Source organism: Molothrus ater, chromosome 19, assembly GCF_012460135.2.
Source record: "Molothrus ater isolate BHLD 08-10-18 breed brown headed cowbird chromosome 19, BPBGC_Mater_1.1, whole genome shotgun sequence".
NCBI classification, from domain to species: Eukaryota; Metazoa; Chordata; class Aves; order Passeriformes; family Icteridae; genus Molothrus; species Molothrus ater.
This window is the reverse complement of record NC_050496.2, coordinates 10,106,807-10,388,384: the sequence shown is the minus strand read 5'-3', so window position 1 is coordinate 10,388,384 and position 281,578 is coordinate 10,106,807. Positions and strand designations below refer to the sequence as shown.

The window sequence follows — 281,578 nt, the reverse complement described above, 5'->3', positions numbered from 1 at the left end:
CATGGCACTGTCCCTCTGCAGGGCTGAATCCCCTCCAGCCCCTGGGAAACGAGCCCCAGATAAAATGAAACAATTCCTTTTTGTGCTTGGAGCTGTGCCCCAGGTGAGTTCAGTGGGTGGCGCTGGCCCTGGGGCGAGGGGCAGTGGAATGGGGAGCTTTGGCTGGGGTGGGACGTGGCAGGGATGGAGGGCACTGTCTGCTCCTGCCAGCTCCTGCACAGACCCTGCTGAGGCAGGGGGCAGCTGGGCACCTCCAGCCTCATGGCCCAGTGAAGGGTGCTGCAAAATAAAAGGAGTTTGTGCTCCCTGAGCTCCTCAGTGGAGAGGAAATAACCCCAAAGAAGTTTAATCTGAGCTTGGGGACAGTTCCCAGCACTTCATACTCCTTTGTTTCTGATGGTGTGGAAAGGCAGTGTGCCATGCATTTATTTTTTTTTTTAAGCTGTAAAATTAATTAGTTCCCTGATAATGCTTCTTTTAAGAGATGTCCAGAAAGTCCCTGATTTAACATGCTGAATTTCCCTTTGATAAGGGCTTCCCAGAGCTCTTGCTGTTCCTTTTTCCTTTGCCTGGCATGTCCCCCTGGAAGGGTCTGGGTCCCTTCCCAGCCCCTCTCCTCCTCCTGGCAGATTCAAGGGCTGGTCCTGAGGCTCCTTCTCAGAAATCCTCTGGAACATCTGCTTGGGGGATTTAACTGATCAGAAAAAATATCAGCAGATATTAAAATACCATTTTATTTGTTTAATTTTAATATGTTTTTATTATTTATTATTTTATTATTATTTTTATATAAATTATATATTAAAATTATATAAAAGTATATATATAAAAATTATATATATAAATATTTTATATATAAAGAAATGTGAGATGCACCATGGATTTCTCCCTTTGAACTCAAAATATAAAGTTTTATTAAAGTCTATAACGTTTTATTTGAAATTATTATTAATTTTTATTAATTTTACTAATAATAATTATTAATATTAATATCAGCAGATATTTTAATATCTGAAGCCTGGAGGGGTTGGAGTCCCACTCCAGCAGCCGGGCCAGGAGCAGGATGGGAAGTGCTTGGAGCAGGTGCCATTTTTCTGTGAAAATCCTTTTCTGCAGCTCATGTGCAGGCAGGACAGGGCTGGGTCCCACCCTGAGGCACAGTTTTGGTCAGAAAAGTGCTGGTTTTTGGTCAGGTGTTTCTGCAGTCTCGAGGAGCTTCGCCTGTTGCTCCCCTGTTGCCCAACACGAGGGGATGCTGGAAAACGCTTCTGCTCCTCTCCTAAATGAGCTCATGCCTTGAAAATGAGAAGATCAGCAGCTGCAGCAGAGCCCCAGCCTTTTGTTAAGCAACAAGGCTGTGGTTTGAGGCAGCTCTGCAAATCACAGGCGCAGTCCTGGAGCTGTGGAAGTTCCGGGCCAGTCCAATTCATTTAACTCGTTGAGTTATGCCATGGCCACGCACCCTCCCAGCTCCTTTGGATTCCTTGGCTGCTCTGATTTCCTCACCTCCCTGCTCTGAATGCAGACCCACTGGAAAGATGGTTTGTTTTTAAACTCTTTAAACTCCCAACACGTTCCATCCTGCTTCCAGCTGTGCGGCAGCTGCTGGAAAAGCAATTAAAAGGAGTGGAAATTGGGAAAAAAAACCGCTCAAAACAACAGAGAAAGGAGAAGGAAGAACTAAAAACCCCGTTGGTGCTGGGGAGCAGAGGAAGGAGCATTTGCTGAGCCAGGCTCTGGGCACAATGAGGACAAGGCTGCAGAGTTTTTCCTCTGGAGAAGCTGGGCTGGAGACCCCCTGAGTCACCTTCTCGGAAATCCTCTGGAGCATCTGCTTGGGGGATTTAACTGATCAGAAAAAATACCAGCAGATATTAAAATATAATTTTAATTTTTAATTTTAAATCTATTTTTATTTTTATTATTTTTGTTATTATTTATTATTATTAATTTCTCTAAATTTTTACATATAAATCATATACATTTTTGCCAAGTATTTTATATATGAATTATGTACATTTTGCCACCTCTCAGGAGTGAAGGCTCACCCCATCCAAGGCCACCCCAGCTCTGCTGCCCGCTGGGAACATCTGCAAGGGTTGAGTGCAATCCTCCAAAGCGTGCTGTAAACACGCCCAGGCTCGGGGCCAGCTGGTTGTAGGTGCTGTTCCAAGGCTGGGTCATCCCTGCAGAAGTTTTGGGAGGGTTTGGATCATCCCTGCAGAAGCTTTGGGAGGGTTTGCCCGGGTGACGTCAGCCTGGAGAGGGGCAAGGCCACCGGGCTGAGCCTCCCTGGGGCTGAAAAGGGACCAGCAGCCCCGACACCCCAGAGCTGCAGGAGAGACCTGGGCCCCATGGAAAACACACCAGCAGGTAAGCAGCCACAGACCTCTGCTTTCTTCAAGGGGAAAATTAATTAAGAAAGTAGGGATGGGAAAATTCTCCGTGCAGGGTTTGAGTTTTCGAGAGGGGATGATGAGGTTTTCCTAATTAGTGCTTTATGATGCTTCCCTCCAGCTCTGTTTTCTGGTGGACTACAAGTTCACAACAAAATATTTTACAGGAAGAGGAGTAAAAATATTCAGCTTTTCTGGGGGTGTGTGGGTTTTGGTTCTCCCTGTGGCTGCAGGTTGAGCACTGGGTGATGATCCCTCCCTTTGCTCTCCTCCTCCTCCTGCCCTGCTGTCACTAAAGGCATCTAAAAATACAAAACCCCCAAATTTCACTTCTCTGTATGAGCTGAAGCTTTGGGCTTTGATTAGGGACAGGCTTAGAGTTGTTATTTTCAAGTTGAGGGTAGGAAAAAAACAACCTGTTCCAGTCTGAGTTGGAGGGGAGTCAGTGCAAATCTGTCTCGGGTTTATCAGATGCAAACACAAAAAACTGCAAGAACTGGCAAAGAGGAGGGGATGGGAAGAGCTCTGCACTCTCCACGTGCAGGGATTCATCCTTGACTCTGGGAAAGCCACTGGATCCTCTGGAAGTGTGAGATGCACCATGGATTTGTCCCTTTGAACTCAAAATTGAGAGGCCCCTGCCAGAGCTCCTGAGGAGCAGCTTGATTTTAGGAACTAAAATGATAAACTCCAGGAATGCTTTGGGTTGGAAGGGACCTCTAAAACTCACCCAGTCCAACCCCTTTACAATGAGCAGGACACCTTCAAACAGACCTCAAAAAGTTAAATTTATAGAGGAAAACAGTGTGAAGAGGTGCCAAAGAGGAATTCCCTGGGATAGTAAATAAAGGGATTATATGGGATGTGCCTTCCTGGGACAGCTTCTGGTAGAGCAGAGCTGCACACAGGGGCCAGGAAAAGTTATTGCAACACCTTGGCAGGGAGTTCCTGGAGAGCAGGAAGTTTGGATGCACTTAATGAGCCCCTGGAGACATCCAGCTTTACAAGTGATGCTCTTGAATGGATTAAATTTCCCAAACATCACTGCCTCCAGTTTCTGATGTGTTTATTTTGCCTTCTGCATCTGAAGTTTTGAGCCTCAGACCACACAGAGGATTCTCTCTTGGCTGTATTTTTTACCTTTTTGGTGATTATCTAATAGATTAATTAGATACCTAATTTAAAGTTAATAATAGCTAATATTTATTAGATATCTGACCGAAAGTTAAATTCCACAGCCTTTGTAGGCAGCATCACTTGTTTGAATTCCTGGCTTCATATTTGGCTCCCAGTGGTATTTGCTCCTTGCTCCACGGGCAAAAAGCAAATTAAAACTGGTAGAAACTTGGTTAAAATGTTTTAAAAAGCTTTAGATTTGCTCCATCATTTAAAAATTGTTTGTTGTGACTGCAGAGATTCCGTGCATCCTTTAAAGACCATCATGTTTTCATGTTTTCCTTGTTATCCAAACACCACCACACTTTGTTTACTACCCAAACATCCTGGGCTGAGCTGCTGCTTTCAGTTCATGACTGAAATCCAGACCTGAGCAAAAAAAGAAAAAGAAAAAAGTGACACTTCCTAGAAATCTCTTCCTATTTACCTTTAACTTTTAGTGCAGGCAGCAGGGAGGAATCGTGGGAGGAAGTTTGGGCAGGGAAAGAGAGATAAAGTAAGATAAGGTAAGCCCTGTGATAACTGGGATCTTGGATCTCTTACCCCCAGAGTACACAAATATTTAATTATTCCAAAAAACAAGCAGTGAAGGGAACAGAGCAGTGGAACCATTTATTAACTCCAGCTGCCCAATGCATGAAATCAGGAATGCTGTCCAAGGGGAATGGAGACTCTGCCTTTGAGGTTGCTTTGATTTGGGGTTTTTATGATTTTGGGTTTCAGCCATTTGAAAGGATTAAACCACAAAAACATGTTGGGAGGTTCCCTGCCCTGTTCCCATCACTGTGAACCTGCTCCTGTTCTTGCTGCTTGGCCACAGGATTCAATCTGGAGCTGAAATAAATATCCCAAAGAAGTACTCCCTGCTCAGCATTCAGGAGGGTATGAAGGAGCACATGGGTGTTCTAATCCTGCCCTGCTCTAACTGCATTAAAGTTCCTTAATATCTGGGTGAAAACAGAACAAACTGGTCTCTTACCAGCCTGGTGAAGGCAGGCAGTGGCAGCCTCTGTTTTGGGTTATTTTTAGCATCTGCCCAGTGTTTGTAACGTGATTCAGGGCCTGGTTCAGAGCCCAGGGCACGTGAGCAGTGCTCTGCCAGCAAACCACATCTCTGAGGCCAGACACAAATTCACTTCCTGCAGTGAAACGTGGAAAGTGAGCGGTTGTCTGTTCCACAAAGCCTCTTTGGGATGAGGAAGGATGAGTTTGGGTGAGGAAGGATGAGTTTGGGTGAGGAAGGATGAATCTGGATGAGGAAGGATGAATTTGGATGGGAAGGATGAGTCTGGGTGAGGAAGGATGAATTTGGGTGAAGAAGGAAGAATTTGGGTGAAGAAGGAAGAATTTGGGTGAGGAAGGATGAATTTGGGATGAGGAAGGATGAGTTTGGGTGATGAAGGATGAGTTTAGGTGAGGAAGGATGAATGTGGATGAGGAAGGATGAATCTGGATGAGGAAGGATGAATTTAGGATGAAGAAGGATGAGTCTGGGAGAGGAAGGATGAGTCTGGATGAGGAAGAATGAATTTGGGTGAGGAAGGATGAATTTGGGATGAGGAAGGATGAACCTGGATGATGAAGGATGAACCTGGATGATGAAGGATGAACCTGGATAAGGAAGGATGAACCTGGATGATGAAGGATGAACCTGGATGAGGAAGGATGAATTTGGGATGAGAAGGATGAATTTGGGTGAGGAAGGATGAATTTGGATGATGAAGGATGAATCTGGCTGAGGAAGGATGAACCTGTGCATGTGGAAGAGGCAGCTCAGAGTCCAGCCCAGCTCTCTGTTCCCTTGCATGATCTTGGCATATTTCCTTTCAATTTTAGTTGTCCAAAGTTAAGGAGACAACTTTTCCCCCCTTGGCATGTTGCTGGCTTCCTCTGAAGTGCTATTTAACTCCCAGTGACCTGTTTTGTTCTAAATTACATAATTTTCTTTCCCATCTTAGCTGGAAAAATGCAGGGGGCATCCAAGAAAGCCTCACAAATATTTCAGCAAACCTGTGCTCTCCTGTGGAAAAATATCCTTCTGGTGTGGAGGATGAAGACAAAAAGTTTCCAGGCAAGTGTCAGTTCCTCCAAAGGGAAATCAGGATTTCTACTACCGAGTATTTTCACGTTGCATTGTTTTTGTGTGAGGGGATGTGAGAAGGCTCAGCTGTGGTTCCCTGGGAAATGTCAGCAGTTCCTTCTTCCTGTGACACTGCAGATCTGCCTCGTGACAGAGCTGGCTGCTGCCTTTTGCTTGTTGATCCTGCCCTGTGCAGAGGAACACAATGTCCAATTCATGGCTCCAGTGTCAAATTATCCACAGACCTCGCTGGCTCTGGGACTAACAAAACATGTTTTCCATCTGAGACCTTGCTGGGATTTAAACCCAGCACACCTGTGGAACAGCTCTCCCTTCTGCACAGGGGAAAGGCCTGAGCTGGGCTGGGCAGGGGGGGCAGAGCTGGGTTAGAAGGGTCCTGGGGGAGCCTCCCCAATGCCTTGCAGTGGCTCCCTAAAACAGAGGCAAGATTAAGGGAATAAAGTGGGTATTTATTGCAGGCCTTCAATAAATACACCTTGGGCAGCCAGAAGCCTCTGAGGGGTACACCCCAGGTGGACAATGGCACATTTGGTCCATTTACATATCAGGGGTTAATCCTCCAATTACAGCTTCAGATAATGAAGTAATTTACTCCCAATTTCCAGCCCCAGTTCACTGTTGTTTCCATCTCCCCAGGCCTGAGGCAGTGAGGTATCCTTAATTCCCAGGCCTGGAGAGGAATTTTTTGTCTGGGTAAAACGGGAGAACAGCAGCTGTGGAGTTTTAGAGTGACACCCTAAAGGAGTGGACCTGAAAAACAGAAAAGCTAAATCCTGAGGCCCCAGCACTTCCCTGGGCTGCCCCTCACCTCTGCATTCCCCCCCTTCCTTCCCTCCTTTCCTCCCTCCCTCCCCTGCAGGAATGGGGGCCTCTCTGGTTTTCCTCTACGTCCTTTGTGACTCTGCAGGGCTGACCATGGACTGCCCCTCACCTCTGCATTTCCCTCCTTCCACTAGGAAAATTATTCCACAAACAGCAGAGGTTTATATTCAAAAAGGAGATAGAGGAGTCCTTTTTACTTTATTCTAATAACGGCCATGGGCCATTCCCCTGGGGTCTCTCCAGGTTTTGGAGGACACAGCCTCCCTTTTTATCCCAATTTCCAGCCACATTTCCCTTCTCTCTTTCCCCATTTCTGAGGTGCTTGAGAGGTTCAGACTTCCCAGAACACCTGATACCAGAGATTCCCCTCTAATGTACAACCCTCCCTTTTCATTTTTAATTCTTATGGAATTTAGGGGTTTTTCTTCCTCATTGTTTCTTTCATCTTTCAATACCTAATTTCATTTATCAGCAAACCTGAAGTTTATTTGTAAAAGCAAATACCTTTTTCCATTCACCAATCAGTGGAATCCTTCCCATTGTTTCTTTTATCTCTCAGTGCTGGTGTTATCCTCCAGCAAACCCACAGCTGGTTTGGAAAGACAAATCTGCCATTCCTCTCACTTCCTCCCCTGCAGGAGTGGGTGGCCTCTCTGGTTTTCCTGTACACCCTGAGGGACTCTGCAGGGCTCATCATGGACTGCCCCTCACTGTCACCCTGATTTTTTAAGTTTTTCTAAGCCTTTGGATGTTTATATTCTTGTAACAAACCTTCTCACACACTTTATGGAAATAACTTGTTGTTTTGCATTCTTTTAGAGAGAAGGAGAAATTTGATGGACTGTTGGTTTGTCCAGCGTCATTGCAGAGGTGTCACCCCCCAATCCACTGTCACTTTCGGAAATCTTTAAATGTTGGAGTCAGAAATTTAAAACCTCTCTTTTATCTTGAAAAGAGCAGCACATCCACATCATGTTGTGTCCTATATTCAATACCTAATTTCATTTATCAGCAAACCTAAAGTTTATTTGTAAAATCAAATACCTTTTTTCCATTCATCAATCAGTGGAACCCTCACCAATGTTTCTTTTATCTCCCGGTGCTGGTTTGGAAAGACAAATCTGCCATTCCTCTCACTTCCTCCCCTGCAGGAGTGGGTGGCCTCTCTGGTTTTCCTGTACATCCTGAGGGACTCTGCAGGGCTCATCATGTACTACCCCACCCAGGAGTTCCCCTACAAGGCCCTGGGGCGCCTGGACGAGCCGGCCTTCAACGCCTCGGGGGTCACCCTCATGTTCACCCCTGCAACCAGCAGCACCCGCAGGATCATGGCCAAAGCGGCTTCCAGCTCATCACTGAGGGGTAAAAGCTCTTAAATCCACGTTCCTGCAGTGGCTTGAGTGGTCCTGACCCACCCTCGTGGCAGGGAGGGACGAGAGCATTTGTCCCATGTGATTTTTGAGGGGGGAAATGGTGGTGATGCCCAATTTCATTGTTGTTGTCTGAATATTCAGATAAGAGCTGTGTGACCGTGTTCACAGGGCTCTGAGGATGAGGGAAGAGACGAGGATCTGACTCCATGTTTCAGAAGGCTTGATTTATTATTTTATGATATATATTATATTAAAACTATACTAAAAGAATAGAAGAGAGGATTTCAGCAGAAGGCTGGCTAAGAATAGAAAAAGAAAGAATGATAACAAAGGCTTGTGGCTCAGCTCTGTGTCCGAGCCAGCTGGGCTGTGATTGGCCATTAATTAGAAACAACCACATGAGACCAATCCCAGATGCACCTGTTGCATTCCACAGCAGCAGATAATCAATGTTCACATTTTGTTCCTGAGGTCTCTCAGCTTCTCAGGAGGGAAAAATCCTAAGGAAAGGATTTTTCATAAAATGTGTCTGTGACAAGCTGTGCTGGTTTTATTTATTTTTTTATTTTTTTTCAATATTAATTATTTATTCTAATGGCAGGTATAATCATAGAAGAAGTGGAAAATGAGGCAAAAATGGAAGAAAAAGGACTTTTGGAGGAGGAAACCATTGGTGTTGTTTTTAAGGATGATTTCTCCTACACACTCAGATTTCAAATGGGCAAAGCAATGTTTCCAAATGAAGGCTTTGAGCACATAGGTAACAAAATAAATGAAACTCCAGGCTCTGATTTTGCATTAAAAACTGTTTAGCTGCATTTCTGTGCTGCTGTGCTACCCCAGAGGGATGGAGGCTGCATGTGCCAAATGGCTCGAGGAAAACATGAGTTAAAATTTGAGGTTTTATGTCTGTAAAAGGAAAAAAAAAATCAGAGAAAAAAAAGCTGTAAGAACATAAATGTCATCCACAGTTAGAGAATCAGAGAATCCCAGAATGGTTTGGGGTAGAAGGGAGCTCAGAGATCACCCAGTGCCTTTTTGCCCGTCTCCCCTTTGTACCTTAACACATCAAATCATGCCTGGAAAATGAGAATTGTGTGTGCATTAATGTCCCTGGCCAGAGATTTAACACATTAAAAGACAAGAGGCTGAGTAAACCCCAAGTCTTGATTTCCTCACACTTAGATAAAACTCATTTTCAACCCCACATGTCACGCACAAGTATTTATATGCACATGTGCATGGAAATGTATTGATTAATATTGCTTAATTCTTTTTTAAAAATTTCTTTCCCCAACAGAATCCTGCTGGGATTTTTCAGCAAGGCACTGCAAAGTCCCTCTGTACTGGTATGGGGGGTTCCTCTCAGTGCAGTCCAGCATTGATGCAGCAGTCATAGAAGTAAGTGTGCTCGGGGTGGAATTTGCTGTTCTTCCCACAGTTCTGTGTAAACTTAAAACCCAAACTGATTAAACCAAAAATAGAGGGGAATAAAACCCCAAGCATCACAAAAACCACCAAGCCAGTTCATTTTTCCAGCCCTAAAATTGTCCAAGGCCAAGTTGGACAGGGCTTGGAGCACCCTGGGATAGTGGGAGGGGTCCCTGCCCATGGAGGGGGTGGAAAAAGGGGATCTTTGGGGTCCCTTCCAACCCAAACCATTCTGGGATCCTGTGATGCTCTGATTTTCTGTGGTCATCAACTTCTTAAATAATTAGTGTAATTCAAAATTTAAAAGAATGACAGATCATTCTCATGGCTCAAGGCAGCGAATGGAACAAGGATTTAATAGTGTTTATTGCAAATCAGCACAAAAAGATGCTAAATACTGGTAACTTGCTTAAAAACATAACCCTATTATTGACAAACTAATAATTCTGATGCTTGTAACCCCCTGCTTGTTCTGATGTTGGCTATTGCATTGCAAAAATGAAATTAATTTAATTTCCGATTTCCTTTAGATGAAAACCAACCACTCTGTGTGGAAGGAAATGAAGTCAATTACTGGAGTTCACCTGCAAACTGTGATGAAACCTCTGTTCAAACTGGATTACCTTTGGTTCATCATCTGTGCCATACTGAGCTACTGCCCATACATGCACTTTTTATCAGTGAAAGTTCTCAAGGAGAAGAAGAGGCTGAAGGTATTGATGAGAGCAATGGGTCTGCAGGATATTTCCTTCTGGTAAGCCTCAGAAATTAATCAGTGCGTAATTACTGGAATTATTTTATCAATGTGTAATTACAGGGATTATTTTATCCAGTGTATGGAGCAGCCTGGTCTGGTGGGAGGTGGCCCTGCCCATGGCAGGGGTGGAATTCGGGGATTTTTTGAGGTGTCTAAACCATTCTGGGGTTCTTTTTGTCGGGGGACCTCTGTTTCCAAGCCTGTGGCTCTGAGGCAGATTATTTTTGTAGTTGTTTTGTTGTTTTTCTCCTCCCCAAAAAAGAGGAGGAGCCCTCCTGGTGCAGCAGGGTTCTGGGTGGGGAGGGGGTTTTGTGGAACACGCAGAAACAGCAAAGAAACAACAAATTCTGGAGAAAGCCCTAAATGCTGAAGCAGAGGAGGGATGCTGGGTCTATCCAAACAGGTTTCCTCACCCATCTGGGCATGAGTATTTCCCATCATTGGAAAAGCACACGGATAAAAGGTCCTGGCTGCAGATTCTCTGTGTCCCCTTGCTGCCATCACTGAGCTGCAGAGATCTGGGCACGTGCCAGGCCTGGATTTGTGGAAGAACTTTTTTCCTGAGCAGTAACCAAGCACTGACGAGGCTGCTCAGAGAGGAATGTCCCTCACTGGAGATACTCCAGACCCACCTGGACACATTCCTGTGCCTTGTTGAGCTCTGGGATGTCCCTTTTTGGTCAGAGACATTGACCCTCCCTGTCCCTCCCACCCTGACCCTTCCTATGCCTCTCTGATATTTGCACCTGCCCACTCTGGAAACTGGAAATGGTTGAAAATGCAGAATATTTGAATTCCAACCACTTTGGCTATGTCATGGCAGTGTTATTATGCTCAGGGGCAGAAATAATTGTGCCTTGCCTTGTAGGTTATCCTGGAGTTTGCTGTACACTGTGTATGTCTCCATCACAGCCAGCCTGCTGACCTGGGTCACCCTGAGTGAAGTTTTTAATCACAACAGCTTCTTGGAACTGTATTTTTTTTATTTCTTTTATGGCATGGCATGTGTAAGTTCGCTTTTGTATTCTTATATGATGCTCCTTTTTTTTTAATCCCCTAATTAAAATATCTGCAGAGTTTTTAGGGCTGGTATTATATTAGAAAGTAACAAAAATACTCTGCTGTGATTTATTGTTATTTTTTATAGGCTAGGTTTTAGGTTATTTTTTTGTATATTTTTTACCGTTATATTTTGGGAGATTCTGACTCAAAATCAGAGTGAAGAGAGGTGCTAAAATGAGAAATGAGGCTGGGAGTGATTTGTCTTATAAACCTCATAAACTTTACAAACCTGCCCTAAATCTCAGAGCTGCTAGACAAAGCCTTGTGCATCTGGAGGGAACAACTGAAACCCAACAGGGTCTCTAATTTTGCTCCTATTTTCATGTTGTTTTATTTTTAATTGCAGCAGAAATGCATCCTGCTAACTGCTGGTTTTCTCTGCTGCAGATTCACTTCACTTTCCTGCTCAGCTCGTTGCTAAAGCAGCCAAACATTTCCAGTTTTGTGGGATTTCTCCTTCACATCCTCTTTGGGGCCCTGGGCTTTTTGACACTGTTTGAGAAACTGCCACGGGCTTTGGAATGGATTTTAAACCTCTTCAGTCCTTTTGCCTTCACAGCTGGCCTTGCAACGGTATGTCCATAATAAAACCAGTGCATCCCCAGAGCTCAGCCCCCAAAATTCTGCCAGAGAGCAGCAAAATCCACAATTTGCATCACCAGAACAACCCAGTCACACCCCTCTGCTTTTAAAAAAGAAAACTTGGCTCCAAAAAATCTTTAAAAAAAAATCTAAAAAATCTGTGCTAAATCGTGGCAGAGATGGTTGGACACTCAAGTGCATCATGAATTTTACTGCAACAGATTTAAATTTATAAAATGAGCAGTGGGATGTGGCTGGTGGGTACCAAGGGCTGCAGGAACTGAGGGCTGGAAGTGCTGCCTTTGCAAACAGCACTCTGTAACTTCTGCATGGTTTGAAATTCAGCTTACTGAGGCATTTCTGCTGCCTGTGGTCAGAATAAACCCTTTCCCTCCTTAGAAACAGCGTCGTGGTCACGAGTGAATTGGCTTTGAGTGAAAATGGCTGTGATGACACAGCAGTAGCTCACACAAAGTATTTCTGTCTGAAGGAAATGTTGCGTCTGAATTTTTCTTTTTTTTTTTTTGCTTTTTTTCCTCCCCTAGATGGTAAAACTAGAAAAATATGGACGAGCATTTAGCCCAGAGTTGTACCCTTTTTATAACCTGTACCTCATCCTGAGCCTTGACAGTGTCTTGTATTTCCTGCTGGCCATCTACTTCGATAAGGTTTTGCCTGGTGAGTGAAAGTGTGAGGGGAAAAATGCAAACTTCATTGCTTTTTCTTCTATAATTCCCTGATTTATAGAGGGAAAGTCACCGAAGGGGTGGTGGGAGGAGAGAAAACAGCAACCCTGCAGTGAGATCCTGCTCCAACAGCCCTGACCACTGGGGTTGGAAGGGTGTTGCAGGACTTGTTCTGATTTTTTGGGACCAAAGAGGTTGTAAATGGGTGTGATTATTCCCCACCTGCATTTACAGATATGGACAATTTAAATTGCAGAGTTTATAAATTCTTTCACTCTGCTGGAAGTTCACGTCCTGCACTGCCGGGGGAGCGGTGGCTGGGTTGGGCCTTTATCGGAGCTGACAGATGGAGGTTTTGGGAGCTTTGGGGGTTGATATTTCACCTTCTCTGCCTCTGATTCAGGCAAGTATGGGGTCCCACATCCTCCTGCCTTCTTCCTGAGACCCTCCTACTGGCTCAGGGGCAGCAGAGGGTCCGTGGGGGTGAGAGCTGGCAGCAGCCACGACCCCGTTCTGGGCGGTGACACCGAGCCGATGCCGCCGGGCTTCGATGGCAAGGAGGCCATCAGGTAAGGGGCAAGAGAAATACAGCTCTGAGTGGATTGTTTGGCTCCAGAGAGCACAGCCACGCTGCACTGGTGGGTGTGAGGCTGGCAGCTGGCATTGTGAGTGAGATTAATGCAGATGTGTGAAGGGCAGCGGTTGCTCGGTGTTTTGTCCCTCTCCGGAGCTGGATTTGAACATTTATTGGATGTGGGGCATCCTCCAACTCCCTGCCCTGTACTTCCCTCTCAGCAGTGAGTCTGTTCCCCTTCCCCAGCATCTTCACAAGAGTGTGCTGCAGAAAATGCTGCCCTGTCCATCCTTGCAGGGCTGGGTGGGCTCGTGGCTGGTGCTGCCACCACGAAATGTGCCAAAATAACAGCCAGGTCATCACTCCTAATTAAATATCCACGTTTATATCCTCCTCCTTCACTCACTAAATGTTCCTCGAGTTTGGCTTTGAAACCTTTCAAACAGCTTTTAGAAAAGCACAGCTAATCCTGCTTTAAAGGTACCAGAAATGAATTGCATCAATCAAGGGATTCCTTCTGCAGGACCAGTTGGAGGAGGAGGTTGGGAAATATTCCCCCAAAAGTTTTCAAAGTTTAATTTGAGGCAGAGGAAACAGCCCCCAAATTGTGATTCAATAATTAATGGCTTGCTTACTTTTCTTTAGGCTAAACAATATTAAAAAAATATACAAGAAGAACAACAAGAGCATCGAAGCTTTAAAGGGTAAGGAGAGGCTTTGTAATTATTTTATTCATTTTTCACTAGATAAGAACCCAAAGTGTTTGCAAATGTACTGGCTGTACTGAATTCTGCCTCTGGGCCTGTTAAATTATATTGTGCAATGGTTATTTCTGCTGGGGTAAATTACTGGCAAATTTCTACCAGGTCGTTATCTCCCTGTTCCCTCCAGGAAAAAATCACTGTTTATTATTTTTTGCAACAGCAGAAATCTCCTTAAAAGCTGTGTTTTTGCAGTGATGAACCACTCTAGAAATCCCCTCTCAAACCTCCCTTTCAAAATGTAAACTATTTTGGGCAAACTGGGGATTTTATGGCCAAATCTGCTGCCCCTGCCTGAGCTGTGTTCTCCAAGATCTTGCCAATGCAAATATTTGACACAGCCATAGTAAAGTCATGGGGTATTTGTTAAATGCCTTTGTTTAACAAGAACTCCAAGTGAAAATATCAAAAATGAAAACTACAAAAATACTAAACATATCAATATGGCCTCAAAGGTATATATTGAGTGGAAAAACCAAGCAAACACAACCTGAACAACCCAGAGAAAGACAAAGTATTTTTTAAAAAAGAAAATGAGGGGACAAAGTCTGGCTGCTTTGAAATATGTCGTGAAATCTCACATCTTGGAAAAGCTCTGCGCTCTTCTCTTCCTGAGGACTCTTTTTGAGCCACACTAAAATAAAATGTGAACCTTGTATAAAACTGAAGTCAAAATTCATTAAATATTGAAGATAATACATTTATTCCCTCAGTTCAATCAAGACATAATTCCTTACTAAGCTTAGGCCTAACTCCTGAAGAACCAACCTGTGCTTTTGGATCTGGTTTTGTCTCTCAGTTTCTAAAAAATGTCACTTCTGTCCCCCGTGGCAAAAGCTACAGGTCCAAGTCCACTTCTCACACACTTCCATCTACTGTTGTCCTTCTTTTCTTCTAGGTTTGTCCTTAAATGTGTATGAAGGGCAGATCACTGCCCTGCTGGGTCACAGTGGATCTGGGAAAACTGCTCTGTTAAATGTGCTCAGTGGATTTTCCAAGCCTACAGCAGGTGAGATGGATGGGCCTGGATGCTGAGCTGTTTTGTTCAAGTGTAAGGGGAAAATAAGCAAAAAACCTCAAAGTTTTCCCTCAGTCATTCATGCTAGGTTGTTTGCAGTGCAGATTTCTCCTTCAGCACGAGCTCCAGGGATAATGGATCCTTCATGTGTGCACCATCTGGATGACCTGGTGCTTTCCATCAGCTGCACACCTACAGGAAATATGGTTTTATTTGTAAGGCAGGGTTTTGGTGCTCTGAAATATTTTTTAAAGGTATTAAATCTTTGAGCTATCTGGTTATTTTGCTTTTTTGTTTCTTGCATTTTTAATTTAACACTTGGGAAGCATCTGTGGTGCTGGAATTATTGTCAAATATTTCATTCACCCCCCTGTGCAGGTTCTGCAATGATCTACAACTACAATGCTTCTGAAATATGGAATATGGAAGGAATGCAGGAAAAGGTTGGGATTTGCCCCCAAATTAATTTGCATTTTGAAGCCTTAACAGTGAAGGAAAACCTGAGAATTTTTGCTCACATCAAGGGGATTCAGTGGAAGGAAGTAGATGAAGAGGTTGGTATGTGCTTCTCAGCCATTGACTTCTCTTTTATGGCATCTTGGGCACTTTTTGCTTTATTTATAAAATCTGATCACCTGCATCTTGTTCTGTGGAAATGAGAACAAACCTGATTTAGTGCCAAAGTGGTTTTCCAGTGCTCTCTTATCCTCATGCCATGAGTTAAAACTCAGACTTGTCTTATTTATCTCCAAGCAAAGCCATTATGGGTAGGTAAGTTTGAAATCTTGAAGTTGTAATGTTTGCAGCCATTTAGGATTCAAACCAGTGCTCTGCAAATGTGACTCTTGTCTTTGTGTGTTCCCAAGGTGCAGAGAGTTCTCATCATGTTGGACCTCACCGATGTTCAGGATGTTTGTGCTGAAGCCCTGAGTGGGGGACAAAAACGAAAATTGTCTCTTGGAATTGCAATTTTAGGAAATCCCCAGGTAGGGAATGGCTGTGGTTATGCACACACAACATGTGTTGTTTTGGGACATAGCGTTGCATTTTGACTTGGCACAGAGACTGTTGTGGTTTTCCCCTGCCACTCCAGGCTGCTATTCCCTTACTGGAAGGATTGGGGAATCTGGTTCAATCAGAGCCATATTTTTAATTAGAAGGGTGGTAATACTGCAACAGAAGAAGGAGCAATAAAAACGAGCCATCCTTGAGGGTACATTCTCTTCTCTGTACGGGACCATCAAAAGCATGAAACCAAGTGATGCAAGTGTGGAACTGAGCCACGTGGGCTGGTGTTGTAGTTGAGATGGACACAATATAAAACAACAGACTCCATTTTCAGAAGGCTTCAAACTGTTTTTATTCTAGCATGCATGCTTTTTATACATTCTTACCAAACTCATAAGTTTACACTTTACTCATTGGTCAGGAAAGACAAAGTGCTCATTGGAACAGGCAGCTGCAGGTTTCTCTTATTTATCCTTCTTTCTTTCTTGGTTTCTGTGTCAAGGAGCTTGGTAGAAAATTCTTCCAGGGGCGAACATGGATCCTGTTATCAAACTCCTCTCTGGCTCACAGAAGTCCCTGTAAAACTCGTAGTGTGGCATCCCCAAAGGGGTAATAATTAGCATTGACTCCATGATTCTCAGAAGGCTGATCAATCACTTTATTATACTATATATATAGTATAGTATATATACTATATAGTATATAATATATATACGATATAGTATATATATATATATAGTATATATATATACTATATATAGTATAGTATATATATATATATACACTATACTATATATATAGTATAGTATATATATATAGTGTATATATATAATATATATACTATATATATACTATATAATATATATAGTATATATATTATACTATATATATACTATATAGAATATATATTATATACTATATAGAATTATTATTCTATAGTATAGAATAGTGATACATATATCACTTTATTATACAATTCTATCACTTTATTATACTATTCTATTCTTCTCTTCTTATTAAGAAACCCATTGCCTTTACAGACAGTCACAATACAGGTTGACCTAATTGGTCCTTTACTAAAAACACCACCACCATTGGCCAATTAGGAAACCACCCTTTGGTGAACAAAGCTCCCAAACACATTCCACGTGTTCACAACAACAGGTGCAGCAAGTGAAGATAAGAATTGTTCATCATTCTTTCCTCTGATCTTCTCACAGCCTTCCCCAGGACGGTGCCTGGGAAGGTTCTGTTTCTCTCTGTGGCCAGAGAGCTGCTGCCACACCAAACCTCTTGCCTGGGCTGGGGTGTGGGGAGTTCTGACCTGGTTGTGCTTTGCAGGTGCTGCTCCTGGACGAGCCCACGGCGGGGCTGGATCCCTGCTCCAGGCACCACATCTGGAGCCTGCTGCGGGAGCGCCGCGCCGGGCGCGCCACGCTCGTGGCCACCCAGTCCATGGAGGAGGCGGACACTCAGGCTGGTGAGCCCCGGCTGGCACCTTGGGGTGCACACCAAGGGTTTCCAGGGCACAGCCCACCTGTGGCACTGCTGGGTGTGTTTTTTCTGACAGTGACCACCCAAGCCGAGCTTGGCGAGGGTTAAAACTGGGCTGATGCGTCCCTCCAAGGCTTTGCTCATGCTCCTCTCTAGGATAAAGCAGTCTTCTTTGCTCATGCTCCTTTCTAGGAGAAAGTATTTCCACATTATCTGGCTTTGTCTCTATGTCAGCAAAACTTGGTTTATTTTCCATAATTTTCCTTTGTTTTTATTTTACTTGCCGCTATTCCCATTTCCGTATCATTCCTGTGCTGCGTGGGAAATACTCCAAAAACCCACAAGAATGAAGAACTAAAATAATTAACCATGATGCTGAGAAGAAAGGCATTGGTTTAAAAATATTAAAAAAAAAAAAAAAAGACCTTCAGGGCTGGCCTGGCTTTACTCCTCTCAATTTATTATTAAAATGTCTGTTGAGTTCAGAAGGAGCAGAGTGAGGTCAGTCTGCTGCACTCTTGTAAATCCCCCTAAATCCTTTGCATTCCCTCCTCCTTAGATCGAAAAGCTTTCCTCTCCTGTGGGAGATTACAGAGTGTTGGCTCATCTCTCTACTTGAAGAGAAAGTGGGGAATTGGCTATCACTTAAGGTAAAACCTTTTGTTTTGGTCATCATTCTTTTTGTGAAAAGCTTCTCATTCTCATATTTTCTTGTAGAGTCTGTGTTTTTGTAGAGTTTATCTGGACAGTAGTAGAAATCCTGACAATTCATTTTAGAAGACCTTTAAGGCTGCCAAAATGTTCCTGCTTTGGACAAGAAGCTGCCTTTCTTGGGAACCCAACCCTGAAAGCTCTGAGCACGCAGCTAAAATGACTCTGCAGTGAAAGGGGACCAGAGTGAGGTGATCTGTGGTGCCAGAGTGATGTTCAATGGCTTTGATGCAAAGCTGTTTTTCTTCTTAGGAGTTTGATTCCTGAGTTCTTGGTTTAGCAGCATTGTCCAGGATCATAATTCTTACCCTCAACCATTTTGTGCACGCATGGCAAAACCAGGGGCACTGCAGATGGCTGTAAAAATTCCCACTGAAGTTCTGCCCAGTTTTGGAGATTTCCCTATGGGAGGATCGCCGCTGCCTCTGTACTCCAACCAGATGAGGCACAGATTTTTTATTTCTTATTTAACTTTATAACAAATGGGTTTTTTTTCAACAGGATGCACATAAATGACCTGTGTGACCCCGAGCTTGTGTCGTCCACGGTCAGACAGTACATCCCTGATGCTGTGCTCAAGCGACAGAAGAGGGATGAGCTGTGTTTTAGGCTGCCTCTGGAAAACACTGACAGCTTCCCAGGTGAGAAACCTGCCCCTGTGCCGGGTTTTAAAGGGAAGCCCACTGGTGGGAAAAGCAGAAATCAAAGGTACTGTGAAGGGAATAATTATATTCCTTGGTCCATAAAGTGTGGAATTAGGAAGCTGCATAAATACCAGTTTTATAGAAAGCCTTCAGTGCACATGCTAATATTAATGAGGAAGATGAAAAAAAAGAAAATCCACCAACTAATCTACAAACTAAAATCCACTGACCCTCTTCTGTTTTCAGGATGGTCAATGAAAACCAAAACCACTGAATTTTCCACTAGTTACCTCTAAAACACAATAAATTAGTGATGACTTTTACGTCATGGGGGCTAATGACGTGAATGCTGGAACATCCAGCGTTAATTGGCTGAGTTTTTTAATTAAGACTTGCTGAGCCTGTGCTCAGCACGAGCTGTGGTACCTGGGCTGAGCCTGGTTGTTTCTCCTGTCCAGATCTGTTCAGCCACCTGGAGAGCAGCCTCTTGCAGGGGGTGGTGAATTATGAGGTGACCAGGACAACCCTGGAAGATGTTTTCCTGAAGCTGCAGGGTGAGGAAGCCATCGATCCTGAAGGTAAAGCCTTCACTCCCTTCTGCAAGCATGCCATCCCTAAAGTTCCATCTAAATGCGTGTTTTAATTGAATATCTAATCCATTTCTGCTAAATGTCAATATTGATAGGCCTAGAGTGGCTTAGTTGTGTCCCACTTGCCTTCAGTGAGGAACATCATCTTGGAGAAGCCCAAATGATTCTGTCTTGGTTTCCCAAAGGGTTTCAAGTATGAGAATTAAAGCTCATGTTGGAAGGGTATTTATTTACCTTTGAAGGGTTGTACAGCCCAGACCAGGAGGTGGGAAGGGATAAAGTTTGCAGAAGGCACTTCCTAAGGTCAGTGAAGATCTTGGATGTGTTGCCACACCAGCCAGTCTGCATTCACCAGTATAAATTCTGTTCTGGATTAATTATGGCCCCTTTTCTCTGCACTTCTAACTCTTGTCTCTCTAAAAAAAAAAAAAAAAAAAAAAGGCAAAAAAAAAATTTAAACAATTCAAAGCGTCCCTCTGTTCAGAGCAGAAGATCCCTGATGATTGCTGGGGATTAAAAGGTGTCCTTGGAAGGCTCTTTGTGGATAATGGCATTTCATGGTGAACACACAGGAGAGGGAGACCTCGAGGAGAGGGACCAGAACCTCCCGTGGCTCTCCAAGCAGGGCATCCTGGCCATGAGTGGGATGATGCTCTGGAGGCAGCAGGTGTGTGCTGTGCTGAGAATTCACCTGCTCAGACTGAAGCACGATGGAAAGTTCCTCAAGGGCATGTAAGTACAGAAGCTCCCACCTGCCCTGCAGACCTGGAGCAGCTCAGGAGGGGTTTAAATACTGCTGGGACGTTTGGAAGCAGAGAATTAGGTGGGAAATGTTTCAAAGGTGCAAAAACAAGGGCAGTCTGGACTTAGCAGGAGAACTCTGGCTTGCTTAAGTTTTAAATTTCCCCATAAATAACACAATTACTTATTGGTGGATTTCCCCTGGCCTCACTTATGGTCTGTTTTTCCATCTAGATTGCTGTTGTTTGGAATATTTATCCTTCCACCACTGATGGTTTTAATGCTGTTTCATCTGTGGCACACCGCCAGCAGCTGGGAAATCACATCTAGCCAGTATTTTCTTCCCACAAAAGAGAAAATTCAAAATAGGTCTACAAACCTCCTCATCTTCAATGACACAGGTGAGGAACAACATGTGAGGCTGACTCACTTTCTGCATCAATGTGAATTTTATTATGATTGACAGAGCAACCTTGCAAATGCCACAGATATACAAAGGAATGTGCATTGAGAGATGTTTTATTTTGAGCAAAAGGAAATGCAGTCCTAGTGATGATTTAGATGATATGTAAAAGAGTAATGAACCAGGAAATCTTAAAAAAAGGCAATAAATAAACTAAGTTTGAAACACATATATTTTGTTTGACCAGTTTAAATAAATAGAAAAGATATACAAAATATGTGTTTGCTTAGAATCTCAATATTTGGGGTTTTTAACATAACTCTGCTTTGCAAGTAGGAACTTGTTTACATCAAACCCTTTTTATTTAAAGAAAAAAAATTCCTCTAATGACTCTAATTTCTGTCCTTGACTTGATTTCAGGATCAGAAATCGAGGATTTCATTGCTGCTTTGAAGATTCAAAACATAACCCCAGAAATAACCTCGGAGAAAAACATCACAAGCCTTCCAAATTATAATGGAGCTATAAAAATATCCCTGGAAGGCAAGGTGAGGGATATTTTTTTTTTCCTTCTTTCATCCTGCACATCAAGAGGATTTCCTGAGAAGTATTTAAATGAGAGAAATAAACACACCTGTGGCCATCATGTTTTCTGGAAAAATCCCCTTGCCCGGGATTTTTCTCCTGGGGAGCTGAGAAGCCTCAGAGAAAAAGGAAAACAATAATTATCTGATTTGCTTCCCCTGTGTTTTGCTGCTTTGGAATGTGTTTGGAGATTGTTTATCCAACAGGTGATTGTTCATTGGTTTCTGCTGTGGGTTGTTTTCACTCCTTGGCCAATCAGGGCCAAGCTGTGTCGGGACTCCGGAAAGAGTCACGAGTTTTCATTATTATCTTTTTAGCCTTCTGTAAGTATCCTTCTGTATTCTTTAGTATCGTTTAGTTTAGTATTCTTTAATATAATATAGCATCATAAAATAATAAATTAACCTTCTGAGAACCTGGAGCCAGATTCATCATTCCTGCCTTTGTCTGGGAGCCCTGGAAATACAAGACACACCAGAAAAAGGAGAATATTTTTTTGGTACAATAAGGAGTTTCAGTAGTGCTGCTCCCACCTCTCAGGGACATGAAGGCCTTTTTTTATTTTGACACCTTCAGAGCCGCCAGTTCACGGTGATGTGCAGCCCAGAGCCCATCAACTGCTTCCCTGTGCTGGTGAACATCCTCAGCAACACCTTCCTGCGGCTCTTCAACTCCACCTCGCGCTTCCGCGTCTGGAGCCAGCTCTTCTACACGGTCAGGGTCCCTCCCTGCCATCACCTGGGGCAGCTGGAGGGATGGAGACTGCGCAGCCTGGGGGCTGGGGGAGCAGCTCCCAAGGGCTGAGGGCAGTGGTCCCACTGCTGCTGGTTCCTGGGGGTGTTTAATGGGGATTTTTCCAAGGGTTCTGTGGGGTTTCGGTACCGTGAGGAATTGGTGCTGTTTGGAGAGGATTGGGATTGTTCTTGGAGAAGTTTCAGGGTGATCTACTTGTGGCCTTCCAGTCCCTGATGGAAAGATGGAGAGAGGCTGTTTACGAGGGCAGTGACAGGCCAAAGGGGAATGGCTTCCCACTGAGCCAGATTGGTTCAGATTGGATTTAGGAGGAAAATGTTCCCTGGGAGGCTGGGAGGGTGGGGAAGCCCTGGCACAGGTGCCCAGAGAAGCTGTGGCTGCCCCTGGACCCCTGGAGGTGTCCAAGGACAGTTTGGACTGGGCTTGGAGCCACCTGGAATAGTGGAAGGTGTCCCTGCCCACAGCAGGGGTGGAATGAGATGGGCTTTAAGGTCCTTTCCAGCCAGCCCATGCTGATGAGCGTGGTGGGAATACAACAGTGATCTTTGCAAACCCCACCTTTCCTCAGCAACAAAAAGCTGGTCTCCATCCTCAACAATTTACAGTAACCCAAATTCTTTCTGCAAATTCTAGGATGCTAAATGTCATTATTTTGTTCTTTTTACCTTGTTTTCTGTTCTTATACACCACTGATTTAGCATTAGTGCTCTTGCTCACTGCTGTGTTCAACCATCCCATGAGCGTTGAGCCAGGCAGATTTTCCCTGGGCAGCATCAGCCGTGGATGACTGAATTTCCCCCCACAGGGAGAAAACCCAGAGCTGAAGCACTACATTTTTTTTGGCTTATTCACCTACCTGCTGGTTTTGGCTGCTGGTTTGCCTCCTCTCTTTGCGATGAGCAGCGTGGAGGATTACAAGGTAAAGAGCACAAGGAGTGAATGCAATGCAAAATATCCGGAGAGCACCAGTGGGGAGGCCCTGGCACAGGTGCCCAGAGCAGCTGTGGCTGCCCCTGGATCCCTGGAAGTGTCCAAAGCCAGGCTGGACAGGCTGGGAGCAGCCTGGAACAGTGGAAGGTGTTCCTGCCATGGCAGGGATGATCTTTAAGGTCCCTTCCAACCCAAACCATTCCGTGATTCTGTGGTTTCTAGGCAGGATGATAGAAGAAAATCAGTCAGATCAGTACCAAAGTGCACTTCTCTGCATCCCAGGGAGCCAGCTGGGGCTCACAATAATGTGGATGTTAATAAAGCTTTTGAGATCTGAATGATTTAATTTTCTTTTCATTTTAGGAATGACGTGGTTTTAAACAAATGGTTGAACTGAGAATTGGAAGTGCTCAGAAAGGAGAGGAAGGGAGGAGCAAGGGAATAGAGAAGGAGCAGGGCTGATGTTTTAGACTCTCCCTTTTCTCACTTTTGTCATTTTTGCAGCTCCAGGCTCGCTCCCAGCTGCGGCTCGCGGGGCTCTTCCCCTCAGCCTACTGGTGTGGGCAGGCTCTGGTGGACATCCCCTTCTTCTGGAGCCTGATGTGCCTCATGTTCGGGCTCCTGGTGCTCTTCACCCGCATCTGCCCCTTGGAGACCCGTGCTGTGCTGACCCTGGTGAGCTCTGGGCAAAATGGGTGAATGGGAACAGCTCCCTGCCTTCATTTCACTGCAGGATTTGGCTTTAGAGAGTTTATCTGCAATGGGCTTCTCTGGGCAGGTTGTCATGTGTCCAGAGGCACCTCCTGGTCACTGATGTCTCTCTCTCTCCAGCTCGTTTGCATCTTTGGTTATGGAATATCTCTTGTCCTCTTCGTTTATTTAATGGCCTTCAAATTTCACGTGGGGCGAAGCAATCGTTACATTTGGTCCTTAACCTTCATTTTGGTAAGTGAGGAGCAGCTTCACTCTGAAATGTTTGATTTACACACCTTGCCACTTGGAGCTTTGTTTCAAATTTGCATCAGTAAATTTCAGTTTATATCAATATTCAGCAGAATAACCTGAATCACTGACAAATATCCTGGTTTTTTAGCATTAATACATTAGTGTTGTAAATCGTTTTTCTGCTTTATTCCAGGTGAGTTATGTTGCTTTTATGCACAGTGATCATCATGAAGTGCTGTACTACATCTGTATGCTGATCCCTATGTTTCCCCCTGTGGGCTGGATCATGTTCTCTGGACTAGTAAGCAAAACACATCCTACTAAATTCAATAATTATCCTAATGGTGCAAAAACTGGCAAAGCAAGAGGCACTTCCCAAATTCCCAGTCATAAAGAGAGAGTGGGAAAAGAAAAAGGAGTTCCAGGCTGTTGAGTTAGAGAAGAGGCTGAGATTTGACCTGTTAATCCTCTGTTTGATTGGGATGTTTTTGGTTTGTTTAGTCACTAAGAGCTGTTACAGTGGCTGTATGTTGGCAGCAGGGGTGGGATAGGAAGGGAAAGTGTTGGAATGGGAAAACCAGGAGGGAAGAAGTGAGATGGGAGAAGGCCAAAGACCTGGGAAGAGAGAAGCAGTGATGGAAAAGGTCAACTTAACCTGGCTGATTTGAGGCCTCTGAATTTCTGTAGCCAAGGAAGCCACAACCCCTTGAGGCAGTAAGAACCAAAGGAAAAAAATGCAGATCAAAGCTCCTTTATCCTGTCCTGAAGAAAAGCTAAACATCCCTACCTGCCCCACTTGCTCTGACCCTGCCCTGAGACACACCGTGCTGAGGAGTTTTCTAATTGACTCATCTCCTTTTCTTCCAGAACTTCCTCATGTACCACGATTTCACCATTTTTGAGACATGGAATTACATCTACATGCCTGTCTTTGCAGTAAGGAGGGACTTGGAGATGGTTGCTTGGGCAGGGGCGACTGTCACTGATGCAGTGGGCTTGCACTGGGCTTGTAAACTGTCCCCATAAAGAAAGGATGGGGTTTGAAATCAAAATTTCCCATTAAGTGTTGGCAGGGGAGGCAAATTCCAATAAATCCTGAGCTTGTGCCTGATGTGGCCCTTGGATGCTGCAGAAATGGGACAGGGGCTTAAGTGGAGCTCATGTAGAAGGCAGAGATATCATTAATAAAGTGATCATGCCAATGCTGCTGCCACAAAAGGATGAGAGGATCTCCCATCCCATGGGGTGTCTGCTGGGGTGCAGGTGGATTATCTGGGCTAGAGCTGCTGTAAGAAATCAAGGCTTTTGCAAATGATCTGCCTATCAGAGAGCAATGTCTGCAAAGCATCAATTTGGCTCCTTGCCCCTGCAGACCTTTTCAACAGCTGCAATTAATGGGATGGGTTACTGCATCCCTTTATAATTAAACTTAACAGGGTGTGTTGTTACCTTGTCTGCACCCAAACCTAATGAGTGTCTGCTTTTCAGCCATACGTCCACGCTGTGATTTTTGCTTTCCTCCTGCGCTGTTTGGAGATGAGATATGGAGAAGCAGTCCCAGGGCTTGATCCCATTTTCAGGTGGGTCCCAGGGAATCCTTGTGAGCCACAGCTGTCCCAGTCTGCAGGGTGGGCTTGGAGCTGCACAGCCTCCTGACAGCAGGGGGGAAAACGTGTTATGAGAAAAATGTTTGTTAGCATGTGGATAAAGTTCGTATTTTTAATTGTTTCTGTGTCCTTGAGAGGATAAAAATTGTGATTTCAGCCTTTTTTTAAGGCTCATAGCTGTGATTTCAGGGCGTTTCCCTACAGGGGGGTAAATTTTAGTTCCAATTTGAAAAAGAAAAGTTTTAACTCCTTTTCAAAGGTGCCAGTGTTGCTCCAAATAGGAATGAGAATTTCCCTAATCTTGATCAGCGTGTCCAAGTGCTCCCTGCTTAAGTGTCACCAACAACAAGTGACCTGAGTGACATGAGAGAAGATTTATAAAAAGTATTTAATTACCAAACACTATGTGGTTTTGGTTAATTGGTTAATTTGGTAATTTGGTAAAATGCCCCAAAAAAGGTAAAACTTGGTAACATTTGTAATTGGGTTAAATGCCCAAATTGCTTTGCAAACCTGCCACATGTATTTTAATTCTCCTTGACCAGATGATTGGAATGTCTGGAGCAGGGAACCAGTCAATAATTAAAGATGAAGGAGAAGCTGAAGCTGGCCTTTATTTTCTCAGCCATGCCAGTGAGGTTTTGCTTTTCCTCCCCAGGAATAAATTCTTGAGCAAACCCCATCAGGGGAACAGCTCAGTGATCCTTGTGTGTCCCTTCCAACTCTGAGCCTGTGAGCTCCCCAAGGGCAAATAAATTTTGGGTTTCATTGATGCTGCTAACTAAATAAATTTAAGGGACCACACTTTAGGTGGGAACCCTGCAATAAATTTAAAACGTGGCAGCACTAAAAGTGTGATCCTTTAAACACATTTTACTGCCCCAGAGGTTTGGGGCTTATCAAAAACACTTATCTGGCAAAATCTGGGCCTGGAAGGTGCCATTTCGCAGGTTCTTATCTAATGTTTGTGTCACCAGCTTCAACCTCAGCTGGCAGAAAAGTATTAAATTAAAAAAAAAAAAAGGGAATTTGAGGCTTCGAGGCAATTTTATTTATTTCCTTCCTGCCACTGTGGTGGGTAGTTCAGGCCCCAGTCTGTGCACTGGGAGATAAATTTGAAAACTATTATACTTATTTCTAGATATAAGTATGCATTTATGTCCTCTCTATACTGGGAAAAAACTTATAAATGCAAACCTTTTTGGAAGTGATTCCCAGTGAAAGCATCTCTCCTCCTCTGTGGGAAAAGGATTTGTAGAAACGGTTTAAGATTTGGCAGAAGGCTCACATAGTGTGTATCTGTGTGTAAACTTTGATATAAGAAATACTGACTTAGAAATGTTATAGAATAGATATTGTTGAGAGAGAAATTGAACTAGAAATAAGTTTTAGAAGATGGTTTTGCAAATAAGACTAGATACTTTAGGGAAATAGAACTATGAAAGATGTATTGTAGTAGGATTCAGAAGGGGTAATTTGTCACAGACATCTTGTATGAAAAATCCTTTCCTTAGGATTTTTTCCTCCTGAGAAGCTGAGAGGCCTCAGGAACCAAATGTAAACATTGATTATCTGCTGCTATGGAATGCAACAGGTGCATCTGGGATTGGTCTCGTGGGGTTGTTTCTAATTAATGGCCAACCACAGTCAGCTGGCTCAGACTCTCTGTCCAAGCCACAAACCTTTGCTATCATTCTTTCTTTTGCTATTCTTAGGATTTCCTCAGAAGGCTAGCTTTCTTCTATTCTTTTAGTATAGTTTTAATAAAATATATATCATGAATAATAAATCAAGCCTTCTGAAACATGGAGTCAGATCCTCCTCTCTTCCCTCATCCTCAGACCCCTGTGAACACGGTCACAGTAATTTTAGATGATTAGACATTGAGATGATTAGACATGATGTTAAGACATTTATAATACAGTGTGGTCAAAGTTGATAGGTTAAGAAATGCTTATAGTGTTTTGTAATTAGGAAATAGTTGGCTTCTGACTGTGATGTTGTGAATTAGAACATCTGTATTGTCTCAGCCTTCACGAGACTGAAAATGGAATAAAGTTTTTAAAACGCCCCTCAGTTGCCCCATCTGTGGGTCAGAAAAGGGCTTAGTCTGACCCTGCTGCACTCTAGGATCCAGCAGAGAAGGGAGGAGCCCCAGCAGAACAAGGAGCCCCCCGGAGAGGAGCCCCCCGAGGTGCAGGCGGAGCGGGACCGCGTGCGCGCCGCGCTGGCCTCGCTGCAGCACGAGCAGGTGAGCCCACACCCAGCCCTCTGCATGCTCTGCTCCATCCTCCATCATCTTCATTCTCACATCTGCCTCTGCTTTCTTAGCTCATGCACTCGGATGTTGTCAGAGCCCAGGAAATCCCTCTGGCTGCCCCGGAGGACTCAAAACCCTGACGGGGGCTCAGAGACCTTGGCACAGAGGCCAAGACCCCTGCGCCTTTGATTTTGACCCATGGAAAAAATTACCAACCTTATATGAAGATCTGCAAGCCACAAAAGTTTAAGTAGAATGATAGTGAATTTATCACAAGGTGAAAAGTAGAATTTTGAGGTTTTTAGAATGGTGGCTCGAAGTCCCAAGACAGAAGAATTTGAGCGTGCCCTTATCCTTCTTCTTTCTTCTTCCCAGCCTCCGTGCTCTAAGTGATGTTGGCACTTTTAGATTAGTTTAAGGTAGAAACTCACTGTCCAACATAAGTGATAAGTGTTAAAAAGTTATTGTAATTAATTACATGTAGTTTTTAGTATAAAAGACAGCACTGCCTCTGGGGGTGGCCAGTGTGCCTCAACCTGACCTGACCTCAGCGAGTCAGAAAAAGAATGTTAAAAATAAGAAATAATAAACAACTTTGAGAATGAGAACAGATAGAAAAGAGACTTGTACATATCTCAGAGTCACTCTGACCAGCAGAAATCCCAAGAAGATGTGATCTCACCGTCCAGCCCACGGTCACCCTGGCACCACAAGGACTTTAGTTGGCCCTGTTATTTTTATTCCCATCCTGCATATTTTCCTGTTTTGGTTTTTTATTTTTTAACCTCTGTTTCATGGCTTTTTAATTTAGAAATTTTCTCTTTTTCAAAGTCCTGCTTAATGGTAAGAACAGATCAGCTGTCTCGTGGGGTAGGAGGAGAATTTTTATTTCCCTCTCTGTCTCTTCACAGGACTTGGTTGTTGTCAACAGTTTGCGCAAGGAATACGAAGTCAAGACAGCCACTTCCATCTTCAAGAAAAAGAAGAAACTTGCTGTCAAAAACCTCTCTTTTGGTGTTAAAAGAGGTTCAAGTACTTTTCTGCACTCCCTGTAATATAAATGACTAAAATCTAAAGGGAAGGCCTCGTTTGGAGGCAATGTTTTTGTTAGAATTTTCTTGTAGGCATTGAGACCTGACACTCTGGGCTCCTGCATTCAAAGTTTTAATTTATGGGCATAAAACAACCCTTTCTCCTACTGTACTTTTAAATGTTACATAGAATGCAGGGGAGCAGTCATATGACCAGTAAATATTATTAACAGTTGTTGCATTTTTGTTCCAGGAGAAGTCTTAGGTCTGTTAGGACCCAACGGAGCAGGGAAAAGCACAACTCTGAACATGATTTCTGGAGGTGTAGCAGTGACTGCTGGGGAGGTAGGTGGCTCCTTGGAGCAGCTGCAGAAATAACCTTGATGCATTTATAAATTAAAACTGTGATAAGGCAAGCCAGCAAAATCTTCCTACAACCAGGGGATGTTTGGATGTTTATGTACAATTTATGTGTCCTGGATATTTACAGAGCTGAGAAAAAGTGTTGATTTATGCCAAGCATAAATTCTAGTGTTCATCAAAGTCAGTGTTATAGATTTAAGAGTTTGAGCAACAGGAAATCTTCAGCTGGCATTGGAAACCCATTGTGAAATGTCTCGAGCCCTGTAAGAATTGTTGACATCTAAAATACCCCAAAAATAACACTCTCCATAAACAGCCTTGCAAAACCAGGAAATTGAAAACGAATGTGAGCAGTGTTGGGCCAGTGACAATCCATCATTAATTGCGTGCAGAATGATTAATGGCATGTGCTGGGGGAGGGGAAATGCCATTGCTCTTACAGATTTGGGACTGAAGGTTGGAAATAGAAAAGTATTACTAGGAAAAGACAGGCTGGTGTTGGTAATATCACCCAAAGTGAAAAAGCAGATGGAGCAGCATCCCCCTGCTCATGGAGGGTGACCACTCCCAAGTGGCTGCTGACCACTCAGCTGCTTGCCTTGGCTAGTTGGATGGGTCTTGGAGCAACCTGGGCTGGTGGGAAGTGTCCCTGCCCATTGTAGGGGTGGGATGGGCTCTGAGATACCTCCCACCAAAGCCCCCTGTGATTGTGTGACACAATTGCAGAGCTGTGTCTGTGCAGGTGCTGCCTGGGGCTCTGGGCTGGTGGGAGGTGTCCCTTCCCATTTTAGGGGTGGGGTGGGATGAGCTCTGAGGTATCTCCCACCCAAGGGATTGTGTGACCCCACAACCGGAGCTGTGTCTGTGCAGGTGCTGCTCAGGGGCCAGGATGAAGCCCTCCCGTGCCCAGGGTCCCTGGGCTGGTGCCCACAGCAGGACCCACTCTGGCCACACCTGACAGTGCTGCAGCACCTGGAGGCCTTCACTGCCATCAGGGGAATGAGGGAGGAAGATGCTGCTCTTGCCATCAGCTGGTAGGAAGCCAAATGATCTCATCTGTTGGTTCTCCCTCCCTCCTGAGGTGGGGAGCCTTCCAGCCTTTCTGTCGCTGCTGGAAAGGAAGGGTTGGGACTGTTTTCAAGCTTTGAATGATTTATTGCTCAGATAAAAATCATTCTCAGGGGCCATGAGATGTTAGAGGAGCAAGCATTTGGCCATAGCTCAAGAGTAGTCACCAGTTTCTTCATTACAAGGCAATATAGAACTTTCTAAACCAATGGACAGTTGCCACTGTCCATTAATTTATTATATTATAGAATTTTATTTTGCTTTTATAATCTATCACCTTACTCCTGCTGCAGTGCAGATACTTTTGTCTTATGGCTTCTGTCTCACTTGCACACAAATGCTTCTGTTATAACTTCTAAACTCTCAGCTTATTCCATACAACCCCACCCTTATTATAAATCCTTCACCATCTTATCAATACAGTTTCTTACTTACTTAAGGCATATTCTCACCTACAGCTATAGAAATATAAATTTATATTTATGGTTTTTCTGCTTAATATCTGTGCGTTGTATTTTTGCATCAATCTAAGCTTCTTCCAAGGCTGTAGATTAAATCCTTCGGTGTCTGTGGAAGCTTCTGTGTTTCTGATTCCCACACCACCCCAATCACTCTGTGATTTTATAGGGTGGGGTTTCTCTGTTAACAAAGCTGGCTCGTGTGGTTAAGAGACAACATCTTCAATGCCTCTCCCCTTAGAGAGGGGCTTCTCCTGATGAGGTCTGCTATTTTATACTGCTCTCAGTCCCTTGTCTATGAAGATTGTAGCCCAAGTTTACCTGGGAAAATTCAGAAAAAAAAAAAAATCAAACTTGTCTCAGTTCATGGCTAGTTGCATGAGTAACACTTCTCTCATTAGCTGCACTTCCTGCCTTGAATTTCTGCAAAAATTCCTCCATTTAACATCCAAGTTAAGGAACAGAATCCCCAAGTAACCCAAGGTGATGGATATCAACCCAAACATGTCAGTGTTCCTCAGCACCCCTGACCACCAAGGTTGCACGCCAAGATGGTCATTTGAGGCTTTTCCCTTTCCATTCCCCACAGCATAGGAAGGACCTTGGATCTCCTGAAGCATTTCAGGACCCCAGCAAGGAGTTTATCTGCTGGAGAAGCCAGAAAGGTACGTGTTGGATTTGCTACTTCCCCAAACCCTGCTCGCTCTTTCTTGGACGTGGTGCAGAGGAAAACTTCAGCTGAGTGGGTTCCTGGCATTATTAATTTTCATCAATACCTTTTGAATCCATCCTGGCAGGATTCCCTGCCTCCTCCTCACCCCCTTTTCCCATTCTTCTGCACTGTGTGCTTAATAAGTGCTGACCACAAATTGGATTTACAATCACCTCTTCACGCCCCACCACCTTCATCTTCCAGTAAATGGGATGGAAAACCACTTTGACATCTTTGGCAGGCTCAGGGGTTCTGGGGAAATCTGATTTTGAGAGATTAAAACATTAACTGAGAACACCTGAAGTGGGATTTTTTTTAAATCCCTCTTCCTTTTGTACTTTGGAATCAAGAGCTTCAGCTTTGAAAAAATTCACAGGGATTAAGGTTCACCAGTTTTGCAGGTAAACAAAAGAGCCCTGACCTGATGTTGTTCCCATTCCAGCTGTCGTTTGCTCTGAGCATCCTGGGAGGCCCAGCAGTGATGCTTTGGGATGAGCCCTCCGTGAGCGTGGACCCCAAAGGGCAGCGCCGCATGTGGTGAGCAGCCCTGGCCTGGCAGGAAGGGGAATCTGGGACAGGTTTAACAGGATGAGCTCACCCATCATTGCAGGAACTCTTGGGCAGGCAGAGGTGACAGTGGAGGTCTGACATTTCCCTTTTTCCCAATGCCCAGGGCATGGGGAGATCTTGCTGAGCTCCTCACTCAGCTGGCAGCAAGCCCTGTAACATAATGGTCATTAATACACCCCAAAAAATGACCCCATCATGGTCATTAATACACCCCAAAAAATGACCCCATCATGGTCATTAATACATCCCAAAAAATTACCCCATCATGGTCATTAATACATCCCAAAAGGTGATCCCATCATGGTCATTAATACACCTCAAAAGATGACCCCATCATAGTCATTAATACACCTCAAAAGATGACCCCGTCATAGTCATTAATACACCTCAAAAATGACCCCATCATAGTCATTAATACACCTCAAAAGATGACCCCATCATAGTCATTAATACACCTCAAAAATGACCCCATCATGGTCATTAATACATCCAAAAAAATGACCCCATCATGGTCATTAATACATCCCAAAAAATGACCCCATCATGGTTATTAATACACCTCAAAAATGACCCCATCATAGTCATTAATACACCTCAAAAATGACCCCATCATGGTCATTAATACACCCCAAAAAATTACCCCATCATGGTTATTAATACAGCCAAAAAAATGACCCCATCATGGTCATTAATACACCCCAAAAAATGACCCCAGCATGGTCATTAATACACCCCAAAAGATGACCCCATATTGGTCATTAATACACCCCAAAAAATGAACCCATAATGGTCATTAATACACCCCAAAAAAATCTCATTAGGCACCAGCTGAACCCATGCATTTGGTACAAAAGCCCAAATTTCTGTTTTCATCAGAGCAAGGGAAGAATTTGTAGGAAGTCCTCCCTTGAGTCATTCAGGGCTGGTGTTTGCTTTTGCTTTTCATCAGTGCAAAATTTGGAGGGATGCTGACATGACAAATCACAACATAGCAGTGGCATCCAGGTCATCTTTAAACGAGAAAACTGATGTCTTTTAAATAGTTCTCTGCTTTTTAATAACTTTAAAAAGTTGTTTCTAGGGAGGGAGACAGACCAGTGTTGGAGGCTTGGATGCTGAGAATTTTAAACTTTCTGTGCTGAAGGGCACAGACCCACAAGAAAATACTGTAATTGACCTGAGGCTGTGGAGAAGGCTTCCAAAATTGATTGATAGTCCTGGGATTACGGGTGTGGAGTTTGATTAGAAGTTTGTAATATCACAGGGTGGAAAACTCAGAGTTTGGGGTTTTAGAATATAGTAATATATAGAGAGCAAGATGGAGGTTTTAGGGTGGAGGCTGCTCCTTCACCTTCTTCTCCATGGGTTTGGGTGGTTTTGTGTACTTGGACAGAAAAGTCTGTGGACTTCGAGTGACCAGCTATTGAGTTAAAAGTGAAAATAATTTAGGTGTCATTCCTTAATCGGATAGTTTGGCCTCAAAAGACCTTGTGTAGAAAGATAGTTAGCCATTGTGTAGCTTGTTAGTAGAATGCTGTAGAACTGATGACTTTTAATATCGATAAGAAATAACAAACATCTAAACCTGAACACGAAGTACCACCTGTAGCGCTTCAATCCCCGCCTTGGCAGGGGCAGAAAAAGGAGCCGGGAGATTCTCTGTGGCTGTTCCCGGGAAGTGACTGCGGTCCCTCTGTTGGCAGGAGGATGCTGGAGGCCTCCGTGAGGAGCAGGGAGAGGGCAGCCATCCTGTGCACGCAGTCCCTGCCGGAGGCGGCGGCGATCTGCGACCGCGTGGCCGTCCTGGCGTGCGGCCGGCTCCGGTGGGCACGGCAGCTGGGGCTGGGCTGGGCCTGGGGCTAGCTTGGGGTTAACCTGGGGTTGGGGTTAGTTTGGGTTCATTTGGGTTATTTTGGGGTTAATCAGGGGGGTTGGGGTTTGTTTGGGGTTAGTTTGGGTTCATTTGGGTTATTTTGCGGTTAATCAGGGGGTTGGGGTTTGTTTGGGGTTAGTTGGGCTTATTTTGGTGTTAGTTTGGAGGTTGGGGTTCATTTGGGTTATTTTGCGGTTAATCAGGGGGTTGGGGTTTGTTTGGGGTTAGTTGGGCTTATTTTGGTGTTAGTTTGGAGGTTGGGGTTCATTTGGGGTTAGTTTGGGTTCGTTTTGGGCTTAGTCTGGGTCATTGTGGGGTTAATCTGGGGGTTGGGGTTAGTTTGGAGTTAGCTGGGGTTAGTTGGGAGTTGTAGTTAGGTTTGGGTAGGTTGAGGTTAATTTGGGGTTAGTTGGGGTTAGTCTGGGTTAGTTTGGGGGTAATTTGGGGTTAGTTTGGGTTTGGGGTTAGTTTGGGTTTGGGGTTAGTTTGGGTTCATTTGGGTTATTTTGGGGTTATTCGGGGGGTTGGGGTTTGTTTGGGGTTGGGGTTATTTTGGAGTTAGTTTGGAGGTTGGGGTTCATTTGGAGTTCATTTGGGTTCGTGGTTAGTCTGGGTAATTGTGGGGTTAATCTGGGGGTTGGGGTTAGTTTGGAGTTAGCTTGGGTTAGTTGGGGGTTGTGGTTATGTTTGGGTAGGTTGAGGTTAGTTGGGGTTAGTTGGGGTTAGTTTGGGGGATAGTTTGCAGGTTGAGGTTATTTTGGGATTAGTTTGGGTTAGTTGGGGGTTAGTCAGGGTTAGTTTGGGGGTCGTTTGCAGGCTGGGGTTGGTTCGGGGTTAGTTTGGGGTTGGTTTGGGGTTAGTTTGGAGTTAGTTTGGGTTAATCTGAGGGTTGGGGTTAGATTGGGGTTATTTTGGGGTTAGATTGGGGTTATTTTGGAGTTAGATTTGGGTTATTTTGGGGTTAGATTTGGGTTATTTTGGGGTTAGTATGGGGTTATTTTGGGGTTAGTTGGGGTTAGTTTGGTTTTTTCACTTCCTAATCTAATGGCAAATACTGGTTTGGGTGCTCCCACGTGTGTATCAATCAGTTTTGTGGGAGGTAGCATGGCATGAAGAGCTGATGAAGAAGAGGATGTACAGCCACTCCTCAGCTCCCTCAAGCCATGGATTTCTTTTCTGGCTGTGGTGGTTTGAGCAATGTTTTCCCCCCTCTGCAGGTACATCGGTTCCCTTGAGGATCTCAAAAGGAAGTTTGGCACAAGTTACCGCCTAGAACTCAAAATGACAGAGGCGGGGCAGAGCGATGCTCTGCACACCGAAATCCTGAACCTCTTCCCCCAGGCAGCTCGGCAGGAAAGGTCAGTGCCCACGGGCTGCCCATGGCAGCCTGGATTTGGGTTGGGACTCTCTCTTCCTCCTGCTGGCCTTGCTCAGTGATTTACCTGGAGCACAGTTATCCTACAAACCTGTCGGGTCCGGCTGTCTGTCTCTGCCCCGACACGGGTAGGGTGGTTCTTGGGTGGCACGCGTTTTAAAGGATGAGTCTGGACTCTTCAGCTTTTCGGTCTTCAGATTGTTTATTGTTTCTTATCTACAAAATTTTCTGTCTGCCCAACAGAGGTCTGATCTGCAAGGCAGCCACAGGCACTCTGACCACCCACGGGGCGGTCATGTCTTTTTATACTAAAATCTACGTACATGATATTTACCTTTATTTTCCAATACTTTTCACCCATGTTAGCAAGTGCACCTTCACCATAAACCAATCCCCAAGTGCCAACATCACCACAGGAGATGGAGGACAAGAAGAAGAAAGAAGGACGAGACACGCCCTGATCCCTCCATCTTGTCTCCATAACCCCCCTGTACCAAAAACCTTAAAGTTTATATTTCACCCTCTAAATGTGTCCCTTTTACACCCTTCACTCTAAAGTGATTCTCAAGTCCTCAAATTGCTGTCACTTCTGTGGATGGATCAAAATCAAGCCACCAAACACTCTTGGCAACATTCCAGGATTTCCAAGACCCCCAAGGGTTCTCCTGGCATCTCTGGACATCGGGAACGATGTGCTGAGATCCCACACAAACCCCCCCCCTAAACTGCAAAGCTGAGTCACAAGATGAATAATTCCTTTATTTTTATTAATTTTTCAGGACTTCTTCCATGCTCACCTACAAGATTCCAATGGCAGATGCACTACCTCTGTCCAGGTCTTTCTCCCAGCTAGAAGCAGGTAAAAGGAAACCACCAGTTAAATAAGGAAATCACTTTCAAATGGTTTCTGTGGATTTGCTTTTTAAGGATGCTTTCTCCATCCCTCCACAGCCAAACGGAATTTCAAGCTCGAGGAGTACAGCTTGTCACTGAACACTTTGCACCAGGTAGGTTTGTGCAGGAGCTCCAGGTTGGGAATTGCCTGTGGAAGAGAAGGAGAATAACCTGTGAGCAGCACAAATACAGCCAGTCCCTGGCAATGATGGGGTGCTTCCCACTGTGTCCCCTTGCAGGTGTTTGTAGACCTCACCAGGGATGCAGAGGAGCACGACCTGGAGGTGGCATCCAACGGGGCTGTGGAGCAGAGACCCCTTCAGCCCTGACTCCTGGAGCCACAGTGGGAAATATTCCATGCATTTCTTCAGTGTTACTGAATTTCATCAGTGAAATCACTGGTAGCTGTGGTCAGCTGCAGCCCCAGCACTCGGTGACCCACGTCACAGCACACACAGCCCTGCAGGTGTTCTGCCTCACAGAGAAAAAAAAAAGAGTTATTATTTTAATAAATAAAGCCTTTATCCTTTGACAAATTGATGGCTGACTCTCATCTGTGCCCCTGCTCAGGGTGGCTCATGTTGGAATTCCTGACCCCAAGGCTGTGAGGGACACTGGGCTGGGAAAGGAGCTCAGTCCCTGGGGAGAACCAGGAGCAAACCCTGGGGAGGCTCTGACCCCTCTCTTATCCTTGGCAGGAGGACACCAGCTCTCTGCCTTGTCAGCCCCTGAGAATAATCACCCTCTGCCTGGTGGGATGTGGCCAGCACAGCTGCTGATTCCTGGGAGAGAGGGGGACAAAATTTTGACCCAAAAAGCTGCTCTTGCTGTGAGTTCCAGCTCAGGCCAACTTGGCCCATCCCATCCTCTCCACTGGGGCCAGGGACAGAGGAAAGGCGTCAGCAGTGGCTGGATAAATGTAATGAAAACTGGCAGCTCTAATATCATCATCATCAAAAGCCAGTTATTAATTAGAGTCAAAATAAGGTGTGCTTTGACCCAAAATAGAGCTGAAGAAGGACAGCAGACCTTGCTTTGGTCACTGGGAAGAGAGGGGGGCTCCTCACCAGCACCCCTGTGGGTGCTTGGGAGGGATGGGGCAACTGATGGGGAGCTGGGTGCAAGCTCCATCAGCCTGACCCTGTCTGAGCAGGTCAGCTTCTCCTCTTGGATTATCTGCCTGCCTAGGGCTAGAGTTAAAAAGTAAATTTAAAAAAACCACCAAAAACCCAAAAACAAACAAAAAACCCCACCAAACCAAACAAAAACCCAAAACCAACCAACTAACCAAAAAAAAAAAAAAAAAAAAAACAAACAAACAAAAAAAAACCCCAAAAACAAATAAACTAATGAAAACAGGAGCTCCCAGCATCCAGGTTTCCCCTTGTGCCCCGTTGCCCTCTCCCCCAGCACCCTCTGGCAAAGGCTGGGGACCCACTGGAGGCCAGGGGCAGTGCCATGCCATGGGATGGACACAGCAGCACGACCCTCAGCATGCCCTGAGCTGCCCTGGTTGGTGTGGGTGATGCTGGGCTGGGACACAGCAGGGAGGATCCTGCAGGTGCCTCGGGCAGGCAGGGATGGTGTCTGGGCAAGCAGGTACCAGCAGGTGGCTGCCGTGGCTCACGGATGGGCTGCTCCTGCCAGGAGCAGTGCCCAGAGCAGCCACCCACACCCCAGGGTTCTGTTTTCCCCCTGGATCTCCCAACATCAGGGCTCTGCCAAGGAGGTGGGCAGGGAAGAGACTGAGATTCACTGCCTGGCACCTGGAATCTCCCCCCCTCTTCACGTTAGGGTTGTTGTTTTTCCTTTTGGAAGGAGAGGAGGAGAAGGTTTGGACCACCAGGAGATGTTCTGGGGACAGGTTTAACTCCATCCTGTGCTCTGACTTACTGCACCTCTGCTGTCTGCCTCGCTCTGGCACATCTGAATGGGATTCAAACCTTAGCGGTGGTTTTATCCTGCTAGACAGAGCAGAAGGAAGCAGATCCAGCTGCTCCACTTTTCCTGTCCCAGCTGCTCGGGCTCCCTCCCACCCCTGGTCCCTCAGCCCTGATGAGCCCAGGGATGCTGCTTTGGGCTCAAACCAAACCCATCCCCTTTAGAAGCGCAGAGTTAGTCAGGAGATGTTTATTTCAGCATTTCCAAGATGGTTTTTTAGCTGGGAGAGCTGTTGCTGTCCAGGAGGCAGCACTTCCCTGCTGTTCCTGCTCTGTGACTGATGCCACGGGAAGAGTTTGCCACCTTTTGTCCTCCCCTGCCTGTGCTGTGACATCACTGTTGTCTTCAGCCCCTCTTGCTGCACTGAGAAACACAGCAGAGTTTGCCAGAGAAAGGATTTTTGTGTGGTTTGTTGTGGGGCTGGGTTTTCTTCTCTTGGCCACCACTCAAGAATGTCCCGAGTTAACCTTTCGGACAAGGCTCCAGCGCCTCAACAGCGATGGGCTCTGTTTGCTTCTTCTGACACAAATAAAGCTGGAGCCCTGCCAGGGAGGAAGAAGAAGAAAGCCAGGGGAACAAAAGAAGCCATGGTGTGAGGAATGCCCTTTGCAGAAGTGCCTGAGGAGGGAGAAAAACGACAGAGGAGAGCTGGGAGTCTCGGGGAGAGTCTCGGGCCAGCCCAGCCCAGGGAGGCTCAGCACCCCTGCTCCTCCAGGACAAGCTCTGGATCCCTCTCAAACCTTCCTGTTGAGGTAAGGCTGAAGCATTCTTCCTAAACCTAAATAACAAATGTTATTTTGAAGGTATGGAACCCCCAGTAAAGGATAGTGCTGTTAATAACACTGGGTGAGGGTTCAATGTGTGGGTGGGGCACAGGGCATCTTTCTAATAGGTTGGGTCAAGCTTAGGGGGGTGTAAAGGCAACAGAGTCTTTTTAACCTTGCTTTGAGATAAAATAACATACAAATGGAGCTCAGCTTATGGCAGAGGTTTACTTCCAATGTTTCTCAGCACTACAAGGAGGCAGCAGCTTCAGCTCAGTATTTTAAATGATCCAGGACATACGAGGAGCAGATTTCTTTCCCTACCTGCAGTGTAAGCTAAAGTTTGGATTTAAAAGTTCTGTCCATCTAATGCTCTAAAAAAATTCTCCTGAGCAAAGAAATCAGTTGTGCCCATTTTCCCCAGCTGCCCAAACCCTGCAGCAGCACGGGGTCAGTGGGCACTGAGGGGTGACCACACAAGGGACATGTGGGATGTCCAGGATGAGCTCCTGGTGCGCCCCTCTCCACCCCAGGATGCTGAGGTTACTCCATGGGACTCCTAAAACCACCTGGCAAGGGGCTTTAGCTGTGACACCAACCCCGTGGCAGTGGTGGAGATGTGCAGGTGACACACAACCTCCTAATCTTCACTTCTATGAGGTGAAAAAGCAACCAAGTAATAGCAAGTTTAAACCCACAGTTTGTTCAAGGAAGTCTAGAGGTAATTACACAGGCTAAATTCAAATTTTTATACACCTGGATTTAGTGAGACCATCAGTGAGGAAAAACTTTGTTAAGAGATGATGGCAAAAGCCAGGGCAAGTGTTTGCAGCCCATTTGTTGCAGCTGCTTTTCCAGCATTTCAGTGCCTGCTGTCTCATCACACCAAGATTCAACCCCTGAGGGCTGAACAGAAATATCTGGAGGAAGATAAAGTCTGTTTTGCCTGTCAGCACCTGTCAGGAGGCATTGTGCCCCCGGGAACAGGACAACGTAAATCTTCCTTCCTTCCCTATGACAGGAAGGCTTGAAGGGATTAGATCTGTAACAGCTCCGATTTTTCTACCTGAGAATCACTTGAATCACTTAGAGAAGATCAGGATTTTGTTGAAAAGCAGATTTTATCTCCAGATGTGACAGCCGAGCAGTTTGGCTGTGTGAGCAGAGCTCTTTTACATGGAGCTACTGAATCCTTTTGCTCATTAAAGGTCCTCATGGATATTTTATGGATGGTTAAAAGCACACTTCTCATCTGCAAAAATCTGACAGGTGCTTTGTGCTTTACTTCTTTCAGTTCCCACCACCAGCATTAACCAGGCAAAACAATCCTTGTTTTGCTTGGATCGTGTCATTTTGAGGATTCTGCCCTGTCTGTTGGAGTAACACCTCAGTGCATGCTCGTGGCCACTCAGTTTTATCTCATTTCTCATTAACAACCTGCCAGTGACATCTCTCCCACGCGCTTCCAAGAATTTGCTCTCTCATGGCTCTGAGTTCCCTTCAGCAGATGCTGTTTTCCACAAGAGCTCAGCTCACACCTCAGCCAGGAGTTGCTCAACGCTTCTTGGTGTTGAGCCTAAAGCACATTAAAATTGCAAGCAAAAGGATTTTAGGGATTTTAATTGACTATATGGTTGTTGTTTCTTGGATATGGAGCCCACCCAAGATGATTAGGTCATGTAATGTGATAGTCCCTTTTTATTTCATCAATAAATGATGAACTCCTCCCAAACTCCCCATGCTGAAGCATGGAAGCCTGAAATTCTGATTTCTATCAGCGTTTGCTGCTGAGCTGTGAGGGTTGGAGTGTGTTGAGGGTGATGAGGTCTCTTGGACCCTGTGCTGCGGGGGTGGTTTTACTCAGCACACAACATCTGAGTTTCTCCAGTTCATTCTTGCTGTAAAAAGGGAGAAAAAGCTTCACTGCACATCTGCAAGGACTGTGCAAATAAAACCAGTTGCTGCTGGTTTGGCTTTTGTTGTATTTGAAAGCAATTTTCAAAAAGAAATTGTCTCTAGGTTCAAAGATGAAGACAGTGCAGAGGAATATAAGTGTATTCCAGCAAACTAAAATTCTCTTGTGGAAAAATGTGCTGATCAAGTGGAGGATGAAGATGCAGAGCTTTCAGGTAAGAAAAAAATTTAAAATAAAACAAAAATAGCAGCTAACTACTGAGAGTGGCCAATCCCTGCATGCCCCTAGACACCAACTTCTTTGGGTAAAATTAGAACTTAAAGTACTTTTGAGAAGCCTGCCTGGTAAAGAACACTTGGAGACTTGATTTTTTTTTTTTAATGGTGATATTTATGTCTGATTTGTGACAAATCAGGGCACAGATGGGCTCTTGGAGCAGGTGATGGGCACCATGCAGAGAATCTCTCCATGCCCACCTAAGAAACGGGTGTGAGCAAATCCCTCTTAATTACATTTGAATCCCACAACGACTGAATTCCTCTTGCTCCCACTTTAATCTCACAAAGAACCTGCTTCTATACTGCCATGGCATTCTCCTCCCCGCTCTCCCTGGTGCAGGAGTGGATTCTGTCCCTGCTCTTCCTGCCCCTGCTGTTCATCGTGTCCGGGTTTGTGTTCATGACGCAAACCCGCTACCCCGAGGCGCCCGCCGAGCACCTGGGCTACCTGGACGACCCTGCCTTCAATGCCACCGGGGTCACCGTCACCTTCACCCCCGCCACTGCCACCACCAGGCACATCATGAGCAAAGTGGCCTCCAGCTCCATCATGACAGGGTGGGTTTTGCTTTTTGAATATTGGATTTTGTCATTGTTGAACCTGTTGCGCATGCCCTGTGTCGTAGCGGTTCTCCAACATCTTTGATCATCCTCCATTTTCACAAATATTTCTTCTTTAGGATTTAAACTACCTGTGAGGCCAGTGTGCCCTTCTGAACTGGAAAGCTCTGCCTTACCTAATATCCCCTAATACTTCTAAAACACATTAAAAAACATTCTTTTGAGGTGCATTTCTTCTCCACTGGTAAAGTCTCAGGAGATGGTTTTAAATTCATCCTAAATCCTCAGTTTTCACAAATATTTCCTCTCTAGGATTTAAACTACCTTTGAGGCCAGTGTGCCCTTCTGAACTGGAAAGCTCTGCCTTCCCTAATATTCCCTAATACTTCCAAAACACATTAAAAAACATTCTTTTGAGGTGCATTTCTTCTCAACTGGTAAAGTCTGAAGTATTTAGAGCTGCCTCCATGGCCAGTGAGTGTGGATGACATGGGACAGAGAGAGAGAAACGGCAAATATTTCTCACAGCAGCTTGTGAGAAGTTTTAGGGAGCTGGAAAGATGTGATAACTTGTTGACTATAAACAATTTGCAGGTGGTGTTTTTCTACTTTATTTTTCTGTTCCTCTCAAGGACAGTGCATGAGAAAGATGTTTCTGTTAGTTAGCCAATAGAATAGAATCTATCGTACCACTCTATAAAAACCACACGGTTCTTTTGGATAAAGCCTTCTTCGCCTTTTCTACAATCCTGCCTCTCTGTTCCTGTCCCGACCCTGGCACAAGAGTGACAAGTGAGAACTGGAAAAGGAGGAGTTGCAGTGCTGAGAAAGAAGAACATTCCCTCAGTGCCTCTGGACACAATTCCAGACTCACAAAATCTCACGGCAATATTTTTCTGGCACTCCACAGGTATAAAACTAGTGGAAGTGGATGATGAGATAGCCATGGAGAAAGCCTGGATTTCAAACAGGGAAACTATAGGAGTTGTGTTTAAGGACAACTTCTCCTACCACCTCAGGTTTCCAATCAAACATGTGATTATTCCCAATGAAGTCATTGGATACATAGGTAATACAAAATGAGAATTTCAGGGTGGTTGCCTGGTGTGGACAGGGTGGGAATAATCCACATTTGTTAAGCGATGGAATGAATTGTGGTTTGGGTTTTTTTTGTTTGAATTTGGGTGGTTTGGGGTTTTTTTCTTGTCACTGTCCATTTGAAGAGTTTCCCACAGTGCCAGTATGTTCTTGTCATTACATTTAAAAATGAAAATTAATCACTTTTCATTAGTGTGATGCCCTTTGCCTTGCAGACACCTGCTATAACTTCTCCTTGAAGAGCTGCGAGAGCCCAAGGTACTGGTACAGAGGTTTCCTGTCCCTGCAGTCCAGCATTGATGCTGCCATTATAGAGGTAAATCCAATTTAGGAACTGATGGAGACATCCTTTCATTTTAAATATTACATAGGAAAGGCAAACTCTGCTGTGAGAATATCAAGGGATGGCTTTGTCAGAAAATAAAGCTGCTTTTAAAAGTTACTCCAGGGAGGATGAAGCAGAATATTCCTTGTATAAATGCATCTCACTGCAGGAAATAAGCAAAACACTGATCTGTTGACCTTGCATTCCTTTAGATGGAGACAAATCATTCTGTTTGGGAAGAAATGGAATCCATTGCTGGTGCCAGAATGAAGTCCCAGAGCATCATCTTCTCCGTCAGCCTGGAGTACGGCTACTTCATGGTCGTTATCGTGATGTGCTTCTTGCCCTTCATGTATTTCTTATCAAGGAATGTCACACGAGAAAAGAAGCAGCTCAAAGAATTGATGAAGACCATGGGGCTGCAGGACATTGCATTTTGGTGAGCTCTTTTTTAACTGGAACACATTTGCCAAAAATCAGGCTGTTCCTGGGCACTTGTGGTATATTCTGAGTCCCCAGGATGAAGGAGGAATTGAGAATCTGTCTCCATGTTCTTAGAAGGCTGATTTATTATTTTATGTCCTTATATTATATTAAAGAAAGATATCCTGAAACTATACTAAAGAATAGAGAAAGGATACAGACAGAAGGTTACAAAGAATGATAATGAAAACTCGTGACTGCTTCCAGAGTCCCAACACAGGTGGACCATGACTGGTCATTAAGTCAAAACAATTCACATGAAACCAATGAAACAACCACCTGTTGGATAAACAATCTCCAAACACATTCCAAAGCAGCAAAATACAGGAGAAGCAATGAGATAATATTATTTTCCTTTTTCTCTGAGTCTTCTCAGCTTCCCAGGAGAAGAAATCCTGGCAAAGGGATTTTTCAGAGAATGTGACAGTGACAGGCACTTGAGAAGCCAATTAATGAGTTAAAGGGGTTTATAACTTTTCTCCAGCACCCTGTGAGATTTATTCCTGGTAGAGACAAGGAAACACCGTTGTGCAAATATTTCAGTCAGTCAATGAAAACACATATTTGCATTGCTTGAAAATTATTGTCAAATATTAATTGATGCAACTGATCAGTGCTTTTGTTCAGTTTCTCATGCAGAGGGTTGAGCATGGCAGTGGTGTCCTCTGCTCCCTGGGGCATTTCCTCCTAAGCTGGATCACCCGAGGATGTGAAAAAGAAATTATTGCCGTGGGAAATAATTAATATTTCAATTTAAACACTTCTGACGTGCTGATAAGCTGTAAGCAGAGGTGTTAATGACCCCCAGGGCTGATGGCACCTCTCCCTCCCCAGGCTGTCCTGGAGTTTGCTGTACTCCCTTTATGTGCTGATCTTCTCCTGCCTGCTGACGGCCCTGGTGCTGCGCGAGCGCTTCTACACCAGCAGCTTCCCTGCAGTCTTACTCCTCTTCTTCCTCTATGGCCTGGCCTGTGTAAGTCAGGCTTTAAAGCCAGATTTCCTCCCCACATGATTTATTGCCCTGTTGGTGAGCCTGAGCACTGCTCCAGAGCCTTTTGCACGGTGCTCGGGAGCTTTGTGGGCCGCGCTGGCTGAAACATCTGAGTGGCTTTCTAGGCCAGCAGCAGAGATTTGATTTGCAGCCTGAAGGGCTGACAGGCTCTTGTTTGGCTACAAAACACCCAGCTGGAAAACTCAGATCAACCCACTAAGAAGGGCTTTAGTGGATTTTATTACACAGACTCAGCTCAGCAGAGATCTGGTGCCTGGCAGATGGAAGTGCTGCTGTTAAGAATATTTAATTCTTTCAATGGTTGAAGGAAAGTCCTGTCCTTACAGATCCACCTGGTTTTCATGCTCTGCTCCCTCTTAAGGACCTCCAAGCTTGCCAGCTCCATAGGCTTCCTCATCATCTTCATCTTTGGGTCCCTGAGCCTGGCAGTGCTGATAGAAGAAGTCCCCAAGCCCCTGAAGTGGTTCCTTGGCCTGATGTGTCCTTTTGCTTTCAACACTGGCATTGTCAAGGTATGGGGGCACCAGCCCCGCAGCTGAACCTTCCTTCCTTCCCCTGCTGGTGGAGAAAGGTGCAGGAATTCCTGCCCTTAGCTCAAAAATCCAGCTGGAAACCACCCGGGCACTTTCCCTTCCTGTGCACAACCCCCAGGTGAGCTGAGCTGTGCTGGGGCAGCACAGAGGGGCTCCAACACCCCCATCCCATTCCCCTGCTTCAAAAGCAGCTGAATGCAGAGACAGGCAGGGCCCTTGGCACAAAAAATCTGCTGTTGTGCACGTCTGCAGCTTCTACATGGCCCCATCCTGCACACAGCAGCCCCATTATGCTCAGGGACACCAGGGACAGCATCCTTGGCTGCCCAGTCACTCCCCTGCCCCTTCCTGGCAGCAGGGACTGTGCAAATGCAGCTCTGGATTGATTCCTGCTGCTGCTGCTGCCCTTCCTCCATCCCCACCCTGCAGAAATCCATTTCCCACTTTTCCATTAGTCATAGCTGCACAGCTCTTGCTAGCTCTGGTAATCTAATATTTGATTTCTTGATATGTATTTTAAAAAAATCTGCCTGGGAGAGGAGATTTCTGCAGCAGCAGAAAACAGGACTGACTTTGTTAATTTGCCATATGGTTAAATCAATCATTATGTAAATTATAACATTTTTGTCGTGACTCTGTCACATTAAGAGTGCCCATATCAGTTTTTTTTTTTAATTAGTCTCCTCTAAAACTGTGATATTTTCTTCTATTTCTGGATTGTTCTGGAAAATTCTGGATTAAAGCATGAAGATCTCTGCATGGATTAAATTCATTCCCCTTCTCCTTTGGAGAGAAAATAAGAACAGTTGGTCAGTACTGCAGATGATTTCTGGGTTAAGAAACAGAGTTGCATCCATGGTTTGGTGGCATTTGCATATTTTTCCAGCCTGAAATTTGTTTTTCTTTCTCTTTTATTTCAGATTTTCGATTTAGAGAAATATGGAATAGGTTTCTCCTTTTCCAACCTTATGGAGGAAGCATACTTTTTATTTTCAACCTACATACTGCTGGTGTTTGACTCAGTCTTGTATATGCTGCTGGCTCTGTATTTTGACAAAATTCTGCCAGGTAGGAATGGTTTATTTTTATTTACATGGATTGCATGGGCTATATCAAGGAAATGATGGGCTTCTCTTTTCCTGGACTCAAACAAAATAAGGTTTGGACTAAAAGAAATTTATGATGCCATGGAGTGACTTTTCTGTTTCTGGCACACGCCAGATTCAGAGTATCAGTGACAACAAAGTATTGAACATTTTTTATTTAATATTTTTTCTTTCTAATGATGAGATTATAGTGTAATAACACGTAGGACAATACTTTAATTCATTACAAAAACCACTGAATTCATGACATAATTCCCTGGAGCCACGCTTCTTGTCTCCTCTAGTTCTGCTCCAAACCTGGCCAGGGGTTGACTGGAAAAAGCAGCAATTTTGTGCTATTTGAAACTCCTAAACTCTAAAGTAAAAGTTTAGTCTAGGATGGTGTCTTGGCTGTGCCTGTGGTTGATGTCAGGCCATCTTTCTGCTTTCCTGGCAGGCAAATACGGGATCCCAGCCCCTCCTTTGTTCTTCCTGAAGGCCTCGTACTGGATGAGGAGCAGGAGAGGCTCCAGCAGGGACGTGCCCAGAGCCACAGCAAACCCTGAGGAACTCCTGGGGGATGATGTGGAGCCTGTGCCCCCCCAGTTCCTGGGGAAAGAGGCCATCAGGTTCAGGGAGAAGGGACTGCTTGTGTCTGATTCAGGGCTCCCTGCTCCTTCCATCAGCTTGGGTTGGACTTTTCTAGGCTGCTTTCATCTTCGTGAGGCTCTTGCAAAAGGGCTGGGCTTTGAATTTTGTTTCACAGAGAAAAATTAGAGATAAAAAGATAATTCAGACTGGTCACTAAAGGTGAAATTTAGGTAAATTTAGATTTAAAAATAACTGTTTTGTTGTTTTTTTTTTCTTATGGACTTTCAGTGTCCTTTAGGGACAAAAGGGAGAATGAAGACGGTCACCCATTGTGAAAGTGTTGCAATGGGCTTGGCCCTGTCTTTGCCAGTCTTGGTGCTCCGTTTTTGGTGCCAGATTGTGATGTTCACAGCTGGGCATAGAGCCTGTCAAACCTCTGAATCTCAGCTTTATTCCCCAGCACCTCTTATTTTCTTCATGCCATTTCTGTCATGGGACTATGACTTAAGGTCCATAAAAATGCAAAAGGGCAGCACGGAAAAGCATTTACAGCAATCCCCAAATGATAACCTCCTTACCTTCCTTTCAGGCTCCACAATATTAAAAAAGTCTATAAGAAGAAGGACAAGAAGACAGAAGCTTTAAGAGGTATGAAAGCTGTGAGATTGATTCCTGCTAAAGACAAGGAAACGCCATTGTGCAAACAGTCAATGAAAAAATCCATTTGCGATGCTTGAAAATTAATGTCAAATATTAATTGATGTGACTGATCACTATTTTGTTCAGGTTTTACTAATTTGCTGGTTTTAATAAGACTAAAGAGTAGAAATATTTTAATTTTTTAAAATTGTTTTATTTCTGTCTTTTCTGGTAAATACAGACCAACTCCTTATGCCTTTAAATGTTTGCAGAGCTTTGCCCCACTCAGTGCTCTTTTGGCTAATTATTATCACTTAATTCTTGTACTTGTTGACTTCTCCTGCTTTGACAGTGAGGGAGGGCAATTCAAACCTCATTTCTCCCCAGACTTGATTGTTATTTTTGTTCTAGGTCTGTCTTTAAACATTTATGAGGGTCAGATCACCGCCTTGCTGGGCCACAGTGGGGCTGGAAAGACAACACTGCTGAATGTGCTCAGTGGGCTCAGCTTCCCTTCGGAAGGTAGGACAAGGCTGGGATGGGATGGCCTTGATCCAAAAGCTCTAAAGATCAATTCATTCCCCCTCATTCCATTGTCTTGGTTTGGAAAGGCAGGTGTCTGCTAAGGAAGGCAGGAGCCTCCGTTGAAATGGAAAATGTAAACCCCCTAACTCTGAATTATTATAAATTTGAAATTAAGGGGCTCTCAGGCAAAGATATGGGAGTAAGAATAACAGTTCTTTATTAGGAAAAAAATTTAAAATAAAAAGGAAATGTAAAAATACAAATGCAGTAATACAAAACAACCCTGCCAGAGTGAGAGCAGGCCCTGCCCCCTGTGTGTCAGGGGGTGGCACAGCCCCATCCCACGGGGGCTCAGCCCTCCTGCAGTGCCAGCTGTGGCTCTGCTGGAGCAGGGATCCTGCACAAGGGGGGAGTTTTCCTCTGCAGCTCCAGGGCTGCTGGAGATGGGCCTGGGCTCCCTCTGGCCATGCAGGGCAGCAGAAGCTGCTCCTCTGGCAATGCAGGGGGCAAAGGCTGCTGGGCTGTCCCAAACCTCAGATTGGATCCAGGTAGGAATGCTTGGCTCCTCCCCTGGGCGCAGCATCTCCCCATGGGATGATGGATTGGATCAGCCCTGCAGGGACACTCACTGGCCATGGACAGCAGAGAATTAATAATTAATGGCCCATGAACAGCAGAGATCTCCTGGAGGGAGGATTGGTTGTGGAAGAGATAAAGAAAACTGCCCAATGAACAGCAGAGAACTGCCCCAGCTCTAACAGATGGCAATAGAATATTGCCAGAATATTGCTACCCCCAGCCACATTTTGCATTTCCAACCCAGGACACCATTTATCCCCATGAACAGGCTCTGCCACCATATACAACTACAAACTCTCTGAAATGGGAGACAGGGAGGAGATCAAGGGGATGATTGGGATTTGCCCGCAGTTCAACACGCAGTTTGAGGTCTTGACAGGTGAAAGAAAACCTGAAAACCTTTGCAGAAATCAAGGGCATCAAGTCCAAAGAGGTGGAGGAAGAGGTGAGTGTGTGTTCCCCACCATTCCACAGAGACTCCTTTTGCACTGGAAAGGTCAAAGAATCCACCTGGGTTTTCTGAAAATTGAAGCTCCAAGCCCCATCCAACCTGGCCTTGGGCACTTCTAGGGATCCAGGGGCAGCCACAGCTTCTAGGGATCCCAGCTTCTAGGGATCTCTGGCAGCCTGTGCCAGAGCCTCCCCACCCTCACAAGGAATAATTTCCTTCTGATGGCTAATTTAAATCTAAATCTCCCCTAATAAAGGATAGAAGGACAATGGCTGCTGAGAGTGGACATCCTTCTGCTGTTCTAGGTGCAAAAGATTCTGGAACTGCTGGATATCAGCAACATTCAAGATACTCAAGCTGAAAAACTGAGTGGTGGGCAGAAAAGGAAGTTATCCATTGGAATAGCCATGCTTGGAAACCCCCAGGTAAAGCAGCAGGCATAGCTCTGTGATGTGGGAAATACTCAGGTCCACCACAATTAAAACCTTGGGCATGTATTTGGCTCCAGGATTTCAGACTTCTTTAAAGTGCTTATAATAAGAATTAATACATTTCATCATTTTTTTGTTTTTTAAATTCATAACCCACCTTGCCAGCCAAGTTTTGGAGCAGGTAGAGTTCCCTGAGCTCTCACAGCCCCCAGAACAGCTGCCCTTGTCTGAAAGATGCCCAGGATCTCTTGTCTTTAGAACCCCGAAACCCTGTTGGGTTACCTGTGGCCGATTCCCTGACTTCTGGGACTCTGGCTTGGCCCTCCCTGGGGCTCCTCTGTCGGGGGAGACCCTCCTGGAGTGGTTTTGTGTCAGGAAAGAGAGACCCACTGGATCTTTTTTTTGGTCTTCAGGTTCTTGTTTATTGTTATCTTATCTAGAGTTTTGCACGCTGTCCACGCCAGGCTCAGCGCGCTGGAAAAGCACCACAAAAATGGCCAACAACATCTTCTTGCAAGGTCTTTTAAGGCTAAACTATCCAATTAAGAACTGACACCTGGATTATTTTCCCTTTTAACCCAATAACTGATTCCCAAAAACCTGCAATGCGGACTTTTCCACCCAATTACAAAATGTCACCCAAACCCATGAAGAAGGAGGAAGAAGAAGCATGAAGAAGAAGCTCAGGACAACACCCTGTGCCCTCCATCTTGCTCCCATCCACAACATACTAAAAATCCTAAAATCTAAATTTCCCACCTCTACACTACTCTACACTACTCTCTACAATCTACTTCACACTCTAATGGATTCTGGAGTTTAGGAAACTTTCTCCATGAGTGAGGGTCAAAGTCAGTGCTCCCCTGGGGGTCAGGGCACCCCAGAGCAGGCACAGAAATATTCCTGGTGCCCTGGTGTAGGAGTGCCGGGGGTAGAACAGTCGGGATGGACGGAGACCAGAGATCTCTGCAGCCAGGTTGTGGAACTTGGGGTTTTCTGCAAAGGGCCTGGGTGCAGGGCCCTGCTGGGAGCTGCCAGCACAGCTCAGAGCAGGCCAGAGAGAAGTAAAGAGAGTGGTACAGAAGATGAGAGAGAGAGAGAGAGAGGATGAGAGGGTGAGAGGGCGAGAGGGTAAGAGGGTAAGAGAGCGAGGTTCCTGTTCCAATACCATAAATCTTCTTCTGTGTTGAATATTCCAATTCTCACTAACCAATCTAGTCCAAGATACAAATCCTACAGCATTTACATACAGCCTATAAGAATCACTACATTACCATACTGTGTTACATTTTAAACCCTAAAAACTCCTCTTTGGGCCCCTTCTGCCAAGCTGTAGGGTCTGCTCTGAGCCTTGGGCCTGTCTGCAAGCAGAGGGTGTTGTTCCATCAAAAGGGGATCACCTTCAGCTGGCCACACCATTGTTTTCCCATTGTTCAGTAACTGAGGGATCTCAAATATTGCTCATTTCAATCTCACTTATAGTTTCCGTATTCTCAAAATCTTTTTCCAGGCCATCATATTCATAAGGCTTTCTTGTTTCATCTTCCCCAACACCCTGGGTTTCCACAAAACCCTAAAGCCACGCCACCACTCCGGCAATGGGGAATGTCTGATCCCATCCTCCCTGCAGGTTTTGCTCCTGGATGAGCCCACGGCGGGGCTGGATCCTCTCTCCAGGCACCGGGTGTGGAGCCTCCTGCAGGAGCAGCGGGCGGGGCGGGTGACCCTGTTCAGCACCCAGTTCATGGACGAGGCTGACATCCTGGCAGGTGAGCTGCGCTCAGGCATCCCTGGGGGATAACTGAGCGAACCCCAGCAGCCCCAAGACAGTGGACAGCAGGGAGGGGTCACCCTCCCGTGCCCTGGAGGTACAGAAGGCAGCCAGGCTGATCTCCTGCAGCAGAGGAGATGCTGGAACAACGGCGGAAGATGAAGGGGCCAACTCTCAGCAGGGGTTAATCCAAGGTTTATTTCAGGAGCTCCTGGGAGCCTTTACAAACCTCAAGGGGCCTTCTGGTGAGAGCCCTGGGAGAGGTGCCAAGGTTACATTTAAAGTGAGGTAGAAACTGAAAGTAGATGACATTTTACTGACCAATAAGTGAATTCAAGGTACGGACACTGGGGAATGAGCATTTAGGACAGTGTATGGGGTAACACTTGTGGGGCTGACCCCTAGCCTCTGGCTAATCACTCCACGTCCTGGACTGAAAGTTCTAGATGGAGGGGATGGGATGCTGAGTGACTGACAGAGAGACAGGGTGGGGATTTGGGGATGATCTCAGCAAAGGAGAGGGATTACACAGGTAAAGGGAGGGGACACAACCCGGGGCAAACCATTTGGGGAAAATAAGGGGATTCAAAGACAAAACCATTAAATAGCATAAAAACACACTACAACAGATAACCCAGCAGCACAAAGCCCCAAAAGATGGACACAGCTGCTCTGCACTAGAAATTCCTTTGGCTTTTCCTTTCTCCAGACCGCAAGGCTTTTATCTCGCACGGGAGGCTGAAGTGTGTTGGCTCTTCTCTGTTCCTGAAGAAAAAATGGGGGATTTGCTATCATTTAAGGTATCTCCTGAAGCCCCAACAATACCCAGCAACATGCAAGTACAAGGGGACACCAGAATTCATGAAACCCTAGAGCAGATGTCATCAAAACAAACAAATTGCCTGCATTAAAGTCCAGGTCCATTAACTGAAACACTAAAATTTAGGGTTAGGGTTAATTAATCCAGAGCAGGGAATGAATGAAGAATACTGGAGTTTTCTTTTAATGCATCCATGAAATAGTGGATGTTGTTTGTCTGGGTGGGTTTGGCTTGTTTTTATTCCAAACCTAAGTGTCTGTGTTTTTTTCCACACAACAGGATCCATGTCAGTGAGTCTTGTGACCTGGAGAATCTGACATCCCTGGTGAAAGGGTACATCCCCAATGCCACGTTCTCAGGACACACCCAGTATGAACTGAGATATAAACTGCCTTTAGAAAACATTAATGAATTCCCAGGTAATGTATATGAAATAATTGAGGATTATTCATAGAGAGGAAAAAAAAAGACAAATGTGTGGAAGGAGAAATGCAAAGGGAGATTTTTTTACAGGAGTCACATCAGGACTTCCAAACCAATGCAGCTTGGGTTTTCCCACTATTTTATCATATATTTAAGATCAAATTGTGCAAAAAATGCTTTTCTACTGTTTGCAGTGACAAATCCTGCAGGCTAAACAGGGCCACGTGTGTTACTGAGAGTTCAGTTCTCTTTCTGTTAAATGAAAAGGCAGAGATAAGAGAAAACACCACACAACCTCTGCTGTTCCATGCCCATTTCTCACCCACTGTGCCAATCACTTCACTCTGACCATCCCACAGAGGATGAAAACAGTCTGAAATGTTGGTGCTAAGCAGAAGAACACCTTCCATGAGGATGGCTTTGGCAGATTTGTGTTCCTCCACACCTTTGTGTCCTGGCAGTTCTCTGTCACTGGAGATGCTCCAGTCAGGTTGGCTCAGCTGAGCCAGAGTGGTCTGGATATCTGTGCTTATGCCTTTATTTTATCCCTGTCCTCCAGATCTGTTCAGAGGCCTTGACAGCTGCTCTGAGCAGGGAATTATCAACTATGGAGTCAGCATGACAACCCTGGAGGACGTGTTCCTGAGGCTGGAGGGAGAAGCCATGGACAATCAAAAAGGTACAATTTACATCCCACAGCCAAAGAGATCAGCTCCTCTGCAGTAACCTCCAAAGGTGCCTCTTAAACTTCCATGAATCCCAACGTAGAAGCTGGTCTTATGTAGCTGCAGCTCTCTTCACAGAGAGCAGGCAGGCACAACTTCCCAAGGATATTTCTGGGAATGGCAGCAAGTAACCTCAGAGACAGAGAAAACAATTCTTATCTCTATTCTCTGCTCCTGTTGTTTTTGCACCTGTGGAATGTGTTAGGAAGACTGTTTACCTGAAGGGATTTGTCAGTTGGATTCTGCTGAGGATTGCTTTGTTTCCTTGGCCAATCACTCAAAGCTGTGTCCTGGCTGTCTTGGACAGTCACAGGTTTTTCGTTAATGTTCTTTGTAGAATAGTATCTCTTTAATACAGTATAGGATTGTCTTGGTTTCAAAAGGCAAGTGTCTGCTAAGGAAGGCAGGAGCCTCCCCTGAAATGGAAAATGCAAAACCCCTCCCTCCAAATTGCTATAAATTTTAAATTAAGGGGCTCTCAGGCAAAAAAATATGGGAGAAGGAAATTACAGTTCTTTACTAGGGAAGAAAATAAAATGATAAAATGAACAATGCAGTAAACCAAAACAGCACTGACAGAGTCAGAACACAACCTGACATCCTGTTGGTAGCAGTCCCATTGGAATTGTGGCTCAGCCCTCCTGCAGTGCCAGGGGTGGCTCTGCTGGAGCAGGGATCCTGGAGAAAGGTGCAGTCTCTTCCTCTGAAGATCCAGTGGAAGGGGCAGGTGCTGTTCCTCTGGGAAATCCAGTGCAGAAGCTGTGCTGGTGTTCCAGAATCTCCAGATTATATCCAGGCAGGAATGCTTGGCTGGTGTTCCAGAATCTCCAGATTCTATCCAGGCAGGAATGCTTGGCTGGTGTTCCAGAATCCCCAGATTCTATCCAGGCAGGAATGCCTGTCTCATGTTCCAGAATCTCCAGATTATATCCAGGTAGGAATGCTTGGCTGGTGTCCCAGAATCTCCAGATTATATCCAGGTAGGAATGCTTGGCTCCTCCCTCTGGGCTCACATCTCCCAGTGGGATGCTGTAGTTCTTATCAGCCATGCAGGGACATTCAACAGCCTCTTATCAGCATATGTCTCCCCGGAGGAAGGAGTGGGTGTGGAAGAGATAAGGAAAACTGCCCAATTAACAGAAAACATCTGCCATACAGATGGCAAATAGAATACAAATTGCTTGACAATCCAGGACAATAGTTTAATAAAGCAATTGTTCAGCATTCTGAATCAATGGAGTCAGGTGCCAGTCATTCCCCATGTCAGGGACACCTGCACTCTATAATCTTGGACATAAATGTGCACGTGGAAACTCTCTGCAGATGAGCACGTCCCTGGGGAGGAGTGGGGAGAAGCAGCCCCAGGATGCCCTGAGGAGGCCAGGCCAGGCTCCCTGCTGCTCTCGGACACCGGGATGGCATCAGTGCAGGGCCTGCCCCTCTGGAGGCAGCAGGTCTCTGCCATGGCACGGGTGCGCTTCTTGAAGCTCAAGAGCTCGGTGAAGAACCTGCGGTCCATGTAAGTGCCAAGGGGGTTCTGCAGGAGGGCAGGACTCCTGCACAGCTAACCAGTATGATTGAGCAGAAGCCACTTTATTGTTTACATTGTGCTCTATTTATACATTCTAACACTACTGCACACTAATCACACATTTCTTGATTGGTGCCTCTACCTTGTCCACATGCTCTGCACTTTTCAGGATATGTGGCTGGTTACAATCCAGTGCTTCACTGACTTTCCCTTTTTTCACAGCCTTTATCTAATTCTTGTGGTCTTGGCATTTTGTTTCTCTGCCTCTTCTTTCTTAATTTAGCACAATTTATGTCCCAGTAACTTTGATGAATTCCAGAGGGCTCTGACAAGAACAACCAAAAGTGGTTTGGCTGGAGCACACTGCAGCCCGAGCTGTTCAAATCCACTGCTACAGGGTTAGCTCCTGGAGGTCTGGAACTGGACAAGGTCACACCAGGGGGGACAACTTCCACACCCCTGTTTCCATGAGTTTGGATTGATTTATATGAGGTCTTAGCTAGGAATGATCTCAGTCATCTGCACTCAGAGGAAGGGAAAGTTTTTTGCTTTCCAGTGCCAGTAACACAATCTCTCCTTTTTGTGCATTTTCATTTCTATGCTGAATAATTTATGCAAGAGAAACCCATTTTCTCTCCAAATAAAAGAATCATTTAGAAATACTTTTATGTAAAATGGAGGAAGTTTTAAAATAAGTCAGTGGGTACAGAGAGTGTTTTCAGGCTCTTCCTTCTTTTTTTTTTTTTTTTTTTTAATTCTCTCATGTTGCCAGTGTTTGAACTCATTTGGCCCGGCTGGTGTTCAAGCTGGAGTTCCTGGTGGGGCACAAGGAACTAAAGGAAGATGCTTATTTATGAGAAACTTGTATCTAAAGGAAGTCTGAAAGGCATTTCACGGCCCTAAAATGTTTAGAAGGTTCTTATTTATGAAAACCTTGTACCTAATGGAAGTCTGAAAGGCATTTCATGGCCCTAAAAAGTTGAGCAGTCTGGATCTGAGGTTCTCTCCCTGCTACATTTTGAATCATTTGGTGAATGATCAAGATTTGAGACTTCTGGAAATAAAATTCTCCCTGGTCATTGGTGACAAAGCCTGAGGGAATGGCTGGAGATGTGTCAGGGGAGGGTTAGGTTGGATTTTGGGAAAGGTTCTTCTCCTAGAGGGTGCTGGGCACTGCCCAGGCTCCCCAGGGAATGGGCACAGCCCCGAGGCTGCCAGAGCTCCAGGAGTGTTTGGACACCACTCCCAGGGATGCCCAGGGTGGGATTTTTGGGATGTCAGGGCCATGAGCTCAATCATTGTGGGTCCCTTCTAAGTCAGGATATTCCATGATTCTATGAAAATTGCCAAAGTTTTTAACAGAGCTTTGGGTAATCTGAATACCATCCACCATTTCCTGCACACAAATGCATTCTGAACACACTTCTGCTGAATATCTCTTTTCAGACTGTTTATTCATCTCTTTCTTAACGCAGTTTGCTGCTCTATGTGGTTTTTCTGCTTCCTCTGGTGCTGCAACTGTGCTTGTTGTCAGGCTGGCAGAGCCTGGGTGCCTGGCAGCTCTCCCCTGCACGGTACTTCCTGCCCCTGGGGAAGAAATCCCACCTGGAGACCACCACCCTCCTGCTCTACAACCACACAGGTGAGGGGGAGAGGCTTCTCCTCACCCTCCCCAGCTCTGGGTTCTTGCTGCTCCAAAGGAAAACGCAGGACAGAGCAGAAGGGTGTAGATGAGGAGGGTGCAAGGGGGGATGAAGGCTTTAACGAGGGAGGAGGGATTGTCTCTAGAGGGCTGTGGGGGAAACCTATCGTGGCTTCAGCAGCTGGTGAGACCGTGATGAGAGATGTGCAACAGGGAGATAAGGTGGGGACAGGGTTTTCTCCCTGCCGCAAATCCAGGTCTCTATCCAAGCAATTTCAGAGTGTGGGGTCTTTAAAGCAGGGACCACACTCCAGGCTCACTCATGCTGGGTCAAATTAATGGGCTGCTTCCAGAGTTTCATCTTCAACATTCCCATGAGTGAATGATATTTCCTGTTATTTAGCCAGAGAATGACACTGGTATCTTCATCAGATGGGCCCAAAGGAAAATTCATTTTGTAGCACTCAGGAGAGGCTAGGGGGAAAAAGGACAAGGCAAAAATTCAGTCTGAAATCCATCAACTTCCCAAAAACTAACGTGCAATGATCCAGCACACATGTGCTGGCTGATCCCCACAGTTATTAGATTTCTTCTGGTTTTGTTTGGTGGTAATGGATTTTAAAATAAAAATAAAAATAACAAATAAAAATAAAAATTAAATTGCCAAAGACTCTTTTGTTTTCCAGTGTTATAATTCCTCTGTTTTTGGTCCTCACACCAGGCACAGACATTGATGACTTAATCCATCTGCTCCAGAGCCAGGATATTACAGTGGAAATAGCAAAGGAGGAAAACATCACAGAGGAGCTCGAACACAACGGCGCTCTACGATTGTTCCGCGAAGATCAGGTGAGGATTTTTCTCCTCTCTCTCCGGTCTCCTCACAACAATTGAATAATTAAGCAAAGTTCCTCCATCAGCTCTCCCTGTGGGATGGCCCTGTCGACTTTTTGTAAGGTACAAAAATTAGGAAGTGTTTTGAGCAGTAAAGTCCTTGCTAGAGGAGACCGTATGTCCCTGACCCTCCACCTCAAAATGTGTATTTTTAGCACAGCAATACAGAATTCCAATACCTCATAATTTGTTTTTTTTAGCAAACAAGGCATAAGTAAAGCTGTTTCAGGGCTGGATTTTCCTGGTGTGCTCTTTTTCTACTGCTTCCCTGCAGATGAGAAAAGCCAGGAGTTCTCACCTTGTTTTCCTGCTCTTTGAAGAGCTACAGGTTCACTGTGCTGTGCCACTTGGAGGCTGTCAACTGCTTCCCAGTGCTGGTGAACGTCATCAGCAATGCCCTGCTGAGATCCCTCAACTCCACCAGGCACATCCAGGTCTGGAGCCACCCCTTCTTATCTGTAAGTGAAGCCAGAAGCTGTCAGAAAACTGTTTAAAGTCTCACTAATTCATCAGATTTTATCACATGTTAATCCACCTTCCTTCACCGTGCCGCTGGAACCACCACATTTGACTTCAGGAAAATCAGGTTTTTCCCGTGTGGGTCTCAAGGGCTGCTGGGTGGAGAGGGTGGCTGGGAGGGTTTCTCCAGGTGGTTCTTTATTCTCTCCAGCACATTATTCAAGCTTTGGCTCGGCTCATCAGTTGGTGGAAGAGAGAGCTCCCCACAATTCTGGGATGGAGAAGTGGGACCTGCACCACCCATCTGTCCTCATCAGCAAGCACTTTGCATGGCTCTGCTTTGGGAAAACCTTCCCAAATTTGGTTTCAAATCCCTCTTTTTGTTCATACTGCCCTGTAATCCATAAGAAACGCAGTAAAATGAATGGTAAAATGAATTGTAGGCATTTTCCACGGATGCTTTGTTCTTCTGTTTTCAGCTGCGCAATCCAAAATACTGGGATTATGTTATGTCCGTGTACCTCGTTTATATGCTGCTGTTATTCCCTGGTTTTCCTCCTCACTTTGCCATGGGCTACACGCAGGATTGCAAGGTAAATTCCTTGGGATGGAGCAGGTTTGGGGTGGGCAGAAGGGATCACAACTGCGCTGCCAGAAGGATGTTTGAGTACAGAACCATGGAATCATTTAGGTTGGAAAACACCTCTGAGGTAACTGAGCCCAGCCCTGTGATTGGCACCTTGGGGTGTTTTGACCCATGAGAAGTTTTGCAGCCAGCACCAAATATTGAAAGACAAAAGGGGGTCGAATTTTACCCCAGAATCACAACAGTGACAGATTTTATTCCCTTTTCATTTCCTGGGGCCATTCCCATGGGTGCAGGTGGCCAACCATGCACGGGCAATAAACTACCCTTTATAATTGTTCCTTCCCAGATGGGAGCTCGTGCCCAGCTGAGGATCTCGGGGCTCTTTCCCTCGGCCTACTGGTGTGGCCAGGCACTGGTGGACATCCCACTCTGCTGCATCCTGCTCTTCTCCATGTTTGGGATCCAGTTTGCCATGAACAGCAAGATTTCTGGCAGCGCCAGCATCACCTTCATGCTGGTACATCCCATTCTGGTCCTTGGTGCTTTGCTTGGAAGGGATTGAGGGAAAATATTTTGTGTGGGGGCAGCTGAGACACTGTGGGTGCAGATGGTGCTGGAACACTCTTGGTCCTCTTAGTGACCTTCTTGTTTCACCTCCTATCCTTCGGGTTTCTCCAGCTGGAAATAAAAGGCAATAAATCTTGCCTTAATGCATTCTTTACACCCCAGAGTAAAATTGTGGTAATTTCTAAATGCCCTGCTCTTACTCTGTGATCATTTCCACTGCTCCCTGTTGCTTTAGATGGGTTTCTGGTGGTTTACCTCACTCAATTTTCTCCACCAAAAGCCTTTATTTCCCTGTAGGTCACGGGGATGTTTGGTTATGGAATTTCCCTCATTTTCTTAATCTACCTGATCTCCTTCAACTCTCGCAAGGGATGGAACTCTGATCTTTGGTCTTTCATCCTGATAATGGTGAGCACATGGTTGGATAATGCACTGCAGGGATTGCAGACATGCTGAGATCTTGAGGATGAGCTAGATGTGAAAACACCAAGCAGAGATGTGGAGCAAAAATCTGGGCATGATTCATAGCAGCCAATTCTGTATTAAATTTGTGTCACCGTGTTCTGTTGCCACAGTCCTGCTGTGACAGGTGGGAATACCTGGATCCAACCTGAACTGGTGCAGGAATGGAGACAAAAAATGAATTTATCACTCTGCTTGACACCCCACATCCAAGAGATGTAAAGTGTTGGGACAGGACCCATCAGGCTAGCCTGACCTGCAAGGAGGGGGATTATTGCCATGGATTGGGATGGGAATGAACAGGATGGGATCCCATGTTTGACTTTTGTGCCTGGAGCAGCCCTGTCCCTGGGAAGAGGTCTCCCCAGCAGCCCAAAGCAGCAGCCAACCCTCAGACAGAGACAGCTGAGAATCTCCTGAGCCCTCTCTGTGTCTCATCTTCCTCAATTTTTTGTCCATTTTTATAAATTCAACACGGAGTTGCAGAGCTAGACCCACACAGTTTTAAGGAGCAGTTTAACCCTTCCCATCAGCTGAGTCACCCTCTTGTTTTATTTTCAGGTGTGCTTGATTTGTGTTATCATCAGCAGTGTCATCGACAACCTGGGCCGCCCCATCTCCCTCTATATTCTGTCCTTCTTGTTTCCTGTGTACTCCCTGATGTGTTTTGCCATCGATTTTGGGACTGACTCCCATGTGAGTGATGCTTCTGGGCAAGGAGAGGCCTGAAACACAGCCCTGGGTCCTCATCCCCCACTAAAGTCTGGGGGTAACTGCCCCAAAGTCTGGCAGTAACTGCACCAAAATCTTGGGGTAACAGCACCAAAGTTTGGGGGTAACTGCACCCAAATCTGGGGGTAACTGCAGTAAAATCTTGGTAAATGCCCCAAAGTCTGGTGGTAACTGCCCCAAACTCTGACACTAGTTGCACCAAAATCTGGTGGTAGCTGCACCAAAATCTTGGGGTAACTGCAGCAAGATCTGATGGTACCTGCCCCAAAGTCTGGGAGTAACTGCCCCTAAAGTCTGTTGGTAACTGCACCAAAATCTGAGGATAACTGCCCCAAAATCTGGGGATAACTGCCCCAAACTCTGGGAGTAACTGCACCAAAATCTGGGAGTAACCGCCCCAAAATCTGGGAGTAACCACACACTGCAGTCTGGGAAGGCTGATCCTGAGTGGGATTTTCCAGAGCGCGTCGTTAAACGACTCTTTCAGCTCAGATCTCATTTCCCAGCTGCTCATCAGGGCTGGGGGTGACTTCTTGTGCAGCTGTGACTGCAGGTTAGGTAAAAACTCTTAATTCCTTCCATAAAGAGTCATAGAATGGAATCATGGAATGGTTTGGTTTGGAAGGGACCTTAAAGCTCATTTCCTTCCACTCCCTGCCATGTCAGAGGACACCTTCCATTAGACCACGTTGCTCCAAGCCATATCTAAGCTGGCCTTGGACAATGCCAAGGATGGAGCAAGCACAAAGTCAATCAACTTGGCTTGACCAATCCTAAGAGAAAATCTGAAGCCACGGATCTGTCTTTGCATGGAAAAAAAAAAAAACCTGAGTTAAAATTTAGAATACTCACAAGGGGCTTTACTCCATGTCAGCTGACAGGGGTGGTGGAAAGTCAGCTGAGAATTTGACAAAACCCCCATCTATGTGCAACACTGCTGATAAATGATAAATTACTGAGGGGTGAAGTCTCCTCTGTCCTGTCCCACTCACCTCCTCTCCACTGGGACCCAAAGCAGAGATGTTTGCCTGGGACAGAACATCTGGAACAAGAATCTGCTCTGTGTACTGAGAGCTGTGACATGTTCTGGTGTAGGACCAGGGTTCCCAAAGCCAAACATCTGTATCTGTTCATCTGGGGAAAATCAGAAGTTTTGCAGCTTTTCAAAGCATTTCTGAATGTTACTGCATTAAACAAAATGATACTAAAGAATTACACTTCTTCACTGAGTATTTTTTTTATTCTTACAGATCCTGTGGGACACGGAGCCATTCAGTTCGGCTTCAGGCAGTCATGTACTGATTGCTGTCTTTGCAGTAAGAAAACATTTAACATTGCTTTTATTTAGGAATGTGGGTCTCCTAATGTCACATTCTCTGGAAAAATCCCTTCACCCAGGATTTTTCTCCTGGGAAGCTGAGAAGCCACAGAGAAAAGGAAAACAATTCTTATTTCATTTGCTTCTCCTGTGTTTTGCTGCTTTGGAATGTGTTTGGAGATTGTTTACCCACAGGTGATTGTTTCATTGCATTCTGCTGGGAGTTGTTTTCACTCTCTGGCCAATCAGGACCCAGCTGTGTCAGGGCTCTGGAGAGAGTCACGAGTTTTCATTATTATCTTTTTTAACCTTCTGTAAATACCCTTTCTGTATTCTTTAGTATAGTATAGTTTAATATTCTTTAATATAATATAGTATCATAAAATAATAAATCAGCCTTCTGAGCACATGGAGTCAGATTCATCATTCCTTCCTGCCATGAGGAAATACCACATCCTAAAGCCCCTCCTCAGTTATGAGGAAGCAGGAGGAGGAATTGGGTGGGTCTGGATGACATTTTACCCACTGTGCTAGAATAATTTCACACCTTTGAACTGGGGAAAGCAAAATGAAATAAGCCCAGCTCACCTCATGCTGTTCTGTTATTTTATGGATTGGGTTTTTTCTGCCCTTAGTGCTTTCTGCAGTGTTGATTACCCAGCGTTTCAGTGTTAATGGGCCATTTTCATGTATTCTGTTTCCCCCACATATTTTATAGCACTGCCACCACCTCAGTGCCAGCTGTGGTGGGAGGAAAGGCAAGGCTGTTAATGTGGCAACCTCTGTTTTTCAGCCTTACATCCATTCTGCGCTGTTCGTTCTTCTTCTTCGCTTTTTGGAGTTAAAATATGGAAAAGCAGTGCTGAGACGGGACCCCATATTTAGGTTTGTATTAACACACATGCACAAATGAGATCTAAACTCCCACCCCACTGCTTCTCCTTGAAAACATTGCATTTGTATCCCTATTTTAAAATATATTCTTTTAATACTGGTGATCTTTTGATGACTTCAATAGCCCCTTATATACTGCAGTGGTGTGATAATATAAAACAGCTTTTAAGTTATGTCCATAGGATGTTGCCTGTGCTGTGGGATGTACCAGCTTCTTTTTTTGGTAAAACCAAAGATTATAAACCTCCTCATGATCATCATCATCCCCGACAATAATAATAATGATGATGATTTTAATTGTAATCATTATAATATTGCATAAATTCAATCCCAGGGAAATTCCCTCTTTGGTTTATCCAAAATGCACTGGTGGAGAACAGAGGTAAAGAACAAAATCCTAAGCTAAACCTGGTGGGTTTTCAGGATTTCCCCAAGAAAAGAAAGCAGCCAGCAGCACCCCAAGGAGCTCGAGGAGGAAGATGAAGATGTCAGAGCTGAAAGGGAAGCAGTGAGAAATGCTCTGGTGGCTCCCAGTCAGGACGAGGTACCCCTGAGTGTTGTCCTTGTTGTTTTGTTTGATTTTCTATTTGGTAAAACACAAACCTGTGCAGGGCAGGGCTCTGGCTGTGTTGTTCTCACTGGGAAAATCAAAATTCCAAAAGTGTGGGTTCCCTGAGGAGAAGAAAGCTCTTAAGAGGAACCTTGCCAATAAAGTGTCCTTTTGCACCTCATATTTGTGGTGAACTATAAAACAAAGATCTTCAGAAGGTTTTCTGCCTTTTTTAATGAAAAAAAATCACTGAAGGATTGATGCTAGCCAAGATAATAAATTAATCTTGCTCTTTCCTCCTCACTTTCAGGAATCAGTCATTATAGTCAGCAATCTGTGCAAGGAATATGAAATAAAGCAAGCTGGCTCACTTTTTAAGAAGGAGAAGAAAACAGCCACCAAAAACCTTTCCTTCTGTGTTAAAAAAGGTGAGAACTGGGACTGTCCTGCCAGACCTGTGTTGGACCCAGAGTTAATTCTCAGTTACCTGAGCAAGGACAGAAAGGTCAAATCTATTTTTTCTGTCGTTAAAGCACCTTCAGTCTGGGCTTGATGTGTTAATGGTGCATCCTATTGATGGCCTGTGACTGTCCATTATCTAAAATAAAGATCCTGGGGAGAGGGGACCACTTTAGCAGTGGCTCCTGGGAGCAATTCACAGCATCAGTTTTAAGTTGAAATCTTATGGGCTGAGTGTGTATTTTATACAACAAAACCATTTATTTTATATGATCTTTGATATTAGCATGCTTCCTTTTCTATTTTTTCTTCTGTGGGACTGTATACATTGATCTATTTCTTGTATATTTATTATATATTTATGATTATTCTTATATATTTATGATATATTTCTTGAATGGGGAATAGCCCTAAGAAATTCTGTGTATTGATTGCAGGAGAAGTGTTAGGACTTCTGGGGCCCAACGGAGCTGGGAAAAGCACAACTATCAAAATGATCACTGGAGAGACAGCCCTGACTGCTGGGAAGGTAGGATTCACCTGGGGACAAGGGATGGGCCCATGACAAAAATCCAAACCTTGCACCTCGGCTTTTTTATCAAGGCTGCAGCTTTTGTCAGAGCATTATTGGTGATCAGGGTTTTAATCGAGTGCCATCGTGCTATTAAATTAAATCATGTCTTAATAAGGTGATGGCGAGCTACTTCTAATTTTGATAAGCTGCTGCATCTGCCCTAATTGCCATATTTATATTTATAATTCTAGTTATAGTTATAGTTAGTTATAGTTATAGTTATGAACAGTATGAAATCACTCCCTCCCCATGGGTTTCCTCACTTAAACCCCATAATCTCCCCTGAACCACCCCTTGGGTGGGAAAAATTGTAAAGGTAAGAAGACTTTCAGAAAGCTGTGACAGCAGAGAGCAGAGAGATCAGAGCTAGCTGCAACTGCAGAGTCTGAAAGTAGAAAAATGACAACAGTACAGCAGGCAAGGATATGAAACAATGGTTTGAGTTTTAGGCTTGGCTAAGATAGACCTTAAGACTGCAGAAAAATATGCCTAGCATATGAATTGGGGGTTTTAGGGTATAAAGGTAGAATGTTTAAGGTTTGTGGTAGAAGGTTTTAAGATTAATACTGGAGTATTGTGTATTGTTAGTAGAGAGCAGACAAGCCAACATCGTGTGAAGCAGGTGTACTTTAATGTACTTTTTGTGTACTTTAATGTGCTTTTTTTCCTAGAACAACTGTCTGTAAGCTTTAGCAATGTGCTGTTGGCTAGAAAGTTTTTAAATGCTCTGCAACAAAGAAATCTCTGGCTGCTGCTGGCTGTACATGAGCTGTTGCCATCTTCCAGTTGTCAGTGACTGCCTAAACAACTGTCTGTAAGATTTAGCAATGAGCTGTTGGCCAGAAAGTTTTGTAAATGCTCTGTAACAAAGAAATCTTTGGCTGCTGCTGGCTGTACGTGAGCTGCTGCCATCTTCCCATTGTCTCAGCCATGTACTGAGGCTGATAAAAGCTCAAGGAACAGATCCCAGCAGTCCCACCCTGCTCCTGAAAAACCCCAACACGGCCTCGTGCTGGGCAAGGCTGTGTGAGAGGACAATGCCCAGCCTGGTTGTGCAGGTGCTGCTGAAGAGGGGAGATGGAGGAGGCTCCCTGGAGCAGGCTCCTGCGTTCCTGGGGTGCTGCCCCCAGGAGAACCCCCTCTGGCTGGAGCTGACCCCACTGCAGCACCTGAGGATCTACGCCGCCGTCAAGGGGCTGCACCAGGAGGACGCGGCTGCTGCTGTGCACAGGTACATGTGTGTGAAAAACAACCATCACTTGCTTTCAAAATTGTAAAAGTTCGATAGTAATAAAAGGGCTATAATAAAGTAGTAATATAATTAGAGTAATAGCAATTTGGACTATTTGGATTAGGACAATATGAGACAATAGAGCAAAGAGTTGCGGACGGTCCGGGTACCTTTTCTGGGCAGTATAAGCCTGAAAAAGGACCCACGTTAACAGAGGATTAACCCTTAAAAACAACAGCCTGTTGCATATTCCTACACCTCATACATGATGCATAAATTCCATTCAAACACAGGATTCTGTCTGGGCAGTGTCAGCTTCTTCCTCTGAATCCTGACCTGTGTCTTCAGGGCTGAGCAAGGCAGGAAGAAGTTGGTTTCTCCTGATAAGGGAGCAATAAATTCTTTTTTCTCTGAAAGATTTAGGTGTCCTGTAGCTGCTATCTGCTGCAAGTACCTCATTCATTTCTTAAAAAAATATCTCACATACATAGTTTTTATTTTAACATTATGTTATAACCTAAACTATATTTAACACACTACTTAAAAAAATTAATACAGCATAACCTTCTAACATAACACATATAATATTCATTTTAATATTTGCAAAAAGCCAATCATGAAATACACATTTTTCACACATGGAGGGTTGGGATGGTCCAAGTTCCACCCCTCAGTCATGGGGAGGGGACCAGAGAGTCAAAATTCACAGAGGAAACTTGGAAAGAAATCAGGAAACTCAGCTGCAAAAGTGCTTTTGTGCTGTGATTTAGTGAGTGGGTTTAGAAAACCTCCAATTTTCCTGAGTGTGTTTGGTGGGGATAAATTTATCACTAATGCCCTCTTAAGAACGTTATCTTTAGGCAGCTTTTCTGAAATCTCTGAGGTTAGAGTCTGGCACCACAGGAAAGGGTGCTGAGCTGACACTGGCAAGGGGAATGGGTTTGTAATGCTGTTGACACTGGTGATGGGTTTAGAAAAGAGCTTGTGGCTTTTTCAGTGCATTCTGCTTCAAATGCCCACTGCATTTTAGTAACACAATAAATGTTTAATGAAAACAAGCAGGAGCCGAGAGCAAGGGGAGAAAAGTTCCTTTTTCTTGTCATTTTGGGGACACTTGATGAGAGTATTGATTTGGAGTTATAAAAATGTTCTTTTTTTCATTTTCCCCGCAGAATTGTGAACGCTCTGGAGCTTCGAGACTACTTAAACAAAAAAGTCAGAAAATTACCTCCGGGGATAACCAGAAAGGTGTGTTTTGGGTCACCTATAATGAGCACAGCAATGCTCAAACCCTAATTAAAACTCCCCTTTCTGAGTGGAGGGACCAAGCTGTGCCCTGAGCTACCCGGGAGCGCCTCGTGCTGGGTAGGGGCGATGGAACTGAGCCTTTCCCAAACCCACATTTCATAAAGCACAATTCCCATAAATGAGGAGGTGCTGTCCACAGCTGAGTGTGGGCACAGTGCCAGGAGGTTTGGCTGAGTCCTTTCTCTGTGTCACAGCTGTGTGTGGCACTGTCCTTGCTGGGCAACCCCTCTGTGCTGCTCCTGGACGAGCCCTCCACCAGCATGGATCCCAACGGGCAGCGCTGTGTCTGGTGAGCAGGAAAAATTATGAAGAGAAGTGTTCTGAAAGCTTTATTCTGATTCTTCTTACTCTTTCTTTTAGTTGCTGTCAATACATTTTTCTTTGTACCCTTTTAAAGTTTTGAGGCTCCTTTGCCTTTCTCCTAATCCCACCTCACAGCAGGACGTGAGCGCAGTAGTAATTAATTACACCACACTCATTAGTACATTAGCCAGAAAAATCTCAAAATTGGAGAAATCTCCAATTAGCAAACCAAAACCACTACATTAAATTAGTGTTCCCACCATGGGAAAGGGATGGGAAGCCAAAAGGAGAAGCTTGAAGTTACAGGAAAAGTAAAAAATTACCCCATCCACAGATGGTGCTGTCCCTCACATTGCAATGGTTCTGTTGGAAAATACATTTCTTGTCTCTCTCTAACTCCGGGATGAAAAACTATTTAACCTTCATCCTTTTTGCAAAATTTAGGGCAGGCCTAAGTGGGATTTGGGAGAATTCATGAAGAAACTCGAGTCAAAAGTATTTTTGTCATTATTTCAAAGCATTACCATGCGCTCATTAATCTAAAGTTGCTGCACTTGAAAATTTTATTCTTATTTTAGTGGAAAGGCATTTGGATGGACAAAGAACAATGAATGTCACTGACAGAATTTATGAAAAATACCTTTGCTAGGATTTTTCTCCTGAGGAGCTGAGAAGCCTCAGAAAAAAATCTGATGGCTGTGGAATGTGGTCTGGGGATGGTTTACCAACAGGCGCATCTTTGATTGGTCTCATGTGGTTGTTTTTAATTAATGACCAATCACAGGTCCAGCTGTGTCGAGGCTGTGAGCAGTCACGGGATTTTATTATCATTCCCTTCTTTTTCCTTGCTAGCCTTCTGATGAAATCCTTTCTTCTATTCTTTTAGTATAGTTTTAATATATCATTATAATATAATATAATATAATATAATATAATATAATATAATATAATATAATATAATATAATATAATATAATATAATATAATAGATATAATATTATATTATATATTATAAGATATAATTATATTATAATTATAATATAATATAATATAATATATATAGTATAATATAATATAACATATTATAATAATATTATTATATACATTATATATATTATTATATATATAATATATATAATATTATATCAGTATGTATTATATTATATATTATAATATATAATAATATTATTATAATATTTAATAATATATAATATATATAATATATATATAATATATATAATAATATATAATATATAATGTATTATAATAATAATATAATAATATATTATTATATATTATTATATATAATATTTATATTATATTATATTATATTATATTATATTATATTATATTATATTATATTATATTATATTATATTATATTATATTATATTATATTATATTATCAGCCTTCTGAAACATGGAGTCAAAATTCTCATCTCTTCCCTCATCCTGGGAACCCACAAACACCACCCCAACTGATATTTCTAAGGAGTGTTGGATTTTGTTGGGTTTTTTTTTTTTTTTTTCATTCTGATCCTCAGGAAAACCATCCGGGATGCCCTGAAAAGCAAGGAGTCAGGAGCCATCCTGACCACACACTACATGGAGGAGGCAGAGGCCATGTGTGACCGTGTGGCCATCCTGGTGTCCGGGCAGCTCCGGTGGGTGGCAGCGCCTGGCTGAGCTGGAGCTCACCCAGGCTGCTCCTCCAGCCTCTCCTGCGAGGGGTTTTATTGGGATAATACCAATATTGCCAGACTGGACATGCCTGAGCTTGTCTGGCCCTTGGTGCTGAACCAAACAGTGGCACTGTGGTGTTTCACCCCACAGACACTTTTGGCCAGCTGGGTGTGTGGTGTTTCACCCCACGGACACTTTTGGCTGCTGGGTGTGTGGTGTTTCACCCTTAGAGACACTTTTGGATGCCTGGGTGTGTGGTGTTTCACCCCACAGACACTTTTGCCTGGCTGGGTGTGTGGTGTTTCACCCCACAGACACTTTTGGCTGCCTGGGTGTGTGGTGTTTCACCCCACAGACACTTTTGCCTGCCTGGGTGTGTGGTGTTTCACCCCACAGACACCTTTGGCTGGCTGGGTGTGTGGTGTTTCACCCCACAGACACTTTTGCCTGGCTGGGTGTGTGGTGTTTCACCCCACAGACACTTTTGCCTGGCTGGGTGTGTGGTGTTTCACCCCACAGACACTTTTGCCTGGCTGGGTGTGTGGTGTTTCACCCACAGACACCTTTAGGCGGCTGGGTGTGTGGTGTTTCACCCCACAGACACTTTTGCCTGGCTGGGTGTGTGGTGTTTCACCCCACAGACACTTTTGCCTGGCTGGGTGTGTGGTGTTTCACCCCACAGACACTTTGGCCTGGCTGGGTGTGTGGTGTTTCACCCCACAGACACTTTTGCCTGGCTGGGTGTGTGGTGTTTCACCCCACAGACACTTTGGCCTGGCTGGGTGTGTGGTGTTTCACCCACAGACACTTTTGGCTGCCTGGGTGTGTGGTGTTTCACCCACAGACACTTTTGCCTGCCTGGGTGTGTGGTGTTTCACCCACAGACACTTTTGGCTGCTGGGTGTGTGGTGTTTCACCCCACAGACACTTTTGCCTGCCTGGGTGCTGCAGCTGGGCACGTGGGGACAAGTCCAGGCCTGCAGGAGCTCTGGTGGTGCTGGGATGGAGCTTCCCCCCATAACAGGGGCTGCTCCTCAGGTTTCCCCCTGTGGAGAAGCTTTGAGGTGATGGTGAAGGAAAGGAGTCGGTTCTGATGGAGGGTTTGGATCCAGAGCTTTATCTGGCCCTCAGGCCTCTGAATGCAGCACCAGCTCCAACAGAACTCCCTGAGCCCGTGGTTGCTGCTCCTTTAACCCCAGGGGAGAGGGGCAGGGAAGGGGCAGGGAGCCACCAAGCAGGTACAGGAGGGGAGGGACAAAGGGACAAAGGACACCTGGATGGCCCAATGCCCCCCAGGGGTAGAGGGCATCCTTTGGATCTGCCAATCACTCGAGGCCCTTCAGGAATTCCAGGATTGACAGACAGTGCTGGGAGGGGAAGGAGAGGTGACTGACACACCTGGGAGGGAATTATCAGGGAGGGATCCGAGGTTCTGAGGTAAACCCTGAAATCACAAAGCAATATATTTCATGAAGTGTGCCATGGTTTCCTTCTCAGGAAGAAGCAGGTGCTGAGGTGACAATGATTTCACTGTCACCTCCGTGCCTCCCTGCCCTGCAGGTGCATTGGCTCCATCCAGTACCTGAAGAGCAAGTTTGGCAGAGGATATCTCCTGGAAATCAAGGCCAAGGATGCAGAGAGCTCTGATGCTCTGCACGCTGAGGTTCTGAAGATTTTCCCTGGTGCAGCCCGTCAGGAGAGGTAACTGCAAAATGTGGGATGAGGAGGGGATTCAACCCTGCCTCATCCCTGAGAACAGCCCTGGTGGGATGGCCAGACACAGTTGGAGAGGGATGAACAGCTCCCTGATTTACAATGTCACCACATCCAGCCCTCCTGTGATCCCAGCAGCAGGACACCCATACAGGTTTGACCCCAGAACCTCAATACAGAGCAAGAATCACCTTTTCTTCTGTTTCCTCAAGGTTCCCCTCTTTGCTTGTCTACAAGGTCCCAATGAGAGATGCCCTGCCCTTGTCCCAGTCCTTCTCCAAGCTGGAGGAAGGTAAGAGCAAAACCAGGTGACTTTTTCAAAAGGCAGAACAGCAACTGCTCATTTTCAACCTTTTCCCCATTTCTCCACAGCCAAGCGAAGCTGCAGCCTCGAGGAGTACAGCTTCTCCTTGAATACTCTGTCTCAGGCAGGTGAATTTTATTTGTGCTGTAAAGGCAGGAGCAGGGACAAAAGCTGCAGCCAAACCCAGGCTGGTGCAGTGGCCCAAAGGCAGCTCCACCAAAAAACTGTCCAAGGCTGGTGGGTGAGGGGTTCTCTACTGGCAAAGTGGTGGGAAATGGTTTGGTTTTTTTACTGCCAGGATTTTTCATGGTGGGGACAAGTGTGGATGAAATCTCAACCCCCACTTGGTCGAGGAAGGCACACAGCACACCCAAGGAGGGAGCTGCCCATGCCCAGCCCCTCAGGGTGCCCTGGAAACAGCAGATTATTGAGTGGTGCTGGTACAAGGCTGGTGGCAAAGATGAGGAATGTCTAAGTCAATCCATCTGTGGGGAAAACCTGTATGGAAATAGCTACAGGCAGGGGATGCCTGCCTGGTTAATCCAGAGAGCACAGGAGGCTCAGCTTCTCTACATCCTTACATCCATAAAAGCATCAACGTATGGGGAAAAACCTGTGTGATACAATGGTCTCCCCAAGCCAGGTCTCACAAGCTCTTGGAGATCTATCTCACACCCAAGAGAGCTCAGCTGCCTTAGAAGGCATAAAATCAGCAGGATGGCCTCTGTGGTAGTGTTGGAAACGAAAAAGTTTTATTGAAAGGCAAAATAACAGAACTCTTTACAGAGAAAAGCCAAGCCAGGTGCAAGAGGTTCTTGCTCCTGGTAAAACACCTCATAAAAGCAATTAGTTTATTTGTTCTCTTCTTTTTCTAGTAAATTGCTTAGGTGGGACTTTTTGGCTCCTGTTCAATTGACTGTCCTTAAATTTGAAGTGAAGCCCCCAGGTCCTATGAGGTGTCTTTTTTTTTGCTGATTGAGGAAAGAAACTTCTGGGATTTTCTTTAAGGAGACACATTTCTTTAAGGGGGCACATTCCTACATCTTATTGGAATTTGCATTATTTTATAATGCAATTATACCATCTATGGGGAAAAACCTGTATGGAAATACCTACAGGCAGGGGATGCCTGCCTGGTTAATCCAGAGAGCACAGGAGGCTCAGCTTCTCTACATCCTTCCATCCATAAAAGAATCAATGTATGGGGAAAAACCTGTATGGGAATACCTACAGGCAGGGGATCCTGTCTGGTTACTCCAGGCTCAGTCCTGCTCCCAAAAAGCCTCCCCAGACCCCTCCCAGGGCTGCAGAGCTGTGCCTCCTGCAAAGGAGCATCACAGATAAATAACCCAAGCATTACCTTGCTCATTTCAGGTGTTTCTGGAGCTCTCCCGAGAGCAGGAAAAGGAAAATTTTGATCTGACTTTGGATGGGACTTTTGACTGGAAGCAGCTGCAGCAGGAGGACTGTTGAATGCTCATTTATGCCTTGCTCAGTATTAACCAAAGTGCACACATTTACTGCTACTCTCAGTGTACCATGGGGAGGGGAAGAGCTCCTCTGTGCTGCAGAAGGTGTTTCACCTGCAGGGCTCTGCTCCAAGCTGCACTTCCAAAGCTGCCTGATCCAATAGGGCCTGTTTTGGGGAAAGCCCTTGGCAAGCCAGGCAGGGTGAAGCAGGAGGACTGAAAGCTTTGCAGAGAAAAGGGTCCCAATCCATCCCTATGGATGAAAAATCTCTCTGGACCTGGGTGCACCACGGTATCTGGACACGCTCTGCCCTCCTGGGTTCCTGTCCCACCCATGTCTGGGACTCTGCCTGTGATGTGTTCTTACTGGAATTTGCATTCTTTTATAATGCAATTATACCGTTTTTATACCCTTCCAATAAATGTCTCTATAGAACAAGCTGCAGTTCCATCCTCATCTGTCATCATTGCTGGGGACCCTGAGGAACAGCTCCAGCTGCCTCCCCTGGGCATGGGGGTGATGCAGAGGGCAGGGAGATGTTACCTGGCCCAGCAGATGCTCAGCCCTGCCCTCCCTCCACTCTGGGGCAGTGGTTGTCTGTCCTTCTCCTGAAACCACACAGGTGGAGCAGAGAAGGTTCCAGGGATTCCTTAGAACCCCTTCCAGTTGCTAAAGAGAGCTGGAGAGGGACTTTTTACAAGGGCAGGGGGTGATGGGACAAGGGGGAATGGTTTCAAGCAAGCAGAGAGGAGGTTTAGATTGAATATTGGGAAAAAATCTTCCCTGAGAGGGAGGTGAGACCCTGCACAGGGTGCCCAGAGGAGCTGTGGCTGCCCCTGGATCCCTGGAAACATTCAAAGCCAGGTTGGATTTGGTTTGGAATAACCTGGTCTAGTTAAAAGTGACCCTGCTCACTGCAGAGGGGTTGGATGGCGTGACCTTTAATGGTCCCTCCCAACCCAAATTATTCAATGACTTCCCTCCTTTTATCCCTGTGCCCAGCTCGTTTGCAAAGGTTAAAACTCTCCCAGAAAATTCTCCAGTTCTCTCCAGGCAGTCCCAGTGGTGGCTGTGTTGCAATCACTGCTTGTGCACATCCCACACTCAGCTCCAAAACACATTTTGGCAGTTGGAGGACACATCTTCAGGGACACCCTGGTTGTTTCCTTTTTTTTTTTTTTTTTGGTATAATGAAAAAGAAACTTTTATAACTGTGTTGTTTATTAACTACTTTGTGGTTTATAGTTATTATTATATAGTTATTATAGTTATTTTTAGTTGTTATTATTATATAGTTATTATAATATATTTGTTTATTACTTGTTTAAATTTGTTGCTGCACAACAGCTCCCTTCCTACCCTGTACCCCTGAGAAATGGGTAAATGAAGTCATCAAACGTTTGTGTCCCCTGTTCACACACTCAGCCCCAGGAAATGGGGATTCTCTGAAAGGGAAGAGTTTTATTTGCTGCTCTGGGGTATCAGTAGCAGTGGAGAACTCAAGCCACGAGCCTCCAGAGATAAATACCATTTATATGATCTGTTGCTGTTGGAGTTTTTATTTCCCTCAGCATTTTGTGGTTTGTGCCTCTGCAGATGCTGCTTTGAGTGGGTTTGTGAAATCCACTCTGCTCTGCCCTCTGGGTCCTGCTGTGACACAGAAATCTGGGAAACCTTCCCTTGACCACCCAGCATGATGGGCCTGCTCCCTTTGCAGACCTTTGCATGATGTAAAGACTCAAACAGCACCAAAATCCCCAGCAAACAAGTCCTGTCACAGAGAGAGCATCTCTGGAGCTGGAGAGGGAAAGAGGAATTCCTTCCACTGCTGCTGTTCCTTCCAAGGAGCCACCACCCCTCCCTCCCTCAGCTGTGAGGGACTATTCCCCCTGATCTTGGACATTTTCCATTGCAGAGGAAGGTGAAACAAGCAGAGCTCACTCCATCACCTCGTGCACAAGGAGGAGAAGGAAAAGACCCCAAAGAGTCCCCAAAAGGAGCTGTTGGAGCTGGGGCTCTGCCTCAGGCTGGAGGGAAGGGGGACAGGGCTGGTGGCACTTCCAGCACACAGGGGACAGCTCCAGGCCCAAGGCCAGCACTGGGAGAAAGGGGCTCTGTCACCAGCACAAAGCAGAGTTTAGCCAGCAAGAGGGAACAAACAAAAGTTCTCAAAAAGTTCACGAGGACTTAACTTTTCCATTGGGGGAGAGAAAAAAAAAAAAGAAAGAACAAGAGAAGGGTTTCCTGGAAATGAACTGACTCCTTAAATATTCCCCTTGGAGTCTGCTCCCCCCTTGAGCTGAAGGCTGAGGGAGGAGAAGCATCCCCAGGAGCTCTGCCTGTGAGAGGAGGCACTGGCAGATCCTGCTGTGGTGTGGATTCCTGCTCCAGCACAAAACCAGCCCAGAAGGGCCCTAACTCTGATTATTCTCCCTATTTCCCAGCCCAGCACGAGGCTCCTTTGCTGTTAAAGCTGGAGCAGAGCCTGCTGGCCATGCCTGGGGGTGAATCCATCCTCCCTATTGTATTTGCAGGGTACCCTGTGGCAGGGAGGAATGATGAATCTGACTCCATGTGCTCAGAGGGCTCATTTATTATTTTGTGATACTATATGATATTAAAGAATGCTGTACTAAACTATACTAAAGAATACAGAAAGGATATTTACAGAAGGTTAAAAAAGATAATAATGAAAACTCCTGACTCTCTCCAGAGTCCTGACACAGCTTGGCCCTGATTGGCCAAAGAGTGAAAACAACTCCCAGCAGAATGCAATGGAACAATCACCTGTGGGTAAACAATCTCCAAACACATTCCACATGAGCAAAACACAGGAGAAGCAAATGAGATCAGAATTGTTTTCCTTTTTTCTCTGAGGCTTCCCAGGAGAGGAAATCCTGGGCATAGGGGATTTTCTAGAAAATTTGAATCCATCTTCCCAGCTCCCACTGCTCCTTGCAGGAACCCAGCAAGAACTCGGCCTGACCGACAGAGAGATTCTCATTTCTTACATTTAATAATGCCCCCTTTATCCAGCAAAAGGACAAAGCACACAAAGGGCCATTCAGCAGCTGCCTCCAGTGCTGATCCCCAGGCACCACATCCCAAATTGTCCCCCTGCAGTGACAGCCAGGAGCAGCCCAAGCCTTCCAGGCCAGGTGAGAAAAACTCACCCTGTTGGGGTTTTTTTTTTTGGGGGTTGAGGACCAAGAGAGACAGGCTCAAGGTTTGGGAGCTTGGGGACAGTGTTTGACCCTGTGGGATTTGGGGAGCAAAGGGGTGTTTGGTGTCTGGACAGGAATATTGGGGTTCTCCAGCTCTCCCCAAAACTGTGAATGAAATCAGCATTAAATGCTAATTAAGCAACACCCCTGAAGTGCAAGGAAGCAAACCCAACAAAAGTGGTATTTCTGAGAAGTCCAAGGAGCTTCCCAAAAATCAGTGATGCAAGATCCAAAGCAGCTGAGGCCGAATCCTGAGGCATGGGAGGAGGGGGAGGTTTGGGATGCCAAGCCCAGGGCTGGTGTCCTGCAGAGGAATCCCGAGGTGGGGCTGTGCCTCTGTGTCCTGTGCAGGTGCCTGGCACATCCCCCAGCCCTGTGCAGCCCCTCACAGTCCCCCTGGATCCCCCTGCAGGCGCCTCCAGAGCCTGGAGCTCAGCTGGACCAAAAACACCCTTGTTCCAAACAACCCAGGGGGAAAAAACCCCAGAATGACAGGAGAGAGGAGTGACACCAAGGAGAAAGCTCTTTGTGTGTGTCCTGGAAGGAAAAGCACTGTGAACAGGGGGTGTCACCTGCTCTGGGCACCTCCAGCCCCTTCAGCACAGCTCCTGTCCCTGTAGCACCTCTGCTCCATCCCAGAACAGAGCCAGATGTTCCCCTGATGCCTTGAGAAGGCTGAGCTGGAGCAGAGGCTGGGCAGAGTTCCAGAATAAAGCAGGGATTTATTCAAAGCATCTCCTCCATGGATCCACCTTGGGCAGCACAAGAGCCCAGCCAGGGCTGCACCCAAGGTGAACCCAAAATAAATGGTCACAAAAGGAACCCAAGATGAATCCAGGATGGTCACAAGATGAACCCAAGATGAACCAAAATGACCCCAAAATGCACGGCTGGGCACGGGGTCTCTCCCTGGGATCAGTTCTGCTCCATTTGCATCTTGCAGTTCATTGTCCCATTCCAGCTTCAGCCCCTGCAGTCCCACCCTGCTTGTTTTTCTCTCTCCAGCCCACGGGGTTTGTGCTCCTGGGCTGAGATTTGGATCATTTGTCCTTGGTGCCCAGCTGGAGCAGGAATTGTTTTGTGTCCCTGCTCTGTGCACAGAGCTCAGCATCCCCTGATGTGAGCCCAGAGCCACACACTAAAGCAGCACAGAACCTGAAATATAGAAAAGCTCAAACCTGAGGCCATCACTCCAAGCAGCAGAATTAAGGCAAGGCAGATGCTGGCAACCTCCACAGCTCAGAGGCCAATTCTCTTTTTCCATTCACTTGAGACAAAAGAGGAAATGGGGGTTGATTCTGTGTCCACGTGTGGAGGGGAGCAGGGTGGATCAGCTCCTCAGCCTGGGAGTACCAGGCTGTTGGAAAAGCATCTCTCAGCTTTTAATTTGTAAAGCATTTCAGCCTGAATTACTCTGCAGGTGAAGCTGAGATGCATTTTCCTCCTGCTCTGCTGCTTCCTGATTCATCTCAGCACCCCAAAGCCCTTTGGAGACTTCCAGCCCCAAATATTCCCTTTAACAGCAGATGGCTCAGATATCAGGCAGAAGAGGACGTGTGGCTGTGGCAGCAGCCAAACCCAACAAAATATTTGCTTCAAAGCAGGAGGAAGGACAGCGTGTCCAGCTGGGAAAAGCAGGAAATGGTTTCTGAAAGCATGAAAGAAGGGATGGAGAAGGGGATGATTGTGTAAGACATGATGTTTCAATTAGAACAGGCCTGAATGATAGCAGCAGTTCATGAACTCGTGTTCTAGGCAGAGTGGAGATGTTGGGTTTGTTCCTGTGCAGCTCCATCCTGGCACAGACACAGATGGTTCCATGGGCAGGTGAGGGAGGACGTGGGCTGTGCACCAGCTGAGCAGGAACACCCCTGGGTGTGTGTGACCCCAGTGGACAGCACTGGCAGGAGGACGGAATCCACCCCTCGTGCTGGGATTTGTGTTTTCAGGATGAGGTTTGGTCATTTGGAATGATCAGAAGCCATCTGGGCCAGTGTGGCAGCAGCTCTGTGGGCACAGAGAGAAACACAGCTCTGCCAGGCATCGTCCTGGGGGAGGCTGTGAGAGGATCAGAGAAAAGAATGAGAAACAATTCTTACCTTCACCTGCTGCACCTGGCATTGTGAACAGGTAGAACGTGTCACAGAGATTTGTTCACCAAAGGATGGCTTCTTAATTGGCCAGTGGTGATGGTGTTTGGGTTGGAGGACCAATTAGGTCCAGCTGTATCATAACTGTCTATAAAAGCAATGGGGTTCTGTCTTGGTTTGGCAAGACAGGAGTCTGCTAAGGAAGGCAGGAGCCTCCCCTGAAATGGAGACTATAAACCCTCCTCACCCCTCCAAATTGCTATAAATTTTAAATTAAGGGGCTCTCAGGCAAAAAATCTGGGAACAGGAAATAACAGTTCTTTAATAGGGAATTAAAAATAAAAGGATAAAATAAACTTAATAAGGGTTATTATTGATCAGCCTTCTGTAATACATGGAATCAATGCTAATTATTACCTGGCTGTGGGGGCACCAGTTGTGGGTTTCTCTGGGTCTGGATTGAAGGCACCTGAGACAGTATTCATGTTCACACTCAGGTGTTTATTATTTCTTATCAGTAAAACCTGTGAGTTCTGCAGCTTTTCATTAGAAGGCACAAAATGGCCACAATCTCTTGTTCCAAGGTCTTTTAAAGCTAAACTATCCAATTAAGAGCTGACACCTGGATTATTTTCCCTTTTAACCCAATAACTGATCCCACAGAGCCAGCAATGGGGACTTTTCTGCCCAATTACAAAATGCCACCCAAACCCATGGAGAAGGAGGAGGAAGAAGCATGAAGAAGAAGCCCAGGACGACACCCTGTGCCCTCCATCTTGCTGCCATCCACAGCACACTAAAAATCCCAAAACCTCAATTTCTCACCAAGTGACACCCCTACACTGCTCTCTATAATCTATTGCACATTTTTGTGGGTTCCCAGTCTATCTTGAAGTCTTGGAAGCTTTCTCCATGAGTGAGGGTCAGAGTCAGAGCTGCCCTGGGGGTCAGGGCACCCCAGAGCAGACACAGAAACATTCCCAGAGCCCTGGGTTTGCACACCTGGCTGGGGATGCCTTACCATGACAGGCCAGCAATTTCCCTGCAGTGGGGCTGGCTTGGCCCAGAGGTGGGGCTGGATGTCAGCAGGACTCTGGGTGCCAAGGGAAACCATTCCTGTGGGTTTGGGGCTTGCTGGTTCCCCTGGGTGGCTGTGCCTGTGAAATATCACAGGTTTGCTGCAAGAGTTGGCACTGCTGTCACATCCCTGCCAGGGAAATGGATGCAGCTTTAGGAAATTAAAATGCCTGTAAATAATCTGCTCTTGCAGGTGGCTACAGCAGCTTGGCCCTTGCTTTGAAACTAATTTTCCTTTTCCCTTTCCTATTTCCTTTTCTTTTTCCTTTCCTTTTTCCTTTCCCCTTTCCTTTCCTTTCCTTTCCTTTCCCCTCCCCTTTTCTTTCTCCTCTCCTCTCCTTTCCCTCTTTTTCCTTTCCTTCACACAGACCTTGCTTTTCTTTGGCCTCATTGTGAGAAATTCATTTCACGTTCCAAATGCAAATCCTCTCAAGGATTCTCAGGATGCTAAGGAGGAATTCAGAAAAAAAAATAGCAAAAAGTAATCAAATGAGGTGGGTTTTGTTTAATTATTTTTTGTTTTAATTTAAAAAATAACATGGCTTTGAACCTGCCATGTGTTTCCTTCTCAGGAGAGGACGGAAGCCTCCTGCCAACATGGTGTCAAGGGCTGCACCACATTTCACACAAGGATTTGTGGTTGCCTCTCACAAAGGACTGAGGAGCGAGAAATGAGCTCTGGTGAGGAAATGATTGCACAACACCTCCTGCATCTGATTCCTTGTGTTTGCAGAACATCCCTCCCCTGTCCTGGGGCTTTCCTGGAAGCTGAGGGAGAGCAGTTGCAGGGCAAACAGATGGGAATGAGCAGATCTTGGTTAACGTTGGATGTGGAAACCCAAGAAGGGAAAACCCAAGAAGGGAGTGAAGGAACTCCTTTTTTGGGGAAGAAATCACCTTTATTTTATTAAAAACTGGGCATGGGCACAAAGTAGCACAGTGTGTGAGGGCCAAGTGACCAAGGCCAGGCTGGATGTGGCTCTGAGCACCCTGGGATAATGGGAGGTGTCCCTGCCCATGGCAGGGGGTGGAATTAAATGAATTTAAAGGTCCTTTCCAACCCAAACCATTCTGGGATTCTGTGTTTTACCAGCAACAGCAATGCACTTCAAAATCATCCCCTCAAGTGAAACACAGACATTCATTTTCTTGAGCTGCAGCTTTTCCAGCAGCAGGGCTGCAAGTCAGTGCTGCCTCCCAAGCAAACATTTTCCTCTGTCATCATAAGGTTGGGAAAAGCCTCTAAGATCAAGCCCAGCCATTACTGGCTGATCTCTTCCTTTTGCAGCCTCTCTGCTTTGTTAGAAAGGGAAAATTGCCATTTTGGAGGCCAAAAAAGCGCCTTGATTTGCCATCTGCCACTGTCTCACCTCAGCCACAGCTGCCTGTGGAGCGCTCCCACAAGGGCTGAACGTGTCCTGGGGAGAAAATGCACAAAAAAAAAAGAAAATCCACCAAAAAAAATGAAAATCCACAAAAAAAATGAAAATCACCTGATCCCACCTGGGAAGGAAGAGAGGGACACTGCAGGTGGGATGCCCAGGGCCACCTTGTCCTTGCTCTGCCAGGCTCCCTCCTGCTTTTTGCACGGCTGCTGGATCTGCTCCTGCAGGGAAATGTCACAGACATCTTTTATGGAAAATCCTTTCTTTAGGGTTTTTTCCTCCTGAGAAGCTGAGAGGCCTCAGGAACCAAATGTAACCAATGGTTATCTGCTGCTGTGGAATGCAACAGGTGCATCTGGGATTGGGCTCATGTGGTTGTTTCTAATTAATGGCCAATCACAGCCCAGCTGGCTCAGACTCTCTGTCCGAGCCACAAGCCTTTGTTATCATTCTTTGCTATTCTATTCTTAGCCAGCCTTCTGATGAAATCCTTTCTTCTATTCTTTTAGTACAGTTTTAATGTAATATATATCATAAAATAATAAATAATAATTTATAATAATAGTAATTTAAAATAATAAAATAAATTATTATCATAAAATCATAAAAATTAATAAAATAATAAATAAAATATAAGCCTTTTGAAACATGGAGTCAGATCCTCTTCTCTTCCCCAATCTGAAAACCCCTGTGAACGCAGTCACAGGGAAACCTCTGCGAGCTGCTGCTGCTGGCACAAGCCATGGATGCAGCTTCCATAGGGAAAATCCCGACAGCCGGGATGTGGGAGCAGGGAATGGGGGCCAGCAAAGCCTCTGGCTCTGGGGGAACACGGCCAGAGGGTGTCCCGACAGCTGCGGGCTCCTTTTCCCCTTCTCTCCAAGCCAAACAGAGTTTGTGCCCTTTTTTTGTTCCTTTGTTTTGCACGCGGGAGCAATTCCGCACAAAGGCTTTCCCAGAAAAACGATGCGGGGCTTTTCCTTGGCTTTCCTGGAAGGATGAATCACCCCGCGCTCCTTTTTTGGGGTGCCCCGGCGGCCGGGGGGGCGCGACCCGGTGTGACATCCGCGCTCGGGCTGGGCCACCTCCTGGTGGCAGCGGGCGGTGCATCCCTGGATCCCTGCGTTCCTAAATCCCCGCATCCCTGCATCCCGGACTCCTGGCGTCCCCGAATCCCTACACCACTGAATCCCTGAATCCCTGTATCCCCACATCCCTGCAACCCTGCATCTCTGTGCCCCTGAGTCCCCACATCCCTGCAACCCTGAATCCCTGCATCCCTGTGTCCCTTAATCCCCGCGTCCCCACATCCCCGAATCCCCACATCCCTAAATCCCTGAATCCCCACGTCCCCACATCCCTGAATCCCTGCATCCCCACATCCCTGAATCCCTGCATCTCTGAATCCCCACATCCCCATGTCCCTGCATGCCTCCATTCCTTCATCCCTGCATTCCTTCATCCCTGCATCCCCTCATCCCTGAATCCTTGCAACCCTGAATCCCTGCAGCCTCACATCCCTGTGTCCCTGCATCCCCTCATCCCTCCATCCCTGCCTCCCCACATCCCTCCATCCCTGCCCAAACCCCAGCCCCCCACAGCTCTGCATCACCAGGATTTTCTGGTTTTGTTGCCCAGCTGAGCCAGCCCAACTTTTCTTCCCAAACCCAATTTTTATTCCCAGGCCTTTCCCGCAGCTCGGCGCCGCCGCTGGGGGGCTTTGGGAAGGAGGAGGTGGAGAAGCCGCCCCACAGGTGCTGGGATGTGGCTGGTGGCCACGGGGGTGCAGCAGCCACCAGCAGCAGCAGCAGCAGGGATGTTCCCTTCTCAGCCTGGCCGTGGTGGAGCTCTGACCTCACCAGTGGCATCAGAGGTTCTGGGGGCAGACGGGTTCTGGAATTCCCTTTGCCCAAAGGGAAATTAATATCAAATATATCCACTTGATACTGAAGGGAAAGAGTGGAAAATTAATGGATGTTATTCCAATATATCCCTGTCTCTCCTCCAGTGCCAGCTCCCCTGAAATTCTGCTATGCCCATGGCCGGGGGGGGTGGAATTAGGTGATTTTTATCCAAACCAAACCATTCTTTGATTCTGTATCATGGGGGGGTGGAATTAGGTGATTTTTATCCAAACCCAAACCATTCTTTGATTCTGTATCATGGGAAGATATCCCAGCCCTTCCTGCTGCAGTTTGGGATTCTGGCTATCTGCAGCCTTTAATCCCTGCTCAGCTGAGGAGAGAGGTTCTGGTCAGTCCTGCCTCAGTGCTGCCAGATCAGACTCTGATTTTTGCAGCCATAACTCTCCTGCCAGTCCCACACCAAGCTCCATGAATGTGGGTCTCCTTTCCCCCTGGAGGATGCTCCAGTTCAGGGCAAGAAGGAGCAGTTAATTGGTAAGGAAAGAGTAACAAAGTGTGGGCACAGATCCGAAACCAGGATGTATTTAGGAAGATTTTCTGGTTATTATGGACTTAGGAACGGAGGATTTGTCAGAACAGATCAGAGCATTTTCATGGAATCTGGCATCCTGCATGGAGTGGTGATAGTGAGAGGATGTTCCTGGGGAAAGCTCTCTGCATTCTCTCAGAAGTGCAGGTGCTTGATGCTGTTGGAAAGGGGGGCAGAGGCAATGCTGAGGTAAAACCAGAACCAGCAGCAAAGTGCAGTTCCTGTCACACTGGAACCAGCTCCAGCCTGAGAAATGGAGGGGAAGCTCCCCTGCTGCAGGATGGTGAGAGCTGCCCTTGGGTTACTGTGTTACTGTGTTAAAATAAACCCAAATCCTTCCCCAGCTCAGCCCCAGGTCCAGCCACGTCCCCCTGGCTCAGCCACAAGGACCCACCACTCCTCTGGGTCACAGCTGGGGACACAGAGCACAAAACCCCCCAGGCTCCACCAAGAAACACATTTTGGATATTCAGCACTGGCATTCCAGCAACAACAACGTCATCCTGAGCCACGGAGCGCTTGGGCAATGTTTGGTTTGTGAGGCGGGGCTGGAGCTGCTGCAAAAACAATCCCTGTTCTTAAAAAGAAAACATTCTCTTGTAAACAAGTGGAAAAAAACACCCCACGTGTGTGTATGCAAAGGAAAGAGGACTGGGAAATACCTTTTCTAACACAGGATGAGGCTCTGGAAGGGCAGTGGAGATGAAGAATTTTGTGGCAGAGGGGGAGAGTGTGGGCTGGGCACACCAGGGCTGAGGTGGCTTGCTGCTCTGGCCAAATATAAATATAAATATATAAATATAAATATAAATATAAATATTAGTTATAATTCGAGTTCATCAAGTGGGGCTGGAGGAACAGCAGGGAACCTCTCCAGAAGAGCTGTCTCCAGTTCAAGCACAGCTCCTGGGCTGGTGTGTGGAGGAGAACATCCTGAGAAGCCCCTTATTGTATTTGCAGGGTGTCCTGATGAAGGAAAGAATTATGAACTTGACTCCATGTACTCAGAAGGCTAATATATTATTTTATGATACTATATTATATTAAAGAATATTAAACTATACTATACTAAAGAATACAGAAAGGGTATTTACAGAAGGTTAAAAAAGATAATAATGAAAACTCCTGACTCTCTCCAGAGTCCTGACACAGCTGGGCCCTGATTGGCCAAAGAGTGAAAACAACTCCCAGCAGAATGCAATGGAACAATCACCTGTGGGTAAACAATCTCCAAACACATTCCAAAGGAGCAAAACACAGGAGAAGCAAATGAGATCAGAATTGTTTCCCTTTTCTCTGAGGCTTCTCAGCTTCCCAGGAGAGGAATCCTGGGCAAAGGGATTTTGTTCAGAGAATTTGAATGCCACATCAGCTCATGGAGACAGCTCTGGGGATGGGGGGTTCAGCCCTGCACCAGCTCCATGGCTGGGGCACCCCAGGATGCTCTGTTCTCCCGCCTCTGTGCTCCCTGAGCAGCTGCCTCGGGGGTTTCATCCCCAGGACTCAGAGGACACAGCCAGCTCCTGTCACTGTCACACAAGGGAGCTGCTTCCCACACCAGGTGCAGGGAGATTTTCCATCACCAATTCACGCTGCCCTGAGGCCTCTGAGAGAGGAGGATGCTCTGGAACCCTCCCTGGCCTGAACCCCACCCTGGAAAGCCCCGAAGGTGGGCCAGGTTTCCTGGCTGCAGCAGAAGGAGCACACCAGGTGGGTTTTGTCTTTCTGTGTGTCCTGTGTTGTCCCCACGTCCTTGCCACCCTCCAAGGCTCTCCCAGAGAGCAGCACTCAGGCTGTGCCATTTCTCCTAAAGCCACGGATTTGGGGCTGTTTCTCCTGAAATCGTGGAGGACAAGCCCTTCCATTGGCATTAACTCCTGCAAGGTGCACCTGAGCCCTTCAAGGGTTACCTTACCCTCCCTAAGCTCCTCTGTACTCCCTGATTTTACAGCTCATTCTTTTACATCTTACTTTTCTATTGGAAAGCACTTTTTTTTTTAACCATCTATACATTACACCTTCTAAAATGCATCCCTTAATCCCCAAAACTGCACCCAGCAATGCCCAGAGATCCACAACTGGAAGCATTTCCCTGGGAAATGTCCTTTACAGAGCCAGCAGGGTCAGGGGGAAAGGAAGAACAACACACACACACATGATCAATATTTTTTAAAATAGGATTTGAAAGCAAAGCATGAGAAGCCTCTGTCTGGTTTTCATTTAAAATGGAAAAAAAATATGGCTATTAATACATGGTAATGTTACTCCACTGGAAGAACAAAGTGTAGATAAAACCTGCAAGCTTAATAAGGCTCAGGAAAAATCAAATTGAAAGCAAATCTTTGAAAATCTCTAGGTAATCTGTGTTCCATTTATCATGCTTTGGCAATCAGAAAGTAAAACCAGGCTTAACATAATGAGGAAAATCAAACAGGCTTTTTTCCCCCCCCTGCTGCTCTAAAATCCCAGAATATCATCATCACAGAAAAGGGGGAAAAAAAGGAGGAACCTCTGCCCTCCTGCTGGAGCAGAGGGAATTTAATTGCAAAGGTTTCTTCCTCTGTGCCTGAGAAGATGATGCAAGGCTGGCATTTTTTAATGACAATATTTAATTTCTCCTTGGTGACACGGAGCTAAAGCAGCACTCCTGTTCTGAGCTGGCAGATGGGAAGGCAACAATGGTTTGTAACGAGCTGGAAATGGGAAAAAGCCAAAAAAACCAACCTGACTTCTCTTGACATCACCTGGCCAAGTCAGCAGCACAGAGCTGAGCCCAGCCAGGCTGGGGAGATGCTGAGGGCACTGGTGGGAAGGACAGAGCTGAGGAAAAAGCTCTCTGATCTCTGCAAGCACCACCTGATTGAAAACCATAAAAAAATAAAACAGGGATATAAAGCTGCCAGTTGCCCACAGAATCAAATGGAATTAGTTCAGCTCAGCCTCCCCCATTTTTCCTTGGTAATAAAAGCACTCACTGTGCAAATATGGGGTTTTATGTAGGAAAGCAAGTGCTGGAGCTCACGTGGGGCAGTGGGAGAGCTCAGCCCAGTGAGGGATGTCCTGGGCTCTCTCTTATCACCACCTGCTCCTTGTATTACCCAAAAATAAAACAGCATTTTTCCACAGAGGGACAGGCAACAGGTGTGGATCACAACCACTCCTGGAGCTGTGGTGGCCTCACCCAACAGCCAAAATCTCCTCCTCCCCATCCAGAGGGAGCTTCCTGCACATCATCCTCACCTTCCTCCTCCCCTTGCACCTTGCAGGGCTGGGGAAGGCCCAGAGCAGCTGCCAGGGGTTAATGAGCAAAATCTCATTTTATGAGATTTTGGTTAATGAGCATCTCTCCTGCAGGGGAGGAGCTGAGATGGGAATATTCCCTGCTCCAGTGGTGCTGGGATGTGACAGCCCACCAAAGAGGCAGCTGGGGGAGACAATCACCTCTCCTCAGCTGGATCACAGCCCCAGCCAAGCTCATCTGCATTAATCTTGCACTCATTAAAATCAGTTGTTCTGTTTCTAATTCAACCAGCGCTGCCAAGATCAAGAATTAAAAATGGATGAGCCAGTGTCCCTGGGAAAAAAAAAAATAGAAATAAAAAAAAGTTCATCATCCAGAGCAGCAAGGATTTTAAAATAATAATGAAAAATGTCTGGCTGCTCCTTTGGGCTTGACTTTTCTATAAGGGGTGGCAAAATGTACACAAAATGAGAATGCTACACAATCATGGCAGTCCAGAGGCTGGAGCTTCCTCAGGGCAGCCCAAAAATGGCCTCATGGGGAAAACCCAAATTCTGAACCCCAGAAATGGCCTCACTTGTGGGGAAAACCAGATTCTGACCCAGAAATGGCCTCACTTGTGGGGAAAACCCAAATTCTGAGCCCCAAAATTTGCCTCATTTATGGGGAAAAGCCAAATTCTGAGCCCCAAAAATGGGCTCACTGATGGGGAAACCCCAAATTCTGAACCTTAAAATTGGCCTCACTGATGGGGAAAACCCAAATTCTGAACCTTAAAATTGGCCTCACTTATGGGGAAAAACCCCAAATTTTGAACCCCAGAAATGGCCTCACTTGTGGGGAAAACCCAAATTCTGAGCCCCAAAATTGGCCTCACTGATGGGGAAAACCCAAATTCTGAACCTTAAAATTGGCCTCACTGATGGGGAAACTCCAAATTCTGAACCCTAAAATTTGCCTCACAGGGAAACCCCAAATTCTGAGCCCCGAAATTGGCCTCACTGATGGGGAAACCCCAAATTCTGAACCTTAAAATTGGCCTCACTTGTGGGGAAACCCCAACTTCTGAGGCACAAGGATGGGCTGAGCTCGTTGGGCTCCTCTAATGCTGCCTCAGGCCAAGGGTCACTGCTGAGGTGACAGCAGCCAGGAGCTCTCGTGGGGACACAGCAGCACCCAGGATGAAGGTGGGAGTTAACAGCAGAAGTAAATAATGATTTTTTAAATTCTGCATGAGTGACAAACTCAACATTCTTTTCAACATGACCTAATTAAGGTCACCGATGACAATGGCTGGAGACAAAGATAAACACCATTTATTTGAAGCAGATGAGAACTTGGAAAAGGCTCTCCAAGAGCCAAAACTCAATAATATTTCAGAGAGAGCCAGAGCCCTCCCAGCCCACAAAAGCACTCACAAACTGCAGTGGCTTTTGCTGACCCGGGCTGGAGAGATCCTGCTGAGCTGTCTGGGTCTCTCTCCACAAATCTGCTTTTTTTTCCCTCATTAAAAGGCACCATGTTTGCACAGAAAAGCTCAAGCAGGAGAACGTGGAGCCAGGCCAATCCCAAACTAAGCCTGGGAGAAGTTTGGGATTAACTCCTTTAGAGCCAAGCAGAGGTGGCTTCCTGAAGGAGAATCAATAAAAATGGGCTGTCAGTGATGGGGGATTTATTTATAGCAGGCATTCATTGCCTTCAGGATCTGGATAAACACCCATCAGCTTTCAAGGTGATGAATCAAGTATTAATTAACCCTGCTGGGAGGGAAAAAAAAAATAATAGGGATATTAATGTTTTAAAGGGAAGCTTCCAGCTGAGGGAAACAAAGGGAGAGAGAGCAAAGCTGAAGTTTCCAAATAAAATAATAAATAAATCAAATAAAACCTTTTAGTGCTGTAAAGGAGCAATGGGCACAGAAGAAACCAGGTGGATACTCTGGCTGGTAACTGGGAAAATATAAACCAACAACAACAAAAAAATAAAACAAAACCAAAACAAAACAAAAAACCAAACCCAAACACTCCAAACCAAAAAGAAAAAGCTTTCTTGGCATGTCTCCAGAGCTTCAGGGTGGAGAAGGAGTGAAAATTTAATGGGCATTGGTGCCCAAGCCAAGCCCTGCCAGCACAGAGCCACTCACACCCTGCAGAGTGGGAAGGGGCATTTGTCACCTCCAGACAAGGATGCCACAAGTGGGTTTTTGATTTAATTTCCCTCCACGGGTCCCTTCTAGACCCTCCTGCAGTGCAAGCAATGAAAATCCAGAGCAGGAGAGCAGCAGAGAGGGCAGGATGTGCTCTGGGGCTGCACACAGAGATGGGAGCAGCCCTTGGCACTCAGGTCCCACTTTGTCCCACTCAGGGACAGAATTTCCCTTTTTTTTGGAGCTCCTGCAATGCAGCCACGTCCGAAGGAGACCAGCAGGGCTCAGCTCAGCACATGCACGAGAAAATAGAAATATTTCTGGAGGGCCAGACTGTTTTCGGAGCAAAACCGCCCAAAAATGAGATGTGACACCAAAAACTGGGCAGCACAAAGGAACCAATTTCCTGCAGGTCCACCACAGCATCCAGCTCCCTGGGATGGCTTGGCTGCATCCCCTCTCCTCTCTGCAGCTTCCAAGGGACGTAAATCAGAAGTTTGGAGAGGTTGTTCTGCAAAGATCTGAGACACAGATCTCCTGCAGTCGAGCAGGGAGGCAAAAAAAATCCTGTATTATTCATGGTCTTCAGGATCAGCTTCATCTGCCTGTGCTCCACCCCTACAAACCCAAATCTTTAGCAGCTTCAGGCTCTTTTTAAATTTTTTTTATATATATAAGGAGAAGAAAGCATATGCAGCCTTCTTTTTCCTGCCCATTTTTAGCTCTTTTTTTTCCCTCTGCATATTTCCAGTTCTCTACCCACACACAGCCACGCTGCAGACAAACCATCCTAAAAAAAAAAAAAAAAAAATTGAAAGAGATCTAAAAAAAAACAACAGTAATCCAGGGGGTCATCAACTTCCAGAAATACAAACTGTCTTAGGAAACCACAAGCTCTTTCTGTTGTTGTTATTTTTTCTATGGGATTTTTTACAATCTTGTTTTAAGGACTGGCAAGGGAGGAATTCTCTCTTTCCTCGCCCTCCTCTGCTCCCCTGCTGCATGCAGACATTTCTCACCAGCCTTGCTCATCTCACATTTCAGGGCAGAGCAAATGTTTGTGCATGGAAGGGGGGCAGGGATGATGACTCAATTAGACACCTCATAAAAATCTGATTTAGAAAATTCCCTCCCACCACAAACCAGCTCAGCCCACTGCCCCCCTGGCAGACAGAGGCTGCTCCCTGCACTGAAACCTCTCTCACCCTGCTCAAATGTCACAAACCACGAGGCATCTGCCACTGGAAGTGAGAGACACCCTCCCAGCCCCATAAATCACATTGCCAGCATGTCACCATGGTATTTTCTGAAAAATCCCTTCACCAGGATTTTTCTCCTGAGAAGCTGAAAAGCCTCAGAAAAGAAATGTAAACAAGAATTATCTGATGGCTTGGAATGTGGTCTGGAGGTTGCTCACCAACAGGTGCATCTTTGATTGGTTCTATGTGAATTATTTTTAATTAATGACCAATCCCAGTCCAGCTGTGTCAGACTCTCTGGTCAGTCACAGGTTTTTATTATTCATTCTTTTCTAACCTTCTGATGTCTCCTTTCTCATTCTTTAGTATAGTTTTAGTATATCATTTTCATATAATACAATATATTATATGATTGATCTGATAGGATATGCTATAATAAATATAATAAAATATAATATAATGTAATATAATATAATGTGATATAATGTAATATAATATAATATAATATAATATAATATAATATAATATAATATAATATAATATAATATAATATAATATAATATAATATAATATAATATAATGTGATATAATATAATATAATATAATATAATATAATATAATATAATATATAATATAATATAATATAATATATCAGCCTTCTGAGAACTTGGAGTCAATTCTCATCTCTCACCTCGTCCTGGGGACCCTCACAACACCAGGAGGATTTCTGTGCCATCCCTGCTGCTCCTTTAGCTCCATGGCCTCCCTGTTCTGCTGCTCATCCCCGAGCCCTGTGCTCCAGCTGCTTCACCCAGCCCTGGAGCCAGCTCGGCCCTCTGAACCCTCTGCTCCTGCTGCTGTTCCCATCACTCCAGCCATAAGGAAATCCCAAGGGATGAGCCATTTGTCGCTCTGATCCTGTTTAATACCCATGGCACCTTCCAGTTCCAGTTGCAGAAGCTGGAGGGTGGACTGAGGGCTGGCACCTCCTCCCCCTGCAGATGGCCAGAGCCACCTGCTTCCTTCACACTGCTCTCTGGGGCCTGGCCCAAGCCACCCACCTGTGGGGCTGGGCTGCACAGCCTCCCACAGTGCCAGACTTCCTTGTGTAGAACCTTCTCCATGGAGCAAAACCTTCTCCATGGAGCAAAACCTCCTCCACACACAGATCAAACCCTTCTCCATGGAGCAAAACCTTCTCCACACACAGATCAAACCCTTCTCCATGGAGCAAAACCTTCTCCACACAGATCAAACCCTTCTCCCATGGAGCAAAACCTTCCCCACGGAACAAAACCTTCTCCATACACAGATCAAACCCTTTTCCATGGAGCAAAACCTTCTCCATGCTGAGCAAACCCTTCTCCATGGAGCAAAACCTTCTCCACACACAGATCAAACCCTTCTCCATGGAGCAAAACCTTCTCCACACACAGATCAAAACCTTCTCCATGGAGCAAAACCTTCTCCACACACAGATCAAACCCTTCTCCATGGAGCAAAACCTTCTCATGCTGAGCAAAGCCTTCTCCACACCGAGCAAAACCTTCTCCATGGAGCAAAACCTTCTCTGCACAGAGCAAAACCTTCTTCACACTGAGCAAAACCTTCTCTCCTCATGCAGAACCTTCTTCCACAGTGCAAAACCTTCTCCACACTGAGAAAAACCTTCTCCACGGAGCAAAACCTCCTTCATGGAGCAAAACCTTCTCCATGGAGCAAAACCTTCTCTGCACAGAGCAAAATCTTCTCCACACTAAGCAAAACCTTCTTCACACTGAGCAAAACCTGCTCTCCTCATGCAAAACCTTCTACACAGAGCAAAACTTTCTCTACTCATGGAAAACCTTTTCCCATAGTGCAAAACTTCTTTCCCAGGCAAAACCTTCAGAACCTTCTCCACACAGTGCAGAACCTTCTCTCCCCGAGTGCAAAACCTTCTCCACAAAGAATGAAACCTTCTTGCCAGAGTGCAGAACCTTCTCCCACAGAGCAAAACCTTCTCTACACTGAGCAAAACCTTCTCCCACAGTGCAAAACCTTCTTTCTCAGGAAAAACCTTCTTCTACAGTGCAATACCCTTTTTATTCATGCAAAACCTTCTCCACACTGAGCAAAACCTTCTCCACACTGAACAAAACCTTCTCCACAGAGCAAACCCTTCTCCACACACAGCAAAACATGCTCTCCTCATGCAGAACCTTCTCCCACAGAGCAAAACCTTCTTTCCTCATGCAAAACCTTCTCTCCCCAAGTGCAAAAACCTTCTCCACAAAGAGTAAAACCTTCTCTCCTCATGCAGAAGCCTCTCTCCTCATGCAAAACCTTCTCTCCCCGTGCAGCCATCCTGGCAGCATCATCTAAATGTGTCCATTCCCCATGCATGAAGTGTAATCTGAGAAACTGCAGCATTTTAGGGCAGGTTTTGATTTGATGGGCCTGGCCAGGTTCAGACAGGAAAATGAACAAGCAGTGCTGAGTGCTGGAGCAGCATCATTCCAAGCAGAACACAGCACTGCAATATTCATACCAGGAGACAGCAGTTCTGTATTAAAAAGAGCTGAATTTTTAAGCTGCCCTGTAGTTTCATAACCAAGAACCCTGCAGGGTGCAGCCAAGCTGCAGAAAGCAGCACAAAGACATTCCTGGGACTGCATAAACTGAAGCCACGAGGCACAGCAGCCACAGCCACTGGGGCCAGTGGCCAGCTGGACTGGGATGAGGATGGTCTGATCACAGCCTGGAGTAACCAAAATCACAGAGGCCACAGGACCATGGCATGATCATTCCCATCAACAGCTTTGCACCCCTCCCACAAGGAGCTGGTGGTTTCCTTTGTAGGACAGATGAGTCTGTTGCACCTCTGTTTCATTTCCTTCTGGGTGAATATGCCTTGTTTTGTGGCTGGGCAAAGTAAATCAATTCATTATTCAATCAAACTCGCCTGGATTTTTATTTTCCCTTTCTCCAGTGAGGCCTGGGGGCACTGGGAGGAGTCCAGGCAGTGGGCTCAGACCCCAGGCATGACGATGTCCATGGGGTCAGTGCCAAACCCACGAAACAGAACAGGGAGAGCATCAGCCAGGTGAGGATTTATCAGCCATCCAAGGCTAATGCAGTATTTTCCACTGGACAAGTCCCTCCATCTGTCCCCAAACATTCCAGCCCATGAGTCCTGGTCCTGATTTAACCCTGAATTTCTGGCTGCTTGCTGGAGATGGCACATCCCAGAGTGACCAAATGCAGGGCAAGCGAGGATATTGCCCTTGGATCTCTCCTTTTCAGACAAAATAAAACAAAGTTCATGGTGATGTAACAAGAGAGTGGCCTTTATTTGCCATTGAGCTTCATAAAAATGTGAGGAAAGATGCCTGCATTTCAATTAAGTCCTGGGAGCAGAAAGAAGTGTACCTGGCTAGACTGCAGAGAGATGAACTCATTACTTCATCCACGTCCTGCCTGTTTTCCTGTGCAACAGAACCATCAGACAAGGGCTTGAAAAAGCAAATAATCCTTCCAAAAGAGCCAGGCCAGCACAATTCCCACGTGGCTGGACTGGGAGCCTCAAGCAGCCACGTTTCTAGGGAGACTGATGGGCAAACACTCCCAAACCCAAACGGGCAGAGCTCCCCAAACAGGGCTGTGAGGGGGGAGCTCACCCCAGGCTTTTCCAGACTTTTCCATGGATTGCCCAGGTCAGATTTTCTGCTGAGAGACATCCCCAGCCTGAGCTGCCCTGTTCATCTCAGGAATGCACAGCTGGGAAAGTGAGGGGAGATTCCTCTGGCAGGACCTGGCTCCAGAACTGGAGATTTGTGCCCAAGCCATGGAGGCCAGGCTGGCATCACACTTTGGGGTCACATTTTGGGATCACACTTTGGGGTCACATTTTGGGGTCATATTTTGGAGTCACACTTTGGGGTCACACTTTGGGGTCACATTTTGGATTCACACTTTGGAATCACATTGGGGTCATATTTTGGAGTCATACTTTGGGGTCACATTTCAGGGTCACATTTTGGGTTCACACTTTGGAATCACATCGGGGTCATATTTTGGAGTCACATTTTGGGATCACATTTTGGGGTCATATTTTGGAGTCACATTTCGGGGTCACATTTTAGGATCATTTCTTGGGATCACGTTTTGGGGTCACATTTCAGGGTCACATTTTGGGTTCACACTTTGGGATCAAGACCTCCAAGGCCATCGAGTCCAGCCCAGCCCCAGCCCCTCACCCAAACCCTGGCCCCCAGTGCCACATCCAGGCTTTGTTAAACACACCCAGGCATGGGGACTCCCCCACCTCCCCGGGCAGAACATTCCAGAACTTTATCCCCCTTTGTGTCAAACACTTTTCCCTGCTCTCCAAGCTGTATTTCCCTTGGTGCAGCTCGGGGCTGTGTGCTCTGGTTGTGTCAGAGCCCAGCCCCAGCTGAGCACAGGCACCTTTCAGGAGCTGTGAGGGTGATGGGGGCACCCCTGAGTCTCCTTTGCTCCAGGCTGAGCACCCCCAGCTCCCTCAGGGCTTCCTCTCAGGGTTTTTGTGTTCCCAGCCCCTCTCCAGCCTCGCTGCCTCCTCTGTTCAAACCCTCATTTTCACACTGCAGCCACAGCACACTGATCAGCTTTTTGTGCTTTTTGTCAAACAAATCCCATTCCAAGTGGCTGGCAGCACGGGGAAATGTGCCATGGTGCTGCTTTGAAGGGTTTACAGCTCACTGCAGCACTTTGGAGCTGCTGTTGTTTCCATGGCTGAGGCCAAGAGAGGCTGTGAACAGGAAGGAATTAGGCACTCATGCAAAGACCATTAAAGTCAAGGGGAATCTTTCCATTGACTCGAGAGGGTTTGGCTGCCAGCCCTGGATATCAGGGTCTGTTGTGGGGGATTTGCAGCAGGAAATGGGAGCAGGGCTTTCCAGGTTTTCTCAGCATTTCTTATGGAGTTTAGCACAGAAGGTCTCTGTGCCCATTTTCCTGTATGTAAATTAAGAAGTGAGTGCTCCTCTCAAGTGCAAGGCCCTCACTGACCATCCTGGGCACCTCCTCTGCCATTCCTGGATGGCACACCTAATACCAGATGGATGGGAGGAGCACATTCCTATGGGAATTAAGATTTCTTTATAGGTCCTGACACCTCAGCCTCTGATGCACAACCCACATATGGTGTGTCAGTCCAAGAGGCAAAAATACCACGGCCCAAAGCTTCAGCAGATCTGAAAATCTTGTTAATCCCAAGCTCAGATTCCCACTGGGGGTGAAGCCCCAGCTGGCATCCAGATTCACTGATTGCAGATTCCCTGCCTGCTCACTTACAGCCAAAGCTCTGCACAGGGGGGTTCTGTCTTTGGATGGAGGCCAGGAACCTGCACCAAACGGACAGAAGGTCTGAGCTGCCTCCACTGCTGTGGGTACGATGCCTCAGGCTTGAGATTTTCTATTTTTCAGGTTCTGTGCTGCTTTAGTGTGTGGCTCTGGGCTCACATCAGGGGATGCTGAGCTCTGTGCACAGAGCAGGGACACAAAACAATTCCTGCTCCAGCTGGGCACCAAGGACAAATGATCCAAATCTCAGCCCAGGAGCACAAACCCCGTGGGCTGCAGAGAGAAAAACAAGCAGGGTGGAACTGCAGGGGCTAAAGCTGGAATGGGACAATGAACTGCAAGATGCAAATGGAGCAGAACTGATCCCAGGGAGAGACCCCGTGGGATCAAAAACCAGATTTTCTCCTGTTTCCCACCTTACGGAACAAACCTGAGACAAACATCTCCAACTTGTTCCTTTTTTTACATAAATTAATCTTACTTTAAAAGGCAATTCTCCTTTTTCTGCTTCCAGCCTTAGAACAAACCTGAAACAAACATCTCCAGGGGCTGAATTGTTCCTTTTTTGACTCACTTTAATTAAAATTAAACTTTAAATTAATCTTACTTTAAAAGTCGTGCACTTTGGGACCATTTTGGTCCCTCTTGGGTTCCTTTTGTGACCATTTTGGGTTCAATTTGGGACCATTTTGGTTCATCTTGGGTGCAGCCCTGGCTGGGCTCTGGTGCTGCCCAAGGTGGATCCATGGAGGAGATGCTTTGAATAAATCCCTGCTTTATTCTGTAACTCTGCCCAGCCTCTGCTCCAGCTCAGCCTCCTCAAGGCTGAGAGGCAGAGAAACAGAGAGCTGACCTGCCCCTCTGGAAAAGGATGCCTTCCACCCAAAACTGCCAGCACAGGAACCACAGCACACTCCAGGAAACTTCAAACTCTCTCAAAATACACGTGAGAGCCTCATTTCCTGCTCAGAGGAGCAGCGGTGCCTCTGTGGGCTGGCAGCAGAACTGGTCAGGTGAGCTCAGTGCTGTGCCAGCTGCAGGTGTCTGCAAGCCAGGGGAGGGGGGAATTGGCACTTGGGAGGAGCTGGGTCATTTTCTGCCTCAGCCACTCCCTCATTCCAGCGCTGGTGAAAGCAGGGAGGACATTTCTCCGCCCCTCGTGCCATGGGAAAGGTCAGAGCACAGCTCCAGGAAGAGTGAAACGAGGAGGGTTTGGAGCTGGCCAGCTCTGCTTTCCCATGGGCTGTGGGTGCACAGGAGAAAACATCCAGGGCTGGAATTGTGCTTCCCACTCCTCCTCCCTGGGAGAGTGCCTGGAGCAGAGCAAGGCTGCAGGAGGAGCAATTCCAGCCACAGGCTTAGGAAAACCTCTGCTCCTGGCAGCTGATCCTTACCTGGTGGGGGTTTAGGGAAACAGGGGTGAGCAAACCCTGCTGCAGCCTTCAGAGGGAAATGGAGGGACAAGGGGGTGCTTGGCTGCAAGAAACTCCACCCCAGAAAGGGGAGAAGGGAGGCTGGAGGAGGAAATTCATCCTGAACCCAAACCAAGTTGGTGACCCAAGCCAGCTCTGCAGAGCCGAGCTCTGCCAGCAGACTCCTGGAGCCAGAGAGGACAGGAGCATCCCAAAAACTGATTTTGGTGGCTGAAAACTGATTTTGGTGGCTAAAACTGATTTTGGTGGATAAAAACTGATTTTGGTGCTGTCAGTGCCACATCCAGAGGGATGTGGGTTTGGGAAATGAGCTTTTCTCCCACCTGCTGCAAGTTCTCCAGTTCAGAGGGCTGAGCTGCCAAATCTGGCAGGAGCTGGGGGCTCATTACAGCACTGAGGCTTTGGCACTGGGAGGTTTCTCCAATTCCGTTTCCAGGACACTGAGAGGCCGTGGCAGCAGCTCAAGGAGGGAGGCTTTGCAGCACTGCATTACCAAGTCTAGACAGTGCTGGAGCCCTGCAGGCCTGGAGAATCCCTTTTCCTGCTCTTCAGCTGCCAGCAGCATTCCTGAAGCTGGGAATGTTTCATTCCCTCACTCAGACAGACCCTTTTGCACCATTGTGTCCCTCCAAAAGCTCCAAAGCTGTGCCTGGGAAGCAGAAGGTGCCAGCCCTGCTGAGCACGTGCCAGCATCAGCTCCTGTTGGACCAAACTGCCACCATCACATTTTCTGGAAAAATCCCCTTGCCCAGGATTCTTCTCCTGGGAAGCTGAGAAGCCTCAGAGAAAAAGGAAAACAATAATTATCTGATTTGCTTCTCCTGTGTTTTGCTCCTTTGGAATGTGTTTGGAGATTGTTTACCCACAGGTGATTGTTCCATTGGTTTCATGTGAATTTTTTTGACTTTATGACCAATGAGGGCCAAGCTGTGTGGAGACTCTGGAGAGAGTCCCAAGTTTTCATTATTATCTTTTTAGCATTCTGTCTGTATCCTTGCTGTATTCTTTAGTACAGTTTAGGATAATATAGTATATTATATATATACTAATATATACTAATATAATAATATAATGTAATGTAATATAATGTAATGTAATATAATGTAATGTAATATAATGTAATGTATCATAAAATAAGAAATTAGCCTTCTGAGAATATGGAGTCAGAGTCATCATTCCTTCCTTGTCTGGGGAACCCCACAAATACCAAACCCTGCCAGGCTGCTTACAGAAAAGAAGTAAGGAAGAAAATTTTTTTAAACTGCCTAAATCCTGTGTTTTCATTCCTACCTGGAATGAAAGCAACAGCTTTGGAGGAATTCTTGGAAGATTTGTTTTTAGCTGGTTTTATTCCTCTTTTCCTCACTGGAAACCCAGCAGGCAGGACTCCCTTCTCCACCAAATGATGCCCAAGAGCTGCTCATCAATATCTACCACCAGCCCCAAGGGGAGCAGGAGACCTTCTGAACCTAAACCAAAAATTAGAAGTGATTTTAATCTATTCAAAGATTTCTTTGGAATAGAAAGAAATAGAAATTCAGGGCTGTGAATTCAATTTGCAGAGGGCACCTGTGAGAGAGGGGGATGGGGTTTTTTTCCCCAGGAATTAATATTGCTTGTGTGGAACATCATTAACTGTGAAATGCACTTCCTTGAGTTGAGGCACAATTTGTGCTGGGATAACATTCCAGCAACTCCCAAAATACAGCCTGGGGCAAGGCTGGGGGAACTGGAACAGTGTTTTTTTGGAAATGGGGGTGAAATCTGGGCAATGATTCAACTGGGCAGCCTGCAGGAGGTGCAGTGGTGAGGCCTCAGCCATTCAGCAGCAACTCAGAGGAAGAAAAATAGGAATATAGGAATTATAATTATATCATAGAAAAATTATGAGCATTATTAAAATTAGAATGATAAGAAATATAAGAAAATATAAGAATTATAATGATATAATAGGAAAATTACAATAATTATAAGAATTTAAAATATAAGAAAATATAAGACTTGTAATGACATAATAGGAAAATTACAAGAATTATAAGAATTTAAAATATAAGAAAATATAAGACTTGTAATGACATGATAGGAAAATTACAAGGATTATAAGAATTTAAAATAAAAGAAAATATAAGACTTGTAATGATATGATAGGAAAATTACAAGAATTATAAGAATTAAAAATATAAGAAAATATAAGACTTGTAATGATATGATAGGAAAATTACAAGAATTATAAGAAATTATAAGAATTATTAGAAATTATAAGAATTATAATGATATAATAGGAAAATTACAAGAATTATAAGAATTTATAAGAATTATAATGTTATAATAGGATAATTATAAGAATTATAAGAAAGTATAAGAATTATAAGAAATTATAAGAATAATAATGATATAATAGGAAGATTATAAGAATTATAATGATATAATAGAAAAATTATAAGAATTAGAATTATAAGAATTATCAGAGTTATAAGAAATTATAATGACATAATAGGAAAACAGGAATTCCCAGGCTGCCTGTGGCAGCACAGGGAGCAGGCTGTGCTGTCCCTACGTGGATTGACAAGTGCCCAGGATCAGTGTGAGCACATGCCAGCTGCTGGGGAATCATCTCCCACTCACAGCAATTACCAGGGTGTCCCAGAATCCCATAAAGCAGCTGAGAAGAGAGCATCTGGTGCTGCTTGTCAGGAACAGGGAGATGAATCTGGGCAATAAAGAAGTGTGATTTTTATCCCTCGAGTCATCGTACACCGTTTGGCACTGGATGTGTGGGATTCCTCCTCCCTTGGTGGGTTTGCCTGGGAGGAGATGAGCTGAGCATCCTTCCCCCAGCAGGGAGGAGGAGCTGCTCCCTTCCATGAGCTGAGCATCTGTTGCTGGCTGGGGTCTCTGTACAAATCACAAACAGGATGGGATTGCTGTGGAACGTGCCCTGAGCTGTTTGATTTTCCAGCTCAGTCTCATTCCATGGTTATGACAATGGGAAGGTGCCACCAGCTCACGTCTCAGGCAGCAGAGCAAGAACTTAATGTCACAACTCACTTTAAAAGTGTTTTGACCAATCACAAAAGCAGAAGCACATTGACAGTAGTTCTATCCAACCACTATAAGCACACATACCTTCAGTTAAAACAATGCTGGCTTATTTCAAATACAATACCTGCTTGTGAGCCTTCAAACACAATGCACACAGCTCCATTATTAACCTTCAAACTCCCTAATATCTTCCTAATATCTCACTAGATAAACTTTTCTGCAGCTTAGGGAGTTATTCTAGACAAGCATTAATGCACAGACCATTGTTCTATTTGTCCTTACTTTTCTACTTCTTACATAATTTTTCTGCTGACCAATCTCTGGCTCCTGCTTAGCTCCAATCCCAGTTCTGCTGTCTCTGAGGCTGCCTTTTGCAGCTTTCCCAAACCTTCTGATTTATGGATTCCCACAATTCCCCCTCTCAGTTCACCTTAAAAGAAACTTTCCTAACTGTGTCCTTTATTAACTACTTTGCATTTCATAGCTTTACTGTAATATTTCTGCTTATTACTTACTTAAAGCATCTTTTTGAGTGCACTAAGCATTGCTATATTACAACACAGCAATTTTAATGCTGTGAAAGTCCAGTCAGTTCAAAGGGCATAAGTCATGCCTGATAATAATTACAAGTCATTGTTCAAAAGAGTCTCATGGGTTCCAAGGTCTTAATTCAAAACCTTCCTCCCTGTCTATACCTTCATCCACCATCTCTGTGAGATTTCAAGAACTCTCTGTGAATCTATTTCCTACCTCTCTCTCTTGTATGATAAAAATTTTTTGATAGTTTTGCCCATCAGTTGTCACACACACAGCAGGGATCAGGAGCTGCTCCCTTCCATGAGCTGAGATTCCTTCCCCAGCAGGGATCAGGAGCTGCTCCCTTCCATGAGCTGAAATTCCTTCCCCAGCAGAGATCAGGAGCTGCTCCCTTCCATGAGCTGAAATTCCTTCCCCAGCAGGGATCAGGAGCTGCTCCCTTCCATGAGCTGAAATTCCTTCCCCAGCAGGGATCAGGAGCTGCTCCCTTCTCCTGCCCTTTCTCTGCTGATCCAGGTCCCAGCAGTGCTAATCCCCCAAAGCCATCAGCACCCCCAGACACAAATCAACACTTCACAGCCCCAGCAGCAGCTCCAGCCTGAGAAATCCCCAGGTGAGCCCTTCCCCAGCTCTGAGCTCACCCCTCCGTGCTCCCAGCCCTGGGAAAAGCTCCACAGCTCCAGGTAAGAGAATCAAAGAGTCATGGAAGGGTTTGGGTTGGAAGAGACCTCAAAGATCACCTCAAGGATCACCCCTGCCATGGCAGGGACACAGTGTCCCAGGCTGCTCCAAGCCCTTCCTTCCAGCCTGGCCTTGGACATTCCAGGGATCCAGGGGCAGCCACAGCTGCTCTGGGAATTCAATCCCAGCCCCTCACCACCCTCACAGGGAGAATTTATTCTTAATATCCCGTCTAAACCTGATCTCTTTCAATTTGAGCCCATTCCCCCTTGTCCTGTCCCTACAATTCCTGAAGAAGAGTCCCTGCAGTCTCCACACTCCTCTCCAAAAAATCCACCCCAATTTCAGATTTAAAAGACAGGCAAAGTGCTGAAGCAGAGAAGGTTCCTTCCCACATAAAGCAGCCAAAAAATAATCCCAGAGCAGAGGGAACACTGTGGATTACACAGCACTGATCCCATCTAGCACAAACACACAGCTGAACAGCTCCTTAAAAACACTCCTTGAAAACAGCTCCTTAAAAACTCTCCATGGATGATTTCTAGAAGTAATCACCAGCAAATTTTATTCGTGGGAAAGCACAGCAGAGCTGAGCTATATTTAATAGTGGAAAGAAGATAAAAGTAATCTCCAAAGGTCTGCAAATGCAGACTCTGCTTGGATAAACTTCAGTGCATCCTCTTGCAGTAAATTCCAGCACAGCTCAGGGATGTTTTCCTTGTGTGGGCAGCAATTCAGGGAATATTTGGTTTTCAGATCAGAGGCAGCCATTAAAGCATCTTTCCTGAGCTTCTTTTCACCACAAGCTGAAATATTTCATCCCATAGCTGGAGAGGACTGGAGGTTTGATAATTCAGAGCCCTCAAATCCCCCTGCCAGGAAGATTTCAAGAACTCTCCTTGGAGAATCTGCTCCTTCTTTCCATTCCATTTCCCTTTGGGGTTTTTCCTGAAGCAGAGCTTTTTTTTCTCCTCAGGTAATTTTTCCTCCAAACCCCTGAAAAGAACCACAGCCAGCATCTCAGCAGCATCCACCCAGAAAGCCCTGAGTGGCCCCAAAGTCACCCCAAGCACTCAGAGTGTCACAGTGTTAGCACTGGAATCATTTCACACATCGATTTTTATGTAAATTGGGGCTCTCTGTTTACTTCTGGTAAGATTAAAATGCTTGGCATCAGCTCTGGGTTTTCAGGGCTGTGAATTCAATTTGCAGAGGGCACCTGTGAGAGAGGAGGATGGTTTGGTTTTTTTCCCCAGGAATTAATATTGTTTGTTTGGAACATCTTAGAGGCTGAGAAGGCATCATTCTGGATCACAGCTTATTGAAAGACAAAGTTGTTGGTTTGTTTGTTTTTTTTTTTAATTATATTTGGAGTCAAACACACCTTATTCCTTTCAAGAAGCTGCTGCTTTTCTTTTAAACCTTTAACTTTGACCCTTTCTGGGTTTAAAATCCTCCTGTTTGTGTCCCCAGATCCTGAGTCCTCCTTCCAGTGCTTGTAGCACAGAGCTACAATTCTATAACTCCACAAAATGTTCTTTTAATGTTCCCACAGGGACACATTAAAAACGGGCTTTAAAGTATGAATTTAATGACTTGGGAGAAAATTGAGTTTGTGTGCAATATCTGACTCTAAAAGTGTGTAAATATTTAATTAATTCATGAAAGGGAAGGGAAGGGGAGGGGAGGGGAGGGGAGGGGAGGGGAGGGGAGGGGAGGGGAGGGGAGGGGAGGGGAGGGGAGGGAAGGGAAGGGAAGGGAAGGGAAGGGAAGGGAAGGGAAGGGAAGGGAAGGGAAGGGAAGGGAAGGGAAGGGAAGGGAAGGGAAGGGAAGGGAAGGGAAGGGAAGGGAAGGGAAGGGAAGGGAAGGGAAGGGAAGGGAAGGGAAGGGAAGGGAAGGGAAGGGAAGGGAAGGGAGGGAAGGGAAGGGAAGGGAAGGGAAGGGAAGGGAAGGGAAGGGAAGGGAAGGGAAGGAAGGAAGGAAAGGAAAGGAAAGGAAAGGAAAGGAAAGGAAAGGAAAGGAAAGGAAAGGAAAGGAAAGGAAGGAAGGAAAGGAAAAGGAAAGGAAAGGAAAGGAAGGAAAGGAAAGGAAAGGAAAGGAAGGAAAGGAAAGGAAAGGAAAGGAAAGGAAAGGAAAGGAAAGGAAAGGGAAAGGAAGGAAAGGAAAGGAAAGGAAAGGAAAGGAAAGGAAAGGAAAGGAAAGGAAAGGAAAGGAAAGGAAAGGAAAGGAAAGGAAAGGAAAGGAAAGGAAAGGAAAGGAAAGGAAAGGAAAGGAAAGGAAAGGAAAGGAAAGGAAAGGAAAGGAAAGGAAAGGAAGCACTGAGTGCCACATCCAGGCCTTCCTTGGGCACCTCCAGAGACTGGACTCCACCTCCTCCCTGGGCAGCCCCTCCCAATTCCTGACCACCCATTCCATGGAGAAATTCCTCCTGCTGTCCAACCTGAGCCTCCCCTGGTGCAACTTGAGGCCATTCCCTCTTGTCCTGTCCCTCTGGTGTCCCTTTCTGTCATGTCATTGTTAAAACAAGAATTAGAATTATAAAAAAAACTTAAGAATTATAATGATATAATAGGAAGATTATAAGAATTATAAGAAAATATAAGAATATAGGATATCATAGGAAAATTACAAGAATTATAAGAATTATAAGAAGTTATAAGAATTATAATGATATCATAGGAAAATTAAAAGAATGATTAAATTAAAAGAATGATTAAATTAAAAGAACGTATGCTGGTGTGAGATGCCACCATGAGCAGAAAGGAAGGAATTCCCAGCCTGCCACTCGGGCCATGCCCAGCCCTTCCTCCCCAGCACCACCACATCCCAGCAGGCTCCTGAGCACCAACAGGGCTGTGGCCAAGCCCAGAGCTATTTTTGCACTGCTGAGGCCCCTTGGGGCCTGTGCCAGCTCCCACAGGAACATCCAGAATATCACGGGACAAGCTCAGGCCAGGCAAGGAAAGAGCTCAGCTGTCACCTTGTTCTCAAGGGCATTTTGCAGCTTTCCCCTACTTAACTGTGTCTCCAGAGCAAACAATGCCAGCCCTCAGGAGATGTGGATCCTCAGGGATCCAGCAGAGTGACAGCAACCTCAGCTGTAATTATGGCCCTGCAATCTGCATGTCATGAATAAATTGGGAGTTCAGCAATAGCTGCAATCACCACCCACACTTTGATGGGGAAGATGGGCAGCAATTGGGTAAATATTCATTTTTGATCTTTCCCATTTGTCCTGTGGAGGCCCCACACAACAAAAAGAGGGATGGAGTGCAGGGCCAGTCCTGTCCCCCAAATCTTCTGCACACATTAGCTGGGCTGGGAAGAAAGGTGGGTAATTTAGAAAATGAGAAAAAACTTCAACCACAGCCAAAATCGAGGCTTTTGTCCTCCTGTTCTTTGAGCCATTTGGTTCACAGATGTTTTTAGGAGCTCTCAGAGTGTGGCAGAGCCAACAGGGCACCCACACCATGGCCAAGGGGAAAACTTGCTGGTCTGAGCTCATTTTGGGTGCATGGACTGAATTTTGTGCAGTGAAAACCACCAAAAATGGTGATTTGGAAACTGCGAGGGGCCCCATGCAACCCACACAGTGCAGTGCCAGGCTGGAGGAGGAGAATGAACACCCCTGGCATCCCCAGATCTGATGGAGAAGGCGATCACTTCCAGCTATCCCACAGATTCCTGCTCATCAGCTCCTTCCCTCTGTAATTCATTTTTGATTCTGGAAGTGCTGGAGCCAGCTGGTGCCTCCCCTGAGCTTGGTGCCTTGAGGAGGCTGAGCTGGAGCAGAGGCTGGGCAGAGTCACAGAATAAAGCAGGGATTTATTCAAAGCATCTCCTCCATGGATCCACCTTGGGCAGCACCAGAGCCCAGCCAGGGCTGCACCCAAGATGAACCAAAATGGTCACAAAAGGAACACAAAATGAACCAAAATGGTCACAAAATGAAACCAAAATGGTCCCAAAATGAACCCAAGATGAACCAAAATGGCCCCAAAATGAGCCCAAGATGAACCAAAATGGCCCCAAAATGAGCCCAAGATGAACCAAAATGTCCCAAAATGAGCCCAAGATGAACCAAAATGGCCCCAAAATGCACGGCCGGGCACGGGGTCTCTCCCTTGGATCAGTTCTGCTCCATTTGCATCTTGCAGTTCATTGTCCCATCCAGCTTTAGCCCCTGCAGTCCCACCCTGCTTGTTTTTCTCTCTCCAGCCCACGGGGTTTGTGCTCCTGGGCTGAGATTTGGATCATTTGTCCTTGGTGCCCAGCTGGAGCAGGAATTGTTTTGTGTCCCTGCTCTGTGCACAGAGCTCAGCATCCCCTGATGTGAGCCCAGAGCCCACACACTAAAGCAGCACAGAACCTGAAAAATAGAAAAGCTCAAGCCTGAGCCATCAAGCTGAGGCAGCTGCAAACCCACGAGGGAGGTGCAGACCAACCCCAGAACCCCCCAAAGGTCCCCTTCCCATGCCAGAGACAGGATCCCATTCTCTTGAGCAGATTTGGAGCACAGGAGAGAGCAGGGGAGGTGAGCCCAGCACCCTGACAGGGGCAGCTCCCTCACCCCTGTGAGCCCAACCTGAACCTCTCCCATCCCTCTGTGACCTTCAGGGATGGCCCAGGCTGAGCCAGGGGAGCACCTGGAGCAGCAGAGAGCCAAGAGACCATTCCAGCAGTGTGCAGGAGCAGCTGGGCCTTCTCTCACTGCCAATTAAAGAGTTTTCCTGACAGTTTCTCATATAAATATTATATCTAATAGTCAATATTAAATAAGCATTAATAATATTAAATATTATCATATCATATACATATAATATAATGTAATATAATGTAATGTAATGTAATATAATATAATATAAAGCATGATATGATATAATATAATATAATATAATATAATATAATATAATATAATATAATATAATATAATATAATATAAATGATATCATATTAACATAAATATTAAATTTTAAATAAACATCCCCACACAGCAGCAGCTCCACCAGGCAGGACACAAATGACTCCAAGGGCTCCTCAGCTTTGCTTCCCACCACCACAGAAGCCAAGGGCAGCAGGAACAAATCCTCCTCTGTGGTTATTGCGCCCAGCAAATGAACAAAGGCACCTCCCTGGCGTTGCCTCTGGATGAGCAGCAAGGGCAGGGGGATGAAAAACCCAAGGAGAAGCACAGAACCCCCCCAAGAGCCCTTGGAGCTCGCTGCAGAAATGGGATCCTCTGGAATGGCTCGAGCTGCAGCTGAATCCATGTGTGAACAGGAATCGAGTGGAATAATTCACTGTGCACTGACTTTCACCACAGGGCCTGGGACTCAAATCCATGTTCTTTCCAAATGACTGTAATTTCCAGCCCATCTCCTGTGATGAGGAACACAGCCAGCCTGAAATGCCCCCACGGCGCTTGAAGAAATACTTTAACCTGAGATATAATTTACTAAGATTTAAATGTGAGCTCGGCAAAATCTATTTCTGCTGCAGGAACTTGTGCTAAAATTGGCACCAGCTCTCTCCAAGGCTTTCTCCATCCAGCACACTGGGCCTGGGGGGAGAAATCCACCTGTGTCCTTCTCCATGGACTGCAGAGGCTTGAAAATGTGGAGAGAAACAAGGTCAGAGGCGTTTCCAACTCCTGGAGGTGTCAGGAGAGGAGAACAGGGATGAAACACCCCCTGGTCTCTCTTGTTGGTGGCAAAGGGTCAATAAGGAAGGACAGAGCTGAAAAACAGCTGAATTTTCTGCTGGTAAGAGACCCCTCCTTCTGAGCCCCATTAAAACTATCCTATTTTATTGCTTCAAAAGCAGTTTCCTGGTGTGAAATGAGAGGAACCAAGCAGAACTGACCCCTCCAGGAGGGGCAGCTTCAGCCCAAGATCTTTGCTCTGGCACAGGAATTCGTGTTTAAAATGCTGGGGGGTGGATTTTACACAGAGATATTTGAACCTCCATGGGGTCCCAGTGCCATAATTCCATTTAAACTTGATCTGGACATAAGCCTGTGCTGAAAACAGATAGAGAACAGCCCCAGGCTCGGCAGGAATTCTGTTACTGCAAGGGATTCATGCATTCTCCTTGGTTTATGTCCTACTGGAGATAAAAACCTCAACATTGGTGCTGCTTCCCAATGAAGTGAGAAAATAGGAAGCAAAGTTGCTGAGCAGTTAAAATCTAAACAGTTTGGTGGTCAGAAAGCCACAGGAGGTGGCAGGTGACCAGGCTGGTGTGAGCAGCCCCATCTTGCACCACATCCAGCCCAGCACCCTCAGGAATGGAGCTGTGGCTCTCTCAAGGCCCTTCCCAGCTCCTCCTTTTATTTTTATTGTTTTTTTTTAATTGTTCTCTTTCTTAGTTAATGCCACATTTATTGCAGAATAAGCTGCTGGACAAACCCGTGCATGAGCACTGTGTTCCAAAATCGTTGCTTTTATTACCCAATCCTGTGTGCACAGAGACACCCCCCCAGAAGAGTCATTGCCACCCCTTCTGTGGCCAGCACTGAGCCAAGGCCAAGGTGACCCTGGTGGCAGCAGAGATTGATAGGGGCAGGAAAGGGAAAAACAAACACACACATTATATAAAAAAACCTCTGGAAAAACTGAGCAGGGCAGTGGCATCCCAAAATCCCAAAAGTTGCCTGGGAAGTGGAAGGATCTTCCCCCCTGGCTGAGATTGTGCTCACACACACCTGCAGCTTGCTTTTGACCACCCCAATGTACGTGTTAATTAACAATTTCCACTCTGGATTGAGGATGAAAGGGCTTTCCCCCCTCCCCTGAGTGCAACAAACATTTAAAAACAATTTGGGATTGACACATTCACTCCCTTTCCTTTTCTTCCCCTGGGAGTTCTGATGCAGGAGGGCCTTTCCCAAAAATCAAGGTGCAGAGAGGTGCTGGAATAAAACAGCAAAGGAGGAGGAGGAGGAGGAGGAAGGAAAAAAGGGAAAGGGAAAGGGAAAGGGAAAGGGAAAGGGAAAGGGAAAGGGAAAGGGGAGAGGAGGAAGAGGAAGGTGCTTCCTCCTTCATCCCTATCCAGCCCCTTGGCACTTCCAGTGCCATCCAAGGTCCTTCCCAAACCCTGATCTCACCCACAACATCCATCCCCACCTCCTTGAGCATTTCCACTTTATCCTCCCGCCAAAACCCTCATTTCCCAGCCTGGGTGTGCCTGTGCTTTCCCCTGGGATGAGATGGGGCATTGTAGGAGCAAACAGCACCCAGGATTGTACAATTTCCCCCTCTAAACAGTTGAAATCAGTGTTCCTGCAGACACAGAGGGGTCAGGCAGCCTCCTCCATGGAGGGACACAATGTTCAATTAACTCCTGAGGCAACTCATTAGCTACTGGAAATTAATGCTGCTCTTCTCTCTAGAGGATCTGCTTTTGAGGACAAAGGTGTCCTAAGGTCCATCACAGCCTGCCCTGCCCCAGAACTGGAGCTTGGCTGTTTTCTTTTGTGGTCTGGGTGAACTGGGGCTGGGCTGAGAGCTGGAAGTTTGGGATCCATCTGTGATTTCCCCATCACTGGAAGGAAGCACAAAGCCCTTCATTTTGGTTTGTACACAATCCTTGTCTCTTCCACTGTCCAGATTTTAAATTATTATACAGGGAGTCCCACCCCAGCCCTCAGTGGTTTTACTGAGAAAGTGCTGGGCCGAGGAGCCCAAGATTTGGAAAATGTTACAGCAGCTTCAGAGAGAGGTTCAAACCCTCTGCCCTGGGTTTGGGGACTGGCCCAGCCAACAGCAAAGGAACATCTGTGCCTCTTCCCAGCCCTTCTGCCTGCTAACAATAGACAAATAAAACAATAAAAGCTCCTCTCTTCAAAAGCCATTAAAATAAAATAAAAACCCTCTGCAAACAATCTGCGTTTTATCTTCTTAATGGCCCCAAAGCCTCCACTTGTCTACAAAAACAATTTCACTCAGCAAGGGTTGAGGAATATTCCTTTCAAATGGTGCACCAGCTGTCCCACAGAGACCACTATGCAGTTAACTACCAATAAAAGCAATTCCACAAAGTAAATACTCATTAAATAACGCGTGCGCAGAGCCCAGCAGATGAGGGATGGGATTTGCTGTGATTTAACCTTTAATGGCACCAGCAGGCTGTTCCCATCTCCATGGCAGGAGTCCATTGGAGAGGGACTGTTTTGTTTGTGCTATCTTGGAAATCAGATCCCATAAGCTGAGCACAGGCTGAGCCCCTGCCCGGCCGGCCAAACCCCCGGCATTGCTCAAGAGGTCGGCGCCGCTTTCCAGCCAATCCCAGCGTGTCCAAGACAAACAGCCCTGTGTCATCTGGGCTCCACGTCACCCCAGCCCTTCAGGGACGTGCAGGTCACCCTTCTCCACCAGCTCTGCCTGCACAGAGCTTCTCCAGGCTCCCAGGCTCGGTGTCCACCCGTTGGATTTCGGAGAGGAGCACTGAGAGCCTTCCCAGCCCCACACACCACACAAGGGCTCATGGCTCACCCCACGCTCCTGGAAAAGGGTGGTTTGGTGTTGGGATTGACCATGGAAAGCTGCCACAGCTCCCCAGGATTTTGCTCTAAGCCAGCTGCAGGGATGCTCAGAGGGAAGGAGGGAGGGTGGAAGAAAGCTGGGCTGGAGGCCCCGGCACACAAGAGCAGCTTGCTCGGACCACGGAGGTGCTTTCCTCTTGTTTGTGCTTAGCTGTGCAAGTTCACTGCCAAGAGGGAGAGGATCCACCCAGATTCCCCAGCCCTGAGCAGCTGGGAGCTCGCTGAGGCCAAGGGATGAGCGTGGAGCAGCAGCCAGGAGAGGTGGATGGGAGGAGGGAAGTGAAACCACTGATGGGAGCTGCTGCCAGGGATGGGGAAGTGTTAGAGAAGTGTTAGAGGTGTCATGTCTGGGGCACCTCTTCCCTTCTGCCTTCCCTGTCCTGTGGTGAAGGATGCTCCTGACTCATTCCTTCTTTGTGTGTTTCTAAACATTTCCTTTTATACCCTATAATTGCATTTTTGTACCAAAAACCCTCTGGAGGGAACACGCTTCTTCTCTCCAGACTCCTCTCCAATGAGAGCAGAGAGGCACTAATTGCCCTGTCAGGGTCTCCAGGGCTCTCCTCAGTGTTGTTAGCTATCAAAAATGTGTTCTTAATTTGAGCACTTGGCCCAAATATTTCATTTTTAATTACAAGCTGAGACAGAGCGTGAGACAGCCCAGAGCAAAGCGAGGGCTCCTCCCAGCAAACCAGCAGAGGCTGGAAGGGCTCCCACCCCATCCTGGGGGGAAACCCCAGCCCGGGGGGCTCAGGCAGAGGGGAGCCCCCTGTGAGAGGCACCACCCTCCTGGGAAACAAAAACCCAGCCCTGGTGTGAGGCTGTGCCAGGGTGGGAGGTGCTCTTTGGGGACCATGAGGACAACCAAAGCAAACACCACCATCACCACTTCCATCACCAACATCATCATCATCATCATCACCACCACCAGCAGCAGCAGCAGCAACAACACCACCATCATCACCACCACCATCATCATCATCATCACCACCATCACCACCATCACCAACATCATCATCATCACCACCACCACCACCAGCAGCAGCAACAGCACCACCATCATCACCACCACCACCATCATCATCATCATCATCACCACCATCACCACTTCCATCACCAACATCATCATCATCACCACCATCACCACCACCACCAGCAACAGCACCACCATCATCACCACCACCATCATCATCATCATCACCACCATCACCATCATCACCACCATCACCAACATCATCATCATCACCACCACCACCACCAGCAGTAGCAACAGCACCACCATCATCACCACCACCATCATCATCATCACCACCATCACCATCATCACCACCATCACCATTACCACCATCATCATCATCACCACCACCACCAGCAGCAGCACCACCACCATCATCACCACCATCATCATCATCACCATCATCACCACCACCACCACCATCATCATCACCACCATCATCATCATCACCACCACCAGCAGCAGCAGCACCACCACCATCATCATCACCATCATCATCACCATCATCATCATCATCACCATCATCACTATCACCTATCATAAAAGCAGGGCAATGCTGACAAAGGCAGGAAATGTCAAGGAGGACTTTATTTTATTAAAAGGGTAATTAGTTACTTTATTATACTATATTATTTTATATTGCATTTAAACTGAATCTGTACAAATATTTAATTTAACTCAACTGCTCAGAATTTTGTGACTCTCTGCTGACCCACAGTCTGCACACACACCTGGCCCTGACAGGCCAAGGAAATTAAACACCATCACTTTGGGTAAGCAATCTCCATTTGCATTTTAATTGGCACAACACAGGAGCAGAGAATGAGATAAGAATTGCTTTGACCATTCTTTTCTCTGCTTCTCTCATGTTCAGAAATGTGAATCCCACAATCAACACCACCACCACCATCATCACCGTCATCATCGCCATCACCATCACTGTCATCACCATAATCACCATCACCACCACGACCACCACCACCATCACCACCACCACCACACCCATAACCACCTCCACTATCACCACCATCACCACCACCATTGCCACCACCACCAGCAGCACCATTGCCATCACCAACATCACCATCACCATTACCACCATCATCACAATCACATCACCACCATCACCACCATCACCACCATCACCATCACATCACCACCATCACTACCATCACCATCATCACAATCACATCACCACCATCACCACCATCACCACCATCACCATCACATCACCACCATCACTACCATCACCATCATCACAATCACATCACCACCATCACCACCATCACCACCATCACCATCACATCACCACCATCACTACCATCACCATCATCACAATCACATCACCACCATCACCATCACATCACCATCACCACCATCACAACATCACTACCATCACCACCACCATCATCACAATCACATCACCACCATCACCACCACCACCACCATCACCATCACCACCATCACCACCATCGCAACATCACTACCACCACCACCATCACATCACCACCATCACCACCATCACCATCACATCACCATCACATCACCACCACCACCATCACCACCACCATCACCACCATCACAACATCACCACCACCACCATCACCATCACATCATCACCACCACCACCACCAGCAGCAGCAGCACCACCACCATCATCACCACCATCATCATCATCATCACCACCATCATCATCACCATCATCATCATCATCACCATCATCACCACCACCACCAGCAGCAGCACCATCACCATCACCATCATCACCATTACCTCCATCACCACCACCACCATCATCACCATCACCACTATTCCCACCACCACCACGCCGGGAGAAGATGGCCCTGCTGCTCTGAGTCCCAGCTGGAGCAGGAGCAGGAGCAGAGCTGCAGGATTGCTCCTGGCACGTCTGTGCTCTTGGCAGTGAAGCAGCAAATTCAGAACTTGGCTGCCCCAGCTGATCTTTTCCTCTCCTTTGTGATACTGTGTAGCTGCCTTGGTGCTTAATCCTCCCAATTAAGGGCAGTGAGAAGGATAATTCTCATCTCCTCCCTTTTGCAAACATGACAATCTGCAGGGTGGGACCAGGCAGCTCTGCAGCGTTTCAAGTTAAAAAGACAAAAAGCAGCAGACAGAGGCATTTACTTTTGGCAAGCCAAAGGCATCTCTAAGGAAGATGGGTTTGAAATCCATACTGTGTGAAAGAATTTAAATTACATACTTAAAACTCCAAATATTGTAAGCTGTTTGTCTGGAAAAACAAGAGGAATATCCTTTGTTTATTAAAAAATGACTTTGAAAAGGACCTGGCTGGCTCCTATCGGAAATACAAAGGAAGTATTTCTTACTCTGAGATGTCATCATACATTTATTTAAAGCTTTAATTATATGTTTTGGGACATCATCTACGCCTGAACATTTATCCACTGCAGTTGTCTGGAAGAAGGAGCTTTTTTTCCCTCCCATCTTTAAATAGTAAATGAGGCAAATTATCTCATGGTAATTCCAAATGGTAATTTGGTTCCTCTGGAGCTGTCAGTGGCCTATCAAAATAGTATTTCCAGGTTAATTTTAGGAACACATCCACCCTTTCCAGAGGGCTGGGATGAGTTCTGCTGAGCCCTGGGGTGGGAAGTGATGCTCACCTTCAGCCCAGGGACCCTGGCTGGGCAGGAAGAGCCACGAGCCAAGAAAGCAGAACATGAGGAGATGAGTGTGGGACAAGCTCCAGCAGGATCCCCCTGCTCCAAGGGACCCCAAGCCATGGATGAGCAGGGAAGCACCACTGTGGCATTATGGAAGCACCACTGTGGCATTATGGAGCACCACCGAGTTGTTCTAAAGAACACCAACAGTGATTTTGCATTGCAGCCAGCTGGGAGCTGGCAGTCCCAACCGCTTTGGGAAGAATTGTAGCACTTCAGTTTATTACACATTAATGGGATTGATTTATTATTTTTTTGTTTCTTTTTAATTAGCCTCATTAAAAGCCAAACAATCTTCCTGCAGAGCATGCAAACAACAGGGGCACGGGCCCAGGCACTGCTGGTTCCTGGTGCCTTTGTCCAGAATTAGCGTTGCAAACCAGGAAAGATTTATTAATGGCTCCTGGGAGAGATTAGCAGTGGGGAAACAGCTCAGGGAGGATTAGGAGCCAAACAGGTATCAGCCAGTTTTTGGTGGAGTGTTTGTCACAAGTTGTTCTTGGAGTTTGAAGTGGGTGTCCTTCAACAGGCTGGTAGCCACGGAGCAGGGCTGGGGATTCATCTGGGTTTGCTGAATCCTGGGGCAATATTTTTAAAAATAAGTTTAAAAAATAGAAGAAGAAGAATCCTATTGTCAGTCCCAGGCTGTTGCTTCATCTGGGGTTTATGATGTCACTGTCTGGGGGAGCTGCCAGGTCACCTGGCCCTGGAGGGGCTGAGGAGCAGGGTGTCCCCAGGCAGAGCGTGCAGCTGCACACACCCTTTGCTCTCCCCTGAGCCACCTGGCAGTGAGCTGGCACTCATTTCCCCCTGTTTACATCCAGCTTCATGTCCTGGAAGCTCCTTCTCTCCTCCTGAGAAGGATCAGCTCTGTGGCTTCCCATCCTGCAGACCCCAACCCAGCACCTCTGAGCAGAGCCCCTGCCTGCCCCACACCTTCCCAGTACAACACCCTAAAATTTCCCCTCTCAACATCTCATGTCTGGTCTGGAGCCTGAAGGGATCCAAGTGCAATCATTTTACCAATTTTGTCCCCAAAGGGCACGGAAGGGGGGCACAGCTGCTGTCCCCAAAAGCCAAGCAGTGTGGGGAGCACATCCTCTCCTCCCACTGGTCCTTGCTGGCCACAGCAGCACCAGCTGCACTTTGTGCTTACAAATCTTCTGTGGAAAACACATAAAATTTGGTATTATGAAAAATAATAAAAAGAAAAAGAAGTTCAGAGCAAAAACCCTCAAACCTGAAACCCAAACTCTTCAAATATCAAAAGACTGAGCAATTTTGAAACTGTGTTTCTAAAGGAGAGTAAGAACTGTCTGCCAAACACCAGAAGACCGAGAGGACAGGTCTGTTTGAGGTCCCTGCAGCCACCACGCAGCCCAGGGGATTGATTTATCCCTCCTTCTTGATCAAAGGAGCATCTCAGACACCAGGACAAGCTCTGCTAGCAGCCCCTGCCATGTTTTGCTCAGTCCAACCCCGGCACTTCCCAGAGCCTCCCCTCGCCGTGCTGCTCCGGCCGGCTGAAAACGAAACCTTCTCCCTCTTTGTGCAGTTTATTTTCTGTTCTCCCTTCAGCACAGAGCCGGAGCCAGCCCAGTCTGGTCACGCTCCTCCAGTTTCTCCGGCTCTCCCCTCCTTGGCCGCTCCCTCAGCCTGTCCCTGGCCGGGCTGCACGCCCCGCTCTCCATCCCGCAGGATGCTCCCATCCCAAGCTTGTCCCCACGGCCCAGCCGCTCCCAGCAAACTGCAGGGAGGAGTTCCCTCAACTATAGGGTTTTTTTTAAAGAAATTAAAAATATTTTTTATAATTTAAATAATTATATATTTTATATAACTATTATTATATATAAATATCTAATAATATAATATATCATTAATATATTATATTATTATATAAATAGTAATTTATAGTTATTTTTAAATAAATTATATATAGTATATAATATATGTAATATATATAATATATTTATATATATATATTATGTATATAATATATATATTAGATAGATAGATAGATAGATAGATAGATAGATAGATAGATAGATAGATAGATAATGCCCGGGCACCCCGCACAGCGCATAATAATAGATATAATTAATATATTATAGTATTATATAAATAGTAATTTATAGTTATTTTTAATTAATATTATTTATATTTATTTTTCAATAAAAGCGGCCTCTGAACCATCTGCCAGCCCCAGTACGGGGAGGTCAGAGCCCACCCGAGCCCTGCCCGCAGACACCAGAGGGGTTCCAGCACCCCCTCTATCCTCCCCGTTCCCACAGAGCCCCCGGCACCCCAGCAGCGCCCAGCACCCTCCAGCTGCTGCCAAAGCTCTCCGGGGCCGATTTTCCGCCTTCGGGAGAGGGGACGAGATCCCCGAAGGAGCTGGCGGGGGACGCGCCACCTGCGCGGGGGCTGCGCTGGGCGGGCGGGCGGCAGAGCCCGGGGCCGTTCGGCTCGGTCCCCTCCGGCACCGGCACCGGCACCGGCACCGGGCCCGTGTCCGGGGGAGGCTCCCCGGCCGCCGTGCCCCCACCCCCGCTCCCCCTTGCCGGGCCCCGAGCGCCCTGCCCGGTCCCCGCCCCGAGGTGCCCGCACCCCCCGGCTCCGCCGCTCGAGCTCCCCCGTGCGCTCTGCCCCGGGAGCCGCCGCCGCTGTCCCCATCCCCGTCCCCGTCCCCGTGCCCGTGCCCGTGCCCGTCCCCAGCCCGCACCGGCCATGCCGGGCCCGCGGCGGGACCGCCCGGCCGTGCTGCTGCTGCTCGGGGCTCTGCTGGCCGCCGATCTTTACTTCCACCTCTGGCCGCGGGCGCGCCGGGAGCTGGGCAGGGTCTCCCCGGGCTGCCCGTGCCCCGCGGCCCCCGCCGCGCCGCGCCCGCCGCTCTCCCGCGCCGCCCCCGCGCTGCGCCGCCTCTTCGCCCACCCGCTGTACCGCGCCGCCCCGCCGGGCCCCGCCGAGCCGCTGCTGGGCGCCCGCGAAGCTCTGCGCTACTACCGGCGGAAGGCGGCCCGATGGAACAGGTGCGTCCCGCAGCCGCGGATCCCCCGCGCCCGGCACCGCGCAGCGCCCGCGCGGCCGGTTCCAGGGCACCCCGCACCGCCAGCGCCTCGATACCCCCTTCCCGGGCATCTCCTGGGCACCCCCTTGCTGGGCATCTCCTCCGTGCCCGGCACCCCCTTCCCGGGCATCTCCTGGGAACCTCCTTCCCCGGCACCCCTTTCCTGGCTGTTTCCTGGGCACCTTCTTGCCCGACACCCCTTTCCCGGGCATCTCCTGGGAACCTCCTTGCTCGGCACCCCCTTCCCGGGCATCTCCTGGGAACCTCCTTCCCCGGCACCCCTTTCCTGGCTGTTTCCTGGGCACCTTCTTGCCCGGCACCCCCTTCCCGGGTATCTCCTGGGCACCTCCTTCCCCGGCACCCCCTTCCCGGGTATCTCCTGGGCACCTCCTTGCCCGACACCCCTTTCCTGGCTATTTTCTGGGCATCCCTTTCTTGAGCACTCCATGCACCAGCGGCTGCTGGCACTGCCTTCCCTTCCCGGACATCTCCTGGGCACTCTTTTTCTGGTCATCTCTTGGGCACCCTCTTCCCGGGTATCTCCTGGGCACCTCCTTCTCCAGCACCCCCTTCCCAAATATCTCTTGGGCACCTCCTCCTTCCCCAGCACCCTCTTCCCAAATATCCCCTGGCCACTCTTTTCCTGGGCACTCCCTTCCTGGACAATCCCTGTGCTCACAGCTTCTGGGCACCCCTTGCATGATCCCTCGCTCCCTGGGCACCTCCTGGGCACCCCATTCTTGAGCACCCATTGCAGGGGAATCTCCTGGCCACCCCCTTGGGTGGGGTTCTCCTGGCACCATCTCCGTGCACCCCAGGGGTGTCTTCTGAGCACCCCTGCATGGGCACCCATGTCCTGGATTCTCCTGAATACCCCTTTCTTTCCTGGGTGCCCCTTGCATGGGCACCTCATTCTCTGGCATCTCCTGGGCACCCCCTGCATGGGCACCCCCTACATGGGCACCCCCTTCCCTGGCATCTCCTGGGCACCCCCTGCATGGGCACCCCCCCTTCCCTGGCATCTCCTGGGCACCTCTTTTTTGGACTCCCCCATGCATTGGGATCTCTTGAGCACCCCCTTCCCAGGCATCCTCTGTGAGTGCACCTCCTGCATGGGCACCCCCTTTCTGGGCACCCCCTTTCTGGGTACCCCTGCCCTGGCATCCCCTGGGCACCCCCTTTCTGGGCACCCCCTTTCTGGGTACCCCTGCCCTGGCATCCCCTGGGCACCCCCTTTCTGGGCACCCCCTTTCTGGGTACCCCTGCCCTGGCATCCCATGGGCACCCCCTTTCTGGGCACCCCCTTTCTGGGCACCTCCTGCCCTGGCATGCCCTGGGCACACTCTGGCCAGGCACTCCCTGTATGGGCACCCCCAGGCACCCCCTCTCTGGACACCCCCTCTCAGGTACCCCTCCCTTTCTGGGCAGCTCTCCTGGGCACCTCTGTCCCTTGGATGTCCCGTGGGTGTCTCGTGGCATCCCCAGTCCAGCTTGGCCCCCCCAGTCTGGCTCTGTGCCCTCACCCCTCCAGCCCCCCAAGATCTGGGTGAGAGGCTCTGCTGGGATGCTCCTTCCTGGGGCGTCTCCCAGAGCCCCAGAAAAGGGGACCCCCAGCTCAGAGCCCTCTCCTGCTGCCTCTCCCAGCCCAGCAAGGAGGAAACTCCCTCATCCCCTGCTCCTGGGGTGGCACTGTCCCTGCCCTGTGGTCACTGCCTGGTGGGGGACAGTGACCCTCAGTGCCAGCTCCAAGCATTGGTTTTCTGTACCTGGAATCCCTGATCTCACCCCCCTCCCACGAGCACAGAGCACCCCACAGCTGCTCCCTGCATGCCCAGAACTCCTCCACAAACCTGGATACAGCAGAGCACAGAGCTCCTCATGGCATCACCTCACCCACTGGCCCCTCTGTGGGACAGGACACCTGCAAGGGGGCGACAACCTGTCCTGGGGACCCCAGGGCCCCCTGTCCTGGCACCTCCCCACTGCCCAGGTTTGGTTTCCCCCACTCCTCCCATCCCCTGTGGCTGCCCAGGCAGGATTCCCAAGTGCTCTCTCCACCCCCATGCCTGTTCCTCCTGCTCCTCTGGGACTCTCCCAGCGCTGGTTCCACGTGAGATTTGCTGCAGGAGATGGGAAGCAATAATGGAAGGAACAGGGAATGACCTTCATGGCCTGAGCAGCACCAGGGTCTGGAGCCCCCTCAGTGCTCAGCCAGGGCCACCCCTGCCAGGCTCTTCCCTGTGTCCAGTCTGGATCCTGTTGAATCCTTTGTCACAGCCCTTGAAATCCATGGCTGGTGGGTTTGAGTGGCCCTGGCTGTGCCACAGACCCACCCTGGGTGCATCTCAGAGCTGAGCACTGCCTGCTGAAGCCACCAGCATTTGGGTACCAAGGTGGATATTTCCCCAGCAAAACCCTGGTGAGAATTGGGGCTTTCAACCAAAGCAGCTCACAGCTTGATGGCACCATCAGAAACCCTGGGCACTTGCTGCAGCCTCCCTCGCAGGAGAGTGAGAAGTCTGCACTCTCCAGTTTTAAAAGATGTTAAAAGATGGAATTTGTGCCGCAGCCACAGCTGCACTTTGCCTCCTGCCCCAAGGTTTGGCTGTGCTGTGACTGTGAGGAGCACTGTGATGCCTTTTGTCCTTGATTGGCTTCACTCTGCACCTCCAGGAAGGAAAGAAGGCAGAGAATTGATTATTCCTCACTCTGAAATAAAATATTTGATGCTCATAAGTGCGTGAAACCTCCAGAGAGCGCAGGCTGAGGTGACACAACTGCTCCTGCAAAAACCTGCCAAGAACCACCAGTGCTGCAAATTGAACATGTAATCAGGGGGCACTCACCAGAGCTGCTGGAGTTTATAAGATTGTTCATTTGCTGTGGGCACAGAGGAATTCCTGCCTCACTGCAGAGCCCGGGTCCTCTCTGATGTGGGCAGGGTCCTGGTGGGACTCAGGAATCACCCATGGCTTTCTCTCCCACTGCATGGGTTCCACCAAGCGGCTGCTGAGGACTGAAGAGAAAAAACTCCACAGCAGCTCCTCGTGCAGAGCCAGGCAGCAGAGACTCAGGGCTGGGTGTGCATGGGGTCCTCTCCTCACCATGACAGGATGGCAGCACATTTCTCCATCAGCCCTGGATGTGGGTGTTGGCAGAGCAGCGCTGGGAGCAGCAGGACTCTCCCCTGAGCGCAACAAGCTGCAGTTTCACCCTGTTCCTCCAGCACAGCCTGTCTGCCTTCATTTCTGCAGGCAGATGGACATCAGCTGGAGCTCTGTCCATCTGCTCTGTCCAGGGGCTCTGCCAGCTGGAGCAGCCCCAGCACATCCTGTTGGGACACCCATGGCCAGAGCGTGTCCTCCTCCAAACCAGCCCTGTCTGCTCCCAGCACCTCAGGGTGCAGAACCAGCTGGGGATGCAGGAAGGAAACAGAAAAAACAAGAAAACATCCACACTTCTTCAAACCCCCCCCCCAAAAAAAAATCCCTCAAAACTCCAGAGCTTATTTTTATCCTTGAAGGAGCAGCTTCAAAACCCCAGACTCAGGATGCTGGTGGCCTGAGCAGCGTCACCCCACGCTGTGCCTCCCTCCCAGCCCAGCAGAGAGCTGAAAGCCAGGGCAACCCCAGAGCTATTTATAGCAGGGTGGAAATGAACCCTGCTTTTGTATCATTATGCCTTTTGCAGAGATCTGGCTTTTTCCAGGGAAATATTTCAGGAATCCTGAAGGAAGCAGAGAGAGCTGTATTTTGGGTTGAAAGGCTGGGAAAGGACTGGCTCAGCCTGGGCAGGGACCATGTGGATGCAGGGCTGGGATCTGCCTCCCCTTGCATAACCACTGCATTTTTTTCCCCCTCAGTAATGCCTTGCTCACCCTGGGGGAGCAGCCAGTGTGTGTGGCAGGCAGGAGAGCAAATATGGTAAAATATTTGGGCAGCTTCCCTAGGGAAAAATCCTGAGTCACTCCTGTCCATGGCACTGGGTTTGTCATCCCTGGCTGTGCCCGGGTTAACACCTCATTTATTAATTCAGGCTTTATTAATGCCTCACCATTCATTAAGGTTGTGCCTCACTTAGCCATGGGAAGGGCAGCAGGCTGGGGGTCAAGGCATTTCTGCTGGAGCTGGTGGCACTGCAGGGCACTTCCATGGGCACAGGGAATGTTCTGCCTCCTCTGCAGGCTGGAGCTGATGGCACTCCAGGGCTACTTCCATGGGCACAGGGAATGTTCTGCCTCCTGTGCATGGTAGTGCTGATGGCACTCCAGGGCCATTTCCTTGTGCACAGGGAATGTTCTGCCTCCTGTGCAAGCTGGAGCTGATGGCATTCCAGGGCCATTTCCTTGTGCACAGGGAATGTTCTGCCTCCTGTGCAGGCTGGAGCTGATGGCACTCCAGGGCCCTTTCCAGATGCACAGGGAATGTTCTGCCTCCTGTGCAGGCTGGAGCTGATGGCACTCCAGGGCTACTTCCATGGGCACAGGGAATGTTCTGCCTCCTGTGCATGGTAGTGCTGATGGCATTCCAGGGCACTTCCATGTGCACAAGGAATGTTCTGCCTCCTGTACATGGTGGTGCTGATGGCACTCCAGGGCCATTTCCATGGGCACAGGGAATGTTCTGCCTCCTGAGTAGGAGAAGGAGCTGATGGCACTCCAGGGCCCTTTCCAGATGCACAGGGAATGTTCTGCCTCCTGTGCATGGTAGTGCTGATGGCACTCCAGGGCCATTTCCTTGTGCACAGGGAATGTTCTGCCTCCTGTGCATGGTAGTGCTGATGGCACTCCAGGGCCATTTCCTTGTGCACAGGGAATGTTCTGCCTCCTGAGCAGGAGAAGGAGCTGATGGCACTCCAGGGCCATTTCCAGGTGCACAGGGAATGTTCTGCCTCCTGAGCAAAGAGCTGGTCAGGGAGGGCAGTGCTCCAGCTCCCTCTGACCATGCACACGTGGCTTTTTCATGCTGGGGCTGGCCCAGTCCGATGGAAAGACAAACAGACTGGGAGAGGGAACAGGCACATCCAGCCTGTCTCTCCAGCTCTGAGAGGTCTCCCAGGATACCACTGTGTAGGAAATGAATTTGTGGAAAACCCTCAAAGCCTGACAGAAGGCTCACATAGTGTGTATGTGTATGTAAGCCTTGAGATAAGAAATGCTGACTTAGAAATTCTGTGGAATAAGACATAATCGAGAGAAAAATACAACTAAAAACAAGTTTCAAAGGATAGGATCGATACATTGTGTTATAAATGTTTTAAAGCTAATCATCTAAAATTACTCTTCACAAGTCTTTCTACAATGTACCTTTCATATTCCTATTTTTCTAAACCATCTACTTTCACTTGCAAGGCTGTCCTTTAAAACTTCTTTTGAGTTCAATTTTTCTCTCAATCATGTCTGTCTTATTCCACAATATTTCTAACATTTCTTATCTCAAGCTTTACATACACACACATACACTACGTAAACCTTCTATCAAACTTTAAGAATTTTCTACAAATTCATTTCCTACACCACTGGAACATTTCTGGGAGGGTTCAAGCCTTGCTCACAGCCAGATTAACCCCCCTGCTCAGCCTGCTTGGATGGAGAAGGGTGATGGAAAATTGATGGAAAAATCCCAACCAAGCCCCAGCTGCTGGGCTGAGCAGGGACATAAAGAAACCCCCAGGAGCCCTTTGCAGCCCCAGTGCCATTCCTTGGCTGGTAAATGTCCTGGGCCATGGCCAGACCTCACTGCTCAGGCTCTGGATGGGGTCTGGCCGGGCATGTGGCACTTCCCCCTGTCCATCCAGCCTTGGTTAATGTCCTGCTCCTTATCAGCCCCCAGCTCCTGTTTGCTTTCCTGCATGGATCCTGGCACTTTCAGTGCAAACTGAGCTTCATTTTCCCTTTATCAGGACTGGCTGCTCCACACACATGGGCTGGACACTGTTAATGAGAAACCAAAGCTCTGTCCTCTGCTGGCTGCAATCAGGGACCTTTCAGTTGCACAGCCCCAGCCTTGGAGTCGCTGTCACTGCTGAGCAAGAAATGACACAGATTCACTCCAAGGCTGGTTAGCAGGAGAAGAGCATTTCACACAAAAAATCCTCTCTTTTACAGAGAGATTCAACACATTCTACTTGACTGGCTAACTAATAAAACCATCTTTCTCACAAGCAGCCCTTTAGAAGAACAGAAAAGCAGAGGAGGAAGACACCACCTGCAGGTCGTTTATGCTAACAAGTTACCATCGTTTTTCTACAACTCCCTCAAAAGTCTCACAAGCCCACTGTGAGAAAACAAAGCCCATTCTCTCCCTTTCTGGCCAGGCTGTGGCATCCACAGGTCTCCAGGTTGAGGGAAATGCTGATCCAGTGGGGAGATGGTTTGGGCTTATTCCTGAACTTGAGAGGCCCCTTCAGCTCCACCTGCCAAAAAAGGGTGGGGTTGAACCTTGGTTTTTAGAGATCATGGGCAGGATGCTGCCACATGAGCTCATAGCATCCCTGCTCACTGGGAATTTGGTCACAGAGGCAATTTGCAGCTTTTAGTGATTTTCCCCCCCCCCAAATTCTGGAAAAAACTCTCCCAGAGATGGTCAGAGACTCAGACCATCTCAGCCATTTTTAAGCCCTGCTCACAACCAGATTAACTCCACTTCTCAGCCTGCTTGGGTGGAGAAGGGGGATGGAAAAATCCCAACCAAGCCCCAGCTGCTGGGCTGAGCAGGGAAATAAAGAAACCCCCAGGAGCCCTTTGCAGCCTTCAGTGCCATTCCTTGGCTGATAAAGTTTGATAGAAAGTTTCCAATATATGTGTGTGTATGTAAAGCTTGAGATAAGAAATGTTGACTTCGAAATATTATGGAATAAGACAGACATGATTGAGAGAAAAATTGAACTAAGAAGTTTTAAAGGATAGCCTTGCAAATAAAAGTAGATAGTTATGAAAAATAGAAGTATGAAAGATACATTGTAGTAAGACTTGTGAAGAGTAATTTTAGATGATTAGCTTTAAATACTATCTTTTGAAACTTGTTTTTAGTGATTTTTTCCCCCAGCTTCAGGGAAAAATCTCTCTCAGAGATGGTCAGAGATTCAGTTTCCCCTTCCCCATCCTGTGCTCTGCTCCTGGTATCCCCCAGGCTCAGAGAAGGAGCTTTTCCACACCCCATCCCAGCACGCCTCTCTTGCAGGAGTAGGACTTCTGAAGAGTAATGTTAGATGATTAGCTTTAAAACATTTATAACATGTCAACACTATCCTTTGAAACTTGTTTTTAGTGACTTCTTCCCTCATCTTCAGGGAAAAAACTCTACCAGAGATGGTCAGAGACTCAGTTCCCCCTTACCCACCCCAAGCTCTGTTCCTGGCAACCTCCAGGGAGCTTTTCCATCCCCAACCCCATCCCCATCCCTCCTCTCTGCAGGAAACACAAGCTGTACAAGGAGGAACTGAACCTCTCCCATTTCCACATCCTCATCCTCAGAATGCCTCTCTTGCAGAAGGCACAAGCTGTACTGAAAAGAGCTGAACCTCTCCTTTTCCACATCCCCATCCCTCCTCTCTTGCAGGAGCCACAAGCTCTACTGGGAGAAGCTGAACCTCTCCCTTTTCCACATCCTCATCCCCATCCCTGCTCTCTTGGAGGCGGCAGAGCTGTACCAGGAGGAGCTGAAACTCTCCCATTTCCCCATCCCCATATCCAGAATTCCTCTCTTGCAGGAGGCACAAGCTGTACCAGGAGGAGCTGAAACTCTCCCATTTCCCCATCCCCATATCCAGAATTCCTCTCTTGCAAGAGGCACAAGCTGTACTGAGAGGAGCTGAACCTCTCCCTTTTCCATATCCCCATCCCCATCCCTTCTCTCTCTCTTGCAGGAGACACAAGCTACACCAGGAGGAGCTGAACCTCTCCCTTTTCCCCATCCCATCCCCATCCCTCCTCTCTTGCAGGAGGCACAAGCTGTACTGAGAGAAGCTGAACCTCTCCTTATCCTCATCCCCATCCCTCCTCTCTTGTAGGAGGCACAAGCTGCTCCCATTTCCACATCCCCATCCCTTCTCTCTCTTGCAGGACACCCAAGCTGTACCAGGAAGAACTGAGCCTCTCCCATTTTCACGTGCCCATCGCTCCTCTCTTGCAGGAGACACAAGCTGTACCAGGAAGAACTGAGCCTCTCCCATTTTCACGTGCCCATCCCTCCTCTCTTGCAGGAGACACAAGCTGTACCGGGAGGAGCTGAACCTGACGCTGCCAGCCCCTCTCCCTCTGCGTCCCGAGGCCGCCTGGCTGCAGTTCCAGCTGGGAATCAGCCGGGATGGGCTCTACCCCCGCTCCAGCGCTGCCGTCAGCCGGCTGCTGCGGGACCTGCGGGACCTGCCCACCATCAGCGCCGGTGAGAACACAGGGCTGGGACCGGGCATGGGGATTGGCTCCTTGGAGCCTGCCAGGGTGGCAGCAAAAGATTTTAAAGTCATAGAAAATTTTGGGGAGTTAGAAAGAAAGTTAATCCCAGGATTGGTAGGACCTGGGGTGTGACCGTGTTCACAGGGGTCTGAGGATGAGGGAAGAGAGGAGGATCTGACTCCATGTTGCAGAAGGCTTGATTTATTATTTTATCATATATATTATATTAAAACTATACTAAAAGAATAGAAGAAAGGATTTCATCAGAAGGCTGGCTAAGAATAGAAAAAGGAATGATAACAAAGGTTTGTGTCTCAGACTCTCTGTCCAAGCCAGCTGGGCTGTGATTGGCCATTAATTAGAAACAACCAACATGGGCCAATCCCAGATGCACCTGTTGCATCCACAGCAGCAGATAACCATTGGTTACATTTTGTTCCTGAGGCCTCTCAGCTTCTCAGGAGGGAAAATCCTAAGGAAAGGATTTTTCATTAAAGATGCCTGTGACACTGGGGAAATGTTAAAAGTAGGCTCTGGGAAGTGTTAGGTCTTGTGTTTGCCAGATCATGTGAAATTGCACCTGTGTGGTCAGTATATGATAAATGATATAATTGTTAGATGTGATGATTGTTTAGTAATTAGATACAATTATTGTTTAATCGTAAGAAGAATCATGAGAAACCACGTTCAAGGGTTTGAGGGGGGATCACAATAAACCCATGCTTGAATGAAATCAATGTGTAAAATAGAACAATGTAAGCTTAATAATTAATATGTAAGTTATATAATGATAGAATATAAAACATGTTCATCCCAAGCCCATGGCAGAGTCAGATTTGGGTCTGTACCCCTGACACCCAGAGCTCTTCAATAAAAGCACCTGCATACCATAACACATAATCATAATCATTCTGTGAACACATAATCATCTGTGAACACATAATCATCCTGTGAACATGTAATCATTCTGTGATTGTGTGTTCCTGAACACCAACAAGGGAGTCAGCAACAAGAGATGGAGCCTGGTGTGTAGCCCCACATTTCTCTTCACAGAGAAAAGCAAGGCACAATTCTTCCCAAGAATATTTCTGAGAGTCACATTCTCTGAACCTCAGAGAAAAGGAAAAACAATTCCCATCATTTGCTGTGCCTGTGTTTGTGCAAAAGTAGAATGCAATGTGGAGATTGTTTACCCAGAGTGATGGTGTTTGTGTGTCGGTGTGGGAATCCATAAATCAGAGGGTTTGGGAAAGCTGCAAAAGGCAGCCTCAGAGATAGCAGAACTGGGATTGGAGCTAAGCAGCAGCCAGAGATTGGTCAGCAGAAAAATTATGTAAGAAGTAGAAAAGTAAGGACAAATAGAACAATGGTCTGTGTATTAATGCTTGTCTAGAATAACTCCCTAAGCTGCAGAAAAGTTTATCTAGTGAGATATTAGGAAGTTTGAAGGTTAATAATGGAGCTGTGTGCATTGTGTTTGAAGGCTCACAAGCAGGTATTGTATTTGAAATAAGCAAGCATTGTTTAACCAAAGGTACCTGTGCGTATAGTGGTTAGATAGAACTACTGTCAATGTGCTTCTGCTTTGTGGGATTGGTCAAAACACTCATAAAGTGAGTTGTGACATTAAGTTCTTGCTCTGCTGCCTGGGATGTGAGCTGATGGCATCTTCCCATTGCCATAACCATGGAATGAGACTGATGCTGGAAAATCAAAGAGCTCAAGGCTGTTGCCAGCAGTCCCATCCCAGCTGTGATTTGTACAGAGCCTCCAGCCAGGGATGTGCTGGGACTGTGGGCTGACAGTCATGAGATCCTGTGCAGTTGTGTGCAGAGCTGAGTGCCTGGCAGATTCAGTTTAGATGGAATGTACAGAGTGTAATAGAATATAGAATAATATAGTATCATAAAGTAATTAATTAGCCTTCTGATGAGAGGCACTCAGGTGCATCATTCTCTCCCCTCCCTGGGGATGCCTGTGGATGCTCGTGGGGTCTCACTGCTCCTCCTGCCTTGCAGACTACAGCCAGGATGAGAAGGCCCTGCTGGGAGCCTGTGACTGCAGCCAGGGTGAGTGTGGCACCTGAGGTCCCCACCTGCCATCCCCAATGCTCCATCCTCAGCGCCAGGGAAACGCCAAGCCAGGCTCTGCTCCCTCCCATTAACCCAGCAGAGGCTGGGATCACAGAGCATGGAATTATTCCAGCTGGAAAAGCCCTCTGAAACGATGGAGTCCAACCCCAGGGCCACGTCCAGGCTTTTTTTAACACCCAGGGGTGATAATTCCACCACCTCCATGAGCAGCCTGTTCAATGTGGGTGTCAGGACACCAGGACAGCACTGGTTTCTGCTGGGGAGGGAGGGCAAAGTCCCCAAGGGGATGTGACAGAGGGGCTGAAGGGAAATCTGCTCTGTGGCACAAGGGGGAGAGGAAAATAAATGGGAGAAGAGAGAGGAATAGCTGGAAGGAGTGAGGGGATGCACTCATGGGGTTGGAAAGATGGGTTGTGCTGGGGGTGTGACTGGGGTGTCACCAGGAGTTAACACCCCATTTCCCAGGAGTTAACACCCCATTTCCCAGGAGTTAACACCCCATTTCCCAGGAATTAACAGCTCAATTCCCAGGAGTTAACATCCCCTTTCCCAAAAGTTAACACCCCCTTTCCAGGATTTAACATCCCATTTCCAGGAGTTAACACCTTATTTCCCAGGAGTTAACAACCCATTTTTCCAGGAGGTAACACCTTATTTCCCAGGCAGTTATTATCCCATTTCCCAGAAGTTAACACCCCTTTTCCCAGGAATTAACACCCCTTTTCCCAGGAGTTAACAGCTCAATTCCCAGGAATTAACAGCTCAATTCCCAGGAATTAACATCCCCTTTCCCAAAAGTTAACACCCCCTTTCCAGGATTTAACATCCCATTTCCAGGAGTTAACACCTTATTTCCCAGGCAGTTATCATCCCATTTCCCAGGAATTAACATCCCATTTCCAGGAGTTAATACCCCCTTTCCAAGAGTTAATACCCCCTTTCCAAGCAGTTATCATCCCCTTTCCTAAGTCTTAACATCCCATTTCCCAGGAGTTAACACCCCCTTTTCCCAAAAGTTAACACCCCATTTTCCTGGAGCTAACACCCCATTTCCAGGATTTAACCCCCATTTCCAGCAACTGACACCCCATTTCCAGGAGCTAACACCCCATTTCCAGGATTTAACCCCCATTTTCCAGCAGCTAACACCCCATTTCCAGGATTTAACCCCCATTTCCAGGAGCTAACAGCCCTTTTCCTCCCCAAGTGGTCAAGCCCAGCGGTGTGCACCTGAAGCTGGTCCTCAGGTTCCAGGATTTTGGGAAAGCCATGTTCAAGCCCATGAGGTAAGGCCAGCAGAGCCCCCCTGAGCCCCTGCAGGGTGGGCTGGGACCCTCCTTGGCAGGGGAAGGTCCCAGCCACACCTTCCCTCTCCTGCTCTCCCTACCTGGGGAGTGAAAAGGTTCCATTATTTTTCATTTTTCTTGGCTGCTCACACCACCCCAGGAGCACACATGGGTAAACACCAACATTCCCACACTGCTGTTGGTGTTGGAAATGTCTCAGTTCATGGGTGCCAGGTGGAGAAGGACCTTGGCACCCTTGTTCTCCTGAGATCTTTGCCGTGAGGGACTGCTCCTCCTCAGCAGACTTTGGCGCTTGCCTTGTTTTTCCTTGGATTCCCCAGAGTGTTTCTAAGAAGCAGCCACCAAACAGGGGATTTAAATGGCTTCTGCTTTGGGACTCTTGATACCAATTCCCTCTCGCTTTACTGTCCACGTGTGACAGAGCAGCTGGCAGCACGTGGGCTGGGATAACAAATCCTCACCCAGGAGGAGCCAGCTCCTCTCCCCTGGGCTTCCACCCACCTCTGCCCAGGGTCCACCAGGTCCTGGAGGGGAAGGAGAGCACCCATGGGCTGCTGAGCCAGGAGGGATTTCCTGTGTCCTGACCCATTTCCCAGAGTTAACACCCCATTTCCAGGAGTTAACACCCCCATTTCCAGCAGTTATCATCCCATTTCCCAGGAGTTAACATCCCCATTTCCAGGAATTAACATCCCCATTTCCAGGAATTAACACCCCCATTTCCCAGGAATTAACACCCCCATTTCCCAGGAATTAACACCCCCATTTCCCAGGAGTTAACACCCCCATTTCCCAGGAGTTAACACCCCCATTTCCAGGAATTAACATCCCCATTTCCAGGAATTAACACCCCCATTTCCCAGGAGTTAACACCCCCATTTCCCAGGAGTTAACATCCCATTTCCAGCAGTTAACACCCCCTATTTCCCAGGAGTTAACACCCCCATTTCCAGCAGTTAACACCCCCATTTCCAGCAGTTAACACCCCCTATTCCCAAGAATTAACACCCCCATTTCCCAGGAATTAACACCCCCATTTCCCAGGAATTAACACCCCCATTTCCCAGGAATTAACACCCCCATTCCCAGGAGTTAGCACCCCCATTCCCAGGAGTTAACACCCAATTTTCCAAGGAGTTAAGGCTGAGCATCAAATCCCCATGCTGCACCTACTGGAGCACTGTGTGCCAGCCAGAAAATGGAATTAAATGGAGTTCCCACCTCAGGGACAGGAGAGCATCAGACCTGAGCCCTCGTCTGCCTGCAGGGGAAGTGACAAACACCACCTGAAACTTCATCCTAGGAGGGTCTAAGCCCGTGTCCTGTCCCATTTCCCAGGAATTAACCCCCCTCTTTCCCAGGAGTTAGCACCCATTTCCCTGGAATTAACACCTCCTATTCCCAGGAGTTAATATTCCATTTCTCAAGAGTTAACACCCCATTTCCAGGAGTTAACCCCCACTTTCCCAGGAGTTAACACCCCCTTTCCACTGTGTGCCAGCCAGAAAATGGAATTAAATGGAGCTCCCACCTCAGGGATAGGAGAGCATCAGACCTGAGCCTTCCTCTGCCTCCAGGGGGAAGTGACAAACACCACCTGAAACTTTGTCCTAAGGGGGTCTAAGCTCTTGCTGAAGCAGATTTAAAGCCCCAGTCAGCTCTTCTGCCTCCCCCAGGGTGCAAGTGCTGCCTCCTGGCTCCAGCTGGGCACTGAGCCCTTGGGCTCTGACCCTGTCCCCATTGCGGCCACACAGGGGCTGTCCCCAGCCCCACCAGCTGTCCCTGTGCCACCCCTCAGTGTCCAGGCTGCCCAGGGCTCACCCCCTGCTTTCTCCCAGGCAGAAACGTGAGGAGGAGACTCCTGAGGATTTCTTCTACTTTGTGGATTTCCAGCGGCACAACGCGGAGATCGCTGCCTTCCACCTGGACAGGTAGGGCTGGCACTGCCCTGGCACTGCCCTGGCACTGCCCTGGCACTCCTGCTGCTCCTTTGGCCACCAGGGCTCTGGGGAAAGCCCTGCAGGGCTCAGGGAAAGGAAATTTCCAGGAAAAGAAAGGAAAGGACATTTCAAGGAAAGGAAATTTCCAGGAAATTTCAAGGAAAGGAAAGGCAAGGGAAGGTGGGGGAAAGGAAAAGGGGGAAAGGAAAGGAAAAGGAAAAAGGAAGAAGAAAAGGAAAATGGAAAATGGGAAAAGGAAAATGAAAAAGGAAAAAGAAAAAGAAAAAAGAAAAGGAAAAAGAAAAAGGAAAAGGGAAAAGGAAAAAGGAAGAAGAAAATGGAAAAAGAAAATGAAAAAGGAAAAGGAAAAAGAAAAAAGGAAAAAAGGAAAAAGAAAAAAAGGAAAAAGAAAGGGAAAAAGGGAAAAGGAAAAGGGAAAAGAAAAAAGGAAAAAGAAAAAAGGAAAAAGAAAGGGAAAAAGGGAAAAGGAAAAGGGAAAAGCAAAAAAGGAAAAGGAAAAAAGGAAAAAGGAATCCTCTGGGAGATCCACCTGGCTCTCATCTGACACTCCAGAGTCTGCTTTGCCTTGACCACTGCAAGAGCAGGTGCAGTCCAGGTTGGAACAGGTCAGATTCTCACCTGGCTGTCACACATTGTCCCCTCCCTGCATCCAGGTGCCAGTGTGAGCCTGGGCACAGCCTGGGTGCCCTGCTGGTGGGGAGGCACACACTCCATCAATCAAGGTGTGCTTTGGGTTGATAAACTGCAGCAATGCGGTTTTAAGCCCTCAGATAATGAGCAATTAACCTGGCACCTCTTCCCAGCAGGGTGTGTGTTTAATAAAATAAAAAATTCCCTTCTGAAAAGATGAGGGCAGCAGCCTTTCTCTCCTCTGAGCACCAGACCTCTGATGGTCAGGGTGGGTGGAGATCTCCAGTTTCCATAGGATAAGCAGGACTAAATTAAGTCCTGTAGCTCAGACTCTGAGAAAGGGAACAAAGGGAGCTGAATTCCCTTCCCAGTTCTGCCCCAACATCCTCACAGTGACTCTGCTTGACTCAGCCACCACCACCTCGCCCCTGCAGCTCCACTGCCACAAAAATGAGGCCAGACTGCTTTTGTGAAGTGCTTTGTGGTTTTTAGAGCTGAAAGATGCTGGATAAAAGCAAATATTTTCTTCTCTCTGAACATTGCTCAATAAGTAGCAGGCTAAATCCTGTTCTGTGCCCAATTCCCAGGGCAGGGGGCATTACCCAAGGAGCCAAGCAGAGCATTAGCCAGCTCTCCCCATTTACTGACTCAGCAATCAGCAGCAGCTTCCCATTGACTGCCAGGAATGCTTTCCTGCCCCAGGCCCTGAGGTTTTCAAGAGTATTTTTGAGGAATTAGCTGGGCGTGAGTGCCTCTGGAGGAGGGGGTGCCTCCTCAGCCACATTGTACCAGGATCAACATCTTTGCTCTGTGTCAAACCAACATTGTAGAGGGGCCTGAAGGGCTGCTTTGGCCCTTGGAGCCAAAGTTTGTGTGCAAGGGGTGGGAGAAACCAAGGCAATGTTAGGGAAAGAGACAGGAATGCTGGAGAACATCCAGACTGTTCCAGACAGCAGCTATTAAAATACCAAAATCCAAACAGAGCCACATTACATTTTGGCCCAGGGGGGTTTTTGCTGGAAAGAGTCTGGGTGCAGCAATCCAAAGGCTCCTGGGTCACTGGTGGAAGGGGCAGGGGCAGCACCTGCCACCCCACAGTGCAGCAGCAGCATCCCTGTCCCCTCTGTGCAGGATCCTGGACTTCAGGAGGGTGCCACCCACAGTGGGGAGGCTGATCAACGTCACCAAGGAGATCCTGGAGGTCACCAAGAACGAGGTCCTGCAGAGCGTCTTCTTCGTGTCACCAGGTGGGCAAAGGCTGGCTCAGGATGGGGAAAATTATGGCCCCAGTTGGCTTCAAGGTCCCTTCACAGCTGACCCAAAGCTGTGGTGTTCTACTGTGGGAGGAAGGGCAGGGCTGCAGGAAAAGGGGCTGCAGGACTTGCGCTGTGGTGCAGAAATTTCTTGGGTTAATTTCTTGGTGAATTTCTTGGGTTAAACGTGCACAAAGACTTGGTTGAAGCCGAGGTTCCCTCCATCTGAAATAACCTACCAGATCTACTCATTTGGCCTTTTTTTCTTAACCCTTCCCTACATTTGGCCTTTTTGTCTTAACCTTTCCCTTAGCACAGGACCCAGATTTGTGATTTGGCAGCTTGACATCCACACCATGGATGCTTTGGGGCTTACCTTCTTTTTCCTTGGATTCCTCAGAGTGTTTCCATGAAACAGCCATCAAACAGGGGTTCTAAATTGCTCTGCCCTCATTTGCAGCCCCTTGGGACTCTTCCCATCTGCTCCCCCTCACTCCATCCCTGCCACAAGAAACAATCACTGTCCCCATGGTGGGGAAATGGGGCAGCAGCTCTGTGGGCACAGAGAGAAACACAACTTGCCCAAGCATTGTCCTGGGAGAGGCTGTGAGAAGATCAGAGAAAAGAATGGGAAACAATTCTCATCTTAACCTGCTGCACCTGGTATTGTGATCATGTAGGATGTGTTACAGAGATTTGTTTACCAAAGGGTGGTTTCTTAATTAGCCAATGGTGATGGTGTTTTTAGTAAAGGACCAATCAAATACATCTGTAGTGAACTAGTCTATAAAATCAATGGGTTTCTTAACAAAGATCATCAACCTTCTGTGATACACAGAGTCTATACAACTTCTTACCCAACTAGAGACCTGCTACAAGAGAGGGAAAGGCTCAGCCCTGGCCAGCTTGCACCCTGTGGTATTCTCTGAACAGAGAGAGACACACAGACTTTCCCAGGATTTTCCTGAGGAAGGCTGTGAGAATGCTCAGAGAAAGAATTAAAGAAGAATTAAATTAAAGAATTAAAACAACTCTTCATTTGCTGCACCTGTTGTTGTGCACGCACAGAATGTGTTATGGAGATTGTTTACCAAAGAGAGGTTTCTTAATTGGACTCTGATGATGGTGTTTTGATTGACAATTAGATTGACAATTAGGTCAAAGCTGTACTGAGCTCTCTGGCAAGGGCAGTGGGTTTTTCTTAGGGGTCAAGTGTAGTATAAAATAATAAAGCAATCAATTGCAATAAAGCAATTTATCAGCCTTCTGCAATCATGGAGTCAATGCAGGTTATTCCCTTTTAGGGGTTTGCTGCCACAATAGCACCTTCCTGAAGACTACAGCCCCTTTTCCCTGTGTCTTGGTTTGGAAAGACAGGTCCTTGCTAAGGAAGGCAGGAGCCTCTCCTGAAATGGAGAATGTGGAAACCTCCTCTCCAAATTGCTATAAATTTTAAATTAAGGGATTCTCAGGTAAAAAATATGGGAGCAGGAATAACAGTTCTTTAATAGGGAAGAAAATAAAAGGATAAAATAAACAATGCAGTGAACTAAACCAACGCTGACAGAGTCAGAACCCAACCTGACACCCTGTGGGTCAGGGTGCTGGCAGCAGAACCATTGGAATTGTGGCTGCAGCCCTCCTGGAGCAGGGATCCTGTAGAAAAAGGTGCAGTCTCTTCCTCTGATGATCCAGTGGAAGAAGAGGCAGCTGCTGTTCCTCTGGGGAATCCAGTGGAGAAGCTGTACTGGTGTTCCAGAATCTCCAGATTATATCCAGGCAGGAATGCTTGCTGGTGTTCCAGAATCTCCAGATTATATCCAGGCAGGAATGCTTGGCTGGTGTTCCAAAATCTCCAGATTCTATCCAGACAGGAATGCTTGGCTGGTGTTCCAGAATCTCCAGATCATATCCAGGTAGGAATGCTTGGCTGGTGTTCCAGAATCTCCAGATTATATCCAGGCAGGAATGCTTGGCTGGTGTTCCAAAATCTCCAGATTATATCCAGGTAGGAATGCTTGGCTCCTCCCTCTGGGCTCACATCTCCCAGTGGGATGCTGTAGTTCTTATCAGCCATGCAGGGACATTCAATGGCCTCTTATCAGCAGATGTTCCACCCCAGAGGGAGGAGTGGGTGTGGAAGAGATAAGGAAACTGCCCAATGAACAGAAGACAACTGCCATACAGAATAGAATAGAATAGAATAGAACACATCTTGCCTTGCAATCTGGTTCACCCTGTTTTCTGCTCTCCTCCCAGCCAGCAACGTCTGCTTCTTCGCCAAGTGCCCGTACATGTGCAAGACAGAGTACGCCGTGTGTGGGAGCCCCCACCTCCTGGAGGGCTCCCTCTCTGCCTTCCTGCCCTCCCTCAACCTGGCCCCACGCCTCTCCATCCCCAACCCCTGGATCCGTTCCTACTCCTTCGAGGGAAAAGAGGAGTAAGTGGGTAAATGAGGCTGCTCCCCACGTCTGCGCTGCAGGGCACGGACATACGGACAGAGCTGCAGAAATAACCCAGGCCAGGGTTCAGGGAGCCCACAATTAGTGTAATAATTAGTGTAATAACCCTTAAAGCCGTTTGCTGTGAGAAGATCAGAGAAAAGAATGAGAAACAATTCTTATCTTCACTTGCTGTGCCTGGTATTGTGAGCATGTAGAATGTGTTATGGAGATTTGTTTACCAAAGGGTGGTTTCTTAATTAGCCAGTGGTGATGGTGTTTTAAGTAAAGGACCCATCAAATACAGCCATGAAAAACATCCACTGTCATACCAGGAGGCACTATGCAATGGCTCAAACCCCTCTAGAAAGTTCTAACAGCTTTTCCCACATTTGCTGCTCCATTGGCTGTGTTTCAAATCCAGTCTCCTGCATGCACAAGGCGAGATTTATTTCCTCCTCCTGTACATCTTCACATGGAAGATGGGGTTTGGGGTATTTTTGGGACGTGGCAGAAGCAGCTGAGGGTGTCTCCTTTTCTCCATCTCCTGCAGGTGGGAAGTGAATCCACTCTACTGCAACACAGTGAGGGAGATCTACCCCTACAGCAACAGCAACCGGCTGCTCAACATCGTGGACATGGCCATATTTGACTTCCTGATAGGTAATGATGGAGGGAAAGTCCTTTCCTTTCCTTTCCTTTCCTTTCCTTTCCTTTCCTTTCCTTTCCTTTCCTTTCCTTTCCTTTCCTTTCCTTTCCTTTCCTTTCCTTTCCTTTCCTTTCCTTTCCTTTCCTTTCCTTTCCCCTTTCCCCTTTCCCCTTTCCCCTTTCCCCTTTCCCCTTTCCCCTTTCCCCTTTCCCCTTTCCCCTTTCCCCTTTCCCCTTTCCCCTTTCCCCTTTCCCCTTTCCCCTTTCCCCTTTCCCTTCTCCCCTTTCCTTTCCCCTTTCCTTTCTCCCCTTTCCTTTCTCCCTTTTCCTTTTCTTTCCTCCACTGTGGGGACACAGGGGAGCCCCCAGACCCACCCCAAAGGGAAAGCAGCACCTTGGGCACCTCCAGCATGGCAACAAATACTCCGTGCAGAACTGAAAGAAATCTTGGGATAATTCAGCCAATTCCCTGCAAGGAAGGCAAGCTGTGTCCCTCTGTGTGGCCTTTGCAGGGAACATGGACAGGCACCACTACGAGATGTTCACCAAGTTTGGGGACGATGGCTTCCTCCTGCACCTGGACAACGCCAGAGGGTGAGGCAGGGGGAGGTGGGGAGGAGGAGGAGGAGGAGGAGGAGGAGGAGGGCAGGCTCTGAACTCTGCTTCACCCCCCAGGTTTGGGCGGCATTCCCACGATGAAATCTCAATCCTGGCCCCGCTCTCCCAGTGCTGTGTGTAAGTTCCAGCTGCAGATTCCATCCCAGGAATGTCCGGGCTCCTGCTGTCACTGGGGAGGTCACCCTGGCCTGGCTCCCCCCAGCAGCTCAAGAAGGACCCTGCCAGTCCCAGCCAAGGGGGGGCTGGATGCTGGAGCAGGGGAATCACGAGTGGAAAAACATCCACTGGCACACCAGGAGATGCTGTCCAATGGACCAAACCCTTCCAGAAAGTTCTAACAGCCTTCCCCAGCCCATCAGCATGAGGGGCTCTCAGGAAGCACAGAAATCTCCATCCAGAATCCTGGTGGAACTTTGATGCACTTCATCAAGCTTCCTCTTCTCATGGCATGAAGGAGAAGCTCATAATTTTAACCCCATGTTCTCCTTTCATTAGTTCACATAAATCAGCAGCTGCAAGTTAAATTTAAGAGGCAGAAGCAGCTGCTCTTTCCTAGAGTTTGTCTTCAGGAGATGTGGAGCCTTTTTCCTTGCTCTACCTGCTCCTTCTCCCCCTCAGGGTGGTAACTGCACTCTCCCCACACACCTTTAATTTCAAGAACTGTTATTTGCACTCAGCAAGTATTTTCATTTCTAATTGCAGGCTTGCAGGGAATCCTTCTCTTGAAATTTTGTGCAGTTTGAAATTAACTCTGCCTCTTAATTTGACCTTCATACCATAGTATCCACAGGTCACAGCATTCCTATTCTTCCAGATCCACCTCCCAGAAGCTCCTCTTAATTTAATAATTGTAAAAGGCAGGACTTGAACACCTTGTCATAAGCAAATAAGGGCCAGGAACAGCATAAAAACAACTTGTGCTGCCTGAGGGAGACACACAAACCCTCATTTCCCACAAGAGCTGATCCATTGGAGAGGGAGAGCATCTAAAACCACTTGGGAAGGAAGGGAAGAGGTTTTGCTTGAGTAAGCACACAGAGGCCACAAATTTCAGCCTGCCCTGACTACCAACCTGGACTCAGCCCACCGAGTTTCCTCCTTGCTCTGACACCAAGCTGAGCCATGAGAGCAGGAAAGCTCCTCCAGCAGGAGCACTGGGAGCACAGGGGTGCTGAGAGCAGGCTGTTAAACCCATCCACCTCATTCCCAGCTGAGTTCTGCTCCCAGCCTGGCTTCCAGCAGATTTGGGTCTGTTTTATCTGCCTCTCCCAGCTCCCAGCCTGTCCCACACGTTGAAGCCTGCACGTCTCCTCTCCCAGACCGCGAGTGGCACAAATACAGCAATGCCATGAGGTGACCCTTTCCCTGAAAGCATCCAAATCCTGCTGCAGGCACAGCCAGGCCTGCAAGCAGCCCCAGGCAGGCTGCTGGAGTCCCTGGAAGGCTCGGGGTGAAAGGTTCAGCAGTCCAGCCCAGCCGCAGGGTCACAGCCCCCGTGGGAGCGCAGCGGGGCTGGCGGCAGCGTTTCCATCTCAGCCCTGTCTGTGCTCTGTTTGTTTGTTGTGTAACTGTTCCAGCACTCCATCAGCTGCTCCTCACGGGTCACAGCAGCCCTCTCTCCACCTCCAAGCACTGCTGGGACCAGAGCAAACACAGCTGGTGTTTACCCACAGCAGCTCCCGGGCCGAAGGACAGCGCACAGATCCTCGTTCGCATCTGCTCTGGGCACAGCTTCCCCTGGCAGCAGCAGCAGCAGCACCTCACAGCTGGGGTTTAAAGCTTCCTTGTCAGCCCTCACACTTGATCAATTGATTCTTTTAGGTTTTTCAGGGATGTTAATGCAGGAAGGTGATGTCTGGCCCTGTGGCAGCAGCATCCTCCTTCCCTTGTGCCGCTGCCCACACACACCTTGCTCCACACACACTCCTGATTTAGATTGGATATTAGGAAAAAAATTTCCTGGAAAGGGTAGTAAAACATTGGCACAGGCTGCCCAGGGAAATCATGGAGTCACCATCCCTGGAATTCTTCAGGTGATGTGTGGATGTGGCACTTGGGGATGTGGTCTGATGGTGCTGGGACAGCAACTGGACTTGATGATCCTAAAGGTCCTTTCCAACCTTAGTGATTGTCCCCAGCACCTGGAACAGCCACAACCCTTTCCCAAACAGCACATATGGCCTGTTGGAGCTGCAGAGATCCAGATCAACGTTCCCAATGGGTGCCCTGGATAAACAACAGCCTAAAAATAGAAATTCTTGGGCTGCCTAAAACGGATCTGACTTCACCTTTTTCCACCTGAAAATTCTGATTGGGCTGAATCCAAATGGTTCCATAAACACGGACCACTTTGTTTCCAAGATTCAAAGGGCAATAACTACAGTCACTGATTTATTTCAGTATTATACATGCTGAAGTCAACACATTTCTGCTGAGGATTAAACAAATGATTTCAGAACACTTCATTTCATGCCCAGAAGCATTCCAAGATTGCAGCTTTTCATCCCATTTTCTGTCAAAGCAAATCACATTTGAACCTCAGTACCCCCTAAGGTGAAAAGTCACAGTTACATCAGCTCAGGGAAATATTCCCTCTTTTTGCTCAGAGTTTTGACAGAAGATATTTTCTCATTCATGTCTTTTCATTTACCTCCTCCTCTGCTCCCATCTCATCAATGTCATCCTTGGGGAGATGGTACCACCCTGCAGAACCTGGGGAACTGGGTCATCTCTGACTCACTCACTACTGAGAACTTCAATCATGTTTTTCCTCTCTGCTGACAGAGATTTGCAGAACAAATACTCTGGGAAAACAAAGGGAGAAGTAGAGGTTGCTGTAAAAAAAAAAAAAAAGAATCATTACCTTCCAAAATTAAAACTACAGAACTTCTGTTCCAAAATTCTTTAAATTCCTTCACCCATCCCTGCCCTGCTGCTGTCAAGGAGCTCAGCTGCTCTTGCTGGGAGGCATTAAATTGTTGATTTGTTGTTGTTTTTTTTTCCAGAATAAAGAGAACGACGTGGCTGCGCCTGCAGCTCTTGGCGGAGCCCGAGTACCGGCTCAGCGAGGTGATGAGGGAATCCCTCCTGCAGGACCCCCTGGCCCCTGTGCTCACCGAGCCCCACCTGCTGGCCCTGGACAGGCGCCTCCAGCTCATCCTGGAGGCCGTGGGGAAGTGCATCGACACCTTTGGAGAGGCCACGGTGGTGGCCAACGACACCACGCAGCCCCAGAGCCCTGCAGTGCACAGAGCCAAGCTGGACACTTAGAGCCAGGAGAGCCCTGCCAGGCCAGTGGCAGCTCCAGCACTGCTCATTTCCACCCACAAACACTCCCAGAGACTCAGAGGGGAGATGGCAGAAGATCAAGAGTCACACGGGCTCCTCTGCTGGTGTTTAAGCAGAGCTCCGGTGCTCGGGCAGTGCCTGTGGCTTCGGCTGATCTCTACACCCCAAACACAGCTCTGGGGTGGAAAAGCTGTGATCTCCAGGTCTGGAGTTGGCCATGCCCTTGGAGGCTGAAGGAACACCTGACCTTGGTTTGCTCAACCTCCACAGGGGTCTGAGGAGGACATGAACTTGACCTGAGGGTGAGGGTTGAATAAAGAGATGCCAAGAGCATTTTCCTCTTAGTCAGTCTTTGTTCTGTGGTCAGGAGTGTATATTTGAGAAATACCTGCCCCTGGCACAAGACAGGGCATTGGTCCATTCTGACTCTGTCAGTGTTGTTTTGGTTTACTGCATTGTTTATTTTATCCTGCTCAGACCAGGGGGCTTTGTGAGAAGCACAGTAAAGGTCAGAAGACTTTCAGAAAGATGTGACAGCAGGCTCAGAAACACAAAGAGCAGAGAACTCAGAGCTGGCTGCAGCTGCAGAGTCTGAAAGCAGAAAAGTTACAACAGTACAGCAAGCAAGGACATGAAACAATAGTTTGAATTTTAGGCTTGTCCAGGATGGATCTTAAGGCACTGCACGTGCTCACTGTCAGGAGCAGTGACACCCCAGCCCACACCGACCTGTGCATGTCTCACAAAGCCTCACTGGCACTGAAACCACTTCTCTGCCCTGCCTGAAGGGCCAGTTTGGATATAGAACACAGGCAGGTGCTGCCTTGGATCCCAAGGGAGAAAACCTAAACTAAAAAAATCCATGCTGAAAATCAAACCATTCTGAGACACAGGACTGTATTTACAATTCAGGAACCCATTTCTGGGGAAAACATTTTGTCAGAGTAATCTATCTCTATTTTGTCACAGGAATCTATTCAGGTCATCTCCTCATATCTTTTAAAATACATTTCTCCTCATATCTTTTAAAATCATTCAGGTTGTCATAATTAGCTGAAAATAGAAATGGTATCCCCATCTCTGCCCCTCTCCAGGTCTGTGCATTTTGAGGAGATGCAACAGAAACTGGGGACCAAAACAAAGCATGAGGAGGGAATTTTCATGGGTGTTTCAGTTCCCAGCTGACCCTTCACCTCCCAACAAGAAGGTTGAAGAATAACTGGATTAGTGAAGCTCTCTTTAATAGCTTTTTCCTTTAACTATTAGGAATTACTACACTGAGCCTTTTGGCAGCCTGGGGGAAGTAGTTGAGGAGCTTGTTGATAATTTATCATCCTTAAGGGGGAAAAGGAAGCCAACAAAAAACCCCACACCATAACCAACCTACCAGAAACTCGTTCTGAAGTAACCTTTAAGTTAAACAAAAGTCAACCTACAGCACTGCAAACCTTCCAGAGGATCCCAAATCCCTGCACAAAAGCTGCCAGGCAGGATTTGGACAGGATCCAGCACCACCAGCTCATTGTCCCATGGGCTGGAGCTTTGCCTGACCTGAAGGGAGCTCGGTCAGTGACACCAACAAGTGCCTGGATGATGCAAGGAAGGGACAAAGCTCATTTGGCCGCAGCTGTTTGGCCAGGGGATTATGCTGGTGGCTTCATTTAACTCCAAAATATTCTGATAATGCACCTGGCTCCAAACTGCAAAGCCACAGGAGAGGTGCAGCTCTGCTCTGAGTGTGTCCTACAGGTGCCCATTTGTGTGTTTGAGGAAGGTTGGAGTGTTTCATAGTGAAGAAATTCCTCCAGTATTCTGAGGCCACAAAGGTGAGCAAAAACCCCACAGAAACCCACCAAAAACCCCATATAAACCCTACCGAAAAACCCCATACAAACCCACCAAAATCCCACATAAACCCTCCAAAAATCCCACATAAACCCCACCAAAAAACCCCATACAAACCCACCAAAATCCCCATATAAACCCCACCAAAAAACCCCACATAAACCCCACCAAAAAACCCCATATAAACCCACCAAAATCCCATATAAACCCACCAAAACCCCCCAGAAACCCACCAAAATCCCATATAAACCCACCAAAACCCCACATAAACCCCACCAAAATCCCACATAAACCCCACCAAAAACCCCATATAAACCCAACAAAACCCCACACAAACCCTCCAAAAACCCCACATAAACCCTACCAAAAAACCCATATAAACCCACCAAAATCCCACAGAAACCCACCAAAACCCCACATAAACCCCACCAAAACCCCACATAAACCCCACCAAAAACCCCATATAAACCCCACCAAAATCCCACATAAACCCCACCAAAACCCCATATAAACCCCAACAAAACCTCACATAAACCCCACCAAAAACCCCATATAAACCCCACCAAAACCCCACAGAAACCCACCAAAAACCCCATATAAACCCTACCAAAAAACCCCACATAAACCCACCAAAACCTCACGTAAACCCCACCAAAAACCCGCATAAACCCCACCAAAAACCCCACTCCAGGCTCCTTTAGTCTCTCCCAACTTGTGGTTCAGACAAATCCTTGTATTTCCAACTTTTCAACAGTCTCAAGCAGATTCTTGACCTTTTTACTCTTGGGACTTACAGACGTTTTTACTCTCGTGGACAGAGAATTATGAAAATAAGAGGATTTGTCTCCTTCTCAGCACGTTTGCTCTGTTGGTTATTTCTGTCCAGAACAGTGAATTCCCAAAGTTTTATCTCCCTCTACCGGTGGCTTTTTGTGCTCTCCCCACACAGGACAAACCCAGAATTAATTCCATCTTCTGCCATGGAATGGTGACTGTTTGCTGCTTCAACAGGAAGCACATGGCAAACAGAAGATAAGCTTAAATTTAAAGTTGTAATTATAAAGTGTGTATTTATAGTTATAAGGCTGGAAGTGGAGGGTTTAAAGTTTCGTTTTAGGTAATAAAAGTTCTGTTTTCAGCCTGGTTTTTTTCAGTGGAGGGGATTGGGAAAGGGAGGGCAGGTGAGGGAAATACCCATGGATATTTAAATGGCTGGTACAGGGTCATTCTTACTTTTATTCTCCTTTACATGACAAATACATTTTTACTGGACCTTCAAAGCTGGGTGACTCAGCTTTCTTGGAGCTGGCTGGAAAACACATCCAAGTCTGAGCTGCTTCAGGTCACTCTTCAAATTGTTTTCCTGCTTCATCACAGCTGGAAACCCCCCCTTTTTCCATTTCCCACCACAACTTATTCATGATTATCCATCACATGCTCGTGAAGGGGTTGCACAGATGGCAGCAGCCAACTTAGAAACCCAAAAATCATGGCTGGGCTGGGAATGAACACCTTGGGAGAGATCAAACAGGACACAGGTCCAAGTGCAGAGGAATTCCCAGGCTGGCACGTGGAGGCTGAGCTCTCCCCAGGCTCCAGGGGGAAGCCAGGACCTGAACTCACCCCCTCTGGAGTTTACACCAAGCTTAATCCATTAAGCTGCTTATTTTCTGCTGCCTCATTCATAACACGTCCTCTAAAGCCAAAGGAAAACACCACGTAGGGGCAGGGAATAAAATAAAAGAGGCTGATTGCATTTAAGAATTTAAATCATTTTATTGCTTTACCTGCCATTAGGACAATCTATAACAAAAGGAATATAATATAATATATTAGCACATACAGTAAATCAGACTTATAGAGTCAGGTAACAATACAAAAATGGTCCTCTGGTTGACTATAGCTTCCTAGGGCAATAGACTTCATCAGTTTGCTGAAGATAGACTAGCAAAAAATTACTTCTAAAGCCCTGAATGTTAGCTAAGGCAAAACTATGCCAATTGTGGTTTCAAACATATTGAAATTGCACACAAAGGTAAAGCTATAACTGTGTTTAATATTTAACTCAGACTTAGCTGATTTATCTTAAAATCTTGTAGGTAAAACTACAAAAGGGAGTAAACAGCAAGCTAAAAAGATGCAGTAGTGAAACTTGATTAGAAAGCCTTATATAAAAAAAATGTGCATTTTTTTTGTGGAGCTCTAACTGGTTTACACAGTTTTTGGTGCTTTAATGTAACACAAAACACATATGAAGAAAAAAACCTGCAGAGTCAAAACTTAAGAAAAAAGTTTTACCAAAAAAAAAAAAGGAGGAAAAAAGAAGAACCAAAAAAAGGTAGCATTTACTTATTCCTTAAGGACTCTGGCAGAAATCCTCTATTCAACATCTCTTGAATAGAGAACTCAAACCACAAGCATTTCAATCCCCTTCCTGGGATTTTAGTTTCAGAAATACCCTGAAACCTTTTGTAAAGGCTTGATACCTTCAGTATTATTCTGCATGAATTAGCAGACTCTTCCTGATTCTGTCCATGCCTGGAAAAATGCTGGATTTGCATCCACTCCACCTCAGAAAGGAAATAAAACAAGGGCTCCATCGTTAAAGTAGTTGCACAACAAATGCCAAACTGCTTGCTGTCACTCCCAAATACAAACCTATGCTACTTGATATAAATTACAGTTTAAAGGAAACCTTAAAAATTGCCTACAATTATTGAACCGTGGAATTCAGTAAAAACTTTTGGGAAGTCTTGGTGAGCACAGAGTAATGGAACACAAAGCTGGGAAATACTGAAATACATTTAAGACTCCGCAACAGATTGAACTTGGGGGGGAAAAAAAAAAAGGGATTAAATAAGTGTGGTGGAAATTCCATAAGCAAGAAAAGAGAATGCACCTTTTGGCTTTGAACTAGATTTATAGTGAACCATTTTTAAAATGATGAATTGACAGCTCTAAAAACTTAAAACAACTGAGTGTTGCAGGAAAGTTCAAACATTCAGGTTTTTTGCCTCACATTCTCTACTAATAATGGAGCTCTACAGACCAGCAATCTTGTCACCTGCAACTGATACTGGCCAAAACACTCAGCTTTTATTTTCCCTGGTAACAAAGGGTCACTTGAACTGATGGTGATTTTTTAAAAGTCAACTGAGGATTAACAAAACAATCCACAGGGAAAATCAAATGTTTGCTTTCGACTTCTACGCCAATCTAAGCACTCAAACAGTACTAACAGCTGGACAGCTGCACCATTCTTACACCAATCTATGTACTACAGACCACAGGCATTTCATGGAGCATTTGGTTCTTGCCACTTGGAACAGGAAGAGTTTTAAATGGCAAATCTATGGCTGGAGAAAGAACAAGTGGAAAAGATCAGTTGCGGCAAGTCAGCAAATGGATCACCAGCTGAAGTAGTTCACCAGAACTATTAACCTGGAAAGCTTTTGATTTACACTTGACAAGAACAGAACTAAGCAATCTTAAACCAGCAGACACAGGAACAATTATACTGGTAAATTCCAGCTGTGGCTTTCTTAGCAGCTGATGCCTCACGATTGAACCTAGGATTACAGTACCCAGAAAATGAAAACGAAACCCAGGAAACCCCAAGCCCCAAGAAGCTCAATTACAAGTGTAGCTCTCATGTGAAAAGAAATACAGCAGGTGATGACCACAGCCTAAAAATCTGTCCAATAATTTGAGAAACACCCTTAAAAGAACTTTTCCCCCCCCTTTACTGTCACCTCCTCACTCTATGGCAATGGCGTGGTGCCAGGAGGTCTCTGAGCACTGGCCTGAGTTGGACACTGGTGCACAGAGAGAAGCAAACGTCTCCACTGAACTTTTTCTATTAATTTAATGGGACAGAGAGCACAGAAATAATATGCTCTAAATTAATGACAGTGCCATGATAAGCAGTTTATTTTTTTCCTTTTTTTCTTTTTTCTTTTTTTTTTCTTTTTTTTTGTTTTTTTTTTGTTTTTAACCGGACAGGAAGCTGCAAATGCCAGTGGCGATGTGGCTGTGCACAAGGGGAAGGAAGCAGTCTGCATTCGTGAAGCATGGCTTGGACAGGGAGGAAGGTTTCAGACAGACAGTGATACAAAACTGTTGTACTGCTGGATGTTCCTCTTGAGGATATCCGAGCAGGGGCCCAGCACGCGCTCGAACCGGGGCCGGTCCAGCTTCACACATTTCAAGGGGCCACGAGCCACGACGGTGGCAGCACGAGGACGGTTCATCAGCAGAGCAATCTCACCTGGGACAGCAGAAACAGCAGAGTTACCAATCAGTGGGAAAAAGAGGCAGAGAAATGACCCTTCTCTGTGCTATTCACATTTTTTGAAAAATTCCTTCGCCTGGGATTTTTCTCCTGGGAAGCTGAGAAGACTCAGAGAAAAATGAAAACAATTCTGATCTCATTTGCTTCTCCTGTGTTGTGCTCATGTGGAATGTGTTTGGAGATTGTTTCATTGGTTTTTGTTTTCACTCTTTGGCCAATCAGTGCCAAGCTGTGTCAGGACTCTGCAGAGAGTCACAAGTTTTTATTATTATCTTTTTAGCCTTCTGTAAGTATCCTTTCTGTATTCTTTAGTATAGTTTAGTTCATTTCACACAGAATCAGCTGCTTTGCTGAAATAACTGTTAGGATGCCTCAATTCAAAAGCCACTTCACAGTCCTTGCAAAGTTCACCCAACTGTAAGAACAACTGCTCCTCTCCTCTCTAAGCATTAAACATCTTGAACATTTACATAACTACAGCATTCTTTAATTATTATAGCATCATAAAATAATAAATAACCTTCTGAGAACATGGAGTCAGATTCATCATTCCTCCCTGCCATGGGAGGACCTGCAAATATATGTATTTATATGTATATACTTGTGTATATATATATATATATGTGTGTGTAATATGTATATACCCTGCAAATAACAACACTTGAAATTGCAGAGAAGGTAATTCAGGCTTTAGCACTGCTCAGAACAAGTACCTAAGTAATTACAATAAAAGCAACTGTGAAGGTAGTTTAAAAAAACCTACTTATGGATTGTTATTAAAAAGCCTGTTCACATTCAAGTCTCTCTGAAAAAAGCCTAAAAAATTTTCAATATCTGTCTCTTTGAGGACAGTTCATATTTCAATTCACAGTGTAATTTTCCTAGCCAACAAATAGTTATTTTTCTAATAGTACTGCTCAATTCTGGTGTTTCTAGGAAACTCAGGACAACAAGAGCATGGTTTTGAAGTAAACAAACAAATAAAACATTCATGCACCAGACAGAAGCCTTTGACCCATTGCTGGCCAGAATCAAAACTCTGACTTTGTCATGGGGCTGTGGAAAAGGAGCATTTTGAAGTCCCACTGGATCCCATTTCTTAAGTTTTGCCCAAACATGCCAAAAGCTTTGTTTCAACTGCTGAACAACATGTTTGGAAATGAAGTTTTCAACAAGCCTCTGTTATCAGAAACAGAAACAACCCCTAACATTCCTACAACAAGCACGGAAGAAACCAGAGCAGCAGCTCTGGGGTTTTGTTTGCTTGGTTTTGGACTCGAGTTCTTTCCACGCTCAGGACTGAGAAACGAACTCGGTGTTCCTTGGAGAACACTTGCCTGCATTATCAGAAGGGATGTTCCAAAGAAATGAGGAAAACTTTTCCTCTGTGCCCAATTAAAACTCCTGAACTCAGCAGCCTCCAAAAGAGAGGCTTGCTAAAGAATAAGGAGGGTCTAAGGGAGAGTTAAACCCCTGAAGGAAAGGTCTGCAGCACCTCACACAATGACTGTGATAATATTTAGTTTCAGAGTGGGAAACTCAAGAGAACACAGAGGGAATTATTAGAAAATATTAAATGAGACAGAATGAAGTCTAGTCCTGGATCCTGAGCCAAGCAGGCCTTTGGGCAGAACCCATGCACTCAAGCCCATCCCAATTCAGGCCTTGCAACAGAGGATTTGCTGCTTACATCATCTACAGAGCTGAAAACCTGGACAACCAAAAGGTTTGAGCAAGAGGAAAGAGAGGAACTACCCAAAACATGAGAAAACTGTTAGGAGTTTTGAGAGGGAGAGGGCTGTGTTTAACCATTGAAGAGCAGGTTCTGACCAGGTTCCTGTCTGACCTGGAGAACAGAAGACCAAGGAAGGAATTTTCTTATTTTACTGCTGTCTTCAGCTGTGTAATGAGTGACTACAAAGACAAACCCAGGCTGCACAGGGAAAGACAGAGAGAAAGCAACAGGCTGCAGAACAGGAAATTCTTGTCAGGCACGAAGGAAAGAACCTCTGCACAACAAGGCTGGTTAGACAGAGAATGAAACTGCCCAGAGAGGCTGTGGGATCTCCATCCCTGGAGACACAGGAAACTCAACTGGACACAGCCCTGAGGAATACAATGTCATTTAAAAATTTAGCTCTGCTCAGGGCAGGGAGGTCAGGCCAAATATTCTTTTGCAGTAAAGCAGTGTGGAACAATCACATCCTGTGTGCACACCTGAGTGCCAAGTGACTGATACTCACCCGACACTGAGAGCAACCACAGGAGCCCAAAACAGTAATTAAGCAAATCCATCTCATCTCCACATTGACACAGCACAGACAAAATGGTGACAGTGGTGTCTGCAGCCACAGTTGTCACAACATAACTCACCAAAGTAATCAGAAGGTCCCAGTCTGCCCACTTCAACAAATTCCTCATTTTCTGACCGGCGCTGTAACACTGCAGCTGTGCCCTTCAATAAATGACAGCAGTCAAACAACTGCAATTTCCAGCATCACTCCAAACATGAATTTCACACAGAATCAGCTGCTTTGCACAAATAACTGTTAGGATGCCTCAGTTCAAAAGCCACTTCACAGTCCACCTAATTGCAATTCAAGAACAACTGCTCCTCTCCTCTCTAAGCATTAAACATCTTGAACATTTACATATCTACAGCAGTGACTTCTTCCTGGTTTTCCTCAGAACAGTACATATATTATAGTATGACTAGCAAAAAGCCAGAAAAAACACCAACCACCAGACAGAACACTAGTAAGGCATTACCAGCTATCTAGAACAGGTCTCTACTCTCAAAAAGATAAACTGCTTTCAGTCAGAAACTTGTTACTTTTTTCCTGGAAGTACCATTTGTGAAAACAGCAAAACTAAATCCAAGTTACTGCATGTTCAGCAAGATGATGTTTCTTTAGTGACTCTCTGGAAGTACATTGTTATGTTTTGTTCTTCTCCAAGTGCCTGCTTAGGGACACAACCAAAAAACAGTCAAGTTCTGAGCTCATAATTTTGAGCTTGCTTACCTCCAAGATAATGAAGAACTCATCTCCTGGCTCTCCCTGGACCACAATCTTCTGCCCATCCTCAAACTGTACCGGTTCCAAGGCATCAGCCACAGTGAGACGCTCCCACTTGTCCAGAGATTCTGCAGAGTTAAGAGTTCATTACTGGAGTGTCTTCCCAAGGCACAATTACACCTTTTGCTCTGTATTTATACAGATGTCAGTGTATTTCTGCCTGCATTTGTGCAGCAGTGATCAAGACCTGAATTAGAGCTGTTTTGGACTGATGCAGAGAAGCAGTTGTGATGAGTTACCACAACAGCCTGTAATCATCATAATGCTGGGTTAACAGCTTCATTACAATGTGCCAACTGATTCCACTCCAGAACAAAAATCTGCTCACTTACCCAATATAGATACTTTACTAAGGAATTTCTCATACATATTTCTCTTTCTCAAAGTATTTCCCTATTAAAAAAAAAGGAAAGGACACAAAGTAAGTTTTCTGTCTACTCTAAAACTCCAGACACAAACAAATTTAACCAGACACACAGTGTTCTGTCTCACAGACCCCAAACCCACAAGATGAAATGTTTTGAAATTGAGTTCTCTCAGTAATATTCCAGTTGAGCAACATTCCTAAAGTACTCAGCAGTTACTGCAGCCTTATTTCACCCTCAGCTCAGTTTAATACTGGCATTGTTTTGCTCACTAATGCAAGATTCCCCCCTTGCCCTGTGCCTGAGAGATGCACGTTGAGTAATCAGCTTTCTGATTACTGAAGAGACAGCAGGATTTGAAATAAATAACTCCAGCAAAGGACAGGCAGAAGGACAGACACCCAGGATACACAACCCCCAAAGCATAAATCCAGGTTTTGAGGGCTACTTGCCATCAGGATCCTTCTGTAGCTGTCCCTGTCAATGCCCCACAACTTGACGTTGGTCTTGGCTTTGACGGTGGCAGCTCGGGGGGTGCCGTAGATGAGGGCGAGCTCTCCAAAGCTGCCACCCTCACCCACACTGGTGGCCCACTCACTGTTCACGTAAACCTGCAAGGCAGAGCATGGTCAGACACCTCTCAGCTTCCTGCTGCCCTCTACTCCCTTGGGAGTACAAGGGAATTCTCACATCTCTACTAAGGTTGATCATTTCAGGCTTTTATCAATGTTCCCAACCCCAGCACAATTTGAATTTTTGTTGACAAAGGGATTCTCTTCTACATCTCATGCACAGACTCTACACACAGACTCCTGAGAAACAACACCTCAACAAGGTCTGTCAGCTATGAATGAGCTGGGCTAGAAAATAAAAGTCTGGTTGTTCTTAAAGCCTGCCCCACACTTCAACTCCACCCTGCATGCTTAACACATCTGTATTGTGTCCAAATAATTCGTTTTTAAACTCAGTCTGTGCAGCCAGACTGAGCTCTTAAGGGGCAAAACAAACTTCTGTAAGTAAGAACTTAAAATGAGCAAAGCTGCTAAAGGCAGGGTCTGTAGAAGAGGCCTATAAATATCAGAGTATTCTTCTTCTAGGAATGAACAGATCATTAATAAACTACCAGGAATGCTTACATCCATTTCTCCTTGATCAACAACATAGAAGTTATCACCTTCATCACCTAAAGAAGAGGAAAAAAAATTGAATATACACTAAACTGAATATACAAAGGAAGTTGGCATCTCTGCCAAATTTGATGTTTAGACTCCAACACGGTTGGCAAATTTTTGCACAGTTTGCAGGGTGAAACATCACATTTTGCTGATTTCACACTCCTCTCAGCCCCATGAAAGGGGACATCTACTGGTGCCCAGGAGATCAGCAGCAATGCCAGGATTACTGGAAAGGCCAACCAGATCCATAAATTGACACATCTACAGAGTCACCAAGGGACAATATTCCCAACAGATAATCTCTGCAAGGAAGCCTCATCCCCTCCAGTGGCTCTGACTCCTCACTTCAGTATGAAGTGCTTCAGGGAACACAAGAAATTGTGTGGCTGCAGTGAGCCTGCTTTAATATTAAAAACTAAACAAACTAAGAGCACTAGGCCAGCTGCCCACCCCCAAATGCCTGCCCAGAGCACACAGTGTCACTTGCCTTGCTGGATGACAGTCTCTCCTGCGATGTAAGTGACGGGGAACATCGCATCGAAGATGTCACTGAAGGAGAGGACACCAAAATCAGCCAGAAACCTGCACAACTCCACACATCTGTACCCCCAAGCCATCCCCACTGCTCCTGGAGCTCTGTGTGTCCCACTGACCACTGCAGATTTGTGACACATTTAGCTCTTCTGAATTCTGCCCTTCCACAAAGCTTAACCCCACCAAGACTTCCTCCTACCTCCTCTCATTATCATCAAGATGGGTAAACAGCACATTCTTCTCAATTGCTTTTGCCAAAGCAGCCATGGTTTTATAATCTTTTGGAATAACCTAGGAGAGATCAGAGAAAGCAAATGGTTAATTTTTCTCATGAAAAATTTCTGCATTTCCCATGGTAAATAAACAACTTAAATTGCTACAAAACACTGGCTGAGTTTTTCCATTTTCTTTCAAGCACTATAAATACAACCCCAAATATAGTAAATGTTTACAGACAGTTTGAAAACAAGGAAAATATAATCTTGTATTATTTTATGCAACTGAAAAGCATAATTCCATGCTCAGTTTGTAAGTCTTTTTGCAGGAGGACAAATATCTGTTCAACCTGTGTTTTCCTGGGAACAGCAGCAAGCCTGCTCTGCCATTAGGCCAAATGTTGTTGCAGCTGCCAAATAACTGGAAGCACATTCTATATATCTAAATATATGCACATCTAAATATACATGACTTCAAAGGGAACAGGTCTAAGTAATGCATGAATGGTTTAATTGCATGATGGGTTATTTTGTCCTCCAGTTAAACAGCCACACACGCAGGTCTGCTTTTTACAGCAATTAGGAATTAACAGGCTCCAGGAGCTTGGTGTTATTTAATGCCCTGGACAGAAGGTGGGTTCAGATAAACTCTTGGATTGTGGGTGTAATTTTGAGCAAGGTTGAAGAGTCAGAGCACCTTTCTAACATAAGAGGCAGCATCCTCTTCTGTGTAGACTTCTGCACTGATGGCCCCACGTCGTGATCGGTATTTAACCACAGGGTTCAGGGGGGGAGGAGGGGAGATCTCGTCCTCCCGGGAGTCGGAGCGAGAACCAGACTTCAGCTGATTCAACAACTGCTTTGTTTCCTCCTAAACAGGAAGGAAGACATGTTTGTGTCACATAATCCAAAGGGGGGAAAGAAAAAAAAAGCAGTGATGTATCATGTTCCAGCCCAGCCTGCCAACACCAGGGAGCTTCCTGTGTACCATTATTCCCACATTAAGGCAAACAGGAGACTGCAGCATCTGAGATCAAAGCCCTTTCACAAACACGTGGTACATGTGCCTTTCACTCCCTACCACTCACATCACAATGGTGTTTATTTTATTGAGTTATTCTTCATTTATTAAACTACTGGTGTGAACAAGTTGATTCTGGTTTCTGCCAGTGTATTCAACAGGTGATGAGGAGATTCCTCAAATGCTGAAGGCACTTCCCCAGCTGCAAACCCCCAATTCCTCCCCTCAGCTGCGAGGTGTTAAAGCCTTTTTGGAGTTGAAAGACAGAGAGGCAATTCCTCAGAAATCCATGCTACATGAGAAGCTTTTGAAAGAGGTTGAGTCACGGACCAACTTGATACTCATTAACCAGCATTTATTTTGGGAGAAAGAAACATGAACACTGCTTTCAAAAGAGCTGGAGGAAGGATGCTGGAGGCCAAAGTGGGATTTTTTTATGCAAACCACATGCAAACCTTGCATAAGGTTACTTGTTTTCCTTATTTCCTTCAGTTACTTATTGTGTTGGAGTGATACTGTAGAAGAGCAGGGTACTTACAATAACACAAATTATAATTACCTTGCCACACAGAAATTTGATTCTTCAGAAGATTCACCTCAATCAACTAAAATCAGATTAAAAACAAACCAGCCAACCCTGGAGTCAGAGCACTGACATCACTACAGCTCAAATTACTTTCCCAGCGTTAGGAAACAGGGGTTTGGGACATTCTGGAAAAGAACAAGGACTCATCTGTTCTCCCAGAGCTCCAGCCCTTGTGAAAGCTGGGTTTGTCCCAGTGTCCTTGATCCCAGCTGGGCAGAGGCTCTGGATAACAGCACCAGCCTGAGGGAAGGGCCATGGGATCCCCATTCCTGGGAGTTTCCACTGCCCCTCTCCCAGAGCCAAGGAGCTCCACAGCCTCACATTTCACTTCCTGCTCTTTGCCCATTGATCAAATGGTGCCACATTTCCCAACCATGGGAGCAAAATGTATTTAAAACTCATTTCTGTCCTCTGATTTTAGAGGAAGGAGTCTCAACAGAGATGAAATTAAAAATAGCCTGAGCAGTAATAAGTGTTTGGTGCAAACTGCCTCACCATCAACCACAGAACATGTTTGTTCACATACAAAATACTTAAACCATTAAAAAACTTAATAAGTGAACACCAGCTGCTGGGTTTTTTCCAGTATCACATAAAATATTCAATATCGTGATCAGAGATTGAAGCACTCAGCAGCATTCAGTGAGGGAGTTGTTATCAAAACACTCTTCAAGAGACTCCTCAGGGCAATGCCCCACTCAGGGAGAAGGAAACTGCATTAACACAAAAAATATAAATGGTAACTTCTGTCTGACCCAAAATTTAATATTAACATTTTTTTTAGAATAGTAAGTAGGGGATGGACACAGAAACAAGTTACATATGGGTAAAATAATGTATTAAATTAAAATAGACCAGTTACTCTAAACAGTCCATACACACACTCATCAATAAGATTCTCCCTGAGATAAATCATAGAATAGAACCATAGAATGAGGTTAAAAAAGACGTCCAAGATCAGCCCCAAACATCACTGTATCAACTAAACTATAAATCTCCAGATATTCATATTGCACTGACAGACAACCCTGTGCCACAACATCCTATAATCTCAGTTTCATCTTCAATACACACCTTTTACAATTTCTGACACCGACCCCCATTTATTACACCAACAGATCAGAGAACAATTACAGCAACAGGACCTAAAGAAAGGGTAGCAGTTGTTATTCCCAGATACCTTTGGATTTAGCCAGTGTTTGTGAGGAAAACTTGTGTGTTCAAGTCTAGAAGTTCCTCACATTAAACAAATCATGGATAAGGACACTCAGTTTGCTCTGTACTCATCACTGTAAACATTCCCAGGACCTGAGAAAGATTTAGGGATAATTTATTTATTATCCAAGTGTTGACCTGGTCTTTCAGCTGATGAGGCAGTTCACAATTTTCAGTGTCAGTCATGAACTGCAAGCCTTATTTTTCCTGACAAATAACCAATGTTTTTTAATTCCATTTCAATTATTCCAAGTAATACTGAAGTGATGACACTTCACATACTCAGATTTAGGTCTATCAGCTACTGAAGACCTTCACAATTTCAGAATTATGCACACTGTAAAACCTGCTAATTGTCATTGCACCAGATACAGCCTCAACTCCTTCTGATAATGAGTATTTCATTTATATCATATTTAAAAAAACCCAAACATTCAGAAGCTATAAAAGCATTTTTAAAAAAGCTCTGCCAGAAATTCACAACTGCACAGGATATCCTCCTAAACTAGCTTGTTTTGCAAAAGAAACACTGAGGAAAATGGGAAAATATTCAGATATCTGAGCAGGGCAGGTGGTGGGGAACGGGGCAGTGACTACATGTCCATCAGACTTCCTAATTCCAGCTCTCTGTAAAGCCTGATGTGCACATAACTGCATCACACAGAGTATTTCAATGCACTTATTCCAGAGGACAGGCCTGTCCACGAGCCAGGATTCACCTGGCAGGCTGCAATAATCACCTCTACATTCAATTTCCAGAGCTCAAGCTGCACTACACAGCCCAGCCCAGCACTGAAGAGCTATTGCAGCTTTTAGCAGGTATTGCTATTACCACACATGTTTGCACAGCAAAGAGAACAGAGGCCTTAGCACACCACAAACAGATCAAATAAACCATTTATACAATCAATGAGTAGTAATTAGATTCATCTAACAGCTTTCATAACCCAGAGGAGGACATTTGAATTCCTACAGTAGCTGTAACCATCTTGGAGGCAGCAATTTTAATGTTTCTGAACAGAAATTCTAAAGCATGTTTAAATTTCTTCAACATATTTTAATAACATGACAGTGAATCAGCTCTGTTTGTGTGCAGTGCAAGAGATGACTTGTCAAGAGAATGAGAGAGAAAATAGCAAGCTCACTTCAGTCTTCAATGGTGCTCCTTCAAAAATCAATCTTATTAAAAAAACCTCGGTTGAGGTTCAGTCAGAGAGAGGAAAATTCAGCAAGCACATTGAAAAGTTGCTCTGCTTTATCACAGGTGTAACAGACATGATTTGAGAGGTGCAGCAGAGTGAGCTTCAGGCACTTTTGCCGTAGCAGAGCTGAGGGCTGGGGTGGAGCTGGTGAATAACATGACTGAGCATTGGTGCTCTCCAGCCAGGGATGTCAGGAGTTGCCTGCCCAGCACAGGATGCTCACTGCTCTGTTCCCTGAGAGCTGGGCAGGTACCCCAGCCCCTGGGGACCCTGAGAGGTGAGCACCCCAGCCCCTGGGGACCCTGAGAGCTGGGCAGGTACCCCAGCCCCTGGGGACCCTGAGAGGTGAGCACCCCAGCCCCTGGGGACCCTGAGAGCTGGGCAGGTACCACAGGACCTGGGGACCCTGAGAGCTGGGCAGGTACCACAGGACCTGGGGACCCTGAGAGCTGGGCAGGTACCCCAGCACCTGGGGACTCTGAGAGCTGGGCAGGTACCACAGCACCTGGGGATCCTGAGAGCTGGGCAGGTACCCCAGCCCCTGGGGACCCTGAGAGCTGGGCAGGTACCCCAGCACCTGGGGACCCTGAGAGCTGGGCAGGTACCACAGGACCTGGGGACCCTGAGAGCTGGGCAGGCACCCCAGCCCCTGGGGACCCTGAGAGCTGGGCAGGTACCACAGCCCCTGGGGACCCTGAGAGCTGGGCAGGTACCCCAGCCCCTGGGGAAACTCAGCCCAGCCCAGCAACTTTTAAACCAAAGGAGGCAACAAAAAAATGCTCCACTTTCACTTGTAGCTACAGCTGCACTAGAGGGCACTTGGAAACCATGAGAAAAGACCCTGACCAAAATTGTGAGAGCAATTTGAGGGGAAAAAACATTACCTAAGCAGTTTTGTTTTCAGCTTCAGTGTAGGCTGACCAAGTACACAAAGAGCCAATGTGCACCAGGATAAAATCATCAACTTATTCAATTCCAACATTCATGTCATTAAATTCAGAGCTGGACTTGTTATCTTGCTAAAAAATAAATTAAGTTCCCAAATACTGCATGTTGATCATAAATCCACTGCACAAAAGCACCCAAATAATCCCATTTTATATCCCCACATATGGATTGGTTTAGGATTTATGCTAAGCACAGTAATGTGGTTTACTTGGTAAAATTTTGTCTATAGATACCTGTGGTGATGCTTTAAAATTCCCAGCCTAGCAGTACCTCAAAACTCAAGAATCCAAGGAGGGGAAGGAGTCATTGTAACAAGCAGGGACAACGGATTTTTAAGAACCTCATTATTCACTGGTTTGTTGCTGATACACACAACCAAAAAAAGTCAGAGCTCTTAATTTCATAAGCAAAATGTTCCCCAAATAAATTAAGAGTTATAGCAGGTAGCCTGCAGCCCTTGGTCATTTTCTAATATTTATCCTGAAAACTTCCATTAAAATATAATTTCCATCAGACATATTTACGATTTCCAGTGTTAATTTCCTTCTTCTTTATAGCAGCAATTAGTAACTCACTAGGAAAAAAAAAGATAAATATTTAAGTGCCCTATGTAAGTACTGAGAGCAGCACCTGCAAACAAGTGCTGCACAAGGTCACAGCTGCATTATTTACTAATTCCATGTCCTGAGTACAGTTGCATCCAACCTTTCCTCTGCACAAGCCTTTAATCTTCCCATTTCCACTGCAACTCCTTTTCCTACCTGCTTAGTGATCAATAGACACAATTAACAGGTCAGAAGAGTGTGAAATCACTGTTTCAACTCTGAATGCTTTCCATTCCCAAGATCCCAGAATGCTTCCAGCAACAACAAAAGCACCAAAGGGACCTCAGGGCAAACACAAGAGGGACAGCAATACTGAACTCCCAAGAGAAGGCACAAACAGGCTTGCTCTTCCAGAGATCTGCAATGCAAATACTTCATTTATCTTCACTAGGCCTGGATAATACCACTGGCACCACTTCTGTGCTCTGCCCACATTACTGGAAATCAATATAAGAATCCAAATGCCCTCAGCAGCATCCAGCAAGGTCAGTCTCCAGAGTTCTCCAGCTCCAGACACACCCATGCATGCTGTGGATCCTCCATGAGGAAGCACTGGGCTGGGATCACACCTGGGTAAGTCTCCTTGTCACCTTATGGTCAGCCCTATAGGCTTTGGTATGACAGAGGTGCACAAACTACTGGAAAACAGGATCTGTTTTCCAAAAGCACCACTTCCAATTTCACACAGTCAGCACAACTGGTGAAATCTGCAGCTCAGCCCCTAAATGACAAAGATACATTTCAATCTAATTTGTTCCAGCCTGTGTGTTTTTACCTTCTCCAGTCTCTCAAAGTACTCTCTGATGAATCCCATGGGTCGTTCAGGTCTCACTGTGCACAACTGCACAATGCAATCCTTCAGCAGCTGCTGGATGTTGTGTTTCTGGATGTAAAGCTCACACTCCCGAAGGCTCCGCTCCTCCTCGCTGCTGCTGCTGCTGGAAGCTGCCATGGCTGAAGGGAACAAAAAGAGAAGGTTAAATAATACATAACTACTGGAAACTACTTTGGAAACAAAGATGGTGCAGCCTAAAACAAAGTTATGCTGCATTATCTTACTGACACCACAGCAGAAAAACACCTTTACCTACCAGAGCAGTAACTAAGCTAAAGAAAATGCTGAAACTTATTTAGCACCTGGAAAGAAATCAGAAATCAAAACTCTGGGGGCTCTACTGCCACAGGCAGAAAAGGAAAAGCTGAGAAAGCTTCAACAACTCAAGCCCTGTGAGAGCTCCAAGCAGGGAAGATTCCACCTGAATTTCCTGCTGCTTGAACTGAGGGTTTTGTAGGACTGGAGGCTCCTGTCAGGAGCTGTGTGGGGTCATGGGGATGGACGAGGGCCAGGAGAGAGGTGGGTGGGAGCTGGAAATGTGAGAGGCCAGGCACGAGCAGCATTCGGAAGTGAAACATGCTCAGGTTGAAGGCAAAGCCAAAATGTCAGGGCAGGGTTTGCTATCGGAAGTTATGGATTACAGACATGGCTCCTAAAAAGCTCCTGTGTAATTGAAACCTGCTCATAGCTCATCACTTCTTTCATGGATACACTGCAATCCCAAAATACCTCTGCAACTGTAAATAATGAAGAGTACAGCTTTAAACTTCTGTTATGAGGCCAGGTTTTCTAAAGACTTCAGCTATGACACTTTCAAAAATGTTCTAAGGCAGATTTTTTCTCCCCTTTCAAGTTTGTACTGGGTTTCCACTCCAGATTTTGGGGCACAGGGGGGTTCTGTGAGAAGCTGCTGGCTGCTTCCTCCATGCCCAACAGAGCCAATGCCAGTCAGCTCCAACATGAAACTGCCACTGGCTGAGGCTGAGCCATCAGTGACAGTGACACAGCCTTTGGGACAATGGATCTAAGGAGGAGGAGAAATGGCTACTTCAGCCAGATGGAGGAGTGGGAGTAAATGGGAACAACAGGGCAGGAGGTGCTCCAGGCCCTGGAGAAAGGATCCCCTGGCAGCCTGTGATACAGCCCATGGTGAGGCAGCTGTGCCCTGCAGCCCAGGGAGCAGAGCAGAGATCCACCAGCAGCCCATGGAGATCCACAGGGGAGCAGAGATCCACCCACAGCCCCTGGAGATCCACAGGGGAGCAGAGATCCACCCACAGCCCCTGGAGATCCATGGGGGAGCAGAGATCCACCCACAGCCCCTGGAGATCCACAGGGGATCAGAGATCCACCCACAGCCCCTGGAGATCCACAGGGGAGCAGAGATCCACCCACAGCCCCTGGAGATCCATGGGGAGCACAGATCCACCCAGAACAGCTGGAGATCCACAGGGGAGCAGAGATCCACCCAGAACCCCTGGAGATCCATGGGGGAGCAGAGATCCACCCACAGCCCCTGGAGATCCATGGGGAGCAGAGATCCACCCAGAACCCCTGGAGATCCACAGGGGATCAGAGATCCACCCAGAACCCCTGGAGATCCATGGGGGAGCAGAGATCCACCCAGAACCCCTGGAGATCCATGGGGGAGCAGAGATCCACCCAGAACCCCTGGAGATCCACAGGGGATCAGAGATCCACCCAGAACCCCTGGAGATCCATGGGGAGCAGAGATCCACCCACAGCCCCTGGAGATCCATGGGGAGCAGAGATCCACCCACAGCCCTGTGGAGGACCCCACACTGGAGCAGGGGAATGCACAGAGTGTGAGCCCCAGGAATCCTGTGCTGGGGTGGTTTTTTGGCAGGAGCATGGACCATGGAGAGCAGCCTGCAGGAAGGACTCACGTTGGAGAAGTCCATGGAGGACTGTCTGCCACGGGGAAGGTGTGAGGACCTTCCCTGAGCAGGATGGAGCAGCAGAGACAGCGTGCAAGGAACTGACTGCAATCCCCATCCTCTGAGGGGAGGCAGAGAACATCAGGAGTAAAGTTAAGGCTGGAAAGAAGGGAGAGGGCCAGGAAGATGTTTGTAAGATTTGGCTTTATTTCTCATTATCCTACTCAAATTTAATTAGTTTAATTTATTACCAATTTCCTCCAGTGGAGTCTGTTTTGCCCATGATGGCAAGGGCTGAGTGATCTCTCCCTTATCTCAGTCCAGGAACCTTTCCTTATATTTTCCTTCTGTTGTTGAGTTAAAGAGGGCAGTGATGGAGCAGTTTTGGTGGGTGCTTAACATCTAGCCTGGCTCAGCCCACCACAAGGTTTTAAAACCATTTTAAAATACATTTTTTACATATACATGGAAATAGACACACATTTCATGTCATTTTTTTCATAAGAAAATTAACACTGTGAGAGTTAAAGAAACAGGAAAGAATTTCTCAGGGCATTTTTGGATGAAATATAAAGAAAAGTTACCTGGTACAGGGAGTGTGGCAACAGCTTATTTATATGCAGTAAGATATGTTGATCCCGGGATCAGCTTTTGAAAGGGAAAAAACGGATTCAGTCAAAATAATTTTGAGAAATGACAAGTCACTGAAGTCACATCATGGGGTTTATCCTGCTGATGCAGCAGCAGGAAAACCGAGGGCACAGAGGCAACACAACAACGTGCCCCTATGAATTCTGCCGCTGGAGATTACAGAAGGCTTCGAGTTAATACGGAATTACCAACACTTCACCCAGGTGTCGTGACTGTCACACTTAATCCCTGCTCAAGGACACACACACACACACGTGTATTGTGCGTTGCATAAACACAAAGCGTGGCCTTCCCACGGGCTGACAAAGCGCCCAGAAGTTCTCCAGTCCCTCCTTTTGTTCTGCCAGCCCGCACGGTGAAGGTCAGCGCTAACGGAGCAGCCCCGGCGGCTCCGTGAGGGGACACGGGCCACGCGAGAAGGGCAAGAGCGGGGCAGGAAATGCGGTATCACGGGCAAAATGAAAACTCCGCTATTTACTTCTACAAGCCATTTTTTCTGCACAATCCCAAAGCTTCCCCGAGCTGCCCAAGGCGTGGCTGCCCCGCCCAGCTCAGCCCCTCACGCAGAGCGGAGCTGCGGCCGCTTCAGACCCGGAGCCACCGGGGCGGCACCGAGCCGGTACCCCCGGGGCGGGGGACTCGGAGCCGCGGGGGCAAACCGGCCCAAAGCGCGGAAGCGCCGCCGGGCCCGGCCCCACAGCCCGCGGGGCCCCCTCGGACACCGGCCCGAGAAGGTGCCGCTGCCCCCGCAGCAGCCCCGGAGCCGCGGCCCCGGCCCCGCTCCCTCAGCCGGGCCGGGCCGGCCCCGCCCCAAGGCCGCAGCCTCCCGCTCCGCGCGGTTCTCGCCGCCCCCAGCCCCGCCGCCGCCCCGGGGCCGCCCGGCCGCTACCCCCGCCCCGCTCACCTGCGGCGGCTCCGCCGGGACCCCCCGCCCGTCCCGGCCCGGCCGCGGCCTCGCTGCAGCGGCGGCACCGGAAACCGACCGGCCGGACGGGCCCCGCCCGCCCTGACGTCAATGCGCCTCGCTCTCGCCCGGGCCCGTCGCCGCGGTAACCTTAAAGGGGCAACGGTGGGCGCGGTGCGGGCACAGGCCGGGGAGCGGCGCGGGAGGAGCCTGCGGCTTTAAGGCGCGCAGGGCTGGCGGGAACGGGATGGGGGGTGGGGTCCGCTGAGGGGTGCGGGATCCCCTGAGGGGAGCGGGAATGGCGAGAGGAGTGGGGAACCCTGAGGGGAGCGGGAACGGCGAGAGGAATGGGGAACCCTGAGGGGAGCGGGAATGGCGAGAGGAGTGGGGAACCCTGAGGGGAGCGGGAACGGCGAGAGGAATGGGGAACCCTGAGGGGAGCGGGAAGGGCGAGAGGAATGGGGAACACTGAGGGGAACCCTGAGGGGAACGGGAAGGGCGGGAGGAGTGGGCAAAGCTGAGGGGCACGGGAATGGCGGGAGGAGCAGGATGCCCTGAGAGGAGAGGGAATAGCGAGATGGGAATGGGAAACCCTGAGGGGAGCGGGAATGGCGAGAGAAGCGGGTTCCCCTGAGGAGAGTGGGATCCGCCGGGGCATCAACTCCACACCGACACGGCCGCAGCAGTCCCCGGTCTGGAAAGGCTTGGTTAAAAGATCAGAGATTGTTATAGGTGGAGGAAAATAAATGATATTCAAGTTTGGCAAAGATTTCACTATAATCGATGTAAATCCACGTGGGAATTATTTCATGTGTCTTTATAGCTGAGATGAGCCCTTTGTCTCCATTCACTTTGTCTCCAAGCCATAAGAAATTATTTACATTATTTTTATATCCAGGCTGTGCTGGCATGGGCAGAGCTTGGGGAGGAGAAATGAGCCCTAAAAATGAACCCTGAACTGTGCATCTGCTGATCTTGCAACACAAAACATAACTCAGCTTTTACCTCTAATGTTATGTCATTTCAGCCAGCACTCACTTGTGCTTAACCCATATGGGAAAATCACACAATGTACAATGAAAATTACTCTCAACAGCAACAGTTTAATGTATATTTTGATATAAGAAGATAGTGGTGTTTGTGCAGTGACACACAAGCCATCAGGAACTACCTGCTGAGGGGTTTCTTGTTTATTAGCTCTTCTATTAAAGAAATAAAGGGTAATAACTTGGGTGTAGATCTTGGACCTGCAATTCTTACAGACCCAGTCCAGCTGGGTCAAAGATTTGAGCTGGACTCAAATCTTTGATAATTTCTATCTGATCTGGGTTAATTAGAACCCAGGGTCCAGGATTTTCCGACATTTTGCTCAAAGCTGCTACTTTTATGAAAAATATAAATAAGATGTAATTAATATTTGTGAAACAGTGTCAGAGTACAGCATCGAAATACCAAATTACTTGCTCACCTGGTTATAGAACAGTTCCTTCTGTAACTCAAAACTGCTGGAAGTTTCTGAACACCACAAAAAGTCATCTGCATTCCCACCTACACATTTCTTTCTCAGCTTTTTACCTCCCCTTTTTTCTTTACGAGCTGCCTGCTAGTGTCACATCTCAATCCTTGTTTGGACAAGTCCCGGTGCTGTTTTGGGATAGATCCCATCTGGAACAAAGCTCTGCCCCTGTGTAAAACCCGTTCTGCAACGTCCTCTTTCTTAGGGAAACAAATATTCCCTTGTGCTTGATGCAATCCCTGCTGGAGTCCTGGAGCCAGGAGAAGGGGAACAGAACCAGCTTCCAGGAGGAGTTTTGTGAAGCCACTGGACACAGTGAGTGAGTCAGCACTGGTTATCTCTCAAAGTTAAATCTCACTTCTCCAAGTTAAATCTCCTACGTCCCCACGTGTTAATTCTCACACTGCTAAAGACGTAAGGGAAATTAAAAACAAACAAAGCCCTCTTCCATTTGGTCTGGTCTGAATTAAAGTCAGATCCTGGTCTTAACCATCTAATTAAACATTCCTGAGTAAATAACTGGCATTACCGTCAGCGCTATTCCCACAACTTTGATTTCAAACTTCTTCATGCATCAGTTTCTCATGGAGCAATCTGCTGCCCAGGGCTGTGGCTGCTGGAGAGCAGAGGAGAGCTCAGGGGGAGGGAAGGAGTGTGTGAGCCAAGGTGGGAAATAAGAGCACAGACGTCACCCAGCCCTGGTGTGTGCGTGGAACAGAAAGAGCTGCTGGAAAGGTCAGTGACAGCCCAATTAACAGTGACAGCCCAATTAACAGTGACAGCCAAATCAGCAGTGGGGAGCTGGGGTGCTGCACAGGAGCTGCAGTGCCAGGGGCTTCTACTGGAGGTACCACCCAACTCAGGACCATGTTCTGTGAGCAGAGTCCTGGAGCAGCCTCTGGGGTTGAAACCAAATGAATCAAACGAGTGGCAGATTGAAGCAGCCAGTGGGTTTGTCACTCACACGCAGATTTAGGTGTTAAATCAGGCACACCCATCACCCATGAGGTACAAATGGGGTTTCAAAGGGGCAGAGCACAACCTGGAACACTCCTGGTCAGGGACTGCAGCATGTGTGCTGTCTTGAGGTGGAGTGAATGGGGAAAGAAGAAGTTTTAGTGGTACAAAAAGGTTTCATCCACAAACAGAAGCTGCCATTATCCCAAACAGCCCTGAAATCTACATCAGAAAATCAGGAATTAAAACCTGGGAGCTCTCTGTGGACCATGAGGTGCCAGAGGTAGAGTTCACACTGTATCCTTTGGCCATGGCTCCTTGTATTTTGTTTAAGCTTTAACTAGCACTGAAAACAACCCTCTCTTACTGCTGCACACCTTGGCTCACAGCACCACACAGTGATTCATAGGAAGATCCATAGATTAGAAACCCAAACACACAAAAATATATTCTCTTCTAACAATAATGAGGATGTCTGGGTTCCAGGTCAAACTCTGCATGTTGACAGCTTTCGGTGTGACACTTCAGTGTCCCTGCATGCAGGGACAGAAGGACACTTGTCCCTCAGCAATGCAGTGTTTGCCAGGGAGTCTGGGCCTCTGGATGAGTTTTATAGTGTAAAATCTGTGATTTTGCCACATGAAAGTGATAAAGAAACAGAGCAAGGAATTGGTATGATCCAAAAAGAGTCCGAAAGACAGTGCTTGAACTTCCTGCTGTGAGCCCAGCATGAGTCATGGGCTCAGAACCCCCGTGGACCCTGAGAGGTGCTGTGTGCTTCACTCTGCCTGACGTCAGCTCTGTGGAACAGTCCCCAGTGCAGAACCAGTTTGCTATGGGCAGATCCCAAACCATTTCCATATGTTACTTTGAAGAAGAAAATGACTGCTAAGACTCAAAACAGAGGAAGCAAGTGCTAAGAAAAAAATGCCCTGAAGTGGCCAGATCTAACAGAGAGACCAGTGGGGGAGTCCATCTCCATCTGCCAGACGTGCCTGCTGCAGCACAGCCCTTCAGACTCCCAGCTGGAAGGCTCCCAACACCCACGGGGCAACACAGGGAACATTTCACCTCCTGAGTCAGTGCTGACGAGCTCAGCATGAGGGAGGCTGTGATTAGCAGAGCTCTGTCCCACAGCTCTCCTGTGTTGGCTGAACCACAGGCTCCACATTTTGAAAAAGCCAGGATACCCTGGTTAAATTCTGACATTGATAGTGGTGCTCTTCCTGCCACCCAGCCAGGCTGAACTTGAACTCAGCGTTCTCCTTGCTAGTCTAGGGAGTTCTGTCCTAGATCAGTGATTAACCTCCACCTCAACAGCAGGCCAAGAAGTCTTTAGGCACCCTCCTGACAATATTTATTGGGAACTCCTTGCTCAGGTGTCTCTGCACTTCAAGGGCTCTCCCTCTCCTCAGCTCCAATGAGGACAGGCATTAATGCAGTGGAAAACAGTTCTAGGTCTGCCCCACAGGACCTGGGAGATAGAAAACAGCACCTGAAGTGGGGCAAAAAAAGGCTCATGCCTCCAGAGAGCAGGAAGGAGATGGGAGAGCAGCAGGTCTGTGCCTCCTGCAGTTTGGATGTCAGCAGGCTTTGTTCTGCATCATTAACTTCATACAACCTCTGGGCAGCCTCAGCAGTTCATGAACTGCCCAAGCATCTGCAAATGTGATTCTTGACTTTGAGATCTCCCTGACACAAACCAAATTAAAGAGCACTGAGATATTGTGCAGCGACTGCCCACTTCTTTCCGGGAATGCCTGTGAAATACTCCCAGTGTTTCTTTTGTAACAGAATGTAAATACCCCCATTGAAAAGAATGCTCAGTTCTTGTGCTTTTAACACAGTCTGGGAGAGCTCCCTCTCTGAGTATCATCTGGGACACAGTTCTCCTGCAAGATAAATGCACACATAAAAGCATTCAAAACATTTGAATTTGCTTACGTGCTTTTCTCTGAAAGCAGGTGGCAAAGTAAACACACTGGTCAGCTCCACTCTCCTTGGTCTGGACTGACATCCAAACAATGTCTGGCCTGACATCTAACAAACTGGCTACAGAATCGAGCCATTTCTGCAAGTTGCTGCCTCCCTCCCCCCAAGATAATAGAGCATTTTCCCAGATGGAAGGAACCCACTTGAAAAACAAAAGGTCTTTGAAATGTCAGCTCAGGCTTGCTTGGCCCGCGCTGTGTGCCCACAGGAGAACGATAGAGCCTTTTGTCATTCTCCAGCTGTAACACTTACATCTGAAGCAGCAAGATGGTTAAGAATTGCAGCTCTAGATTCCTGCTCTCCTACTGATCTCCACCCTCTCCTGTGGAAGTCATTTAGCCCCACTCTATCTCCAGCACAATGAGGATAAAAGCACTTTCTGGGCTGAGCATGGATCCAGGCTCATGAGAGGTTTGCATGCTGCAGTCATGGGGATCAGTAATTGAACTGCTTGAACAAGCTTCAAGCCAGTCACAGGAGAACTGATCCCGTGTGGTTGGCAAAAGAAGTCAGGGCATGGCATCCACGTGGATGGGTTGGCAAAAGAAGTCAGGGCATGGCATCCACGTGGATGGGTTGGCAAAAGAAGTCAGGGCATAGCATCCACGTGGATGGGTTGGCAAAAGAAGTCAGGGCATTGCATCCACGTGGATGGAGGCCCCCTTGGCTCTGTGGGCCCCACAGTGTAGGTGCTGCCCTGCATTCTCTGTTTGAACTCTGCTATTGATGTATTTATTACACCAACATTTTGTGCCACTTCTCCTCCAAACCCCTCCTTGTCTCCTCTAGCATGGAAGAGGAGAAAGTCCCCCAGGTGATAAATCTTCTGTTCTAAGAGCTTGGGCAGTGAGCCTGCCTCTCCCAAAGTCCTCCCTCCCGGCTGCTCCCTGCTCTGCTCCCTCCAGGCTGTGTGGGAACCCAACGTTCCTCTGGCTGTTGGGACCTCCGTGTGTTCCCAGTCTCCCTCTCACAATGCAGCTTGTTCTGATCTCTCACATCAGAACATTTCTTGATCTTTAGATAATTACAGAGGAGTTACAATTCGTGCTGTATCGAGAGTTAAAAGGAAGGAAAAAGTTTCTCTCTCCCGGTTTTAACTCCTTTGCTTTCTGTGGTACAAGTCTCATGATTCTCAGCTGAAAACACTCCAAGACTCAAGAGTCCAGGGTGCACCCCAGAGAGCCAGGAACATGAGCCACCCTTGGCCTGTGTCACTCCTGTGAGCAGTGTCAGGCCCCCAGGGAGATAACCCATGACCAGGGCAAGTGTGATGTCCTAATGCTACTTAGGGAAATGGAGCATTTCCAGAGTGAGGACAAGATAAGGAACATTAATCCAACTTACAAGGAAATGCAACATCCAGTTGTGAGCTCTCCCCTGACCCCATCAAGCACATCTGCAAGGGCTGCTCCCAAGCACAGCTCCCTCCCTGGCAGGATCAGGGACAGGCTCAGCACCTAAAACAGAGAAGGAACAAGCATCAAAAGCAAAGCTCACAAGGCCTTGGTGACTCCAGACTGGCTGTGGAGTCTGCCATGACTGCTCCTGTTCCTCCCTCACCCTGGCTGGTGCCAGTGCCAGCACATGGCTCTCAGGGTCCCCATGAATCTTTCCCAATTTCTGTACCTTAAACAGAGGGCAATGAATTCCCTGTGCTCATGGCACACACATCTCCTCTGTGTCCCCCTTCCCCTCCCCACTCCACATTAGAACCTGTCCAGACAATTAAGCAAGTTAGTCTGCTGGTGACTCTTAGGAATGTGTTCTGTCCATTGTTTTTTACTTTCCCACATTTTTATATTTAATACAGGAATCACAATATTAAAAAAAGGCTTTGAAGTGATGACTTCTGTGGTACCTGCATCTTGTAATCAGGATTCTTCCAAACTCAGAATGGCCTCTGACAACCAATCCAGCTCTCTGCTTTGTTCTTATTTTTTCATGGCATAAGAGGAAAAATCTCCTTACCTGCCTGACAGAAACAATGAGTAAACTCATCAAAGCATGAGGAGAGTGCAGGTGGAAATTCCACTTTCCCTTCTCTAGCACTCCATTAGCAGGGCTGCTCAACTCTGATGTCAGTGCTTCTTCCTGCAGTGGAGGAAGATAATTGGATTGGATACTCCAAGGAGCAGGATTGAACAAACCCTGTGTAACCCATTGGATACTCCAAGGAGCAGGATTGAACAAACCCAGTGTAACCCACTGGATACTCCAAGGATCAGGATTGAACAAATCCGGTGTAACCCACTGGATAATCCAAGGAGCAGGATTGAACAAACCCAGTGTAACCCATTGGATACTCCAAGGAGCAGGATTGAACAAACTCGGTGTAACCCATTGGATAATCCAAGGAGCAGATTGAACAAACCCAGTGTAACCCACTGGACAATCCAAGGAGCAGAATTGAACAAACCCAGTGTAACCCATTGGATACTCCAAGGAGCAGATTGAACAAACCCAGTGTAACCCACTGGATACTCCAAGGAGGAGGATTGAACAAACCCAGTGTAACCCATTGGATGCTCCATGGAGCAGATTTAACAAACCTGGTGTAACCCACTGGATAATCCAAGGAGCAGATTTTACAAACCGGGTGTAACCCATTGGATACTCCAAGGAGCAGGATTGAACAAACCCAGTGTAACCCACTGGATACTCCAAGGAGCAGGATTGAACAAACCCGGTGTAACCCACTGGATACTCCAAGGAGGAGGATTGAACAAACCCAGTGTAACCCATTGGATGCTCCAAGGAGCAGGATTGAACAAACCCAGTGTAACCCACTGGATACTCCAAGGAGCAGGATTGAACAAACCCGGTGTAACCCACTGGATACTCCAAGGAGCAGATTGAACAAACCCAGTGTAACCCACTGGATACTCCAAGGAGCAGATTTAAGGAGCCCAGTGTGGAGGCACTGCCGGGTGCGATGCAGTGCTGGCCCGGCTGTGTGCAGCCTGCTCGGGGCACCAGGTGGCAGCATTTATTGTCTGTCTGGGAGCCTAAAGCAGCCGCCACTGGCGCTTCAGTGCTCCACACTTTGTGTATTCAAGCTCCTAGAGGTCGGGATGCAGCCCCTTCTTCGTCCTCTACTTGCTCGATACACTCGGGAAGGGTGACAAAAAAGGGCAAAGCAATGTCCGTGCCACCTCTTCCACAAGGAAAAGTGGTTTCCTTGCTCTTACAAACACTTGCTCACCTTATTACACATTCACCTTTTGCCTGTTTTTTCCCTGCAAGGCTGTAGTGCCTGAACAGGCTTCTGGTTATCAGGAATTCCAGTGAAGGATGTAAAGATATTTAACAGATTTAGCTCTGCCAAGACCTTTTTATTTTCCTGCAGCAGATTTAAAATACCAGACCTATCAGTGGGAGCAGGCTTTATCTGAGAGGGAAGAACTGAGCTGGAATTTAAACTCTGAGCCAGGGAAAAGCCTAAAAGCTCTCAAAACCCTTCCCATGTGGAATGGCAGCACATGGGATGCCATGGCTGGGAGAGGCCCTTCTGGGCACAGCACTGGTTTCCCAGCTTCTTCACCTCTGTTTCCTCTTTAAGGCTTCAGTACAAACACCCAGGGTGGAGATCACAAACCAACATCCCTCACACCATGCTTTCTGCACTGGAAAACATTTAAGATCAAATGGTCACACTCTGGACTGGGTTTGGAGTTAATGACTGAGTTGAGGTTGTTACTGTCAATAGTTATTGCAGTCACAGGATTGTCAGGAAAGGGAGGCCAATTCCTGATATATTCTTCCCAGCAAACACATGCATCAGCACAAGGACTGTCCCTCTGGTGCCTGGCAGGCTCTCTGCTGGCCTTGGCAAACCATTTTCCCCAGGTGTGACATATACTCAGATCCCAGGAAATATCTTGGGATTTAACTACGACCCTAATTACCACCTCCTTCCAATGCTGTATTCCTGAAAAATCCCTTCAGCTATTTCTTTGTGTTTGGGGCACCTGACACACCTCATCTCTTACCAGAAATGCCTTGTGAAGGCTGCCCTAGGACAGAGGCTGGGCAGAGTTCCAGAATAAAGCAGGGATTTATTCAAAGCATCTCCTCCATGGATCCACCTTGGGCAGCACCAGAGCCCAGCCAGGGCTGCACCCAAAATGAACCAAAATGGCCCCAAAATGCACGGCCGGGCACGGGGTCTCTCCCTGGGATCAGTTCTGCTCCATTTGCATCTTGCAGTTCATTGTCCCATTCCAGCTTTAGCCCATCCAGTCCTACCCTGCTTGTTTTTCTCTCTCCAGCCCACGGGGTTTGTGCTCCTGGGCTGAGATTTGGATCATTTGTCCTTGGTGCCCAGCTGGAGCAGGAATTGTTTTGTGTCCCTGCTCTGTGCACAGAGCTCACCATCCCATAATGTGAAGCTCAGACCCACACACTACAGCAGCACAGAACCTGAAAAATAGAAAATAGGCATCAAACTCAGTTTCCACCCAGAGCACCCCAGCTTCTATTTCACCCCCAGCACCCAAGTGCTCCAACATTCCAAGCACAGAACCTGAGATTTACAAGGGTTTCACCAACACACAGCAGCTCTTCCAGCCCAAGGAGCAGCTTGTCCTGACCTCACACCCATCATGGTGACACAGCTGCACCCAACCTGCTCCAAAGGCCACCCACACTATTTTAATGCTGCAGCAGAGGACAAGAACTCCCTGTTTCTCCCACTTCTGCTGATCAAACAGCCTTTGCAGGCAATGAGCTCAAAGGAGGATTGACCAACATGGTTGCATCAGTCAAACTGCAAAAATAATTGTGTTACCCAAGTCTCGGGTGCTTTATCAAGGTTTCATTTTAAAACCATGGTGATTGCCCAAGCAGCAAACATCCAGCTGTTGCTGTTGCTCAGGAACTGGTTTTTTTTTTTTTTGAAACACAAGGCAATGTCTCCCTGTTTTGTTTATTGGAGGGCTCTGTTTTGTTTTTAAATTTTTTCCTGCTCCACAACCCCACTTCCTGTCTGACATCCCTGTTTCAAAATGAAACTTGGCTGATCCACAGGGACAGTTTCAGGACATTGAAAAACAGCTTTTCTAGTTCCTGTTTGGGTTTTATTAGAACTTCCCACAAGGCCCCTTCAAAAAGAAGATGTTTTCCCTCCAAACATGATGTCTTGAAAATTATTCCCCTGCAGTGTCACTCATGTGTTTTGAGTCCTAGGGATGACCCACCATCCACCTCCCTCCAAAATGGTGTTTTGAAGATGTGTCTTTTCCTACTTCCTCCCCAAAATCAATCTATCTTCACTGCTGCAGGCTTCCAGCTCCCTCACAGGGGAATATTACGGGCACTCCAAGGCCCCCATGCAGCAGAGGGGGATTAATCCAGGCAAATAAATGTGTCCACATGGAATCTGCCTCACAGGGATGGTATTGCATGTGGCTCTTTTTCCAGAAGTCCTGCGGTGCACACATCAAGTGATCTGGGCCCAATGACTTCAGCACTCACATGAGGATTACTCATCTAATTAGGGGGTTTGCAGGCTCTGCCCCGGCAGAGATTCTGTGCGCCGGTAATGTCATTGCACTGACTCCTGGAATATCTGTATCTGACTCGGAGGTTTGTTTTCCTTTGTGCTTTCCCCGGTAGATCTGACCCCCCACGGCAGCAGCGGTGTTAAGCACAGGAACGATGCACAAATGCCGTTAGCTTTAGGATAGCAATGCTGTAAAAAGACAAAAACAACTCTTCAAAGCACTCTTTAGCCAAGGAAGCGGAGAGGCGGACTGACTTGTTTTCCGGTCAGCGGTGCCACCATCACTTTTCCCCGCCCCATCCCCTCGCCCACCCCTTCCTTAGGGCCACCCCCGGCCCCTCCAGCAGCCCCTTGTCGCCGTGTCCCCCTCGCAGCACCGCCGCAGCCGCGCTCCGCCAGATGCGCTCCCAACATCTGCCCGCGCCCGTCTGATGCAACCACAACATCACCACGTGGCCACGCGCAGCTGTTCCGCGCCGCCAGCCAATGGCAGCCCGTTCCGCCACTCCGGGGGGCGGGCCCGCCCCGCCTGCTCCTCGCCCCATAGGTCACCCCGCGCGTCCATCAGCGGCGAGCGAGCCAATGGGCGGCGGCACCGCCCGTGCGGCGGCGGAGCGGGGCCGGGGCGGGCGCGGGGGCCGCAGCGGCCGAGGCGCCGCGCCCGCTCCATGGAGGCCGCGGCCGAGGCCCCGGGGGCGCCCGCGGCGCTCAGCTGCTTCTCCTACAACCAGGACTGCACGTAAGCGGGGCGGCCGCCGCGGGGCGGGGGGGACGGTGGCCGGGCCGCGCCGGGCGGGGTCGGTCCGGCCCCGCGGCCCGGAGCGCTGCGGGTCCCCACAGGGATGGCCCGGCGGAGCCCCCCCTTCACCGCGCACTCACGGGCCAGCATCGGGCTGCTCCAGCCCGGCGGAACCCCCCCCCTCCCCTCGCACTGACGGGCCGGGGTCGGGCTGCTCCAGCCCGGGGGAGCGGCCCCGGTGCAGGGGGAATTGAGAGCGATGGGCGGACTTTGCCTCCCCCGCAGCCCGGGGAGCGCCTGGGGACGGGCAGGGCAGCGGCGCTCCCCGGGCTTTGTCTGCGGGCGCTGTGTGGGCACTGGGAGGTGGCGGCGTTGCCCAGGGCCACCGGCACCTCCCGGAGGCTCCCGGTGAGCGGCCGTGCCAGAGCACCGCCCCAGCTCGGGATAAATTACAGCCGCGCTCCTCGCAGCCTTCCTGCCCTCCTGGGCTTTAACCTGATCCCATTTAAGAACTGTTCCCAACCGGCACAGCAAATCCCGCCCGGAGCAGCGAGGCACACACGGATGTGGCAGCCCGGAGCCAGGATCGGCCCAGAGATAAGAATCAGAGATATTCACACCTGGAAATGCCCTTTCCTTTGCCTTGGTGTGCCCGAACAAAGGGTGCTTTGAGGGACGTGGATGTGCTGCTGACGTGATCCTGCTGGTTGCTGTCCCCAGTGCAAACGCTGTGCGTTGCTGTTATGGGCTGGCTGCTGGTTTAAGACCAAGGTCTCGCTGCTTACGGCATCTGGAACTGGGCAGAGACAGTGCTTGGCAAGACTCTGCCCACCACCCTAAACAGTGAGAGCAGAGCTTCCCCAGCCTGTGTCAGCACAGGTGGATCAGCCCCGGCTGAGGAACCAGCCCCTTCTGTGACCCACAGCTCCTGTCTGCGTCCTCCCAGGTGGATCTGGACCTGTTTGTTCCTCCAGCAGCCACAGGGCTGTAGGAGAGGATGAGTTTGCTCTCTCAGAGGGATGCTTGCCTTCTGTAGGCTGCAACAGGCTCAGATGGAGAGCTGGATTCCTGAGTTTCTTACTCTGTATTATTTAGGTTGGAGTCTGAAGTTGTGCCTTCACAGACCACTGTGCCAGGAACTACTCATTTCCTCAATGTCAGGGTTTAACCCCAGCCAACTCCTCGCTCAGTGAGGTGGAAAGGGAACCAAAAGGGTGAAAGTGAGAAAACTTACAGGCTGAGATAAAGACAGATTAATAATTAGAGCAAAAGCCACACATGCAAACAAAGCAGAACAAGGAATTCATTCCCCACTTCCCATGGCAGGCAGGGGCTCAGCCATCCCCAGGACAGCAGGGAAGACAAAGGCCACCACTCCAAATGTCCTCCCTTTCCTCCTCCTTTGTTCCCGAGCCTGACATGGGTGGCCTGGGGTATCCCTGGGGTCACTTGGGGTCAGCTGTCCTGGCTGTGTCCCTTCCCAGCTCCTTGTGCCCTCACTGGAGGGGTGAGGAGCAGAAAAAGCCTTGACTGTGCAAGCACAGCTCAAAAATAACAAAAACATCCCCAGGTTGTCAACCCTGTGTTCAGCACAAACCCCAAACACAGCCCTGTATGAGCTAATGTGGCAAAAAATCCCCATCCCAGTCAAAACCAGTACACCATCCCTGCAGGGTTTCAGCTCTGAACCAACAGGTTTTTGCTTTGTCTCTGCAGCTCCCTGGCCATTGGAACCACAACTGGATACAGACTCTTCTCCTTAAGTTCTGTGGAGCAGCTGGACCAGGTCCATGAAAGCAGTAAGTCTCCTGTTTCCCTGGGAGGAACATTGACCAGCAGCACCTTAAATTTGTGGGAGTCCTTCACCTTTGTTAGAGCCCAGTTCTTTTCCCCTGCTGCCAGCCTGACAGCAGCAGTCTGTGCTGCAGCCCAGCACTCAGAGGCAGTTTCCCACTGGAATGTTTCAGGTACATGAGCAGCAGCCCACAGGCTTCCAGCACAGCTGCTGGAGAGCTCCCAGGCCTTTAATCCAGTGTGGTATTTACAAGCAAGATGTTTTTAACAGGTTTTCCATGTAGAGAAGGTCACTCCCAGCAGGCCTGCAGCTCTTAGCTGTGCTCACAGTGTGTGTAGCACACACTGAGCAGCCCAAAACAAGCCTGGCCTCATGGAGCAGCGACTCCAGGCTGCTTCAGCTGAGCTGCACTGAGGATAACACTTCCCAGCTGGGTCTGTTCATCACTGGATTTGTTCTCAGTGGCTGCAGGAGGAGCCTCAGCAATCAGACACAGCTGCCTCATCTGGAGCAGGGTCCAGGCAAAGGGAAGCAGGTCCCTGCTGGTGACACACTCAGGGGGATGAGCTGAGGCACAGCCAGGCCCACATGACAGTTGTGGGGCAGCATTTGTTCCTCCAGTGCAGCCCAGCCCAAACTGAGCATCACTCAGGGCTGGGCACCCTGGAAATGGCAGTCCCGAGGGATTTAGGTGCAGGGCCACCAGCACCATTGCCTGTGTCTTCTCCACACAGCAGGAGCCATCCCAAACACAGTCACTGCAGCCACTGTTTGCTTCCCCAGGGAGGATGGGAGAAAACAGACCAAGCCACAGCCAGCTCCTGCCTCACCTCAATAAACCCCTCACACACCCAAGAAACTCCTCTGACCAAAGGGAGGGAGCTCCTCCCTTTATATCCCCTTCCCAAGGATCTAGTGCAGCTGGAGGGCCTGAGGATTGGCTTCAGCTGGGCCCTGCCCAGCAGAGAGAGGCACAGCAGCCCTGTCAAACTGGGCATGTTTATCCAGTGGATATGTTCTCTGGTGCTTCATTTCTACCTTCAAGGGAAGGTCCTTTTACCCCTTCCTCCTCCCACCTACTTGCTTTGTGCCAGGCAGGGGAAGTTGTTCACAGAAGTGATGTTAACACCTTAGCACAGAGCTCCCAACCCCATCCCCTCATGAGCTGAGTCCTGTTGCTGCAGTGCAGCCCAGCTGAAGGCTCTGCCTTGCTCTCCTTGTGTGCCCAGATGAAATCCCAGATGTTTACATCGTGGAGCGTCTGTTCTCCAGCAGCCTTGTGGTTGTGGTCAGCCATGCCAAGCCACAGCAAATGAATGTCTACCACTTCAAGAAAGGGACAGAGATCTGCAACTACAGCTATTCCAGTAAAATCCTGTCCATCCGCCTGAACCGGCAGGTGAGAGGGGTTACCCACGCTCAGCCCACTCTGCCTCTGTGCTGCTTTTGCCTTTCCAGCTGGGAGCAGCCTGGGAGGTTTGTGAGTGGGATTGCAGGGGTGGATGCCTGTTCTCTCCTCCCATCCCCACATGAGAGGCCTCTGGCAGGAGCTGCAGGGCTGTGCTATCAGCTGCCCCCACTGTTCCCTTCAGGAAAATGAAGCCAAGACCTTGGTTTGGTGGCAGTTACACAAAGGCTTTTTGTCATCTGCCTTCTTGCCTGTTCAGGACACAGCTCTGCCAAAAAAACACCTTTTCATGTTGCTCCCTCCCTTGAATTCCACATCCTGACTTCAGGCCCACCTCTGCCATCTTGGTTGAAAATGAGACCTTCAAAGTTGGTTACAAAAATCCAGGAGTAACTTATCTGCAACCCAGGAGTAACTTTTCCACACTTATCTGTGGATAAGGCAAAAAGCTGCTTTCCAAGTGCTGCCAGCAGCCTTGGTTTTGTTTTAAAGGTACAAAACCCACTCAGGCCACTTACAAAGAGAGTTTTAGAGTGTTACTCTCTACAAAGAGAGTTTTAGAGTGTTATTCTCTACAAAGAGAGTTTTAGAGTGTTATTCTCTACAAAGAGAGTTTTAGAGTGTTATTCTCTGATGTGACACAGCCTCGTGCAGCCCTGAGCTCTTTTGGAGGATTTTAAGTCATCTTTTCTTTTTGTCCATAATTATTTTCCAAGTATATGCCCTAAGAAGCAGAGGACATTTGACAATGAAGAAATAAGCAGTCTGGGTAATTGTATATAATCAGCCTCTCCTCAGTTAGCAACAGTGAGACCTGCAGTGAGCTCTCTGGGCTGAGCTTCCAGTAAAGCTGTCTTTGACCAGGAGTTCCTGCACTACAATAAATCTGTCCTAAATTGATTTTTTTCACTTAAGCTTACAGTGAAACTGGCAAAAGAGAGACTTCCTTTGAATTGCAGATAGATGTGTGTGTATAAAAATAAACTGGGAGGTTCTGCTGAGCAGCTCCGGGAGATTGGTGTGAATAAAACACATTCAGGCTACTCCCCTTGTGCTGCCTGAAGGTGATGCACAGTCCCAGCCTTGAATCCACATTTCTTGGCTGCATTATAAGCTGGGGTTCAAATTCCTGGGCTGAGCTCATCCTCTGGCTGTGCCACAGATACACCTGGAGGGATTTGGAGATGCCACAGATGTTTAGAAACACAGAATCACAGAGTCATTTAGGTTGGCAAAGACCAGTAAAACATCAAATCCAACCATTCCCCAGCACTGCCAAGGCCACCACTAAACCCTGTTCCAAAGTGCCACATCCACACATTCTTTAAATGCCTCCAGGGATGGTGACCCCACCACTGCCCTGAACATGTTCAATGCTTAATAAACCTTTTCACAAAGAATTTTTTCCTCAAATCCCATCTAAACCTTCCCAATTTGGGTAGGTTGAAGGGGAACCATTATTTCAGTCTGCATTCAGGAGTTAAACTGGTGCCCATCAGATCCTGCATGTGACACTTGAACTCTTGCCTGAGCTTCTGTAGGAGAGCTGCACTCCCCTGGAAGTTCACAGAAGGACAAACCCCAGACAAGGCATTAACTCAGGGAAATGGTGACAAATTAACCAGGAGCAGGTCTCAAACAAAAGGTGCATGTTTCAGTCTGTTCTCTCTGTGGAAAAGTCCTCATTGTGCAAACAAGCAAACCCCTCAGTTGTTGTTGTGGGAATTCTTAGTTCAAGCTCCATGATAACTCTGAATGTGTGGAGATGAATCCTGATTTGTCTCAGAGTGGGCAATCAGGCTGTGCTCTGGGACTGCTGGGAAGCTCCTGGGTTTTCATTCCCTGCTGAAACCCTGCTGAGCTCTTTGGAGAGCTTTGAGGTGTTTATTTGGCTGTGTCCAAACCCATTTCAGCCCCCAAACACAGCTCAGCTATCTGACCTGATCCATCCAAACTCCAGAACGAGCTGGTGAGCAGTGACATTTTGGACAATTAGCAGTGCCTTGACCCCGTGTACCAATCACAGCACCTTCTCTGAGGCTCTGTCTGTGTGCACAGTGAGGATAAACCCCATCCCAGTGCCCCTCACAGGGCCACAGGGCTGCATGGAGGCCAGGAGGGGTCAACCAGCGCTCTCCAGCTCCTGCTGAGCTTGTCCAGATCTCCTCTGCCTCTTCACATCCCAAATTTTCCTGGATTTTGTCCCTGTGGGTGCCAGCATCTCTGGAAACATCTGGAAACCTCCCTTCCTTCACCTGGACATCAAGAGCAGCCCATTCTGGGAAAGCACATGGTGGCTTTGCCCAAATCAGCTGTATAAATATTCCTCTGCTTGCAAGTGGATGGCTCTTACTGTAGAAAAGGCAAAGTCTTCCTGGAAATGCAAAATGGCTCTGACACAGCCCCAGATGCTGTGGTTAGCAGGAATAGAAGTGGGAAAGAGTTTGATCTGAGAGTAATGGTGGAGCAAAGCAGAGATTTTTAATGTGGGTGTTTCAAGTTAGTGACTAAGCTCCACATTTAGATACTAAATAAGTGGCCTCATTTCTGAAGAGGTGGAGGCTTCCTGGACATGGATTTAGGTGCTCCAGGATGGATGGGGTCTGGGCTTAGGCTTTTATTGGGATGTTTGTCGTGCTTCTGGACTCTTGGCACCAAGGGAGGTGAAGCTGTGCACTTGGTGGACTTACAAAGCTCAGCCCTTCAGCCAGACCCAAAGCCTGGTCCCAAAAAAAGCCTCTGTGTAAAAAGCCTCTGTGGTGACACAAAGCTGAGTGGCCACAGAGGTGGTGGCCCAGGGCTAAGGTCACAGCATCAGGCTTCCCTTTGCCTTTCTGCCCTGCCTCCTCCTGGCTTGGCAGCTCCTCCTGGCTGGGTGGATGTTCCTGGCAGGGTCAGCAGGAGAGGCACAAGCACCTGAACTTGGGAAATCCCAGCTCCTCAGCCAAGATGCTGCAAGGGTGACTGTCCCTAACAAATGAGTCTCAGCTCTGTGTTTGTGCAGTTCTGCAGGGCACAGAAAGCAGAGTTTTCCCTGTTGACACCAAAGGGGAAAAGAAACATTGATGTTCTAGGCAAGTGCCTTAAGTTTAGCAGCAGTGGCAGACCCAGCAGCTCCATTTGTGTCCCAAATGAGGAAGCAGTCAGGGCAAAGGGCCTGCATTCCCATCTGGAGGCACCCTGACAAGCAGGACTGCAGCCTCTCTGCTGCCAGGTCTTGGTGATCAAAAAGTAATTTGTTAAGAACTGCAGAGAAAAGTTGGGGTAGGGATGGATGGCAGTCAGGGCCTGAGGTGGGGTGTAACCCTGGTGGGTCCTTCCTGTTGCTGGGGGTGTGGAAGGTGCAGAGGAGCACAGAAGTCCTGGTGTTTTGTCTTCTCTCTCTCTGAAGCAAGACTGGATGCAAAAACTCTCAAAACAAGAGTTGTACAAACCCAACTGTGAGAGGGGATGGAGAAGCAGAAGAGGTCATGTTGCTGTTCCATTTCAGTGTGTGGGAAATTCCTGTTGGGTTTGTCTGACAGCAAAGGTTTGGGTTTGGGAAGTGTGGGAGCAGCAGCCAGAGGCACTGCTGGTTCTGTGCATGTCCCCTGTGTCCTTGCAGAGGCTGGTGGTGTGCCTGGAAGAGTCCATCTACATCCATAACATCAAGGACATGAAGCTTCTGAAGACTATTATGGATACACCTCCCAACACAACAGGTGAGCATGGCAGAACTGTGTGACAGGGAGCTTTGGAGAGCCACAGCTTTGTTAGAATTTAAGCCAGCCTGTGGCCTGTGCATGTTCAGCCAGCACTGGGAAGTCAGAAATGGATGGAGCAGAGTGTGAAGAGACCCACAAGGATCACTGAATCCAACTCCTTGCCCTGCACAGCAGCATCCCAACATCCCACCCTGAGCCCAGAGCATTGTCCAGACTCTCCTTGAGCTCTGTCAGGCATGGGGTGTGACCCAGCTCTGTCCTGAGCAAAACCCTGCCCTGTCTGGAGCAGACCCCTGCTCTGGCCAGAGCAGATGCATCAAGGGAGAGCAGAGATGGGCAGAAGGGTCTGATTTCCTTTTGGGGTGAGCTCCCAAAGTGATCACTGGGGACAGAACACACAGCCAGGCCCAGCCCCAGTCCCTGCCACCTGCTGTTGCTGCAAAGCCCAGGGGCAGGGCAGGTGGCTGCAGCACAGATCCCGTGGGTGTGGCACAGGGGGAATCCTGCTTTCCTGCTGCTGGCAGAGGCTATTTTTAGCAGCAGAGAGGGAAGCTTGGCTGGGTGCCCACGGTGCTGTGCTGTCCTGCAGCATCCTTTCATGGATGGGTGCTCTGCTGATGTGCTCACGCTTGGCCTCGGGGTTTTCAAGGGATGCTCTGCCAACAGCTCCCCTGACCTACTTCAGGTCTCACCAGATGGGCTCTCTGTGTGGATTAAACATGCTGAATGCTGCAAATATAATTAAAGTTTAAAACCTTCCTGAGAAGGCCCAGCTGCAGGGTGGGCAGGGATACCCAGGCCTGGAGCTGTTCTGCAGAGGGGCTGGAGGATCAGGTCATGGTTTAAGAGCAGCAGGGCAGGACTGGGATGCTGCAGATCACAGGCTTCATATAGGCTTAGTGTTTTAAACCCCTTTTACTGCAGCAGCTGTTATTGAAATGAGCTGAGTGACAAGTGCAGTGTCTCTGTTGTCCCTGGGCCACCTGCTTTGGTCCCAAGCTTGACCCCAAGGATGTTGTGTGCAGTAGGTCAGGGCAGTCCAGCCTCAGGACAGCTTGTTTAGGAGTGGGAATCTGTGCTGGGGGGTTTAGGAGCACATGGGAAATGTGCCACCCTCCTAAAGTGTGTGCCCTGGGCACGGTGACAGCAGCACAGGCAGGACCAGGGTTTGCTGCAGCCACACTGGCCAGTCACAGTGAGATCTCTGCCTGTTCCTGGCCAGCACCTGGCTCCTGATCCAGCCTCCTCCACGTAGGAGAGGAAAATGCCCACGGTGTCCAAGACAGTTGTTTTTCATGTGATTCACATCAGGGGCAGGATTTGAACCAAGGAGGTCACAGTGCTTGGAGTGACTTGTGTGCTGTGTGGGCACATCTTGGGATTGACTGCAGCTTTGGAAACCTTGTGGCTCCCCCCAAGCCCTGGATGTGCCTGGACCTGCTGGCCTGAGGGCATGGCCATGCTTCCTGGGCACAGTAGCATTTTTCCATGCTGCTTGAGGAAGCCACCTGTGACGTGGCACTCAGAGGTGCCATCTGAGCCATGCCAGCCTTCCTGAGCCCCATGGCTGGGGGGCTGCTGCTGAGGGGAGAGGAGCATCTTCAAAGGCTGCCGTGGCCCTGTGATCCTTGTTCTTTGTGTGTCCCCGAGGTCAGCCCAGTACACTCACATCTGTGTTTTCCCCTGGCCTGGTTTTCCGGCTGCTCTGCCGGCCAGAGGAGCAGAGGGAGCGGGTGACTCACCCGGCTCAGAGCTCGCTTTGTTCAGCCCCAGCCTTCCCTGATCCTGTCTGAAAGGGCTCTGCTGATCTCCCTGGGCTGGGGGATCACCATCCAGAGGGGGCAGGATGCTCATCACAGCCGCAGTGTCTGGGCTATCTTTGCCTTCCTCCCATCCCTCCCCCCTTAATTGCCTTTTAATTGCCCGCCTTTGCTGCTGCCGTGCGTGCTCCTCATGCTCCTCGTGCCTCTCCCGGTGCGCCATTCCTGGATGATGTGCACGCCTCTGGATGGATGGGGAGCGGATCCCTGGGGCCTCTGGCCGATCCTGCAGCTCCTGGCTGTGCTGTGCTCTCTTTGTTTGGTTATAAACAATGACCTAAAACGAGAGCTCCGGCCGATCCTTCCCCGCTGCTGCTGGGCGGGGGCCAGGGCCGTGTCCTGACACGGGGCTTGCACGGCACAGCACGGTACGTCCTGTCCCATCTACGTGCTGTGTGTGGCTGTCTGCTGGCCCCTTCAGTCCTGTCCCATCCCATCTACGTGCAGTGTGTGGCTGTCCTGCTGCTGTGTGCCTGTCCTGCTGGCCCCTTCAGTCCCGTCCCATCCCATCTACGTGCTGTGTGTGGCTGTCTGCTGGCCCCTTCAGTCCCATCCCATCTACGTGCAGTGTGTCTGTCCTGCTGGCCCCTTCAGTCCCATCCCATCCCATCTACGTGCTCTGTGGCTGTCCTGCTGTCCCCTTCAGTCCTGTCCCATCTACGTGCTGTGAGTGGCTGTCCTGCTGTCCCCTTCAGTCCCATCCCATCTACGTGCTGTGTGTGGCTGTCTGCTGGCCCCTTCAGTCCTGTCCCATCTACATGGTGTGTGGCTGCCCTGTTGGCCCCCCTTCAGTCCCATCCCACCCCATCTACGTGCAGTGTGTGGCTGTCCTGCTGTCCCCTTCAGTCCCATCCCATCCCATCTACGTGCAGTGTGTGGCTGCCCTGTTGGCCCCTTCAGTCCCATCCCATCCCATCCCATCCCATCCCATCCCATCCCATCCCATCCCATCCCATCCCATCTACGTGCAGTGTGTGGCTGTCCTGCTGTCCCCTTCAGTCCCATCCCATCCCATCTACGTGCAGTGTGTGGCTGCCCTGTTGGCCCCCCTTCAGTCCCATCCCATCCCATCCCATCCCATCCCATCCCATCCCATCCCATCCCATCCCATCCCATCCCATCTACGTGCTGTGTGTGGCTGTCCTGCTGGCCCCTTTGGGGTGTCCCCACTGCCGTTAACCCCACAGTTTCCTCTGCACGTGGGATTAGGTGGGATTCCCGCCACAGGTCAGGAAGCTCAGGTCATGCTGGAGCCTGGAGTTGGGTTTGGGAGGGCTGTGAGCGCACGGATGTGGGGCAGGAAGCGAGTGAGGCACACTTGGTGTGTGACAGGATTCACTGGGCTGCATCCTCAGCCAGCAGCGGGAAGGAGGCAGGAAGAGATGCTCTTTTCCGAGGTCACCTGGGGGACAGCGGATGGATGTACCCACACATGTATCCATCCGTCCCTGTCTCATCCTGTAATTCCTGCCCACTTTGAAAGGAGCATTTGGGAACCTTTGTGCTCATGTTGGCACAAAACCAGATGGTGCTTATGGGGAAGAATTCCCCCTGTGCTTGAGATTTCGCTAGGTTCAAGTTCCTTGTCGGTCGGAAACTCCCAGCACAGCTGGCGCATTTCCTTTGTCTTTCTCTGCCTCCCTTTTCCATTCAGAGCAGGAGGAAATGGCACTGCCTTCAGCTAGGCTGCACCAGAGCTGCACCCACACTGGGCTGCTCCTCTGAGCTTCCAGCCCGGCACCTATACCCTGTGCACATCTGGACATGTCCAGATGTGGCTGGACAGGAGTGCTGTCAGCCCTCAGACCCACATGTGCCGTTTCATGCACCTATTCCTGCCTTCTCCAGGGAGATAATGCAGGAGGAGGAGAGCCCGGAGCGTGCTGAAAAGCCGGATCTGGGTTCCCTGTGCTCAGGGAGGGTGGCAGGGCACAGCCGCCGTTCTGTCCCGTACCAGCAGATGTCCCCACGGCCGAGGTGTTCCCAGCGCCGGGGCCGAGCGGTGCCAGAAGGAGCCGGAGCCCGAACCCCCGCCGTGCCCCGTGCTGCGCTCCCCCCAGCCACAGCCTCAGCCGTGTCCTGTCTCCCTGCCAGGTCTGTGTGCTCTCTCCATCAACCACGCCAACTCCTACTTGGCTTATCCCGGCAGCGCGACCAGCGGAGAGATCGCGCTTTACGACGGAAATACTTTGGTAAGTGCGAGGCTCAGCCTTTGGATACCGGCAGGAGCTGAAAACAAACAGAGCCACAGCAAAGCCAACGGGGCCCTTGGGAAGGATGAATAAATCCACTCCACCGAGCTGGAGTGCAAGGGAATTGCCTGGCAGACACATCTGGACGCATCCCCCTTGCTCGGAGCTGACAGCTCTGAGATCAGGACGTGCACTTCCCAGCACAGGATATTCAGGGAAACGTGACCCACTGCCCTGCAGCCCCAGGGCCACTGCCAGGCTCACCCTGGGGCTGCTGTGGGAACGTCAGCAGCAGATCCCATGGGAATGATGTGGCCAGCGTGGGTCAGGGGGCTTGGAGCTGCTCCAGGCACAGCACAGGACCTGGAGCAGCTTTGCCACACCGTGGGCTGGAAGGGATGCCTGACCCAAAGTCACAGAGAGGGCAAAGTGTCCAAAGTCCCCTTAGGAAATCTGTCCCTGGCTGGATGTAGGGTCATGATTATCTGCTGTTTATGCCAGGGCTTTGAGTTACATAAGGCTGGTGGCTCCGAACGTGCAGCCAGAGCTGAGGATCTGCAGCAGGGGAGGAGCAGAGCACAGGGAAAATGCTGCTGCTCTAAGAGGTGCTGCAAGGGCTGGGGCTCCCTGCAGGTACCAGGGTGGTGCCACTGCAGCAGGACTTGCTGTACAGCACAGGGAATTGCAGGGAAGGGCCAGGCTTTGGAGAGGGTGCAGGCACAATCCTGAACTCTGGAGAGCTGAGGTTCTCTGCCCCTGGGGTGAGTGTCCTGTAATCACAATGGCCATAATAGCAGAGGAATGAACTCAAGGCAGGGCAGAAGTGAAGTGCTGAGGATGTTGAAGGGATCCCATCAGCACACGATGATCCCGTGAATCCCTATCAGCAGGTGTGGATAGGCTGCAAGGCAGGAACTTTGCCCTGCTTTCACACAGTCCAAGGACCAGCATGTCCCTTTGCCCACACAGTCCAAGGACCAGCATGTCCCTTTGCCCACACAGCCCAAGGACCAGCGTGTGCCTTTGCTCTCACATTCCCTTGTGCCCTACAGAAAACAGCCTGCACCATTCCTGCCCATGATGGGCCTCTGGCTGCTCTCACCTTCAACTCCACAGGCTCCAAGCTGGCCAGTGCTTCTGAAAAAGTGAGTGAGTGTGCCTGCAAGTACCCTCCCTCTGCCCAGGGCTGCATCAGCACCCCTGAGCTGCCCCTTCTTAATCACAGCCAGCACAGAAGGGCCGCTGACTGGTCATTGTATGGGATCAGATTGAGCCCAGCTGGCAAACAGGAGGAGCCTTTGCACATCCTGAGTTTCCTGGGTGTGTCAGGGAAAGGGCTTGGGCTCCTTGGCCTGCTCCTACGTGGTATTTCCATTTGCATTTTTTGCAGGGCACAGTCATTCGTGTATTTTCCATTCCTGGGGGGCAAAAACTCTATGAATTCCGGCGAGGGATGAAAAGGTCAGTTCATTCTTCTGGCAGTGACAAGTACACAGAGGGCTCCCAGAGCCAAAGTGTAAACACAGGGACACAGGGCAGCGTCAGATCCTGGTGGCTTTGACATCTTTTGCAGAAGGAAAACAAGAGCAAACGTATCAGCTCAAAATGTCACTGTGCCAGGCTGTGCCCAGCTCATTGATTCCTTCCTTCAGTGTGTCACAGAACAGGGACCAGACATGGAGTCACTCAATTTACTCTGTCCTTTCTTTTTTCTTATTTGAAATAATGGAAGTCCCCATGATTGTCAGAGACCTCATTCTTGCTGAACCTGTGCAGGAGATGCTGTTTGTGTCCCACTGTTCAGCACTTTGGCTATCCTCCCTGGTCTCTGCAGCACCAGAAGCTGCAATGAGCCTGGCACAGATGTTCCCTCCACAGGCAGCTCTGTGAGGAAGGACATTTCCACCTCTCTGGCTGTTTGTCACTAGCTGGAGGCTACCCCCAGCCCTGCTGAGCAAAGGGATTAGGGAATGGCTCATCAGTGAGCCCACAGGCTCAGCAGCAGCTGTGCAGGGTGATCCTCACCATGGATGGGTCTCCTTCCTGCCCATGGGCTCCTCTGTGAGGCAAACCCAGCAGTTCCCCTTGAGTGGGTTGCAGTGGGAGTGACAGTGCTGTCCTTGGCTCTAGGTATGTGAACATCAGCTCCCTGGTGTTCAGCATGGATTCCCAGTTCCTCTGTGCTTCCAGCAACACTGAAACCGTGCATATCTTCAAACTGGAGCATCTCACAGACAGGTGAGGGCTTAGCTTGGCTTAACCTGCCTGCCCCAGGGCTGGGTCTGCTTCAAAGCTCTGTGTTTACACAGCTGCTCTCCACGTCCTCACCATGTACTCTCCATGAGCAATTCCAGGTGCACAGTGTCCTTGTGTCCCGAGGACTCACTCTTTGGAAAGCCACACACTGCACCCCTGCTGTCAGCCCCTCCAGGCCTCTCTAGCTTTATTAGGTGCCACTGTCCCCTGTGATCTCCAGCCAGGCTGGTGCACAATGTGAAGGTGCTCCAGAAAACCCCTCACCCGTGTGAGATCAGGTCTGTTCCTGACATTTTGTCCTGCTGATCATGCTAACCCCACTGACCCTGCTTTGTGACCCCCTCAGCCGGCCAGAGGAGCCTCCAACCTGGAGTGGTTACATGGGGAAGATGTTCCAGGCTGCCACCAACTACCTCCCTGCCCAGGTGTCAGGCATGATGAGCCAGGACCGAGCCTTTGCCACCGTCCGGCTGAACATCTCCGGGCAGAGGAACATCTGTGCCCTGTCCACGTACGTACTGACCCTGCTGAGCCCTGGCCAGGCCAGCCTGACCCCGTGCCCTGCCTGCAGAGCAGTGGGGTGGGTGCTGCTGTGTCTGTGTGGATGAGGTTTTTGGCCTCAGGATGCTTTTCCCAGCAGGATTCAGAAGCTGCCTCGGCTGTTGGTGACGACGTCGGATGGACATCTCTACATCTACAACCTGGACCCCCAGGATGGAGGGGAGTGTGTCCTAATTAAAAATCACAGGTAACTCTACCTCCACTCACACCTCATACAGAAGCTGATATTTTAAGACATGAAGGGAAATCTCACCTGGCAGCACAAAATGGAGCTGTAGGAGCAAGTTCAAACTGAGTTTGTGATTGGAGCTGCCTGATCTGACAGGCGTGGCTGGGAAGCACAGCAGCAGGCAGGGACACAGGGCTTCTTGCAGGAGAAACCTGAGACATCTCAGATGCCATGGCAGCTGTGGGATATCCCAGCTTAGACTGGGCAGGGCTGTGCTTTAGGAGATGCCCCAGCTGCAGAGCTCTGACCATCATGGTGGCAGGAGAGCAGAGCACCTTCTCCAGCTTGGAGTGGGTGCTGGAGAGCTGACTGGGGGTGGGATGGTGTGGAGTGACACTGTGAGCTTCTGTGAACAAAGCCCAGTGCCAAAGCAGAGGGATTTCTTTGTGGAAGGGGTTGTTAAGCACTGGAAGGGGTGCCCAGGCAGGTGGTGGGGAGCCCCAGAGCACTGAGGGCCACATGCAGTCATTCCTTGAGCGACTCATCCTTCCTGGAGCTGTTCAAGGAGTGACTGGATGTGGCCCTCAGTGCCCTGGTCTGGTGACAGGCTGGTGGTGATCAGTCAAAGGTTGGCCTTGATGATCTCAGAGGTCTTTTCCAACCAAAATCACTCTGGGATCCTGTGAAAACAGAGCCTCCCCCACCGCTCTTCAGGCCATATGTAAATCCCATTAAGCACGAACCCCCCCCCGCACACATCTGGGCTGCTTGGCTCCAGATGTGAAGCCTTTGGGGTGGGGTGAGATGTAACATGTGCTCCAGGCCGGGAGGTGGCTGCCAGCCAGGAAAGTGCCAGCAGCTTTTGGAAAAGCCACAAAACAAAAGCACTTCAAAGCTGCGCTGTCCAGCGCGCGCCGCCCGCAGCCCCCAGCCTTGTCATGTGGGCTCCTCTGAGCATCAGAGGGCTGAAAAGGGCCCTTGGGTCATGAGTTACATTACATCATACGATATCTCTGCTCAAACTCCATCCTAAACTAGCCAGGGCTGCTTTTCCCATCTAGTCTGCTCCTGTTGGAAGCCCTTCGGAGCCCCCTCTGTGATTAGAAGCACTGTTTGCCTTTGTAACCTAAAGCTTTTGTGGTCTGTCTGTTCCCTTCTGTTCCCATGCCAGCATTGTCCTCCAGTTGAAGTGGTGCTTCCCCTATCTCCTTCTTCACCCCCTGCTTTCCTTGTGGAGCACAATGCTCCCCTGTCCACAGCACTGCTGGGGCTGCTGCATGCAGTGATGGGGATGGGTGATGTGCTTCGAGGAGATGTGGATGCATGGGCTTGTCTTAGCTGGAGCTGGGGAGGAACAGCCAGGGTCAGAACTAACTCTTCTCCCCTCTCTTGATCTGTACAATTAGTCTGCTTGGCTCAGGAAAGATGGAGGAGAACAAAGAAAACGACCTTCAGCCTCCAGTACCTCAATCTTATGCAGCAACTGTAGCCAGACAAAGTACAGTGCCTTCAACTTCGACCATGCCAGGTGAGCACCACATGTGCCCTTCCTCAGGAGCCACAAAACCACCTGGGGTAAAGTGGAAAGTGTCCCACATTCCAAGGGCTCATCCAGGATCACCACAGCTGCACTGCACTCTGGGGCAGCAGGACTTTGGATCTCACTGAGTTCATCCCGGGCCACAAAAACAGGGCACGAGTTTTCTGCTCTGCTTCCTGTGCCAGCTCTGCTCCCTGTGCCACAGACAGGCCCAGGGTAGAGCAGGAACCACTCTTTGGCAGACAGCAGCTGCTGCCAGGTGGTTTCCAGGGGTTGTGACCATGGGTGTAGGAGTCAGGGCTCACTGGTTTTGTGTCAGTCGCTGACACAGTCAGTCACTGGTTTTGTGGTGAGATTGCCACAGTCTCTGAAGCTGGTACACCTTGCACTAAACTGCTGCAGGAAAAGAGTGAGTGACTGTCTCATTATATTCCCAAGTGTAAGATCCACATCCAAATGCAGATCTTACTCTGAAATTGGTGCTTGGGTTCACGGCAGGAGGAGGAAAGCTGCTGCCACAGGAGCTGGCCATGGAGTTCATCCATAATCCATAGTATCCATGGAGACACCTTCCTCTTCCTCAGTCCATGAAGCCAGAGGAAGCAGCTCAGTGCCAAAGAGGTGGTAACAGTGTGTGCTGCTGTGTGCAGCCTCCTGCCATCCCTTGCTGCAGTAACCCTTGGTGTTTTCCCCTGGCCAGGTTACTCGGAGGACGGCGGAGCCCTGCGCGGGGAGGTTATCCCAGAGCACGAGTTTGCAACTGGACCAGTCTGTCTGGATGATGAGAATGAGTTTCCTCCTGTGAGCATTCGGGACCCCTAAACCTGCAGTGCAGCCCTCATGCTGAGAAGGAAGTAGTAACCTCTCCCAGAAGAGATTCCATGTCCCTCTCCTTGTCCCAGCTCTCTGGGAAGCCTAAAATAACTGGATGGGTTCTAGGGACAGTGGCAGGAAAATGACACCCCCACTAAACAGCAGCTGGGGATGGGGCAAAAGTGATCAAACCTAAGCAGAGATAGATCTGAACAAATCTGCTGAATGGTGTTCAGATCCAGACCTAACCTTTGTGCCTTGAGCACAATTCTTCTTCTAATATTACCAGGAATAGTTTTAATTGGAACAATTTAGAAATAAAAACTTAATACCCTGTTGCATTTTCAGTCAGTTGTGTTAGTTCATGGAATGCAACTGGAACATACCTGAACCTCACCAGTCCCTTCATTTCCAAGGTAACTGAGAAGGAAACTCCTTTTCCAAGTACAAAGATGAAAGGAATAACAGAGTTTTAAACCATTTTATGATTTTTATGTGGCACTTTCTCAGTTACCATTGGAAGGAGCTAGTGGATTTTTCAATCTGACTTCAGCCTGGCAGTGTCTTTCTGGCTCCTTTTCCTATTCCACACTCATTAATTAAGTATCTAACCCCTAATTGGACAAGTGTTGGTCTGTGCTATGATCTGGTTGTAATCAGCGGTGTCTTCATAGCAGTAATGCAGCAGAATACTGTAATGGATTTCAGGTTGCAGCCTTGGCAGGCTTCTGGAATTCCTTACTTCATTTTTACATATCCTGCTGTTGGAGTTTTGCCTGAAAGGGAGGAAGTACAAACCTTATTCCAGGATTCATTCCATGTGCTGAGCTGACCTCTGTGAGGCACCTTCCTCTGAGCTGAGGCAAAGTGTTACTTAGATAAAAGGAGGCAAGCCCGTGACTCCCTTTGAGCCAGCACCACCTAAACCCAGCTCAACTCACACAACCCTCAGATTATTTCTTTCCTTACCTGCACCATTCCCTGCTGCAAACTGGGAGCAGGAATTTCCCACTTGTCCAACTCCATTACTCAAGAAGGATATTTAAAATGTCTCCCTTGCTGTGCCCACAGAGAAGGTGATGGCCCAGGCCCCTGGAAGGAGCAGCAGGGACAGAGAGAAATCCTTTGTTTCCTTCTGCTAAACCTACTCTTGAACTCATGGTTTGGGGACAAGCAAATGCCAGCAGGCAGGGATCACGCTGCTCCTGAATGAGGCTTCCTGCTGGGACTGTGCTGGATGAAAGCAGCCCCAAACCCCTGCTGGAGCACAGCAGGTGCTTTATGAAATGAACTTTGATCCCTCCAAATCCTGTCATTAACCTGACAGAGCAGTGGCATGTGTATTGTTAGGGAGGAGGAGGTGTGGCAAGGGAAGGTGCTTTCCAAAAATACTCCCTGATAACGGTGCCTGAGCAAATGGAGCTTCCAGATAAAGCCCTCGCTCCTGGCTTTGGGGTTTGCCCTCGCAGTGGGAGCACTCAGGATGTTTGGATGCTCTGGATTTCACTGAACTTGGCTGTTTTCTCAGCACTTGAGATCTCCAGTCTCAGTGAAGGGGCTTTCAGGCATCGCTCACTCCTGTGCAGAGGAGGAGGGGGAGAAAACCTGACCTTATCCAACAAAAATGTTTTGACAGCGCTCGGCTTTGCGGAAACATGGGAAGGGTTTTGTTTGTTTTCCAGTGTGCAACAAAAAGACTTTTCAAAACCTCAAAACTTGTGACAAAATGGAATATTCACCCGCAGCCCACGGTATGGCTTTGAACTCAGACATGGTTCTGGAGAAACAGCAGTGCTCAAACCCCACAGTTTCTCCCCATTTTGAAACCTCTTGTCTTCCCTTGACCTCAAGCAAGACTTCAGAGGCTCTGCTGTTAAAGACTGAGGAAAACCAGCCTCAGCCTGACATAAAATCTGTCAAACACTGCCTGTTCATTAAGTGGAAGGAGGGACAGATCAGAGAGGAGATGAGGAGCCCAAGGAGGACTCATAAAAAGAGGCCTCACAAGAGGGGACGTGGATGTTGCTGCTGGTGGTGTCAGGATTGCAGAAGGAGGTTAAACCAGTTCAGTGACAATCCCTGCATGGATGGGGTGGATTAAGCACTCCCAAGTCACTGCTGGTCCTGGGCAGGAAGGACTCAGGTGTTACTGAGGAGGACAGGGGGCTGGAGCCATGGCTGCTGTGCTGGATGTGCAGGGAGGAGGCTGCAGAGCCCTCACCCTGCAGCATCAGAAGATCTTACAGGCTGGGAAAAGCAAAACCAGCTCTGGCTGCAAAATTATGGCAATTTGGGCTGTTTTCTGCTCACCTGCCTGAGCAGCCACCCCTGTTCTGTGGGTGGAGCAGGGAGTGAGGCTTCCAGTGGTGCAGGGAGATGCTGGGATGTGTTATGGGCCAGGCAGGGCACTGCAGTGGTGCTGTGAGGTTTGGCAAAAGAAATCCTCCATGATTCTGCAAGCAGCACAGCCTGTGTGCAGCTGGGGAGTGCAACCAGGGGACCTGCCCAGAGCTCCTGGGATTCAGTAGGAAGGAGGATTCCTTTCTGCAGATTGGTCAGTGTTTTCCAGACATAGGTGATCCATCCTGCATTTGGCTGCAGGGCCCAGAGGTGAAGCTTTTATCAGGAGAGCCATTTCATTAAGTCAAGTGAGACTGCAGTCAGCTCTTCAAAGGCAGCTTTTCCTCACTGATACTCCATCACTCTTAAAAAAACCATCTCTTTCCCATCCGTTTTTGGCTGCTCCAAAACAGTTTGGGCACTTTCCTGGGCTGCCAAAGGATGCTGCTGCCTGTTGGAGGGAAAAAATCTACAACAGGGCAGAAATCAGTGCCCTATCATGGGGTGCCCACACCCCTCTGCTGCTCCAGACCTTGATGCTGATGTAACAAACACGGCTGCAGATACATCTCTGGCTCTGTGGAAGCAGTATTGGCCCAGATTCCTCCTGGCTCTCTGCTGGATGGTGTTTCCCTCATTCTGTTGCATGGATATGGACACTTAATTATTTTAAGTGATTATTTTTTAACAGCTGGCTGGCAGCAGAGGAAAGGCCACAGACTTTCCACTGAGGCTCTACTTGTAATTATGTGTCATAGGGGATAAGGGAGTTTGGCAGAACCTGGCTCCTGCCCTTGTAGCTCAGAGTGGCATTTTGGGCAGCTGGGGCTTGCAGGATTAAGCCCAGCTTATCAGTACATTATCTGAGGTCCCCTGGGAGCTGTGCCATCCAGTGTCAATGCTTGTGCCTGGAAACCTGGCCAGTGATGGTCCTGCAGCTCGTGGAGAGGCAGCCCTGGGAGGAGGAGCTGGCAGAGAGCCTCTGCCGCAGGAATGTGGGGTTCTCATCCCTCCCAGGTCACACCTGGCAAGGCTGGAGCTGGGACAGACCTGTGCCAGCCCTGCCCAGGCCTCATCAGGAGCAGGGGCACATTTCACCCAGCATCTCTGTGGCAGGAGTAGCTGATGGAGGTGAATCAGGCTCTGCTGCTGCCTCTTCTTCTCTGCTCCTGCCTTACTCTTTCACTCAGAGGCTTTGCTGGTGTTTAGGATGAGCTTTCCCTCCCCTAATCCTGTCTGACATGTTGGAGTTGAACTCTGGGATCCATCCAGAGAGCCCAGAGCAATTCAGGGGTGCCCAGCACAAACCCTTCCCTCCGGCCACACCAGAGCTGAGCTTTTTGGGAGCACTGAGTGAGGCAAATGCACTTCATCCCCAGGAACTGCACTCCCCAAAGCCTGGCTCTGCTGAGCCCAGTGCCAGCCAGAGGCCAGACCCACTTATCACTGCTCCAGATGGTTCCTGTTCCCAGGACTGTCAATTTGGGGAGGGGGAGAGCAAATAAATAAACCTCTCCCCAATCTGCCTTTGAATGGAAAGTAAAACACTGCGGGACATCCCTCCCCCTGCTCCTCCCATGTGCGTAAAACCAACTGGAAAAGCTCCCTGGTGCTGGGAAAAGTAAGGCCCTTGTGTTTTGATTTTGGTAGATAATCTTGTGCCGTGGAGGTCAGCCGGGCAAGGCGAAGAGGTCGTGAGGAGAAGCAAAACAGCCACGCTTGGGACAGCTGCTGGAAAAGCCAGGAGTTTCGAAGAACAGATCTGTGAGTCCCCAAGATGAGAAAAAAAATATATAAATTAAGGTTGGGCCAGGATTTTTGCACTGTGTAAGTGAAGACCTGGCCCTGTTAGCCCCTGTTTTAATTTGTGTCTGGGTGGGGTGTCAATGTACTGTATGCACATGGCTCTATTTAACAAACTCTATGTTAGAACCACAGTGTAAATGCTAATTTAATCAGATTTGTATGTAACCAGAATTTTATATACCCATTTGTCCCTTTTCTAATTTATGCTGTTTTATGTGTATAAATGTACTTATAGGAAGAGATATTAAACTTATGTCTTTGTACAGTATATACAGACTATTTTAACCCAGGCAAAGTATTTTTGCAGTGATATTAGAGAAGATGCCATTTGCTATGTTGAAAGACAGAATAAAGTCACAGTCTGTCCCTGGCAGCAGCTCCTGCTGTTCTTTTTGGGGCCCTAAAGGTGTCAGTCTGGATTAAGTTTGGGGAGTAGGAGGGGTTTTGGGGGCTGGGGTGAGGGCAGCACACCTGGGTGAATCCACACAAGTCCTTACAGCCAAAGAAAGATCTGGGTGTGTAAATCAGAATCCAGAATGGTTTCAGAACACCCTCACTCAGCTGCTGAGAAATCCCAGTGGTTTCTCAGGTTTCAGTTGCGCCTTCATTTCTGCCTTTGCAGCTCCCCAGGCCTTTGCACCTGCCCAGGAATGGCCCCACAGGAGCTGTTCCACTCCATTTGTGCCTGCACTGGGATCAGCAGGAGCAGCTCCTCTGCCTGGAGCCCTGATCTGCTGGGAGACCCCAGGGCAGGAGCCCTGACCTCCCAGAACCCCCCAGTGACACCCTTCTGTTTGCTGAGAGTGGTGGGGAGCAGCCCCGGTTCTCTCCCAAACCCTTGGATGTCCCAGCACAGTCCTGAGCTCCCCCCTGGCAGGACAAGCTGAGCATCCTTCCCACGTGGATGGCAGCCCCCAGGGACAGCCCAGGTTCCTTCCTTCCTTCCTTCCTTCCTTCCTTCCTTCCTTCCTTCCTTCCTTCCTTCCTTCCTTCCTTCCTTCCTTCCTTCCTTCCTTCCTTCCTTCCTTCCTTCCTTCCTTCCTTCCTTCCTTCCTTCCTTCCTTCCTTCCTTCCTTCCTTCCTTCCTTCCTTCCTTCCTTCCTTCCTTCCTTCCTTCCTTCCTTCCTTCCTTCCTTCCTTCCTTCCTTCCTTCCTTCCTTCCTTCCTTCCTTCCTTCCTCCCTCCCTCCCTCCCTCCCTCCCTCCCTCAGCAGCTGTGTCCCACCATGACCCCTCTGAAGAAGCTCAGCAGGCAGCTGAGGGCCAGGTGCTCCCTTTCCCAGAGCACTCCCCTCGTGCCAGCCAGGAATGTTCCCCCTGCAGCCACCAAACTTGCAGGGTCTGTGCAGCAGAAGGGCTGATTGCCCGAGGCTGTGAGCCCCATCCTCCCCTGCCTTGTGCTCCCACAGCTGCTGCTGTAAGGTTTCTGTTTAGGAGAAAACCAAGCAAATGTCCCAGAGGAATCCTCTCCCAAAGCCAACTCTCACAGAAGGTAGTTTTAATCCAAGAGCTGTCTCTTTCCTACAAAGAGTTTTCCTATAAAGAGCCCTACAAAAAGCCATCCACATGCCCAAGGTCCAAAGGGGACCCTCTGTGTGCTCCCCCAAACCCACACCCAGCTCACCTCCCTCCTCCCAGCATGGAGCAAAGGGAACTCATCCCTCTCCATGGCCACCTCCAGCCTGCAATTCACAGACACCACCCTTGGGAAAGGAGCAGCCTGAGCAATTATTTGCTTAAAGACAAAGCCAGGGTGTTCTGCTTTCCACATGGGGGTCCCGTGTGGCTCCGTGGGCCCCGTGGCACCGGCAGCCCACGTGCTGCACGTTGCAGCAGGGAATTGCAGCTGGGTCCTGGGAATAATCTGCAACTGAGACATTGTCTGCTGCAATGTCCTGCAGGGCTTGGGCATAAGCCCTGCTGATGGCAGGCAGCACTGCCTGGTACTCCCTGGAGGCCACATCCAGAGGCTCCTGCTCCTGGATGTCACGGTCCAGGTTGAAAATGAGGGGTGGGTGGTGCTGCTGAGCCGGCCCAGTGCTGCCATCACAGGCCATGGCCCCTCCTAGGGAGGAAATGGGAGAAAAACCCTGGAGTCACAGAGGTCCAGGGATCACCTCTGTATTCCTCACCCACCCACCCAGGAAGGCCATTCCCACCCCATCCCAGCTCTTATTCCTGAAACCCACCCCAGGCTGCAGCACCACCCTGCAGACACAGCTCAGCACATCCTTGGGTCTGCTCTTGGCTGAATTAACCTGAGCTGCTTTTCACCTGCATCTGCAGGGATCTAAGAATTCCAGAAGCCTTTTCCTAGACTTTAGACCCTCTGGTAGGGATGCAGTACCTGTGGTGTAGAAGGCCTTGTACTGGGCCAGCCGCAGCGCCTCGACCTCGCCCGCCTTCCCCGCTGCGCCGCTGTTGGGGTGCAGCAGAACCTGCAGGGAGGACAGGACAGTTCCTGTCAGCCCAAGGCAGGGAAAACCTGCTCCATGAAATCCACTCCCTCCCCACATGAGCCACATCCCACCCCTGAACACATTCACAGCCATCATTCAGGCCCTGGACTCTGAGCAACAGCAGAGCTGTGAGTGCTGAAGGTGCTTTGCCTTCTCCTGATTCTGTCTCACAGCAAGAAAATGAGTAAATAATTCTGAAGGGTAGGTGAGCATTTAGCCAACACTGAACCCACCACATTAATTCATTCATTGGCTGGGAAATCTCAAATTGGTGAACAGAAACCACTACATGAAATTGGTGTTTCTGCCCAGTTTCAATCTGAAACCACCACAGTGGGATGATGGCAGAAGGGCCCCAGGAATCACCAACACCTCCCTTGGACTTTCCTGGCCCTGCAGGACCCTCTGAATTTACCTCCCAGTTCTATGGCAGGAAAGGGATCACAAAGGCTCTGGGGCTTTCAGCAGAGCAGGGCAGATTATCATAAAATCCCAGAATGGTTTGTGTTGGAAGGGACCCCAAAGCCCATGGGCAGGGACATTTTCCACTGTCCTGGGTTGCTCCAAGCTCCATCCAACCCGGCCCTGGACACTTCCAGGGATGGGGCAGCCACAGCTTCTTGGGATAACTTGTGCCAGGGCCTCCCCACCCTTAAAATTAAGAATTTCTTCCTAACATCCAATCTAATTCTCCCATCTTTTACTCTAAAACCATTCCCCCTTGTCCTGTCACTAAATTATTTGGGAACCAGGGTGGTCCCAGGTGCACCCAGCACCTCTCTGGGTGCTCACAGCTCAGCCAGCAGTGGGGACATCCAAGGGAGCCGAGCCCCAGGCTGGAGCCAGCAGCCAGCCACGAGCTGAGGGTGAGCTCATGGAGCAGAGGGGAAGGTGAGGTGCTGGAACATCACTCCCACATCCCTCCCGTCCGTCTGACTCACCCCGCTGTGCGAGGGCTCCCTTCCCTGACAACAGCCAGGAACGGGGTGAGCAGCGAGGGAGGGAGGGAGGGGTGGCTCAAATCTCTCCCTTTTGGTATTTAGGACACTTGATCCACACAGGATGGCTGCTCTGGCACTGGGGAGTGAGGAGACAAGTGAGCTGGACACTCCAGCAGCTCCTCTCTCCGATAACATCTGCCGCGGAGCCAGTGCCTTCGCTGAGGGATGAGTCACTTGAGGTTTCCTCCCTGGGATTTGAGTTTAAAAGTGATTCAAGAAATTTCCACTGTGCTAAAAAATTAGAAACATCTGCTGGAGTTGTAGGCAGCTGCAGTGCCAAGTTTAGTAACAGCACTCACAGCTGATGAGTGCAGCAGTGCCTGAGCAGGTGCCCGGCACGGAGCCCTGGCCCTCAGGGAGCACCCTGGGCACCCCGAGGTGTGCATCCCACCCTGCCTGGCACAGGGAACTCCAGGCACCCTGGGCACCCCGAGGTGTGCATCCCACCCTGCCTGGCACAGGGAACTCCAGGCACCCCGGGCACCCCGAGGTGTGCATCCCACCCTGCCTGGCACAGGGAATTCCAGGCACCCTGGGCACCCCGAGGTGTGCATCCCATGTTGTCCAGAATGGAGCACCAATGGGCACCCCAAATTGTCCATCTACACTGCCTGGCAGAGCATTCCAGGCACCCTGGGCACCCCAAATTGTCCATCTACACTGCCTGGCAGAGCATTCCAGGCACCCTGGGCACCCCAAAATGTCCATCCTACATTGCCTGACAGAGCATTCCAGGCACCCCAAGATGTCCATTCCACACTGCCTGGCAGAGCATTCCAGGCACCCTGGGCACCCCAAAATGTCCATCCTACATTGCCTGACAGAGCATTCCAGGCACCCCAAGACGTCCATTCCACACTGCCTGGCAGAGCATTCCAGGGATCCCAGGCACCCAGAGGTGTCCATCCCACACTGCCTGGTCTGGATGTAGCCACTGTCTCACATGGGACTGGTTGGAATCTCATGCAAGAAATGCCAGGATTCAGGGTAGGGGGTGATCTCAAATGCTCACACTTTCTTTTATTGCTCTCTGTTGTAAGGCAAATTATTTGTTTAAAAATCATCTTTTGTAATTTGGTTGTATCTTTTTGTGGTTTTGGGAAAGTAAGAAGGGTGTGAAGTGGGAGAGGTGGTGCAGTGTGAGCCTGGTGCAAGGAGGAAGCTCTGCTGCAGAGTGCCCTTCTGCTGACACTCCTCGGGCAGGATAAAAGAGCTCCAAAGCAGGAATCAGCAAATATTCAAGGCCCTGTGAAGCCAAGGGACCAGGAACTGAACCAATTAATCTGTCTCCAGCCTTAAAGCTTTGCCTACACCTTTAACAGCACAGCTGGGATGCTGCCAAGGGCACTCAAATCTCCCTTCCTACAAACAACCGCGTTCCTAAACCTCTTAAAACCCCACACTTAGAAAATCTGTTATAATTTACTGCATAATTAAGGAGCTTGTTTTGATTCAAGAAACATTCCCAGATCTGGAACTCTTCCATTAATCCATGGCTATTATTTTAATAAATAAAAAATAGGGGAGCAGAGGGGTGGGAAAGCCTTTTCTCTGCTGAAAATTCATTGCTTGAACTTGGTGCTCTGGGCTATTCACATTGAGCTGATGGACAGAGGGATTTACAGCCCCTGGTACCCTCGGTGCTCCTTGGAGGATGTGGTTTGTTTTTCCTGCCAACAGCCCTTGCTCTCAGCAGGACCTCGGTGTCACCCCAGCCCCGTTCCCGCCTGTGCCAGCAGCGAGCACAGGCTGGGACACTGGGACAGCCCACACTGGGAGCTCCAGCCACCCCAATTAGGAAAGTGTGGAAATTGGGCATTGGAGTGAGCAAGGAGCTGCTTTCAGGAGGATTTGTGTCAAGGGAAACCCTGCACGGGGTCACTGTCGGCCGCTCACGGGCAGGGGCTGGGAGTGAGGAGCCAGGAGAGAAGGGAGGGAGGGGGACACGAGGGGGACAGGAGGGGGACAGGAGGGGGACACGGCTGCTGCCCCCACCCCACGGCGCTGTGGGGCCCTCCAAGGGCAGCCCACCCCATGGCAGGGTGATCCTAGCCCTTGGGGGGAATCCACACAGGAATGAATGGCTGCACCCTGACACCCAGAAAACCACTGCTCCCAGCAAACCAACCATCATTCCCAAAAAAACACCACTACCAGAAAACCATCATTCCCAAAAAACCACCACTATCACCAAGCCATCATTCCCCAAAAACCACCATTCCCAGCAAACCATCACTCCCAGTGAACCATTGTTCCCAGCAAACCATCATTCCCCAAAAAAACACCACTACCAGCAAACCATTGCTCCCAGGAAAACCTCATTGCCTGTAAACAATCATTCCCAAAGAACCACCACTATCAGCAAACCATCATTCCCAAAGAACCACCACTATCACCAAGCCATCATTCCCCAAAAACCACCATTCCCAGCAAACCATCACTCCCAGTGAACCATTGTTCCCAGCAAACCATCATTCCCCAAAAAAACACCACTACCAGCAAACCGTTGCTCCCAGGAAAACCTCATTGCCTGTAAACAATCATTCCCAAAGAACCACCACTATCAGCAAACCATCATTCCCAAAGAACCACCACTATCACCAAGCCATCATTCCCCAAAAAACACCATTCCCAGCAAACCATCATTCCCATCAAACCACTGCTCCCAGGAAAGCCTCATTCCCAGTAAACCATTGCTCCCAGCAAACCATTATTCCCATCAAACCACTACTCCCAGGAAAGCCTCATTCCCAGTAAACCATTGCTCCCAGCAAACCATCATTCCCATCAAACCACTGCTCCCAGGGAAACCTCATTCCCAGCAAACCATTGCTCCCAGTAAGCCATTGCTCCCAGGAAAACCTCATTCCCAGCAAACCACTGCTCCCAGGAAAACCTCATTCCCAGCAAACCATCATTCCCAGCAAACCATTGCTCCCAGCAGCCCCCAGTGCCCTGCTCCCAGCAGGGTTAATCTGAGGAGCAGAGCAGAGCAGAGCGTGCTGGCCACATCCCATCCCTTTCCCTGCTCCATCTCCCAGTTCAGCAGAGGGTTCCATAAATACAAAGCAAATACCAAACCCCTGATGGACACCGAAACAAATCCAGGATCCCGCTGGGAGCTGGCTCACAGTGCTTGCAGAGGGTGTACTTTAAAAGCAAAATCAGGATTTATCCATGGGGGCTGCTATTAAAGCCACTTTTCTTTTTTTTTTTTTTTTAATCCCATGAACTCCGAGACAAACGTGTGGTCACCCTGCTTGTCCTGCAAACTGTGGTTTTTGGGGTGAAAGGAGCTGTGGGATATGGAGTGGGCTGTCCCAGTGGAACACTTTTGGTGTTTGTTTGTGTTTGATCTGTTTGACCAAGACACGAGTTTGTTGTGTCGTGATGTGGTGCAATAAATAAATGGGCATAAGCAGGTCTGAAGCGCTGGGAGCTGCCCTTGCCCACACTGCTGCTCCCTTTGGGGTCAGGCAGGTGCTGTGCTGGGCACTGCAGGCTGCCACAAGCCTGAGCACCCCCAGCTGGGGTCCCTGGGGTCACAGGCGCAGCTCTGAGGCACAGGAAGGTGCCAAGCTGCAGGCACAGGCATTTCCACCTCAGGTTTGGGAACAAAGCACAAAACAATCTTCATTAACCCAAAGCCCTTTTGGGCCACTGAGTGTCCCTGCAGGGCTGATCCAATTCCAGCATCCCATGGGGAGATGCTCCGCCCAGGGGAGGAGCCAAGCATTCCTACCTGGATCCAATCTGAGCTTTGGGACAGCCCAGCAGCCTTTGCCCAGGGCATTGCCAGAGGAGCAGCTTCTGCTGCCCTGCATGGCCAGAGGGAGCCCAGGCCCATCTCCAGCAGCCCTGGAGCTGCAGAGGAAAACTCCCCCCTTGTGCAGGATCCCTGCTCCAGCAGAGCCACAGCTGGCACTGCAGGAGGGCTGAGCCCCCATGGGATGGGGCTGTGCCACCCCCTGACACACAGGGGGACAGGGACTGCTCTCACTCTGGCAGGGTTTGTTTTCTTGTTTTTGTACTATTACATTTGTATTTTTAATTTCCCTGATAAAGAACTGTTATTCCTGCTCCCACATCTTTGCTGGAGAGCCCCTTAATTTCAAAATTATAATAATTGGGAGGGAGAGGGTTTGCATTTTCCATTTCAAGGAAGTGGAAATTTCCATTTCTGCCTTCCTCAGCAGACAGCTACAGCTGGCTGTTCAAACCAAGGCACCACTCACCTGTTTTACCTCCTGTCAGGAGGGGGATGGCACCGGGGGTGGCTCTGCCTTACCTTGTGTCCCACATCTGACGAGCCAAAGAGAACTGAGGACACATCCAAGCCATCAAAGCGCCTGTTTGGGGGCAGTGCTGCCCCAGCCAGGGCCACCAGTGTGGGGAAGATGTCCAGGATGCTGGGGAAAGAGGGACAGTCACCAGAGCGAGGAGTGAGGATCCCTGGAGGGTCTCCCCAACCTCACCTGTGCCCCACATCCCTCCCAAGAGAGCTGAAAAGGCTGAACCCAGCTCTGGCCCTGGCTTCACAGCCCTGCCACCCCCAGATTCAGCCAGGAGGTGCCTCTCCCTGGGGCAGGGGCAGCAGGGCACCGATGCCCTGGGCAGTAGGAAGGCAGCAGGTCAGTCACCCTCTGCAGAAAGTGCCAGCCAGGGGTTTCCAGGCCAGTGCCAGCAGCTCCTGGTGCCCAGGAAATGCAGAGTGGCTGTTCCAGGGCACAGCAGGAGCTGCCAGGATGGAACAGCCCCCTCAGCCTCCCCAGTGCCAGCCCCAGCCTGGCACAGCCACAGCAGAGCACCCAGGGCTCCCCTCGGTCTCTCCAGGGGCACAGGGACATGGGGAAGGTGACCCAAAGTCCCTCTGGCTCCCTGGGCATGCAGAGAGGGACAGTGCCAGCTTTGTCACCTGCTGCCTGTGCCCTGGGACGGGACTGTCCCCACCTGGCACATCCTGAGGTGTGAGGAGCTGCATGGGGTGGGATGGGGATCCCCCAGCCCTTCACAGCCTGGGCTCCCCCTCTTCTGCCCACGTGTCCCAGAGGGGTCCAGACTCAACTCCAGTGGGATGGGAACGTCCTGCTCACAGCCCCCATGTCCAATCCTCACCCTCCCCACCCTGTGGGGCACAGCTTTCTGTCCCCCCAGTGCCACCAACAGCATCTGTCCCTCACAGATGCAGTCACAGGGTGACCCCAGACCTCTAAAAGGAACCACCCACACCAGGGTGGGACAGTGGCCAAGTGACACGTCTCAGCTGTGCCCTGGGGGACCAGGCTGTGACAGTGACAGCTGGCACTGCTGCCAGGGCTCAACCCAGCACCTCTGGCTACAAAACCCCGTGCCAGCAGCTCAGGGGGCTTGGCTGGGACAAGGAAATTGCTACAGGAGGCAAAAGCACCGGGAATTGGGGTCACCAGGGTGCTGCCACTGTGGCCTTGTCACCATGGCCGTGCCACCACCACGCTCCTGCCACTGTCACCACGGTCCTGCCACTGTCACCATGGCCCTGCCACTGTCACCATGGCCGTGCCACCACCACGGTCCTGCCACTGTCACCACGGTCCTGCCACTGTCACCATGGCCCTGCCACCACCACGCTCCTGCCACTGTCACCATGGCTGTGCCACTGTCACCATGGCCGTGCCACCACCACGCTCCTGCCACTGTCACCATGGTCCTGCCACTGTCACCATGGCCGTGCCACCACCACGCTCCTGCCACTGTCACCACGGTCCTGCCACTGTCACCATGGCTGTGCCACTGTCACCATGGTCCTGCCACTGTCACCACGGTCCTGCCACTGTCACCATGGCCATGCCACCACCACGGTCCTGCCACTGTCACCACAGTCCTGCCACTGTCACCATGGTCCTGCCACCAGCACGCTCCTGCCCCTGGGTGCCTCCTGCCTGGGCTGTGGTGGCAGCTGAGTGAGCAGAGAGAGGAAAGAGCCCTGGGCTCAGCAGCCCCTGCTCTCCCACTGAAGGAGGTTTCATTCAGCTGCTAAGAGACAGAGAGAACAAATAAGAACAAACATTGCTGGGAGCCGGGAGGCGCCCAGAAAATCCTGGCTCTGCCCTGAAACCCCTGCAGACACCTTGCTGGGGGCACAGCAGCTGCCCCAGAACAGCAGCATCACCTGGGCAGCCTGGCCCTGGTGCCAGGGGTGCCCAGCACGCCCAGGATCCAGCTCAGTGCTGGATGTGGACGGTGCCAGGCAGCCCTGCCCCGGTGGATGGGACCTCTGGGGAGCACAGCTGGGCTGGGAGAGCAACATGACTGAGGGCAGGGGTGCTCCCCAGCCATGGGCAGGTGTAACCCACGGACAAAAACAGGAAAAATAGGATTTTGATCAAAGTTGGCATCAAAGCAAAGGCACCAGTGGGCACATCCTGGCACCTGCAACTGAGGGAAAGAGAAAGCCACGCTGCCAACCCCTGCCCTGGCAAGAGAGATCTGACACATGAAGCCACTCCAGCATCCTGCTGCCACCTGAACACCAGGAAAAGGGAAAAGGGCCTGGCAGTGCCCAGGGACAGCAGCTCCTGCCTGTGGGACAATGGGCATCCTGATCCACTGGGCACCACGGGGCACAGAACCCTGCCCTGCCATGGTGCTGGGGACCCTGGGGCACAGAACCTTGCCCTGCCATGGTGCTGGGCACCAAGGGGCACAGAACCCTGCCCTGCCATGGTGCTGGGCACCACGGTCACCAAGGGGCACAGAACCCTGCCCTGCCATGGTGCCGGGCACCCTGGGCACCACGGGGCACAGAACCCTGCCCTGCCATGGTGCTGGGCACCCCGGGCACCAAGGGGCACAGAACCCTGCCCTGCCATGGCGCTGGGCACCAAGGGGCACAGAACCCTGCCCTGCCATGGTGCTGGGCACCCTGGGCACCAAGGGGCACAGAACCCTGTCCTGCCATGGTGCTGGGCACCAAGGGGCACAGAACCCTGGCCTGCCTGGCCTGCAGCAGCTCTGCCCACACCCCCAGCCCAGCCCAGCCCAGCCCAGGATGGTGCAATCTCCTCCCTCAGCACCCTCCTGACCTAATTCTTCCCTGCCCTACTTCGGGTTGGGGCAGGGAAGGGCAGGAGCACAGCGGGTGGCTCTGCCCATAATTAACCGTAATTAAGAAGAGCAGACGAGGCAGTTTTGAGGCAGTTCTGTGCAGAGCCCAGCGTGCAGGTGCTGGTCTGGGGTGAGGCATCAGCGTTCCTGTGCTGGCTGCAGCTCCCTGGCCCCGGGGCAGGCTCACCCTGCCTCACCCCTGTGCTCACAGGTCCTGAGCAGCTGCGGCGGCCTCTGTGCCCCAGCCAGGTGTTTCCATAACCCCAGGGGAGGAGGAGATCCCTGCAGATGGGAGAGGCCCTGCCCTGCCCAGCCCTGGCTCTCCCTGGGGATCCCTCAGGGCTCCCAGCCCCTCCTGCTTCACTCCCTCCCCATCCCCTGGGGGGCTTCAATGTCCCTGTGGGGCTGTCCCCGAGGGGGCAGAGGCACAGAGAGAAGCCACCAGTCCTGTGAGCACCTCCGTGTCCCTCTGTGTCCCTCCACACTCCCTGTCCCACCTCAGGCCAGGGCTGGTGACATTTTCCTGAGCTTGGCCCATCCCTCTCACCCCCAGGCTGGTTCTGTGCTGCTCCCAAAGAGGGGGTGCCCCCTCCTGATGCCACAGCACCACCCTGCACAGCTGGCATGGCCCCATGGCAGTGCCAGGGCAGCACCCTGCACAGCTGGCATGGCTCTATGTCAGTGCCAGAGCACTGCCCTGCACAGCTGGCATGGCCCCATGGCAGAGCACCACCCTGCACAGCTGGCATGGCCCCATGGCAGTGCCAGGGCACCACCCTGCACAGCTGGCATGGCCCTGTGTCAGTGCCAGAGCACCACCCTGCACAGCTGGCATGGCTCTGTGTCAGTGCCAGAGCACTGCCCTGCACAGCTGGCATGGCCCCATGGCAGAGCACCACCCTGCACAGCTGGCATGGCCCCATGGCAGTGCCAGAGCACCACCCTGAACAGCTGGCATGGCCCTGTGTCAGTGCCAGGGCACCACCCTGCACAGCTGGCATGGCTCTGTGTCAGTGCCAGAGCACCACCCTGCACAGCTGGCATGGCTCTATGTCAGTGCCAGAGCACCACCCTGCACAGCTGGCATGGCCCATGGCAGTGCCAGAGCACCACCCTGCACAGCTGGCATGGCTCTATGTCAGTGCCAGAGCACCACCCTGCACAGCTGGCATGGCCCATGGCAGTGCCAGAGCACCACCCTGCACAGCTGGCATGGCCCATGGCAGTGCCAGGGCACCACCCTGCACAGCTGGCATGGCCCATGGCAGTGCCAGGGCACCACCCTGCACAGCTGGCATGGCTCTGTGTCAGTGCCAGGGCACCACCCTGCACAGCTGGCATGGCCCATGGCAGTGCCAGAGCACCACCCTGCACAGCTGGCATGGTCCCATGGCAGTGCCAGCCTCTGCTGGGGGGGACAGAAGTGACTCCTGTGACTCCTGTGACTCCCACAGAGCCGCTCCCCAAAGCACCTGGAGTGCTGCACCTGCCTCTGCTGCATTTCCAGATTCCCAGCTGTCCAACCTGCCAGACTGGGGCTGGGAAATGCAGGAGATAAGATCTTGGAGGAGATAATCAGAATTCCTGGGCTTGGAGGCAGGGCCAGGGGGATGGGACAGGCACTGATCCTGCACATGCTGCCCCAGCTGCCCGAGGGGGTGGCAGCTCTGCCCCAGAGCCCAGGGATGATTTGGAGGTGAGGCCATGGGGTGCTACGTGCTCCCCATCCCCTCCCCCAGACACCAGTGACTCAGTTATGGCTCAGACCTTCCCCTGCCTGCAAACACCCAGCTCCCAGAGCTGCCCTGGGGCTGTGGAACGAGTGAGTGTCTCCAGCTCATCCCAGGGACCTTGGGAACACCCAGCACTGCCCCAGGGCCCACCAGTCAGGACCTGCTCCCAGCAGCTGGGACATTCTTTCCCAGCACCCAGCAACCCCTCAGCCCCACCACCCTGTGTGCCTCAGGGATGAACGGCAACAGGGCATCCCAAGATCCAACAACCCCCCAGCCCCCCCAGCCTGGCCCCAGCACCGTGGGGACCCATCAGGGATGAACAGGGACAGGGCATCCCAATTCCCAACAACCCCAAACCCCCCCAGCCTGACCCCAGCACCGTGGGGACCCATCAGGGATGAACAGGGACAGGATATCCCAATTCCCAACAACCCCAAACCCCCCCAGCACTGTGGGGACCCATCAGGGATGAATGGGGACAGGACATCCCAACACCCACCAACCCCAAACTCCCCCAGCCTGACTCCCAGCATCATGAAGATCCATCAGGGACGAAAGGGGACAGGACATCCCAATTCCCAGTAACCCCCAAACCCTCCCAGTGTGACCCCAGACCCATGGGGACAGGACATCCCAATTCCCAACAACCCCAAACCCCCCAGCCTGAACCCAGCACCATGGGGATCCATCAGGGATGAACGGGGACAGGACATCCCAATTCCCAATAACCCCTCAGCCTCACCACCCTGTGTCCCTCAGGGATGAAAGGGGACAGGGCACCCCAACATCCAACCACCCATCAGCCTGACCTTAGCACCGTGTGGACCCATCAGGGATGAACAAGGGATGAACAGGGACAGGATATCCCAATTCCCAGTGACCCCAGACCCCCCCAGCCTGACCCCAGCACTGTGGGTATCCATCAGGGATAAATGGGGACAGGACATCCCAATTCCCAATAACCCCCAGCCCCACCACCCTGTGTGCCTCAGGGATGAAAGGGGACAGGGCATCCCAATTCCCAGTGACCCCAAACCCCCCCAGCCTGACCCCCAACACCATGGGGATCCATCAGGGATGAAAGGGGACAGGGCATCCCAATTCCCAGTGACCCCAAACCCCCTCAGCCTGAACCCAGCACTGTGGGGACCCATCGGGGGTGCACAGGGACATTCCCCCCGCCCTGCTGCCCAGGAGGGCTGTGAGGATGGGTGCAGCTGGCACATGAAGGGGTGCAGGTGCCGCAGGCAGAGGGGCAGTGCAGACCCTCCCCTTGCCCTCCTGCAGGGACTCCTCTCCTCACAACCGCACCCTCCTCCGCAGAAAGGCATTCACAGACCGCAGAGCCGTCTCCTGCTCCGTGCTGGGCAGGGAGAACATCATCACCATCATCATCACCATCATCACCATCATCATCATCATCATCATCTGTTAATTACCGGCAGCCCTCGGCCACCGCGGCCAGCAGCACACGGAGCCCGGTGGTGGCTGCGAGCCCCAGCCCTCCAGCCTCACAAAAAGCCCTTTCAGCTGCTCTCAGCTGAAGCATTCAGCCTTGGAGAGGACAAAAGTACAGCCTGGCACGAGGCAGGGCACAACCACAGCTGCCAAAATCCAGGTGATGGCCGGGGTGGCAGCGTGGGGATGGGGGCTCCTTCCAAAGGGGCCAGCCCTGTTCCCAGAGGGGCTCTTACCTGAGGAGAGCCTGGCTCGTCCTCCCGGCAGGGACACGGCCAGGCCAGTACACCAGGGCTGGCACTCGGTGCCCTCCTTCCCAGGTTGTTTGCTTGGCCGAGCTCCCACCTGCAGGAGAACGGGGCAGTGCTCAGCATCCTGCTGATGCTGGGAAACTCCTGAGCCTGCAGCTCTGCTGGGAAAGGAACTGTTCCGAGGCAGAGGTGTGTGCATGACCCCAAAGGAGGGTGGTTCCACCGGGCCAGGGGAGGGAGAGGGACTGCAGGGGCTGCTCACAGGGGTCTCAGCTGGGCACCGGGTTGTGTTTGCTCCAGTGAGTGATGAGAAATGCAGCAGCTGCCAGAGCCATTGCATTTCCACCCCCTTCTGATGCCAGGTGAGAGAATGGAGCAGGCGGGAAATGGAGGAATTCATTCCAGGGGCTCCTGTCCCTTAGAGGGCTCAGCACCAACAGCTCCCCCTCCCCTGACCGCTGGAAACCTCATTAAAAATACCATCCTGCTAATAACCCTCCTGCCAGTTAATGAACCTGATCCATCCTTCCCCTGACAGCACCCAAAGCACTGCCCTGCCCTTGGGTTTGAGAGGCTGCCCAGTCCCTGCCTCCACCTGCAGGGCTCAGCACCAAAATCGGGGTGCTGAGCACCAAAATCGGGGTGCTGAGCATCAAAATCGGGGTGCTGAGCACCTAAATCGGGGTGCTGAGCATCAAAATCGGGGTGCTGAACATCAAAATCGGGGTGCTGAGCGCCAAAACTGGGGTTCTGAGTACCAAAATCGGGGTGCTGAGCACCAAAATCGGGGTGCTGAGCACCTAAATCGGGGTTCTGAGCACCAAAATTGGGGTGCTGAGCATCAAAATCGGGGTGCTGAGCACCTAAATCGGGGTGCTGAGCACCAAAATCGGGGTGCTGAGCATCAAAATCGGGGTGCTGAGCACCTAAATCGGGGTGCTGAGCACCAAAATCGGGGTGCTGAGCATCAAAATCGGGGTGCTGAGCACCTAAATCGGGGTGCTGAGCACCAAAATCGGGGTGCTGAGCATCAAAATCGGGGTGCTGAGCACCAAAATCGGGGTGCTGAGCATCAAAATCGGGGTGCTGAGCACCTAAATCGGGGTGCTGAGCAGCGAAATTGGGGTGCTGAACACCAAAATCGGGGTGCTGAGCGCCAAAACTGGGGTTCTGAGTACCAAAATCGGGGTGCTAAGCACCAAAATCGGGGTTCTGAGCACCAAAATCGGGATGCTGAGCGCCAAAAATTGGGGTGCAGAGCCCAAAATGAGAGCCCCAAGAATCAAAAGGGCTGGAGGGCGGTTGGAGAGCCTCAGCCTTGGCTGCAGCCCAAAGGGCCCCAGGCAGCTGGAGGGGGAAGGGGTTGGGAATGGGGCAAAGAGAAAATCCCAAGGCGATTCACAAACTTCCCGGGAGCAGCCTTTGTGCGCTGCCTTTCAGCGTGCACATGGCAACGGCGCTCGCCCTGAGCCATTTCCTGGGGGCACGGCCAAGAGAGCCCCTGGGCTGTCCCCTGAGCTGTGCCCAGCCCTGCCCCAGCTGATCCATGCCCCCAGGCAATGCTGCCGTGCCCACAAGGACACCCGTGGCACAGCTGCCGCAGGGACCAGCCCAGGGAAAAGGTTTCTGACCCTGGCACACCCAAATCTCTCCCATTCCCCACCCAAAGTTTTGGTGTTTCCCCCAGACACCCCAGGAAACCACAGCAATTAATATCAAGCCCCATCTCTGCACGTAAATGAAAGAACTCATCCTCCTGGATGCATTTGCAGGGTTTTTCCAGGCATGGTCAGGGCTCTCTGGAAGGACATCAGACGGATATTTCCTGACCAAGCCACCCCAGCACCTCTGGTCAGGTCAGAGCAGCCTGGGATGAGGTCACATTAACACTTTGGGAAGTAAACAGGGCTCAAACACCCAAACCCAAGCAGGGGATTTTGTCCAGAGTGGGGATGATGCAGCCCTGCTGCTGTGGGGACTTTCCAGGCTTTCCAGGAAAGCTGAACTGTGCATTCCCGTGGTGGGATGAAAACCTTGGTCCCACCACACACACAGCAGGTCCTCAGCACAGGGACACCAGCTCTGGAACTTCCCCAACCTGCCTCAAAACATGCCCAGCATCACATCCCCAAAATGTTTTTCTCTCTCCCAGTATCCCTCCCCTTGCTGCACTTTTGACCCCAAGGCGGGAGAGGAATTTTTGGGGGCTGTGGGAAGCACAGAGAAAGGGGCAGCACACACAGATCTGCTGCTCTCTCCCAGCTCCAGTGACCACCTGAAACCAGAGAAAAACATCCCTGGGATTTAGGGCTGGACCCTAAAACAAAACATGGAGCTACAGGAAACATATAGAAACATGTAGAAACATATAGGAACATGTAGAAACATATAGAAACATGTTGGAAATGTATAGAAACTTGTTAGAAACACATAGAAACACATTAGAAACATACAGAAACATGCAGAAACTTATAAAAACATGTAGAAACATATAAAACATGTGGAAACATATAAAAACCTGTGTAAACATAGAAACATGCAGAAACGTTGGAAATTTATAGAAACATGTTAGAAACACATAGAAACACGTTAGAAACATGCAGAAACATGCAGAAACTTATAAAAACATGTAGAAATAGAAACATGTTAGAAACATATAGAAACACATAGAAACAAACATGTTGGAAACATAGAAACACGTAGCAACATGTTGGAAATGTATAGAAACGTTGGAAATTAATAGAAACATGTTGGAAATTAATAGAAACATGTTGGAAATGTATAGAAACATGTTAGAAAATATAGAAACATGTTAGAAAAATATAGGAACATGTAGGAACATGTAGGAATGTACAGGAATATATAGGAACATAGAAACATATAGAGACATATAGAAACATATGGAAACACGTGAAAACATATATAAATAAATAGATTTCTTAATTTTTTTTTTTTTTTTTTAGACAGGGAGAACTGTCTACCCCTGCCCTCCCATGCCTTGGGGGCTTTTCCCTGCCCAGGAACAACAATCCCGGGCTGGGAGGGCCGAGCATCCCAGCCTGGCACCCCTGGGCCAGCTCTGCAAGCATCCTGCAGCCACCAGAGCAGGGATTTCCAACCCACCCTGGCCCCGGGGTGTTTGCAGCCAGCTCAGAGGCTCTGCCAGCCCCATACTTGCATGTAGATCCCCAGCAGAAACCAACAGTGAGGTTAGGACTAAGTCTTTTGTCCCTTGGGTGTGCGTGGCAGCCATCTTGACATCTTCAGTGCCATGCTTTTTGTAAGCTACAAGAATGTAAAATGTGGTGGGTGACTGGTTGATGATTTACCATCATGGTTTGTATTTTTGTTTGGTTTTTATTGGGGAGGGGGTGAGTTCTGGGGTTAATTCTGTGTTTGTTTGGGGGTGGTTGTGGAGTGATGATGACAGCTGGCTATTCAGTTAGTTATTCAGTTGGTTATTGATACTAGGAAATATAGAGGAAGGTTAATTGAAAGCATTGATGGCAAATGATTTGGATAATGTAGGGATATATGGTTTAATTATTTGACAAAAAAAAAAATTTAAAATATCAAGATAAAAAAGAAATGGATGCATAAAATGGAATATAAATACTAGTTCCTCCCTCCCTGCCGGGGGCTCTGCAGGGCACAGGGGCTGGAAGGAGCCGTGGTTTGTGTTCTGTGTTCTGCTCACCCTGTTCTGCACCATCTGCTCGGGCTTGTGACCGGGGGTTGCTCAAGAGCAACAACCCGGGCCGGCAGCGGGGTTTGTTTACTAGAAAATTAAGGTTACGATTCCATTCCCCGGGGCCAGGAGAAGGAAGGGCTCTGGGAATGGGACAGAGCCAGCGCTGTTTGCACGGTGGCGTGGCCAGGGTGTCAGGAAGAGGAGGAGGATGAGCCTCAGCGCTGACCCCGGGACTGGCACGTTAACACCGCGTAATACAAGCAGAAGTGGGAAACGCCTGACTCATGGATGTTTCTGGCTGCCCCGGCCGAAATAAACCCACCAAGCAGATGGCTTGGCCGGAAAAGGAGGAAAGAGTGAAAAAAAATAAAACAAAACAAAACAAAACAATAAGTTAAAACCCAACAAAACGGTGGAGAGAAAGAAAAGCAAAGTCCTGGGGTGTGGGGAGGGTGGTGGGTGCTCTGCTCTGGGGGCTGTGAGACCCTGATGGGGCAGATCCCAACATCCCATCTGCAAACCAGCACACTCACCCCAAGCTCCGGGGTAATGGGGACCCAAACCCACCCCTCACAGCAGTTTTGGGGGGAATTTGACTGTTTGAAAGAAAAAAAATAGCACTGGGGTGCACTCAAGCCCAGGGCAGCAGCTGGGCAGAGGCTGGGGTGCATGGAATGATGCCAGTGTCCCTTTGGTGGGCAGTGAGGGATGTGTGGAGCAGCCAGGGAGAGGCTGGGGTGGATGGAATGATGCCAGTGTCCCTTTGGTGGGCAGTGAGGCAGCCAGGGAGAGGCTGGGGGGCATGGAATGATGCCAGTGTCCCCTCGGTGGGCAGTCAGGGCTTTGTGGAGCAGCCGGGCAGAGGCTGGGGTGCATGGAATGATGCCCATTCCCCCTCGGTGGGCAGTCAGGGCTTTGTGGAGCAGCTCCCCCCTGCGCCCCCCGGGACAGGGACCCCCCCCACGCTGCCAGGTTACCTCTCTGCCTCTGCCAGGCACCCACGAATGGCCCAAGGCGTCCTGCCAGCTCACACTTCTGTGCCCAGGGGCCATTGTCACCTGCAAGAGAAAGAAATGTCCCCATGAGGGACACCAGGAGCACAAGGGACACCCACAGTGGGGGGCAGGCAAGGACAAGTGACCCTTCCATCCCTCTCTGCCCCCCCTGCGATGCCTCCCCACGGGGAGTTGATGGGGTTTGGTTTTTAGCAGTTTGTTTGCAGGGGCTGGAGGGCAGCCAGGGCAGGGCAGGGGGGGCTCGGTGCCACCAGCTCCGGGTGTTAATGAGCGGCCGAGCGGTTCCTGTCATCAGGAGCAAGACATCCTCATTAGGGAGGCTGCTGGGCGACACAGAGCGGATTTGGGCTTCTTAACGAACGAGGATTTGTGGCTTAATTAGTCACGGCCCCACCGCTTCAGCCCCGCAGCCGGAGGGGGGTGGCAGGGTGGGCACCATGGCAGGGTGGGCACGGCAGGCTGGGACCCCCACCCAGCCCCGCGGTGGGACCACTCCCCACCCACAGAGCCGTGAGAGCATCCAGGCAGGGGACAACGAGGGCAGGGGACACTGAGGGCAGGGGACACCGAGGGGAGGGGACAACAAGGGCAGGGGACAACGAGGGCAGGGGACACTGAGGGTGGGGGACAACAAGGGCAGGGGACATGGAGGGTAGGGGACATGGAGGGCAGGGGACACTGAGGGCAGGGGACACCAAGGGGAGGGGACATTGAGGCAGGGGACACGGAGGACAGGGGACATGGAGGGCAGGGGACACTGGGGGCAGGGGACAAGCACAGATCCTGCCCCCACCTCAAGGTGCAGCCTCCCCAGTGTCACCCCCCCCCCCCCCCCTTTGGCACAACACAGGAGCAGCGAGTGAGATCAGAATCGTTTCCATCATTTTTTCTCTGCCTCTCTCGTTGCTCCTCTCAGGTTCAGAGGATCCCACAGCCCCCAGCCCCGCAGTGTCCCTGCAGTGTCCCTGCAGTACCTGTGAACCAGAGCAGCGTGCTGCCCCTGCCCAGGCTGTCGGCCGCCTCCTTCACCCGTGCCACCAGCGCATCCATCTCCCCCAGGGAGGCTCCGTAGATGCCCCTGCCCGGGCCAGGGGGCAGCGGGGGCACCAGCGGGACGTGCATATGGGCCAGGGCCAGGTACAGGAAGAAGGGCTGTCCTTTGTCACTGCACAGGGGACAGACAGAGAGCGTTCAGCCTCCAGGAGGTCACTGGGGTGGTGGCACTGCTGAGCCTGGGGACACAAACCCTTCCACTCTGCCGCAGCTCCCTGGGGGAAAACACCCCAGGTACATCACCCAGCTCCAGGCACCCCTCTCCTTACAGGGAGGAGGCTGAGCTGAGCCACTTCTCCCCTGCTGCTGCTTAAACCTCTCCCCACTGTCCCCCTGTTGTCACCTGTGCCCCCATTTGGGATGGATTTGCCCCTTCCTCCATCTCCAGCAGCCAAACGCTCCATGCTGCTGCAGCCACACACCTCCCTCCCCTCTCTCAGAGGGCCCATTTTGCCCCTTTTTCCCCCTCCCCAGCGGGTGCCCGGCCTGGTGGTGCTGTGGGCAGAGGATGTGGCACAGCAGGGCACCCACAGAGCCCAGCACAGCCCGGGCAGTGCCACCAGCCCCGCGGCACGTTCACCACCGCGCGCTGCCCTGCGCCAGCACGGGACACGTCCTGTTTGCTTGTTTACAGCTATATTTATCTGCCCCAACGAGCTGCTCTTCCTCAGGGAGCTCGGAGGGGAAGGGTGGGATGGCCAGCAGTGAGGAGGGGCCGGATCCTGGGCCGTGTCCCGGCTGTGCACGCGCCCGGCCCCATCTCTGCCTCCTGCCAGCTCTGGGGCCCTTCCCAGTGCGTGTCTGCACTTCCTTCCTCTGCCCAGCACCCACCTGGCCTGGAAAATGAGTAAAAAACCCCATCCTGCCCGGAGCTGCTGGGGGTTGGAGCCCCATGAAGGGTTTTCTCAAAACCCTCGCTCCGACTTTCCTCAAAAACAATGGTTTAAAAACACACAACCCCTTCAGAGGCCACCAGAAGAGCCTCAGTGCCTCCTCCAGCAGGAAGCCAAGCCATGGACACCCCAAATCCGAGCCATGGGGCAGCACCCATCTCCCCTGGCACCCTGCCCATCCCTGCAGGACGTGGGGGTCAGGAGGGCTCATGTGCCCCTTGCAAACAGCTGCTGTGAGACCTCTTCCCAAGGGATGTCACAGCCCCTGGAGCAGGGAAAGCTGCTTCCCCTGGCTCCAGCATCCAGATGGACTCGTGGCTGTGATGCTCAGCTGAACATCCCTCCCGTTTGCCACACAGACACCTCGGAATTGCCCTGAAGATCAGGCAAACGTTTAATCAATAACTGAAGACAGCAGTCCCTGACTTTTGCTCCCACGCTCGCCTGTGCTGAGCAGTGCCACGTCTCACTGTCACAAATTGCTCAACCTTGGCTGGTTAAAAAAACACCGAGATGGCAAATCCGGTGTTCTTTTGTTGCCCTGTAATGAATGAGTCAGGCAGGGAAAAACTGGAATAAGCCATCAAAGGGAAGGGAAGAAAAGGCAGGCACCTGCCTAATCCTGTTCTCCATGAACATAGATAACCCCAGCACATTTCTGGGAGTTTAAAGGTTTTTTCTATTAACCCAGAGTTTACACACTCGGTTTCACAGCCACAGAGCACCCAGGCAGCCTGGAGGGCTGGGGGTTTGGCAGGAGAAGGGGTTGGTGCTGCCCCACAGCCCAGAGCCTGGGTACCCTCAGCATCCCAAACGTGGCCAAGCCACCCCACGGCCAATCCTTGGTACCCAAAGGGACAAACTACAGATTTTATGCAACAAAACAGCGCCCAGTTTTATAGAGAGCCATTTCCCCATGTGCTGCTCCCTACCCAGCCCTTCTTTCACCTGTGTTACACAAACCTCACCCCAGGACCCGCCTTCCCCGTGCCTGCGTTATCCCGGGATGCAGGCGGGGATGGGCTCGGGCAGGGCTGCCCGGCAGCGCTTCCTCTGCTCGCTCTGCAGGGAGGCGTTTTGCAAAGTCACAGCTCGTAATCCGCCAATAATGGGGATTAAAATTACACAACCCGTCAGCAGGGCTCGGGGGCCTCGTCCGGAGGAGCCGCTTTGCTCCTCGGGGACAAACAGAGCCGGGCACCTCCCGTGCTCTGAGCCTGGGGGAGGCAGATCCCGGAGCCCAGCGAGCTCCGGGTGCTTTATCCCCGAAATGGATCCAATCTCACACACGGGGCGTGTTCAGACACCTCTGGGTGCTGTTCTGGTCCCACCCTGACACCACTCAGCGCGTGTTGACAGCCCCTGCCGGCACTTCACACCCATGGAGGCACCACTGCCACCCCATTGCCACCCCATCCACAGGGATGCAGGGATGGACCGACCTTGACATCGTGCACATTCATCCCAGGAGGGAGGCACAGCCCCACACCCATGGAGGCACCACTGCCACCCCATTGCCACCCCATCCACAGGGATGCAGGGATGGACCGACCTTGACATCGTGCACATTCCCCCCAGGAAGGAGGCACAGCCCCACTCAAAGGCTTTGGCTTTCCCCAAAAAACGATGGTTTTAAAAACACACAACCCCTTTAGAGGCCACCAGAAGAGCCTCAGTGCCTCCTCCTCCAGCAGGAAGCCAAGCCATGGACACCCCAAATCTCAACCATGGGGCAACACCCATCTCCCCTGGCACTGCACCAGCGTGATGCAAAGGAGCCCTGCAGTGCCCCAGGAGCTGTCCTAGCTAAGGGGACAGACAGGGGACAGTGGGTGGCCCTCACCTGGCCCTCTGGATGAACCTCTCTGCCTCCTCTGCGTAGCGCCTGGCCAGGCTGCCGAGCTCCACGGGCTGCTGGATGATGGTGGTGTTCTCCAAGAGAGGCAGGGCAACCTCTGTGTAACAGTCCTTCCTCACCACCCTGCTGGGAAAAGCCACCCCAGGCTTGTCACAGAGCAGGCACAGAGCCTGCCTGATCTCCTGGCTTCCAGAAAGCCAAGGGAGGGAGAACAAAGGGAGCGGTGCCAATGTCCCCATGGCACAGGGGGCTGCCAGCCCATGCCCTGCAGGGGGAAACTGGGTGCACAGAGCATGGGGGGAGGTGAGCACAGCCCAGGGCAGCCCTCAGGGCTGGGGACACTCTGCAGATACCCAGCTCCCCGTGCCAGCACTGGAACCTGTGCCTGTACCTGGCAGTGGTGCTGTGCTGTGGGCAGGGCGGGCAGGGTGGCAGGTTGTAGCCAGGGGTGTCTGTGCAGCCCATGTCGTGGCTGTAGGGGATCCCAAAGTAGTAGTCAAAGCCTGAGAGGAAGGTGAGGGGGTCAGCAGGGTCAAGGTGGCCACAGGGCCCTCAGCCCCTTTCCCCTGGCACAGCCCTTACCACGGGAGTTGGGGTGATGGTGGCCGTGGTGTCCCAGGTGCCACTTGCCTGCATGGAAGCCACAGAACATCATTTCAGAGGTGACACAGCTCTGGCCACCAGCAGCCCTCACCCACAAGGTGCCCGCAGCGCTGGGGGCTTTAATCAAGCTACAAGAAAGGTTCCTTGTTTGTGCTGGCTGCCATTCCAGAATGCTGTCTATTTTTGCAGAAAACCCAGAAAAAATGCATAAGGTATCTCATGGCTGTGCAAAGCAAATGTTTCCAGCCTTAAAAGGCTCTTTCATGTGTTTGTGCTCTGAGCAGACAGCTCCCTAAGCCCTCCCTAAACCCAGCTTCATCCTCTGACCTCCAGCACACGCTTGCTCCCACCCAACACTCCAATCCAAGAGGGAAAACTGCAAAAATGGAGAAACAGAGGGAATTTCTGCCATCACAACAGCAGGAGCTGCAGATGCAAAGGGTTTGTGCAGGCTGAGGGGGACCCACAGTGACAGGAGGGTACCCAAAGCCACCTGGCCTGCAGCACCGCCTGTGGTGCAGGATGCAGGATGGCAGAGCCAGCCCTGTTTGCTAAGGAACACCCAGCACATTCCTCAGGAGATAAAGCAATGAGAGATTAAATGGAGAAGTCTGGATTTCCGGCAGCACCCTTGAAAAGGAAGATTTTAAGCTTGGCATTGCAAAATGCAAGGGGGATGTGTGAAATGTCTCTCACGTGATCCTTTAGATTTCCCTTTCACTGCCAGCATTTCACCCAGGCACCCCCTGGCACCTCCCCAGCTGCCCCTGGCACTCTGGGCATTACCTATGGCCCCTGTGCTGTAGCCAGCCTCCCTCAGCACCTCGGCCAGGGTGGTCTCGTTGCGGGGGAGGCCCCCAAGAGAGGAGATGGCGAAGTTGTGGGTGACCCCATTGCGCAGCCCCAGGCGCCCCGTGAGCAGCGAGGCGCGGGACGGGGAGCACGTGGAGGCAGCTGAGTGGAAATCCACGAACCTGCAACATGAAAAACCCTTCAGCTCATGGCATCCCGTGTGCTCCAACACTGCCCTGCCCCTCCCTGCTCCCCTGGACACTCCCCCTTTTGCTCTGGGGATGAGGGTGAGGAGTGGCAGACGAAGGCTCCAGCAGGGACGGATGGTGCTGCACCCCAAGGTGCCAGGCTCTGGCTGCCCTCCCCATGCGCCCAAACCCACACCAACAAAATTCCCTCACCTGCCAGTCCCACAGGGCTGGATTCCCCTGTGCAGCAGGGCAGAGTAACCAGGGGTGCAGGGTGAGGGCAGGGAGGGGGACAGACATTACCTTGTTCCTTCAGCAGCCAGCTGGTCCAAATGCGGGGTCTCCTTCGTCTCTGCCCAGTTGGCGCCCAGATCCCCCCAGCCCACATCATCAGCCAGGATGACAATGAAGTTGGGCTGCCTGCTCACCACACAGGGAACCCAGAGCCCCACCAGAACCAGGGTGGGCACCAGCAGAGCCCACGGGGACCGGGGTGGGGTCCCCATGGTGCCACACGTCCCCTCCTGCCCGCGGTGCAGCACTGCTGGGCTTCCCCAATCTGCCCCTGCTGTGTCCCTGTGGATGCAGCAGAGCTTTCCAGGGGCTCTGTCCCTTCCTCAGCTGGTCCTGTGGGGCTGGGGCAGGGCTGGGGTCTGGGTTTGGAGCGGGGCTGGGGTCTGGGTTTGCTCCCTTGGCTGCCGACCGAGCTGCGACACCTCCTCCGCCTTTCACACCCAGGCACAGCCGATATTCCCGAAACCAGCGCCAGCAAAGGTGTTATTCTTAGAAGTCAAAAAACACCCTTTGAAGTCACTGTCACCCTATTTATATCTTTCCTTCCTTCCTGGTAAATATCTAATTAGACACCAAACTGAAGTGGTATTTTCCCCTCCAGGAGCGGGTTCGATCCGCGGCAGCTCCTCTCAGCTCCTCTCCCCTCGCCGCAGCCAGAGCGATGCTTGTGTCCAAAACTGGCTCCTTCCCTGCAGGCTGAGCCCCTCAGCCTTGGGTGGGGCCTGCTGGGGGTCTGTCAGTCCATCCTTCACCTGGTTACAGCATCCCCTGTGCAAGGGAAATGAAATGGTCAGGACAGGGGAGTGCTCCTGCAGCCCAGCCCGGGGCAGAGCAGCTTCTGCAGAGACCAGGGCAGAGCAGCTTCTGCAGAGATCAGGGCAAAACACCTCCAGAGACCAGGACAAAACAGCCTCTTCAGACAACAAGACTTTGCCTTTGAAGTTGTTCTGCTGCCTGGTTCACAATGGCTCAGCTGGAAAGGATTGGGATGCAGAGTGCCCCTTTCCTGCACCCACTGCTCAGGCTGGGATGGTTTCCTCTGCTCCTGCCATCCCCAGCTCCTGCCATCCCTGCTCCTGCCATCCCCAGCTCCTGCCATCCCCAGCTCCTGCCATTCCCTGCTCCCTCCTGCTTGCCAAGGGCTTTCTCCCAAGTGCTGCAGCCCCACAAGGGGTTCATACAGGGCCCTGCCCTCGTTTGTCACAACTGGCAAGTGTCTGAAGCTCATTGTCTCAATTTAGTTCTGCTCCCTCTGCCCCACAGCTGCCAGGGCAGGAGCTGCTGGAGGGAGCTGCCCCAGAGGTGAGGAGGCAGGAATCCAGATCCAGAAGGCAAAAACCCCCAGGAACAGCCAGGATTAAGCACATCCAGCTGCTTAAAGCAGGATTTGGCCTCCAGAGATGGAAAGGTTCAAGGACAAAGCCTCCAAGGAGCAATGGCAGAGAGGGAGCTGTGGCAGAGCTCCATGGAGCAGATGGAGATGTGGAATACGATGTCTTGAACACCAAGTTATGGCCAAAGGGAGATGGAGCTGCAGAGATCTGCCAAAAACCTGCTGGGTCCTGCACCAGGAGCTCTGCACTGGCTGTGGGGATCTGTGCTGGGCTGGGATGGCCAGGACCAGCTGTCCCCAGAGGTGCCAGGAGCGTGGCAGGAGGGATGCAGCTCCCATGGGATGGCCAAGCAGGACAACACCCATGAACACAGAGAAGGAGAGTAGAGAAGACAATACTGGGAACAAAAGAGAAGAACAGGACAGGAGGAGGCAGGAGAGGGAATAGGATGAGCCCCATCTGTAGGCCAAGCTGTTTGTAGCTTGCAAAGTGAATTATTCCCGGGTTTTGCTGTTCACTTCTTTAAAAGCTTTGGGCTGTCACTTGGATCAGCAGCTCCTGGGCTGTCAGCAGAGCATTGCAGTGATCAGAGATGTGGCTCCATTCATAATTCATAGCCCAGAGTGTTAATTTATGAAGGCTGGAGGCTCCCAGTACATCAGCTAATGGGGGTGGGTGCTGGGGCTGAGCTGTGGGAGGGGGCTCAGCTCTGGCAAAGGCTGCTCAGCCCTGCCCCAACAAAGCCCACGAGCTCAGGTCCTGTTCTGCACCCTCTGCATCCCCACAGCTCCAACAATCCCGATGAGGTCTCTGGACATGTTTGATGGCAGCTAATTTGCCTTTACTTTCAACACAAAAATTCCTTTGCAATTTCATTGGATTTCCTCATGGATGGGGACTTGAAAGGAGCAGCAGCTCTGCCTGGGTCTGACACCCCTCGCCCAGGGGCTGAGCCCAGCTGGGCCAAGGACAGCACAGAACTGAGCCACCAACACCACAGTGGTCAGGGAGACCTCAGCCCATCTCAACCCCTTCCCAATCCCTTCCCAACCCCTTCCCAGCCCTATCCCAACCCCTTCCCAATCCCTTCCCAACCCCTTCCCAGCTCCATCCCAACCCCATCCCAGCCCCATCCCAATCCCTTCCCAATCCCTTCCCATCTTCTTCCCAGCCCCATCCCAGGTCCTTCCCAGCCCCATCCCAGTTCCCAGTCTGGGACTCTCCACAATGGAGCAAGGTATCACCCTGTGCCAGATCTGGGGTTTGGGAAAAAACAAAGCCCCAGAAGTGGAGCTGATCTCCTCAGGCAGGTGGTGTTCAGGCTTTCTGGGAAGACACACCAGCTAATCCTGCCCTCTGGCACCTGCACTGGCATCCAGCAGCTCCCAGCCCCTCCCAGGCTGAGCTGCTCTCTGTGCCAAATCCCAGCCTCTCCAAACACCCTCCCAGCAGCACCATCCCAGTCCCAGCTCCTGAGGGGCTGCCCTGCACCCCCAGAGTGCTCCAGGGCTCCCCCCAGCTGCACCTGCAGCCCCACAGAAAAACCCAGCCCACCTCAAAGCAGCCGAACCCACAAACCTCTGTCCCTTCCATTTACTCTGGGGAGGGATGCCAGGATGACACAGCTAACAAAAACAACCCAAACCATTTTCAAAGGACACTCTCTCCTCCCTAAATTACAGGGAAGGTCTTTCAGGGCTCAAATTCATGCATTAGCATCAAACAAAACTTGCTGACCTGATGCTCAGAGCTGTTTGAAGGCGAGGTGGAACACAGCTTGTGGAGTGCCCACATCCAGCCCACATCCATGAGTGTGAGGCCATCCCTGGCACCAACTCTGCACTCTGAGCCCTCTCTGACCCTTTCCAGCTCAAATTCCCGGTGAGTCCAGGCTGTGCACATCCCCCTGGAGGGGATGGGAGCCCCCCTGGGATCCCCTCTGCAGCCAGCCCCACCCAGAGCTGACCCCACCAGCTTCCAGCTCTTTCTGCAAACATCAAAATGACTCAGGAGAGATTCCCCAGGCTGGCAGGAACACTGTGGCACCTGTGCCAAGCAGGAAATGCTGCCCAGGTGGCTGCAGCTGGAGGAGTGGCTGGGAGGGATCACTGGCCTGGGGATGAGCGGCGTTGGCAGCGCTGGACGTGGCACACCTGGTGGCACAGCACACACCTGGGACCAGGGCAGCCCTGAACAAACAAATAACCTGCCTTCTGCAGGCCAGGCACACGGCTCACAGGAGCCTGGAGAGGTCCAAACCAGACAAACCAGTTTAGAAAAGCCCCAGAGCCTCTCCAAGCTGTGTAGATGCCTCTCTGGGATGTCACCCCTGGCAGTGCCACCACAGAGGGGTCACCCTCACTGTGCTGGCATTATCTGTCATGTATTTATTACACATTAACCAGAAAGTTTACAAATCTTGGGGCCAGCATGATCATTTTCACATTTTTCACATTCTTTCACATTTTCACGCCTGCCTGGAGAGCAAAGCAGTGGCTGGAGCCCAGAAAAACCTGAGCCCTTTGAAGCACACCCAGCTGTGCTGAGCCACCCCCTGCCAGCTCCTGGGGCTCACAACCCACCCAGGGGCTCCCAGCTCTGATCTCCAGCCCAAACCCCCCCAGTGGTCCTGCTGAAAGTCCCAGCAGGATTCAGGATCCCAGTGATCCCCAGCAGGATCCCCCATCCCAGCCACGAGGAGCAGGGAGAAAAGGACACAGCAAAGGATGAGAAATTCAAACTGAAGTGGGTACCTGCTGTTATCCAGGAGCTCCCAGTGTCCCCCCTTGTGCCAGCAGGGAAACTGAGGCAGGCAAGCAGGAGTGATGGCTCAGCTGTGCTGGCCCCACAGCTGCTGAGTGATGTGGGATGGGGACATAGCCCCATGGTGCTGACCCCACTGGGGGATGTCCAGCCACAGCCTGGGGGGCATGGATGGCAAGGCAGAAAAACAAATCTATGGTTTTTTTGCAATTTAAGATTCCAGAGACTTTGATTTGAGCAGAGAAGGGCAGCAGGTACCTGGTGGGGAGTGGGGCAGAGGGGCAGGAGCTCTGTGTTTGCCCCCTTGGGCCTCCCCAGGGCTGACATGTTTACCAGCAGAGCTCCATTCCCAGCACAACTGTGCTGACAATGCTGTGAACACAGTCAGGACTTCATTCCAGGAAAAAAGGTTTTCTGCTGGCATAGTTTATACTCGTTCTCCTCACAGAACAAGCAGCACCGACAAAAACATACTTCTGCAGATTTACCAGGATTTCTGCCAGCTCCTGGGACAGGAGAATGTTTTTCACCCATCTCACTGCTGGGTCTTTCAGAGAAAACATTTCACATGCCGAGCAGGGCTGGGCAAACCCCGGCAGAATAACTGAACTGGAAGTGCCGGAGCCACCCGGCCAGGGGCCCGCGCTCCCCTGCCTGCCCAGCCCGCCCTCTTTCCCAGCTCCTGGCTGATTTATCTGATTTATGCCCACAGCCAGCACTCCTGCTCTGCTTCCCTGTGCATTTCAGAGCCCCCAGCCCCCAGCCCTGCTGCTGGAGTTGCTGGGATGATGGAGAGGCATGTCCTGCTGCGAGCGCTGCCAGGCACGGGATGGACCGAGGATGGATGTGCCAGGGAAAAGGATCCCAGCCAGGCCAAGCAGCAAAGTGGGAAATTTGGGAAATTCTCCCAAAAATATGGGGAGAAAAGGGTTTTACCCCAGCCCTGCTGCTGGAGTTGCTGGGATGATGGAGAGGCACGTCCTGCTGCGAGCACTGCCAGGCATGGGAGTGACCCAGGATGGAAAAGGATCCCAGCCATGCCAGCAGCAGGGAAATTCCCCCAAAAATATGGGGGGAAAAGGGTTTTACAGTTGGGCTGGAGAGGCTGTAGCCACCATCCCTGTCCCCCCACAGATCCCCAGGGCTCAGCCCTGCTGCTGGAGTTGCTGGGATGATGGAGAGGCACAATCCCACTGTGAGCGCTGCCAGGCATAGGACTGACCCAGGATGGATGTGCCAGGGAAAAGGATCCCAGCCAGGCCAAGCAGCAAAGTGGGAAATTTGGGAAATTACCCCAAAAACATGGGGGATAAAGGGTTTTACAGTGAGGCTGGAGAGGCTGCAGCCACCATCCCTGTTCCCCCACAGGGCCCCTGCAGCCCCCTTGGCTCCCCAGAGCCTTATTGCTCTTGGAAAGCCCAAAGGAAAGGAATGGGAAGGTGAGGCAGAGACAGATGCAGAGCACTGACAAGAAATACCGAGGAGCAAATCGCTTTGGGGTTTTTCATGCCAAAGATATTTGCATTCTTATTTCTCCCCTGGAGGCACAAACCTCTTTTGTTGTCCCACAAGCACTTGCACTGTGGTTACCAGGAAGAATTTCAGCACGGGGAAGGTGCCCCATTCCCAAGGAAAAGCTTGGATAACGGGATTTGGGCTCTGCAGGGCCAGAGAAAGGTGGTCACCCTTTATCTGCACCCCTAAAAGGCAGGGCATGAGTACAGGACACCCACCTCCAAGGCCCCCTCAAAGGAAGGGGTTTCCTGTGGGACAGGGAGACAGGAGGCTCTCAAGGACACACAGGGTCCTCCCATGGCTGAGGACCCAGATTTCTGATGGATTTCTGATGGATTTCTGATGGATTTCTGATGGATTTCTGATGGATTTCAGAAGGATTTCAGAAGGATTTCAGCTTGTTCAGGAGGGGACTGCAGAAACCTCCCTGAGAGCCCCAGCACTTGCTGGAGGCGGCAGCTCTTGGGCCAGCATTGCCAAGAGAAACCAGCAGCAGCTTTCCCAAAGTTCCCAAAAACAAAAAAAGCAACAATTCGCCTCATTTGGAGCAATCTGGAGAATTTTGCCCCAGCTACCTGCTGCCCTGGCTGTGTTGTCCCACTGGGAAAAAGGAAGGGAAAAGCAGCAGAAGGGACCGTGGCCAAGCCAAGCACAGCAGCCCTTGCAGTGCAGGGACATTTCAACCTGGCTGCTTTTTGCAGGGCTATGAAGCAGGAGCAGCAGGTGCCACATTAACCCAGCACACTGTGGTGGGCTCCTGGGCCAGCACAGGGGCAGAACCCAGGGGAGGAGAGGTGAGAAGTGTGGCCACCCACCCGCCCTGAGCCCTCTGCTGTTCCCTGCAGGCAGAAGCCAGTGGCCCACAGGGAATGGTGCAAGACTCCAAACCCTCCTGGCAGCACCCATCTGTGCCCAGCACACCCAGAGCAGGAGCTGCAGCAGAGAGCTGAGGCTGCCAGAGCTCCAAGAGAGCTTGGGCAACACTCTCAAGGACAACGTGGGGTTTTGGGGGTGTCTGTGCACAGCCAGGGGTTGGACTCAAGGATCCCTGTGGGTCCCTTCCAGCTCAGGATGTTCTGTGATTTTAGGATGACTGAACCCCTGCTCCCTCCCTCCTAATGCCTCTAAGTGGTGAGCTGGTCTCTCCTGCTTTGCTTGACTCACAAATCCCTACTTTTTAAGCTTCCTACAGAAAGGACACGTTTTCCCTTAAAACTCCAACTAAGGAGTTGGTTTTCCCTAGGAAACGCAACCAATAGAAATGTTTCCCCCTTATAATTGAACAAAGGGACAAGTTTTTCCCTTATAATTCAACCAAGGAACATGTTTTTCCCTAAAAAAATGCAACTAAATGAGATGTTTTTCCCTAAAAATGCAACAAAAGAGCATGTTTTTCCCTAAAAGTCCCTAAAAGTCCAGCTAAAGGAGATGATTTCCCCAAAAAAATACAGGTAAGGGAGATGTTTCCTCAAAAAATGCAAGTGACATAGACATCTCCTCCTAAAATTTTAACTGAGGGAGATGTTTTTCCCTAGGAATACAACTAAAGGAAACGTATTCCACAAAAATACAACTGAGGGACGTGGTTTTCCCTAAAAAAAAAGAAAAAGGCAACTAAGGGAGATGTTTTCCCCTAAAAATACAACCAAGAAAGATGGTTCCCCCTAAAAATTCAAGCAAGGAAAATGTTTGCCCTAAAAATGCAACCAAGGGAGATGTTTTTCCCCTAAAATTGCAACAAAATGAGATTTTCCCTAAAGGAAAGGAGGTTTTCCCTAAAGATGCAACTAAAGGAAATGGCTACCCCTAAAAATACAATGCTTTTCCCTAGAAACACAACTAAAGGAGATGTTTTGTCCTGAAAAATCCAAACAAGGGGCATATTATCCCCTTAGGGAAAATATGGGCAGCACCCAAACCTCGAAGGGGACAAAAACACCGGCGGGCAGGGGGGGCTCCGGCATGTGCTCCCTGCATCCCACCCGCACAAAGGGGGTGCTCCGGACCCCGAATCGTGGGGATGATGCGGACCCCGAATCGTGGGGATGATGCGGACCCCGAATCGTGGGGATGATGCAGACCCCGAATCGTGGGGATGATGCGGACCCCGCACCCAGGGGATGCTCCAGACCCCGAATCGTGGGGATGATGCAGACCCCGAATCGTGGGGATGCTCCGGACCCCGAATCGTGGGGATGCTCCGGACCCCACACCCGGGGATGCTCCGGACCCCGGGAATACCCCGGACCCCGAATTGCGGGGATGCTCCGGACCCCGAATCGCGGGGATGCTCCGGACCCCGCACCCGGGGATGCTCCGGACCCCGGGAATACCCCGGACCCCGAATTGCGGGGATGCTCCGGACCCCGAATCGCGGGGATGCTCCGGACCCTGCACCCGGGGATGCTCCAGACCCCGAATCCCGGAATACCCCGGCCCCCGCACCTGCCGGAGCGCCCCGTGCGGGGCAGGTGCGGGCCGGGGGCTGCGGGGCTGCCGGGGATGCTCCGGACCCCGCGGGGCCGCCCCTGCACCGCCCCTCCCGCACACGCGGTGCCGCCGCTGGGCGAGCCGGGCCCGGCGCCGCGCACATGGGCGCTGCGGAGCCGCCGGCGGAGACCGGCTCCAGCCGGTATAAAAGGGCTGCGAGCGAGCACCGAGCAGCAGCAGCCGCCGCCGCGGGCAGCGGGAGCAGCAGCGGCCGGAGGCCGGCGGGCAGCGGGGCCGCCTCCTCGCCGAGGGTCGCCCGCTCGCCCTCCCGGGCCATGGGCAGCCCCTGACCCCGCCGCAGCACCGGGTGAGTGGGGCTCCCGCCCGGGGATTCCGGGGGAGCTGGGTGGGGGAGGGCTTTGTTTCCCTTTTTTTTTTTGAAATTTTTTTTTTCACCCTTCTTTTGGGGCGCTTTTTAACGTTATTTTTTCGTTTTTTCCAGCGTTTTCCTTCCCCACCTCCCCTCGCCCGCATCCCTGTATTTTTAGCCCGCGGCCCCGGCGATGCAGGAATCAGGGCTGAAATGTTGGGAAAGTGATGCAGGGAAGGGGGGGCTACGCCGGGCCCCTGCGCTCCGGCTTCTTCATTTTCAATTTTTTCCCCGGCCATCATTATTTCTTTTAATCTTTAAATGTACAAAAAACACGCCCAGGTTTGCGGTTTCGCTGGGTTGTTTTTCCTTCCCTTATCATTTTTTTTTTTTTTTTCTGTTCCCTAAGCGTGCTTCCTCCCGATCTGCTTTTCCCCCCCTTGCAGTGACACAGGAATTCGTGGCAGCCCCGTCCCCTCTCTCGGGGGGTCTCCAGGCACTTCCCGCAAAGTTCGGGGGTCCCGCCCGTGCCCCTCGCCCTGCCCGGCTGCGGCAGAGCCCGGCGCGGGCAGCGGCAGCGCAGGGAGGGATGCGGGAGCCCCCGCCTCGCTCCATCCCCGCCGGAGCGGATCCCCCGGGAGCCCTGCGGCACCGCAGGAGGGGCTGCGGGCCTGGGGACCCCCACCCTGCCCCGCTCGGGGACCCCCGGCGTGGGCTCGCAGCCCGGCCGGGCTCCCGTGCACTCGCCTGCTCCGCCGGGCGAAGTTCCGCGGTGGGCTCGGAGCGCGGGGCCGAGGAGCCGAGTCTAAAATGGAGGAGGGAAATGCCGGGGACGGCGGCGCGGGGGGAGCCGCAGGTCCGGGCGGGACGGGGCGGCCACCGCGGCCACCGCTCCGTGCCCGGCCGGGAGCCAGCGCCGGGGCTGAGCTGCGCTGTGTCCCACGGTGCTGACTCCGGCACTGGCACCGCCACGCGGGTGGGGCGCTGACCCCGGCACTGTCCCCCCGCAGCGCACGTGCGGCGGTGACCCCGGCACTGTCCCCTGTACAGGTGTGGCAGTGACCCCCGGCACTGTCCCCTGTACAGGTGTGGCAGTGACCCCCGGCACTGTCCCCTGTACAGGTGCGGCGGTGACCCCCGGCACTGTGCCCTGTACAGGTGTGGCGGTGACCCCCGGCACTGTCCCCTGTACAGGTGCGGCGGTGACCCCCGGCACTGTGCCCTGTACAGGTGTGGCGGTGACCCCAGGCACTGTCCCCTGTACAGGTGTGGCAGTGTCCCCCTGCACAGGTATGGCAGTGACCCCCGGCAGTGTCCCCCTGTACAGGTATGGCAGTGACCCCAGGACTGTCCCCCATACAGGTGTGGCAGTGACCCCGGCACTGTCCCCTGTCCAGGTGTGGCAGTGACCCCCGGCAGTGTCCCCCCGTACAGGTGTGGCAGTAACCCCCGGCACTGTACCCCCATACAGGTGTGGCAGTGACCCCGGCACTGTCCCCTGTCCAGGTGTGGCAGTCACCATGGCATAGCAGACCCCCCTGCAGGTGTGGCAGTGAGCCCAGGGCTGACCCCCCACACTGCAGGTGATCCTGTCACTGTCCCCCTGCCCCGGTGTGGTGCTGCAGTGGCCTCAGCTCAGTGCTCCCCCCCTGCAGGTGTGGCACTGACCTGGCACTTGTCCCCCTGCCCAGGTGTGGTGCTGGCCCCGGCACAGTGGGACCCCCTGCAGGTGTGGCAGTGAGCCCAGGACTGTAACCCTGACATTGTCCCCCCTGGGTGGCTGTGGCAGTGACCCCAGCACAGTGTCCTCCCCTGACTGTGACACTGGTGCTGTTCCCCTGTGCAGTGCCGGGGTTCCATGGGGAGCTCCATGTGGGACCCACAGCCCCAAGTGACACGGGGCAGGGCTGAGGACACCCCATGTCTTATGGGGTGATCCCATCCAGCCCCCCTTGCCCCGGGGGGTGACAGAAGTGCCAAGGGCTGCAGAGGACCTGGTGATAGCAGGGGTGTCCCCACCCCCTGTTTTGAGGCGTGGGCAGCCCTGAGCTGCTGTTTTGGGGCCAGCCAGGCTGGGGACGATGGGTGCCCGGGGGCTCCTGCGGCTCCACCAGCCCGCGGTGGATCTTTCACGAACTGCATCCATCCGCCCCCGTGCACCGACAGACAGATGACAGCTCCCAGCTCCCGGGCTTGGCTGCTGGGAACAGCTCGCCCGGGTGCTGAGCTGGGAGTTTCTGGTGCTGGGCTCACAGGGCAGCAGCAGGAAGGAGCCCACGGAGGGACAGAGGCAGAAACACCAGCCCAGCTCCCGCACTTGGCAGCACAGGGTCCGGCTCACGGTGCCTTAGGGGTGCTACAGCTCCCAGGCTGTGCCTCTTCCAGCAAAATTCAGCTTAAACTGATGCCTGGCTGCCTGTCCCCTCTTTTCCCAGATCCAAAATGACGGTCAAAGCTGTAAAGATGCCGTGCACCTCTGCAAACGTTTATACTAAAGTGCCTGACGGAGGATGGGGCTGGACGGTCGCCTTTGCGTTCTTTGTTGTGGAAGCCCTGACATACGGCATCATAAAATCCTTTGGAGTCTTCTTCAACGACCTGATGGAAAGCTTTGACGAAACCAACAGCAGGATATCCTGGATAATATCCATATGTGTGTTTGTACAGACCTTCACAGGTAAGAGGAGCGGGTGCTGGGCCCAGGTGCAAGGGGCAGTCCTGCTGCTGACTCAGCACACAAGGACCTGGCACCTGTGACTTTTGTGCCTCTAATGGCTCCATTATAAATTAAATCACAGCCATAAAGCTCAGAGGCTGCTCCTCAAATGCCAAGAAATGTCTGTCTCAGCCTGGCAGTCCCTTTGAGCCCTAAACCATGTCTGTGGGTGGTGCAGGGACAGGGTCCGTGTCACTGAGCCTGACCCAGTTGTTCGGGTCTCACCAGCAAGGGGCAAAACCCAGAGTGTTCAAACCAAACTCTGCAGTGAAAAGGATTAGAAATAATTTGATCCTTGCTGAAATCCAGTGGTATCCAGGCACGTGGCTGGAGATTTGTCCCAGGCTGCCATGTGCATTCTGGTGACTTTGTAGCACGTCCTAAACCCTGTGAGCTGTTATAGGGTAGTTATAGGGTATTTACATGGACTCCTGAGTCTATGGACTCTATTGAGGTGCATGTTTGTTCGTTTTCAAGCATGTACTTTGTCTCTGCGCACTCCTCTGGAGGCTGTGCTTTCCCTTCTTCCTGCTCTCTGATGACGATGGGGCGCAGCAGCGAGCCGCAGGTGGTGATGCCCAGCTGCAGCACCCCTACAGCACAGGGGTGGCTCCAGGGTGACGCTGTGCTGTGCAGGGAGGTGGCACCTCAGGGAACCCGGGCAGGAGGAGCATGAGGAGAGCCTCTGCAGGAGGTGGTGGCTGTGCAGTTGCTGAGGTGGGTGCTGACCACGTCTCTCTCCCTCTGCAGCTCCTCTGTCGACGGTCCTGAGCAACCGCTTCGGCCACCGCCTGGTGGTGATGGCCGGGGGGCTGCTGGTCAGCGCTGGCATGGTCATCGCCTCCTTCGCCCGCAGCGTGGTGCACATGTACGTCAGCATCGGCATCGTCTCCGGTGAGCCACCCTCCTGTCCTCTGCTCCGTGTGCTGCCCCTCCTGAGCTGATCCCGCAGCGAGGATGGGCCCCAGGCTTGGCTTTGTGCCTGTGCCACCCCGGGCACCGCCCTGGGCTCGGCCCTGAGCTCGTGCAGCAGCACCGGTGGCTTCTGATGAGCTGAACAAAGCTCAGAGAAGAGCAAAGCTGCACCTGGGATCAAATACTCTAATGCTCCCTCTGTCCCTGGTTTCTTCTCCTGATGCCTTTCCCTCTCCAGCCTGGCCTGGGTGTCCTGTTCATGTCCATGGCCAGGATCTTGCCTTGCTTAGGGGAACAGTTGCTACAGGCTCAAATACTTTAAGCAGATGAGGTCCTCAAAGTGGACCCCACTGGCTGTTTGGGAGCAGAAGGCATTATCTAGCAGGTTTGGGAGGCTGGGTCTCTTGGTTTGGGTTTCTACTCTCCTTTTTTTCTTTTTTTTTTTTTTTTTTTCTTTTCTTTTCCCCCTTCCAATTTACAAAAAAAAATAACATTCTGGTTTCCCCAATGATTTTCTTCCAGGGTGACTTGCTGAGTTGGCCGAAATGATACTGTAATGACCACCGGGAAAGCCGACTTAACGTGTTCTTGCATCGGTGTTTCCCCCTCCTTTACTTGTTGTTATGGCAATTTTTGGCATTTATTCACAGGCCTCGGATACTGCCTCTCCTTCCTCCCGACTGTCACCATTTTATCACAGTATTTTGACAAAAGGCGCTCGCTGGTCACAGCGGTGGCATCCACAGGGGAATGTTTCGCCGTCTTCTCCTTCGCACCAGGTACGGTGCCCACGTGCTGGGAGGGCCAAAGGCACAAATCCTTTCCCCAAGCAAACAGCCAGAGGCCAAGTCAGTGCCCACAAGTGGTTGCCCACACGCCTGTGGCACCCAGCAGGCAGAGTGACAGCAGTGCCAGGGACGGGTGTGACACTGCTGAGCCCCCCGGTGCCGTGTGCCAGTGCAGGACATGCCTGGCTGATATGCAGCCTGCCAGGCTCCCTATATAGATCTGGCAGGCTAAAAATAAGCCCGAGAAACTTCAGCTATTTAAAACACACAGTGCCCAGAACTGCTCCTAAAGGTTACTGGGCTTGTGCTCAGCATGGGCTGCCAAAGTGCTCCAGCCCTTTGGGGAGCTGTGCTCAGGCGTCACAGCCCTGTCACCTCTGCCCTTGGAGGTTTATGTGGTCTGCTATGCTCGTGCGCTCTGGGCTAATCCCCACTGCAAAGCTGCTTTAGGTGCAAAGGAAGGCTGGTAATTAGGCAGTGACGTGCACCTTCGAGCAGAGCTGAGAGACTTCCTCTGCTAGCTGGTTTCAGGGTGGGGGCAGCTGAGAGAGGACACTCAAGCACTGAGTTTGCCCTCCTTCACTTCCTTTGTCCCCAGACCTGCTGAGACCTCGAAAGAGGCTACCTAGAGGGTGGCATCTGCTAGCAGATGGTAAAAGCCACAGCTTTTAGCTTCTGTCTGCTGCAGCAGAGGGGAGGAATTTGGGTGCCAGACCCCGGGGACCCCTGCTCAGCCTTTTCGAGAGGCGCCTGGAACCCTCCAGTGCAGAATCTCCACTCCCTTCCCTGGCTGTAAATTCAATTCCTTGGTGTGCCCACAGGCTTTCCCAGTTACACTTCTCCTCTTCCCTCAGCAATCACGGCCCTGAAGGAGCAGATTGGCTGGAGGTACAGCATGCTTTCTGTCGGGGTGCTGCAGCTGGGCATCACCGCCTGCGGCTCGCTGCTGCGCCCCATCGTCATCAGAGAGCAGGAAGAAGTGAAAGCACAGCCTCCAGAGGAGTCCACAGAGACAAAGTACATGCTTGAAAACGAACAAACATGCACCTCAATAGAGTCCATAGACTCAGGAGTCGATATAACTACCTCACCCAGCAATGTGCCTGGAAAAACCAAAGCAGAGCCGAAAAGTGAAGAACCAAAGCAACACGGACAGAACCCCGTTGACAATAACAGCACCCCTCCAGAACCAAAAACCAAACTACTGGACTTCTCTGTGATGAGAGACTATAGCTTTATCTGTTATGCATTCTTTGGCCTGTTTGCAACCCTGGGCTTCTTCGCTCCCTCCCTCTACATCATCCCCCTGAGCCGCAGCCTGGGCATCGGCAAGGACCACTCTGCCTACATCCTGTCGGCCATGGCCATCGCCGAGGTCTTCGGGAGGATTTTTGCAGGCTGGCTCCTCAACAAGAAGCCCATCCGCAAGATCTACATCGAGCTCATCTGTGTCATCCTGCTGTCTGTAGCCTTGGTTGCCTTCCCTTTTGCCTCTGGATTCTGGGGCTTGATGATATGTAGCGTTTATTTTGGGTTCATGCTCGGCACGGTGGCGGGCACACATATTCCTCTCCTGGCTGAAGACGACGTGGTTGGCATTGAGAGGATGTCCTCTGCAGCTGGAGTCTATGTCTTCATTCAAAGCTTAGCTGGGTTGGCTGGACCACCCCTTGCAGGTAACACAAACTTTGGTCTTGGTTTTGTTTCGGAGATGTTTGACAGCTGTGGGTGCTGATCTCTGTCTGGAAGGTATTCTGGCAGCACTAATCACAGCCCTGCAACCACTACTGGGAGTCTCCCAGAGCCAGAAGACTGCAATGCAGCTCTGCAGAGTCCCACGGATGAGGCACTGAGGAACCTCAGAGGGAAGGGAAATACTGCAGTGCTCCCCTGATCCTGTTAGAAACCCAAAGCTGGCACCACTTCAGGCACAAGCAGAGGCGAGTCCCTCTCGCTGTGCCTGTGCCACGCACTGCAGATAGGTGAAGGCTGGCAGAACAAACAGATGCCTGCTGCATCTCGGGCTCAGCATCCCTGCAGTGCCCAGGGGAGCACTGGAGATGACACTGTGTACCCCAGAACACAATGGGGTTTGTTTTTTAACCTGGCATCCAATTGTCACCAAGTTTTGGCTGCAGATAAAATGCAGATTAAAGCCCTACAGGAGGGCAGGGCAGGGGAGGAGTGGGCTCTGACTAACTGCTGTAAATGTTTTTTTTTCCAGGTGTCTTAGTGGATACGACAAAGAACTACAGCTCAGCCTTCTACTCCTGTGCTGCTGGCATGGTCCTGGGGGCCGTGTTCCTGGCCCTGGTGAGGCCGTGCAAGACTGGGCTGTGCCACCACCACCAGCAGCAGCAGCAACAGCAGCAGCAGGGGGAGGAGAGCACGGCAGGGCCACCACCAGAACTACCAGATGACTTTATAGACATGGATATTGGAAAAGCAGAAAATTCAGGAAAAGGCTCTGACAGCGTGGTATAAAAAACCCTGTTCCTTCTCCATCTAATGTACTCAGTGTAAGGCTGGGGGAAATGTCAGCTCTGCTCCACGTTTTAAAACTCCATTCTAAAGGGAATGTGAAATTTTAAATGTGAACAGTTGCTACCAACAATTTTTTTTTTTTTAATATTAGACAGAATTTTTTTAACCAACAATGGAAAGCTCCATAGAAAATACGGATAGTCACATAAGAATAACTTCTGTCTAGCATGAAGATGTGATGCACACTTGCTTTCCTGATAACAAGCATAGGTAAAGGTCCAACTGATCCATAAATACTGACAACAGCAACAGCAGAAGCAGCTCAGCCTCTGACTGTCACCCATCCCTTACCACAAATTCCACACAGACCCGATGATACGAACTGGAGCATTTCATACACCACCAGTAGCCAACTGAATCTTCTTCTGGAGGGACACAGACTCACTTTTTAGCTTGGAGGAGGAGGAGGCCAGGCTAGATAGCTGACAGTTAGAAACCATTGCTAATGATCTTAACTTGAATGTCACATAATGCTGGGAAATCAAAGGCTCCGTGTGTCTTTATGGCCAGTTATTACTGCACATATTTCATAAGATCATTTTTCTTCTCCCAACTGGGATCCTTAGAACTGTTTTCTGTTGATAGTCAGACCTGATGTACTGTTTCTAATTTAACTAGTATTTATTAATTTATTCTGAGATTGTTAAAGGAGGTTAGCTTAAATAACTGGAGAGGAAAAATGATCTTCTACATAACGGAAAGCTGTCTTTACATCAATCTCTCCAATGCCTATCTTGTATTGCTTGTGAAATTGTTGGGAAAATTACTCTTACAGCATAAAGTGTAGCTGTTTTTAATAGGTAAGTCTTAAGTAACCCAGTTATTTAAAAAGGAAAAAAAAACAAACAAACAAACAAAAAAAAGAATTACAGATCCAGCATCTCTTTCCATGGAAAAGGCTCAGCTGGTGCCCGCGGCTGCTGGAACCAGCCCACCCCACAGGGAGGATTTGGCCCAGGATGTCTTAATGTACCCAAAACCTCGGCTCACAGGTGCACAGGGAATCTCTGCTGCAGCCCCAGCTGCCCCCCAGGCCCTTCCCCTGCCTCTGCCCCCCAGCCCTGCCACCACAGGGTGCTGGGGGGGCCGGGCTGAGCTGCGCCCCCTCCCCAGCTCTGCCCTCAAGTCAGCAAGGGGCTTTCATTTTTTGCTGCTGCCTTCAGTGAGAAATGAAGTGGAGCCTGTGCATGAAGGGAAGGATAGAAGACAGCACTGGAGCTGTTCGTTCAGTCCTAATGGGAGAGATTCCTGCTCACAGTGACACGAGCTTGCTTACCCCACCTATATGCATCTTCTCGCCTCTAGGCAACTCAGGGGGACAAATCAAACAAGTCTGTTCTGGTTTGGGGGGAAAAATAAACCCCAAACCACCATTTCTGTGTACTTAAGTGGAAGTGGCATCATCCATTAACTGCTACACTGACCTGTCTGTGTTTTACCAGCCATAGAAATGTGGGACAATCTGTAAAAGAAAACTAAAAAAAAAAAAGAACAACCTCTTTTTGGGAAGGTGCTTGGTTTGTTTTTTCTGTCTTAGATGTCCAAAAAAAAAAAAAAAGAGAAAAATTTTAAAAAGAAAAAAAAAGAAGAAAAAAGAAGGAAAAATAATAATAATAATAATAAAAAAAAGAAACGGGCACTCTTGCAACCAAGTGGCTGGAGCAATTCATCCTCACTGCCCGGGACCTGCGGTCTCGTGTCCTTCCTCTGCCTCAGCACTTTATCACGGCCAGCAGAACCTCGCTGTGTTGCACCAGGACTGGAAGATCCCTACAGAGAACCAGAGTTGTGTGAATCGGTGATCAGTGAACAAATAGCCACGTTGCATTACGATGTACCTTTAATTTATTGTTAATTTATGATACTTCAAGCGTTCTGGTAAATGTTCTGTAGCCTATCCTTGTCAGGTTGTTGAAGTCTTTGTGATTGATACAAGACCTCACTACAGCACTTTGCTATTACAACTGCTTGGAAGTGGAATTAAGGCCTCCAGGTTTTGCGTGTGTGTGGAAGCTCCCTGTTCTGCAGATTTGCGAGGTTCTACTGTATTTAGTTTGGGGGTTTTTTCTCTTCTTTTTTTTTTTTTTAATTTTAATGACCAAGTTTCCAATCCAGATCAAAGGCTCTGTTTGTCACTGACCTCACAGTCCATTGTTTCTGTTCCTGTCGTGGCACGAGCAGGGGAGCGAGTGGTGAGTGTGTGTGTGTGAGGGCACAGCACAAGCAGGATTTACTGATTTGTTTGTAACAAAGTGGACTCTGGAAATACTCTTAAACACTGAGATTTGCAATAAACTTTTTCCTTTGTTTTTGGGGTTTTCTTTTTTCCTTCTTCTCTTTTTTTTTTTTTTTTTTTCCTTTATTTTTAAATAATAACCACAGCGAAGGAACTTCTCCTCCTCTCGCTGGGTTGCAGTGGGAGCTGTCACATGCCATTCCTGCAGCCTGGAGTGGCTTTCCCAGGAGCTGGGCAATCCCAGCTCTCTGAGGAGCTGCCTGCAGGCTGTGGGTTGGTGCTGAGCTCAAGGGTGCTCCTGTGAGCCCTCACCCCTGACTACAGGGAGCCTTTTCCTCTCCTGCTGCTTGAATTGTGGCACCTGGGAGCGTTCCCCTCGTGTCTTCACGGGGCACACAATCATGGAATTATTTTATCATGGCTGAATTGCTGAATACTTTCTCCATGCCAGGCTGAACAACTCGTGTATCAGAAAAATTTACTTTAACCCCCCCCCCAAAAGCCACTAAATAGCAGATTAGTCATGCTGAAGAGCAATTTTCAGTCCCTCCAACCTAATTTATTGATTTGCCTTTCCCTGCTCACCCTGTCCAGCATCCCCAGACCCTAGCAGGAGCAGTGCTGCCACGTCCCAAACCCCTCTGCATGCATTAGGTTTGCAAATGCTGAGGGAATCATCACCACACTGATGTGCATTAGGTACAAGCTGTTTCCATTCTGCCTGCAGGAGTGAGCCCTGCATGCCAGCAGCCTGGAACACCAACACCAAAGTCCAGGGAAGATAATCTGTCTCCAAATTCGACTCTGGCTCACTTTCAGCAGTGAACAAACATTATTTGCAGCAGTTTCCTCAAAAACAACCCCCCCAAAAAAGGCATTGCAAAGCCTGCACACAGTTCACGTAAATAAAAGCACATTTAACTGGAGCTCTATCAGATGTCTCCCCGCACAGAAAGATTTTTAAGAGTAATTTTTCCCACCTGGTTTGAATTAATTGCCTGTGACCTTCTCTGTTATCCTGGCACAAAGGCATTAAAGCAAGAACAAAATAGGATAAGGAGATATTTATTCAGCAGCACTGTACATCTATTTAGCAGCACAGTAAATAGGGGAATGTGGGCAGGACGTGCCTCAGCAATCCCTGGTATTCCTCTCCAAGGGGGTTGTATAAACCCTTGTAGTCAATGAGGCCAGTGCTGGCCAAACGTAAATAGAGGAAATTACACAAGGTCAGCTTGCAAGAGGCCAGGAGCCCTCAGATCATAGGTATCTGTCCTTGAAGCAGAAAGGAAGTTGGACTGTGGGGTTCTGTTTGCTGTTTTGGGGCCTTTAAAAAAAAAAAAACCCAAACAAACAAAAAAACCCCCCAAAAACACAAAAAAAACCCAAACCCCAAACCAAAAAACCCCAAACAAACAAACAGAAAAACAGCCAAAAACCCAGCGAAACAAAAAAAGACAAAACCATTTTTCCATTTAAAATCAAAAGGAAGGGAAAAGCTCTTGCTCTTTTTCACTTATTTCAGCAAGATGACACCAGGTTCTTAAGGGGACAAATGAATCCTTTGCAAATAGCCAAACTGGGCTTGGAAAGAAAGCAAAGTAGGTGCTTACAAAACAGCTTGAATGTTTTAACTCGTCCCCTCAGATGTTACTTGTTACCATCTGAGATCATCGTGTTCCAGCCGCCTGTAGTAAACATGACCTGAATTCTCACAGTGATGCAGGCCCGGCTGCAGCCTGCCCTCCTCACCTCCTTCCTCCCCAAAACCCTTCCTAAAGATGCTGCACAGGCTGGAATTCAGGAAAAGTCTTGGGTTTAGGAAAAGTCTGGGGCTTAGGAAAATTGTCAGGTTTAGGAAAAGTCTTGGGCTTAGGAAAAGGCTCGGGTTTAGGAAAAGTCTCGGGTTTAGGAAAAGTCTCAAGTTTAGGAAAAGTCTCAGATTTAGGAAAAGTTGCAGGTTTAGGAAAATTCTCAGGTTTAGGAAAAGGCTCAGGTTTAGGAAAAGTCTCGGATTTAGAAAATGTCTCAGGTTTAGGAAAAGTCTCAGATTTAGGAAAAGTCTCGGATTTAGGAAAAGGCTCGGATTTAGGAAAAGTCGCAGGTTTAGGAAAGCATCCCTTGGATTGTGGCTGGGTTTGAAGGCTGAGCAAACAAGCACTGCTGTTTTGCACCTGATGCTAAAAGGCAGGAAGAAACTCAGGATGATTTCTCCATGGAAAGGGTGGTCAGGCATGGGAAGGGGCTGCCCAGGAGGGTTTGCAGTCCCTGCAGGTGTCCAAGGAGCAGCAGGATGGGGCACTCAGTTTAGCTGATAAGGTGGTGTTTGGGCAAAGGTTGAGCTCAGTTTTGGACTTTTTTCCAACCTTAATGGTTCCATTCTGTGATTCCATGGGCACACACACAGGGAGGGCTCCAGGCCATGCCCAGCTGATGCTGGTGCCCAAATCTGGCTGGCAGCCCCTGTGCCCCCTGCAGGTCCAGGCCTCCTCCTCTGGACATGGTGGCAGCAAACCACGGAGATTTCCCCTCCCCAGCCCCTTTCCCATGGACTTTTACTTGCTGGATTTGCACATCCATGGCCACACCAGCACAAAGCTCACTCTGCAAATGGCACTAAATCATCCAATAAATCAAATGCAACCCCCCCCCCCCTCCTTCCCAGTGCAGTCGTCGAGCTCCAGTTACAACAATTTGTGGTAAAATATTACTCAGCAGCACTTTGGGCTGTGTGAGCAGCTCTGCCTCGGAGCAGACAGCCCTTAAATCACAGCTTTGTCACAGAAGCCACAAGCATAACCAAAAGTCTCATTACACGCAGACGCTGTGAGGAGAAGGCCAAGGAGACAATGGTTCCCCTCATTCCCTTTGTCAGAGCTTTCATTCATGTTGTGAAGGCTTTTTCTGCTGCATCCACTGCTGGGGGCTGGCAGAGGAGCAGCCCCAAGCACCCCAAAGAGCCTGGGAGCAGCAAAATGGGGTGAGAGCATCACCCTGTGCTGCTGCTGCTGTCCCAGCACAGCTGGTGCCTCCCCTCTGCTTTATTTTAATCCTCACCAGTGTAGGAAATTATCACAGTTTGGGGTTTCAAACACTTCTGGGCTCTTGCCTTTTCCTTTGATAGGACAGGTGGTTTTATTTTCCACGTGCTGCAAAATGAGACAAAGACCCAAATTCTGCAATGAAGAGCAAAGGACTTTTGTGAAGCTACACCTGAGGATGGCAGGGGACAGGCACTGCTGGGGATGGGGGGTTTTCCATTCCACTTCCATTTCCATTTCCATTTCCATTTCCATTTCCATTTCCATTTCCATTTCCATTTCCATTTCCATTCCACATGCACAGGGCAGGGATGGGGGATTTTCCACTCCCACCATTCCCATTCCATCTCCATTTCCATTCCCCCATGCACAGGGCAGGGGGATGCTCCTCCTAAACCCTCCTGAGCACCCTCCCAACCCCTGTCCTGGGGATGGAGGGAACAGCCCAGATCCCCTCACTGTGCTGGTGGGAGGGGAGGCCTCCCTCAGTGGCTATAAACTGGAAATCAATGGAATTGACTGGAAATTAATGGCATAAACTGGAAATTAATGGAATAAACTGGAAATTAATGGCATAAACTGGAAATTAATGGAATAAACTGGAAATTAATGGAATAAACTGGAAAATAATGGCATAAACTGGAAATCAATGGAATGGACTGGAAATTAATGGAATGGACTGGAAATTAATGAAATTAACTGGAAATTAATGGAATAAACTGGAAAATAATGGAATTAACTGGAAATTAATGCAATTAACTAGAAATTAATGGCATGAACTGGAAATTAATGGAATTAACTGGAAATTATTGGAATGAACTGGAAATTAATGCAATTAACTGGAAATTAATGACCAAACAAAGCAGTGATGGATGAGCATTCACAGAAAGGTCTCCAGTTCTGCCCCTGGGACACTCCTGCCACTGGAGCCCTTTCTCACCCATCCCTCTACTGCCCAAACCCTCACAGGTCCCTGGAGCCTTCCCCTGCTGGCTGTGACCTTCCCATGGCTCTGGGTCCTGGCCAGGGCAGGGTGGGATGAAGCCCTGGGGGTGCAGGAAGGGATGCAGACCTGGAAATGCAGGATGGGGTGAATTCCTGGGAATGCAGGATGGGATGCAGCCCTGGAAATGCAGGATGGGATGAATCCCTCAGGGTGCAGGATGGGATGAAGTCCTGACCCTCAGCACATCCCCAGCCCTGTGGATGCAAGATGAGATCAATTCCTGTGGGTGCAGGAAGAGATGAATTCCTGTGGATACAGGGTGGGATGAATCCCTGGGAATGCAGGAAGGGATGAAGCCCTGTGGGTGCAGGATGGGATGAATCCCTAAGGGTGCAGGGTGGGGTGAATCCTGTGGGTGCAGGATGGGATGAATCCCTGACCCTCAGCACATCCCCAGCCCTAGAGATGCAGGATGGGATGAATCCCTGTAAATGCAGGATGGATGAATCCCTGTGGACACAGGATGGGTGAATCCCTGTGGACACAGGATGGGATGTGCCTCTGCTGCTCCTACAAAAGCAGTGCAGGGGGACAAACCAGCCTTTTCCAAGGACTGCAGCGCTGGGAAAGTGGGAGCAGGGAGCAGCAGCTTGCAGAGGAGCCCCAGCAGAGCCATCTCCTCCCCTCAGGCTGCGGCTCCCTGCCTGCCCTGGAATCACTCCCGTCCCCTGGTGGTGCTGCCAGCCCCGAGCTCACCCTCCCTGCACCCCGCACAGCCCCAGAACCTCCCTGGGCCAGCGTCATCCTCACCCCCAGGGCTGCTGCCACAGCCTTATCAGCCTTATCAGCCTTATCAGCCCCAGGCAGGCACAGCCCTGCCCGGCCTGGGGCTATCAGGGCCACAAACCCTGCGGGGCTGGCCCCACCAGGGTGACACTGGGTGGCACTGGGGACAAACTCTCTTTATTGGCCCTTTTCTGCCCAATACCAGCTGCTCAGAGCCCAGCCAGGGCTTTGCTGTGCCCACAGAGACTCACTGGCCCTGCACAGCTCCCCCTTCTCAGCAATTCCCCACCCAGATGAAAAATATATTAAATAAACTGTACCTGTAAAAGGAATTTCTCTGTTTCTTCTCCCTTTTGCTGCCTCCAGTGACAGAGGTCAGAGCCTTTCCCAGCTTTGGCCAATATAATATAAATAATATATTAATAATAAATATATATATATAAATAATAATAATATATATCATTTATATATAAATAATATAATATATAATATATTTATTATATATTATATATTATATATTATATATTATATATTATATATTATATATTATATATTATATATATTTAATATATATTATAAATATTATATATTATATATTATATAAATATATATTATATTATATAGTATTATATATGTTGTATATATTATATTAATATTTATAATATATTATATTTATAATATATAATATGTTTATATTATATAATATATATAATATAAATATAAAGTTGGACTCGATGATCTTAGAGGTCCCTTCCAACCTCATTATTCTGTGATTCTGTGAATATCACAAAGAACCCAGCAGGTGAATCCACCCCCCCATCAGCACTTACAGCAAACCCAGGTGCAAACCCAAATAATCAAACCCAGATCACCCAAATAATTAAACACAACCCCCCCCTCAAGCTTTAGCTCACAAAGTGTTTTAATGGAGACCCCCCCCAGAGCTACCCAGGCAGTGTCACATCTCAAATGCTTTTATTCACCTTTTCTATTTATTTCATTTCTTTGCAAAGCTCTGAGTGAGTCAAGAATCCCAACCCCTGTGTTTGTCTTCAAGGATGAGACTCTGACCCTGCAGCTGACCCACCTGTGGAGCTCTCCTTGGTTCAAAGCCCCTGGAGCACAGCAGAGAGGCCAAACCGCTCAGTGTGCAAGTGGGAACTGCACACAAACCTCGTCAAATTCTACTCTGTGGACCAAGGAAACAATTCCAGTAAATATTAAAATGCATAAGAGGTTCCATTTCAAAGGAGTGATTTTTAAAATTCATCTAGATGTGCTCTGGTGTGGACTTTTAATAGCGAAATTCGGGTGTTTTAGAGGAGTTAATTGCTCACAGTGTGTGAGGGCAGGAAGGGAGAACAAAAGCTGATCTGTAAAGCTGAGAGCAAAAATTAGCCCTGAAAATTGTGCACAGTGGGAAATGTGCCCTGTCAGCCTGAGCTGGGGCCCAGGCACAGGGGAGACAATTTGCCAGCACAGAGCAGGAAATGTCCTACCTGGGAGAGGTAAAGAACAGAAACCTGCCCAAATCCTGGTTACAGGAGTTACAGGTAAAGTAAAGAACAAAAACCTGCCCAAATCCTGGCTACAGGAGTTACAAATAAGGTAAAGAACAGAAACCTGCCCAAATCCTGGTTACAGGAGCTACAGGTAAAGTAAAGAACAAAAATCTGCCCAAATCCTGGCTACAGTAATTACAAGTAATGTAAAGAACAAAAACCTGCCCAAATCCTGGCTACAGTAATTACAAGTAAGGTAAAGAACAAAAACCTGCCCAAATCCTGGTTACAGGACTTACAAATAAGGTAAAGAACAAAAACCTGCCCAAATCCTGGTTACATGAATTACAGGTGAGGTAAAGAACAAAAACCTGCCCAAATCCTGGCTACAGGAGTTACAAATAGGGTAAAGAACAGAAACCTGCCTAAATCCTGGTTACAGGACTTACAAATAAGGTAAAGAAGAGAGACCTGCCCAAATCCTGGCTTACATGAATTACAGGTAAAGTAAAGAACAGAAACCTGCCCAAATCCTGGTGACAGGAATTACAAACAACATGCTAACACAGGAAATTAAACCTCTCACACAAAGCACCCACTAAAAATGTGAACCTGATTTTAATTATTTAAATAATTATATTTATATAATATTTATATAAATTATTTATATATAAATATATAAAAATAATTTATATACAATATATTATATTTATAATATATTATAATATAAATTATTTATATAATATTTATATATTTATATAACATTTACATAAAATTACTGGTTGCAATAATTACATAAATAAAATACATTAAATTAAAGAAGAGAAACCTGCCCAAATCCTGGTTGCAGTAATTACAAACAACATCCTGACACAGGAAATTAAACCTCTCACACAAAGCACCCACTAAAAATGTGAACCTGATTTTAAAAAGAAAATTAAAAAAGAGAGAGAAACTATGTAAATAACCTGGATTAAATTCAAGGCATTTTCTCCAGAACATCATGAAATATCTGAGATGCAGCCCGACTTGTCTGCTCTCCCTGGGCAGATCCCAGAGCACTCCCCAGCCTGGATTTGGGAGCGTTCAAGAGTGATGAAGACAAAGATTCCTGGATCCAGGCAGCTTCAGCACACACCAAACACTGAGCAGCATCATGCTAGCAACCAGTGGCAGCCAAGGGATACAAACATTAGCTTTCCAGAGAAGAATTTTTAGTGCACTGGTAGTTCCCTGTCAGACAGTAAATTTTAAAACAGTCCATAGTCAATGGCAGAGAGTAACCCTTGGAATGCACAAAGCTTCCTGCAGCAATTGTGCTTCAAGCCTGCAGCAGCACCCCGAGGCATTCTAATAACCTCTCACGGTTCTCCTTGAGCACTTCAGGGGTTTTGGTGAGCACATTTGGGGTTTCTGCCACTGCTTCACTCTCACCTCTGGGCAGTCCTTGATAATAAGGTTCTCAAGTTGTGACACACAAAGTGAAAATGAGAGGAGAATGCTGAAAGGTTTTTAATCTTTGTGTTGAAAGACTGAAGGAAAAATCCTTCTCTCTGTTGCCTGCATTCTGCTGCTTGTGTCTGAAAACAACAGCTAACACTGGTGAGAAGGTTTTCAAGCCTCTGAGCAGCACAGCCCTTCTCCTCTTTCCCCAAATACCCTCTGTGACACCTGCTTCTACTTAGCAAAACAAATAAACAGTCACTAACCACAAGTGTAACTCTCCACCACTGACATTTCTTTGCACGTCTCAGACCACAGCTTCCTTTGGAAACCCTGAACTTGTGTGCTTCTACAGTTTTTGTGCCTGCAAGGCCGTACAAAGATGAGAAAAACAAGCAAACACACCGAGGCAGAAGCTGCTGGTATCTACAGCAACAGAGACACAAACCAGGCAGGGGTTGTGAAACACATCCTGCCAGGAGCTCAGAGCCCAGGGCCAGCTCAGGGGCTGAAATGCAGGTGAGAGGGGGTGGTTTGAGGCACAGGTGACACCAGCAGGGGCCAGGAAACTGCTCCCAGGGCCAGCAGGTCTGGGTCAGCACGCATCCAGCCAGGCACGAGGTTGCAGGGATGCACAGTGGCCAAAAACCTGCCCAGAGCATCCTGCTGGTCCCAGTGTGCTGCAGGATGCCCTCGGGACACCTCAGATGTGGCACTGGTGGCACTGGTTCCTGCAGGGGCTGGGCTCTGCCCTGGCTGTGCCCAGCACGGCCCCAGCACTGCAGAAGGGAGGAAGGAAGAGGTTGGTGCAGCTTCTGTCACTGCCCAGGCCCCCTGCCCTGGGCTCTGTGTCACCTTGGGGCCAGGGGCAGCCTCAAGCTCGCTGTGTCAGCAGAGCTCAGGATGGATATCAGGAATGGTTCTACCCCCAAGGGTACCCAGGGAACAGCCCCGAGGCTGCCAGAGCTCCAGGAGGGTTTGGACAGCGCTGCCAGGGGGGGATTGTTGGCTCTGGGCTGGACTTGAATGATCCTTGTGGTTCCCTTCCCACTGAGGATCCTCTCTCTTCCTCTTCTCTTCTCTTCTCTTCTCTTTTCTCTTCTCTTTTCTCTTCTCTTCTCTTCTCTTCTCTTCTCTTCTCTTCTCTTCTCTTCTCTTCTCTTCTCTTCTCTTCTCTTCTCTTCTCTTCTCTTCTCTTCTCTTCTCTTCTCTTCTCTTCTCTTCTCTTCTCTTCTCTCTTCTCTCCTCTCCTCTCCTCCCACCCCACCCCACCCCACCCCACCCCATCCCAGACCATCCCACCCCACCCCACCCCACCCCATCCCACCCCATTCCCCCTGGGCAGGCTCCAGGGGTGTCAGTCCCACTCCTGGGGGTGGCTGCACCCCGGTTTGGATCCCGTGCCGAGCCCCAGACCGGTTCCAGGTCCCCAAAGGAGGGGATGAGGAGCCGGCTCTGGGGGAGCCATCGCCCCCCGCCCTGCTGGGCTCGCACCTGGAGCCACCGGGGGCGTTCGGAGGTGACAGCGGCGGAGGGACCGGGGAGAGGGGGCAGGCAGGGGGAACGTGCCCATGTCCCTCCCATTGGCCCCTGTCTCTGTCCCCTCCATGTGTTCCCTGCCAGTGTCCCCTGCCCGTGTCCCTCCCTGTGTCCCCTGTCCCTGTCCCCTCCCTGTGTCCCCTCCGTGTCCCTGCCCTGTATCCCCTGTCTCTCCATGTGTCCCCTGTCCCCTCCGTGTCCCTGCCCTGTGTCCCCTGTCCCTGCCCATGTCCCCTGTCCCTGTCCCCTCCCTGTGTCCCCTCCGTGTCCCTGCCCTGTGTCCCCTGTCCCTGTCCCTCCTGCCCTCGTCCCCTCCGTGTCCCCCCCGTTCCCTCAGCACCCCCCGGCTGCGCGGCCCGCGCGCGCCCCCTGCCGGCCCCCCTGGGGACTGCGGGACCGGACAGACGGACAGGGACAGGAGGGACATGGGGACACACGGACAGGGACAGGAGGGACATGGGGACACAGGGACAGGGACAGGGAGACACACGGACACGGACAGGAGGGACATGGGGACACACGGACAGGGACAGGAGGGACATGGGGACACACAGACAGGGACAGGGACACACGGACAGGGACAGGAGGGACATGGGAACACATGGACAGGGACAGGGAGACACACGGACAGGGACAGGGTCAGGCGCGGCATGGGGACAGGAGGGAGAGGACAGGCAAGGTATGGGGACGCACGGAACAAGGACAGGGACAGGCGGGGCATAGGGACAGGGACAGACGGGACGGGGACAGGGACAGGCGGGACACGGACACACGGGACAGGGACAGAGGGACAGGACAGGAGGGACACGGACACACGGGACAGGGACAGCCGGGTCATGGGGACACACGGGACAGGGACGGGCGGGACAGGGACAGGCGGGATGGGGACACACGGGACTGAGACAAGGACAGGGACGGGGACAGACGGGACGGGGACAGGGACAGGCGGGGCATAGGGACACAGGGGACAGGGATGGGCGGGACAGGGACAGGCGGGATGGGGACAGGGACACATGGGGACATACGGGATGGGACACACGGGCTGGGGACAGGCTGGAAGGGGACACACGGGCTGGGGACACATGGGGACATACGGGATGGGACACACGGGCTGGGGACACGGGGACTGGGTGTGCTGCACTGGTTCATTCCAGCGTGAACTGACAGCAGGATTGCCATGATTAATTTAAAATGTGGGCACGAGAGAGATGGAGCATATTTTATTAATCCAGCTCATTTAAAAGCTTTAAGAGACCTGCAGGAAAGCAGCAGCGAGGGAAGGAGAACTTTGAGGTCTTGGTAATGAGAGCATCACCCTTTCCGGAGGAGATTTTGGGTAGAATTTGCAAAAAGAAAAAAAGCACTGTGAGTGACAATGCTCCATGACCACACTGTGAACCCCGAGCTGAAACCCCTCAGGGATTTTCCTGCCTCCTTGCATTTTTCCCAGAAACATTTTCCCTCTCTTTTCCTTCTGACCAGAGGCATTCTGGCTTTACTGGTTTGTACAGGTGTCCCAGGAGCAGCGTTTCCTCCACACACCCAACAGCTCTTTGGGGTTTTTATTGAATCCAAGCAAATAAAAGCTCCAATATTTACACTTGTGTGTTGCTTTTTGTGTTTGGGAGCTTTTACAAGCTCTGGTGAGGTTTGCTGGGAGGCAGGGGAGGAGTTTAGCCCATGGTTCCTATATTTATATATTAGCCATGTATTAATGTTCTATTTTCCCCCCTGATAATTTCATTACTTTCTCCAGAATTTCAGAGACATAAACCAGGGAAAAGAAGGATCCTGGAACTCTCAGGAGGTGTTGCTAATGTGGTGATTGAGGCTGAATTTCACACCTCCCCTTAGGCCTGCTGAGCAAGCACAGCTGCTGTATTTAGTGCTCTGATGTTCCTGGGATCCACCATGTGCTCAGATCATGGCACAGAACCACCAGCATCGGTCCTGGTCCTCCCTCTGCCCCTCCAGCTCCTCCACAAAGCTTTGGTGTGAACTCCAAACTGAGCTGGCTGCAGACAATGATCTTGCCAAGTATTTCTCACAAACATTGCACGAGCAGCTCTTCCCAAACTGCCTGGCACAAAAGGATGGGGTGGCATTCACATCCCATCAACAGGAATCTCATCTGAGCAGAAGATGGAGGAAAAACTCAGCCTGTGCTAAAGAAATGTGAGATCCAAAGAGCCGTGGAAATGGGAAATTAGGTTCAGTTTTTAGTTTCATTTCAGATGTTTCAGTTGTTCTTTTGCTTTACAGGAACTGTAAATATCTGGGGTTGTGTCCCCCACCACGGCCAGGAGCTGTTCAAAGGAGGAGGAGCTCTTTCAATGCAAACAAACAGCAAGGTTTAGGTTTAAATGCAAAGGTTTAAGCTTAGGTTTAAATGCAAAGGTTTAAATTTGGTTTAAATGCAAAGGTTTAAATTTGGTTTAAATGCAAAGGTTTAAATTTGGGGTTAAATACAAAGGTTTGTGAGTGTTACAAATGTGAAAATGAAGATGGGACAGGTGAAATCCTGCCACAAATGGGAGAGTCCAGCCCTGAAACCCCCTCAGCAAGAAGCCAATCTGGACCTTCCCTGCAAGGATCTCCAGTCCCTGCACTCCCACACTCACAGCAGCCTGCTCTGCCAGGGCTGGGGCACAAAGGAGAGGGGAACAAAGGAGTTGGGCATAAAGTGGGGCACAAAGCTGTGGGGCACAAAGCTGTGGGGCACAAAGGAGAGGGGCAAAAAGCTGTGGGACACAAAGGAGTTGGGCACAAAGTGGGGCACAAAGCTGTGGGGCACAAAGGAGTGGGGCACAGAGTGGGGCACAAAAGTGTGGGGTACAAAGTGGGGCACAAAGCTGTGGGACAGAAAGGAGTTGGGCACAAAGTGGGGCACAAAGGAGAGGGGCACAAAGTGGGGTATAAAGGTGTGGGGCACAAAGTGGGGCAAAAAGGGGGGAATAAAGTGGGGCACAAAGGAGAGGGGCAAAAAGCTGTGGGACACAAATGAGCGGGGCACAAAGGAGTAGGGCACAAAGTGGGTAAAAAATATGTGGGGCACAAAGGAGAAGGGTACAAAGGAATGGGACACAAAGGAGTGGGGCACAGAGTGGGACACAAAGGAGTGGGGCACAGAGTGGGGCACAGAGGTGTGGGGCACAGAGTGGGGCACAGAGTGGGACACAAAGGAGTGGGGCACAGAGGTGTGGGGCACAGAGGTGTGGGGCACAGAGTGGGGCACAGAGTGGGGCACAGAGGTGTGGGGCACACAGCTGTGGGGTGGAGCTGGTCTCACTCCCCTGACAGTGCAGCCAGGTGCTGACACACCTGGCAGTGACCCCTCCCACCAGCCTGGGACACCTCTCCAGGCTGGGGACGGCTCTCTGCAGGTGCTTCTCTCTCCCTGCTGCTGCCCCTGAAGCTGCCAGCTCCCAGAACGTCTCCTCCATCTCCTCCATGTGATTCCCAGCCCAGGCTCCCCTGGCAGGGAGGGGATGTGCCAGGCTGTGTTTCCCTCCTCTGCCCTCTTCCCTTGGCATCATCCCAGGTGTTGGTCGTGCTAGGGGGAGGAGGAGTGGGAAGCCTGGCTCCAGAGGAAGGCTGCAGGGCTGCCCGGTGCTCTCCTATCCCATCCCTGCTGCTGTGCAGAGGGGAGAACAACAATTCACCCTCCAGCCTTTAGGAGAGGAGCTCCCTCTGGCAATTCATTTGAATAATAAATGGCTAAATACTCTCCATGTATCAAACCTTCCTGTTCAGCCAGCTGGGGCTGTGTTCTTAAAGGGAGAAATCGTGGAATGCTTTGGGTTGGAGGGACCTCAAAGCCCACCCAGTGCCACCCCTGCCATGGCAGGGACACCTCCCATTGTCCCAAGGCTGCTCCCAGCCCTGTCCAGCCTGGCCTGGGGCACTGCCAGGGATGCAGGGGCAGCCACAGCTGCTCTGGGCACCCTGAGGGCCTGCCCACCCTCCCAGGGAAGGATTTCTTCCTGACATCCCATCTAACCCTGCACTCTGTCAGTTTAGTTCCTCCTTCTCCTGTCACTCCAGGCCCTTGTAAATGGGTTTTTTTCCATCTTTCTTTCAGGCTCCCTGCAGGGACTGGAGAGCACAATTAGTCCTTGCAGTGGTGTCAGTCAGCTGAGCAAGGCTGTGATTCACTCAATCACAGAATCACTGAACTCAGAGAATTCACAGAATCACAGAATCCACAGCAGCAGCCACAGACCTGCTGCTTTTGCACACGCAGAAATGTCCCTTTGCCCAGTGACACCCCCAGAGAACACCAGGGGCGACTCCCCACTGTTTCATTCCAGCACAGTGAGAGCCAGATTTCACTGGAAAAGAGAGGAAGATTTAGGATTTGCCACAAGGAAAAAAAGTGTTTAATAATATTTCACCTTGAGTATTGCAGAGGTGAGAGGAGCAGCAGCAGAAGGGTTTCCTGCTGGGGGAGAAGATGCAACACCATCAACAGGGAGGCCTCAGGCTGCTGCTCCTTCCCCAGGCAGCTTGTGGAGCACAGCAGGGGATAAAATGAGAAATAAAATAAATAAAAAGAGAAATAAAATAAAAGAAGAGAGAAATATCCTCTCTTCTCCTCAAGTTTTGTAAGTGGGCATGGGAGAGAAAGGGAAGGAGAGTCTGTGTGGGTCGTCTGCAAGGACAAAAGAGGAAGTTTTGCCCTTAATTTTAGACAATTTTTCAGCAAATGCCAGACATGATGTAAGAAGGCTGGTGCTGCTGAAGCCTTGCTCAACTTGTACCCCTGCAAATCCTGGTGTTAGTAACACTTTGGAAATGCTGATTTCACTGAAGTTCTTTCGTTTGCTTCCCTTTTCTTCAGGGAAAATGGAGGCTACAGCAGGAACCAGTCATCAATTCCCAGCTGCTGCCACTCTTGGATTCTGGATCAATATAAGAGAATCAGCTCATCCAGCAAAAATGCAAAATATTCTGCCTAGGCAACCCAAGAAAGATCTGTATCACTGATAGATGCTGGCTTTTCTTCCAAGAAAAGCTGAAAACAACAACCAGGCACAGACTGGGGGCGCACAGAGGGGCTGAGGCTCCTGTGGGGTGGTGGTGGCACTGCAGGGACAGTTTGGGGGGTCAGTCCCTGGAGGTGAGTTATTCACAGCTGCTGTCACCCCCCAGACTTCACTGGCTGGAATATGGTGAGCTTGGAAGCAGTCACTCAGCCCCTGAGCAGCACAAAGGCTGCCTGGGGCAATGGGGATGTTAAATTCCATGTCCTTCTCCCTTTTTCCCCCTCTGGATCTGATAAAGGTGGCTTTTTGCTGTGTCAGAGAAGTTGGTTGTGTTCCAGGCTGCAGGTGACAACAGAGAGGACAGGACAGCACCTGCAGCCTGGCCAAGAGCCACCAAAGCTGGCCTGGTGCTGGGCAGGACAGAGATTTGGACATCAGCAGATTTGGGCTCCATGATGCTGCCTGTCAAGGGCAGGACCCTGGGAAGGGCATCAGCATCTTTTATACAGGCAAGATCCACTAATGAATACTGGGAATGGGAAAAACTCACTTTGGGTACTGCTGGATGCACAGGATCTCGTGCTTCCTCCTGCTCTGCAAGTCCTAAATTAATAAGAACCAGTCTGCACTGATCAGCATTGTCTTGGTTTGGAAAGACAGGAGTCTGCTAAGGAAGGCAGGAGCCTCCCCTGAAATGGAGAATGTAAACCCTCCCCACCCCTCCCAGCTGCTATGAATTTTAAATTATGGGGCTCTCAGGCAAAAATATGGGAGCAGGAATAACAGTTCTTTAACAGGGAAAGGAAAAAAAATAAAAGGATAAAATAAACAATGCAGTACACTAGAACAACACTGCCAGAGTCAGAGCCCAGCCTGACACCCTGTGGGTCAGGAGCAAGGGGGTCCTGTAGAGAAGGATGGATTCCTCCTCTGAAGATCCAGTGGAAGGAGAGGCAGCTGCTCTTCCTCTGGGGAATCCAGTGCAGAAGCTGTGCTGGTGTCTCAAAACCTCTGGATTATATCCGGGTAGGAATGCTTGGCTCCTCCCTCTGGGCAGAGCATCTCACACTGGGATGCTGCAGCTCTTATCAGCCATGCAGGGACATTCAATGGCTGTTATCAGCAATGTCTCCTCCCCAGGGAGGTGTGATTGTGGTCACTCAAAGGCAAACTGCCCACTTGACAAAGGTAATCTGCCATACAGATGGTAATGGAAAACATCCTGCATTGCAATCTTCAACAAGAGTCATCTTGGTGGGTCACTTCAGTTCCAGCCATCCCGGCAGGGAAATGGGATTGATTCAGGTCCTGGATCTGCTGACAAACATCTTCCTGCCTCCCCCTGCAGGGCCTGGGAGCCCTCCCTGCCCCAGGAGCAGCAAACACAACCTGCTGCTCACAGCTTGGGACTGCTCAGCCTTTCAATATGAACTGTGTGGAGCTGCAAGCAGAGCCCCAAGCCCAGGTTTGTCAGATCCAGTGCTCAGAATTCATCAAAGCCAGAGCTGGGCAGAGGCAGCAGCTCAGGGCAGGGGCTGCTCTCCCCTGCTCTCACTGGGGATGCTTGGATTCCTTATTTTAGAGCCATCTGATGCCTGTTTATGAGCCCAGGCCAAGCACTGGCTCTGCCATGGAGCCCTGCACAGCCTGCAGCGTGGGAATGGCAGGAGCTGCTCTGAGCAGGGCACTGAGCAGGAGCCCAGAGCCCAGGGAAATGCTGCTGGTGGGAGCTGCCCTCCAGCAATGCCCTGCTCCTCATGTGCAGAAAAGAAAGCAGAGGAAGGCAATCCAAGAGCATCTGAAATTAGGCACAAATGAAACACTACTGCAAAGCTTGTGGGACTCTATCCACGTGGGTCACAGAATCACAGAATCCACAGGATCACAGAACTCAAAAAAGTCACAGAGTCACAGAATTTACAGAATCACAGAATCCACAGGATCACAGAACTCACAAAAGTCACAGAGTCACAGAATCACAGAACTCAGAGAATTCACAGAATCACAGAACTCACAAAAGTCAACAGAATCACGGAATTTACAGAATCACAGAAATCACAGATTCACAGAATTCACAGAATTTACAGAATCCACAGTCACAGAATTCACAGAATTCACAGAATCACAGAAATCACAGATTCACAGTCACAGAATTCCCAGAATTCACAGAATCCCCAGGTTGTCAGAGACCTCCAAGGCCATCGAGTCCAGCCCAGCCCCAGCCCCTCACCCAAACCCTGGCCCCCAGTGCCACATCCAGGCTTTGTTAAACACACCCAGGGATGGGGGCTCCCCCACCTCCCCGGGCAGAACATTCCAGAACTTTATCACCCTTTGTGTCAAACACTTTTCCCTGCTCTCCAACCTGTATTTCCCTTGGTGCAGCTCGGGGCTGTGTGCTCTGGTTGTGTCAGAGCCCAGCCCCAGCTGAGCACAGGCACCTTTCAGGGCGTGTAGAGAGTGATAAGGTCCTTCTTATCAATTTAATCAAGTAATTCCCATTTCACACACACTGAGAACAGTTCAGCTGGTGTCAAGACAAGTGGACAGTCAGGTGGAGGGGCCAGAAGCACCTCCTGCCATCACCTGTCCTGTTTTAGAGGGCAAACCCAGCAGGGGCTGTGCCAGAGCAGATTCCTGCCCCAGAACAGATTCCTGCCCCATTTCCAACCAGAACAGATTCCTGCCCCATTTCCAGCCCAAACAGATTCCTGCCCCATTTCCAACCAGAACAGATTCCTGTCCCATTTCCAGCCAGAACAGATTCCTGCCCCATTTCCAGCTGGATTCCCCATGGGATCTCTCTCCTGGCAGCTGCTCCTCAGCACTTTGCCCTCCATGGGCACCTCTGCTCCCCAGGAAAGGGACCAAGGTCAGCTCTGAACCCGGCTCCTGCTGCCAGGGGACAGCCAGGGACACTTTGGGCACAGCCCCAGTGCATTTTTAATCCCTCCTGTCAGTTATTGTGCAATCACTGAGTTACTTTAACAGGAAGGAAGAGGCTTGAACACCCAACTTACATTCAGGACTGTAACGAGGTGTTTTGGTAAATCAAAAGTGTTGCAAACGTGAAGAAACTTCATTTCCTCCTGGAAATAAATCCTGGAATGTGCTTTCTTTTCCACTTCTGCTCTTCCCAGCACTTCAGCCCAGAGCACATCAGTGTGGGGAGGTGATCAGAGCCCAGGATGGTCCAACATCACTGACCCATTCCTAAGAAGAAATGATTAGTTATTAATAGGTTATTAATTATTTAATAGAATTATCATGGAATCACGGAATGGTTGGAGTCAGAAGGGACCTTAAAGCTCACCCAGCTCCTGCCCCCTGCCATGGGCAGGGACACCTTCCACCAGAGCAGTTTGCTCCAGGCTTGAGTCCCCAAAAGCTTCACCAGCAGCCCAGGTGAAGGCAATGCAATCACACCTGTGATATTTGCATTATAAACCCCAACAAACGTCACTTGTTAAGCTGAGTTCTAGATGGGCTTGGTTTTACTCCTCAGGAGGCATCTCAGGAAACAGGATACAAAAAACAAAAAGGAAAAAAAGGCTTTAAAAAAACCTGGATTTCGAAGTCAGAGGAACATCACAGCATTCAGCTGGAGTGACTTTCCCAGAGTGAAAAAGGGACAGGCAGGACCTGGAAACCACAGAGAGCTGAGTCCCAGGACATCCAGCGGGTTTGGAACTGGTTTCAGTGCTCAGAGGTGGCTCTGGGAGCCTCCAGGCCCCAGCTCACCCAGGAATTCTGCACTCCTGGTGCCTGCCAGCAGTGCTGAGCTCCAGCTCTGCAAACAGGGATGGCCTGGGCTCAGCATTGCTGGGGATTTCTTGCCAGAGCGTGCCAGCCAAACCCAAGGGCTCCTGTGCAAAATGAAGCATTTCAGGCCTATAAAAACTGATGAGAAATCAATGTTTTGCTGCAAAACCCTGCTTCATACTGCAGCCAGTGAGCCTCTTCTCCAGGAGGCAGAGGCTGGCTTAGTCCAAAAGAGCTAAAAAAAAAATAAATAAATCAACTCTGCTATATCAAGATCCATAATTCATAGAGCTTTGTCGCAGAACACACCCAAGTGCCATCAATATTTTAAATATTGAGCACAAAACTGGCTGTCAAGTGCAAGTCAGCAATTCCTGGTGCCTCCCTGCTGGGGACAAAGCCCTGAGCAGAGTTTGTTTGACTCTGTTACATATTTTATTTGAAACACAAGATGTGTTTGCAGGAGCAAATCAGCCAAGCTCTGCCAACCAACAAAAAGAGTCAGCTGGCTGCCTGTGCTCGTTAATAAACAGAAAAAATGATTTCATCACACCAACATGAGGCTGTATATGTTTATTCATCGTCAGTACTTTTGTACACAAGGCAAATATTAATAGCTGAAAGGCAACACTTTTGGAGAGTATGTACAGAGCAATGTACAGGCAAGTGTAAGAGGCTTGAAACTATGAATTGATTTAACTGTTTTATAAAAAAGAAGTGATGCTTTTTCTTCTAGGACCTCCCTTAGAAATAATTTATTGCCAATCTCAAACTAAAGCAAGGAGAGAAAAAAAAATTTACAATAAAAAGTAGTCCCTGGAAAGTTTATAAAAAGTTAAACATATAAAATTGTAAGCCACAAACATTTATACAAAGCTAATACAAATCTTGGTTTTGTTAAAGATCTATGAGGTTGTTATAAAATATATTTTTACATAAAGGCTTCACATAAGGTAAGCTCTCACTGCTACTGAAAGCGCAGGAAAGCAGTTTTAAATAGTCTGCAATTCAACTTATTTTCAAGTACAACGCAAAGAAATTGCAAAATGGCACTGTATTGCAATGCTGTGTAATTAAAAACTACATTAATGGTACCATCAGAGAGACAAGAGCTGTAAAGTGAACTGGTGAACCATTTGCAGGAGACTTCCCCAGGGTGTGGAACCGGAGCAGGGCTGGAAAATGAAAATGATGAACATGAACCTTCTGCAATCTCTGCAGGAGGAACTGCCAGGGGTGCCCTGGGGCATGGGCATGAGAGACTGCTCAGATCCACCAGGAACCCCAGGGTGTGGAACAGGAGCGGGGCTGGAAAGTGAACATGATGAAAATGAACCTTCTGCAGGAGGAACTGCCAGGGGTGCTCTGGGGCATGGGGGACAGCTCAGATCCACCAGGAACCCCCAGGGGTGGAACAGGAGCGGGGCTGGAAAATGAAAATTATGAAAATGAACCTTCTGCAGGAGGAACTGCCAGGGTGCCCTGGGGCATGGGCATGAGAGACTGCTCAGATCCACCAGGAACCCCAGGGTGTGGAACAGGAGCGGGGCTGGAAAGTGAACATGAACCTTCTGCAATCTCTGCAGGAGGAACTGCCAGGGGTGCTCTGGGGCATGGGCATGAGAGACTGCTCAGATCCACCAGGAACCCCAGGGTGTGGAACAGGAGTGGGGCTGGAAAATGAACATGATGAAAATGAACCTTCTGCAGGAGGAACTGCCAGGGGTGCTCTGGGGCATGAGAGACTGCTCAGATCCACCAGGAACCCCCAGGGGTGGAACAGGAGCGGGGCTGGAAAATGAAAATGAACCTTCTGCAGGAGGAACTGCCAGGGTGCTCTGGGGCATGGGCATGAGAGACTGCTCAGATCCACCAGGAACCCCAGCCCAGGAACACCCACCCACCCATCATCTGCTGGATAATGCTGAATTTAAAGCTACTCACAAACAAGCCCCGTGAACACCTTTGAGATCAATTTGATTTTTTTTTTTAAGAGCAGTTATTCTAGAAGAAAGCTGAAGTTTCACACAAACTGATGGCTTATGCTCCCACATACAATATATATTAAAAAAAAGTAACATTTTTAAAGCCCTGATGAACAGCCACAGTTTTTAGGTATCAATCATCTCAGCTGAACACTCTGCAGCAGGGAACAGTTGCTAAAACACCAATTTCACCTTCAAGTACAACTTGTACAGGACAGTGGTTTATCTCCATAGGGTCAGTGATCTTTAGAACACAGCTCACTCCAGCAAAGAGAACTGAAGAATTTTGGGAAATTTGATTTTCTGGGACATTTCACTTTCTATCTGCTTTCCCACCTTCACTAGGAATACATCCCAACCTTGTACCACAGACTGGTTTCCATGAGGAAGCTTCACTCTCACCAGCAAACTGCAACTCTGGTTGTTTCAGGACAAAACTCAGCCTGCTCAGAGCATCAACCCTTCAGCTCTTGTACCAGATTTATGTCCTGCAATAAACAAATGCTTTGTAGGAACAAATCTAACAGGAAATACAACAGCCCAAGGTGTGCCCCAATGAGGGAGGGCATGAAGAGTGAGCCTGAAGATGGGCAAGGCTGTTGCTTTGGGGTTTTTGGCTGTAGGGTAACACAGGAACCATGTAAACAGAACATCCAGGTGCATCCCCTCACCCCTGTCAGCACTGGGAGTGGGAAACCCGAGTGACTGGACTCAGTTATTCCATTAAAATAATTCATTTCTGCCTGAGATTCATGGAGTGCTTTATCCACCAGGGCCTACAAGGGACCCAGCACTGGGGTCCCCCTTGCTCTCTCACAGGCCCTGGGCTTCACAGGGAGAGGGCTCTGGAAGGATTCAGAACAGGGATTTTTGTGGTGGTTCTGGGCAATTCCCCCCACTTTAGTCAAGGTCAGAAGTGCCCAGTGCCTTGGTGACCCTGGCTGCATCCTCAGACTGACATCAGTTTGGAGGATCTTCAGTAAATTAACAGGTTCCATTGACAAAAAATTCATCAATACTTCACATAAATTAGTTCAGACAAATCCCTGGTACTCACCCTATCATCCACTACCAGTCTTTAGTCTTTTCTGCAATCATCTGGTCTGACACCCTCCAAAGCACCTACTGCAGACCTCTCCAAACAACTGTTTTAATCAGATGTAAGTCTCTGTTTTGAAAAGACACTTGTTCAGACACCTGTCAGCAAAGCAAAAACCAACCCAACTCCTCCTCCTGTTGACAACCAAGGGCAGGAATTTATTTTCTGCTTTCCAAGACTGGACCTGGAGGCCACCAGAGGTTTGAGTCTGTTCTTGGAGCATTTAGAGCCCAAAGGAGAACTTCTGCTCCCATCACAGGTGTGTTGCTCAGTCCTTGAAAGAGCCTCACCAGCCTTTCCTGAGGTCTCTGCTTCATTCTCCTTCCTGAATTGCTCACATATAACCTGAACACACCAAATCAGAAATAATCCATGTCCAGTAGAGGCAAAATCTACATTAAATATCCCCAATCCAAAATTCTTTTAACCCTCCTGACATCAGTGCTGCATCCAGACTTTAGGATTATGTTTAGATTCTGCACTGTGACTTCTCCCAAGCTCTTTTCAGAATTCTTTCCTCCCCAAACAGTGCCTGATGGCCAGAATCACAGACTAACCTATGACTATTCACTGGATAATATAAAAAAATAGAGGTCTTTCCAAGCACCTAACTAAATAAAAATACACTATTCCCCTTCTACTGCCAGGAGAACGAGGTACAGAGATGTTAATAAACTTACAGTCACAGTAAGTAAAGGCTAAGTTCAGGAGACAGGCAGCTTTCCTATGTCCTGGCAGGGCCACTGCTCGCAGCAGTGACACCACCACGCCACCCCTGGCTCGTGGGATGAGGATAAAGAAGCATTCAAGGATTGGCCACCAGCATGATCCACAGGAATTGGCCAATTCCATGGGGCAAAGTGGCAGCTGAGCTGCCCACACCACTACAGCCTGGGGGAAACCTGGTAGGGACACTGATTTTTATATCACAATCTCACTCTCTTTTTGCAGTGTGCTGTGGGGTACATCAGGATTGCTTTATTTTCACTATTTTTCAGTATTATTATTATTATAATTTCTTCTTTTAATCACATGGCAATGCTAACAACTCCCCATAAGAAATGAAACAAAACTGCAAAAGGACTTTGGGTAAAATAGTCACAAGCAGCACTCTGGAAGATGCTGTGCAACATATTTGGCTCAAGTACACTTAGGATTGCTTAGACCCAACTGGAAAGTCTCAGAAAGAACCTCATCAGCTCAAGCACATTTTGCTGGGACAAGGTCTTTAATTTTTTCAGAAGAAAACATTCATCTGCATGGTGTCAGCTACACAAGGCCTCTGCTGGGAATTCATAAGGCCACTGAAAATACCAGAGGAGGACAGAACACAAGGAGGCACTTAGGTTTGCAAGTCCTTCTCTCCATCAGCAAATGCTCCTGACTCAGAGGAGGCACCTGGCAAGGAGGCAGGGAGTTCAAATAAAGCAGTGCTAAGTTAAAGAGCTTCCAGAACAGGTGACCCACAGGTAACATCTGCTCAGTGAAGGTAAAAAACACAAGCTGGGCTTGCTCCCCCCTTCCCACACCAGAATGCCAAGAGGATTGATCAGAGTGCTCTGTGCTTTGCCATGGCTCCAGGACACCTCTGGAGAGAATCTGTGTACTGTGCCAACCATGAATCCCTCATCACTGCACTCAGCACTTCCTGATAGATATGTCTGAAACTCCTGATTTTCCATATTTTGGAAGCATCTCCTATTCCATCCCAATGCCATGATTTATACTTAAGCAGGAACAGGAATACACCCAGGAATGGGCTGCAAAGAGATGATTCCAGCAAGGGATCTGATGGGATTTCTAACCAAAAACAGACCTGAGAAATCATAAGTCAGCTATGGTATCACAGTCTTCACAATGAAATCAGATGTGAGAAGTTTCTCTCTCTCCCCCCCACCTTAAATTACTGCCACAGTCTAATAATTGCAACAATTTCATTGACGTTTTGACTTGGAATTCTGGATTTTCTAGGATAATACATATGTTGGTAAAAGGTCAAATTTACCACCTTACAGGTAACTTAGATATAGGTCTGCTATGAAATTACAACTTGAGTCAACTTGAAGCTACACTGGAAGAGATTAAGCCTGAATTTCTGCAGAAATTGGCAATAACGTGTTCAGCAGCAGCTTTCAGCCACATATCAAGAAGTCTGACAGGATCTGGATTTCTCTACTCCTGCTGTAAACTTCTAGTTAAAAAAACAACACACAAGAGTTACTGAAATAAAGCAGTCTTTTTGCACATCACTGTAACATCAGCTGCTTGAGGTTGTCGTGCAGGATGGTATCTTTAACATCACGGAAAACTAGCCGGATGTTCTCTGTGTTAATAGCAGTGGTGAAGTGGTGGTACAGGGGCTTCTGCTGCTGGTCCCGGCGTTTCGTGCGAAAACAATCCACCAGGAATTTTTGGACATCTGTTAAGCAGTGGGGATCCCCTTCAAATTCTGGGAAATAGTCTTTGATGCTGACTTTCTGTACTTTTTCCTCAAGCAAGTCCGTTTTGTTCAAGAAGAGGATGATGGAGACGTTGCTGAACACCCGGTTGTTGACTATCGTTTCAAAAATGTTCAGGGACTCCGTGAGGCGATTCGTCTGCCTGTCCTCCATCAGCACTTGGTCAAACTCACTGGAGGACACCAGGAACAAAATTGATGTGACACTGTCAAAGCACTCGAACCACCGCTTCCGTTCCGACCTCTGGCCGCCCACGTCCACCATCTTGAAAGGGACATTCTTGATTTCAAAGTCGTACTCGTGAATCCCTTTGGTGGGCCTTCGTGCCAGCAGGATGTCTTGCTGGGAGGGAAGGTAATCCTAGAAAAATAAGGAGAGTTTTGTGATTAGGATGTGATGATGGGTATGGGCACAGCTGAGCTGCAGTGGAGAGAGCAGCTTGCAAGGGAACAGGACAAGGTTTGCAATAAAAAGACATGGATGTGGATTTTCTATGCTTTTGGGAAAGAGCTGGAGGCCAAAGCAGGAAACACAGCCAATATTAAACCAGAACATGTACCCCAAAGAACTTCAGCTTTCCTTCTGGCATGTGAAAAGGATCCACAACCAATTTCAGAGGTGAACCAGCAATTCCTCCAGCCAGTTTCCCTCATTTGGATCACCTCATGCTTCCTTCACTCCCTTCCCACAACACTGGCTGCCAATAGTTTGTGATTAGGATGTGATGATGGGTATGGGCACAGCTGAGCTGCAGTGGAGAGAGCAGCTTGCATGGGAACAGGACAAGGTTTGCAATAAAAAGACATGGATGTGGATTTCCATGCTAGGAAACACACTCAGTATTAAAGCAGAACATGTACCCCAAAGAACTTCAGCTTTCCCTTTGCCATGTGACAAGGATCCACAACCAATTTCAGAAGAGAACCAGCAATTCCTCCTGCCACTTTCCCTCATTCTGGATCACCTCATGCTTCCTTCATTCCCTTCCCACAACACTGGCTGCCAACTCTACAATGGGTTCTAAACCAGCTTTCTCCAACCAGTAACTATGGGATGGATATCCCATGCCAGCTGTGGGTTCTCCATTCCTCCCATGCTCTCCTGCAAAGTGCATGACTGCTTCCAGAAACAAACCAGCTGCTCCACTAAGTAACTTTGAAGCAATCAATTATGCCTGAAAACTAAAACCTAAGTTAACTTCCTGTGTTTGTGCCATGCATCTTTGCATCCTGCTGGATCAGTGCACACTGGTGAGCTCACACTGCCTGACTTTGCCCAGAATTTACTGTGCAGTGAGTAGAACAGGGGAAGAAACTGAGATCTGGGTACAGCTCTTTCCAGTTCAGTTCCTTCCAGCCTGGGGGGCACAGAGAGCTGTATCCTGAAGTTCTCCAGCCCACCTCTCCCCAGAATTTAAGAGGCATACAAGAGACTATTTTTTTTTTTTACATTGTTATATGAACATCATCAATGGATGCAGATGCAGATGAAGAAGAATTCTTATTAGTCAGCTTTTAACAGCATGAATTCAACATTCAGATTGGGGATTTCTTCATTCCTAGAATTACACTTTGGTCTATGGTCCAAGTCCTTCTGTTATCTGCAAAGTGCATCTCTACCACAGCTGCCTGTGCTGGACTTTAAAACCTTGTTGTTCCCTTGTTATGGAAACTCTTCCTCATATTTTTCCAGCATTTCTCACCCTTTCAGAGAGCGCTATTTAGGTTTTGGAATTTCAGTCTCTTGTTAAAAAGTGAATGATCTATGATCTTCCTTTGACAGTGCCAGTTCCCACACTTGGAGCTTTTCTAAAGACATGTAAGAGCAAGGTTCAGAAAGTCTGATTCAACCAGTCAGCTGGGTGGGGGAACAGGCACACCATGGCTATTGCAGTAGCTGTATCCAAGCTTAAGGCAACTGGGCAAGCTCAAACCACAAAAATAAAATTTAAAAATCATGAAGTGAGTGCAGCATTTCAAAAGCTCAAGGATCACTTTGCTTTACCCTGTAAGTTCCAAAGTGAAACCAGAGAGAGAGGGAGGGCTTTGTGTGAACTCTGGGTTCCTCTTCCCAAGCTGCCCATGACTAAGGCACTGATTTTTATCGTGGCACAAATTACAAAGCAGCTCTGAAGCACAGGCTCCCCACCCTGCAGCCTTTGCTGCAGCACTGTACACAGCCAAACCCCACAGCACCAAAGTCTGGAGGGCAGGAGAATTCCTAAAGCAACATCAAGCTCCCTCCAAACTGACCAAAAGAGCTGCTGTCACCCCCTTGTCTGATTAATAGACAACTTTAAAGGGTGATAAGACTTTTCCCTTGGTTAAATCTTGGGTCTTTTCTACTGAAATTAGAGAGAGGAGAACAATCAGCAAATCAGTGCAGGGACTGTATGAAATGTCACTGGGCACATGTGAAGGGATTTTGAGCAAAGCTGACTGTCAACATGTAGGCAAGAGTGTCACAGGTTCAACACTCATGCCAGCTTCCAAATGGGAATGTATATTCTGTTGTTTTTCAGGAAGTTTGTCTCAGCTTCTCAGAACAAAAGCAACAAGTCTTAGGAAAGCTCAGGAGTGAGTGAAATTATTAAATTATGTAAATAAATAAAACCAACTGATATAAGAGGCAAAACCACATGCACCTTCAATATTGAAACAAGGGCACAAAGCAAACTCTCCTGGGAGCTGGCCTGTAATGTTTATTCAGTAAAGCTTTCAGGAACAAGTTTATCCCCAGAATTCCTGACAAATTCCCTCTCGAGCACTATTACTCATTGAAAATTCCTTCCACACTTGCAGTCACAAAGAGAATCCTTTCTACTTCTACATTCTGCCACAGAACTGGGTATCTTTAAGGTCCCTTCCAACCCAAACACTCCATGTTTTATCCTGGCTATTGCCTACTCTGATCCAACAGGCAGCACATGAGGGTTCTGTGAGTTCAGAGCTGGTATCCAGCCACCTTCTGGCTACAGGAGACCAAACACAACAACTCCCAGGAACTCTCCCAGTATTTTAGTTCTCTTTCTGAAGGACAATTATGTTTTCTCCCTCATGCTCAGGTCCTTGGAATACAAGCAGCTTGCCCCGTCTCAGTGCTGATCCCATTCTCCACGTGTGAAGACAGCAGCACCAGGTGAGTATTTTCCTTGAATGACACTGAGTATTATTTTCCAAGTTCTTTCAATGCTTTGCCATTGCCAATAAGTGTTTTCTTCCCCTCAAGCATCCTCACATTGATACTGATTTGGAACACGTGCTTTCTTCCTGATTTTCATATCTCCTTTCCTCAAATTCACTGCAGTCTGCTTCTTCTAAAGGAGTTCCTTTGCTTATCAGCAGCACTTTTGGCTATCACATCACTGTTTGCCTAGCTCAAATTACAATTTAAGGCATGACTAAGATCCAATCACAAGATGGAAAGCCAAGTCTCTCTGGGAGGTATTTTGGATACACAGAGTCTGCACTGGCAGTTGAAATAGCAACACAGAGCTGCAAGGAATCCAGGAGATCCCACGCATGTCTGCCTGTCAGACACTCTTATTCTGCTGATCTGATTAAATCTGAACATTAAGTTCTTTTCCCTCTTATCAGCTCTCTTTTGGCAAGAGGCACGTGAATTGCAGATCTATGTGTTTATAAGCAATTTAGTTGCAAGTCAGCCCAGTTGCATCAGATAAGAACAAATACTTTTATTTACAATTTGGGGAAAACAATCATGAGATAATCTTGCATATAGATAAGAATAAACCAGAAGAACCTATCAAATCTTTCACTAACAAACCTAGCTAGTGCTCTTTCCCTCATAGATTTAACATTTTTTACAACAGCAGATCCTGATGAGTCTCTGATTCTCAACACCAGAAAAGCTGTAATTCACAGCACTGCCACAGAAACATCAGACCTGCAGTAAGTGTGTTTATGTATAAAAATATTTAAAAAACCCAACTGCTGGCCAAGTTTCACACTTTAATCAAAGAATGAACCAAAGTTTCTCCGTAAAGAACTTTGAAATGGAGCTACAAGACTCTATCCAATATTGTTGGGGAAAAATCCAAGTCCTTTGAAACTGAAAGGCACTGGATGCAAAGACCATGAGAAATCCCCCACTGGCAGAGAGTTCAGCAGCTCATTACAGCAAGTGCAGACCCCCTAAGTGAGATATTAGGGGATATAATGCACTAAGTGCAAGTTCATATCTCAAGACCAAATCCAAATCCAGAGATCAGGTGCTGGAGTTCTCAAGCCAGAGATCTGGGAAGCACAATGACCACCAGTGCTTCAGTTACAACAATGACAGTTCAAAGCAGAAAAATAGTCTGGCTTAAAATTTAATCTGTTAAAAACAAAAATGAAATTATGCATGATGTAACAGGGTTTCACTGAAGTGGTTTGGATTTCTTCATTTGTTACCATCAGCTGGGACTGACCATGGACAAACTGCCTTCCCACAGAGCTCAAGCACCATATTAAAAACTCCTGTTTTAAAGGCAATTTCTCCACATGCCATTGCTGCAATCCACAACTGATGAACATCAGCAGATACCTTCATTATTCAAGTGCTAATTAACAGTTATATAAAAAAGTATTCTACAGAAACGTCAGGGTTTTCTCCAGAGAAAACAAGACTTTATTCTTTACTGAGTTTATGTTCAAGTAGATATTCCTGGAAGGTACCACTGACCTGTGACTGATTTAACTCAAGAGTTCCTAACTGGACACAAAACCCCAAACCCAGTTGTTTTCAGATGTCATTTAGTCTTGAAAAGCTACTCTAACAGTCTCCTGCCTGGCCAAGTATTTGTAACTTGTTTTTTGTTCGATTTTGACAGATGGTTTATTTCCAGAAAGTCTCCTGGCCCTTGCATTGCCCTGTGTTTTTGACATGTCAGTGATGAACTGCTGAGATAATGTGACAGTCTGAGTTAACTAAAGATAAAGTCATTGGAGTAGACACTAATTACATTTCATCTATTTAAAACCCAGAGATCACAAAGACTACTTCAAACTCAAGACTGGAAAGAAAAATAAAAAAGGACTTACTTGTTCTCCAAGTTTATCCAAGTTGTCCAAGAAATACTTTACAGATTCCCCCTAAAAACAAATCAAACAGTTATTTAAATAAGCGACATCCTTGATCCCAACAGTTTACATTCTGAAGTCCAGATAATTTATCAGAAACCTACATTTAAGCATTGTAAGCTTTAATCACTGCCCTTTTTAAAAGCAGCTATCCTAAGAACACAACTGATGATTTATTCTTAGGCCAGTTAATATTTAAGCTTAAAAGCATAAAAGGCACATTTATAATAGTCACATTCTTTCCAAGTTTAGACTTGATAAATAAATCCAAGTCTTATCCACAGGGAACATCAATGAAGCAGCCACACCTTCGTTATGAAAAGAAACATTCAATTCCTCTGAGGCTTAGCAGGGTGCACACACAGGCATTCAGGTGCAGGGATTAACCACCAGAGAAAGTTCATTTCTACTGCAGTGCCACAGGACTCATGCCCACAGGGATGAGCAGAACAAGGATGAGAAACCACAGCACACAAAGCATTTTACTCAAGCTTCCCAGCACACACCAAGCTGGACCAGAACATCTTACTCTGAGTGATGAGCAGAGCTGCTGTGCATGATATCACATCTATAATCCAGGTTTATCTTCTGGGTTCAACTCATCCCTGTCCTGGCAAAGGGGAACTGCAGTTTTTAATCCCTCCAGTAATGCAGAACTAAAGGTTTTTTCATGGTAAACATGAACCACAGTCAATCCTGCAGAGCTCCATCAGGGTGCTGGGATTAAGCAGGAATTCTGCCATGGATACTGCTGCACCTGAGTTCATTTAAAATAGGAATGTACTGATGGAATTCCCTGCAGAGGAAAACACCTTTTTAAGGTTCTCAACATCCTCACAGAAGCACAAATCTGCTTCATTTTGGAAACTCTTAATTACCAGCTGTAACTTGCTCATTTTACAGTAAGTGCAGAAGAGAAACCACCTGTGTTTTCACTCTGCAGGTGGAAGAGCAGGAATTCTGAGTGAGCTTTCTTGATGAGAGAATCAAACAGCATCTGAGGCTGGGGTGACTCCACCTAATCCAGACAAGTGAATTAGGACAGGAGCTACACCCTGATAGTGACTTCCCCTCACTTCAATCTGAGCTCTGCAAGCTCATCTAGGGAGAATATGAACCTCACAATTCAACTGTGCCATCTAAGCATTTACCCTGAGCAGAGCAGGGTAAATAAAGGCCAAAAAGGGTTCTGGCAGACACATCTGCAAGGTACCTCTGCAAGGTTTCCAGGCACTAAAATAAGTTACATAATACAAGTAGATGCCACACCTTTAAGTGTGCAATTTGAACATCAACATTTAATGAGGCAAAACTGGGGCTCTGGTTGGAACATGCCTTCTGCTCAACACACCTGCAGAAGAGAGCCCAACACACCTCTATGCCTTATTTTACCTCCTGTTTGCCTCAGCTGTCCTGATTTTCTCTGGGGTGACAAACTGCAGCAGGAACAGCATTTTAAGTAGCACACAGCAGCAACTGCTTGCAATGACAGCAGTATTGTGTCTTTTCCATCATCTGTTCTAGCCTCAATCCTCTAAGGAAGGTACACAGGGAAGAGCATTCCTATTTCACAGAAAATAAACAACCCTGATGCATGAATCCATCAAGCTTCCCAAGAAGGAGTAACAGGATCAGAATTCAGGCCTTCCAAGTGCTAAAGCCACTGTCTGTAGCTGAATACTAAGGCAAAATAAATTTTAAGGTCAGATTTAATTTCTTTTTTAGGTGCCAATAGGAGCTGGCAACCTTCCCTTCCCCACAGGGCTGGCTACATACCAATCAGGCAGATTTCAGACTCACTAAGTGCAGGCATTTACTCTGGAATACCTGGGCCTCAGAGGCTGAACTTGTGTGTGTGTGTGCATACAAACATGCATTTTAATCTTAGACAGCTTTTTATACAACTTGCAGCAATACCTACTCCCTAAAGAAGCATTAACTCTGCAGTTAATGTGGAAGTTACTACCTCTCCCTCTCCTTTAAATCCCAGGGCTTGCAGCTACTGCAATGCACAGAGCAGTTGGAGCAGACAAGCAAACCACAGCCTGGAAAGGTCACAAAACATCCCCACAGGCAGCTTTCCAAAAGAGGGGATTTCCTGAAATCACAAATGCAAAATGCACAGGCCTGCAGCGACAGCAGCGCTCCAGAGCCACCCATCCACCAGCAAAGACACCCAGGGAGCACTGAGATGCCAGCTCCACTCCTGGGCTGGCACCTATCAGAGTCAATGGCACACAAGCATCAAGGTGGCCAGGCTGAACCTGAAGAGACTGAACTATTAAATCCATCAGTTCCAACAAAACCCAGCTCATTAAGCTGAGACATTCCAGCTTCCCTCCTCCACACCGTGGGCTCAGCTGCTTGGGCTCTCCCCTCATAAAAATCTGTTCAGACAGCAAGTGCTGTGGACATGACTCAGCTCTGTAACCAGGGATAGAAGTTGTTCATTCACTGTTTTTTACCTGCATACCAATTAAAAACCTAGAACAGCTTCAAACTCATCATCTCTTCTCCCATCCCACTCCAGCCACAAGCCAGGGCCCTGACCAGTGGTAATTTTCTGTCTGCCCTGGACATGTTGCTATCAGCAGGATGAGCTCTGCTAACTACAGACACTCCTGAACAGATCTTTATCAGAATGCACTACTGGAGAACCAGAGAGTTTTGACCCATTTAAACAAGCTTCAAAGAGGCAGCATTACAAAGCAGCCAAGCTTCAATCCCTTCCCAAAGTGTGAGGTTTTTTATTTTAGCCAATAATGAAGAGAAACACATTGAAAAACTCAGCACACAACAACTGAGGAAAGCCTTAATGCCACCTATTTTTAAAAATCAGTTAGAAAAGGACCCATTCACATCCCTGCAGCCCCAAAGACAGCTTCTGTGTTAGGCTGCTTTTCCTTGGTAGATAGAGAACCAGATCCCACTCAGTCAATCCATGACAGGGACCAGATTGAAACAGCTGTATTCAACAGCTGTCACCTAAAATTTCCTTTCTGACAAACTGCAAACTCTCTGGTTTACCCAAGATGACTAGAAAAAAGAAACTGGGTTTCCCCACTCTGTGCCACTAATGCCTGTGTGGCTCACCATGTCCAGCCCTGCCACGAGGCTGCTCAGCAATCAGTCTGTGGTGTCACACCACAAAGGAGCCACACCAAGGGCAAAATCTAGACAGGAATGAGACAACTGAAGGATCTGCCCCCATTAAAACCCCCACAGTTCTCCATTACACTCCTGGTGTCTTCACACCCACGTTCTGTGAGTACATAGGACGGAAATTTAAAGATTAGCTAAAAATACAGAGATGGCCCCAGGACAGGAAGGACCTTGACCTGTTGGAGAGAGTCCAGAGGAGGCCACCAAGTTGATTACAGAGATGGAGCACCTCTCCTACAAGGAAAGGCTGAGAGAATTGGGAATGTGCAGCCTGGAAAATGGAAGACTTTGGGGTCACCTAACTGTGGCCTTCAGTACCAAAAGGAAGGATGGAAAAACTATTTACAAGGTCTGGAGTGAGAGGACAAGGGGGAATGGCTTCACACTGACAGAATGTAGGTTTAGATTGGTTATTAGGAAGAAAAAAAATTCTTTACTTTGAGGATTCTCTGGCACTGGCACAAGTTGCCCAGAGCTGTGGATGCTGCATCCCTGGGAATGTTCAAGGCCAGGCTGGACAGGGCTTGGAGCAAGTGGGATAGTGGCAGGTGTCCCTCCACACCATTCCATGGCTCTGTGTGACAGTCTCACTTCAGTCCCACGTGAAACTTCTTTTTTAAATGCAGATGAACTCTCTGAAGTCACTTGCACAGTTGAGCAGTTTGGAAATGCAAATCTCTGAAGGCTGCAGTGACACTGCAGGAACCAGCCATGCCATGGAGCCCAACTCATCCCCTGCACTTCAAGTACAGCCCAAAGATGCCAATACAAGGAGACAAAACCCAGCACAGGCTTGGGCACACATCTCACATGAATATTGAGGTACTGCAATAATGCAAATTTCTTGAGCACACCCCAATATAGCAGAATGAACAACCTCCACATCAGCTCCAAAGGCCTTCTGGAGTTACAGGAGGGGGCTCTGGCTGTTTTAAACTTTGTTAAATTATATCAGGGTATTGGATTTTTAAGCAGTGCCTTTTGAAGCTTGAGAAAGATGCCCTTTTTTGTTCAGATGGACTATAGATGTCAGCTGTGGCCCTTCAGCCTCCTCCTGATTCAGAAATGCATGTAAACCACAGGAAGTTGACTGTTAAGTAACTTTATTCATAACTGTCAACTATTCCATTTTCAGCAAGGTTTGAGTCAAACCAGCCTGTGTCTCCTGGAGCCCTGTGATCCTCCCTCCCTGAGAGAGCCAAGCCACTTCACCATGAATGTACAAGAAAACACACCAATCTTACTCCTATCAAGGTGACTGACACAACAGCTTCCCCTACAGCTTTGCATTAAACTAACTACTTGTTAAATGAAATATCTCCAGTTCTAGAATTCATTCTTTTTACTAAGACATTTTACAAATTCCTTCTTTTTACAAAGCAGAGGTGGTCATTTAGTTGTAGGCCAACACCTGCTGGTGTGGTCATCTGCAGTAAACCAGAGCAAGTATCTTTTCTAAGCAAAACACAGCACAAAGATCACTGTCTGCTTACTGCCTAAAGCAAAGTAACCACAAAAATATTTTTGGGGAGGGAAGAAAAAAAAAAAACCTACATGAAATACACACTAGATGAACACATCTTTTAAACCCAGGAAGCACCAATTTATTTGGTTTCCATGAAAACAATGTCAGCAATCTAAATATGATTTGCTGAAACCTTAGCACAGCCAAATGGCTTTTTAGCTCTTCAAGGGGATCAGGGCCATTGCATTTTTTCCACTAGCAATTGCTTAAAAAAGAAAAAAGAGATAGAGAAAAAAGCATCAAATAAAAATTTAGTCATCACAAGGTTTAAAGAAAGAAACAATTTATCAAACCATCTAGGTTTGGCTGCAAGTTCAGGGGAACATACTGAACTGACAGGGCTTATTAAGTGTCTGAAATAATAAATGTGATACTTTAAGAAAATAGGAGATATAACTTAGTAGCTCTATATTAGAGCTCTAAGAACCATCAAACATTTTCTCTTCCTGACCTTACTTGAATTTCTTGAAATAGAGAAACAAATATTTCCTATTTTATTTAATTAAAAACCCACAAAAACACTAGAAACAAAAACACCACCAGAAATAAGCTTTTTTACAAGCCTAGTTTAGAATAAGAACAGGTAATTGCACTGTTTTTAGGCTGGTGTGTACATGCCTAAATATGCAAACCAAACCATCCATAACTCTGGAGAATCAGCTTGAAGGAAGATGATAGAGACATAAGCAGAGTCTGAAAATTCTGCATTTTACAGCAGCCTTGTAATGCATATGGCACACACTTCATTATGCACAGGGTGTTTTTCTGTTAGGGGCTTAATCCAGGAAAATCCATATCTGAGGATTTTGGCAAAGGAAAGAATCTGTAGCAACCTTTTTTCCATTGCCACCCCACCCTAAGCTGATTTAAAAGAAGACTGAGTACAAATCAATGGTGCTGCCACTGAAGGTTTAGCAGATGTCTCCTGAAATGACAGTAATAAACAGAGGGATAATGAATGGAGAAACATTTCAATCAAATCAATCAATGCAGATTCCCAGAGGAAGGGAGATTACAGGGCACAACCTCCTCCACCCAAACAGGGAACATCCTCAGCATTGCACAAAGGAGGAGATGATCCAGATGATACATTTATGTCATGAATGCAGATCCTAATTACATTAATGAGCTCAAAGCCACAACTGTCTTGATTGTTAGAGCAGCAGGTTTAACCAAGTCTCATGTCATGACATTCAGCTGGTTTGGGCTCTTTTGCTGGTCTCACACTTGGAGGTAAATAAAACAATCTTGGGCCCTTCACAGCTTTCAGGTTTCTACAATTTCTCTTTGCAGTCACTTCTCTCAGTGCTTTTTGAAGAGGATTCCTCTTTTATAGATGCCCCAGTCAATAGACTAGGACAAAACTTCCTCAAATCATACCTATAACCTGTTTACTCAAGGAGCTAAACTTTAAAAATACACTTTCCCTGTTTTACAGCAGCAATCCAGCAACTTGATTGGTCTCTCCTAAACTGAAGGGAAACAGTTTCTGAATTGCCACTCCATACTCTAACACTTGATTTAACACTCATTCTTCAAGCAGTATTAGCAGCATTCTGCTAATACTAGTAATTTAGTATTATTACTAGTATTAATATAGTAATACTAGTATATTATATGCTATATAATAATACTAGTATTATACTATATAGTATATATATACTATATATATTATATATAAAATATATATTATATATATTACAATAATATATATAATATATTATATATATATATATATATATTATAGTATTATATAATACTAGTCTATATTATATACTATATAGTAATACTAGTATATTATATACTATAATAATTACTAGTATTATACTATATAGTATATATATTTTATATATATTATATATAAAATATATATTATATATTATAATAATATATTATATATATATTATAGCATTATATAATACTAGTATTATATTATATACTATATAATAATACTAGTATATTATATACTATATAATAATTACTAGTATTAATATTCTGCTAATACTAGTAAATTAGTAATTTTTACTAATGGTGCTGCTGAAAGTATTTGGGGAAAAAAGCCCAGGTAAGCAGTAGTATATTTACTTGGTAAGCAGTAGTATATTTACTTCCCAAACTGAAAACTGGGGTCAAAATATTTGAGTGTGCACTAACACAAAGCACATTTCCCTGTGAGAGGTTTCCTTTCTCTAAGTGTTAATTATGGCCAAAGTACAGCAGTCCCCATTTATGCCCACCTGAGCATTGCTGTGGCCATGTGCAGAGCAGCCAAGTGTTCCATGTGAAATTAATCCTAAACTCTCCAAAACCAAAGGGCAAACTGGTGGGAAATGGCACCATGAATGGAGCAGCCTTACAAGGGCTGGGTCAGGATCTGCCAGTACAAGCTGGGGTCATGGCGGTTCATTAACTGATCTCAGAGTGCAAAAAGGGAAACTGATTTTTGTTTAAGTGTGAGTTTGGACTGTCTGGGAAGGAAAGGACAACTTGAAGTAACTAAGAAGAACCTCCCAGGCAGATTTTGTCTCTTCACCCACCCAGGGAAGCAAAGGGACACAGCAGCAGTGTCTCTTAGAGGCTGAAGCACAGACTGTGTGTCAAGACCAGACATCTCACACCTCCCAGCTTCTCTCTCCAGCATGAATGGAGCAGCCTTACAAGGGCTGGGTCAGGATCTGCTAGTACAAGCTGGGGTCATGGTGCTTCATTAACTGATCTCAGAGTGCAAAAAGGGAAACTGATTTTTGTTTAAGTGTGAATTTGGACTGCCTGGGAAGGAAGGGACAAGTGGAAGTAACTAAGAAGAACCTCCCAGGCAGGGAAACACAGCAGCAGTGTCTCTTAGAGGCTGAAGCACAGACAGTGTGTGTCAAGAGCAGACATCTCACATCTCGCAGTTTCTTTCTCTCCAGCTCAACCATTTGAATAGTCACTAAAACCTGATCTGCCCATTTCCAGAGATAAAATTCAGCACATTGGGGAGGGATCAATTCCTGTTCTCTGCAAGAACAGCGAGTTCAGACACAGTTGCTGATACAGGGTACAAAATAATGCTGCTGCTGATCAATCCACATCACAAATGCGTCACAGCTCAGCCCAGCTCTCAGAGCTCAGCCCCATTTCCCCTTTTCAGTGCTTGCTGTGTGCAGCTCGAGCTGGGTTTGCCTTTTCTCAGAGCCATCAGAACTGCGTCATGCGGGGTAGAAGTGAAACCTGCCTCGTGTTTGGTCCCACAAACTCAGTACCTGGCCTAAAAAAAGGAAAGGTTCAAGTCCTGACTCATAGAAGCCATCTTTTGTAAAACCTGTTGGTGGCAGAGCAGAATCTATGTTTGCAACAGCTGGATCACTTTGGCTGGAGGGTGCTCAACTCCAAAAGCACCACGAGAGGAGTCAGCCCAAGTTTAATTCATGAGTGACATTTTTATCTTGCATAACAGCATTAACAAAGAAAGGTGAAGGGGTTTAAGAAGGGCTTTAACCCAATAATATCCCTTTAATCTATTATCCCCTATTTAGTGTAATCCAATTAATCCATAATTCTCAAAATGTGGATAACAAATGGAGGCAGACAGAGCACGCCAAGCTGGGGGCCTGCACTGTGACACCCTGGCAGCACCTGCAAGCTGGAGACATCTGCCACATCCTGACAGTGACAGAAGGATGTCACCAAGCCAGCCTGGAATTAAATACTCCAAACAAGGCTCCAGCATCAGCTGCTGCTCCTTCCTGCACCCAGTTCAGCAGTGCTCTCCCTTCCAAGTGCCAGACTCACAACTCACACACAGATTGTCTCCCATCAGCAGAGCATTTACACAGTCTCATATATACCATGCCACTCCAATTAAATTAATTAAAACATGATTGAACTCTAAAAAGAAGTTAATCTGCATACCAGTATACCACAGAGCAAACTGTTCCAGTTTTCAATTACTTTCCTAAGAGGGAAGAAATCCATTTCAGTTTTCTTAGTTAGCTATCCCTCCCCTCTCCTGGTGGAATTTAATTGCTGAATTCTTAATTGCTCAAAAATATGCAAAGTCACTACAGCTTTTAGGTAGGAAACAGCATTCCACTAAAGCCTAGAAAAATACAATTTCTCCACACCAGGCATTCTGCTATTGTATTTCTAATTCTGAAAGACTGCTTGGAAACCAGGATGTGACATATTCTAGAGACAGCTGAGACTCCTTCCAACAATTAAAAACCCTCAAAGTGCACAGCATCAATCCTGGAGTGGAGAAATTCTTCTCTGTGAGGTCCTGGCACAGGCTGGCCCAGCCCTGGAATGTCCAAGGCCTGGCTGGACAGAGCTTGGGGCACTCTGGGAGAGTGGAAGGTTGGGAGAGGAACAAGATGAGCTTTAAGGTCCCTCCATGCCAAAGCATTCTGTGATTCCATGATTTCCTTAGGATCACCTTTAAATAGGAAGCAAACTCAAGGTTGTTCAGCCCCTCCTGAAGATCAGAGCCAGGTTGAGGAACACATGAAGTGGCACATGGGACAAGCACAGACCCAGAGCATCCAACCAAAAGGCTGCTGCTTGCCAGAACCTGAACAGAAATTAATCCATGACAGCAAGGATTAGGTGAACTTTGTTTCTTCAAAAGTATTTTTAATCCCTCCTTAAGTATTTACAATCCAAACTCTTCTTCCACAAAGTTTACTTTAGGAAAGACACCAATACCTTGCAGAAGATTTTCAAATTTCATTGATGAAACCAATCCTCCAAGGCCCAGAACACACAGCCCTAGAAATCCTATGAAAACATGCACTGAGCAAGGAGAAACTGCCACCTCCCAGTTCCTATTTACACTCTGGGCAGCATCTCTGTAAACCTCAGATGTTTTGCACACAAAACAGATTGGAACCAGACTGTAAACATTTGCTCTTCTTTCAGAGCACTGACCCACTGGCTCCATGACTTCATGTGTTTGCAACTCCAACTGCATTTCATCTAATGCTGGAGCAGTGGTGAGTCTGCAAATCTGCCATCCATCATTTCGAGCTTTACTTGCTTCCAAGTTGTACGAGACCAGCAAAGGCTCCCAAAAACATGACAAATATTTGGCATGTGGAAATGGATCAGCACTAAAACTGGCCATACTCAACTTGAAGATGCTTGAAAAGTCCATTATTGCATAAACTCTGCACTAAATCACAACATTTCAAAATCAGAGCCCTGAACTGGATCCCAATGCACTTCTCTAGGATTCAGTTTTAAAGTACATTTGGTTCCTATTTCAGCCTCATGAGAAATCCAGATGACCAAATGCTTTTTAGTTCCTTCCTCTGTCTCAATTAGAAGAATCCATTTCAATTAAGTTCTGGTATTTCTGTTTGCAGCCAGTGATGCACTCACAACCAGCTCTCCTTCCAAGCTGACAAGATCCTGTGATAATTTACTGGGTCTAGTGAAAGATCTACCTGCATCATTAGCTGAATATTGGTTTTAAAAACTACTAAAAGTTGTGTCTAAAAGAGCTCAAAGTACCAGTGAAGTACACAAGACCCCCTAAACAGCAGCAAGAGGCAGAAAACATCTCATGTCACTTGTAGAATTTCCTACTATGAATTAACTAAAACTGGAAAGAAATAGAAATTAACTACTAGAGCAACTATATTTAAGAGTCCCAATAGCAGCCCACTTCTAAAATTTTAATAATCACCCTGCATTACTTTTTTCCCCCACAACTTTGTGTAGATATTTTGAAATACAAGTGGTACCAGTGCACTGTTTCCAGCCCTGGAAATTCTGCATCCTCTTGATTTGGTCACCAGTGGGTGATAAAATATCATCATGTGCCCAAAGAGAGAAGTGCTCCCAGGCTGGCTGCAGAGATCCCAGCATTTTGTTTAAAATTATTTCCCCAGCATCTTTAAACAAAGGAAAAAGAAACAGAAACTCTTGTGGTATTACACATTCCTGTACCCTTGAGCCATAAAAAGAATTTGGGGTCTTTTCATTTCCTTGGTTAAGTCTCTGAAGAGGAGAATGATATTTCACATATTAACTGAGGAGACTCTGAAGGAAAAGAACTGTAAGGCAGGAATGGCTATGATGGAAAGGTGTGCAACATGGTACAGTGACTTGAGTGCTGTAAAAGGCAGCTCACTCCACATTACTGTTCAGAAATTTTCTTTTCTGAAGTAGTTGTTGTCAGTTGCTGTGATGATAATTCAGGCTGTTTTCTGTATTTAAAATTCCTCAGCTTTTCCAGCTCTATTGCCTGATGTTTGTTGTTAATGCAGACATGCAAGTTAAAAAGATACAGGAAGTAATTTAGGACTTTTTCAGCTGCTGATGTACTCTTAAACATTTTCTTTATCACTATTTAAATTCAATCCATCAGGCAACTCTAGGATAAAATGTAAGTGTTAAGTCTCTGGGACTATTCAGATTTTTATTTGAATTAAACACATTTTATTTACAGTTTGAGGCTGCCAAATTAACTAATATCATGTTCTATGACTCATTCATTCACCTTTAAGATATAAATAAAGGTTTCATATTCCAGAGTAATACAAGATGCTATTTGGTATCCAGCAGCCTCCATCAGCACTGTGAGCACACATCTTGTTGTTCTGTACAAGGGCAGGTTCTGCAGCCTCAAACTTCTCAACTGAATTTGATAATTCAGATCCTTAGCAGAGGAAAGTGCCAGCAGACACAATGCTGGCACAGAGATTATCTTGCTTTCCCACAACTACAGTTATTCTACTGCTTTTCTGACGCAGTGAGTGAGGTCAGCTGCATTTGGTTTTCTCACATTTTCTTAAGCAACTTCCTCAGCCACCACAAGCTGAAGTTTCCTACTCCTTTGCTAGTTCTGTGTAAGAGGTGCAGCCTGAGCCCTGAATATATCAAAGCATTCAAGAACTGAAATCTGGGACAATAAAGAGCCAAAACAATCACCCAGTACAGCCTAGGTACAATAAATATGTGCTTGGTGAGAGCAGACTTCACCAGCCTCTAAGGCTGAAGCCTTGTTACAGCAAACTCAAATTAGGGAAGAGCAGCACAGTGCCTCTGGCACGGCAGCTCAGTGCTGAAGGATCCCACATTTACACATGAAAAGATCCCTCTCTGCTGCTTGCCTCAGGTGCAGAGCACAGGCATGGAAGCTGACACTGCATTTACCCCACAGGATCTGCTGACAGCCACAGCCCAGAGACTGTGCAGGGTTTGTGTTCAGGAAGTCAGTTCTAAATGGACCCAGAAGGGGAGCAGCCAGTGCTGTTTAAATTCCAAAGGTTGTAAGGAGACAGCTCTGCAGGTACCAACATGCAACACCTTGCAGGTGAGTAGAGAGCACGGAAATGAGCGTGCAATAAATGCCTGTACAAGGGCTCAATTTACACTGCACAGCACGAGCAGCAGAAGCTCCTCTAACACATTTGCAGGGATTCAAAACAACCTGCTGAGAAGAAGTTCACACACTCAAGATGTGAATATTCATATTCAGAAGGGCACTTGTATTTTATATTTATTTAACCATGGCTTGGTTAGAGAATTCCCTTTTTTCTCAAGAAGTAGGTCACCTTCCAGTCTCCTGCAATAAAATGTTTAGGAAACTAAGGCACATGACTATCAACAGGACACAGCTTGCTGGAGATGGCACATGTATAAGAACACATCCCTGTGCTCCCACACTGCATTGTACCAGTCTGCATGTTAAAAGCAGTGGTTCCCCATAAACAATCACAGAACCCCAGAATGGTTTGGGTTGGAAGGCACCTTAAAGATGCCCTTGTTCCAACCTGCTGCCATGGGCAGGTCCCCTTCCACTGGACCAGGTTAGTCAGTGTCTGGATTTGGTTTGAATTAAGAATTCCATCCTGAGAGATTGCACTGAAACCATGCAGAAAACATAGGCTTGAACAAGGCAAGTGCAGCACACAGGACTCCAGCTGGTGGGAAGGTAACTCATCTGCTTCAGTCTGGCATAACCTGTCCACATCAACACAGCTCCTGCTGAAAGACCTCTCAAGTCCAGAACCACATTTGTGCTTATAACAGCCACAAAAAATAAAAATAAAAATTAAAAAAAAAAAAATATAGCAACATTCTGAAAAAAATACAGCAAAGAGGTTCTGCATTAAAACCAGACCAGCACCAACTGGAAATAAAGACCAGTCCACTCTCCAAACGCTTCAAGATTTTGCTGCTAATAAGAAAAGTTAGCAGGCAGGAAAGGAAGAGTGGTGGGAAGGGAAGAAGGCAGTCCCAAAAACAGCATTTCAGCTCTCAGAGGCTGAAACAGAAACCCTAATCCCGATTTGGAAAAGGATAAAAAATGGCACTTTGTGCTAAGTTAGTATAATTCACCTGGAGATCACTCAGCTTGACTGAAATATTACAGTCAATCCCCAGTACCAAAGCACTGGCATACAATGAAGGGTTTTTGGCCACAAATCTGGAGTAAGGACACTCAAGCCTCTGCTGCTGGACTCTAGAGTTAATCCCTGTAAGGAGTCTTATTAATGCCAACTCAAAACCAGCATTATCTTCTCATTGGGGCTGGAAAAACAGCAAATCTTCAAAAAATCCAAGTCCCTTTTGAGGATTTGAATAGCTCATTTTAAAGTATAAATTTGTAAATCACTTTTCTTTCCATATTTATAGCAACAATCTTTGATAAATCTTTTCACCTGAAGACCATGAGATGGCAAGTAGCCTTTTCCAAGGGCTTTTTAAGGAGTCATGCTCACTGTACACAGGCCATCCTTAAATCTGATCTTTGGCAGAGTACTGATTAGAGAAAGGGGAAAAAAATGTTCATACTTCAACATTTATAAAGCAGCAGCTTTTTGGGTTTCCACACAGAAATTTAAGCAATAGTCAATGTAATTGCAGCACTGCGTTTCAATAAACTCTGAATTATGTGATTAAATGCCCAAATAGTCAATGTTTAGAGAAATGCTGGGTGAGTGGATCTCATGTCTGTAATGAAGATTCTCCTGCCAGTGTCAGAAACCTCCTCCCAACAGTTCATGCACTCAGTCATGTCCCAATAGGAGCAGCTCCTGCACCCTTCAAGCAGAGTGGGAGCCCTGAACAGCCAATGCCAGGTCCAAGAGGAGATCCAAGGGGAAAGCCATGACTACTTGCTAAGGTAGGGGGGTGGGAAGGTTAAAGAGATGAACATGGGAGGAAAACCAACACAGTGCAGAAGCTGCTGAAAGGCCTCTGAAAGCACTGGCACAAACACAATGTGCACACTCCCATGAATGACAGTAATACACTCTTTTTCTACTCTTGTGACTCCAGGGGGACTTTGTGCACTGAGCTCACAGCTGTTCCATAAGATGGGAATCCACCCTCCTAAAGGGGAAAACCTCAACATCTGGCAACTTAGCCTGGCTCCACACACAACTGACCTCTGCAGGGTCAGGATCTATAATCAGGCACATTTCAGGATGTGTTGAAATAACAATAAACTTTCCTAATATTCTGCAGTGTCTATTTGAGGACTCATCCTTTCAGTAGAGCTTAATTAATATTCTTGTGTGTACAACAGCCCCACTAATATTCAGACAGAACTCTGAAAGTCCAAGGACAATAAGAAAAATACAATACAATCTTCCAGTAAACTGATCAATACTTGCCAAAAATACTTGTCTGCAAAAGAAAAATGCTACATGGAAGCTGCTGCAAAGCTATCAGTGAAACTTCAAGCAGAACACGCCTTTTCCTGTCTTCTATAATCTGATCTAGCAGACATGTCACAGAAAAAGCTGTGATCCAGAGGTGAGGGCATATCCTATAATCCTTATTGTGTCATCTGTGCCTGCAGCTCTATGCAAATATGGACAAAAAGAAAGTGTCATCTCACATCTCTGCAGCTTTCTGGCTTTAAAATACCCAACAACATTCCCTTAAACTGCAAGTAGGGCATTAAGTATCTGTCTGAAGATCAACAGCTGCTGGTAACAAAGATCAAAACCCACCCAAAAGTTACCTTCAACAAGAACAAACCCTGAACACATTCAAAGCTTATCACACATCTGAGCAAGTTGGCTCTCATCACACTCTTCCATTCTCAGAGAACAATGAGACTCCTGGAAAATACTTCAAAATGCTTCTCTGTTAACAGTTCTCACAGCAAGTTCAAGAAATGACTGACATGAGAGGAGGTACAAGGCTACTCTTACTCACAAGGGCCCTGCTCAGTGTTCCACAGCACCAAAGGCTGCTCCAGGAGAACAGCAAATCCGTAGAGCACCCACTGAAAGCTCAGCAGCACAAACAGAACAAGCAGGAAATGCTCAGGTAAGTCAGCCTGCGTGCTGCAGAACTGACAGAATGGCTGTGTTTATCTAAGTCACTTCAGATTTTTACCGGAAACCAAGCAGCGAGGGGAAATGTGAAATGTTAATGAGGTGCCAGGTGTTGGGCTGATTCAGACTCAATGTGTAACTCAGCCCTGGCAGCCTCCTGAGAGGCCAGAGGAGAAACGAGCCTGGGGGATGCAGGAGAGGAGCCTGAGGATGACCAGAACCTCCAGTGTGAGTTACAGAACTGCCTCAGCTGCAGAGCCAGCAGCTACCTGTGCTAGCAGAGCACCTGAATGAGGCTGGTTTGCAATAAAACGTAATAAAATTATAACATCAACCACCTGGGAAGCACTGAAGTGGCACATATTGCACCAAGCTGTAATTAGCTGTTTCCAGTTTTAAAGCAGTACACAAGCATGACCTAATGAATTTTCATAAATGCTGCTGCTAGTGGCCAGAAGGCCCCTAATTTTATACCAAGGAAAATAAATCATATTGGCTATCCCATGACCACTTGAGTTAACAAAATGAGGAAGGACACTCCAGTGAACTAGACATGGAAATGCTGATTCCTAATTCCATTAAAATACAACCAAGCTCTTTTTTTTTTTTTTTTTTTTTGCTGCTATAAAAAGATCTCATTGTTTCCTTAGGCTCCCAACATCATCAGTAAAAGATCCTGGAGAAAAACAAAAAAGCAAGAGCAGCTTTACAAGCCCTCACAAACGTACATATGCATTGAAGTTTTAACCATAATCTTGCAGAAATCTCAATTTTAAACCCTTTTTCTCTGTACTTCCTACCTGCCCAAGTTACAAATGGTTTCTACACTACACAGTCTTGCTGCCTTTCCTCCAGAATTTAGATGTAAATTTTGACATTTTCACTGCTTACCCATCACTGCTCCATTTTCCATTTGCTCACCTCTCCCTCTGTCCCAAAGTGTCCTATTCCCATGGCAAACACTTCCCCACTGTTTCTGCCTGTGCTCTCTTAGTATGAGCCATGGTTTTCAGTCCAGTGAAAAGTTAAACTCACTCAACAGTCTGAAAAGAAGTTAGAGCAGATACAGCCCAATAATGCTCCTCTTCCACATCAGTCCAGACTTTACACTATTTATTTTTGTGCCACTTTTCCCTCTCTCCTACTCATCTAATCACTGCTGCTATCTCTCATCATTTTTTTTTTTTTTTTTTTGCCACAAGCAGCTAAACTGGAAGCAGAACAGTATTTTCCTCTTTTTCCCCATTCTACAGTGTTAGAAGTTTTTAGTCTGGAGCCTTCCCTCAAGAGTCAGTAGCTGACACGCCTGAACTGTCTGCGTCCCTCCCAACTTCCCCCTGCTCTACCTCCTGACTGGGACACGCCTGTCACTCCCTCCTTAACCATTTGTGTCCTCCTCTCCTGTCACAGCACAGGAACTCTCTGAGCACTCTCCTGCAGGTACAGCAAGAATCCACATTGCTCCAGGAGCTTCCCTCTGCTCTGCTGCCCACATGGAGCTCTGGCAGAAGTTAAGCTGAAGCTTACTGGGGTAAAACTGAGACTTCATGCTTGGCCAGCACAGATCACAGTGCCTGCACTCAATACAATGACATCATTCAGCTGCTTTTTTTTCTTTCTTTCATGTTTATAACTTGGCATAAATATGTCCAGCTGAGATTTTGAAAGGATTTAGGAAATAAAGTAATATAAGAATAAATAAAGCAGTTACCTTGCTTTCAAAAATTATTAGGATAGTACTGAACTATTAAGAGCAGCTAAAAAATATTCCTGAGTTTTACCTAAAGCACAAAATGATAAATATATATTTTTGCAGATAATTACACAGATGTAGGGATTTACAGAAGAAAGCAGCAGCTTTCTTTCTGTAAGGTTCAGAAGAACAAATTCTTCACTACTCTCTTCACAACCCACTCAAAGTGAAACTCTGCACATGTTTCAGTTATGGAAAGAACCCACTTCCCAGGGCCTCAAGATGACAGAACAGTAATTGCTCCCTTCCCTTTGCTACACAGCCTCAAGTCACTAAACATGCTTAATCGAAGACAAAACTGCTTTATTGAACAGATTTTAAGCAGATCCCTCCAGCACAGCAATTACACCAGTAGAAGTCACATCTGCACCAGAATCTTGACTACAGAAGAGCAATTACTCTTTTATGATCACTTGAAGGTGAAACTCAAGGAGCAAGAGGTCTCCTTAGGAACTTATTTACAGAGCTCAGCCCAGGGCTGGGCAGGTGATAGGCCACTGCAGCACCTGCCCATTCTGCAATCTGCAGAAGACATTCCATGATCAGGGCAATACATATTTATAGAATATTTACACAACCTCTTTAAGTCAGGCTATGATTACACAACCATTCATAATAGCTCAACAGGAGACATCATGAGCTATTGTTTGGATTCACACTAACACAAAGGTTATTTTTAAGACATAAAAACACAAAGCCACTTATGTTTGAGAGACCTACCAGAACAGATCTTATCTATTTTAAGGTTCTCAACCCCTACCCCCACAAAACCCTATGCCACTGGTATACACAAGTCTATGAACCAACAATCAAATTTAACTCAAAATTTTTCATTTCTTTTTGCAGCATTTGCACGGGAATGGAGCAAAGGGAGTTCAGCTGTCACACACAGTTCGAGCTGCTGCTCAAGAATCAAGAGGTTTCTTTCTCCTTTCCAACCCCACTACTGAATTGTGTACTCCATCTCTACCCCACTAAAATAAAATTGTGTATCCCATTGTATTTCCATTCCATTTTGTTACATTGAAGCTGAGAACTTCAATGCAACAAAAATCTCATTACATGAGAATTAACACAGACATTCAAAATTAAACAGGAAGTATACAGAGGGAATGTTTGCTAGATTGCTCAAACTGGAATAGAGAAGGGAGTGGTTTTTAAATTCTTCTCATTAACCCATGCATATCTTTTCTTAAAAAATCACATTACTATTAAGCCCATCTTTTTTTGACAAACCATTTTTTTTTGCTTGGCTTGTTTAAGTTGATGCACCAGTTAATAAAAGGGTGGTAATAATCATACAGTAAAAATACTGTGCAGGTACCAGCTTTGTTACAAAACTTTAAAGCCCTCAATACCTCAGCTTTCCCACATATGAAATGAGGACGATTACGTCAGAATCTCTTTTATTACTATTAAAAAAAGTGGGGAAGTAGCTAAATGCAGCTGTGTGCAACACCACAGAGTAACAGCCAAGCACTCAGAAAGGCGTAGGGAAGCGGCTGCTCAGCGTTTCACAGAGAAGCAAGGCAGGAACAAAATCCCACACGGGCACTTGAAGACACTGAAAGGCAAATCTTACCAGCTGGAACTCCCTGCGCCTGTCGTAGGCGTGCTGGATGCCACTGTCTGCCCACAGGGCTCGGATGGCAGGCAGGTAGTCCAAAAAGACCCCGGTCTCCACCATGCCCTGCGCCACGGTGACGGCGCGCGTGTCGAAAGCCATCACCTTGTCACCGTTGCTCTGGTTGGCAGGATCCCCCCAAGGGATGTGCAGCTTCTCTCTGGCATCCACCAGGACTCGCACACCTGCAGTGACAAGGAAAGGCGCCGTGAGCGGTTTCTCAGCATCTCCTGTTTCACCAGCCCACAGAGGAACAATGCACCTACTCTGCACAAAGATCAATAGGAACATCCACCCGCAGTGTCCCAAAAACTGACCCAAGCCACTACACTCACAGGTAATAGCAAACCCCAGATTTGCTACCTCAAGAGCATCATAACATCAACAGGATTATCCCCACAGTGTCAATTCAATTCCTGAAAAAGCATTATTTTTAATTACTAACTTTATCCAACCTGTGCTACAAAACTCTTTCACTTGGCTTGAGTACAAAGTACACTTAAAAGTTTATTTCAAAATATGTTAAACCACCTCATTTCTTGAAGGTTCTCTACATTTTTTGTTCTTATCAACTTGGTATCCAGTTCTACCAAATTATATAAAGAATCTCTATCACTGACAGTATTTCTATCACTGCCTTTAATACTTTAAGAAATACTAAAACATGTATTAAAATCATTGCACTTGCTAAAAGTATGTTTCTATAGCTTAAGTGCAGAGGAATTGTATCATCTAAAGGCTTTCCTGTACTTCTGTGGCTGTTTTGGCAAATATTCTCTAGAAGAAAAAGAGTATTTTAAATTTCTTTTTAAAGTCCTTGTGAAAAATATAAAAACTCACTGTGCTCATATTGATAAGGTAAATGCAGGGGAATTATTTCTAGTACTAAATTTACTGATGAAAAAACGAAAAGAAAATTTCAGAAAGAATAAGCAACTATAATGTCATAGGAAGAGATATAAGGAAATTAAGATGTGGCAACAAATGACTGTTCAGTAACACACTCATTCAGTGCCAAGGTGTTTTGTCAAGGTTCACCCCTTTTCCATGGTTTTTCTCTCTGTCAAAGGCAGGTATCTGTCAGATCTATCTGTGACTGCAGGAAAACAGCCTCCCAGACAGATGTGCAGTTCCTACGTGTATACCTTCACAGAGTAGCAAGTAGCTTTAACGATAAACTTTAACCTGGCTGAGATACATGCAAACTTTAACCTGGTTGAGATACATGTGTGTGATTTCTCCTGCCTTCTACTGCTACCAGTAGTTTTTCCAGGCTTGATTCATCAGCAGGTTTGTAAAACAACTCTCTTTGAGAATTGCTGGATTTTCAGGGGCTGAGTCTGGCAACACTTTGCTGTTTTGAGAAACCACATTAAGATTTTGTCCAACTATTACACAGTCCAAACTGAAAATCCAAGGAGCAATTTAGATAAGAGAGAAAATGAGAGAGGATGACCAATGAAGTCAGGATGACAGCAGTGAAATCAAGCGTCCACTACTCCCCTAAACCATGTGTGGAGGTTTTGGCAAAGCATCTGTGAGAGAGCTCTGCCTGCGGGTTGCAGTTAATTGATGTGTCAGCCGAGTTTCCAACACTACGGCAGCGATTCCTCCACTGCAGTGAAATACTGAAAGCACAGGGCTGGGCTCCTTCTCACGCACTTCCAGGTGCATCTTCCCCCCATCCATTACCGCTCATTACTGCACTCGCATTACCAGGAAATCACAGAATCATGGAATCAATTAGATTGGAAAAGACCTCTGAGATCATTCAGTCCAACCTATGACCGAACACCACCTTGTCAACCAGACTTGCCATTAAGCGCCACGTCCATTCTTAAACACCTCCAGCGACAGCGACTCCACCACCTCCCTAGACAGCTCATTCCCGTGCCTGAAGTAAAGAAATTCTTCCTAATGTCCAGCATAAAGCAGCCTTACGCTGTCCCCTCATCCTATCTCTGGCTCCCTGGGAGCAGAGCCCGACCCCACCTGTCTACCACGTCCTTTCAATAGTTGTAGAGAGCGATAAGATCACCCCTGAGCGTCCTGTCCTTCAGGCTGAGCCCCCCCAGCTCCCTCAGCCGCCCCTTGCGCTCCAGCCCCTTCCCCAGCTCCGCTGCCCTTCTCTGGCCACACTCCAGAGACAGAACCCGGCACCTCCGGGGCTCAAACCGCTGCTCCCGGGGCCGGGAGCCGGAGCCGCCCCGCGGGCCGCACCCGGGCGGCGCGGTGACAGCCCCGCGGGCGCGGAGCGGCTGCGCGCCGGCCCCGGGGGAGGCTGAGGCGCCGGGACAGTGCGGGAGGAGGCGGCGGCAGCCCCGCGGCTCCCCCGGCCCGCAGGACCCGCCCGAGCCGCCTCTCCCCGCCCCGGCCCGGCCGGGCCCGGCGCTCGCAGGGCGGCCCGTGCCCGCCGCCCTCACCCACCCTTGATCACGTTGCTGTAGATGGTGGCGCGGAACTCCTCGCGGGCCGCGCGGTCCCAGTCCTGCCCGTGGATGATCCGCATCTGCTTGAGGAAGGTGGACTTGCCGCTCTCGCCCGCGCCCAGCAGCAGGATCTTGACGAGGCGCTTCACGTAGGTCTTCTCGCGGTTGAGGCACTTGTCGATCTCCTTGGACTTGCGCTGCTGCTCGGCCTCGCCGCTGGTGAGGAGGCAGCCGGGGAAGCAGCCGGACAGCGCGGAGCGGGACGGCAGGAAATCCGCCATCTTAGCGAGCGCTGCCAGCGAGGGGAGCGCCGGCCCGCCCGCCGCCCAGCGCCGCGCGCGCCCCGCACCGCGCCTGCGCGCCCCGCCACGCCCGGCGCGTGACGGGAGCGTGCCCCGCCCACAGCGCCGACTCCGCCCCCTCCCCGGCCCCTCACAGGAAATGGCGGGAGCGGAGGGCGGCGGGTCGGTGACAGGGACCCTGGGGGTCGGTGACAGGGACCCTGGGAGTCACCGACCGGGACCCCCGGGA

At 48.6% G+C, this 281,578-nt stretch overlaps 8 protein-coding genes and 1 pseudogene across 12 annotated transcripts; 6 read left to right on the top strand and 3 right to left on the bottom strand.

Moving 5' to 3' along the window:
• The first annotated feature begins 5,622 nt into the window (after positions 1-5,622).
• LOC118693945 (ATP-binding cassette sub-family A member 9-like) lies at positions 5,623-36,290 on the top strand. Its single transcript, XM_036394841.1, has 38 exons — positions 5,623-5,643; positions 7,647-7,857; positions 8,470-8,628; positions 9,169-9,269; positions 9,830-10,053; positions 10,925-11,063; positions 11,506-11,691; positions 12,246-12,378; positions 12,790-12,955; positions 13,606-13,664; positions 14,620-14,730; positions 15,118-15,293; positions 15,606-15,725; positions 17,089-17,227; positions 17,801-17,891; positions 18,454-18,593; positions 19,055-19,174; positions 19,759-19,918; positions 20,162-20,328; positions 20,751-20,878; positions 21,492-21,629; positions 22,474-22,587; positions 23,103-23,273; positions 23,430-23,543; positions 23,737-23,844; positions 24,411-24,479; positions 25,032-25,123; positions 27,281-27,401; positions 28,322-28,436; positions 28,695-28,786; positions 29,675-29,838; positions 30,920-30,995; positions 31,485-31,579; positions 33,316-33,435; positions 34,703-34,843; positions 35,640-35,719; positions 35,812-35,867; positions 35,994-36,290. Exons 1-38 carry the CDS (start codon positions 5,623-5,625, stop codon positions 36,081-36,083), a joined length of 4,707 nt encoding a protein of 1,568 aa, XP_036250734.1. The 3' UTR covers positions 36,084-36,290.
• Positions 36,291-38,359: 2,069 nt separating this feature from the next.
• Positions 38,360-71,817, top strand: LOC118693914 (ATP-binding cassette sub-family A member 10-like). The gene is given in 40 exon segments (XM_036394816.2): positions 38,360-38,447; positions 40,479-40,588; positions 40,993-41,202; positions 42,117-42,282; positions 42,527-42,627; positions 42,849-43,075; positions 43,954-44,092; positions 44,458-44,643; positions 45,585-45,732; positions 46,207-46,378; positions 46,930-46,988; positions 47,391-47,501; positions 48,352-48,461; positions 48,463-48,528; positions 48,840-48,959; positions 50,596-50,734; positions 51,446-51,536; positions 51,836-51,975; positions 52,539-52,658; positions 54,028-54,223; positions 55,711-55,877; positions 56,599-56,726; positions 57,092-57,229; positions 57,710-57,823; positions 58,166-58,336; positions 58,684-58,794; positions 59,410-59,544; positions 60,831-60,896; positions 61,692-61,783; positions 62,216-62,336; positions 62,653-62,770; positions 63,239-63,330; positions 64,434-64,606; positions 65,779-65,854; positions 66,109-66,203; positions 67,760-67,879; positions 69,459-69,599; positions 69,824-69,903; positions 69,984-70,039; positions 71,290-71,817. Coding segments are annotated over 39 exon segments (4,896 nt in total). The 5' UTR covers positions 38,360-38,447; positions 40,479-40,486; the 3' UTR covers positions 71,389-71,817.
• A 6,630-nt stretch (positions 71,818-78,447) lies between these two features.
• LOC129046890 (proteoglycan 4-like) lies at positions 78,448-100,721 on the top strand (annotated as a pseudogene).
• A 13,304-nt stretch (positions 100,722-114,025) lies between these two features.
• Positions 114,026-137,526, top strand: FAM20A (FAM20A golgi associated secretory pathway pseudokinase). Its single transcript, XM_036394782.2, has 11 exons — positions 114,026-114,510; positions 122,751-122,932; positions 124,962-125,012; positions 126,244-126,322; positions 128,182-128,274; positions 130,066-130,181; positions 132,447-132,627; positions 133,182-133,291; positions 133,789-133,870; positions 133,952-134,011; positions 136,900-137,526. The coding sequence occupies exons 1-11, from the start codon at positions 114,209-114,211 to the stop codon at positions 137,162-137,164; spliced, it is 1,521 nt and encodes a 506-aa protein (XP_036250675.1). The 5' UTR covers positions 114,026-114,208; the 3' UTR covers positions 137,165-137,526.
• Positions 137,527-140,778: 3,252 nt separating this feature from the next.
• Positions 140,779-158,646, bottom strand: PRKAR1A (protein kinase cAMP-dependent type I regulatory subunit alpha). Of its 2 annotated transcripts, XM_036394498.1 has the most exons (12): positions 158,550-158,646; positions 157,579-157,642; positions 155,037-155,215; positions 149,382-149,555; positions 148,669-148,760; positions 148,423-148,484; positions 147,897-147,943; positions 147,213-147,371; positions 146,728-146,788; positions 146,342-146,463; positions 145,692-145,773; positions 140,779-143,294 (listed from the first exon to the last, which is right to left on the bottom strand). In XM_036394498.1, exons 3-12 carry the CDS (start codon positions 155,211-155,213, stop codon positions 143,122-143,124), a joined length of 1,149 nt encoding a protein of 382 aa, XP_036250391.1. In that variant the 5' UTR covers positions 155,214-155,215; positions 157,579-157,642; positions 158,550-158,646; the 3' UTR covers positions 140,779-143,121. The 2 variants fall into 2 exon arrangements, with proteins under 2 accessions (XP_036250391.1, XP_036250392.1); XM_036394499.1 differs by lacking the exon at positions 157,579-157,642 and having other exon boundaries at positions 158,550-158,641.
• Positions 158,647-169,144: 10,498 nt separating this feature from the next.
• Positions 169,145-190,030, top strand: WIPI1 (WD repeat domain, phosphoinositide interacting 1). 2 transcript variants are annotated; one of them, XM_036394551.2, is made up of 13 exons: positions 169,145-169,253; positions 170,970-171,052; positions 172,278-172,447; positions 176,061-176,157; positions 180,075-180,172; positions 181,225-181,317; positions 181,563-181,633; positions 182,303-182,410; positions 182,775-182,939; positions 183,069-183,176; positions 184,565-184,686; positions 185,399-185,499; positions 189,502-190,030. In XM_036394551.2, the coding sequence occupies exons 1-13, from the start codon at positions 169,183-169,185 to the stop codon at positions 189,547-189,549; spliced, it is 1,335 nt and encodes a 444-aa protein (XP_036250444.1). In that variant the 5' UTR covers positions 169,145-169,182; the 3' UTR covers positions 189,550-190,030. The 2 variants fall into 2 exon arrangements, with proteins under 2 accessions (XP_036250444.1, XP_036250446.1); XM_036394553.2 differs by lacking the exon at positions 181,225-181,317 and having other exon boundaries at positions 169,153-169,253.
• A 1,107-nt stretch (positions 190,031-191,137) lies between these two features.
• On the bottom strand, positions 191,138-214,795 carry ARSG (arylsulfatase G). 2 transcript variants are annotated; one of them, XM_036394677.1, is made up of 11 exons: positions 214,042-214,795; positions 213,545-213,732; positions 212,738-212,785; positions 212,547-212,658; positions 212,141-212,281; positions 209,326-209,516; positions 208,313-208,393; positions 203,630-203,738; positions 197,405-197,525; positions 192,004-192,094; positions 191,138-191,721 (listed from the first exon to the last, which is right to left on the bottom strand). In XM_036394677.1, exons 1-11 carry the CDS (start codon positions 214,242-214,244, stop codon positions 191,393-191,395), a joined length of 1,614 nt encoding a protein of 537 aa, XP_036250570.1. In that variant the 5' UTR covers positions 214,245-214,795; the 3' UTR covers positions 191,138-191,392. The 2 variants fall into 2 exon arrangements, with proteins under 2 accessions (XP_036250570.1, XP_036250571.1); XM_036394678.1 differs by having other exon boundaries at positions 212,141-212,278.
• A 7,460-nt stretch (positions 214,796-222,255) lies between these two features.
• SLC16A6 (solute carrier family 16 member 6) lies at positions 222,256-231,722 on the top strand. 2 transcript variants are annotated; one of them, XM_036394679.2, is made up of 6 exons: positions 222,256-222,441; positions 224,880-225,121; positions 225,911-226,054; positions 226,726-226,854; positions 227,718-228,539; positions 229,088-231,722. In XM_036394679.2, exons 2-6 carry the CDS (start codon positions 224,887-224,889, stop codon positions 229,345-229,347), a joined length of 1,590 nt encoding a protein of 529 aa, XP_036250572.1. In that variant the 5' UTR covers positions 222,256-222,441; positions 224,880-224,886; the 3' UTR covers positions 229,348-231,722. The 2 variants fall into 2 exon arrangements, with proteins under 2 accessions (XP_036250572.1, XP_036250573.1); XM_036394680.2 differs by lacking the exons at positions 222,256-222,441; positions 224,880-225,121 and having other exon boundaries at positions 225,952-226,054; positions 226,598-226,854.
• An 18,483-nt stretch (positions 231,723-250,205) lies between these two features.
• GNA13 (G protein subunit alpha 13) lies at positions 250,206-281,328 on the bottom strand. The gene is made up of 4 exons (XM_036394692.2): positions 281,046-281,328; positions 278,577-278,803; positions 260,236-260,286; positions 250,206-255,550 (listed from the first exon to the last, which is right to left on the bottom strand). Exons 1-4 carry the CDS (start codon positions 281,326-281,328, stop codon positions 254,978-254,980), a joined length of 1,134 nt encoding a protein of 377 aa, XP_036250585.1. The 3' UTR covers positions 250,206-254,977.
• Between the last annotated feature and the right edge of the window lie 250 nt (positions 281,329-281,578).

Excerpts from the sequence above, each read along its gene's own strand:
- LOC118693945 (XM_036394841.1), top strand. The coding sequence starts at position 5,623 with ATGAAGACAAAAAGTTTCCAG. Across the intron at positions 10,054-10,924 it reads CTGCAGGATATTTCCTTCTG|GTTATCCTGGAGTTTGCTGT; the intron begins GTAAGCCTCAGA and ends CTTGCCTTGTAG. Across the intron at positions 12,379-12,789 it reads CTTCGATAAGGTTTTGCCTG|GCAAGTATGGGGTCCCACAT; the intron begins GTGAGTGAAAGT and ends CCTCTGATTCAG.
- FAM20A (XM_036394782.2), top strand. The coding sequence starts at position 114,209 with ATGCCGGGCCCGCGGCGGGACCGCCCGGCCGTGCTGCTGCTGCTCGGG. Across the intron at positions 114,511-122,750 it reads AAGGCGGCCCGATGGAACAG|GAGACACAAGCTGTACCGGG; the intron begins GTGCGTCCCGCA and ends CCTCTCTTGCAG. Across the intron at positions 125,013-126,243 it reads AGCCTGTGACTGCAGCCAGG|TGGTCAAGCCCAGCGGTGTG; the intron begins GTGAGTGTGGCA and ends TTCCTCCCCAAG.
- PRKAR1A (XM_036394498.1), bottom strand. The coding sequence starts at position 155,213 with ATGGCAGCTTCCAGCAGCAGCAGCAGCGAGGAGGAGCGGAGCCTTCGG. Across the intron at positions 147,372-147,896 it reads TTGATCAAGGAGAAATGGAT|GTTTACGTGAACAGTGAGTG; the intron begins GTAAGCATTCCT and ends TCTGCCTTGCAG. Across the intron at positions 146,789-147,212 it reads GCTACAGAAGGATCCTGATG|GGAAATACTTTGAGAAAGAG; the intron begins GCAAGTAGCCCT and ends TTTTTTTAATAG.
- WIPI1 (XM_036394551.2), top strand. The coding sequence starts at position 169,183 with ATGGAGGCCGCGGCCGAGGCCCCGGGGGCGCCCGCGGCGCTCAGCTGC. Across the intron at positions 180,173-181,224 it reads TTTACGACGGAAATACTTTG|AAAACAGCCTGCACCATTCC; the intron begins GTAAGTGCGAGG and ends TGTGCCCTACAG. Across the intron at positions 181,634-182,302 it reads TTCCGGCGAGGGATGAAAAG|GTATGTGAACATCAGCTCCC; the intron begins GTCAGTTCATTC and ends CCTTGGCTCTAG.
- ARSG (XM_036394677.1), bottom strand. The coding sequence starts at position 214,244 with ATGGGGACCCCACCCCGGTCCCCGTGGGCTCTGCTGGTGCCCACCCTG. Across the intron at positions 208,394-209,325 it reads CACGCTGCTCTGGTTCACAG|GTGACAATGGCCCCTGGGCA; the intron begins GTACTGCAGGGA and ends TTTCTCTTGCAG. Across the intron at positions 197,526-203,629 it reads ACGAGCCAGGCTCTCCTCAG|CATCCTGGACATCTTCCCCA; the intron begins GTAAGAGCCCCT and ends CTCTTTCCCCAG.
- SLC16A6 (XM_036394679.2), top strand. The coding sequence starts at position 224,887 with ATGACGGTCAAAGCTGTAAAGATGCCGTGCACCTCTGCAAACGTTTAT. Across the intron at positions 225,122-225,910 it reads GTTTGTACAGACCTTCACAG|CTCCTCTGTCGACGGTCCTG; the intron begins GTAAGAGGAGCG and ends CTCCCTCTGCAG. Across the intron at positions 228,540-229,087 it reads GGCTGGACCACCCCTTGCAG|GTGTCTTAGTGGATACGACA; the intron begins GTAACACAAACT and ends TTTTTTTTCCAG.
- GNA13 (XM_036394692.2), bottom strand. The coding sequence starts at position 281,328 with ATGGCGGATTTCCTGCCGTCCCGCTCCGCGCTGTCCGGCTGCTTCCCC. Across the intron at positions 260,287-278,576 it reads GGCGCAGGGAGTTCCAGCTG|GGGGAATCTGTAAAGTATTT; the intron begins GTAAGATTTGCC and ends ATTTGTTTTTAG. Across the intron at positions 255,551-260,235 it reads TGGATAAACTTGGAGAACAA|GATTACCTTCCCTCCCAGCA; the intron begins GTAAGTCCTTTT and ends TTATTTTTCTAG.